The 288,358-nt window shown below is 41.8% G+C and overlaps 14 protein-coding genes, 1 long non-coding RNA gene and 3 pseudogenes across 46 annotated transcripts; 7 read left to right on the plus strand and 11 right to left on the minus strand.

The window, feature by feature from the left end:
- The first annotated feature begins 4,464 nt into the window (after positions 1-4,464).
- ABCC13 (multidrug resistance-associated protein 11) lies at positions 4,465-50,043 on the plus strand. Of its 3 annotated transcripts, none has more exons than XM_008805482.5 (36): positions 4,465-4,581; positions 4,954-4,994; positions 5,114-5,198; positions 5,693-5,857; positions 5,949-6,080; positions 9,396-9,496; positions 13,986-14,058; positions 16,119-16,373; positions 20,404-20,473; positions 22,834-22,894; positions 24,847-24,934; positions 26,394-26,512; positions 28,989-29,086; positions 29,302-29,368; positions 34,391-34,508; positions 34,592-34,708; positions 34,821-34,901; positions 34,997-35,269; positions 37,716-37,817; positions 37,898-37,965; positions 38,191-38,322; positions 38,407-38,554; positions 38,954-39,240; positions 39,386-39,533; positions 39,698-39,873; positions 39,952-40,063; positions 40,177-40,230; positions 41,076-41,198; positions 43,391-43,489; positions 43,668-43,760; positions 43,908-44,018; positions 44,090-44,251; positions 44,416-44,603; positions 44,804-44,993; positions 48,307-48,474; positions 49,765-50,043. In XM_008805482.5, the coding sequence occupies exons 1-36, from the start codon at positions 4,552-4,554 to the stop codon at positions 49,843-49,845; spliced, it is 4,416 nt and encodes a 1,471-aa protein (XP_008803704.4). In that variant the 5' UTR covers positions 4,465-4,551; the 3' UTR covers positions 49,846-50,043. The 3 variants fall into 3 exon arrangements, with proteins under 3 accessions (XP_008803704.4, XP_008803705.4, XP_088572687.2); XM_008805483.5 differs by having other exon boundaries at positions 34,445-34,508; XM_088716561.2 differs by lacking the exons at positions 4,465-4,581; positions 4,954-4,994; positions 13,986-14,058 and having other exon boundaries at positions 5,116-5,265.
- A 132-nt stretch (positions 50,044-50,175) lies between these two features.
- On the minus strand, positions 50,176-55,799 carry LOC149768351 (uncharacterized). Its single transcript, XR_016399482.1, has 3 exons — positions 55,440-55,799; positions 54,512-54,560; positions 50,176-51,986 (listed from the first exon to the last, which is right to left on the minus strand). It is a non-coding gene; the product is annotated as an uncharacterized LOC149768351 (long non-coding RNA).
- Positions 55,800-61,535: 5,736 nt separating this feature from the next.
- Positions 61,536-62,456, minus strand: LOC103717192 (early nodulin-like protein 13). Its single transcript, XM_008805480.6, has 2 exons — positions 62,161-62,456; positions 61,536-62,080 (listed from the first exon to the last, which is right to left on the minus strand). Exons 1-2 carry the CDS (start codon positions 62,339-62,341, stop codon positions 61,713-61,715), a joined length of 549 nt encoding a protein of 182 aa, XP_008803702.4. The 5' UTR covers positions 62,342-62,456; the 3' UTR covers positions 61,536-61,712.
- A 4,679-nt stretch (positions 62,457-67,135) lies between these two features.
- LOC103717191 (uncharacterized protein At5g64816 pseudogene) lies at positions 67,136-68,746 on the minus strand (annotated as a pseudogene). The gene is made up of 2 exons (XR_005508403.3): positions 68,627-68,746; positions 67,136-67,692 (listed from the first exon to the last, which is right to left on the minus strand). The product of XR_005508403.3 is annotated as an uncharacterized protein At5g64816 pseudogene (transcript).
- A 237-nt stretch (positions 68,747-68,983) lies between these two features.
- Positions 68,984-71,486, plus strand: LOC103717190 (Tetratricopeptide repeat (TPR)-like superfamily protein). The gene has a single exon (XM_008805478.6). It carries the CDS (start codon positions 69,477-69,479, stop codon positions 70,686-70,688), a length of 1,212 nt encoding a protein of 403 aa, XP_008803700.4. The 5' UTR covers positions 68,984-69,476; the 3' UTR covers positions 70,689-71,486.
- A 499-nt stretch (positions 71,487-71,985) lies between these two features.
- On the minus strand, positions 71,986-108,646 carry LOC120106187 (P-loop containing nucleoside triphosphate hydrolases superfamily protein). 4 transcript variants are annotated; one of them, XM_039119096.3, is made up of 33 exons: positions 108,382-108,646; positions 108,199-108,288; positions 106,538-106,656; positions 104,603-104,716; positions 104,418-104,499; positions 104,257-104,324; positions 104,100-104,174; positions 103,811-103,956; positions 103,624-103,726; positions 101,117-101,197; positions 100,866-100,934; positions 100,721-100,780; positions 100,462-100,623; positions 99,552-99,608; positions 99,050-99,286; positions 98,891-98,956; positions 98,632-98,817; positions 98,444-98,548; positions 95,231-95,287; positions 94,810-94,959; positions 86,037-86,150; positions 85,865-85,951; positions 85,583-85,786; positions 85,319-85,489; positions 83,355-83,561; positions 83,138-83,227; positions 82,912-83,049; positions 77,996-78,093; positions 75,089-75,167; positions 74,854-75,015; positions 74,571-74,690; positions 74,414-74,485; positions 71,986-72,505 (listed from the first exon to the last, which is right to left on the minus strand). In XM_039119096.3, the coding sequence occupies exons 1-33, from the start codon at positions 108,503-108,505 to the stop codon at positions 72,284-72,286; spliced, it is 3,915 nt and encodes a 1,304-aa protein (XP_038975024.3). In that variant the 5' UTR covers positions 108,506-108,646; the 3' UTR covers positions 71,986-72,283. The 4 variants fall into 4 exon arrangements, with proteins under 4 accessions (XP_038975024.3, XP_088572688.2, XP_088572689.2 ...); XM_088716562.2 differs by lacking the exon at positions 94,810-94,959; XM_088716563.2 differs by lacking the exons at positions 108,199-108,288; positions 108,382-108,646 and adding an exon at positions 107,386-107,502.
- On the plus strand, positions 90,977-93,255 carry LOC149768352 (uncharacterized; annotated as a pseudogene).
- Positions 108,647-109,799: 1,153 nt separating the features above from the next.
- Positions 109,800-119,807, minus strand: LOC103721759 (magnesium transporter MRS2-1-like). Of its 2 annotated transcripts, none has more exons than XM_026810286.4 (5): positions 119,187-119,807; positions 115,697-115,825; positions 115,269-115,607; positions 115,134-115,181; positions 109,800-109,950 (listed from the first exon to the last, which is right to left on the minus strand). In XM_026810286.4, the coding sequence occupies exons 1-5, from the start codon at positions 119,736-119,738 to the stop codon at positions 109,843-109,845; spliced, it is 1,176 nt and encodes a 391-aa protein (XP_026666087.2). In that variant the 5' UTR covers positions 119,739-119,807; the 3' UTR covers positions 109,800-109,842. The 2 variants fall into 2 exon arrangements, with proteins under 2 accessions (XP_026666087.2, XP_008810307.2); XM_008812085.6 differs by having other exon boundaries at positions 109,800-110,402; positions 119,187-119,806.
- Positions 119,808-132,604: 12,797 nt separating this feature from the next.
- On the plus strand, positions 132,605-146,233 carry BRS1 (alpha/beta-Hydrolases superfamily protein). 3 transcript variants are annotated; one of them, XM_089929050.1, is made up of 10 exons: positions 132,605-132,660; positions 138,237-138,421; positions 143,529-143,636; positions 143,728-143,823; positions 143,936-144,028; positions 144,402-144,490; positions 144,837-145,237; positions 145,338-145,433; positions 145,536-145,641; positions 145,753-146,233. In XM_089929050.1, the coding sequence occupies exons 1-10, from the start codon at positions 132,620-132,622 to the stop codon at positions 145,894-145,896; spliced, it is 1,359 nt and encodes a 452-aa protein (XP_089785176.1). In that variant the 5' UTR covers positions 132,605-132,619; the 3' UTR covers positions 145,897-146,233. The 3 variants fall into 3 exon arrangements, with proteins under 3 accessions (XP_089785176.1, XP_038975019.3, XP_038982399.3); XM_039119091.3 differs by lacking the exon at positions 132,605-132,660 and having other exon boundaries at positions 137,978-138,421; XM_039126471.3 differs by lacking the exon at positions 132,605-132,660 and having other exon boundaries at positions 137,978-138,421; positions 145,536-145,633.
- A 320-nt stretch (positions 146,234-146,553) lies between these two features.
- On the minus strand, positions 146,554-147,632 carry LOC148702533 (uncharacterized). Its single transcript, XM_088703815.2, has one exon. It carries the CDS (start codon positions 147,492-147,494, stop codon positions 146,664-146,666), a length of 831 nt encoding a protein of 276 aa, XP_088559941.2. The 5' UTR covers positions 147,495-147,632; the 3' UTR covers positions 146,554-146,663.
- An 89-nt stretch (positions 147,633-147,721) lies between these two features.
- LOC148699809 (uncharacterized) lies at positions 147,722-150,256 on the minus strand. The gene has a single exon (XM_089929051.1). It carries the CDS (start codon positions 149,161-149,163, stop codon positions 147,853-147,855), a length of 1,311 nt encoding a protein of 436 aa, XP_089785177.1. The 5' UTR covers positions 149,164-150,256; the 3' UTR covers positions 147,722-147,852.
- Positions 150,257-150,413: 157 nt separating this feature from the next.
- On the minus strand, positions 150,414-169,797 carry LOC103721758 (phospholipase D alpha 1-like). 4 transcript variants are annotated; one of them, XM_089929049.1, is made up of 9 exons: positions 169,719-169,797; positions 168,459-168,504; positions 165,696-165,855; positions 162,280-162,377; positions 162,087-162,176; positions 155,511-155,769; positions 155,186-155,396; positions 152,004-153,891; positions 150,414-151,047 (listed from the first exon to the last, which is right to left on the minus strand). In XM_089929049.1, the coding sequence occupies exons 7-9, from the start codon at positions 155,288-155,290 to the stop codon at positions 150,602-150,604; spliced, it is 2,439 nt and encodes an 812-aa protein (XP_089785175.1). In that variant the 5' UTR covers positions 155,291-155,396; positions 155,511-155,769; positions 162,087-162,176; positions 162,280-162,377; positions 165,696-165,855; positions 168,459-168,504; positions 169,719-169,797; the 3' UTR covers positions 150,414-150,601. The 4 variants fall into 4 exon arrangements, with proteins under 4 accessions (XP_089785175.1, XP_038975017.3, XP_088572696.2 ...); XM_039119089.3 differs by lacking the exon at positions 165,696-165,855 and having other exon boundaries at positions 155,511-155,904; XM_088716570.2 differs by lacking the exons at positions 162,280-162,377; positions 165,696-165,855.
- A 1,371-nt stretch (positions 169,798-171,168) lies between these two features.
- LOC103721768 (uncharacterized) lies at positions 171,169-184,761 on the minus strand. The gene is made up of 3 exons (XM_039119088.3): positions 183,957-184,761; positions 172,263-172,778; positions 171,169-171,648 (listed from the first exon to the last, which is right to left on the minus strand). The coding sequence occupies exons 1-3, from the start codon at positions 184,194-184,196 to the stop codon at positions 171,421-171,423; spliced, it is 984 nt and encodes a 327-aa protein (XP_038975016.3). The 5' UTR covers positions 184,197-184,761; the 3' UTR covers positions 171,169-171,420.
- A 1,353-nt stretch (positions 184,762-186,114) lies between these two features.
- Positions 186,115-186,218, plus strand: LOC149768353 (small nucleolar RNA Z247; annotated as a pseudogene).
- A 5,926-nt stretch (positions 186,219-192,144) lies between these two features.
- Positions 192,145-197,979, plus strand: PGR3 (proton gradient regulation 3). Of its 3 annotated transcripts, none has more exons than XR_015975681.2 (3): positions 192,145-195,651; positions 197,349-197,483; positions 197,598-197,978. XR_015975681.2 is itself a non-coding variant. In XM_088716572.2 (2 exons), the coding sequence occupies exons 1-2, from the start codon at positions 192,411-192,413 to the stop codon at positions 197,390-197,392; spliced, it is 3,285 nt and encodes a 1,094-aa protein (XP_088572698.2). In that variant the 5' UTR covers positions 192,145-192,410; the 3' UTR covers positions 197,393-197,979. The 3 variants fall into 3 exon arrangements, 1 of the variants encoding a protein (XP_088572698.2); XR_015975682.2 differs by lacking the exon at positions 197,598-197,978 and adding an exon at positions 196,256-197,181 and having other exon boundaries at positions 197,349-197,378; XM_088716572.2 differs by having other exon boundaries at positions 197,349-197,979.
- Positions 197,980-200,193: 2,214 nt separating this feature from the next.
- On the plus strand, positions 200,194-203,048 carry LOC103707453 (uncharacterized). The gene is made up of 4 exons (XM_008791950.6): positions 200,194-201,095; positions 201,776-201,846; positions 201,966-202,194; positions 202,288-203,048. Exons 1-4 carry the CDS (start codon positions 200,961-200,963, stop codon positions 202,480-202,482), a joined length of 630 nt encoding a protein of 209 aa, XP_008790172.3. The 5' UTR covers positions 200,194-200,960; the 3' UTR covers positions 202,483-203,048.
- A 1,680-nt stretch (positions 203,049-204,728) lies between these two features.
- LOC120103844 (uncharacterized) lies at positions 204,729-215,021 on the minus strand. Its single transcript, XM_039126497.3, has 3 exons — positions 214,685-215,021; positions 214,145-214,590; positions 204,729-205,670 (listed from the first exon to the last, which is right to left on the minus strand). Exons 1-3 carry the CDS (start codon positions 214,971-214,973, stop codon positions 205,077-205,079), a joined length of 1,329 nt encoding a protein of 442 aa, XP_038982425.2. The 5' UTR covers positions 214,974-215,021; the 3' UTR covers positions 204,729-205,076.
- Positions 215,022-240,995: 25,974 nt separating this feature from the next.
- On the minus strand, positions 240,996-263,580 carry LOC103707450 (putative protein phosphatase 2C 11). 18 transcript variants are annotated; one of them, XM_088716586.2, is made up of 14 exons: positions 263,278-263,409; positions 260,604-260,985; positions 259,757-259,803; positions 257,260-257,393; positions 250,125-250,188; positions 248,558-248,666; positions 248,268-248,421; positions 243,455-243,580; positions 243,212-243,335; positions 243,043-243,119; positions 242,813-242,865; positions 241,789-241,843; positions 241,496-241,538; positions 240,996-241,406 (listed from the first exon to the last, which is right to left on the minus strand). In XM_088716586.2, exons 4-13 carry the CDS (start codon positions 257,374-257,376, stop codon positions 241,506-241,508), a joined length of 912 nt encoding a protein of 303 aa, XP_088572712.1. In that variant the 5' UTR covers positions 257,377-257,393; positions 259,757-259,803; positions 260,604-260,985; positions 263,278-263,409; the 3' UTR covers positions 240,996-241,406; positions 241,496-241,505. The 18 variants fall into 18 exon arrangements, with proteins under 18 accessions (XP_088572712.1, XP_088572700.1, XP_088572710.1 ...); XM_088716574.2 differs by lacking the exon at positions 241,496-241,538 and adding an exon at positions 257,470-257,651; XM_088716584.2 differs by lacking the exon at positions 263,278-263,409 and adding an exon at positions 257,470-257,651 and having other exon boundaries at positions 260,604-260,882.
- Positions 263,581-288,358: the final 24,778 nt, after the last annotated feature.

The raw sequence follows: 288,358 nt of genomic DNA on the forward strand, positions 1-288,358 counted from the left end.
TTAGGGGTATCAACCAAGAAGAAAGTGTTTAGAAAAATTGATCATGGCTAAGAATGTCATGCCGAGTATATATGATCAAAACATGGCCCCAACTGAGCTGGACCCGGGCCGAGAGAGAGAGAGAGAGAGAGAGAGAGAGAGAATCAAGTGGCAATGTGGCATGCATTCATGGCGTGAGGTGTTACTTATGATATTGCCATATGAACTCATGGGTCCAAAGTTTCAACCGAGTACTAGATTGATGGAATGATGGGCAATCATGCATCTCCATCTGCCAAGGAAAGTTGTGAGTGGATTATAAAAAACAAAAGGGCTTGCTTTTCTTGTGATGCTTCCTAGTTATCATGAGCTTTTTGAGGACCACACAACTCCTCCCTTTCTCATTATTAGATCTATGCACATAAGGAAACCCTACATATTTTTTCATTAGGTATATTGGATGCATGACTCCAACAGGACACCACCCTTGCCGTGTCTTAAAAGCTGCTAATATAGGGGTGCAACATGAGCTGGTTTATCTAAACCTAATCCCACCAGAACTTTAATCCGGTCTGAGTCAGGCCATCATATTTAACTTAGGCCACACTTGGGTTGCGCATGTCAGCAAATCTTAGTCAGGTTTCACTTGAAGTCCCAAGCAACAAGATTGAAAGCAACTTCATCAAATTTATATAACAACGCTTCGACCACCTCGAGAGAATTTGAATAACATATAAGCCAATCAGCCCTAAGCATGGTCCAAATTATAACATGAATTTGTAAATGGTGATTAAAACTCCATGATTGACAATTTTGGATTTAGTTCAGGGTTGGGCTTTGGTTGCTACATTTATTTTTGGGCCGGACTTAGTGGCTTGCTGGCTTGCTGATTCTACACAAGGCTTGCATCCTTTTATTGGTTATGTTAATGAAATCTTGCAAGGGAGCCAAATCATTAACCCATCTGAGGTAAAAATGGGTTCGTAGCCTGAACCATTTAGAAGGTGGTCATTCATGAGCACCATCAGGAACAGGGCTGCGGTCTGTAAGAAGGTTAGGTCCAATCTTGGCCCTCGGATTACAGCACAATTGGTGCCGGTGTCTTTTGACTCATCCACTCAGTAGGCTAGCTCATGGCTCTTCTCCGCTATAATCTAATTGCATGAAATAAACCGCGAATTGGATCCATTTTGGTTTGATTGGGTAAGTTTTGGTTCTAGCATAGCATCCTCAAAAACAAAAATATTTTTTTCCATTGCGTCGTATATCCATTCTAGTATGGGACTTGTAAGTTAATTCATGGTTACATTTTCTAGCTACATGTCAAGTATAGGTTGGATTTCGATATACGCGGAACTAATATATATCCCGCTTAATACAAAGGATATGATTTTTTTAAAAAAAATATTTTTAAAATGCAATATAGCAGTGTAACAAATTATAATAAATAGAAAGATTTAATAGTCAAACTTTATTGCACATGAAACAATAAATTTTAATTATAACCAACTAGAAACTTCCGTCATTAAACCTATGTCATTAACAAGTTCTAATATAGTATGTTTTTCTTTTCTAATTATTTTTTAAATGTAGTATGAGATTGTAACAAGTTCTAATAGATATAAGACTAGCCAAATTTCTATTATACATTAAGTAATTAACTCTAATGATGGCCGAATATATCAATTTTAGTAATGCAACTAATTATAATAAATAGAAAATTTCAATAGCTAAATTTTTGTTATATTATATGAATGAGTAATTAAAAATTATTATTTATAGCTTCTAATTGATTAGTACATGATTTTTATTTTAATATAGAATGTGAGAAGGATTTAAATCCTGTCATATTAATTTTCTTACGGTGAGTGGAGAGCTGAGCATAAACAAAACCTTAATTTTAGTATTAACGGAATAGATGATAGCTGTAAGCCATCACGAGGCCCTTGATCAGGCTTTCAAGGCGAGGACCTGTCTCAATCTGGCCTACCTTTGACAATCAAATACAGCCCAAAGGCCTTGGTCACAAAAACCGAGGCCATATGAAACGATAATGTTAACCCGACTTGACTTCAAAGCATGATCCAAGAGGATGGGGTTCATGCCTCTCGCTCGAATATCACTGGGTCGGATCAGAGCCCCCCAGCCTCAAAATTTTCAACATGCTTGGCCTTAAGACCATGGACATAGGACACTAGAAGCATGTGTTTGATTCGCAGCTAAAATTGAAATGACCATATTTTTCGATACATTTAGTTCATGATCAAAATAAAAATTCGAATCAGTTTGAAGATTTGGAGCATTTCTCATTCTTTCCAAAAATCGAAATGAAAATGAGACTCTTCTTAAACAAAAGGTTGGAATGGAAGACTTATTTCCATTTCCATTTCAAAGTCCAACCTTTTCTGCCAAACATACTTTAGAATTTTTTTCAAACAGCCATATCATTCTGTGGACGCTAGATCTCGGCCACCCAAGTCACATCTAAGCTCTAATTCTAAATTAAGCTCTATGGGTATGACTTGGGCATTGGAAATCAAATAGGCCAATCCCCCAACAGCTAAGATGGTGCAGGTTTCCACTGATCTAATGCGAGCTGCAAACTATTGGATTTGGGCCTGTGTGTCTCCACCTCCTGCCACTCAAGCTCCACTCATTCCATATCACTTCTAAATGGTGTTAAGTTTATGCCTCCTTCATCTTATTCTGATATTATTCTTTTATGTATTAAATTGAAAGAATATTTATCACAACCATCTATCAAATGCTTCATTCTCTTGGACAAAACAAGTGCATTATATGTGCCAAATACTTGATCTTAACCCCAACCCGTTCTCCTCGCCATCGGATGTCTCCTGATTGCAATTCTTGAAATAGCACAAGTTTGGAGACTTGTCATCACTGATCAGGATCTTTTTAGCAATCTTTCATTGATCAAAACATACTGCATTGTCTGTTTAATGAGGTTGGTTCTGCCTCGTTGATGTTCACATAATGACAGTGAGAAGCAAGGGAAAAAAGTAATAAAAGCCATATAAAATTATTTAGAAAAACTTTATTAATACAATAATACATTAACAAGGCTTCATTTTCTAGAGCATTTTCAACTGTTGGATTGTGCTCTAGTAAAGCCTAGGCTCAATTCTTCCAATTTAGGAATGGTCTAGTAGACACGCAATAATTTTAGGATCGATAATTTTAAAAATTTTAATGCTCAAGATGAAGCTTAATAAAACATTCTGAGCAGTTAAGTTTATGTATCTTTAAAAGTTTCCAACGAGCTAACTAGAGGAACCATAAAACGGAACACATGGCCTTAAGAGAACTATATTTTTTCGGGTGACGTTTGGTATCCCAAAAGGAATCGCTGAGGTGATCCTCAATATGGGATAATTTGATCCATAATGATCTACGATCATTACATTTGGTATGATTATGTTCTCGTGATTAAAGATCTCCAAATATTCATGAGTAACTTGTTTGATAGTCTATAGAAATCCAAGATCATTGATTATATAATACCAAAATTATCCTTACTTAATCATATAAAAATAAATTAAAATAAATTATTAATTTTATTTTTTATATTAATTATTATATATTTTATAAAAATATATTTATTCAGTTTATAAATTATCAGTCCGAAATTCATGCCACATAATTTTTCTCAAAAAAGAAATTCATGCTATATAATTTATGCATCCAGGCATAAATCATGCACGCATCACAATATTTAATATGAGTCGCATGTTTCCAATCACCGAAACTAAAAGAAATATCTCTTTCAAGAAGAAGAAGCCTCAACAGAATCCACTCCTCTGGATGGCAAAACTCTTGGCCGTGCACCCTCGACAGGCAGCCGTCAAGCCAAGTGCTTCTCTGACTCGGAGGATACCTTTCTTTACCGACCGCTTATAGACCGCCCCCATCAACTCCCCCATATATCAACATGGTCCAAGGAAAACTCGACCGTTTATCGATGTTCAATTCTTGAGGCTGTACGGAAAATAGGCGGCTTCGACCTTCCAGGGGAATTTGAATGGGGTCACATACCTCTCTTTTTCCTGCTTACGTCGACGAGCTTTCGCATGCGAATCTCGCTTGAGCCCTTTCTCGGTTGACCGCAACCCATCCTTCCCCAAGCCAAGCTATACGTCCGCATATAAGTAATATACGAAACACGGTCGTTCGTACGAGTTAACTATGCTAATCCATCCAGACCGCTCGTTATATAGCGTCATTCTAAAGAAGCCACAACGCTTTATCATGACGCTAACATAGTCGGTTGATCCTTCTCCCGGATACATAAATTTATGCACACGATAAGAAGAGACACCGAGCAGCATAGCCCCAGCGGTCCCAAGAACCAGACTCTCGACCTATTTAAGGAAAAGCCACTCCAAGAACCCGAAATTACCAAGCCGGCCCTCCCCGTCGCCCATCTTCTTGTTTCGGGCTCCCTTATAAGCCTCCCCAACACCCCCCCCCCCCCCCCCCTCCCCTTCACTCTCAGTCTCTCCTCGTCTCTTCGCTCACTGTTCATCTCCTCCTCCTCGGCTCCTCCTCCCTTCTATGGACGTCATATGCCCTAAAACTCCCATCGTAAGTCCTTTATTCTCTTCATTTTTTGGATTTGAATCCTTTTTGTTCTTCTTTTTTCTTGCATTTTTTTCCTTTTCTTCGCTGTTCTGGTGTCTTATCTTTGATTTGTGAAACTCGATTTCCCCTTCTTTTATCGGTAGTTTTTTGATCCGTTCCAAGAGCTGTTGCAGTTCTTGGTCTCCTTTTTCTCGAATTCTTTTTCTCGGTAGTTTCTTGGAAGCATAGGTCATGATCCAGAGCTTGTTCTCTGCCTGATATGTTTATTTCCGTCGTTTTGATCTTCTTGCGGTTTATGTAACCCTAATTCTTCGCCAAAATAGGCTTCTTCAAATTCTTGATTTCTTTGCTAATGGCTTTCGTTTTGGTTTGCAGGTGTGGGATGGGAAAAGCTTCACGCCCTGCTTCGAGAATATATATCCTTTTTGGGTTCTTAGTGTCTTGATTCATGCCTTATGCCTCTGTAAATAGATTAACGTGATATTCTTGCTTCTTTTTCTTGTTCGAGAATCTTTTTTTCCATAACTTACTGCACAGTATTAGGCTTTGGAGCAAATATGATCACTGTAGCTGCGGTCGTAGTTCTTGGAGTAAATAAAAGGAACGCTACAACAACCAGGGTAACTTCTAATGGGCACTTGGTTCCCTTGTCGCTCCTAGAATCCTAGCTTTGCTCTCTTATCTGCGGTACTCCCTCTTTAATATATGTTTTCTCTGTATTTCTTTTTCTTTTCTTTGTTCTCTTTGAGCTGTTGTCAGCTCTTCTTTTGGCTAGGATTTTCTGAATTTTGCTCCTCTTACTAATGTTTTAGTTCTTTTCTCTCAACGTAGTGTCTTTCATTGCCTTACCCTTTTGTCGTTGTGGTCACCATTCTATTTGTGTCTGTGCGAGTCTTTATCATTGATTTGATCTGATTTCTCTTTGTTCTCTCATTTTTGTATTGTTTGGACTTTTGACTAGTGTTCAAGTCCTATGTCATCTTTTGATTTCTTCATTACGACTCTGGAATTGAGGGGCTTGGAGCTTCTTTCTTTTATCTTCTGTGATATATGTCTTCTTTTCTTTCTTTTTTTTTCTTTTTTCCAGTGCTCATAATTTTCATATTTTCTGCAGAACATCAGGATAGGCCTTTTGGGAAAGGTGTTTTTACACATTCTACCTGCTTTTGGAGCATGCCTTTCTTTCTATGAAATGTTTTTACTTATGAAGAGCAGCCTTGAAGGACATAATGTTGAGTATCATGATTGGCTTTTCAGATGCTCTCAGTTTGCTTCATGGGTAAGCTGTCTGATCACTACCTGTCTCTGGACAAACACAAATTTTTCTTTGCTCAAATCCTGGCATACATTGTGTATGTGTACCTGTGCAGATGACCATTTTGCTAGTCTCAAACTTCAGTTACTGGTTTCATGTATTTTGCAATCCTATCTTATGCTTTTGGTGGATTTTGAAGCCTGTTCTGGAGATCCCTCTTTTGCTCACGAAGTTCTCATCCCTAGAGGTATTATGTAATCTGTGCTTGCATAACCTTTGTAAGCTTTGGGATTAACAATATGAATTCCTCTTTCTTCTGTCAATATACTGTTCATATGAAGAGAAATTGCCGATATTATACATTTACGTTCCATAGCCACAACATTGTCTGGTGATGTAGCTATGCTGACAAATGCAGTATATTGTGGATTCTTGTATAAAAGTTAGTCATAACCAAGGTAGGGCGTACCGGTACTGAATCAGTACCACTGGTTCGGCATTCTGTAGGCTTTTTTCTTGGAATTCTCTCTCTTTTCCAACTTTTTATATGAATTTAAGTCTAATTTGATATTTTTTTGTTGTCTTCTTCATATTTTTTTCATATTTTTTGATGTTTCTATGATCCTGGTTTAAGTTAGATGAGCATCCTTTTGTTTTAAAAATAATACAATCATAAAATGAACAATGTAAAAGATGTTCAAATCAAGATACAATCAATTACATACTTGTAAAGCACTCTTGGATATCTAAAATTGGGTCGAATGATGATGCTTATCGTAGATATCCAGATCATCAGCATAATAAGAAGGCAGATCAACCCACCTCTCTAACCAAGCAGTGTTGTAGTCTTGTAGGCTTAATCCCTGAGGAATGCGCGCCGGGTTATAAGAACTCTCAGATATCTCGCTGAAGCTCTACCTCTGAGAGGTGTCCTCTTGCTGATAATATGGCTATGGAGGAGCCCATCCAAATATGCCGACAGCAAAATCCGACCTGTGAGACTCTTCGGGTTGTATAGGATAGTAGCCATCGGAAGATGACTTCGATGCACCCTGTCCATAGGCTGCCTGAGGCTGCGAATAATAGGATCCAGTATACGACTCGGAACTTGATATATCTATGGATCCTACTCCAAATGCGAGGTCATTTGCAGCTGCATCCTGTCCTCCTAAACGACCTCGAGGAGTCCGTCTTCTATATGCAATGGTATCCTTACGGGCTCTATCAGATGGCCTACCGTGGTTCCTATTTTATGTAGCATGTGTAAACTGGGACTCACCGGTGTATCGAAGACTAGCCTCTGCTTGTGTCTCATAAGCAGTACCATATTGTCCTTTACTCTCTCCATGGTTAGCAGATCCATCACCACCAGATCCTTTATCGCCACTACTCCAGGTCTCCTCGTCGACACTATTTATTAGGACCCTTTGTTTTTTTTTGGTTTGCTGGACAGCTACCTTCTTACCCTTCGTGTCTCTCTCTGCCTGATATGTCGCCCTCTTGACCGAGAAGACTGGATACGATAGTGTCCTCGTATGAGCATCTCTCGATCATGTCTTTGAAAGGGTGTCTCATACCAGTCATTTGGTGACTGGCTCCCCTCTGGCTGCGGTTGATCAATTGTTGGAGTGCGTGGAATATTGCGCCCAATCCATTGCTCTGGATTGACGCTAGCCTCACTAGCTATGAAGCCGATCGGTCGTGGAGGCGATTCTAGCTCGTCAAGCTCCGGCTCTTGCTACTGGCCCACAGGGCAGCCGACCATAAGATCATCGTCATCATCGTCGAAAGCCTTATATATTGGATCTGCTTACTTGAGCTCTGCTTTCTCCTGAATGCACTTTAGCCTCAATTGCAGATTGTAGTACATATATACAAGGTCGTTGAGGCGCTTCTGTGTCAAGCGGTTCCTCTACTTACTGTGTATGAGGGCGAAGGTGGACCAGTTGCACTCACAACCACTCAAAAAGACTGTCTGAAAAGGAATCCAGATAGCAATTCACTTAAGATTTTTTGCAGACACCCAAAATAAATTCACCATTATGTTGCAAAAAATAGATATTAGTACCATATTAGTAACCCTCTAACGCCAGTTGAATGTCCTCCTGATGCGTAACATACCTGAATTCATAGTTGTCTTACTCACGACAGCTGCTCACTGTCGAAAGCTGTTGCTATCTTCTCTAAATAATTTGGTCTGTGAACAAGAAGCGTGTTATATTATGTTAATAATAGAAGATGCCAGTAAATTTACACATACTACTAAAGTTAAGTTATCTCTTCTAGACATAGGGCTGCGACTTCTGGATCAGGCTCCATCTTATAAATGATATCGCAGAGCCGCTAGAAGTTTGTCATCCATACCAATTTTATGTTCGTTGTACTGGAATCGGGGGTTCAGATAGTATGCTGCACGTAGACGAGATCGTTTTAGTAAAATTATACAAGTACAACCATCAGTATAATTATTAATGTTCGTGCTTACCTGCTAGATTCAATTTTCTACCTATTTGGGCTCTCCACCGCCGCTCAATGATGTTGATGTACTCCTGGGCATGGGCTGGATCTGCCTCTATGATCTGAGCCTTTGCCCTCTCCATCATGTGATACAGGAAGCCTATCTGAGGGTACCTCTCGCTATCTACGGCCCGCATCACTTCATATAATGGTTTGATAGCCTTGACTATCGTAGTGGCTCGTTGCCAGAATGTCTGCCTCGTCACCAAGTCTTTCATTTTGCTCCCTTTAGTGTCAACCTGGGCATATCTACTTTTCTGCCATTCGGAACTGACAAACATCTAACGTAAAGCTCCTTTCTTTTCGAGAAGGCTATCAAGTCTCGTATGACTCATAACCTATATTATATATCAAGAATTTAGTGAGGGCCATGCACTTGCTGAGGTAGCAATTGTGATCTTTTTCATTCTTATTGTCGACTCATCCATTATGAAATAATGTTGCTATAACATGATTACTATGCTGATTCTTAATCTTCAAAATAGAATTATCTGACTTTTGTCTGTGTTTTACATTTCTTTTCCTCCAAGATGCTATATTTAGGGTGTTGCACTTGCTCAAGAATTTCATTCTTGCATCTTCCCTTATTTATTGGGTCTTCCGATGTTCTTTGAATAATTAAAATGAATGTGATTTGTTGCTTGAGGATCCCATCAAGACCAATATTGGTTGGCTTTAAGTTACTTATGCTATCTACAGTTGTGTTGAACACTAATATATTCGGTGTACCGTAATACACAACCTCAAAATAAGTTTATTTTTGTCCTTTGTTATATTAAATATTCATTCATTTGTTATATTGAATGTTAATCTGGGCATATACCTATTTTTTGTCCACGTTGTTGCTAGTGTTTTACCAGCATATATGAAATCAGATCTGTGATCTTTTTTAGGAAACATGTAGGTAGTAAAAGAAAACCATGAATCTGTATATAGTTTTATTAGACCTAGTGTAACTTTTCTAGAATAATCTTCTTAGGGAGAAGGTATTGGTTCCTTTAACTAATTTCTTGCTATATTACTTATTCAGAATTTCATGTGACAGGTTATAACATGTTTGAAAGAGAGTTCTTCTATTTTTGCTGAATTCATGTTTGGTCTCTTTGTCATTGTGGTAAAAGCAATGCATGCATCTAATGAAGAAAGGTACTGCCTGTTTATCTATTTGTTTCCTGCATTCCTTTATGTCTTATGTTGTGCTGCTGGTTTGATCACCAGATGGCATCAAATTTCTGCATTATAGTTTCCTGCTTTATGGAAGATGCTATTGCCCAGATGGGATGCTGCATCATATAGTTTATATAAAAAAATGTGAAGTTCATTGAATATGGAAATTTAGTTGCAAGTTCTGACAATTTATTTTATTAAATTCAATGCCTCTATGGTTTAAGTGGATGCTGAAATATCTTCTGTAAAAGCAATTGTACAACAAACAACGGCTATAAATAATGCAATATTTCCCGGGAAATCTTGAACTTACTCATGCAAAGCAATGCTTTTGACTAAGTGATTCTTGTCTCATAAATTGACCAGAACAACTCTTCAGAGCTTGATGTTGTCTGCTGAGTGTTGTGGTGTGTGACAATTGGCAAGCTACAGTAAAATATAATTTATATTCTTAGAAAAAGAAAGAGCACCAGTAATTTTTTTTTCTTTGATTCTGATTTAGTGATGAATATACATATTTGGATGTAAACTAGGGCGCACCCTCCTTTGTTCATTGACAACTTCATTTTCTTTGTTACTATCACCAATGCTTGGACCTGAAATACTTCACTTCTCACAGTAAATTTGAACTCTATTCTTTCAAGAGTTCTACTGCATGTCTGTTTTATATATTAATATTAAATATATATGTGAATCACTTTATTTCTTTATTTCAAGGACTCCAATTTCAGCTTAGTATTATGTCAATATATCAGAATCTGTAGGATGAGTTCAATAGAATTGTAAAATTCTATAATGAGGACTACAGAGAACAGCATATCTGGTAGAGAAAAGCAGTAATATTTTATTTTAGCATAAATTGTTGAAAATGAACAAGGGATGAAAGTACGACAAACAAACTAACTGATACAAGTCAATATCAATTTCTCAATATACATATAAATATTTTGCAGCATGCAGAGATTTGCAAGGATCCGATCTGAATCTTACTGCTTTGAGGTTGCACCGACGTCAGATCTTGGAATTTTGGAGAAAAACTTTCATTTTATAAATTATCTTCTCATCACAAATAAGAAAGTAAATGATACCCAAAAACTTGATAACATGACCCGATTATTTTATAATAGTCGGCATGGATCCAAGTTTTCGATAACCTTATCGGTTCAAATTCAGATTTTATATAGGATCTGATTTCTTTTTGGGTAGAACTCGGATTTAACTATGTTTGAGACCTAAAACCAATAGCTTGAATTCTGGAAATGAACTATATATATGGTATATGTATATATAGGAATATAAAGATAATTGGCTACATAATTTGTGTTATATTCCTTTTCTTCATATTTGAATTTACATCTTTTTCTAATGCATGCTCTTCTTAACTCTTACATGTTGCTATTTTAATTCCAAAATCCTAACCAAAATTTAGATTTGGATCATGTTTCAATCAAACTAAATATAATAGAATTTAAATCTATTTCAAAGTGATTAGATTTTTTCAAAACCAGCCATTTACATCTTATATCATGCTCCTTTTGTATTACAATCTGCCACAAACTATTGTGATAAGAGTCCTTTTAGCAAGGGAGGAAGAGTCATTCCAAACCGCCCGATTCGAGATACATCGAGCCGTACCGGCGGCGAATAGGGCGGTACTGGTGGCGGACTAGGATGGTTTCGACAATAAAATTGAGAAACTGACGAGGAGAAGAAGAGAGAAAAGGAAAGAGAGGAGAAGAGAGAGAGAGTGGAGGGAGGGAGAGGGAGGGAGAGGAAGAGAGAGGAGGGTGGTGGACATTCGGCGGAGGGCTATGGATGCCTGGAGAGCTGCGCGGAGGGGTGGAGGATTGGGTCTGCCTCTGGTTTTCTTGATTCATTCGAAGCAGGGGTTCTGGAGGGGGCCTTCTTTTTAATGTGTAAAATTTTAAGTCGGGGTCTGCCGACTTTACTTAAAATTTTTCAAATTAAAAAGAACCCCTTTTTGGGACCCCTGTTTCGAACGAAATAAGGAAGGCGGACCCCATTCTCCGCCCCTCCGAGTGGCTTCCCAGCCTCCGCCAGATGTCCACCACCCTTCCTCTCTCTTCCTCTTCCTCTCCCTCCTCCCTCTCTCTTTTTCTCGCTCCTGTTCACCCTCTCCCTCGCTCTCTCTGCCGTGTTGGGCTGCGCTTCGCCGATCTTCGTCTCTTTTCCTCCCTCCTCCCCTCTCTCTTTTCCTCTCTCCCATTTTCTCTCTCCTGTCCTTAGGGGTGCAAATGGGTCGTGTCGGACCGGGTCTTGAGTAGCCCCGACCCAACCCTGTTTTTTGTTTGGATCCTAATTTTGGATCCAGACCCAACCTAATAGAATATCGAGTCGGGTCCACAGCCACAATTTTTGACCTAATGGGTCATTCGAGTTGGGTCTATCCAACCCAAAAAATTTGGGCCCGGTTCGGATTTGTGTCGGGTCTGTTTGTTCAGGTCCGGCTCATCAATTAAAAAAAATAACTCGTTAAGTCCTAAAACCAATATGATCCACATAGACATCGCGTGCTTTTTCGCTCATGGCAACGGTCCATCATTAATTTCAAAAGGCCCACATGACCTCATGGGCCGATTCTCTAGTCTTTGTACATGGATCCTTTGACAGCTTCGACTCTCTCTGGGTATTGGATAACAACCTGCATTCTCTCATGAGCTCAAACACCTCCATGTCCATCAGAACTAAAATCGTATATACCTTCTTCGTTTAGCTATTTTGTCAAACATGCAGCAAGCGCCAAAAGCACTTGGATTTCCTCAAGTGCTCGGAGAGAAGGTTGGGGAATGGCGAGGTGCGTAGGTTCATGACCTCGACGACCTCTCTCACCTTGGCTTGCTTGCAGCGAGTGCTGAGACCGACGACACGGTGGGTGGTGGACAATCGATGACACATACTTCATCTACTCAAGTCGGTGAAAATTGGATCCTCTTTTAAATTTCTTACGAATCTTGTCTTGTCTTCTTGTGTTATTTTAGCCATGCTGGTAGATATTAAAGAATCTCTTCTGCTCTCTCTCGTTGTTGCTTTTCTTGATTCAAACCCATCTCCCATCCTCCACTTCCCTGCAACTTGTCCCAATATTCCTCCCTCCTTTGGCTCTGAATCCCAGACCCCAAATCGTGAGATGCCCTTAGCTGAATCCAATTCATTCCGCACTGCCAGATGGTCTCCTTTGAAATCTCGTCCCAAGATTTAATCCTGCTCGGATTCTCCTGCTGGCGGATGGGTTCTTTCCCTCTGTTGAGCTCCTTCGAGGGCCTCCCGTTGCCGGAGAAGATGTCGGGCCCAAATAACTTCAGTTGTTTGGTTTGCACCCCTATGGCCCACGAGCCCAAATAATTACCAAAAATTCAAATGGGTCGGGTCTAGATTCAGTAAACCCAGACCTGACCCAGAAAATAGAACGAGTCCAATTTTAGAACCCTTCCCGGCCCCACGGGTCCTCCAAAACGGGTCGGGTCGAGTTAGTTCACGGGTCAACCCGACCCATCCTCAGCCTTACCTGCCCTCTCTGCTGTTTAGTATGGGTCCGACAGGAATGACATGGGGGCGTACTGAATGGTGTTGCCGAACAACCAGTTTGGGACCTAGAACTGGCACAACGAAACTTGCATTTTAGTTTTAAAAATTGTTAACCCTCTTGGCTAGTCGTGCCACTAAAATCATGCACTAAATTGACCTAAAAAACTCAAATCAGAACTCGGATCTAATTGTTGATTGAGTTTGAATGTGAATTTGGAGCCTACTTATTTTGATAGATTTGAACGTGCATCCGAACATGATTTTTCTTATTGTGTTTGGATGTGGATACAGCATGGATCCAATTTGAATCCATCTCCTCTCTTTCTATCTCTCTCCCTCTCTCTCACTTTCACCCTCTCTCCTTTGTGTGTATCATCCTTTCTTTTACACAAAAGGAATTCACATAGTGATCATCAAAAAGAAAGTGCAATCTTGTTCCTTGATCTAGGTAGTCTTGAAGCTTGTCAGATGTAAAGCAACCTGGAAGAACCTAAAGTCATGTTTTGCATCTGAAATGAGTACAGAAGGGAGAAGGTATTACTCTCAAACAACCGAATTTTCACAAATCCTTGCATTAGAACCTCAAGAAGTTTGATCTCTATGTTTATTGCATGATGACTCATGCTTAACCATTTGTGAACTTGACATTTTGACATTTTCAACCCGAAAACCAGCCTGATCATTTTCATTTGTATAGAAATGCTTAATTAGAATCTTCTCAGAGGCGTGGCTGCAGTCTACCAACTAGTGGATTGATGAAATATTTTCATCTTTCGGTGGCTGATAAGGGCTCCAAATACTCTTCGCATTTCATTCACATCTATGCTCTCAAACTTATTGTGTTTATATATGGTTTAATACATTTTTCTATGAGTTTCATGGTGACTCCCCTAAGCTATGTCAAACTTCTGTGCACTCTCAGAGAATTTGATTCTATCGAAGATCCTCTTCTCCCACGTGATTCAGTGGCAAACAAAAATCACATTATAGATGCAGTAAGTTCTTTATGTTTTCTAATAGGTAAATGAAGAAATTGTTTTGTGGAGCATAGATTTCAAATAATGCTTGTTTGAGATAATACTTTATTTATATCTTAAGTTGATCATAATTTTGTCTTAATTTGATCCCGTATTCTGTATGGTAAAGGTCAGAGCCCTCAGTTAATGATGTTAGTGCTCTATTACTGATTGATTATACTATTACCCTTCCTTATTTGAATTTCCAGTTTTCTAGCATATATAATACATGCTGAAGTCTCCATTCCTTGTTTTTAGAAACCTGAATAGATCCATTGGATAATCGTGTCCTAAATCATGATTATCATATGATAAATATTTGAATGATATAAATCATCAGAATTCAGAACAACTCTCCTCTTTCTTCTGCATTTATACTCATATGCTTTAAAATCCTTCGAGATATCTGCTGTAATTATTTAACGTGTATATGCAGGTACGTGAGTTCTTTACTGTAATATGTTTTGTGGAATTTCACCGTTCTTGTGACCATGGTCTTCACTTGATGTGCATACGGGACCAGTTCCCTCACCTATTAGAAGATAAATAAAGGTTTTTTAGTATCTGGTGCTCATGCTAAGCCAGGGGTGGCTATAGTATGGCATTGTAGCACTAAGAGATGCAAAGGACGTGCTAAGATATGCTAGAAAAACACTTCTTCTACAACTCAACTTAACTTAACTAAGCCTTAATCCCAAACTAGGGGGGGTCGACTACATGAAATCATGAATTCTCCTCCTCCATTCTTCTATGTTTAGAGCTACATTTTCTAAAAGATGTAGCGATATTAAGTCCTTCCTTACGACTTCATCCTATGTCATTTTCGGTCTACCTCTACCCCTCTCTTCTTCTACAGTATAAATAACTCCTTTATACCGGTGCAGCCATTAGCCTAAATTATATGTGTCCAAACTATCTAAGTCGTCCTTCTCTCAATTTATCCTTAATTGGTGCTAGCTCTACCTCTTAGCAAATGACTTCGTTTCTCATCTTATCTTTTCTTGTATCACCACAAATCCATCTCAACATTCTCATTTCAGCCACACTTGTCCTATGCACATGTTGTTTTACAACTATCCAATATTTTGTACCATAAAGCATAGCTAGTTGTATGGCTTTTGTTCTATAAAGTTTTTCCTTCAACTTGGCAGGTAATTTTTTTATTACTTTTTAGTGACAAATCTTATGTTTTGAACTTTGAAATATTGTTTGAAACTAATCTTGCAAGTTTATTTTGTTCAAACATGCATTTTGTTGCCAAAAAACGTAATGATCATTGAATTATGCATATATTAGTAGAGCTATTTAACCACTTTCTGAGTTTTGTATTTAAAAGATGCATGAAGAGAATTGGCCCAGATTTGTCATTGTTATCACCGTCTGTATGGTTCTTAAGCTTGTAAAGAACCTCCAATGACAGCATCAACAAATCTCAAATCTATGATGGTTTATGAATCATAGACACAAACATGCAGGCAAAACACAATACACATTGCTAATATGTCAAATCAAGTTAAAATGGGATGTTATAGGGCAAAGATATGACAATAAAATACATAAACACTGACATCCACAATAAATCATAATGAGTTGTCACAATAACCTAGTCCATACTTCATCCAATAACACTGACATCCAAAAACTTCACATGTTGTCACCATTCAGATTCAATTACAGTCGCATCAACATTACAAAGTCTAAAATTGACCATCGATCATGTAAAGGTCAACATTCACTTAAAAAAAAATTCCATTCATTTATGGAGGCATCTAGGAAGTATCCTAAGTATATCCAAGAATTATGTGAAGCCTTTTTTTAAAAAAATTCTTGTATAATAGGATATTAAAATAACTATTATAAATGCACTCTATTTAACAAGTATCATTTTTGATATTGTATCGGATATGGACATGACATACAATTTTTAAATAGCAACTTGGAACTTGTATACATCTATGTATGCATGTATGCTGTTTAGTGTCTTTTGTGCTCATAAGGTAATCTTGATTTGGTGAATTGTTTTATATTCTCTCATGTAGGATTGGAAATTCAGTAGCTGCTTTGACCTTGTGACATTCAAGTTTGTCAATTTGATGATGGATCTTGGTGTGACAAAACAACTTGACTTTAAAGATCTAGTTGAATTGCCTTGTGATCTTATGCCTTCTTCATGTCATCATACATTAATGAGGGGCTGGGTAGCTGAACAGAATAAGCATAACTCTAACCCATCTCTGTTCAGAGCTATGTGTTATGCATATGGGTGGCCATATTTGCGGTTAGGTCTATTGAAGGTACTTCTTCCTCTTATTATCACTTCCCATATCATCAGGATATGATAACTTTTATAGAATTTTTGTACTTTTGATGATAACTTTTCTTTTTCAACATCTATGAGTACAGATGCTTGTATTTGATATGTGGCCTCTTGCCTTTCATCGAGTGGATAATTGTTGGCATAATATTTCTCCTGTATTATTTTAGTCTAGAATATCTGATATTGCTGGACTCTTTGGATTTATCGTACATAGCTTGTGAACAGTGTATTCACTTAATTTGTGGCTGTCTTTATGGATCTTATGCTGTCATTTGTTAGCATATAGCATCCCAAACCATTGAATATTCTGATGCACTTAATCCAGGCTCTTACCAAGACTTATTAAGTTGTTCTTCTTCTAAGAACTCTCTACCTGGATCAGAGCTACCCTCATTATAAGTACCTCATAGAACTTTTGTCAAAAATGACATAATCATATCGAACAATTATTTGTCATTTTATTTTCTATTATGGCTACTCTGTTTTCAAGCTTTCTATGTACTTCTTCATGATCAGCTTTGTTGGTTTAGTACAAATCTTCCTCAGCATCCTTAAATCTGCTATTTACGCATATCTTACTCAATACCTAGAAGCTTATTGTAGCTGATTCCTTGTGACTTCCATCTTGATAACATTTTAGAACTTCATCTAGATTTCATGCACCCTTTCATGAATAAATCTTCAGAAAACATCCTCATTTATCTCTTTCTATATTATGTAAATTCCACTCTACGGTTTGCCGTACTGGCCCGAACCGGGCGTACCATACTGTACTGGTTTGGTACCGGTATTTGGTACGGCAGGAGTACCGGTATCTGATACGGAAGGCGTACTGAAACATCCTTATTTATCTCTTTCTATATTATGTAAATTTCAGTCCATGGTTTGCTGTACTGGCCTGAATCAGACAGTACAAAGCGTACCATACCATACTAGTTTGGTACCGGTACTTGGTACGGAAGGCGTATCGACACTTGGTATGTCAAAAAGACAACATACTGTACCGTACCAACCAAGGAACGTTGTACCGGTACCGATAGGCGTACTGGTCGCCTATCGGACCGGTACGGTTCCGGCTCGGACTGGTTTAAATCGGTACCGAACCGGCCAGCTCTTTCCCGCGGAAGCGGGTGCGCCTAATCGGAGCCGGGGAGGAAGAAGAGAAGGAGAGAGCGAGCAGGGGAGGGAGGGAGGAGAGGCCTCCGCCGCTCGCGGAGGGCCTCGAGGGAGTGGCGGAGGCTGAGGGGGGGGGGGGGGGGGCGGTAGAGCCCGCGGGGGTGCGGTGGAGGCCGAGGCTGTGGCCGCGTTCCCTGTTTCTTTCGAAACAGGGGACGCCGCCGCGAAAAAAAATTTAGAATTTTTAAGTGAAGTCGGCAAATCGCTTGCTGACTTCACTTAAAAATTTTCAAATTTTTTAATTTTGGGATTTTTAAGTGAAGTCGGCAAACAATTTGCCGACTTCACTTAAAAATTCCCAAATTAAAAAACCACGGCCGCGGCCTCGGCCTTTGCCCCGCCCCCGTAGGCTCCCCCAGCCCCCCGTGGGTCCGCCGCCCCCCTTCGGCCTCCGCCGGCCCCCCACGGTCCTCCGCGGGCGGCGGAGGCCTCTTCTTCTCCCTCCCCCCCCCCGCTCGCTCTCTTCTTCTCTTCTTCTTCCCCCGGCTCTGGCTGGGTTCGGCATCTACGGGCCCTGTACCGGTTTCCATGGCTCCGCCATACCTGTCAGGGCTCGGACTGATATGGTACGTGCTGAACCGGCCAGTACGGGCCGGTTCAGCATACCTTGGTACCAACGCAATGCTACTCTATGGCGCCGGTACGAGGTCTGATATTGAGACAACAAACCCTGTTCCAGTCAAAGTTTTTTTATATATTTTTAAAACTAGCTAATATGCTTCTTTGGTCTTTGATTTTAATGCATCTCTTGATTGCCAATGAAGCATCATGGTTAAATATATTCCTCTTAATGCAGCAATCAACTTTACTTCTGTTCAATTCAACTAAATCTTAGAAATTTGCATCTGCGTAATGTTTTCCAGAGTTGGAGTTTTCTTCATCCAGACATTAACCAAGTGTACTGGCATTAGGCACAAGCATAGACATGCAGTTGCTCCTATTAGCAGAAGGATTGTTGAAAGGAGAATGGACAGCTATAGTAATGTGCATAAAGATAGAAAGCCTTTAATAGATGGCTGTTATTAAGGCAAAATAATGTTGCTTTGCAAGGTGATGAAGCCTTTGAAACATATTAGCTAAAGCAATGTGAGTCCACGATTATTGATTTTATAGCTTTTTAGTCAGCACTGACTTTTGCTTGAAATCTCAGACTCACAATCAATTTAATATTTTATTAAAGAATATAGAAAATTTTGATAATGCTAGTTATATTCCTCTCATTTTTTACAAATCTAAAACTCCAGAACTCAGATGATACTTAAAGATTCTTGCGTAAACTTTTCTAACCCATTAATTGGCATAACTATAATTATGAGGCCAAGAAGAAGATTATTTAACCCCAACATCCTATTCCTCATGAATGCCATGAATGCCCTTGATATTTTTTAACTTCAATATTCTGAAAAAAAAGCTTTCCATGCTATGGCAGGTCATTAATGTCTCCTGCAAATATCAGAGAGGAGGGAAAATAGAAGAGGATGGATCATATATGGACCTTAAGAAATTGCATATCCTTCTCTTTCTCATTTTTAATTGTTCCCTTCATATTTGTCATATTATCTTGAATGAGGGAGACTGAGATGAGGCAAAAGATGGTACAAAATCAGTGGTGGGGGCTATTTTCATGTAATTTCACTTGGTGTTTTGGTAGTTGAGATTGCTTTGAACTTTGAACTTGAAGCATAAGTTTCTAAGTTTGCACAAATTTATACTTTTCTATTCTTTTGTGTTGGTTGGGTGGGTGGGGGGGGGGAGGGTGGTGGTGGTTTTCCCTGTTCCACTAATGCCATGGCCCTTGTGTCTCTGTCAGAAGTTGAACTAATGATAATTTCTGAGAAAGAGGTCCGAGTCCAGCTTATAGTTGCCTGGAACTTTATTTATTAAAAGTATCATTTTTTATTATGTTTAATTAAAATTCCTGACTGGAAAAAATATCAATGCTTTTATTTGTCTATGAAATGCAAGACATCTTACTAATTGAGTATTGGCACGAGGCACTCACTTCACTGTGTTTGAGTAAATATTTTCAAGTTTTGGTGATGCTTTCACCAACTTAAACACAATTTGGCACATTTCTGCTCTTCATGTATCGTGTAAATTTATTGTCTTCTTTGAATTGAATCTTTTCCTTAAGCTCATGAACCCCCTTGAAATCCAAAGTGATCTTGTGTTAATTTGTTATCAATATAATGGAGCACAAGCAACTCAATCATAGTATGCACCACTAGGCCTAATAACCTCCATTCTAGACATGCGCACTCAGACAATATCATGCTTAACTTTGATTCGAACATTTTATTATATACGATCAGCTCTTCATGCAACCTGTTACTTGCAACCATAAAAATCATGACATAAGAATAATTAACTATCTAGAGTATATTTATGTTTCATCAATTGAATAGAACACTTTATTATCATGGGGTACCAATCCTATTAAGATTTGTCAACCAAGTTAACTTTGACTAGATAATTATAATTAAATACATGTGTAACAATCAAAGTTTGTCATAAATCATAAAGATTTTAATTGTAGATTGCTTGGTCACAACTGCCCATAATTTATACAAACTAATAATGAAATGTTGATTCCCTCAACAAACTGACACCAAATTGTTGGGATATGGCTGGATTGTTATGGTTATTATTATGATGTTCTCAACATTTTGAAAAGATAAATAGAGGAAAATTCTCTGTAAACTTGTTTTCAATAGGTTTCCAAGTTCCAACTTCCTTCACTGATGCCCTTACTAAACATTGAATATTGAATTCTCTGATAATCTGATTCCTTGAGTTACATACTAAGTGGTGGATCTTTTAAATCCTTGCAGGCAATAAATGATTGTGTTGGCTTTATTTCGCCACTGCTCCTTAATAAGCTGATCAAGTTTCTTCAACAAGGTGTTGATTCACATCAAACTTATGCATTTCTCAACCTACGTGTTTTTTATGACCTATGTTCATCTAATTAATGGAATTTTTTAGTGCCATATTTCCTTATTGCTTGATAGCTTCCCATCTTAGTGGTGTTATATTAGGTATAATATTGTCAAAATCTTTTCTAAGACATTTGGTTATGTGAAGTAATTTTAGTTTTGCTTTTGCTAATTTACGAAATGTGCTGCTTTAGCATCGCAGAAATGAATAGTTGAAATCAAAGATCTATCAGTAGGACCAAGATAATGTATGCACTTTGGATAAATTGTTTATTAACATATGAGAGACAAATTGATCTATTAAAAAATGAGATATACATGTATAAGATGTATGACCAAGGATTGTTGTGCAGATATTGGGGCCTATACAGGTTGCTCGGCTGCATAGTTCGGTAACGCCCCCATGCCGTTCCATGCTGGGCCTGTATCGACATAGTAGAGAAGGTGGGAGAGAGGGAGAATGGGAGAAAAGAAAAGAGAGGGGGAGGGAGGGAGAGGAAGGGAGGGTGATAGGGGCGGCCTGACACGACAGAGAGGGTGAGGGAGAATGGGAGAGAGTTAAAGAGAGAGAGGGGAAGGGAGGGAGAGGAGGAAGGGCGGGGAGAGAGACATAGGGTGGTGGACGGCTGGTGGAGGGTCACGGAGGGCTGGGGAGGATTGTAAAGGGGTGAAGGAGGGGCTTCGCGCTCCTATTTCCTTATTTCTAACGAAACAGGGGTCTCAAAGGGGAGATCCTTTTTATTTCAAAAAAAATTAAGTGAAGTTGGCAAGGGGGTTGCTGACTTTTCTTAAATTTTTTGAAATTAAAAAGGGCCCTCCTCCGGGATCCTTGTTTCGAACGAAACAGGAAAATCGGAGAGCAGATCCCCTCCTCTGCTCCTCCCCAGTCCTCCGTGGCCCTCCGCAGGCCGTTCACCACCCTCCTCTCTTCCTCGCTCTTCCTCTCCCTCCCTCCCCCCCCTCTCTCTTTTTCTTTTTTTCCTTCTCCCTGTCCCCCTCCGTCGGTTTCTTGATTTGATTTTGCTGGAACCGTCTCGGTTCGCTGCCGATACGGCTCGGTACGCTTGAACCAGGCAAAGTTGCCCGCATACATGTATGAGATTCATGTATAAGATATATGACAAATTGATCTATGAAAAAAATGAGATATACATCTATAAGATACATATTTACACCTTTTAGATATGTGACATTTGCTTGCAGGTTCGGGATAGTCTCAAATTAAGATTTTGCTGGACAAAAAATGGAACACCTATTTGCTGTGGGATTTGGGAAGTAATGAACAATTTGTACCCTAGAATCTAGATAGTTAGTGGTTAAGGGAAAGAGCATAAAGAATGAAGTAATAATGGAATACACGACAACAAAGAATAGTGGAGACAATCTTGCAACTCTACAAGTTCAATAACAGAAGTCTAGGAGAGGATGGAGTGGAATGATAACAACAAAAAATTGGTTGTTTTAGTAGCATATGTTGTGGAAGCATGAAGAGTTAAAGATCATTATTTGAAATTGGAAGTAATGTGAGCTTGCTATGGGTCTAAAGTGGATTGTGAGGGGGCAGAAGAGGAATAGGACATAGAGAACTTGTATGATAGCATTGATGGTGGTGGTGTGCTAGATAGTCTGTCTAGAAAGAAGTAGAACATGGGGATGGGGGTGTGTGCTGGCCCCTCTACACACACACACACAAAAGAAAAAGGAAGAAACTCCTGCATGGCTTCCCTTGTTTCCATATTTCTAGATATTAAGATCCTGGTGCATCATTTAGGACTGATGCTATACATAACCAGATTGGTTTTTCTCACAAAGGCAGCATAGGCGATAGATCTGTTGTCTGCCCAGACACTGATGTGTGCATGGCTAAAAATAATAGCAATGCAGGAAACAGTTATCCTGTATTCTGAAAAGCAATGATCCAATAAATGCCAGTGAATGTGAGTATAACTTGCATACACATTTATGCAATAAAGAATAAAAGACAAGCATGCAATATATATAATTACAGTACAAATGTATATAACCTAATGGCCTAATGGATTTTGATTTGATCAAATATAGGCATAAAGAACTCCAAACTGACTTAAAAGCTTAAGATCAATGCCAAAAAAGTCCCCATGATGAATCTTTATACCATCACACCCTGTTCTACAAGTTAGCGATCTCTTTTATGGTTACAGCAGAACCTTTAATATTACACCAAAACCTCTTATAATAAATATTGTATTTTCCCTTACAGTTTCTTGAACCATTTAATTATCTTTAATGCTCTTTGGGAATTAAACTAACAGTGACACTTTGATACTTGTTGCTCCATCCTCTCAGGTTCTGGAGATGTGGATGGATATTTTCTAGCTCTTTCCCTGGGTTTTACATCCATCTTGAAGTATGTATTGAAATAAACTACCATGTTTTATTTTGCTTATATATTATATTTTCTGCTGTTAGTTCATCTGCAGTGCCAAGTGCAACTGAACCAAGTTCTTGTACAGTTCAAAGTTCATTTTGTGCACAATTTATAAAGAAGCATGGACATGGCTATAGGATATAGATAGAAGACATTGTATAGACACATTTTGACTTTGATATGATTAGTCCTGAAAAAGAAAAGGCTATATATAGAGCTGGAGGTAACACAATAAAAATATTTTTATGCTTACGAGTATAATATGAAAAATTTTAATTAATTAGAAATCCTAGAATTGTCAGTTGTAATGATCATTAATAGTTTTTCGAGCACATGAGTGAGTGACATCAATCAATCTAGAAAACATGGTCTGCTATACCGCTCAGTACGGGGTGCACCATACCGTACCGGGAGAAAACCGATACAAAATTCAACTTCAAGTCGGTATAAAGCCCCCGTTTGGACCGAGGTCCATATTAGCCTGTACCGAAGCTTACCGACCTGTATCGAGGCATACTAAGATAAAATTTGAGAAAAATGGCTAGAGGACTATTTCAGTACAGGATGCGTACTATATCATATTGTGCTGAACCGATAAGGTATCGATACATACTTGATGCTGAGATTACGAACCTTGCTAGAAAAGATATTGGAAGTGGAGGGTATTTGCCCGTTGTGTCACTTGAGGAGGTGCAAGAGAACAATTGTCTTCCTCTGCCACCATTGCTGTATCCTGCTGCCACTGGTTTCCTCCTCTATTGCTCCCTTCGCCTCTGGCTTTCTTTCCCTCTTCCTCGCTTGATGAAGTTGCACTGAGGAAAGCAACTAGGAAAAGGGTTTTTGTTGGTTATTGGATTCCACTGTTGAACCCAGGGAACTTGCTCTAGCTGGCATATCAGGCCACTTGATCAAAATATATCTGGTTTGTATAATCTGAACGAAACTGTTTTAAAACGATTAGGTCCTTGCAAAGTATAGGTTACAGGTACTGGCTTAAGTTGCCTAGCTCCTTGGCATATTCATAACTGCCATGTTCTTGTCCGACACATAATGGATATTGTTATGACTTCTCTAACAAGGCTCTTAAGTTTTGAAATGCACCATGGAGTGAAAAGGATCCAAACTATTGTACCGAAAAAAAAAAAAAAAACAAACTGTAGGTTTCATGTCAATTGAAACTCAAGGTGTCCAATATTTAAGGTAATACTGATTTAGCCAAAAAAAAAAGCAAAATTTAAAGATGAGGGCACTTAGAGTTGGATCAGAAGTGAGAACAACTTTCAATATTCAAAAAATTACAACCTTTTGTTTCATCAAGATGCACTACTATTGAACTTATGGATATGTTAGTGTTGATTCTTATTGTCACATGAATTTCCAATTTTGAGATATTTACTTTCTTATGAGGAGACTTTGCTACCATTTAGGAGTCATATATTAGCTAAAAGATTTAGTAATCTTAATTTTAATGGTGTTTAAAGATATTATTTTGTGATCAAAGGTTTGATTTGTTTATAAGATCATGGACTTCTTATTGTGTAAACTTGGAAAATACATGCCTAATAACTGGTTTGAAGGACCCAAAAATTGAATGGAGAAGTAGATTCTTTTTCAAAAAATATGGCTCCTATGTGGGTTGTTGGGGAGGCACTGACAACTCAAATATTTATTGGAAGAATAAATATTCTTCTTCTAGTCCTTGACTCCTTATTCTTGCTTAACTAGAGAGCAAGAATGCCTCTAGTTATCCTTCTTTATCTCTTGATTTACTTCTTAATCTTGAAAAGTTTATATAGTATTATTATTCAGTTATCTTGGATTGGACATTTGAATTTTATATTTTCTGAAGTGAAATGCTTCATAGTAGATTTCTTGATTAGATCTTCCTACAATGTCTTACACTGTTGTGATAACATCTTGTTATAGTGCAGATCCTTTCTAGACACACAATATACTTTTCGTCTTGGGAAATTGAAGTTGATGTTGCGATCAAGCATAATGATAATACTGTATCGCAAGGTAAAGAAAACTTGTTTCATACATCTTGTTACTTGAAAACATGTATTAATCTTGTATCTGTATGGAGTAATTAATTTTTTTCCTATCTCTCTTTTAATATGATATTATGCAGAGAAAATTTCTATCCTTCATAATTCAAGCACATTTTGTGTGTGTAAGCTACTTATTATCTTGCTTTTGATGAGATGAAGCATGATGTAATAGGTTGCTGATCATTTGCCTTTTCTATCTAGTATCTACATTCTATTTATAAGTATATTCTTTAAGCATCTTTTTGATCTCTGCTTTAGATTTTCTTACTTCCACCTGCTTTCAGATCTCTAATTGAAAATGACTGATATAAGAGCTGCCATGAATGTGATGGAATCTGGTGGACTACATAAAACTGCATAGATGATAGATTAATATTTTGAATATATATATATATATATGTGTGTGTGTGTGTGTGTGTGTGTCGGGAGGGACTATGATGTATGTTAATTCCATATGTTTGGGGTGTTGCCCTCTACAGCGGATTTATTTCATACTTGCATCCTACACATATGCTCCTCTGGTTAGAGTCATTTATATGCGCAATTGTGATGCATATTATATTCCACATGCATCAAAATGTGAATGATGGACTCGTCGTATTGGCAAAAATAACCACTTCGCACTAGTCTATTGAACTAGGCAGTTTTATATTTCTTATTCTATCATATATCACTTTCTTAATTCTACTACATGTAAGCTGAATCTCAGAATAAAGCTTTTGCTGCCACAACATGAAATCTCACAATATCTAAAAGATTAAGGATTCAGGGTACGGTGTGCTTTGAATTTGAATTTTGAATTGGGGATTTGGGGCTTTGTTGATTTTTGGGATTTGTCAAGTTTAGATGGGCTTTCAGTTCTTATACCCTTCATAATGAAGTGATTGGATGGGGCTAGTCGCTTCCCGAAAAAGAACCTGTTCCATTTCTGATCATTTACTCAACAATATCTGCACTTTCTTTTTAAATACTCTTTGTTTGCTATATGATTGGACAAAGAAGAAGCAGTCAACTGCTTGCTCGAGCAGATAAAAGAGTGAATTTAATCATAAATTATGTACAACAAAAGGAGAGGTGAAAAAAATTACTGGTTTCTGAAGCACATATGATATGCTATAATTTTAATATAAATATCTTCTCATTGAACCACTGGCCTAGGCTTTAAAACATAAGGTTCTTTTCTTTTCACTTGTATGTGTAGATTATCTTATGATATTGGGCATCCGATAGATGTATAATGCTGATAACTTGAGCAATGAAGGTGGTAATTAATACTTCTAAGAAAATCTTTTGTTGTTATAAATTTACAGGCTAGAACCAATTTGTCAGGATATGAAATGATCTTGACTTCTCCTGTTAAATATTCATATGCTTTTCTTTTTTATTTTATTTTTATTCATAATGAATTTCTGGTTTGCAATTGGCAGTGCCTATTCATTAGCCAAGCCGAACGCTCAATTTTTTCTGATGGAGAAGTCCAAACTTTTATGTCTATAGATGCAGATCGGACAGCTAATTTGTGTAATAGCCTTCATGATGTGTGGAGGTATGACATTCTGTAAGAGCATTGCATGTTCAATTATTTATTTTATATGTACTATTATGTTTTCTTGTCTTTCTGTAACTCAGTAGATTTCATGCTTAAATGTAAACCTACTATTGTATTGCCATCTCGCTGATCATACATCAAGTTAACAAAAAATTACTGTGTCATGGATAGCAAAGTAGGATGTACCCTTTGGCCCCAAGGATCCTTCTTGGAATTCAATAAGGGTATAACATCCATGGTTCCCATAAAAATTACTCTTCAACTTTGGAGTAACATCCAAGAAGAAGAACACAACATGGTCATGCAGTAAAAATTATAAATTATTTCAATATTACGAGCAAGGTCGGCGGAACCGGTAGCGGGCACCGTACCGGTTCTCCGGCGGCACGAGTCGGTACAGGTCGTGTCGGGCCTGCACCAACAGAGGAGAAGGCACGCAGACCGTAGGAGAGGAAAAGAGAGAGGAGGAGAGGGAGAAAGGCCGGCGGAGGGTAGCGGAGGCTGTGGGTGGCGAGGCGGCGGTCGGTTCTCCTGTTTCGAACGAAACAGGGGTCCGACTGTGACCTTAAAAATTTTGCTTGCTGACTTTACTTAAAAATCGTGAAATTTTTAAGGCCGCAGCTAGACCCCTGTTTCGAAACAGGGGAACCGACCGCGGTCTCAACTCCTGCGGCCTCCCCCAGCCCTCCGCCGGCGTCCGCTACCCTCCACCAGCCTCCCGCCCTCTTCGTCCCTCCCTTGCTCGCTCTCTCTTTCCTTCTCCGGCTCTGGCAATGGATTTTGGTTTCATTATCGAAACTGTACCGGCGAGCCGTCGGTACGTCTCGGAACGGCCGGAACCGCCCGATTCGGAACAGTTCTGCCTCCTGACTAGGACTATCTGATAGTCGCACTTTTGTCATGAACCACCAACCTGGCCTGATATAATCAGGTTTAGGTTTTAGGTTTGGCCATTATGAATAAGTATGATCTTGGTTGTATGGTTTAACCAAACCTTTTCCTTGGTTAGTGATAACATTAGGAATTATACATTATCCATCTTGGCAGAGTCTGAAAGAGTTTTGGTGTCAGATCATCATGTAAAAATTAAAGTTTCTAAATTACACGTTGATATAGTAATAAATCGCTATGAATCTTTCACCTTTTTGTCATTTTCACCTTTGGAGACTACCTTTTTCTTCATGCATTAAGACTAGCATCTTCATCTCCAAGATCAACACAATATTTCTCCTGTATACAGGCATGTGACCTCCTCTCGAGTAACCTAGCCCTCCTCCTTGTACTCAATTCTTGTGATTATTCCTCGCTATTCTCTCTCCCTACTTTCCACTTTCTCTTTCCTACATATGGTTGTATGCTTTGTGTCCACCTTTACCTTGAATCTGCAACCAAAGGCCATATGTGATGCCTTTCCATATGTCATGCCTTTTTTCTTAAATGGACTCCTCTCTCTTTTCCGTATATAGTGATGGAAAAGAAGGCATAGACCTGAGACTGGAGGCCTTACAAAAATGACTTGAGACTAGGGGATATGGCTAGTAGACCTTGGTTAGAACTTGTTGATTGAAGCTTGTCGATCTTCTACAGCCCCATGCAAGGTCCGTTGAACAGGTACCAGGATCTGTATCGGTCAGCAGGCGAGTCGGTACCGTACTGGGTCGGTGCCGTATCGACACCGTAACCGGCACACCCATTTTTTTAAAGCTTTTCAGGTTTGTTTCCGGCATGCCCATTTTAAGCTTTTTAGGCTTGATTCCGGCACGCCCATTTTAAGCTTTTCAGGTTTGATTAATTGATAATCAATTTTTTTCAACTTTTTTAATAATTTTAAGTATAATTTGATATTTTGACATTTTTTGATATCTGTATGATTCCGGTATAACCTAAATGATGCATCTTGTTGGTTTAAAGTGATACAAAACATAAAATGATTAATGAGATATTGCATGCTACAAGAAGCAACATGAAATATCCTAAAATCAACTAGTGAGATGAAACATATAAAATAGTACAATCAATTACATATATTTAAAGTACAACATATATATTGAGTGTCACATCCACCACCCTTCCCCCCCAACCCCCCATGCTATTATTTTTTCTTGCTTATAAGCTCTTGAATTTCTGGTCATTTCTTGTTTATTTTTTTTTTCATTTTTTACGTATCCTGTATTTGATTCATAAATTTTGCAGGCAAAATGCAAACATAATGAGTGTCGATTTGACTAAATTGTAAACTGGTGCTTATACCTAATTTGTCTTGTCAATTAGTTACAGCATGTTGGTGGGTGTTGATGTTAGAAGGTTGCATAAATAATGCAAACAAGACTGACTCAAAAGCAAAAATAAAAAAATCTGGTCTCATTCTAGTTCTACTTTTTTCACTATTGGTAATGAAATACTTACCATTGGGGAAAAAACATCTTTCTCTCTCTCTCTCTAGATCTAGTTTTGACATTGTATGTTTTACCAGTTTGCCCCTGCAGATAGGTGTGGCACTGTATCTTCTATATACACAGGTCAGTTTTGCGTTTGTTTCTGGTGTTGCGATAACCATCTTGCTTATACCAGGTATGGATGCCACTAATTTTTTTCTGTATTGAGGTCATTAGCCCTGTCTTTTTCTTCTCTTCTTCCTTCACATGAATGTTGATATTATCAATCATTTAATCAATCACTGCAATTATATCTGTAGTCTAGGGATCTCTATCTTTTATATTTCTAATTAATCATATGTTTGCTGAATGGCTCAGCATTTTTGTTTGACATCACCACTTTATATGCAGTAAATAAATGGATCTCTACAATGATTGCAAGTGCAACAGAGAAAATGATGAAACAGAAGGATGAGAGGTATATCGATTTGGTTTGTTAATTTATGCTGTAGTAGGAAAGGATAAAACAGATCTTCATGAGACAAAATTGAAAAAAAAAATATGGATTAGATCTTATAGTTTGTTATTTTATATTTACCTCCATTGTTTCATGGTTGCAAGGAGTTGAAACCAATAAGGGTCATGTATCCTGTTTTTACCAAATTCTGATAAAATCAAATCTAACCTAGAGATTCTGGATACCTGTTATGGAAGAAAGTAGATGTTGCTTTAGCAACCAAACATAACCATTATATGTAAAGTGGATTGCATTTGTAATTTTGTACCATTGACATTCATGGAATTAGAGAGAATCTTCAATCAAATACTCTAGTTTCAGCACAATGTTCCCTGATGAGGAAGAGTAGTCAATGTTTCTCACAGTTTTAATGAGCCAGTGCCACATGCTTACAGAACTCTTACACTTCTCAGTGAGAGGTTCTATGCACACATCAATGAACCATCCATGTGAAGGAAAAAATTTCCGAGTTGTCCGATAAAATCGAACGCCAGGCATGAAAAATCAGTTTTAATTTTTTATTTTATTTTATTTATAACAATTATAAATATTAAATTTAACTTTTATGTAAAATTACCTCAAGCCCGTAGCGGAAGTTGGTCGAGGTAATTTGAATCGGGATCTGGATCTAGATCCCTGAAGGTAGCTCTGCAAGGCCTGGATCTGCAAGCCCTCTACTTCGCACGCACGTCGAGCTTTGTAGGAAGGTTGGACGATATCTGTATTTTGCAAAACCACTTTTTGCAAAAAGGACCCTAGAAGAAACACTTTTCTTTTCTTCTCCTTCTTCTTCTTCCTTCTCTCCCGTTTCCAACCCGAGAGCTTCAATTTTGGACTGATCGCAGAGGAGAAGAGAGGAGACTAGAAAGCCGGATTTGAATGCTTGCCACTGGGAGAAGATTGAGAGAGAAGGACCACTTCTTCTCTCTTCCTCTTCTCCTTTAGAAAAATCCCACCGAAGCCGCCTCTGTCTGTGAAGTTTCTTCCCAAAATTTCACGAACAGATTCACACCTTTTTCTCTCTGATTCGTTCTATATTCAAGAGGAAAACGTTGGTCTATCTATAGGCCAACGCAGAGAGGATTTAAGAGGAGTAATAATTGTCTTTACGAATCCATACGTTATAAATTCATAACGTTCGTTTCAAAAACAAACGTGGGGAAAAAATAGTAAATCCATCTGATAACAGCCGGATTTCAAAAATCAAATTTAACCGGAATGTAGCCGGTTCAAAACCGGACATTCCGGTCCAGACGGCAGAGCGGCCGGAGGCCAGATGGTGGCACGGTGTGGAGACGAAGCCGGGAGGAAGAAGGCTCTGTTTTCTCCTCCCAGGCTTTTCTCCATCGCGGTTCACAAAAAAATCCTTAAGGGTCCATGAGGGGGAGTGGTCCACGGGTCCATGGGAGTTTAAAAACAAGTCAGCCGTAACCATTTAAATGGGATTAGTCAAATAGGAAATGGGTTAGCCCATTTTGAAATAAAGCAAGCCTATTTGGTTCTAAACCAAATTGACAGCCCATTTGAATGATTTTTGACCCGAAAAAATTCCACATGAGTCCGACTCATGAGAGATACAATTAGGTCCAGTTTCGGCTCGATCCAAGTCCGACTTAGATCAGAACAAATACGAAATTAAATCCTAATTAAATCATGATCGAGCCCAATTACACTAATTTAGACCCAATCAAATCCAATTTCAACAATTGAGTCCTGATCAAGTTCAATTATATTAATTATAACTTGATTGACCCGAAATACAGACTTAATTAGTTGTTCATCCATGAAATTTAGCATATACCTCATGTTCAGTGCTAGCTGAACATAGACAGAACCAAATTCCAAATGACCCTCAATTTAATTCTTAATTAAATTGGGTCAAGACCTTCCTACTTAGCTTGACTAATGTGCGTGACTCCGATAAGTTCGAACACTAAGCCGGTAGTACATGGACTACTCCATGCACTAATCGAGGTGACCATCTAGCAATGATACCCGACGTCCGGATAGGTCAAATATGCAAAGCAACATTCAAGAACCTAGACGTATGGTTGTTGCATAATTCATCCCTATGACCATCGATGCTCAAGATGACCTCAGAGTGGACTGTCGAACTTTGGGTCCGGTCATCCATAGTGTATTTCAATTAATCAAATCAAGTGACCATCACTTGGTTTACCCTGGCCAAGGTTTTACTGAATTGAAATACAGCGAGACATCAACTCCTATAATCTGGAGCGGTCAATCCCATCTTGACTCGTACACAGACTTCGCGAGTACTTGACTGCACCCAGCATCCTTCCGATCCCTGAATTAGAAATTCAGGTCATCCAGTGCCTAAGTACAGTAAGTTGCTTGCAAGTCACCGGGACAGTCTCAGGTCTAAGGGGTACTTATGCCCATACGTTTTGCGAGCTAACTCCCGACAGTGGAGTGCTACGCAGGTGAGTCACTGTTCAGTGATGATGTACTCCTACATCTCACCTGTATGCCATACAGTGTCTCCACACTTCTTGGTTTAAGAGGACAACCAACTAAATGACACACAACGACCTATACTTGACATAGCTATTGTCACAGCTCATCATTTGGTCGCGAACTGGTTTAAGGACTAAATGATAAAACCTTTTTTATCCACTAAATTAGTCCTAAGGACTTCATCATAATACACAGGAGTTCAATTTGAAGATGTAACACTTGTGATGAATAGAAAATTGCCAGAATAAATTTTTATTCATTTTAATAAAATATATACATAATCCAATTTCTTACAATTAAAAATTGGCTTTGGGACACAATTTCCAACACCATGCACATCACGACTTAACTCTTGTAAGAAAATGGAATCCATGCATTGTATTCAGAAAATGAGATTCTTTGAAACCACTATATTCACTTTAGTTTTACCTATGTTTTTGCATAGCCAGTTTAAAAAGTTTTTGTTGCTTGTCATATCTCATCCATAATAGATAATGTTATAAATTTCTGGTATGAAAATAAAGTCCATTGACTTTGCAATGCCATTTTTTTATGTATCTTATCTTTCAACGATCATCTTGCAAACTATGAGTTACTGTCCAGTGTTGGATTGTGACCACCTAAACATCTAATATAATTTTAAAGTAAACAACACAGGATACCTCAACATATGACTTCTATCAGATATTGGAGACCTGGATAGAGTCACAATTTCAGATATTGGAGACCTGGATAAAAACTGCAATAGTACTATTCAGATAACAGTGACTATAACCATCTTTGTAAGTGTCACAATTTCATGGATCTTGAATGCATAGAGAAAAGAAATTATTGCAAGGCCTCTGTAGCTTAGTAGCAGGAATAATCTATATATGGTAACCTGCCTGTTTTGGAATTTTTCCAGAAGTTTGAACCTGCACCCACTTCCTAAGTTTCTTACTTCAAGTGTTTCTTTTTTGAAAAAATCTGCTTCTGCACGCCAGCACTCAAAGCCTATCCCACCTCCTGCACCTGCTCCTGATTTTGGCAGCTAAACTTTATACATACAGCCATTCTTGACATATAGTTTTTGTAATTCATCTATACTTTGCATATCCTTTTGTAAGAGAAGGGGGTGGAACTATATTTTGTATCTTCTGATACAATAGGTTTTGCTACTTGACAATGTTCCAAGTTAGATGGCAAGCCCCTTTGTTGCCAACTTCTGACTGGGTCATTATTCCAATTCTAGAGTTGACAGTTAATCTCAGTTTGAGAGCTGGTCGTTGAACTTAGGAAGGCTTTAGTGAATCATAATGTGATCAAATATACATAGAAAAAGGCTCCAGACCAAGGTATGTGTTACCGACCGAACCGACGTACCGGTGGAGACCGGTACCAGTTCGGTACCGATTGGAATCGGTACCGAATTGGTTCAGAAAAAAAAAGAAAAGGCGCGGACGCACGCACGTCCGTGTTTTGCCACAGAGTGGCATTAAAAGCCCATGCAGGCTGCTCCGCGTGGGCTCACTGCCCTGCGCGGAGAACCGCGCGCGCGAGGTTCCTTGCGCGTCGACACGCGGTTCGCACCACGTGGAGCGCGCGCGGGCGCGAGTCGGGGACGCGTTTCCCCACTCGCGCCCGCACCCCCGTGTGCGGGCGCTATTCCCTCGGCCTCTCTTTTTTTTCTTCTCTTTTTTCCCATTCTCCTCTTCTTCCCGAGTCGTTCTCTTTTCTTCCCCTCTCCTCCTCTCTTCTCTCGTTCCCCCCTTCTCCTGCAAGCAAGGGAGGTCTTCTTCCCCGCGAGGTGCTCGGGAGGAAGAAAGAGGCCTGGTAGTCTTCTTCCCCGCAGGAGAGGTCTTCTTCTCCCCTTCGATAGGTAGTCTTTACCACTCTCTTCTTTTTTCTCTTTTTCCTCTTCTTTCTTCCTCCTTTTTCCTCTTCTTCTTCCCCGCGAGTACCGGTGCAAACCGGTGCGGTTCACACCGGTACCGGGCTTGTACTGGTGCGAACCCCACCGATACCGGCTTGTACTGGTGCGAGCACCGGTACGGGCAAGGAACCGTTCGGTTGGGGCCAGAACTGAATTCTATGGCTATACCATACCGGTGGCCGGCACCGGTATGGTACAGACTGAACCAGTCGATTCCGACCAGTTCACCAGACCTTGCTCCAGATTGAATTTTAAAGGTAAACTTCATGGTAGTGATTCCTCTACATTCATAAATTGTACTAACTTTTCAAAAATCTTGCATATAATAAGGCATCGTGTATTTTATTGAGAACCCGCAGCAGTTTCTATGCCCATAAGTCAAGGGGATAGTGAGTTACATCAGCCTGCTATTTTCTATAATATAAAAATTCATATTTTGCAATATTTAAGCCTTCAGAATCAAAGAACTATAACAGTTAACATTTTTGATTTCTTTTTAAACCATTTATGTATGCTATCTTCGCTTAAAGCCTGCGATACCTCATTTTTTTCCTGCACATAATTCACATGCGACAACCTGAATACTAGAACAGGATCAGAGGTGCTGGAGAACTTATAACATATATCCGAACATTAAAAATGTATAGCTGGGAGCATCTATTCACCAAGCGTTTGATGGAAAGAAGAGCGATGGAAGTGCAACACCTCTCAGTATGTGGCACTTAGTTTCACCTAAAAGAAATTTATCATTGCTTTAGAATTTATATGCTGAAAATCAAAGCTACCATTTCTAGACAAGGAAATACTTGGATGCATGGTGTGTATTTTTCTGGGCAACAACACCGACACTTTTCTCTCTATTTACATTTGGCGTCTTCGCACTGATGGGTCACTCATTAAGTGCTGCTACGGTAACAAAATGACGCTTATTGTTCCATTTGTATGATATTTTATTTGTCAAAACACTTTGGACTTTAGTTGTAATTTGTGTATCAAAATGCCTCCAAATTTATCTTCTTGCAGGTTTTCACTTGTGTAGCCCTTTTCAACACATTGATCTCTCCTTTAAATTCTTTCCCTTGGGTGATCAATGGATTGATTGATGTAAGTTGTTCGTTTGTTATTTTCTATTTTATTATTATTATCATATTAGAGGTATGTTGTTCAAAATGCTCCATTTAATGTGAAATACATCACAGGCCATGATATCTTCCAGGCGATTGAGCAAATATTTGTCTTGTCCTGAGCATAATTCTGAATGTGAGCAGTCTTCTGGTGGACGACTAAACACATACGGTCCCTCACCTTGTCTCTTTGAAAGTGAGGTTGATGCTGGTGCTAATCCCAAAGCTATTGTTTTCCAAAATGCAAGTTGTGTTTGGTCTAGCAGCTATGAGGTGGGGAATAGTGTAATCTTGGATGGCATCTCACTGGACTTTCCAAAGGGCATCTTTGTTGCTATAATTGGAGAGGTGAGTGTATTAACTTTTTTTTTTGAAGGTTTTTGCTGAATTTGAAGAAGGAATTGGATTTCATTGACTACTACATCAGCACTTAATTATTCATAAGCTTGCTTTTGATGACTTCTGTAATTGTCTATGGAGAATCTTTGAACTACCTTGGCTTTAGGTCATATTTGTATGAATCGTAACAAGTTTCAAGTCAGGATGATCGCTTGTTAGGAAAAATAAATCTTAGAGATCTGCCAAGCTTGCTCAAGTGTCTTTTATAATGGTCTATGGGAGATGTTCAAATGACCTTGGTTTTAGGTCATAATTATATGAATGATAACAAGTTTCAGGTTGGAAGTATTACTAGTTAGAAAAATGAATCTTAAGGATGTGGACCAACTTTCTTTGAGCAAGATGAAAGCCATAAATGTTGTGTCTGTAAGGTTATTGTGTAATGGATTTGGAAAGAAACAAAAAAGATCTGGTAATTTCTTGCTAAATTGGCTGACTGTTGACTCTTCTATTAGGATTTATAGTATTGTATATTGTTCTTATGGACATTGATGTTAAAATATGGAGTTCCCTCTTGATCAAAAAGGCCCTAAATGATCTGGATGTAATCCTTGTATCGGCATTAGTTATATATTATCGATCATACAACCCCTTATATCATTAAATATCACCCAATCATTTTTAGCAACATATTAAACTTTATAAGTACAATTTCTATATATTGTTTGATTATATGACTTATATAACTACGTAGTCCTTAAGCATATAAATTTAACAAGTTATTGCAGTTTTTAACTTCCAAAAGCAAAAGAAAGAGTATTGGACTTTGTGAAGTTAAAAGCAAATGACATGTTTAAACCCATGGTTGAAAATATTTTTCGTAGTATACTCAACCCCCAAAAAAGAATAATTCAATTGATATATAAGAGTTGCTATCAAATTTGGACCCATTCCATAAAATATAAGGGAGCTAATAACGATGTTAAGGATTTCATAAAATACTAAGAAAGATGTTAAAAGGATAGTAAGGCTAATAATTTATATGATAGGTTGGATTCAAAAGAAAGTGAGAATGGATTTTACAAAACAGCTAAAGATAGACAAAGGATCAGGGTCGGTGGAACCGTCCCGAATCGAGTGGTTCCGGCCGTTCCAAGCCATACCGGCGGGTCACGGGTACGCTTCCAGCAACGAAAACGAAATTCATTGCTGGAGTCAGAGAAGGAGAAGAAAAGAGAAAGCGAGTGAAGGAGGGAGGGAGAGGGAGAGGGAGAGGGCGGGACGGTGGCGGAGGGCTGATGGAGGCTGTGGCCGGTTTTTCTTTTTCAAACGAAATGGGAGTCCGACCGCGGCCTTAAAAATTTGCGATTTTTAAGTGAAGTCGGCAAATTGCGAAATTTTTAAAAATCGTAAATTTTTAAGGTTGCGGCTGGACCTGTGTTTCATTCGAACAGAAAAACGGGTCGCGGCCTCGCCTCCGCCGGCGTCCGCCACCCTCCACCGGCCTCCCTCCCTCTCTCCCCCTTCTCTCTCTCTTTTTCTCTCTTCTACGATCTGTGTGCCCTCTTCTCCGTCGATACAGGCCTGGCATGGCCCGTACCAACTCGTGCCGCCGGAGAACCGGTACGGTGCCCCGTATCGGTTCCACCGACTTTGCAAAGGACAAACTAATGATGTTGATCAAGTTAAATGTATTTAAAGTGAGGAAAATAAGATATTAGTTAAAGATGAGGAAATTAAATAGAGATGGAGACATTATTTTGAAAAATTGTTAAATAAGGATTTTATGGAAGAGATCTTTATTAAAAAAGTACAATTAGGGAGAAGTCAAGGTTTTATTTGTACAATTAATAAAAGCAAATTGGAGATAGCTTTGAGAAGAATGCAAAAAATTAAAGGCATCAGGGCCAGATGAAATACTTATTGAGATTTGAAAAATTATAGGAGATATTGGCTTAAATCGGCTTACTAATCTATTTAATGAAACCATGAAAACTAAGAAAATGCTAGATGATTAGAGAAATATTGTTGGATTGGTCTATAAAGGTAATGTACAAAATTGTTCTAATTATTGGAAAATTAAGCTTATGGGTCATTGTGAACAAAAAGAACCGTTTCAAATAATCAATTTGGATTTTGCTTGAAAGATCTATAGTGGTGGGGCTAGCTTTGTACTGAGACAATTGGTAGAAAAATATAGAGAAAAGGGAAAAATCTATATATGGTGTTTATTGATTTAGAGAAAGTTTATGATAAAGGTGCCAAGAAGAGTGATCTCATGGGCTTTAAGAAGGAAGGGTGTCTAGCAAGTATTATAAGAAACTAAATGAGTTGCATGCATATATATTATATCGAATCTAATTTATTAGCCATGAATTTACATTATGTTTGTGGTCTCAGTATTTTGTTTATTATTTTTGCCTTGTACACTTGGTTGTTGGTTGTCTGTTTTCAGGTTGGTTCTGGCAAGTCATCCTTGTTAAATTCTATTCTGGGAGAGATGCATCTTATTCGTGGTGTTATACAAGCCTGTGGGTCAATAGCATATGTGCCACAGGTTATCCTTGCATTTCTAGTTCAAATGAAACTATAATCATAGTAGAAAATTTTTATGATTGTTGTTACGGGTCAATGTAGGTTCCTTGGATCCAGTCTGGTTCAGTTCGTGACAATATTTTGTTTGGAAAGGAGTATGATGCTAGAAGGTGGACTTTAGTATATGTAACATTTTACTCCTTTTTATCAGAAATTGCCTTCATTAAATGTTTATTTTTGTTTTCATTTCAAGCAAGCCTTGCTTTAATATTTTTATAGAGGTTGAAATCTTGTTCTGTTGTAAGTTAATTCTACCGTAGTTCTACAAAATGCCTGGCAGAAATGTTTTTCTGTTGCACTTCCTGATTGATATTTGGAATTTTATTTTAAAACAGGTACAGAGAAGTATTACAGGCATGTGCACTTGACATTGACATTTCACTGATGATTGGAGGTGATCTAGCATATATTGGAGAGAAAGGAGTCAACTTATCTGGTGGGCAGAGAGCCCGTCTCGCATTGGCAAGGTGAAGTCTCATTTATGCAGAAATTGTCATTATGAGGTTTAGACCACTGTCTGTTAACCTTAAAACTACCTTAAAACATTGCAGGGCTGTCTATTGTGACTCTGACATATACTTGCTTGACGATATACTTAGCGCAGTTGATTCGCAGGTTGCTTGCTGGATTTTACAGAGAACTATACTGGGTCCTTTAATGAATCAAAAAACACGGGTACTATGTACCCATAATGTTCAGGTTTGCTTTTAGGAGATCCTTCACCATTATTTTGCTTGATGTAATAAGTTATATGTTAAGTTTTATTGTAATGGTCAAATGAATAAAAAATTAATGTTTTTTTTTAATAATGTCGTGCATTCCTGATAATTTCATGGACAATAAAGTTGCCGCTTTGCTCGTTTCACTTTTTCTTATCAGTGCTGACATAATATCATCACGACATATGTCAGTACATGTACCAACTAGTTTTACTTTTTATATGGTTACAATTTGTTTTACTTGGATACTCCATCTATACATATAGTTATTAAAGAGTTGTAATAATATTAATAGTCTCCTGAAGATGGTCGATAACATTAAATTTTTCTGCTATGAAACAGATGAAGGAAAAAATTACTTTTTTCTGTCTTTATACAGGCAATTTCTTCTGCAGATATGATTGTGATCATGGATAGAGGACATGTAAAGTGGGCTGGAATGTCAGCCAATTTCTTAGTGTCACCATATTTGGCAACTTATGTACCAAATAATTCAAAGTTCCCATCATCTCAATTGTTAGGAAAAGAAAGCATGATATGTGCTTCTGATGAATTGAGGTCTAATGTTCTGCTAGAGAGTGGTTTCGTAGCAACTTCTGAGGAAGCACAAGAGACTGCTGAAACAGAGTTTAGAAAAGAGGGAAGAGTTGAACTTAGTGTTTATAAGTGAGTGATTATTTCATTAAAGTTTGTGCCAGTTTAAACCAAAATATCTAAATTGTTATATATTATTATGCCAGTGAAATTTATTGGTTTGTTCTCTCAACTTTTTCCTTGTATGACTGAAAAGTCATTGTCTTCACTTCAACAGGAGTTATGCTACCTTTGCCAGCTGGCCTGTTGTTTTTGTCATATGTGTTTCAGCATTTTTTATGCAAGCATCTCGCAATGGAAATGATCTCTGGCTATCGCACTGGGTTGATAATACCACCGGAACTGAGAACACAAGATTTTATCTGGTAAGGTTTGCATCTTTTCATTCATCCAACTTGCTATCAAGAGCTGGTTATGCCATCTATGAAAATGTTGTAATAATATGTTGTTTATATGTTGAAAATCTACTTGATGGAAGGAACACATATTCTTACATAGCATAGTAGTTGAGTTTTGATTGTTTCTATAGGTTATTCTCTCCATCTTTGGCTTGGTGAATTCCCTTTTCACTTTAGCAAGGGCATTCTCATTTTCATACGGTGGTCTACGTGCTGCAGTTCAGGTGCATACCAAGCTTCTGAATAAGCTTGTCGATGCACCTGTACATTTTTTTGATCAGAATCCTAGTGGGCGAATACTCAACAGGTTATGATTAGTATGGTTTTTTAAAAGCTTCTTGCTGTTCAAAAATTCCTACTCAACAAATTCTATTATTCTATGCAGATTGTCCTCAGATTTGTACACACTTGATGATTCTCTTCCTTTTATTCTCAACATCCTCCTAGCCAATTTCTATAGTCTATTGGGCATTGTGGTGGTTTTGTCCTATGTGCAGGTAACATAACTCTTTGTTATATAGATACAACATCAAATTTGATATTATTCTCCATTATCAAAAATTTTGCATCAAATTAACTCTGCTTGTCATCCTTACATAACATTGTGCAGATAATTTTCTTGCTTTTGTTGTTTCCATTGTGGTATGTTTACAGAAAATTGCAGGTACTTATCCTCCCACGTTTTTCTTCTGATTGTCATAAGCTATTTCATTTCCTAGTTTCTATAAGATAAGTGTCAAACTGATAAAGGCCTATATTTTGGGATATATATATATATATATATATATATATATATATATATATATATATATCAGATCTAAATAATATTTTATTAACGTCCAACCCAAAGGCTTAAGTTAGCAGGTGGAGAGGCCTATGAGTATTTTATGCCATCAAAGGTACTTTGCCTATCCAATCTGGGACTATTCCCATTCTCCAACATGACTAACACCCCCTCTCATGTGTTGAGTTTGGAAGGATGGACATGTGGATTCGTAAGTGGGAGCATGGAGATGTTGGTAGACAAGGAAGACAGTTGGACAGTTGGCCACTTGGCCCTCATACCATATTAAATTATTTGACCAAAGGCTTAAGCTAGTAGGTTAATACCAACAAAGGTCCTTTACCTATTCGATGTGGGACTATTGCTATTCCCCAACAATTTGTACCTTCTATTTATTTTTTAAGGTCAATTAACGTTATGGCAAGCTTTCAAATGCCGATATCCTCTAAAGAACAGACCCTCCTCCTAAAATGTAATTTACTATTGCAATGGAAATAACAGGGTCCAGCCTAACTGGTTTTTATCAGAATGAAATATTGGACTGTTGTTTGCCATTTTAATGTTAAGTAATGGACATTAATGACAAAATAATTTGTTTTTTGACAAAATGATATATTATTTTTTGAACTTGTTTCAAGTTTTGGACTTGAAAAAGGAAAAATATTCACTGTATGTAGTCATATAAAGAGCTGAGGGATAGTTTAATTGTCATGATTGTCGTACAGTTCTACTATAGGTCCACGTCACGTGAACTGAGGCGGCTTGATAGTGTTTCTCGCTCACCTATCTATTCATGTTTCACGGAAACATTGGATGGCTCATCAACTATAAGGGCGTTCAGAAAAGAGGTAAAATATGGTATCCTAGTTTCGTTCGGGCAACCTCATTATCAAATTTAGTCATTTTATTATTTATTATCTATTGTTACTCTCTATTAGGCATATCTTATTGCAGTATGTTGCTAAATCATGTGATTTTGGTTGATGTTTTTTTTTTTAAGAAAAATGGTCATTAGAACCCCTATCTAAGACAATCCCTCAGGGTGGCTGAGATATCCATATACGTTAGTTGAGTTACATGAACCGATAATAAGATTTTGAAGACCAATCCATATTTATGCCTTGGCACTGTCCCTAGTTGGGAAGTCAGTCAGCTACAGCATTAACTTCTCTACATATATTCTCTATCTTGACTTCTTCAAAAGCTACAAAAGTATCAAAATGTCCTCTATGATAAGTCGTATCATCCAAGGGATTTGGTCACCTTGATGCAGTATAGAAAGAAGGGTGAGCAAATCTGTTATGGTTCTGAATCTTCTGTATCCCTGTACAATGGCAATTTGCATGGCCTCCCTGATTGCCCAAGACTCTGCAAATAGAGGACCATGTTCAGACACTGATTCATGTTTTATGACATTATCAACAATCCTAAAACCTGTCACAAGAAATATTGTGCAATGCATTCACAATAGTTACTCTAGTATAGATGAGATGGTTACGTTGCTATTAAAAATTATCTACAAGCCTCTAATGAAACTTAAAATAATTTAATATAGATGGGATGATTACATTGGCGGTTAAGGCAAAAAGAGAATGCTGTAGAAGACTATCTAAATGGAGGAATGGAGGCACATATGAAGGCTATGAGCCTATGAGGTGGCTAAGAAGGAATTAAGAAAGTGGTACGAGAAGGTAGGTTCAAGATGCATGAAGAGTTATATAAGTTAGAAACTAAATTTGGGGGAAAAGATTCCTATAAGATTGCAAGACTAAGAGAAAGGAAAACTAGAGACTTGACTCAGGTTAAATGCATCAAAGATGAGGAGCAAAGAGTTTTCGTAAAGGAAGGTGGACCAAAGAAAGATGGAGAGGTTATTTTGATAAGCTATGTAATGGAAGTTAAGACAATTTAGGATACCTTACTAGTTCCATTGAGGATAGAAATGTTAAGTTATATGTAGAATTAGAGTATCTGAGGTAAATGAGGCATGAAATGGATGAAAATAAGAAAAATGGCTGGATCTGATGGAATCCATATTCAAGTTTGGAAGTGTTTAGTGATGTGGGACTAACTTTGTTGACAAATTTATTTGATAAAATTTTAGAGAATGATAAGATACCTGGTGAATGGAGGAAGAGCATTATAATCAATGTATAAGAAAAAAGGTGATATTAAAAATTATCTACAAGCATCTAATGAAACTTAAAAATTTTTTAGGCCTAATTTTCTTTTGAACATTCTTGAATCTGCATGTACTTTTTAGGGAAAAATTGAATCCCTAGTAACACGCCCAATATTTATGTTGGCACCAGCAGGGTCTATATTGGCAAATATCTAAATATTAGTTATATATGACATGTACATATTTTAACAGTTGCATGTATTTGTGATGAGCTGTGCAGATATCATATTATATTAATAGTGGTCAAGTAAATGAATTTGTTCATCTTTTACCACGGTTATGATATTTAAGCACCATCCAAGCATTACTATATCCAGGCATTACCTCCCACACTGTAAAGAGAACATGAAAGTAGCCTAGCAAATTCATCACATAATCATGTCCTCTTATAATGGGTGAGAGTTCCTAGAACTTACAGTTTTGATTTCAAATGGTGTGAGTTCTCAATAGCTATAAGCAAGGTTCGCCGTACCAATACTGGACCCCGTACCGGTGCCACACTAGTATAGTGTTGGTACGGTACGATACGGTAGGAATTTTTTTGGCATACCAAGGGTCAGTACGCAGCCCGTACCGGTATCAAATTGGTACAGTATTGTATATCCGGTACCATCTGGTATGGTATGGCATACCATGGCTATAAGTAATATCAAGCATGTGAAGAGTTTAATTATGCAAATTTAGGATGGCATGAATGATAGATATCTTTCTTGTGAAGTCGATTTGAAGGCCTGCAGCTTGCTTTAGCATAATTTTTAATACTTCCAATAATTTCGTTTTGACTTCCAAATTTTAATAAAACTTTCAGAACTTCTATTTTGAGACATAAATTTTTCACCTAATGAGGTAAATGGACAGGAATTTTTCCTGGCTAGATTCATGGAGCATATCACATTGTATCAGCAAACTTCCTATTCCGAACGAACAGCAAGTTTGTGGCTCTCTCTGCGACTCCAAGTATGGTTCTTTCTTTTTTATTATTTTTAGCAGTACATATTCATTCTGTACTATTGAACTCCCTTGCATATAATCAGCCACTTGAAGCAGCTGGTTGTATAGGATATTTAGCTTTCGTCACTAATAGTGGTTGTTTTCAAGAGTCATATTTGTTGCAATGACCAGAGAAATGTTTTAGTTGCTGGCAGCATTTGTTATTTTATTCATTGCCGTGATGGCTGTTGTTGGCTGCCGTGGCAATTTTCCACTTAGCTTTGGTACACCTGGACTGGTAAGTTTTCCCATGAAACATATTCTTGACTGTTAAAAGCCACATTCTTTAGGTCTTAATTTCAGCAAATGAGCAAAGTCGATATTTGTAGAGGTCATCTCAAACTTATGCCTGTCTAAAACTTAGGGATAGTTTGATTGACTGCAGGTAGGCTTGGCCCTGTCTTATGCAGCGCCAGTTGTCTCATTGTTGAGCAGTTTTCTTACTAGTTTCACAGAGACAGAGAAGGAAATGGTTTCTGTTGAGAGGGTGGTTGAGGTGAATTGATAATCTTTATATGGTTCATTCAAATGTTGACCTATCACTGATGCATTTTCTACTTTTTGTAGTACATGGATATTCCTCAAGAAGGACTTCAGGGATCACGATCTGTGCATCCAGAATGGCCTATGCAAGGACAGATTGAATTTGAACATGTTACTCTTAGATATAAGCCATCATTGCCAGCTGCTCTAAATGATGTTTCATTTTATATTGCAGCAGGCATGCAGGTCAGTGCATTGTGGAGATCTGTTACAGAAATGCAAACATCAATTTAGTTGATAGATTGCACTATGGATGCATGTTATCTGATCAGTGCTTCAGGTGTTATTGCACTTGCTTTTGAGATTGTTTGCAGTATCTTTTCTGACCATTGTTTATTATACCATGCTAGGTCGGAGTTGTTGGAAGGACAGGAGCTGGAAAATCCAGTTTACTTAATGCACTCTTTCGCCTTACTCCCATTTGTAATGGGCACATTTTAGTTGATGGCGTTGATGTGGCTGATATTTCTGTCAGGAATCTTCGTGGACATTTTGCAGTGGTTCCCCAAAGCCCATTCTTATTCGAAGGCTCTCTAAGGTACCTCCAAGCAATGAAGTTTGTATTATGATCCCTCTAAAAGATTAGTTTTTCTTTTTTTCTATGTTTCTCAAATTAACATGTTTGTAGTCTTTTTAATGCATGGGATTTTAGTACATAACATGTACCATGTACTTCCTATTTCATGTATTTAATTTTAAGCATGCAAGGTTTTTAATTTTGTCTTCCGCATGTCCTAGGGAAAACCTAGACCCATCTGGTATGACAACAGATGAAAAAATCTGGGAAGCTCTTCAGAAATGCCATATTAAAGCTGAGATAGAATTAGCTGGTGGACTTGACCTTCCTGTAAAAGAAAGCGGCACATCATTTTCAGTTGGTCAGCGGCAGCTTATATGCCTTGCACGGGCAATTGTTAAGTCTTCTAAGGTAAGACACTCCAATATGACTTATCATGCATAAGAAATTAAGAATTGTAACTTTGTAGGTATTTAATGTATTCTGTCTGTATAGAAATATAATACATATGAACAGCTGTAGTATGCATGCCTTCACCTAAATGCAACCACAGGAAGTTCCTAAATCAACATTTTCTCCTGTTTGCTTATTGTTTCTCAATTATACTGGCATTATTAATTGATTTGCCTGGGTCTGTTTATATATGAATTAGTACAACATAAACATCCTCCACAAAGCCATTGACCAGTATAGCTTCTGAACAGAGCACACATTATTTTGTGTTTGACATTAGTTTCTCCTCTTTGGATATGGTTTAGTTGTTATACTGGTGCTGCTAATACTAACAATGGGTTTTGTAAACATTTTCTCCTGTTTGGGAATAGTTTCTTATTTGCTTCATTATACTGTGCTATGCGTACATATGCCTGTACCTGTTTAGCTATGTGACAGATAAATCTGGATTTGTTTAGATTAAAAAAAGTACAACATAGGGAACTTCCCAAAGCTGTGTTCCTCAATTGTTGACCAGTATAATTTCCTAGGAATGTGGGCAGGAGTTTATGTTTGCTATTAGCTTTAACAAAATATTATATGGGATATTAAACCTTGGAGCATATGTTCTCAAATTTCCGAGATAATTTTGCTGCAGCGAAATGAATAACATGATGGAGCTTCTACTACTTTGGTTGATAGGACTCTTCCGACTTCTAGATTTATTTTTTTGAGCAGTTGTTTTAGTAGGATGTGTAGACTATTGCTGAGAGTTTCTAGTTTAATTTATGGTGAAAATTATAGTGATTGGGTGTTGGCTGTGGGATTAAACAGTAAACAGGGGAAAATAAAGACTGAGGTAGTGAGATCAATATATATTTCACCTGAAAGGACAACCAAATTTAATTAAAGTTAATTCTTGCCTTTCCTATGGCTACTTATTTCCTGGAAGGCTGTAGCTGTTTTACTTTATTTTGCATAATTATTTGTCTATTTAGCTTACCAATGTGGATGTAATGAAGTTCAGTCAAACCAACATTTAAGCTATGAAGAGTGTTGCCAAAAACAGCTGTTGAGCAAAATGTGGTTTCATCATAATAGTGCACTTTCTGCAGAACCAGTGACTATTGTGCATGTTGCAACATGTAGTGGGCGGATGAGGATGTTGCCATTGTTGTGGAATATGACACAACAGATGTGATTCTTACTCCTTGTTGTGGAATATGACAATCAAGTGGGTCATGTGGATGGTAGGCTACCTGGCATGAATACTTCATGCCAGTCAGTGATCATGTTGCAAGATTTTGACCACTATATGGTAGATGTTGCCATTGACTGAAATCATGCAGACCTGAGGTCACACAGGTAGAAACCAATGACACAAATTGACATCAGATTTGTCAATCTCCAATACGAAGTCTGAATCTGTATCAAGCTTGGAAAGTAATTCTATTGCTTTACACCATGAAGTTTGTAGATGCAAGGCCGCATTGTTTGCAAGAAAATCCACTATTGTGGAAAAATGCCCTACATATATAATTACAAAGGCTATAACCCTCCATGTTCTGTCTCCAACAATTTTCTTAAATATTCTATATGTGGCGGAAAAGTTTCAGTTCTTAAGCAAGGGGCGCACATGCTCGCTCTCATGCCATGATGGTCAATTTATATGTGTTTTTTCCTCTTCTCAATTGATAATGCATCCATCAACAATTGATAAGTTCGTGTTCTTAATACAATGTATATGCTGACTTCAAACAGAAGAGTAAGTTTCAGAGTATGGTTATCATTGCTCATATGTTGTTTGTGTCTGAGTGTGCATGCATACTTGTGCATAGAATACGTATCTCCAATGGTATTCTTAAATATATTGAAGTGGCATAAGAAGTCTTGGTTCTTAAACAAGGAGGACACATCCAACTTCTCATGCCATCACAAGTCAATTTATCTGCAGTTTTTTTTCCTTTTCAATTGGATAATGCATCAATCACCAATTTGAGTTTGTGATCTAAAGTAAAATGTATATACTATATGCTTATACCATATCTGATATAGATGTTTGATATTTATAATGCCAAAATGCGATCCAAGATTTCAAGCATAGATCGTGTGTGCATGCACACATGCATACTCTCCTGCTATTCAAATCAATCTATGCTCCACAGTCGGCAGAACCATCCTGAACTGCCCGGTTCGGAGCGTCCCGAACCGTCCGGGTTGGGGCGTCCAGAGCCGTACCGGCGGTGGACCGGGATGGTTCTGGCAATGAAACCGAGACCCATCGCCGGAGGGGGAGAAGGAGAAGGAAAAAGAGGAAAAGAGAGCGGAGGAGGGAGGGAGAGGAAGGAGGAGAGAGGCCAACCGTCCAGCAAAGGCCAGGGAGCCTCCGCGCAGAGGAGGCGGAGGCTCCCCGGCCTTCGCAGGATGGCCCCGCGTGGAGGCTCCCTGGCCTTCGCCGGCTAGCCCCGACCATCTTCTCTCCTCCCTCTTCCTCTCTCTCCCTCCCTTGCACTCTCTCTCTCTCTCTCTCTCATTTTCTCTTTTCCGTTCTTCCTCTCTCCCGCCTCCACTGTGTCGGTACAGAGCCGACACAACACGGCGCAGGGCCATACTAACCCGTGCCGCCGGGCAACCGGTACGGGGCCTGGTACCGGCACAGCAGACGTTGCTATGCTCATCTTTTTCTTCTCATTTGGATAATGCCCCAATGACTGATTGATGAATTTGTGATCTTAAATGCAACATATATGCTATATGCCTATACCATTGAAATCAACTGGCCCAATGGCTGAAAATAGCAGATAAGGTATCTCAAACATAAGACTAAGTTTTAGAGTATGGTGGTTATTATATAGATGTTTGATATTTATACTTCTGAACCAGGATTTTCCGCATAGATTGTTCTTTACAAAATTGAAAGTATGATTCTGTCTTGTGTACTTTATAATTTTCAGCATAGACCCTGTTTTACAATTTTATATATTTTATTCTCAAAAAGTTTTCTTTTTTTATGTACTCATCTGATCACAATATTGTGGCATGGTGCTTGAAAAGCATGCTGATAATCAATGATTGAAAACAATAGTTAGCATCAGATTATTTTTTTATACAAGAATTCATTAGTGTCTCACAAATGGTTATCAATCAATATTGTTAAGGCTTAAGAGTAACTTAAGTTGCATTATATATCTAACTCAAACATTGCTATTCTTCGTCTTGCAGGTTATTTTTTAACCATAGCTAGGAAAATTCAATTAAAATCTTGCTTAACAGACCACTTTTTTTAATGCAGATACTTTGTTTGGATGAGTGCACAGCCAATGTTGACACTCAGACAGCAATGATACTACAAAATACAATTTCCAATGAATGTAAAGGCACGACAGTTTTGACAATAGCACATCGCATTTCTACGGTGTTGAGCATGGACGAGATTTTAATTCTTGACCATGGGAACCTGGTAAGATTAAACCAATTTTCATATGTATATCCAATTTATGTTTATAGAGAGAGAGGGAGAAAGTTCTGCTCAAATATTTTAATCATTATTGTTATTTGACAAGAATCTGTAGGTTTATAGCTAAATATTAGAATACTGATCATAACCAGTAACCTAATTTCATTTATTCGATGAAGTTGGTGCACATTGTTTTTAAGCATTCATCCTTGCCTAAGGTCATAAGTTCCATCGCAAGGGACACTTCAAGTTCTTTTTCACTTGCTCCATCCTGGACTTCTATTGTCTTCCCATGCTATTCTCAAACTCTTAGGTCATACATGAGCCCCTTTATTGCCCCATTTTCTAAGAGAAATTTTTAGAACTTTTTGGCTTTTTTGTCTAATTGTATCTTTTATAAGTACTATTCTATGTTTGTTTTTTCTATATTCATTTTCTAATGGTATTATTGTATTCTGCCTCTCCATATTCATGGAGTTTTCTAGATAACTGTATAACTTTATTTTTAAGACTCAACTAAGTCTTAATCCCAAAGTAGTTGGTGTCTGCTATTGAGCTGAATAGTATAGGAGATAGATATTCTCATGAAGCATCCGAGAGGCATAACGGAGGTGATAAAGGGCAGTCAAAATGAGTGGAGTTAGAGCTTCCGACAGTAAAAGAAAGATTGATCTTAAAGAATCAAACTAACAAGGAATATTTGAAGAACCAGTGGTTGATGCAGAAGTCAGCGAGAGGCTTCTCAAAGATCATCAAACAATGCTGAGATGGGAAAGAGCTCAATGGTTAAAACAAACATGAAACAAAAGAACAATGTCAGAAAGGAAGAGTGTGGTGGAAAATAAAAGATAACAAGGAAACCCAAAAAACTTGTAAGAGGAAAAAGGGTTGAAAAGGAGGAGAAAAAGGTTCATACAAGCAGCCCACCTCCCACGCCGTGCCCTCACCTGACCAAAACAACAACATGCATACACAACAAAGGGACACAATTGGGTATATTCATAATATAGATGTACATACATCTATATTATGAATATCAATTATGTTAATGTTCAAACCCCTGTGCGACAAAATGGATGATATAATTGATGTCCCATTGTTCACACTGATGCTTTATCATAACTACTATTGTCTATAATTGCATCTAAGTTGATATTTGTTATATGTGATCACGTAGTTGTTGCCTATATCTGCTTTGTGAACGCTAACATGATTTATTTGATATGATATCAATTGAAAGGCCTTTTTTCCTTTCTTTTCTTTTTAATTATTGTATTGTTGATCTCTTTGTAGGTTGAACAAGGAAACCCACAAGTTCTTCTGAAAGATGAATACTCTAGATTTTCGAGCTTTGCTCGAGCATCTACAATGTGAATGAGAAATGATTTTTGAAGCTAATGCATCCACTATGTTTCCTGTATGGTCTTTTAAATGCTAAAGTTTTGTCACTAAGACAAGAGATTGCTGCATCAATTTACCACCTGAAAGATCATAGATGATGTAATGAAGATATGTTACTGCTTGGATCAGTCTCATTTAGACTATATTGAAATTTCTGTCATGTTGCAATTATATTCTTTTGTGTTTGTGACTTGATAGGGTTGTTCCTGTGCTCTTTTTAATCCATTGATATGCTTGTTAATCCGAGCTGTACTCTCAAAAGTGAACTTTATAGATTGAATATTGTCAACATGCGAGGAGAATAGGTGAGACCACAGTTTGTTTCTATAAAAGGTGTCCCAAAGCTTCGAGTTCTGCAATATAATTGAAACTTTAGGATGAAAAATTGGGAACCAATGGAGCTTGTCCATTGAATGCAACATGGCTATTGGATTCTTCTTCTGAGGAGCTTTCAAAGCGGGATCGTTCCAACGCGCCCACCTTATCTCTAGATATCCAAGCTTCGGACATCTACAATGCGAATGCAAAATGATTTTGGAAGCAAATGCCTCCACTATGATATCTGTATGGTACTTCAAATGCCACCATTTAGTATCTAAACTGTTCTGAAATTTCTTTCTTTCACATGCTGCAACTATATTTTTTTGTTTTTGTGACTTGATAGAGTTGTTCTTGCACTTTTTGAACCCTTAGATATGGTTTTTGATAGTATGGCCTTACATTGATACATGGCTATTGAATTCTTTTGAAGCTGGTGGTATCGAGCATTGTTGTTGCTTGAGCTATATTGCTACCTCAAAACTTCATAAGTGGAATAGTTTGTTGGGTTATTCTTTCGAACTAAAACAATTTCTATTGTGAATATGACATGTTTGTAGCCCTTCTCAATTTTAGAATTTTAGCCTTTTTTTTGCTTTGCTCTTTGATCACAGAACTCTAAAATGTGCCATTTATTATCTGAAGCCAGAAAATGTCTTCTCTCATGCTTTTAAATTATGGTACTCATAATCCTATAGCAGTCTGCAGTTCTGTGCGCCTTTCTACATTATGTAGATATGATGGTTACATAATATGAAGATGCATTGTACATACAAGGTGGGTTGGTGACCAAGTGTTATAAAGTTGTAATGGCTATTTTTGAACTCATTTAAGAATATTCTATAATAATGTGAAATTATAACAAGAAAATTTATGCCCGTCGTTTGTTATGTAACTGTTATATTTTTTTATGGTGATACCATATTTTCCCACAATAGCTACTATCTAGTATTTATCTTACTGCTGTTATTCATTATTTCTTGGTGTAACAGTATTTCTTGCCATAACAGCATAGTTACCATCATAGTGCAGCAACAAACGAGGAAAAAACTTTTGGACATTTTAGCGAGATAATGGTCTGTTGTATGTCATTTTCCTGCCGATACAAGTTATAGTCTAACTGCTGCTGAACTGTTGACAATTTTGTTGTCAAAACCTTTCAAAAAGCTACAAAGTGGTTTTTATGATTTTATGCTTTGTTCTCAGAACTCATTTGGAAGGTTATAGACAGCATTCAGTTACTGCAAAATCATAAACAACTTGTAAGTTCAGGCGTCCTTCCCTTGCAAAACTTGATATCTGACCTTTAATCATCCTGACGGCTTCCATGTAGCTTCGCGCTTTGTAGGCTTAACTAGCATAACCTCCAAGTTCGCTTAACTTTTTCGCTGCAGCTGTTCGCAATGTTGTGGTGCCAAAGTCTGACATGTTCTAGGTCCATGATGAGCTGTTGGCTGCAAACTTCATAGCAAAACCATGCTGCAACTCTCCTGGACTTTTGTCTGTCATGAATTCTCAAAACAAAGCAGTACTCAAGAGGAGACGCTTTCCTATTGTTAGATAGTGATATCAGAAAGAGATCACTCATATTTTATATTTATTTATATAAATTATTATACTTATATACTATAAGTTTAGATATAATAATAATCATTGTTGTTGTTCAAATTTGGCGCGAGGGTGACCACGCCGGAGGAGTCAAAGGGAGCTGCCGGCTGGAGCAGAGGAAGGAGAGCCACCTCCCGCGCGACGGTGTACCTGCACAAAGTTTCACCACCCCCCGCGCGATAGTGTACCTGCACAAGTTAGAGTGGATTTTAGTTGGTCCCCGAAAAAGGGTCCCCCTTGCGTTACTTGATGGGGGCTATTTATAGTCTCTGTAGAGATGTTTAGGTGGCAGAAGTATGGCCCGTTCTCATCATAGGAGGAGATGGATTTTAGATAGATGGCGCGTAGTTAGAGCTTGCTTGAGGCGCACGGTGTAGACTGTTCCTGTGGACGGTAAGGCGTTGATAGGTGTGACGGATTAGGTTGGAGCTGCATGGCGTTATCCTTGGCTGTCGTTGGCCAGCAAGCAAAGCATGACGTGGTGACGTGGTAATGTACGGCCATGTAGGCGGGCTTAGGCACGCACGTAGATGCAGTCGTGGGCGAGGCTGAGCTCGATGAGAGGCCACATCATATATTTGGCAAGGTCGGCTTGGCAGGTGCTGAGGTCGGCCTCGCTTTCCTGATTCCGAGGTTCGCTCGGTAGGGCGGTCGGGGCGCGTCGGTGAATATAAGGGCGCCCCGAGCTCGGTCGGGGCGCATGGGCGAATATTCTTGCGGTCGAAGGAGTTCTTGACTCGCAGTTGACACAGCAGGGTATTCCGAGCTCAGGCCTGGAACGTCATTATAGGCACTAGAAGAGGTTGCTGCGGGTCGTAGCGGCGGAGGAGCCCGACCGAGGTCGACTGGGCCTTCGGCGGAGTCCGAGATCGGGCTGGTTCTGGGCAAGACCTCGGTCAGAATGGGATGACCCGGTCGGTGTTGTGGTAGACCCGGTCGGGATGGGACGATCCCTTGCCTTGTGCAGGACAATCCATTTTGCCCCCTATCAATCATAATGATGTATTATATTGTATAAAATAATTATACATGTAAATAATATATGATTTCATGGACCATATATAGATTATAAATATAGTTATCTTGTGCAATATTTGACTGATTAAAAATATACTATATATTATGATTAATATTTAATGTATATTGCGTTCGTTCTCAAGATCTGATGCCGGAAACCTAACCAAGGACCTGTGCTTGACACTTGTTTTAGACATACTGCTGGCTGCTAAATTCATTGCGGAAGACTTTCCATTTGTCGACGCTCTACGCCCAGTCTTGCAATGTGAAGCCTTTCATCTGGCCCCACTTTCCTGAAATCCTTTTAAATCTTTCTTTATAGCATTTTTAATGGAAGTACCTCTTAGTTCACGTTCTAAATTCAGCAACCTAGAGGAATCAAAAAGTGAGAATATAGTTATCAAATATCACAAGTGTTTGTTCGGGTTTGTATCCGTTCTTGGTATTTGGGTAAGGTGGTGGGGATTTGGTTTCGGTTTGAGCGAAAGGTGAGATGGGTATAAAACAGAATGTTAGAATTAATATTTCCTAATCTCGAAAAAAGAAGTATTTATTAAATAATATAAATAACAAATGCTACGGAGACATTGACAAGCCATTTTGGCTCCTCTTTCGGCCCCCATCCTAGTCCAAGAGTATACTAGCGAGAGTTGCCAAAGTGGATGTTAAGCTACAAATTCAGAATATAACATGGCTATACCATCAAAAAGTACTTCTCACAATGATATAAAGCCAACCATTATATCTTAGCTTCCAAATCTAATTCCAATAAAATATAATAGATAAAAAAATCAATTTTATCATTTATTAGATAACAAATTCAACATTCAACATCGGTTCAGAGCACCTAAATCCAAATATTTAAAAAATTACTAAGCTACAATTAACAACTAACTAAAGAATAAATATTCTGCTACAAATCGCCAAGCTTGCTAGTGCACTCTAAGCTTAGACCATCCTAATCCTACTCGTCTGGAAAAAAAATATAGATATGTGAACAATACAACTTAGTAAATAAATCTTACACTATTTTATCGGATCAAGCATAAGTTTTTCGATGTCAATGCATTATTTAAAAAAAATAGCAGTTATAGCAATAATAATGTATTTCATGGTACAATATATCAAATAAGTCATAAAACAGATCATGCATGAACAAATTATCCATATTTCATAAATATGTTTATAAGTTCATTTTGCAAATAAATTTTTAAATTATTTTTTTGCCATTTAGCATATCATAGTTCAAAATATTGCTCATAGATGTTCGTACTACGGTCTCTTTATACCTGTGACAGTACCCATGTTTGCAATAGATATAGATTCATATTTCGTATGACAACTTTATACCCACTAGCAGGGCTTGTACTCATATGGATGCTAGCTCCAGGAGTCGATCTTTCCAATTCTAGAAATCATATATAGCTATTTGAGAGCCTTTAAAAAACTTATATCTTTTTTTCTTAAAACATACACATAAATAGATGAAAAATACTAAATGGAATAATCATATCCATATGTTATAAAAAAGTTTTTTCATTAAGACATTCATAGAACTTTTTTTTATAATAAAACATAATTATCATAACATATATGCTGATCTATAATTTTACGAAAAATATGATATTTTTGAGGATAAATCTTATGCGTAGAAAACATGATAATTTGAAAAATAAGGAGTATAAGGTCTACTTACCTTTTTTATCTTAGATTGTCAGACTTCGCTAGGCGACTCCTAGCTAGACCTATTTAAAATATTAAAAATAAAATTAATTTTCATTCAATGACTTGAATGTAATTAAAAATAATAAGAAATATAGACGATTAGTTAGATGATGGCGTTCGACGGTCCAGGTGGGTCAGGTCTAGGTGAATCGAACAATGAATCATAGGGCATGAACTCGATTAAGATCAAGATCGTTCAACAAGGTTCATCATCAAGGTTCATCATCAGTAGGTTTTAGGAACACTCTACCGAGCTGGGGTGGTCGGTCCGACAGGCTACCTAAGTACCCGTGCAATTCAGGGCCTCTTTGAGGGTCGACTCAAGTCCATAAAATAGGTGGACGGACCCGTACTGGAATTCATAGATCTATTTAGAGAGAAAAACATGGAGATGAGAGAGAAATAAACGAGAGAAAAGAGAAAAAAAAGAGAGAGATGGGCTCTCTCTCCTCCTCCCCTTCTTGTTCTTCTCTTCTTCTTTCTTTCTTTCTTTTTTGGTAAACAGGAAAGGAAGGGAGTGGATGATGGCTGGCCATGGTGGCCCAGCAAGGCGACAGCAGGTGGGGGTGGCGGCAGCAAAGAGTAGCCGGCGGCGGCCAGCCAGCCGAATTCAACCTAAATACAGGGCCGAGAAGTGATACTTGGCTCGGTTGTACTCGGATCCCAACTAGTTTGCCAGCGACTGGGGGTCTAGCTCCGGCAAGAGACCAACATGAGGGATCGGTCTTGGGCTTAGGCGATGAACGCCGGCGACGGAGATAGATGGAAAAAAGAAGAAACAAATTAGAAAATAGAGGAAGTGGAGTTCAGCTGATTTTTGGCCAATTTCTTTGCCCACAGTGGTGGTTTGAGGCCGTGGAAGGAAGAGAGGATAAAGGAAAAGAATGCTATAACATTACCTTGGCTCGGATGATGTTGTCAGCCTTGATTTCCGGTGAGCACAGTAACAAGCTGCTGCAATTCTAAAGCGAGAAAAGAGGAAGAAAGAGAAAAAAAGGGCGGTGGTAGTCGATCATGGTGGTTCGCCGACCACTGGAGAAGGAGGAAGAAGGAAGAAGCTGGGGAGGTGAGCGGCAATGGGTTGACTGAGGGAAAGAGGGATTTAAATAGGATCCTTGGGAGGGGGATAAGCTCGGACGAATGATGGCACCGATCGGCCATTCGCCGATTACAACAGCCCCCAACGGCCGCTACCCATTCACACCAGACCGGAGAGTTCGCACCAATTGTGCCTCAGTGGAGACCGTTTGAGCCGTTCAGGCAGGGGATCGCGATTCTCTGTTCTGACTCTTTCCATTTTTTTTCGATGGAAGCTTGTGCTGAGCCAAGCTCTAGTTGGGCCGGTCAAGTGGACCAGGCCATCGCACTGGACCGTTCTCCTTGGCTTGCTAGATCAGCCAAGGAACTAATTCAGTTTAATTCACTTTGTATTTTTCCTTCCCATGGAACAACAAAACAGTAGTTTCCCACCGGGTACAAATGCAAGCACTAACTATATTTGACATCATTCTTATTTAGTTTTGTTTTTAATGAACCCTTGAAGAAGCTTGCCACGTTGTCACCCTCTTTTTTTTTTTTTTTTTTTTTTTTTTTTTTTTTTTTGCTTTAAACGGGTTTCAGACAACGCGTGTCCGAATACACGCAAGAAAATCAAAATACACAATCTCACATAGTGCCAATGGCAGCTCTCTCTCTCTCCTGCCCACAGGACGTATCCGGAATGGTGGGCCGCGTATGCAGCCATCCAGTCAGCCGCCTCGTTGGCCTCTCTGAATACATGCTTGCCTCAAAGGCCACGCCATCCCTCACCATCATCCTAATGTCCCGGATCAGAGGGTGGTCAGTGCTCTCACCACTCGGTCCCCGCCGGATCCACCCAATAACTGTAGCCGAGTCGCCCTCCAGGATGATTGAGCTGGCCCGCAGCACCTGACAGGCATGGCGAAGACCTGCCCAGGCAGCTCGCAACTCTGCCCCTGGAACTGATATGTCGAACAACCGGCAACCGCCCGCTGCCACTACCCTGGATTGAGGGTCCCATATGACGAAGCCAGCCCCGCCTCGCGTACCTCCATCCAACACCGACCCGTCAAAATTTACCTTGAGGAAACTCGGGGGTGGGGGCTCTCAGGTGAAGAACACCGTCCGAGGAGCTGCCTGAGCAGAGAAGGAACCCCAGGTGTCCCGAGCTATCAAGGGTATGTCTGATGGGGTGGGGAGTCTGGACTCCATCGCCAGTGCTCGAGCAGACTCCGCAACAAACCTCGGCGACATCCTGCGCTCGCCGAAAGTGCGAGCGTTCCTTACCAGCCAGATCTGATGGGCTGTGCAAGTTGCTCGGATGGCCTCCTGACATGTCCCGGGACTGGCTAACCATTGTCGTATCAGCTGCAGGAAAAGTCTCCTCTCCTGCCACACCTCCTCCGGGATACCTGTCCACTGTCATGTCGACCTCGCCCAAGTGCACCGAAATAATACATGATCCACAGACTCATCTGCACCGCAAGCCCCGCACTCTGCAGGGATCCCCAAACCACGCCGACTCAGCACTGCTCTCGTCGGAAGGCGGTCCCACATCACCTTTCATAAGGAGAGTGCTGCCCTCGGATGGAGCCCGGACCTCCAAATCCAGGCGCAGTCCGGTCCCCGCTGGATAACCCGGGACAGATCACCCAGCCTAACACTGGCCCTGCATGAGGTGCCCCAGACCCTGACGTCTGGTCCCTCGCATCCTGGTACTGGAAGGGATCGGATCCTCTCAGCAAGATGTGCCCCAAACAACTGATGTAGTCTGGAGTCGTCCCACTCTGTCCTCCCTGGTGCTAGGAGGTCGCACACCCGGAGCCCCTCTGCTGCCTCAGTATCCACCATCGTCGGTCAACATCTCAAAGGAAAAGTATCCACCCACGGATCACCGGTCACATCAATGCTCCGTCCATCGCCTATCAGCCACCTGGTATTAGCCGACACAGTCGGCAGATACCTCCCAATCTCGCGCCACATAAAGGAGATTCGGCGGCCTCTCCATGCCACCTCAGAACCCCCTCGGCCATATCTGGCTGCCATCACCCGGCTCCAAAGCCCCTGTGGCTCTAACAAGAAACGGGTTGCGTGCCGAGCAATAAGGGCCTCACGCCGCTTCAGGAGGGACTGCACTCCCAGGCTACCCTCGCTGATGGGAAGGCAGACCTGCTCCCAGGCCACCAGATGTACCCCATGGCCCCCACCGTGAGACCCCCACAAGAAGCTCCGGAGAAGACGTTCAATCTTCAACAGAGTCGTCTTTGGGACCACAGTGTTGGCCATGAGATATACCGGCATAGATCCTAACACCGATCTGACTAGTGTCAGGCTCCCCATCATGGATAGAGATGATGCCCTCCATCCCTCCAGCCTACTCTCGACCCGCTGTACCAGCCCCGAGCACTCTGTCACCCGTAGTCTCCGGCCTGTGATAGGGACTCCCAGGTAGACCAATGTCCCCTCCTGCTCTGGTATCTGCAGAATCCTCCTGATCTCCAGTCTGACTCTGGTCTCCGTGCTAGGGCTGAACTGAATGGCTGAATTCACGAAGTTTACTCTTTGTCCGGACGCCGCACAGTAACCTGCCAGCACTCTGCGAAGTACCCGTGCATCAGAAACCCGCGCCCTAGTCAAAAGAAGACAATCGTCAGCAAAAAGTAAGTGAGAGATAGGTCCTGCCCCCAGTGCTGGGACATAGGCCTCCAGCTCCCGGCTAGTACACGCACCCTGCAAGGCACGAGACAAGATATCAGAACAAATAATGAATAAGTAAGGGGATAAGGGACATCCCTGCCGCAGCCCCATAGTGGACTCAAAAAAAACCCGACGGTATGCCGTTGACCAAAATAGAGAACTTTGGCCCCTGGACACACCTTAGGACCCATCCAATCCATCGCCTGTGGAAGCCGTAGGCCTCTAGTGCCCTCCAAAGAAAACTCCACCTGATCCTGTCATATGCCCTCTCCATATCCAGCTTGACTACCATCAAGCTGCGTCGCTTCGATGCTTGCTGAAGATCATCTTCTGGGCCAACATAACATTGTATCGCATTCATGACCGGCACAAATAGGTTCTTTTCTTTCAGTAGAATGCGGAACATTGCCATAAAGTTAGCTTCCATATTGCTTTAAAAATCCAACTCATGCATTATCGCAGATTTTTTTTTTAAAAAAAAGCTTTTAATCGAAAAGAGCAATTTCACATCAACACTAAAGAAATCTTCATTACAGGAAGGCATCATCACAATTTAATTATAAAAGCTGCTAATTGCTTTTTTTCCCCGTCTTCTTTTAATCAACTAGCTAGGAAATCCAAGGCCTTGTGGAAAGCCAAACCGAGCTTTCTCGCAACATCCATGGATTTGCTATATATAAGTTACCAAATACTAACATAAAAAGAATTGTGACAAGAGGGGAAAACAGGAAAAAAAACTCCAACATGAACGCAACCAGCTTCCTCAGCTCGTTAAAAGCTGGCACCCGCATCACGTCATGAGTCATTAGCCGGATCACCGAGCGCTGCCATCTCCACCGCCGGCGATGACCTTGGCGACCTCGCTTGGGGTGCCGTTGGGCTTGGACTTGGCGACGAGGGTGAAGTAGCCGAGCGTGGCCACCATGAGGAATCCTCCCACGGCCATGGCCGCCGGGCACTTGGGCAAGCTCCGCCGCTGGTGCAGCACATCGCCGGTCAGCGGCCTCGGTGGCTGCTTCGACTCCCCCGCCGCGTGCCTCGTCATCTCTCTTCGTGCGTGGATCAGAAACTGGAGAGAAAGGTTTGCTTGCACGCCGATCGAGAACCCGGTCATCTTAAACACTGCTGTTTGACATGTTCTTCGTGACACGTGGCATCATCATATGAATTGGCCATGAATAATACGAGATCTCCACCCGACCCGCATTTAGACGCGGCCTCATATCTTCTGGAGACACACCACGTAAAACAACGTAAATCTCGAGAGAAATAGACGGCATTTGCGGCCAATCCAAGCAAAAAAAAAATCGGTCTTCTTGCCTACCAGTGGCAGAGCCAGACCTTGTCGCCAGGTTTCGCCCCACCACAAATCTTCCAGTTTACGAAAACATCTTCTTGAGGTTCAAATCTGACCGAGGGTGGCTACACCGGAGGAGTCGAGGAAGCCGTCGAGATGTCGGGGAAGAAGGCGAGATCTGCCGCCCGCACGCTGGAGTACCTGCACAAACACTGGTGAGGATCTTCCGACTATCAAGTTAGGGAAGTATATATTTAGTTTTGCCAAAAAAGAAGGTCCCTTTGGTGTTACTTGACGGGGCTATTTATAGTCCTGATAGAGAGGCCCAAGTGTCGGAGACATTACCCGCTTTCATCATGAGGGGGGATGGCTCTGAGCCGGATGGCGTGCAACTAGAGCTGGTTGGTAGCGTGCGGTATCCCCATTCGTGAGAACGATAAGGTGTTGACAGTCGTCTCAGGGTATGGTCGAAGTAGTCATGGAGCCGTCCTTTGACTGTTGTGGACCAGCTAGTGAAGCGTGGCGTAGTAGTATTGCAATGTACAGTCACGTAGGAGGACGTGGGTGCGCACATGGATGCAGCCGTTGGCAAGGCCAAGCATGTCGAGAGGCCGCATCATGCATTCGATGAGGTCGGCTTGACGGGTGCTGTAGTTAGCATATTGCTGAGGAGGGCGCCCCGAACTTGGTCGGGCAAGTCGACGAATACAGGAGGTTGGGAGAGCTTTCGGCGGAGTTCGAGGTCTGGCTGATTCTGGGCCGAACCGAGGATACATTCGATTGGCATCGGTGCTTATTGGGCCGAAATTGTGTGGCCCTTTTGTTATAGGTTGAACGATCCATTTTGTCCCCCATCACATCTTGTATTTGTGTTTGATTTGCAGTGCAAAAGCGAAGGAAACGATTTAGGTATGCGGGACGCCCACATACAGCGAGATGTTTTGATCTGCAGTTGCCAACCGAACCGTTTCGAAAAATAAATCTGTGGTACTGGAGTTTTTAGCATCTAATAGTAGATTTAAAAATTACTTAATTCATTTTCTTTAGTGTCCTAACGGATTCATAGTCTACTCATACTCCATGCACCCATGTCCATTTTATTTGCTCCCAGCATCCATTTCGGCGGTTACACCATCACAGTCCATAATTTCATCCAAAAAATTTAACTGGAAGATATCATTTAGGTTCTTTGGTACTATCACAATCCACAATTCTGCATGGATTTTGACATATTCCTCCCGTTTAACCATGGCGTCTTCGTCAAACTAAAAAATTAAATTTTTTCAATTCCAATAACAAGCACCATAATCGACTTATGGCCAGTGTCTCAATGGGCCTATGTCTCCTAGTTCATATAAGCCATGGGTCAGATTTTACCCCAATAGCATTTGTTATAACCCACGACTTCATCCAAAAAACTCACTAAAATGTATTATATAGTTTCTTGACACGATTTACCCAATATATAACTGATATGGGATTACACACACACACACCATTCTTCCTACTTAAATAACCACACATTTGTTATCCTCTCGCTTTCTTCCAAAAGCATGGGATACAAATTTTGTTTGAACTAAAATTCAGAAAGGCAAGCAATGTTTCACCCATCTGCGCCCCACAGATAAAAAAACCGCCAGCACCCGCGGCACATTGCATTCGTAGGGATCCATTTGCTTACCAGGAAGAAAATGGAAGGCAAAGAAGAAATTTCAAACAGATTGGGTGATGGAGAATTTGGAAAGAGTGGAAGAAGAGAAATTTTCTAGACCCAAGTTGGGGCCCCCCATGAGCCTCTCTTCCGAGCTACAATAAGATACGAGTTTTTTAGATAAACTTGTTTTCGGTATTCTTGTCATGTTCTGATTACAATTCCTTCTCTGTTTTGTGCTCGTTCTTTGTATATCGTTTCATGCTCTCATTAAATGGATGGATAGGAAATCCCTATCTTTTCATAAACAAAACAAATTATGCTAATATATGGAAGCAATGCTCAAAACAATGAGGGACAATATATATAAATTGAATACCATCAAAAGAAGCACAATCATAAGCATTCTCGGCTCTATGAAACCTGAAACCTATATAAATAAAATTAAAAAAAAAAAAATCCAATCCCCTTCCCCAAAAATAACCAAAATTCATATCAAACAATCCCTCACAGAATCATTCCCACCAAACCCATGAGCGTCAGAGCACCCACCAAGCCCCCTTTAATCCGCACAGCCAACTTCCGACCACCGCTCACCGGAGCCATCGCCGGACCATCGTACTCCACAGGGGAAGGCGCAGGGGAGATCCCACCAGACCAGCGTTGCCTCTTCGACATCACGACCACGATCATCTTCTCCCCCTTCTCGCAGGCCCCCGCTGCTCCACTGATGAAATAGTACGGCCCAGATCGTGGGAGACTCACCGTCGTGTTCCCGTCCTTGTGCTCGGCGATCGGGCTCGATGTGTTGCAGCTCAGGTAGTCCTCCCTCCTCACCTCCAGCACCGAATCCTTCGTGCCGTCATACTTCCAGACTGGGTTAAGAAGAGCCAAAAATGTTAGCTTTGGTCTTGAATCTTTATGGTCGAGAGGAGAGGAAAGGATCGAAATTTACCGAGGCAATCCCCGACTTGGAAGCGGTGTGCCTCAGCCCACCGGTTGAGGGTTTCTGATTTAGACGAGGGGATTTTCCATGCTTCGGTGTCGCCTCCAACCAAGAAGTCCTTAGCTTCAGAGCTGCTGACGATGAGAAGAAGCGCAAGGGATAGGAGCGTAGAGGAGAGCAGCGAGGCCATGGATGGATGGATGGATAGGGAGAAAAGTGTCCGAGTAGTAGCCAAAGGAGGGAGAGAAGGCTTAGTTAAAGGACTTCTGTGGCTTTTGGACGGTGACCTGAGGTTGGGGAGAGACGAAGGCATTAGGCTCTATTTAAACTGGGGGGCAAGCGAAAACTAGCCGTTGGAAAAGATCGGGTAGCTTGGTTAGGGCCTTCGTTGCAACAGGAGGCGGCCCACTTTTTTGGGCTGCTCTCCAGCGACCGTTTCCCATGGGACCCATTCTTCTGTCGGGGTCATAACGGTCGGGAATTCGGCGGCTTTTCATTTTTTTTTTTTAATTTTTATTTTTACTTTTTGTTTAAGAAGCAGCTTTTTATCATCGGCCGGTGTTATCATGCCGCTGAAATACAAAGGTCCAAAAAAAAAGTGTTTTGAATGCTCTTCATATTTTACTCCAATTCGTACAGAAATTAAAAATAAAATTGTATATAAATTTATTTAATTATTATTTGTTTATAAAAATATTACTTGTTTAGATTCTTGAACAGTTTTGCTCATGGAAGGTAGTTCTATCCGTCACACCAAAGAAGGATTCACTTTGCTTAGGTGAATCATCTGGTCACAGATCAAAGCATTTTCTACTTGTATAGGTCTCAAAGTAACTAATGGATGATCTTTTTTGTGAAAGATTTTTTAAATATGCAATATATATTTAGACTATTATTGGTTTCATACTTAGATATCATGAAAAATTTGTTGGAAGACCTCCAAATGTGTACCGTTGTGTTAAATAGAAAAATATCTGACGTTTTCTTTGCAAAAAAGTTATTAAATTGATTTATATTAAAATTTATTAATTGAAATTTTGATTTGTTTCATTTTTTGGAATATATGGAAGGAAAAGAAGGTGGTGTTTTCTTTTTCATTCATGATAACTTTCTTTAGCCAAATAATTCTTCAATTATGCATAATAATCAAATGAAACATGAACTGGTCAGTTGCTCACAACTTTTTTCAAGAAACAGTCTTCAAAGAAAATGATATTGCTGCCAATATATTTGTACTTGAAGTTATGTTTTGCTTTTGGTATTGCTCTCCCTACTTTTCAATGAGCCTCATTTTTTTTTCTTTTTCTTTTTTTGCTATAAAAAAAAAGGAAGAGGAGGGTGAGAAGAATCTCACCCACGTAGCAACCGCTACTGGACCCCCTCCCTGCTAGAGAGTGTTCGATGCAGGTAGAACATTTTTTACTCATATCTTCCCCACCCGTGGCAGAGCCCTACCAGCGTGGCAGCCCTATCCCTTTATGAGTACATCACACCAACACCACCTAAATAACGGCGGACCAGCTAGCGACTCCACCGAACAAATCAAGCAGGAGACATCTAGTCCCCGCATTTAATCGACGCCCGCGCGTTTCAAACCTAGGCCACTCCGGTTGAATCAAAACCCCGTTTCCATCGTGCTACCATCTCGGTATTGGAGGAATAAAGTTATGGCTATTGCAATGATTATTATTAGTTTGTCTAATTGAAAAACATTCCTTTACTGGAATACGATTCATAAAGTAAAATACATCATACTAAATATCTATACAGTAAAATATATCCTATTCAGCTAGCATAGAAATTTAAGTTCAATGACAAAATAGTGGCATGCCTTTTACAATAGCACATTAATTACAACCCTCTTGCCCGGGAAGAGCCCAACCCTAAACACACACATACCCTCATGAAGGCAGAATTGAACCTAAATCACAAGTATTCCAACACCTAGCAGAAAAGAGTCCAAGTTTCACAAATGATGCATGAAAGACAGGTGCTAACTGAGATCCTTCTTCATGGCTGGAATAAATTACAAAGTACTAGCAACTCGTAGGCTCTTCAAACAAGCAACCCAAGATTGCATATTTCTTTCTTTCCCAAGAAAAGATTGCAAGTTTCCAAACAAAAGAGATGGGTTTTCCTTTTTTACAAGAAAAAAAATTGCAACCCAAATCCTTGTCTTAAAAAAAGTTAATCAAAAGATATTATTTAAATTTCTAACTCTATATTAGTATCCAAATCTACTTAATGCATAGCCGATAAGGAACTAAACACATGTCTTTTATAGATTCACACATACTCACACTATTTAAGCTCTAATATCCTCACCAGGTTAAGGATCTAAATCCATTCAAGTACCACAAATCCAATTATTAACAAGATGACCAACTCATGGACAATCCAAATGGACCTATATTGCAATATTCCCTAGTCCATATGGATCATGAGCCAAGTTTGCTCTGATACTATTTATAACAATTCAAAATCTTACCTAAAAAAACTAGTGAAAGCTATAATTTAAGTTCTTTGGCAAGTATCCAAAATCTACTTAGTGCATAACTGATGTAGCACTAAACACATGACCATACATATCCTCGTAGCAAGTTTCACGAATGATGCAAGAAAGATTGGTGCTAACTAAGAATTTTCTTTATAGTTGAAGTCCACTATAAAATAACCCATAGGCTCGGCAAGCAAGCAAGCATAAATTAAAAAACCCTACAAGTTAACCAATAGTAAATAAATAAATAAAAAGCAAAACAAGTAAAAGTAAAGAATCCCCATAACAAGGTACTGTTGAGAGTAACAAAGTTTCTAATTTATTAATCAATGCAAACCTCATACCAAATGAATTAACAATGCAACATTGGGGATTATAGAGGAAACAAGGAAATACGACATCAATAAAAAAATGTTCTTTACCCTTGCAAAGATGAAGACCATAAGACATTATGAAGTCATTAAATTGATTGGCAAATACTGAAATTCACCACCAAATGCCTCAATTCAATTTAAGAGAACTTACCATTCAATACATGTTGCCGAACAACTTCTTTACACACAAAAGTAACTTATCAGGCATTTGCTTCAGTACCCAAGGAACATTGTCCCGAATGACAATAATATAAACAGCACAACGCATGCCACTTCAAGAAATGAATTCAGGAAAGAAAGAATAGGAAATGCAGTTACTACCAGAAAAGGTACATTGAAGAATGAACAAATTGATGAAGATATCTAAAAGAATCCAAGCTGAGAGGATGAAGAGGGATTACTTCTAGGGCATCATAAAATAGCAAAGGAAAAACCTAAAGGATGGCAATAAGGGCGGCAATGTAATAAGATAAAGAATGCAAGGCAATAAAGCAAACAAGATGGATAACAGAGGTGAACATTTAGTTGAATGCCAAGTTAAAATTATGATTGATAAGGTGAGAAATGAATTTATTAGGAGAGGCAATAGAGCAGCACCATGTGAAAATAAAATAGTAGATAACAAACAAGATGATAAGTATCTGCCGAACATCAATTAAGATAATACCAACATTCAAGGGGACACTGGTAAAGAGAGGCAATTGAATCCATGCCAGAGTTGAGGAGAGGGTATGGAAGTCAAGAAAACAAATTGGAACAACTGCCTAGACACTTGGAAATAGTTCTAGATGGACTCAAAAAGAAAAACATTCTGAAAAATTAGGACAAGGACATAAGGTTTGATTGTTGCAGTTACCCAAGTTTTATCGAAAGTAATTTGGACAAGGTTACAGTAATGCTTTTACTTACATAAGGTATAATATATGCATACAGCCATTTCTTATGGTCAATCCTCAATATGAACATGAAATCACTAGAAAATACCAAGATTATGTGCAAATTACCAACTATGACAAATGCCATGACCTTATATCACTTTATTTCTTTGCAACCTCACAAATTACAAACCACCAATGACCAGATAGTATGTGAAAGAAATCCCATGGTAGGCAAAAGAAACCCATGGTTCTGGATCCAAATTACAAGCAAAATGTACAGTTCCAATGACGACATTTCCACCTTAAGCTAAAAATTAAGATTACAAACTAAATATAGTGGTCACTTCATTAATTAAATATTTGGGGAAAAATTCTAAATGTGCTCTCAAACATAACACAATATCTACGGGATGAAGACAATCAGCATGCATTCCAGTACAGAATCATGTAGTTCAGACCAAAAAAAAGAAGAAAATCAACAAACAACTAGTACAATAATGCATGTACTATATCTATTGCTTAGCAAGTACTTTCAAAAACTGAGTTTAGACGACATAATAAGAATAAACAAGCCCCACTCCTAAAATGGCATGGATGCATCAAACACATATATACACATATAGTTAGGCTTGGCTACACTTGAGTGGACCTTCACTCCGATTCGATCAAGTCTAAATTAGACGATAGAGATCCCATATCGATGATCCGAGCTGTTAGACGTGGTCTATTACTTTTAAGCTACTTACAAACCAAAAATCATTTGATTTGAAGACTCCTAACCTATCCATAAGTAGTAAAAAAAACATGCATTGTATCGTACGATTTAAACTATCCAATTTTTTCACCACTTAATGCATAAGCAAGGAGTCTATAAATCATATAATTTTTGGTGTATAAAAAGTTTTGAGGTAGTAGATCATATCCAACAACTTAGATCATCGAAGTGGAACCTTCATTATCTAATCTAGATCCGACCGAATCTGAGTGGAGATGCACTTGAGTGTAGCTAAGTCAAGCTCTCTCTCTCTCTCTCTCTCTCCCCCCCTCTCTTGATACATACACACATGTACGTAACAAGGTCCAAAGCGGTAACACCCTAGAAGAACACACTGAGCAAAAAATAAACTAAATAAGTTAAAATATCCATTAAAAGATCTAACTAGAATCACATTTAAGCTATCAAAAAATACAAAGTGCTCCAAAAAGCATTAGAAGACGATAGCACCAGCCAAAAATAACAAACAAGCAACAAATTCCATGATCCACTAATTAAATTCACAAGAAAGAAGAAAATTTACATTGCAGATTAACATTTTTCTCTTGGGATAGTAAAATCATGAAGGTTCCGTTTCGACAATAAATATGCTCTAAAGAGTCAATGATGAAGAAAGCTTGAGGCATTCACTTTGGCACTGTTTAAGGCAGATGTCATTCCAATTGGGCACTTGGTGTTGGTGAACACAAACAGTCCGTGCACAAGCATCGGCACAAGCATCAAGCTCAGAAACACCACAAACAGTAACACATGCATTAGGAGTTGGGTCTTTAGAGAATGCACCGACTTTATTCAGCATCCTCTTTGAAGTACAAACTCTCTCACAGACAAAGATGTCATCGGAGTTCTTCTCTCGCCTTCGAGCACTCTTAAGCCTTTGTTCCTCGGCTCGTCTTCTCTTCACTCTAATGGCTTGCCCAAATACAACAGCTGGAATGGCAGCCCCAAACAAGGACCACCAAATATCCACCATTTTTGTAACAAGGCTTCAGCTGTTCATCCACTTCCACCTCTCCACTAGTCAATGATACAGAATAAGAAAACAAGGAATGTTACTGAAATTCCATTTTGCCTATCTTCCAGCGATTAGATTACTATAATCCCCCTGATTGGAATGGCAAAGTAGGTTCTAAGAAAGTCGCTAAATGGAGAACTTAAGAAAGATTTGGAAGTATCATTTGGACATAATAATGACTAACAAAAGGAAACAAATGTGAGTTGTGATATATGTATTTGTAAGCACATAGGTATTTGGTGGGGAAAAAGCTATTGCATGCAACCAGAGAAACAGAGAAGCACTGCGACCTCTGATGGATATGACAGCATTTGGAAAGAAATACATTAAAACAATGAACACAAAGTTTAGTTTGGCAATGTAGAAAGATTACAATTTTCAAACTACAACAAACAACAGCATGATGAATCGGTAAATGTGGGACCGAACAAAATAGTGGAAGAAAACAGAAAAGAATCGAGATGCCTTTTTACGCAAATTTGCTAAAAAAGGGGAAAATAAAGCAATTCCATCAACTCAAAGCAAGCCATGTTTGCCTGAAACACTAATTGTATCGACAAAACAGATCAAAGGAATCATAATCACCAGCTTTCAATAGTAAAATTAAACAAAATCTCAAATATCTAAGACCATATAAGGACGAGTCCATGAATTCAATCTCCTCTAAACTCATGGTGCAACCTAAAGCCTCCACAATATGAAGCAATAAGAAAAGTATCTTTGTCAAAAAAAAAAAAATCTTAGGTCAAAATCATATAATTCCACCGGCGCGTGAAAAAAGAAAACTAATTTTCAAATAAACCCCACAATGTCCTCTAGATGAAAACGCTGCAATTTTGATTCAACTAAATAAACACTCCAACTTCAAGTATTGACGCGGACATGCTTATCAATTGCTGGAAGAGATCAAGTTCTTATATTAGGAAACAAAATCACCTCGAATTCGAAATTCCTCGATTCGCTGATAGGATCAACCCACAAAAGCTCAAGAAATCTAGAAAAACGAAAGACTTCTGGAGGCGAGCCGCAAAACTAGGGTTTTTACGGTGCTTTCGTTCTGGGATAGTAACGGGTCGGATTCACGAGAATGTTTACCCGGAGATCCGACTCCGAACAGTTCAGCGGCATGCATCCAGCCCACAATTGTTCTTGATGGGCCGAGATAAACATAGAGCAGCGGTTTGGGAGATGGATCGACAGCACCAACCCATTCCACATACGAGAAAGGCGTGAATGCTGCTTTCACGGATCTGTGTCAGAGTTGTGGACTGCTGTTGGCACTCGGTATTACTCATTCACAAGAGTGAAAAACTTTGAAGAAAATAATAATGTGATGGGAGAAGGGACGATAGCTTATCAACTCTTTCTCTTACTCAGTACAAATTTGATGGTGATCGATCCTCTTACTCCCTCCCTATCAGCTCCTCTCCACCATGGGAAGCATTAGTCAATGTGGGGAAGAAATTGGATGGTCAATTTCATTGGTTTATTGGAAGCGGAAATAAGATAAGATCTCGTTCCTTTATCTAGAATGCCTTTGAATGCAACCTGGACATTCTTACCTCACATCCTGCAGGGACTCAAATCATTTTATACCCAGTATTGGTGACTGAAGTCTGGCGTATTCTCATTCGCATTCTTATAAGCCATGTTATGTAACGCAACGAACTAGGCCGTGCGCGACTGGGCCAAGCCCAGTTAGGATTTCCAATTTATATTTCCCTCGCCGCTCTTCCCTGGGGGCGCGTAACGAACCAGCTGGGTCGTCTTCTCCAACTCGTAGCCAATGGGTGTCGGCTCCTACCGCTTCCTCTCTCCCATTTTATCCGAGACCAAACGACGCCTCTTAGCCCAAACGCCTGGCCCTCCTAGCCTTAATCCCATCTCGTTCCTCGGATCCTCCCGCGCCCTTTGCTCCGCCCCCTCCTCAGAAGAGCAAAACCCTGCCCCTCCAAACCCGAACCCAGACGGAAACCCTAACCCTAGCCGTCGGACCCGCACCCCATTGGAGAAGCAATTCGAGAGCTGGGTGGAGCGCCTTCGCCCGGGCTTCGCCGCCGACGACGTGGAGGCCGCCCTCCGTGCCCAGTCGGACCCCGACCTCGCCCTCGACCTCTTCCGGTGGACCGCCCTCCAGCGCGGCTACCGCCACACCCCTTCCGTCTACCTCGCCATGCTCCACATCGCCGTCACCAGCCGCCGCTTCTCCCAGGCCGAGGCCCTCGTCGACGAGATCCTCGCCGGCGCCTGCCCCCCCGACCTCGCCCTCTTCAACGCCGCCATCCACTTCTGCTGCTCCCGCCGCCACCTCTTCTCCCGCGCCTTCGACGTCTTCAAGAAGATGCAACAGCGCCACCGCGATGCCTCCGCCGCCGCCTGCTGCCGCCCCAACCTCCAGACCTACTCGATGCTCCTCGGCGCCATCCTCCGGCGGTTCAACAAGCCCCCGGTCTCCTACGTCTACCTCCACGCGGTCCGGTCGCTGGTCCGGCAGATGAAGGCCTCGGGGGTCATCCCCGACACCTTCGCCATGAACCTGATCATCAAGGCCTACTCCAGGTGCTTGGAGATGGACGAGGCCATCCGGGTCTTCAAGGAGATGGGCCTCTACGGGTGCGAGGCCAACGAGTTTACCTACGGCTACATTACCAAAGGGTTGTGCGAGAAAGGGAGGATCGATGGAGGAATGGGGTACTTCAAAGAGATGAGGGAGAAGGGATTGGTGCCGAGCAGCAGCGTCTACATGGCACTGGTCAGCAGTCTGGCACTGGAGAGGAGGTTCGAGGAGGCGATCAAGGTGTTGTTCGATATGCTCGCGAATTCGATGGCCCCCGATATGTTGACATACAGGACCCTGCTCGAGGGCTTGTGCAGGGAAGGGAGGACGGAGGAGGCGTTCGAGCTGCTCGAGGAATTGGGGAGGAGGGGGGCGATGAACCGGAGAATGTACTCCGATTTGCTGGATGGGCTGCATTGGCTCTGCCAGCCTCATGATTAGTTGAACATTCGAACATGGCGTTGGATTCCTCTCTCATTTGCTTGCTCATCTCAAAAAGAAAGATTGATGGTTTGCCCCTACTATTATGTTCTAGTTGGGATATCACCTACTTTTGACTCTTGAGAGACGAGAGTTTGCAGGTACAATTGGAGCTGTGTCCAGATGGGGTTGTACACAGTTGAATAACTACCGCCGAGCTGAAGCTGCTGTATCCGTAATCGAGGTCATGGTTTGGGAGCAGATGTTGGAATAAGATCTGGAAAACCAGATAAAAAGTGTTATAGAGAGAGGTTTGATGATGAAACTAGAAATCGGTGATACATGGTGGCTGCTCTGGTTAATAATTTGATAGGAATTTGTACGGCCTGGCAGATTCGGTAAGCCCACTGCTGCTAGGACCTATATTGGTCATGTCAGCTTCTACAAATTCTGGATGATTCGGACGTCTGCTTGGTCTTCTGCACTATGCAGCGCTCTTTCAAGGTTTCCGTAGGGATGCATTGGCCAAATATGAGAAGGGAATCAGAGCCATTTCGAGTAAAATTTGATCCTTTGAGAAGACCGCATTTCTCCAAATTTGTCTTCAGGCATTTTCTCCATCTCGTATTCTGCCGGAACTCTTTCTCGCGACAAGCTGCTGTCAAACGTTTCCGCTTTTCCTGCTGTAATTTTCTTCTTTAAAATATCAAATAGTTCCCGTAAATTATCTGACATACATTTTGTACTACTATGGTCTATGAGTTGAGGATGGAGGAATTTATGCAAATTAAACTTTGTAATGTTACTTTATTTTCGAAATTTTCAGGGTTTTATTTTGACAAGGCAAAACAAAGCAGCTCTGCATGATATATACAAGGAGAAAACTACCGATGGGTTTTTAATCATTTCCCTCAATGAAAATGCTTTGGGACTCAACACAACACCAAAACCCAAACGCACAAAAAAAAAAAACGAAAAAAGAAAACAGAGGCCACTTACGTGTGAATACCGTCACATGGCATGCAAGTAGTAAAAAAAAATCGCGGGACCAGGTTTGGGCCCTGTAGCATTACTTTGCAATGTGAGGTGGACGAAGTTTTCAGAACAAAATTATAAAGCTCGCCAAAGAATAGGCAAGGGAGAGTCGGTAACAGAATAATAGCAACATCCATCTGGACAGATGGCATCATCAACTAACAACCCACAAGTATTTCATGAACAAGTTCAGAGAGATTCATGATGCTAATTGTGTAGTTGAAAGTCTGTGAACAACCTATTCGAGTAAAAATAGTTTGGAGAATCATCCGCCAAGGAAAAATATTTGAACTGGAGATGCTTTTTTTGAGAATGACATTGACGATATTTATAGTTCATATAATAGAAAAGACACCTGGTGGAAAAAAAACAGAAAATGCAGAATTGATTTGAATGCAAAACGCTGATAAGCACAAGGCTTAAAATTAGTGTTGGCAGAATGCACATATTGTAAAATTACCCAGGCACTTATACCCACTTGTAGCCATGACAAAAACCACCGAAAATATTTTGCACAAGTCTATAAGGATTGCTTCAAGATTAGGGATCCTATTCTTCCATATAATGATGCCTACCAAAACTCAGTCATCAGTTGAAAGCTGCTTCTTTAGGCGAAGTATTTCAACCCCATAGGAGGCAAGTTGCTTCTTTAACTTGGTGGATGCTTCTTCAAATTTCTTGTTCATGAGACCCATCTCATCCATCACCTCATTGTACCTGACACGGAGTGCATCTAACTTTGCCTGCATTGAGCGAAGCCGCATTCTGAGCTTCGTCCTCTCTTTATTGTAGTTCAAAGCTTCCTGTAAATACGAATTTGAGTTGAATTCATGAAAACTAGCTGACATAGTTCAGTTATAAGAAATCCTTAAAGACAGATAGAATTTGTTTGATGTGAGTTCGATGTTGTACACAGTTACAAGCTGATAAAGTTTAAAAAGATTAATATGACAATATTTGTAGAGTAAAGAAAACTTGTCCCAAACAAATGGGAGGGAAAATGATAAAATCCGTACCCTCAGTTCCATGATATGGAACTAGGAATTTGTTAGAAGTAATGGCCATCAGAAATCCTTAAAGACAAATAGAATTTGTTTGACATGTTGTTTGATGTGGTACACAGTTACAAGCTGATAAAATTTAAAAGGATTAATATGACAGTATTTGTAAGTAAAGAAAACTTGTCCTAAACAAATGGGAAAATGATAAAATCCATACCCTCAATTTTGTGATATGGAACTAGGAATTTGTTAGAAGTAATGACTTGAGTATTATGTTACATTCAATGAAGGACATTTGTTCAAGCATACTTTATATTTTCAAAAATGGAAACATATCACACTTGGAATGTGGCTATTTGTAAGATGGATTTAACTATCAGCCTGTGCCAGGCCAATACCAGCAGTCGCATTAGGTCTATCAACTACTGGTGAGCTACTTGGTGTAAAATAGTGCCGGTCTTACCATTCAGCACATGGGTCAATACAGCTCAGCACCACTTGGTAACAAGCCAAAAGATGTAAGAATCTTTACTTTTCCTTTTCCTCGAACTTAGTTGGAGGGTATAACAAATCAGGACAGTAAAGATAAGATTGCTGAGATGGATGTGACTAAAATATAAAGGTCTTCTTTCAATAATTGAAACCGAGTGAGACAAAACAGTTTAAAAGCTGGACCACTAAATGGGTAAAATGCTTAAGCATTGGATGAGGTAGGATGGGCATGTATAACTTACGAATTGAGGAGCTTTGGGAAAGAAATGAGCTGATACTGGTAGGAAACGTTAGGATAGATAGACCTACGGAAACACTTATGGAATTTGTGTGAGCTGACACAAGAAACATTATGCTATCTGAGGACAGAGTCCCTGATAGGAATAAATGCTGAAATAAATGTCTTAAGATATGTTAGTTATTGTAATGATATTCTGATGCAACATCTAAATTACAATAAGTTGTTTATATCTGTATAGATATTGATGTATGATGATAACTTAAGCAAGCAAATGATTGGCAATAGCCATCCATACAAAACTTGTTGGCTAAGAAAACATGGATAAAAAGTATAAATGGATCATCAGTCAATGAAAAGTAAAACAGCAACTGCACAAAGACTTGTGCTATTAATTAAGAATAGAGAATGCCTGAGTAGCTCAGGCATGTCTTGAGTATCAACCAAGTTATAGTGGTATGCTAGAGCAAGTTCAATTTATTTCTACTCAGTAAGTTATAATCTTCTTTAACAGCTAGCAGCAACCCTTAGTGAGTTTCGTTCATGCAACAAATACATAAATCAACATAAATTATTCCAGCTACGAACACATGTTGTAAAATAATAAAAGAAAATTAAATTCTCCATTTCAAAGATAACAAACAAACATCCATAGTGTTATCAACTATAAAATTGATCAAGATTTAAAAAATGACTATGAGTAGGAAATCACTAGTTACTTCTGCTTCATGTTGTGGAAGTACATCAAAGAAAATAGCCTGTCAGGTGTACTTTTCATACTTCTCAAGTTATATTATGAAACAACAGGAAAATATAATTCTCGCTCAGGCAAATCTGCAAATAACAAGTGCACTAAGACTACATAACATTAATATGCTTGTGTGCTCTGAGAAAAGAAAACATTAATTTACTTGTGCTAACACAATTATTGTCATAACACTTTCATACATGTCAACATGAAAGAGAAAAAGAGAGCTCACAGTATGCATCTTGACTTCCGTACTGGAGATCCTTCTTGCAAATTCATCTGAGTCTCTTCTAGCTTTCAGCAACTGAAGACAAAAGAAATGCAGTATTGGGAAGCAATTAGCGAAAATAAGCCAAGCTCATACTTGAAGGAAAAACCAGATGATTTACCATGTCATCATATTTTTTCCTAAGAACTTCTGCTTCAACTATTACTGTGTTCAGCTCTTCATTTTTAGACGTCAAATCATCTCTTTCACTTGTCACCATGAGAAGCTGACTCTTAAGATTCTGTCCAGTCAGACAATGTTATGTGGTGTATCATGAAACCAGCATAAGCAGGACTGAGATTAAGAAATTGGAAAGTTTTTTCTTTTCATGGTTATTGTAACAAGTGTACAAGAAAGATCTTCTAACAAAAAAGATCCTGTGTATGGGTTAAGACAGGTGAAACCTGGTAATCTTCTAACAAAAAAGATCCTGTATCCTTCTCCTCGACTTGAAGAGATAATTTATCTCTTTCTCTCGTAAGGATGATCAATTGCTCTTGCAATCTCTGCACCTCTCCATAAGCATGATGGTATTCCGATGACAGCAGCTCAAATTTTGACTTTAACTGAATGTGTATCAAAAGTTATATAAATTTACCTGAAATTGGAAGTAAACAAGTTGGATGCAGAAAGACTCACATTTTCATCTTCAGCACTGCCAGATACGCATTGTTTAAGCTCAATTCTTAACTGAGCAATCTCTGGAGGCTTTACTGTGCTGTGTAACAGAGAAAAATCATATGCTAATGCATTAAAAATCAATGACATATCTATTGATGGATAAATATATAGAATAGCAAAGCAGACACCACTATACATGCCTGGACAGCGAATTAACAAGTAAATAAATTTTAGTTCTTTGAATAGAAAGCTTCAACTATCAGAATATTGTAAAGGCTTTTGAAAAACTGGCTGACCCTCATCGACGTTTGGAAGCACGTTCAAAAATTGCTGGTCAAAGAGGGATATAGTGAGCAATGATGAACAGATAGGCCTCATTTGTTGCTAGTGTAAGGGCCAACCTACCGAGGGCACATCATGCAAGAAGTATGCATGTGTATTAATGCAATAGTGTAATGCATGATCATATAAGAGAAAAGAATACCAAAAATTATAAAGCACAGACATTACAGCGTACCAAGTGTCGAGACATTCCCCATACCATGCATTGGTACTGAACTTGTACAGTATGCCTTGTACCATCGGTTCGGTTTGGCATGGCGTGCCATGCCACCCTCTATAGACTAACTGCATATAAGGACCCTTTTTTGTCTATTTGCAGTTCAAGAGCAAAAGAATGAAGTTGTGACTTTGGAAAACACAAGGTACATCTTCCTACCTCCACCACACCCCTCCCTACCATTCCCGTTCACAAAATTATGGTGGGTCATACTCCAAAGTCCAACTATTATAACAACTGCAGAATATAACAGACCACTACTAGGAAAAGGAAAGCCTAAAAATGTACTACAACAATAAAAGGTCACTTCCAGATAAAGTTTCAGCAATTTAGTCAAAACTTGAAATAATATACAAAAATAAAAATAAACCAAGCCAAGATAGCATATATCACTTAAATTTCAAGTACTTTGTCTTGGTCAGAATTTTTTATGAATGGTTTTTAAAGTTTCCATCATGAAAGCTAAAACTATAAAATAGAGTCAATTTTTGCCACTGCCAGCTAAAAGCTATCCACATTGGATGTTCAATTTCCTCGGAAACTTCAAACTTTAGTATAAAAGCTAATCTATGGAGATTTTTGAGGATAGCCAAGCATTGATGAAAGACCTTGAACATTGGAGATTACTACAGCCAATGAGTAACATCGAGGATGTGAAACAGGGTGACGGCATATATGCAGTTGAGCATGTATCTTACCAAGAGAAGCAATCCACAAAATGATTAGTAACCACAGAAGTTGCTTATACTATCTCATAGCCCACAGGAGACCTAAGAGAAGTCACTAGCAGTGTGGTCTGGTATTGAAGCAAGCCTTCAGAGACGATACCGAAGTACTAAATAAACCTATGAAATGATCAAATAAACACTTAAAACTAAATTCCGCCAAGACTGGTGACAAAGTATTATGGCTAACAAAATGACCTGCAATGAAATTGTCTAGCAAAGTCAACTAGCTGCAAAGGTTGTAAGGCATGACGGATGAACTTGCAAGTACCATTTTCACCCCATAGATTCTTCTTAAGAGGTGCTATCCCTGCATTGGAGGTCACATATTTTCTACACGCGCATCCATACATTTAGAATGCCTGATCTTGATAGTAAGGCATCAAGATTTGGCCATTACTTAGGACATTTAGGTTGGCTACCAAATATTGGGAACTTCAAAGGTTGACCCCAATATTATTTCTTCCCCATCTCAGCCACCAGCTACAGTGCTCCAAATCATCCAAGCATGCTTACAGGTTAGGACCCAGATCATTCCTTGAAGCCTTCCCTTTTCCTCCTCTAGTGCTGCTTCTGGAAGTTTTATTGACAGTCTAAGTGCATGACTGAGTCTTGACGGAAACTAATGCTGCAATAGTGGAGGTTCTCTGCAACTGCACTATTGCGGCCATATATTAGAATGCATCTCCCCATTCACTGATATATCTCCACTAAGACATTCATGTCATTGTGCATGTAAATGTATGGAAATCATGTGGCAACTTTCAACAAGATGAAAGTAATTTGTACATTTAAGGCCTTGTGGTGGTAGTTTTGTCAGTTTATAGAGAGCTCTTCCATTATTAGTAGGAGCAGTAATGAAACTGAGTTCCATTTTAAGTTGATTAAGTGGGTGAAAACAACTAAAGATTGCATATATACCGAAGTCCTATAATGAAATGCTAACTCAGACTAGGAGCTTCATTGGGAAGAAAATAGGTTAACAAGGAAACCTAATAAGTTGAATCTGAAGTAGAATAAATTATAAAGCAAATTTATTGTGGCCAGTTGCCAGGAATATAACGCTCCTAGACTTCACTACTTTATCTCGCTCTTGAAAGAAGCAAGTTCACAAAAAGGAAAAAAGAAAAAAAAAATCCTTGCCCATTTACTGGAATTTTCAGAAGCTGATTCTGTTTTCATTCAGTGAATTGTTCTCTTTTCCTTGATAGATGATCCACAAAACTATAGAGTGATCTAAATAAGTAGCAGCACGGACATAAATAGTTATGATTAAACAGAGAACAAATAAGAGCATGTACTAATGATCATCACAAAATCCATGACCTTCCTTAAGATATGGGGTCAGACTTGAGGATGCCCCATGGAAGGATTGAATAGATCTTTACAACCAGCTATAGACCAGATTGGCAAAATGAACATGATTTTTTTTGCATTACAAAAAGAACAGAACTTTTTACTGAAAGCATAATAGGAAATGGCCAGAATTCTATGCATGCCAGTTCCAAATGGTAACAATAAATTATTGCCAAGTATTTGAATCAAGTAATGTATGTGCATATAAAAACCAGTTACATGGTTATATTTCAGATAATGTAGGCTGCATTTCCTGCAAAAGGTACAGATTAAAAGCTGACTAACCTGCACTCTCTCTCTTTTTCTGCATTTTCCTCAGAAAGAACCAATCTTTCCCTTAATACCCCACATTGTTCTCTGCAAGACTCCAATTCATGTTTCACCTATATTTTAGAATTGCCATGATAAGAATAATGTCTAGAAATGCCTACTGTAAGTTCACAGTCAATCAAGCAAATCTTGCATCTGTTATTTATTATGTTAAAAGAGAAATAACATGGATGCCAAAATCTAAAGAATGACATAATCCTAGAATTGTTACATAGAAGAAACATGCATAAGCAAACTGAGTCAGTGTAGACATAAAAGTATCAAAGGGTCAGTTGCTAAATTCAACCACTGAAACATTACTAGTTGATTAGCAGTGATTCAGGTACACAATGACAGTGAGCTGCACACAAATACACACCCCAAACTATTAGCAAACCACCATTTACTTGATGAAAAGCCAACAAGGTTAATATTCTTATCTGCATCAAGACTTTTGAATTGGCAACTTCACATGGATTCTGTATATAAAATATAAGGATGAATGTACACATACATAGATATGAAAAGAGTCCAAAAGCTGTTGTTTCAAGAAGGAGATGGCAACAAATGAGATGCATAATCTCAACGACCTGCCTATTCGATCTGATAGAACAAGCACCTCCAGAAGCCAAAAAAACATTAAATTAACTACAGTGATAATCCATCCAACAAGTCTATTCCTCCAAGCGATAGCCAATTCTTCTTAGAGTCAACCTTCACCAGACCCCATTACCACTAGTTGACCGTAGAATTTAACATTACTGCACAAACAAGCTATAGTAACTTGCCTGCCACAGCACCTCCACCAGACCATTATGATCTTAATTGTTCATTGCTTGTATCTGTTTGTCAAAAGGGGTTTTCTACTATGATCCCAGTTAAAAATGATCTTGCTAATGAACTGTATCATTTCCCTAAGAGTTGATAGGCAAACAACAACAGCTACATTCATGATACCAGTGCAAAATGTTAACCTCAGAAAAAGCAATAGTATTCACCACGAAGATTAATCTTTCCATATATGACCATGAACAAACATACTGCATCACTCATGGAGGCCATATTATTAGGATAAAAATCAAATATGAAAAAATTTCTTAATTAGAAGTTATGGTTCCAGGTGTCAAAAGTGACTTCCACTATTTTAATCCTACAAAGATTGCCATTAATCAGGATCCAATTGTTAAAGAGATAAGAACAGGTGTTAACAGCTGTGAGTGAACAGAATAAAAAATTGCCTTTAAGATCAGTATGACTACTCTTATAGACTATTAGGAGTACATAAACTAAGATCTGTTAGACTAGGATCTGTTGTGCTGGTACCGGGCACCGTACCGATTGCCCGATGGCATGAGTCGGTACGGGCCTGCGCCATGCCATGCCATGCCAAGCCTGTATTGACACAGGAGACCTGGAAGAGAAGAAAAGAGAGAGAGAGCGGGGGAGGGAGAGGGAGAAGGAGGCCGGCGCTGGTTTTCATGATTCTTAAGTGAAGTCCGCCGGCCTCCCTTCCTCTCCCTCCCTCCCCCGCTCGCTCTCTCTTTTCTTCTCTTTCCTTCTCCTTCTCCTTCTCCGACGACGGCGTTTAGTTTCTTTGCCAGAACCATCCCGGTAAGCCGCCGGTACGGCTCAGAAAGCTCCGAACAGGATGGTTTGAGACGGTTCCGCCAACCTTGTTCTAGACCATAAAGAATGAATATAACGAAAACATGAATCCTAGGATCTTCTCTTAGGTCTCCACCTCTAATGTGATTCCAATAGGTTTCAGATTCAAAGTTCAAAAAGAAATTATTGCGGAGAACAATAAAAATGTGTTTGTAGTTCCTGACTACTTGCTCATCAGAAAATTTTCATCCCTCCAAACTCCAAAGCCTCCACTGCTGCAGAAAATATCAGGTTCAATGTAGCAAATTGATGTCTCTTCATAGATATACAAACTGTCAGCTATAAAGTTAAATTTAATACTCCATCAACATGGTGAGTTGATAGATACAGAATATCCAAAGCCCTGGGGTCAGCTAGCCGATGATCTAATGCTGAATTCCCAGCTCAGCTTATGCGATGATCGGGAATATTCTCTTCAACCAGCATTCTTGCTTGACACTGAGAAAAGGTAACCAGCCATATAGGCTTTCTTTCCGCCAAATGAGCGTGGCGTACTCCTGCTCGAATCGGAGTTTGAAACCAAACTTATCCTCAGTGAGGATAGACGGGGGTGATTCAGGTGATACCCAATGTAGATCTAACTTTGTATTCAATTATGAGATCCGGGCAGTCCAAAAGGGACCACCACGGCCCATCTCTTCTTGATGTTGACCTAACATGGATTAGCAATTCAGAAAGGTCTCATCCTGATCTTGCAAAGGATCAGTAATAGATATGTGTACTCGAGGACCAGTAGAGAGAAAAAACACTTTTGTCTCTCAGCAGTTAAGACCAGCTAGTCCTTTATGTATATGCCATTAGATATGCTAAAGATAAGCAAGGAAATTCTCTGAAAACTATTAGGTTTTAGAGTATTTCTTACCATCAGGGTATAGCTACTTTTGGATTGTCACCATATCAAGTTTAATGCTGTAACTGAGGCAAAAACTATGTAGTTATCTATGCATGCCTTAAAGGCCTCACAACACATACTTCCACTCATTGTGACGCATTCCTAGGTTGCCCACAAAACTTAAGAGTTAAAATCATTACTAATTACAGTCATCAAACACTATATACATGCTTCAAACACTCATCGAAGCCAAAACTGATCAAAAGGTTGACTATAGATTTCTGTGAAATGACAAATAATTGCATGGTGGTTGCTCAAAGGATTCCAGGTCCATACTAAAAACCATGTCACACACTTTATCCTCAATTATTTCTGCTAACATGCATCCTTTTTCTTAAGTCACATCAACCTGTTCATTCTACTTCATTTTATACATTTGGACCCTCTTAAATGCCCATTCTTAATGAATACATATTGCAGGCCTTGCAGTTGCTTTATAGAATATTTCATTCAGCCTTAAGTGTGAACTTTCAAACACCACAAGAAGCAACTCTCCACTACATCCACTTTACTCTGATACTACTAAATCTGTCTGCTCGTTTCTCCATTCTTATGTCTCATAGATCCAAGATAACAAAAGGACTTTCCTTGGCAAGTTGTATTACAATCTGGTACATATATCCAACATAGTCTGCCAAAGCTGAATCAACAATGTGATTGTGAAAGTTATTATACCAATTTTGTAAAACCTGATTCTTTGAACCCTTGCCAGCTAAAGAAAATGATTTTACTCAAGTGCTTCTTGGCTATCAAATTTGACCAAACCCTCATTGTTGTCAATATCTCCACTAATATTACATTGTAATTAGTTTACTTAAGTTTAGGCTTTTTTCAAAGCTTTCCCATACTTTAGTTTCATGTTTAACACTCTTGATCGAACAATGACAACATATTATCTGCAAATGACATATCTATCAATTTTGCACATCTCTTGAAAAATAATAGGAATAGAACTTACACTTTCACATTAGGAAAAAAGAAATCATGTGCATCAATTTGAATAAAGTGTTTTCCCCAAGGTACGCTAAACCGATACTGGTAGACGTATCGATAGCCTACCGGACCGGTTCGAGACCGGTTTGTACCGAAACCGGTCCGGTATGAACCGGTCTCTGTTTTTGTTTTTTTTTTTTTTGGTTCGCGTCCGCGCGGACGCGCCAGAGCTGGCGGCATTTGTGGCCCGCGCGAGGCGGGGAAATCGCGCACGGGGCGACTCCCAGCATGGGGAATCGAGTCCGCATGCCGTGAAAGCGCGCCGCGCGCGGTTGAACCGCGCACAGAAAAACATGGGGGGAACCTCATGCGGGTGCTCTGCCCCGAGGGAGTGCTTTCGGGCCACGTGCTCTCACACCACAGCACGTGCTATGGTTAAAAAAAAAAGGTATCGGTACGAACCGGCCAGTACGGGCCGGTACAAGACCGGTACGCAGCTGGTACGTATGCGTACCGATCGATACCAGCCCAAAAATAGTTGGAACCGGTACCCGAACAGCTAGAACCGGTATCCATGCTGTCTGGGTACCGGTTTCAGGCCGGACCGGTTCGGCAGACCATGGTTTTCACTCTATATTCTATATTTGTCAATTTCAAACATGTTCTTTTTTCAGGTTTAAAAAAAAGAGAGACCATCCATCTATAACCTGCAGCAATAGATTTTAGTTAACTATCATAAAGAGTTGAAGTATAATATTTAATGAGACAAGGTCAAAGAAACATATTGGTGCAAAATGATCTATTGGAAGATTAACCTCAATGATACAAAGAGATCACTTGAAATTTAGTGAAAGTATTAGGAAAACAGAGAAGAATGACAAGAACCCATGTTCTAGAAAATTTTCTTTCTTCCTTCAGGAAGATATACGAAGTGATCGTGCCATGGGTCTTCAAATAATTATTTCCAATACACAAAGTGATCATTGCTTGTGTCTTCACTTGAACTATAATGTTATAAATAAAGTTTAGCTTTGAGATAGAATATCTTTAGTTCAGGAGGATAAATTTTACACAGTAGACATGTTACTCTCATGTTCCATTTTTTTTGTTTTAGAAGCTTTCCCGTTGTTCTCCTATGGACAAAAATGATAAATTAATTAAAATGTCCCTTCATCTTTTAATAGATTTCACAATGATATCCCAATAGTTAATAGAATATCCATTTTGTATTCCACAGCTACAGTGAAGCTACAGTTCCCATTCTATTTCAGCATTAAGAATGTTCTTGCTTGCTCAACAAAGCTAACTCAAGCTAATAGATTTACTATACTTGACCCTAGAGTGAAACAAATTTGATGGAGCAGGGCTTAAGGTGATGCTCATAAGTCATATCTAAGAATACCTTTGATAGTTTTTCTGATAACTTGAAAATCTCATCATTGGATATCTTTAATCTCTCATTGGCCTCAGTGAAAGCTTTCTCCTTGGCTGACCATGTTGACTTTTCAGCCTCCACTTCGAGAAGGGCATCTGTAAGTTGCTGCATATCAAATGAGAATAGTTAGGCGCTATATAAAAATATATGAAAGCAGCATTCCTCTCTGAGGTACTTGGAAGGATCTGATCACCATTGCCATCTCTTCTTTCTCTTTGTACAGTGAATCAAGAGAAGCTTCCAATTTCTTGGAAAAGGATTCAGATTCATGCAACCTTTGTGTCTGCAAAATGTAGCCTATGAATTATTTGCATGAAAAAGAAAAACTAATTGAGAAAAAAGCACACTGACAATAATAAGAATGAAGAAGCTTTGCTCCAATAAATTTGAGGAGATACAATCAAGCATACCACAACAGCGACCTCCTCGTTTAACAATTTAATTTTGCTATCTGCTTCATTCAATTTGTCAGAAAAAGATTCTAGTTCTGCGTTCAAGAAGTCATTGCTTGCAAAGGCTTCTTCCTTTTCTCCAATTGCACTTATCAAAGCTTCTTTTAAAGAAGCAATTTCAGCCTCCATCTCAAAAGCGTGCACTTCGAGCTTTTGGTAGTCTTCCTAAAAGCTCAACATGAAATGTCCAAAAAAATATTGATTAAAATTTTGACTGAAGATAGATTGCATGAATACAAGGGAGCAAGCATGAGTATTAGCAGAAAGACTGAGGCTCCACAATCAACCAAGATAAGCAAGCCTCATCCTGAGTGTTCATTTACAAAAATAACCATCACTAATAGTTCTCATCAACCTTGTCATGGTGGCTGTGTGCTTGGACACTAGACGTATCTGAGGCCACCATGAATGGTTTCCCACACACAAACACTACAAACTTCGATATTGGATCAAGATTAAAATCTATGCAGCCAGATCCTTATAACATGATGGGGCCATGAGACTTGCACCAATCTAAAATCAGATGTATGTACAAACCATGACGCACATCCATTAAAATACAAAAAATCATAACTCCACTATCAAACATACCACAGGATCCTAACATAAAATATAATTTTCTTATACTTCTCATATAAAAAACATGCCGATGCTAATGTGGAAGTGGGATATATCAACTGCACCTTCTCAAAAAATCAAATTGAACTATAAAATATTGAATAATTGTTCCCAAAAGGTTATTTTATCCAAAATGCTATACCCAATCTCAAGCCTTTCAGTAAGCTGAACAACCATGGAAGCTCAACAATTTCTACTATTGGAGTTAAAACAACAATGATATGCATTTTTTATTTTTTATGTTTTATTTATGACTTCAGTATATACTTTACTGAGTTTGGTATAGATTTTGTAGGTTATAATATACAGTTGAAGCGTTCCTAATTGTCAGTGAGCACTTGAACAAAATGTACACCATGTGTACCTCGAGACATCTTATGATATTGATAATACAAATGAAGTCAAAGATGATCCGGTGACTGTATTATGTTTCCGGGGCAGTTGCTGGCAATAGACTAGGGTGCTCGGATATTGTCAGATAGCCTTAGGTTACTCCAATAATGAGTACCACCAAAAGCCATCATGGCACTTTTAAAAACTGCGGGAAGAAATTAGTAGAAACTTCTGTAACATCATAGAAGGTATATCAGGTTAAAGCTTTCAGAGCTGACCAAAATAAACCTTAATACTAGAATACTTCAAAACACAAAAAGGGAACTTCATCACATAAACCTACAATACTCAAATAGCTTCTTCCTCAGCAAACCCTCAGTCTATTGTCCTTATTTGAACAGAAGTGAAAAAGGGAAATACATGTATATCATATCCATAATCTAAATTTTTTATTATAAAATGCTTACACCGGTCGTTTTGTACAGATGATGGATATAAATTTGGGTTGTTGGCCTCCAAAGCAGCTGATATTTATATTTATACTTAACTCTTGTTCTTAGAGAACAAAATTAACAAAGTCTGACTGAAAACAACACTATCTGTTTCATTTGATGCGTTGAACATTAAATTACTTATTACTTTCAAGAAAATCTACTCAAACAATATAAGGAACATAAGTGAGTTCCAACAGCCACAACAGCTGAAATAATATATACTGCTGGAGAATATACCAACTAGCTAGCCTTTACGCTTGATATGTTTTGTACTATTTTGAGAAACAGATCATGATTAAATTACAAATCTGTTGCAAAATGAATTTGGGTAGCCTTGCCCAACAAGCTCAACAAGTCTTTTGCTGGGTGAACAAAAATATTGGACTAATGTACCATTTCATATGTAAAATGACAGATCACAGACCTATAGAACAATTTCAAGATTCAGTCCTACCATTCGAAATCAGTAAACCTCACCTGGAGAGCTTGCTCGACTGCACTGTTAACTCCTTTTGGCTTAGTAAAATCAGTTGATTTTGACTCACGCCTTCTATCAATGAGAGAATCACGCTTCCGAATATCACGATCAAGAATAGCCCTCTGACTTTGCAAGTGTTTTATCTCCCGTTCAGCTTGTGCTTTCTCACTCTGTGGACAGATTTTTTTTTGGCAACATAAACAGGTCAACACCAAGCAAATGATTGGAAAAGGAGTAGAGAGAAACGGCAGGGGCTAAAAAACCTCAAGTTTTATTTTATCCTTGATGGCATTCTTGAGCTTGGACTCTGTGTCTTTCAACTTCATTTTGGTCTTCTCAAGCTCCTTTCGCAGGCTTTCCTTTTCCTTTGTTAAACAAGAAGATGATAAACATGATACTTCTTTCTGGAGACCAAGGACTCGACAGAGGAGCTCATCCTTCTCCAAATCATGTTGAAGACCATGCTCCTGACAAATCATCAAAAACCTTACCATAGCACAATTTTATCAAAGAAAAGAAATGAGGATAAATAGATAGTCACTAACAGCCATAGCCTTCTCGCGGTTATCCAGATCAGATTTAAGCTCCTGGATTTGTTTCTGTTGATCAACAGATTGATTGTGCAAGAGGTTCTGCATTGAGCCAAATCATTGTGTCAAGACCTAAAAATTTCGTTTAACAAGTAATGAGCCAAATCTCGAGATATTTCAATTACACCTTTTCTAGCTCAAGTTCATCAATTCTTTTCCTCATAAATCTGCATACTTTCTCATGCCCGCTAATGATGGACTTGAACCGCACCACATCTTCACTAGCAAATGACTTGAGTTCCTTCATAACATGAACAAGGTTAAGATAAACATAAAACCTGGAAAAGCATGCAAGATAGACCTCTAAGAAATTTTTAGATAGCTAACACAACCAAATTGGCTATATTGATAATGTGAAGCTATAGACAAGAAAAGGTAAACTGGGAATGACAGGGGGAACACAAAGATTAGGTGGACTATATTGAAAAGTTCATGCCATAAACAACACAAACCTTTGAGAAGCTTATGAAGAAAGCAATGCCAGCTTCTGTCATGAAGCTAAGAACATGGAGAAAGAAAGCAACTATATTTCTCTTAGCAGGAACAGTTGTATGCGACTTAATTACATCTAGGATCACAGAAGTCAATCACTGTGCCCTAACAGGGACATGCATGTTCTAAACCACTGCTCTCTCTTGATAAGACCTCAAACCATTAACTCACAATTTTGTACCAAACCATTTATTCTTATGCATGATCAGAATTGTGCACCTCCTAGAAGATAACAATGTTAATCAACATGCATCATATATGTAATCTTATGTATCAACACAAGTTAAAACAGCATGTTCAACAGATTTTCCCAAATTTAGTAGCAGTAATGAAAATTAGAAAACCAGAACTAGCACAGAACAAAAGCTACAATGTCCAATGATGTTAACAATTTGGCCTCTTAGTTGATCTGAGCAACAGAAATATGAAGGTAAGCATGTAAGAGCTAGTACCTATTATTAAAAAAAAAAACAAGAGGGTAACTACAATTCAAGATGTTTCTTAAACATCAGGATCAAACTTGAAGAGTTATCAATCATTAGAATCTCCAAAAGAAAAACGTCCTCAGCACATCTGATGTGGTGCAAAGGCACCAGGAAGGGAGCGAGGGAGAGAGGGAGGGAGACAGAGACAGAGAGAGAAAAGAGAAGAGAAAGAGAGAGAGAGCTGACAGCAGGTTCCAGATGTCTGAACCTTCAGATGGCACTGAGCTAGCCATCCAGAAGTTGATCGCATGCCAGCATCAGTGTTTGTCAGGAAATAGTGCAAATTCAATGCCAAAACAACTGATGATGGATGACCAGCCATCAAAATATCCAAATGGTGCCCCTTTCCACCATCAGAAACAAAAGTACAGCAACAAGTTGCCGATGAAGAGCAAGCCCATTAGGAGAAGAATTAGTAAATCTGACAAGACTTTCCTTGCCATGTAAAATTTCTAACAGCGCAAGTTATATGATCATAAACCTGATTCTATGATCAGAAACCCGAATCTGCCATAGTGCTTAGTCCCGGAAATTTGTTTCGAAGTAGAATTTCCTCCTCATGTTATTTCAAAAGTTAAAACTTAAGGAAGAGTTTGAAAGCACCCATCAATCTCAATGTAAATGGTCCTACAGCCAATGAATGCACATGTACTCTTCATATTTTTACACATCAATAATTTTCTTCTCCTTAGTTCTTCTCAAATCTCTTGCACTACGTGATGCTGCATGATAAATTCATGGTGCATATGGAGTCAAAAAGGGGAGCTTGGTACAATGCCAAATAACTTTGAACAAAGCGCTATGAAGACCTAAGGTGTGACATTGAAGGTTCAATAGGATGTGAGATCCGATGCCTTCAATTATCTTGAATCATTAGTTTATTTATAAAATCCTAAAAATACATTACTTTTATTCATTGATTTTGCATTTTTTACTTCCAATTAGTTTCTCGTTTCTTTTGTGATTTATTTTCATGGTGTTTCTTCTGATCACACTGCAAGATAAGAGATCCGTACCATTACGTACATTAACATCAGGGGACAGTTGAAAATTTTGAATATATTAAGAAGCATTCAAGAACCCCCCCCCCCCCCCCCCCCCCCCAAAAAAAAAAAAAAGAAAAGAAAAAAAAGAAAAAAGCAGCTTGAAAGCTAGTTCTCCATAGGAAGTCATAGCACAAAGCTAAATGGTAAGAATGATTTATAAACCATTTTGATCAATCTAGAATGAAACACCTTGACACTAGAAATTGTTGCCTTCAATGACCTATTGAAAACACCAGTAACAAGCAAACTTGCATTATGGCAGCAAATGACTGGTAAAATACTGAAATATAACCAACAAACCTTGTCCTACTGACAAGACACCAGCTTCAAGCATAATTATTTGCATTCTTTTAGAACAGGGGAAAAAAATTCTTCAAATCCTAGCCATAATGTTGCATAAAAGTTTTATCACATCCTCCTCCTCTTTATGGACCCTTCTGGGCAAGTCCAAGCCTCTATGCCAACTACGATCTCCATAGCTACATTGCACATGCCAATATCATTTCTCAGCTGTTAATGACTTCCCTACGTTGGTTAAAGAATGAGCTTCCTCCAATAGCATACCTAAGATATTACACTGGAAACATCATATCAGCTGTCATTAAGAACTACATATGTCATCTTTCTCGACTCTTTACCTTTAACTTCATCAGGCAATTTAGAAAAATCACATTCGAAGACTGTTGTAGTGGTATTATACAGGCTATTGGAATGTGCCTCTTTTAAAGATTTGTAATCTCATTTAAAATGAAAAAATAAATTGGTATTTTGACCTCGTTGACCAAGTTTAAACAATTCTAGTTTCCAGGTCATGAGTCCAGGGTTCGATCATTGGTCAACCATGAGTTGACCACTAGATGACGGTTGAGGTAATTTTAACCCGATTACTTGCAATCTCTTTTCATGCCTGCATGGAATAACAAGAAATGTAAATTCTTGGTGTTAAAACCCTTAATCTTGCATCAAAAAAAAAACCCAGGACCCTAACCTTAGATTAAGATAATTGTAGAAAGGATATGGGAGAGGGAATGAGAAACCCTGAATTAGGAAATTCATCTTTGCTAACTCAAATACAACTAACTAAAATGTATTTCATATTTTCTGCATAACAAAAATCAGAAAAATGTCACCAAATTTAAGGCACATTATAGAGGACATTCTCTTTAGAGTAAATGTTTCACCCTAGCCTAGTGCAGACAATTTTGTGGTGGTTTACCGGTTTTGAACCCAAGATACAACGAACTAGTTCCAGATAGCCTTAATGTGCACTTTAATAATACAAATCAAGGGTGAACTTTATCTAGTCAAGCACAAATGCTTATATAAATAGTACAAAGAAAAAGCCTAATATCAGTGGGACAAAATGGGTACTCTCACAAACTTCTCATAATGTGTGCCTAGGATACACAATGCCTCAACGGGTGGTTTAAGAGTTTTAAGAGTATCCCACCATGCAACTCTTTCATAAAGGGCTGCACCATTTCATAATTAAAAGTCGGAAGAAGATTGGATTCAACTCCTGGTATGATGGCCACCATATATCCTAGAGATGTGTCCCTTTGAGACCTCCAAAATAAATTTAACACAAAACATAATAAAATTATGAACTACAACTAATCCAGCAAACATGTCAATAGAAACATATCCCAGATACCCTAGCATCATGAGTATAAAAAGAAGGTATCATTTTGAGGAGTGAAAACTAAAGACTGATTAAGCATATCTACATTTTTCAAATGATTAATGATAGTATTTTTAAAACAATAAATTATGGGTCAAAAACATTAGCTTCAAGGGAGGGCGAGAAATGTAAATTATTAAAGAGCGTCTCAATGCACGGGACCCCCACAATTGCAGGGTCTAAGAAGGGTCAAATGTATGCAACCTTACCCTCATGTGCGCAGAAATTGTTTCCGTGTTTTGAACCCATGACACCAGGGTTTGCTGAACCGACCTGTACCGGTCGGTTCAGCCCGTATCAGACCGGTGCCAGTCGGCACCGGTCCGGTACGGGGGTGAAAATCGGTTCCGACCCAAATTGGGTCGGAACCGGTCGGTTTTTGCCTCGTACCGGTGCGAACCGAGCGGTTCGCACCGGTTCGAGGCAATGGGGGGCAGCGCGTGGCTATTCGAGGCAATAGGGAGCAGCGCATGGCCGTAGCCACGCACTAAGTGCCAGCGCTGTGGCACTTTCGAAAGTGCCACAGTGCCTTAACGGGTGGTTTTTTCGGATGATTTCCACCCTGCCACGCGCTGTGGCACCATCAAAAGTGCCACAGCGAAGAGTAAATGGCGGCATTTGAAAGTGCCATACGCTTTGGCACTTTCAAAAGTGCCACAGCGCTGGCCATTTACTTCACCCGTAGCGTGGTTATCTTAGCATTTGTTCGGCTATAAAAGCCGAACAATTCATCAGCCAAAGCCAGAAATAAGATGAAAGGAAAGGCAGAGACAAAGGAGGAGGAAAAGAAGAGAAAGGCAAAGACAAAGGCGTGAAAAAAAATTAGAAAGGTCAGAGAGCGTCGTTTTTCTTCAAGAAAAATCCAGCAAAAACTAAATAAGGTAAAATTTTTTTCCCCTACATTGTTTTTTTAATATTTCATTTAAATTGCTTAAAAAAATTAAGTCAAAAATTGCCAAAAAATAGGAAATGATTAAATGATTCCATTTCGTCTTGAATTTTTTATATGTTGTCGATATATGAACGATGTTAATGGTGACATTAACTTTTATTTTTACAGAATTAATATAATTTATAATTTAATTAAAAAATTTTAAAATTAATTTTTAATTAAAAATAATTTAAAATTTAAAAAAAAATTAATGTGGTCGTAGGAATGGAGCCATCAAGGAGAGGGCAACTCCAAGAGCGTAATATTAGCTGGGAGCATGGGAAGATGCTCAATAAACGGCACTAGTTCCAGTACAATTATTGCCACAAGTGCTTTAAGGGAGGAGGGGTAACCAGATTAAAGCAGAACCTAGCCGATAATTCTCGTGAGATATCTGCGTGCTCGGAGTGCCCACCGAACATCCGTCAGCTGATGAGGAAAAATTTCGCTGAGATCAAAGCAACCAAGGAGAGGGCTGTGAAGCAGAAAGCGGAGGTGGAACGCCAAGCTGCAGAAGCACCTTCCTATCACTTCATGGAATCACAGGAGGTCGAGGGTCCAGATAAGGAGGAGGCACAGATCCAGGCTGCCATGCGGGCGAGTCTGGATGATCGGTGGCAGCAGGAGGAGGTGGCGAGGCATCGGGCTCGATTTGGGCTCTCGTTTTTCGAGTCAGGAGCCGGTTCTGGTGGAAGCAAATAAGATCCAAAGTTTCAAAGGACAACCTCAATCAGGGAGGACGAGGGCAGAGGACGTGGCCGGATTGCATCTATCCTGCATGGTTTTGGTAGCTGAAAGAAGTCTTCTGGAGGGATTCCACCAGGAGCGTCAATCCATGATGTAGATCCGCATGCCTTCCCCAGGAGAGATTCGAAGCAGCAAAGGATAGACACAATGTGGAAGAAGGAGAAGAAGAAGGATATGCGGCGAGCTATTGGATCTTGGTTCCACTTCAGCCACATCCCAGCGAATGCTGCAGACAATACATACAAGTCTGCCATTTCCGCCATACAGTCTGCCGGTCCTGGTGTCGATCCTCCAGACCCGAAAGACATCTACGGTGAGCTTTTTGACAACAATAAGGAAGAGCTACAGAATTGAATTGGCTCATATAAGAGCAACTTGCCCACATGTGGGCTTACTCCGATGTGTGATGGTTGGACCGGTCCGACAAAGCGGGCCATCATCAACTTTCTGACATACTGTGATACGGAGACCTTCTTCCACAAGTCAGTTGATGCTTCGGATAAGGTGCACAACGCCTCATACATCCTCAGACTTATGGAGGAGGTGATTGATCAGATTGGAAAGGAGAATGTCGTGCAAGTCGTCACTGACAATGGGCCGCAATATAAGTTGGCTAGGGAGGTCTTGATGGAGCGGCGACCACAAATTTTCTGGACCCCATGTGCTATACATTGCATCGACCTCATCCTGATGGATATTGGAAAGATCCGTAGGATGCAACATATAGTGAAGATAGCCCAACGCATCACCAGGTATATTTATAGCCATACTTGGGTTCTTTCATTAATAAGAAAGTATACATGAAGAAAGATTTTTAGACCAGGAGTCACACGGTTTGCTACGAACTACATTGTACTTAATAGCCTTATCGAGAAAAAAGGAGCCCTACGTCAGATGTTTGTCAGTTCCGAGTGGCAGAAAAGTAGATATGCCCAGGCCAGCACTGAAGGAAGCAGGATGGAAGACTTGGTAAGCAGACAGTCATTCTGGCAGCAGGCCAATGCGATAGTCAAGGCTATCAAACCATTATATGAAGTGCTGCGGGCCATGGATAGCGAGAGGTACCCTCAGATGGGCTTTTTGTATCACATGATGGAGAAGGCAAAGGCTCAGATCATGGAGGCAAATGTAGCCCATGCCCACGAGTACATCAACATCATTGAGCGGCGGTGGGAAGCCCAAATGGGTAGGAAATTGCATCTAGCAAGTAAGCAATAATATTGATAATTATACTGATTGATATATTTGTATAATTATACTAAGATGGTGTCATCTATGTGCAGCATACTACCTGAATCTCCAATTCCAGTACGAGAGTGGAATTGGTATAGATGATGAACTTTTGATGCTTTGCATAATGTTATTTATAAGATGGAGCCTGATCCAGAAGTCGCCGCGTCATGTATAGAAGAAGTAACTATGATTTAGTAGCATATGTAGATATATCAGATCTTATATTATTAACATACTACAACAAGCTTCTTTTCACAGATCAAATTATTTAGAGAGGGCAGCCACAGCTTTGGACAACGACCAGCTGTCGTGAGCAAGACAACTATGAATCCAGCTACAATACAAATCTGCGAGACATTTTTGCAGCTGAATTATCTTCAACTATGAGGCCATCATATATGTAAAATATAATTATCTTCAATATTTTTGCAGCTGAATGGTGGATTCATTTTGACGGATCCGCAAAAAATCTTAAGCGGATAGCTATCCGGATCCTCTCCCAAACGGTCTCCTCAAGTGGCTGTGAGTGCAACTGATCCACCTTCGCCCTCATCCACAGCAAACAGAGGAACCGTTTGACATAAAAGCGCCTCAATAACCTAGTTTATGTGCACTACAATCTGCGGTTGAGGCTAAAATGCATTCAGGAGGAAGTGGAGCTCAAGTATGCAGATCCCATCTATAAGACTTTTACATATGACGATGATAATCCTATGCTCGACTGGCTTTAGGCCCAGCAGCAAGAGCCCGAGCTAGATAACCAGGATCGCCTCGACGACCAGCCAGCATCATAGCCACCGAGGCTATGGTCGATCCACAGCAATGGCCTGAGCGCAACATTCCACACACTCCTACAGCTGATAGGACGTGGCTAGAGGGGAGCCAGTCACCGCATGACTGGTACGACGCTCCCGTTCAGAGAGATGATCCTCTCATGCGAGGACAAGGATGCTCTAGTACCCAGTCGACTCGATCAGGAGGGCGTCAATCCCAGCAAACGAGAAAAGAAAATGAAAGGGCCCCAATGAAGAGTATCGAGGAGACTTGGACCAGCAGCGATGAAAGTTCTGATGGTGATGGATCTACTAGCCATAGAGGGAGTGGAGGACAGTATGGTACTACTTATGAGACATAGCCGGAGGAAGGTTTTCGATACACCGGTAAGTCTCAGTTTATGCATGCTACACAAGATACGGAATACGGTAGACCGTCTGATATAGGCCGGTCAGATACCATTGCATATCAAAGAAGGGCTCCTCGAGGTTGTTCAGGAGGCCAGGATGCAGCTACAGATGACCTCCCATGTGGAGTCGGATCCATTCATGTATCAAGTTCCAAGTCTTCCTATTATCCGCAGCCTCAGCCAGCCTATAAATATGGTGCATCAGAGTCATCTTCCGGTAGCTACTACCCTGCGCAGCCCGAAGGATCTTACGGATCGGATTTTGGTGACGGCATATTCAGATGGGCCCCTTCACAGCCATATTATCAAAACATCTCTCAGAGCCAGAGCTTCAGTGAGAGATCCGAGAGTTCTTATGATCCGACGTGCATTCCTCGAGAATTGAGCATACAAGACTACAACGCCGCTTGGTTAGAGGGATGGGTTGATCTGCCTCCATATTATGTTGATGATCCAGATATCGACGAGAAGCATCGCCACTCGACCCGATTTTAGATATCTGCGAGTGTTTTAAATGTATGTAATTGATTGTATCTTAATTTGAAGATATTTTATGTTCTTCATCTCATTATTTGAATCATTTGGAAGTAATAAGTTGCATCATCTAGTTTTAACCTTAAACCTAAATATAGAAACATCAAAAAAATATCCAAAAGTGAGAGAACTCCACACAAAAAAAAACGATGATGGGGTCGAAACCAGGCCGAACCAACCCCATCGGTACAGTATCGGTTCAATTCAGCACCGGTACCGTACCGTTACCGAAGCCGACCGGTATGTCGGTACGTTCGGTACCGCGTACCTTGCATGACACTAAGAACATAATGGAGCAACCTTGCAGTTGCAGCAAGGCCCGCCCTCGACAAAATGTAAATCATTAGACAAGATAAAGCGCTCAAAATTTCAGCATTTGGAGTCGATTTCATATTAAGGCAAAGGCAGCTATCTGTACCTTATTTTATTGACAGAACATATATCCACTCTTCTGATTCCAACAATTTCAAATGGAAGAACTTGAATATGTGTGCATGTGCATGTGTGCTTGCGCGTGGTGTGTATGCGTGTATAATAGACTGAGACAGCAACTAGAATTACATGTTACCAGTAAAAATTTTGATAGGATGGAGAAGTTTTGCAGGAGTTCTTCAACAATGGATGCAATATTATCATCCATGTTTCTTGAATGATCAACTTGCAATGCTATATCTTGGATTTCCATTGAAATCTTACTGGATGAATCAACTTTACTTTCCTGAAACATGCCATGTGAATAAAAGTTTCATCCAATAAGAACCTTGAAACAATCTTATGAAGTATACATATCCCAACAAAAAAAAAGCACAATTTTATGAAGATATTTGAAGAATTCATAAGGGTTTAATAAATAAAACAAGTAAAAATTAATCATTTGAATCATTTGATGGTATGAATATAACATAAAATTACAGATAGGCAATGAGATACTTGTTGTTCATGTGCCACTCTAGAATATAACATAAAATTACAGATAGGCAAGGAGATACTTCTTGTTCATGCGCCACTCTAGCCTCTTCACGTGCATTTAGAGCCTCTTGATGGAGCTACATGCAAAAAAGGAGACAATGATTGATGGCATATCAAACATTTGATTCAAACAACTTACAATCATATGTGACAAGAACATACATTGGTTTCAAACTGATCGGAAGAAATAATAGAGAGCTCCCATACCCAATGGCAGATGATAAAGTAGTATAAAACTCAGTAAGAACTGTATGCAACATCAACTTTTCTGTTAAGGGATCTAGTACAAGCTAGAAAGAAAGTTATTACAGGTTCATTCTTAATGTTCAATCAGTAATGAAACCTTAGCAAATCTACACTATACACAATTCTATTAGTTTCAAAACAACTGCAAAGAAAGAAAAAAAAGATTGTTTCAGAGGATCACACAAGGATATAAGGAATTATTCTGCACACTGTTTTATGGCCCATATGTCTGAACTAGAAAAAAAAACAGTTCTATCAAATTGAACCATGTTTGACCAATATGCAAGATGCATAATGTGAACTTCCACTGCCATCAAGGCATTGATTTTATTGAAAACTAAATACACCCAAACAGTTTGCCATTGGACAAGAAACCTATGAATCCTCATTTTCAACCCTAAACATTTCCAACAACGTTCAACTTCCCAAAGAAGCAATGGCATTTGACTTGACAAGAAAGATTGAAATTGGTTCACTTAAATATTATTAGAAGAGTATGACAAGTAATTCTTCTTCCAACAGAAAAGACTATTATGATGGATAAAAACCTCAAAAAACAAGACCCAGCTAATGCATGCCCAAGGTCATGATCCTTCACTTGCACATAAAACAGAATAAAAATTAGCATAATACATGATGACAGAGCAAACAACTGAGATAGAACAATACTACATGGAAAATCTTTGATGCTTAAGCAAATGAGAGAGACAATAAAGACAACTCAACATAAGGGAATATTAAGGTAGGAACTGCCACAAAAATACATGTTTGTGCAAGGTCAGAAGAACCGGTACCGGGCACCGTACCGGTTCTCTGGTGGCACGAGTCGGTACGGGCCCACGCTGTACCGTACCGGTCCTATACCAACAGAGAAGAGGGCGACGCAGACCGTCGTGGGAGAGAGGAAGAGAGAGAGAGAGAGAAGGGAAAGAAAGAGAGGAAGAGAGGAGGACGCCAGCGAAGGGTCGTGAACGCCGGCGGAAGGCCGATGAAGGGTCGCGAAGCTGGCGGAAGGCCGGCGAACGCCGGCGCCTAGGCGGGAGGCGAGGCTGCAGCCGCTTTCTCTGTTTCAAACGAAACAGAGGTCCGGCCGAGCCTAAAAAAATCACAATTTTTAAGTAAAGTCGGCAAGCGATTTTTTTAGGCCTCCTGCCCAGGCACCAGCCTCCCTCCCTCTCCCTCTCCCTCCCTCCCCCGCTCGCTCTCTCTTTTCCTCTCTTTCCTTCTCCTTCTTTGCCTCTGGCAACGGATTTCATTTTCATTGTCGGAACCGTACCAGTGAGCTGCCTGTATAGCTTGGAACGATTGGAACCGCCCGATTCGGGACAGTTCCGCCGACCCCGTGTTTATGCATGTTGACCCAATCAATTGGTCTCCTTATACACAACATTTTAATAATGTTTTAGATACCGGTGCTTTGTGGATCTTAGTAACCAAAAGCGGAAGCGGGTTTAGAAGTGGTTTCTGATGCAGAGATATGGAGCAAATCCCTCAAAAAAGTTTAGAATAAGGAAACACAGAGGAACAGATGCAAGGACAAGTTTGTTGAAGTGGGTATAGCACCCTAGCTAGAAGTTTCTTGCTCCTAAGTTATGGACACACAAAAATCGAAAGCTAAGCACGACACTTCATACAAAATAGCCCTTTTGAAGCTCTTTAGCGATGCTTCCTTTAAGATTGCAGCGATCAAGTTGATCCCTACAAGGTATGCCGATGAATGACAGTGGACGAATTGATTATGGCAAATTTCTACTAACATGAAAAACGTAATCGTATATCTATACCCATGATCCCTAGACTTCATTTAGTAGATTGTATCGCACTTCCAAAAATCTGACAGGGTCATAAGTTAGATGAAACCCATGAACCTCATAGTAAAATCTGACAGGGTCATAAGTTAGATGAAACCCATGAACCTAATTTGCACCTTGCCGAAGAGAAAGGAGAGAAGTCTCCTCATTTCATGAATCTAATTTTCACCGTGCTGAAGAGAAACAAGAGAAGTCTCGCCATTTCATTCAACAAAACTGAGTAAAGGATCACAATCTAGCTACTTGTTATGGTTGTTTTAAAACCTTAGATGAACAGTAACTATCATAAAAAATAATAAGTAAATGCTAGCAACATAGTGCGATTTGTATAACAGTAATTCCTTACGAGAATAATTAAGCATGGGATAATAGTGACTACATTTTTTATCAGCATCAAGATAGACGCTGCGTTCAACAAGATCTCCATTTTATAGCATGTTGGCATTTTCATGACTTTCACAGGATCACCAGTTTCAATTATCTATGCACAAACTTCCTAGGTCCTGCTAATATGCATTTTTCACAGGGGGTGTATTAGCTGCTTTGAGTCAACCATGTAGTGGCATTTAATAGATTGTAGTATGATAAAAACTTGTTTGTTACATGTAACACAACTTACAACCTGCATTCTATTTCCGACATCATTCATGACCTAATTCTGTGATTGAAGGTTCAGGATTACAGATCTATAGTGCATGATGATACCAATTTTTAAGGAGAGTATTAGACTTAATGAATTAATAACTGCTTTGCTTAACAATACAAAGTAACAACTAAAACTACTACAATATATATTTATAATATAAAGCTTGATGAGAAATGCATGCATGGATGATATAACATGCCAAAGCAAAATAACACAGAGACAACAAGGATGAGAAAATTGAATATGCATAAACCATTGATATGGATAAAGAAAAAAGGCCAATATTCACTGCAACTCAAAAATCATGAGACTTGGCAATTCAGGCAATCCAACTCATTGTCCAGGTCAAAACAACCTGGAACAGGCCTGCTTATTATGAGCAATTTAGGTAACTCATTTTCTGGAAATTGAACTACACCAACTAAAAACTGCAACAAGCAAAAGAAGTTTTGCATCACAAGATAATCTTGTATTTGAAAGCCTGGTGGAATAAATAAAGTTAGATTCTAGAAAAATTTAACTGATTTTACCTCTTCATACTTCTCCCTGAATGAAGCATTCTGTTCAGTTGCCAACTTCATAACATTATCCAAATTTCTCTGCATTGCAACCTTCTCCATTTCTAGTGATTTAATCTGCATGAAACAAAAAAATAGTGTAATCATAATACAGATTTAAGATCTTAAACTTGAATAATGTACTAGACTTATAAAGAGACCTGATCCTGGAGTTGTTTGATCACAAAAATTGCTTCTGACTCTCTTGCAGTTAAGCTTTTACTTTCACAAGATGCACTCCCACTTATTTGACTCACTGAAGAGATGAAACTTGTCTTTCCAGGAGTGCTTTCTGATTCCACAAACTTACTGGTTGTGCTTTCAGATTCACCCTCCTTATTCCTTTTCTGCATGGAAGTGCTGTTCTATTTATAAGCAAACGGATACAGCATATAAGCAGAGAAGGGGGAGAACGAGAACCTGGGCATCATATACTAAAATGTTGTCCTCGTATTCTGCATGATTTACTGCCAATTCACTACCTCCCTGTAAGTAATGTAGGCAATTGAATGTCAAACTTCTAGATCAAATGGAGGAAAACAATGAAATGATAAAAGACACCAGAAACGAGCCATCCACCTTGACATGCATTTTCCTTCTGCTGGTAACATGCAACAAAGCATGTGCATCAGGAAGAAGAAAATCCTTGCATTCATTTTCATTCTCAGCGCCATCAGGTAAGCAGGCATCACCATTATTTTCATCCATTGCAGCTTCATTTTCATGCATTAATTCTTCAAAAGGAAGTGGCAAACCCATATCTCGCTCGTGTCTAATGGACTCTATAATACTAGCTGCCTGATCTGGAGTGTGGACCTGAACTTGAAGTATGCATTGTTTAATTTCTAAAATTGTCTTCCTAATTAAAAAGCTTTTCACTTAAAAAATAATTCAAATGGAATTCATATAAGATTATAAGAAGTATAAATGAAATCATTTAAAGGGACTACTCTTAACTGTGGAAGTCTAAACTCCCAGAAACAGGAGGATGAAGAACCAAAGATCAAATGTGCATTGGAAAGTGATTAGGTTACACTGTGATATATCTTATACAACAGTGGGTGCAATGATAAGTACTTACCTCATTCGTACCTTTCCTGGAAGAGGGTCCTGGGCACCATGTAACCCGTCTTTTATTCTGCAAATTAAGAAAAGGTAATAGATAAAATGCCAAAGTTGATGTACAGAAAAACATGCCATGTGAGAATTGATGCTGATAGGAGAACATTGCAGAGAATCAGTACACATCCAAAACAGTTGATTTGTTAATTTCATATAGTTGGGCTAAGAATATTGATAATGCAGAACATATACTTCATAATAAGACAAGCTACTAACAATCTAAAAAATATCTTAGGTGTATCCAGGTCAGCTGAGTCATACAGAAATATAACAGGCAATGCCAAAGATAAGTACTGCCACTATTAATCAGGTTAGAGATTTTAGAATTATTTTATGAACGGGCACGTGCATGGTATCTTGCAAAAAGAAAAGCACACCTGAAACCAAAGAAGGAAACAAAAAGAAGAAAAACAAAGGAATACATTAACCTTAAAATAGAGTGGTCATAAAACATACTGGGAGAAAATTGTTCTGCATTAAAAATTATAAGCCATTAGAAGAAAAGATGTTTCATCAGATAGTGGCCTAGCATTAAATCCACCATATACCTAATTAATGAAGAGGGCATTGAAACTCTTATCTCATTTTATTTTGTTAGAAAAAAAGGCTGGAAAAAGGAGACTAAATTTCTCATCTATAACATAGGAATAAATTAACAGTCACACAAGGAAATTAGGCATTATCGTAGCTTGAGCAAGAGAATGAAAAGCTGGTCCAAGAAACAACCACATGGTCAATAAGTGAACTAAAAAATGAAAAATGACAATTATCTAAAACTATAATAATATAAAATGATTAGAAAATTCACATTCATAGAACTGATGATGGATCATAACATGCAAGCATTTAGAGAGCAGAAAAACAGTAACCTTACTGAGGTATGTTCTCTTCTCATCCCTTTCCGAACATAAAACCAATGAACTAAGATTTGCAATTTTCTTTGCTTGCTCTAGCAATCTCCTCTCACGGTCATCTTTAGCTTTCTTCTCCTCTTCCAACTCTAAAGCAATCCTCTCCTTCTCAAGCTCACTCTAAAGAACATGTCTGACTTAAGAACATGTGTAGCAACAAACAATAGAGTTGTCTTTTTAGAGAAGAAATATTAAAAAAGTTAAGACAATCACTGACCTGTAATAGTGTGTTTCGTAGGTTCAGAATTTCTTCCTCCAAATGCTCTGAGTGAGAGCTCTACAGTTTTTTAGAAAAAAAAATGCTTATCATGAAGGGTCTGAATATTTATACGAAAAAGTCATACCAAAGCAACAACACAAACCAGCAGTTTTGCTCGAAGCTCCTCAATTTCTTTTCTCTGGCGCTTTAATAAAGCAGCATCCGTCAAAATCTGTTAATGAACAGAAAATGTAACCCATGGTTGTGTTGATAAACAGTTTGATACATCAAAAATGGAAACAGCATAAATGCATATAGAAAAGCTAATTCTCTTCAAAGAAAAACAAAAAACACGAAAATTTAGTAGTGCATGAAAAATTAAAGTGACGAAAATAAATTGAACAAGAGAATGACCTCATTAACGCATGCACAATTTGTAACACGCAAAGCTCTACTTGCAAACTGGAGAGTGTTTTTTGTCTCATCTGTATGAACCTGCATTAAAAAAACCAACTTAAAGAATAGAAACTGCTTCAACTAACATGACAACCTAAACAGAACCAACCAAGAAACTAGAGACACAGTGAAGTCAAATAATATCGACAAATGTAGAAGATCTTAGTGCCCTTGGTGTAGAGCCACTATTATTTGAAAAATTCAGTTGTCTCACTGTTACTATTTTAAACAATTGACACTATCCCAGCATACATGTCTACTCATGAACCATTTCTGTATGACTTTCTACATTTGTATATCTTTCTTGTTACCCCTTAAATTACATCGCTTAGAACCCTTTTATATGGTCCTTAAGCCATAATCCTCCACGGCATGCCTCATAGTTTGAATTTCAAAAATGTTTTCATATCATGAACCAACATTATACTATTTGCAATAGCGTACTTCAGGATACCAATAATAAACTCATCAACTATGACTTTCCTCTTTGAGATTTTGTTCACATTCAGACCAAGCACTAGCCCTTGACATAGGCTCATCTCCACTAGAAATCTAAAAACTTACTTGGCTCATGACAAATGCTCTAGATATTTATCAGTGCTCCAACATAGTCTTAAGAACAATGCCGCCATGGAGCTACACTGATGTAACTCTTGCACGGTTTCGAAGGCCAGGTGGGCCCTAATAATAACAAGCAATAACATATTCCCAACGATTCGATCATGTCATTTATGCACACTTCAGTTCATTAAAGGCCACCAATTTATCTCTGACCGTATTCCGGTATTCTAGCAAAATATCATCAAACTCACAAGACCTATTTTCAGCAATCACCAAAAAGTTTGCCTAAATCTGAGGAGGCTAGACTCTTGAAAAATTTCATGAGGGGAACCATGGTGTCACATGTTTCCCTTGGTATGAAATTCTGGCTAGCTACTTCCTAGATGATGAAAGCGACAAACTTCAGGACAATATTATATATAAATGCAGCATATCTTCATTAACATCCATAAAAGACTGGTGCCCTTCATCTTTTTTCACATCCCCAAGCTTCATCTAGCATCTTTGGGCACTCTTCCAACCAAGTAAAAAGAGAGTCAGAAATATCACTTCCTCTCTTCCCACCCCACTCCCCAAATGTCAACCTACTCGACAATCAATTGCCTAATGAATGTAATTGTATAACACTGGATTAACAATTTGTTCAATTAATTTCTAAGGTACATTCTTTCACCTTTTCCCTCTCCTTTAAACTGCCCATTATTGCAGCTATTTTGGCCCTGGGACGTTTAGGTTTAATATAAGATACTCCTACCTCATTATTGATACGTTCCATGAGCTGCTTGGAATTAGTTGACCTATATGCTCACTCTCATGTCAATTCTGATCCTTTTGGCATCCTAAATAATTGTTGTCTAAACATCTTTTCATTATACACTTGGTCCCATATATCTTGTTCCCTTTCATCGATGCAAATTTAATCCTAATACCTGCCCAGATCCATGAAACCCCATCTTCAGTCATGAAAACTTCCCCAGAAAGAGCATTAGCCCATCTATGTTAGTAATTGGTACTTTTCGTGCACCTCTAACAGTCTTTAGGCCAAGACAAGGTGAATATGTGGTTGTTGTGAGACTGCATCAGATATTTGTCCTCACAATCTAAATTTCACTAATATGTTGCAACACAGTTCAGATTTGGGTCTTTCATCTAAATGTTGTGGACAAGTATATTTAATTTGATAATAAAGATATAGTTCCTTCAAAATGAAACTCTTCCTTAAAGATTTTGTAATGAGCTGAACATGTTTCACAAGAAGATCTAATCACATAAAATTGTTAACACCCGTGTTATTTCTACATTTATGACTAGGCAATTTTATGTTTAATCATTCTAAGTAGCAGTATTTTTTTTTTTGTTCTTCTTACTTGCTAGAAGCTTTATGCTAAATAAGATCATTCCATAATTTCCATTCTTTCAACTTGGGAGAACCTTTTAAGTGCTCCAATTTTTTCTCCTCCAAGAGAACACTACAAACTTTCTCCTACATTTGCCAGGCAATTCCACTTACCATATAACCCCAAGTGGAAAGTTATTATTGCTATTTTAGCTAAGGCATAATTGTATCCCTAAGTACATTTTCTGCACCTAGAGACTGTCATGTCAATCCACATGTGCTATAAATCTTCCTTTATTGGATCTTGATTAGACAACTACTAATGATAAGTATAAAGAACAAAGCATAAGGAGAAATTCAGAGGCCTAGTGTAGTAGTAAAACTGCAAAATAATGCTACTGATATGATCATGTGAATCAAGAATGAGAGAGCTAAGGAATTCATATCAGCATAATAACATGAAATATAAGGAAACAGCACAGAGGTAGATCTTTACACAAGGGTTTACGATATTTTAATATGACAAATTTAGTCCTTGCTAATGAATTTGTGGCAATTTAAGTATTACCTGTGCAAGCGTTATGTTACAAATGATTGCAGTATTTGCATTTCCGCCGAGTGCAGGTTGCAAAATCCGAGTGAGCTTGCTGTCCCGATATGGAACATGACTCCTATCAGACATTTTCACCATAAGGAACTGTTTGCAGTTTACATGATTAGTCAAAATAACCATTGCAGCAAATCTTACATCTTACCCTTGGCTCTCTGCACCTTCGCTTAGCTTTTTTATAACAGTACCAAGTGTCAGTAGGCTTTTATTAATATGGGAACCCTCTTTTAGACGCACACCTTCTGCACCAGTCTTTGCAGCACGTTCTGAACCAGCTAAATCCACTAAATTCTAAACATACCAAGAAAATTCTCAGGTTTACTCATGAGGTGACAATCCAAACAATACCCAAAGAGAGAGAGAGAGAGAATAAAAGAAATAGATAAAGAATGAAGAAAAAGGTGATAAAAGCTAATATGTCCTTCATCACATACCAGAACAGAAACGCGAACTGCATCACAAGAATCAACAATATCACTATCTTCAACTTTTTCCCGACTCTCAACTATCTGAAGTTCCACTTAAATAGTAAATAATAAAGGCTAAAGAACTTCATTGTTAAATATACAAGGTCCAAGGCATGAAAATTACCATGCGAAATATTGTATGAGACCTGCTACTGTAAAGATTCATGTTTGTCTCTCCAATGTGACGATGAGCTTCATGGATGAAAATAAAACATAAATTTCATCTTTCAATTGTTAGAAAATAACCAGTGCCGTAAAATGAAGAAAGAATGCAGAAAGACCTACATTCTCCGAACTCCATTAAATCAAGGACCTGTTCAGGGCAAGTAACGATTTCCTCTCTCAAACCAGCAACATATATGCCCCTCTTCAACAAAAAGGAGGTAAGTTACAAAAAAAAGAGGAGGGAAGAATTATTGGATGGATCATGAGAATAACGATATGTTTAAATAAGTCAGGATGTTTGATACCTCAATACTCTCGTGAATTTGTAACTTCCGATGCTCTGGAGCCAACAAATCATTAATTTCTTCATTATATATTTCCATGTAAGACATGCGAACAAGGAATTCCCTGCCCAAATCCTAAAGGAAAAAGGAAAGAACAAATTTTTGTGGTCAAACTTATCATTTTTTTTCAACCTTAATTATCACAATATGCTTGGAAAAATCATGTGGCTGAGTAATGCTAACTATGAGAAAGCATGGTGTAGTTTTATGGACAGGATACAGCATTAGTTGATGAGAGAGGCACCGGAGTCTGCTATATTGAGAATATCGAGTTAAACCTTGGAGATTAAGGGTCTAAATATTTGTAAAACAAAAGCAGAGTATCTGAGATGCAAATTTTGTAGAAACGGGAATGAAAATGAGTTCATGATAAACAAATTCTGGGCAGTTTCATCATCTTGATATTATTAAACAAAATGGTGGACAGATAAAAAAGCATCTGATTTTCAATTGATTGGCATCCTCTCCTATTGGGCAGGGTTTCAGGTTTGATCTCATATCACCACTGTATTTTTTCACCATCAACACCCCACCCCCTTGAAAAAAAAAAGATCAACGCACATCGCATTGAATTAAAAACTGATAATAAAGTGACAAAGTGCTTACACGGTGAGATAAGATTGCTGTTGCCGATAAAGAAAATTTTCATAAAAATGCAGAAAGACCCACAATGTTGTCCAGTCTAGAACACTAAGCAACTATAATGATCAAAGCAAACAAGATGAGAAAAGAATGGTGAGGAATGAACATGCTTAAAAGGCTTAGGAGTTGCACCAAGAAAAACATGCTGAGGAATTATTTCAGAACAAAAAGATAACAGAGAAATTTCTAAAGATACAGATTGATGTAGTTGAGGTGTTTTAAAGTGCTGTATGGTCATCATGCGCCTGCAACGCTTCAGAGTAATCATACAGGATAAGACTATAGTCAATGATGTCTGTGGGTTAGGATGTAAGAGAACAATAGGCCCAAAATGCACCAGTATAGTAACATATCAAAGATTAATTTCTTAAGTTGCATAAGAGTAGGGCTTGGATATATCAGACAGATTTAAGAGTTGTGAATATAAGATAAGGTCAATAGTGCTGCACTGAGCATAAATGTCAAACTCATGAGGATCAGGAAATGGCAAAAGAAGTACACCAATAATCAGGATAGAAGATGTGAATAAAGAATTGAAAAAGGAGCATGTTGATAAAGGAAGTACTGTTTAAATTCTCTTTCTTTTCCGAGTCACTACCCTTTCTGTCCAAATCACTTCCCCTTTTCTTTAATTTGCAAATCTCAATCAGATAATTCTTCTCTGATAACACCAGCTCCTGCAGAGATTTCTCGATTTCAAAATGTCTAGAAGCCTTGAGCACATACAGTCATACTCAATTTGACGGAATTGTTTGATCTTAAAGGAGATCTTCTATAATTTCTCATGCAAGGACAGGCTCAAAAAATTCATCCATAAGGCTTTTTAGTTACAGTGATTAGTAATAAATACACAACCAAAGAAAGAGGAAAAACTATTGGCAGGCTGTGAATTTACTCTAGTCCATTAGTCCAGATTAAGAACACAGTGTTTTCAAATTGTCACTCACAAATTACTGGATCTTGATTATGCATTGTTATACTTCAACCAACAAAATCATGCTTTAATTTAAAAAAAGAAAACAGAAAAAAGAAAAACGTCAACTGAAAATTAAACTGTCACACTGGGTATTTTTCTGCAGCAGATTAACTTTTTGCATTTACCGAACAAGTATCATCAGAAACACTGAAGCGTATCTTCCACATTAGGTAGCTTTGAAACAACATCTTGTCAGCACAAAGCATACAGAAAGACAAACAAGAAGGAAAAGATTGAAAGAAAGATAGATATACAGAGAATAATAACAAATAGAACACCTCTTGAATACTCTGAAATAAGTCATGCACGGCAAGAGGGATGATCCCTGGTTCAGTGACAGATCCTCTCATTGTGTATGTCTTACCACTATTTGTCTGTCCATAGGCAAAGACAGTACCTGTCCGCAAAGTAAAAAGAAAAGGATATGCAACCAAGCATTAATCGACACTTAGAATACATGAGACGTTATAAAATGAAAAATGCCATGTTTGATGGTATCATCAATTAGATTGGAGTAAAAATAGGCAAAAAGTTATTAAATTATTTATCAGTATACACGAGAGAATGGAAGCAGTAGAGATGCATCCTGTAGTATAGATAGTTTACCTTCATGCTGAATTTATGGTTTAGAAGTCCAATGAAAAAGAACTTAATTACAAGACATGATATGTCTATAAATTTTATCAATCACAAATTCAAAATACAAGTGAATGGCGAGAACGATTGTGTGCCAGTTACAGCAACGTCAGCTTTTTTATAAAAGCAAGAGATAATAGTACTTTAGCAGATAAGGAAGTTCTTTTGCCAGGCAGCAATAAAACAAATACCAAAGAAGTCACTGCCCCATTATCAAATCATGCATGCTTAATGTAAAAATACCAAATCACTAGTCTCTACCCTTATTTTTGGTCACAACATAATACAATCAGCAAAATCCAGTCTTTATATTGCAAGCACTAGCAGGTAATCAGATCATCCAAGAAAATTTACAATGGATAGCCTTCTTCACATGTTTTAAAATGTGAAATATCAATGCTAATTGTGCAGTGTAAAACACTAATATGTTAGTGCAACAACCTTTTTGATGAACAAAGGAATGATCAAATTGGAAAAGCTAGACACTTACAACAGTCTCATAGGCCTGAATACGTTACTGTTCCACTTAGATGTAAGAACAAGGCAATCCTCCCTATGAATATCCACTTGGCCATTCACTAACTACAATCTTTTGGCAACTTTCCAACACCGAACCTGTATGTCCGTGCCCATTCCATATAAATGCAATAGTGAAAACAAACCAAGTAATAGGGTCCTTTAATCAGTATGCCCAATGAAATTTAAAAACTACAGTCAAATTTCTATTGAAGTGCACGAGCTCAGTTATATAAACTAGACTTTTACCATTTGTTTTTTTTTAATAAAGTGGGTTTATGCAATTAGTAGAGCAAATCAGATGCTGCTAACATATACATGTATAGAGATGAAGCTGCTATAATGAGAGGTGCAAACTTAGTATGTTCCACATTTCCAGTGGTATATTTCTCTACCAACAACTTGTTTTCAATTTAGATGAGGCAGCACTATCTATACTGGAATGTTCAACCGTATTTGGCACCAGTACACACCATATTATTATAAGCAATATCTTGCTCGACACTTTTGGTGCAGCTAGAAAAATCAATTCCGGAATTACGATAAAAAATCAGTTGCCGAACAATTATTCGAACAAATGCATCCATCATGATATTGCTTTGCGATCTCGTCAAATCAGAGGACTGAAACAAGTACAAAATATTAGCACGTACATGAATAATGAAAGAAATCAAGAAAAGAAAAAACTCGCACCAATGAAACAAAACGAACGAACAGAGAAACAATGAACAGAGATTAAACAAGGGGACGGAAGGAGGCTCATGGGAGATGCAGTTAACTAGCGTACCGTTGAATCCTCGAACAACAGAGGCCACGATATCTTTCGTCCGAGCCTCGTAGACATCCAAAGTCATGCAGTCTTCCCCAAAAATCCTATCTGCCGACCGACGAGATGAAATTAACTTGGGATCAAGAAACCTAAAACATAGGGTTTAATATCAAGAAACAAGAAAAGGAGAAGAAACCCAACCGAATTCGAATTTGGTCGACTGGTTGGCGAGGTGGATGGAGTTGCTGGAGATCCTCCAAGGGGTGTTCTTGGCATCCTCCGGCGAGAGAGGCCTCGCCCTCACCGTCACATATATTCGCTCCATCACTGCAAGAAGAAACGCGGAGAAGACGGTTCACGGAGGGAGAGAGAGAGAAAGAGAGGAGAAGAGAAGGTGAGGGGGAGAACGAGAGAGAGTAGGGATTAGATCTGGACTGTGGAGGAACTGGCACTTGGGCGAAATAAACCTCGGCCTCCGCCCTCTTATTTTCCCGCTCGAGAGAGTGGAGCGAGAACGAGCGAAGTGACAGAAATAGCCTCGGAACAGGAGAGAGAGGTTGGCAGGATTGATAGTGGGATGGACAGTATCCGACCACGGTTTTTTGGTCCAATAAAATTCGGATACAAATTTGGATAATCAATTCAAAAATGCGGATATGATGCAGATATACTAGATTTTTTCAGATCTTACTAGACCTAAACTAAAAAAAATTCAAATATCATATGAGACAATAATTCAAATATCCATTTTCTAGTTTCTACCTGCCAATTACAACAAGTGACAATTGTAAGATGCCTTGAAGGTGCAATCTTGGACAACGTATTTTTTATAAAGTTGTTAATTTTTATTATTGATAAATACCTTTTAAAATTATATTTTTTTAATTGAATTTTAGATTTATGATTTTGTTTTTATTGCTAGTTTTTATCATTGAATTTTACTTAAATTTGAATAATATTTTAAAAAATATCCAATCATCTTTATATTCAAATAAAAAAATGAATATATTTAATATTCGATTCATATCTATATTCCATTTTCTGCTATATCTTTCGTAGATGATTGTCGAGCAAAGTAATGGGCTATAAATTATTCCACATGCAATAGACGTTGGAGTGGAGATGAATGACAATGACAGAGAGTATTGAAGGGATAAAGATCTTTCTTTATTTATGCGTGTGTAAAGGCTGCTTTACAAATCTCTAGAGTAAATACTTTTGATATATTAAAACAAAAATTCACGATATTAGCCAGCCATTCATCTTCCTCAAATAATCAACGATGAATCACCACTTTTTGATAAAGAAAAAACCATAGCAATCCCCTTAAAAAACAAAAATGCTGCAGAAAGTAAGCAACTTCACGATAGAGCTCCGTAACAGTAAGGGCTTACAGAATTCATATATAAGCACTACCTGCCATGCCAGGTAACAAGGAAGAACTGCATTTGGTGAATATATAACTGCAAAAACATTTTTTAAATTTTTTTTTGGAAGAGTATTGAAATCCTCCTATTAAGCATGTCGGAACCAGCGATGGAATTATAATAAGAAACTCCTCACCCAGAATGCCTCTCAAGACCATGGGACCTCATCTAAGCCGCTGAGACGCTGGCACATTGAAGCACAACACTGAATCCTATTTTATTCAGCCAACATTGACTAATATAATTTTGTGAACTTCACCCAATTTTCCTTTAAAGCCAGACATGCCAACTTATACAAATTTCTGCTGCCCACAAGATCCGTGGAGAAAGAAGTTGCAAAAGTCTGTTAAGATGAAAATATAGCAAGAAAGTTAGAAGCGTCACTAATATATCCTCTCATCCTACAGTAGCAATATTACTTATATCCCCTAAGCTTTTCCTCGGAAGAATGGTATATATATAGGGGATAGAAATATGATGGCCTCTTATGCAATTGCTGCTTCTGAATTCATAGCAGATTGCACTGAGAGAAATCAGTTTCTGTCCTCTATATCTGCGACGTGCCTACAAAGGGAATAATCTTCTGTATCTAAAATAACATAGGAAGGAGCAGAATATAACTACACCGGATACTCCAGTGATTATAAGCACCCACTGGAATGCTCTCGGTTTTTCAAATAATGTTATTGAAAAATTCATGCCAAAGATCCCTGCAACAACCCCAAAGATGGCGACAACAAATGTTGCAACTGTTAGCAGCAACTCAAATTGGATCAGTTGATTCCGAACATTGTCCTGAAAGCAGAGATTCAAGTCAATGATGAACAATTCAGTGGGTAAAAGGGCTTAGAGTGTCTGATGGACTTACACTACTCTACATTTTAAGAAAAAAGAAACAAATATCTTTTCACGAAAAAAAGAGATACGCAAATATCAATTCTTTCATCGACAACACTAGCATTCAGTTTGTGCAATACACATTATTATTTTAGAAGAAAGACTACTTGATACGACTGTCATCAATCAAGAAATCAGGACAGAGACCTTCCTATGTAAAACGCCTCTGTTAACCTTTCAGTTTTCTTCTCCGTAACTAATTTATAGAGAGATGAGCACATGAGGACGAATAAATATAATAAAAAGCAAGTGCAGGTAGGGTAGTCTCTTAGAGCAGGGGAGTGTTGACACATGACTATTGTGGAGCCAAAGTGGGCAGTCGTGCAATTCAGAGTCAGCAGAACAGGTACCGAGCACCGTACCGGTTGCCCGGCGAGATCAATCGGTACGGGCCCACGCCATGTTGTGCCGTGCCCATACCGACACAGAAGAAGAGACAGGAGAAAGGAAGAACAAGAGAGGAAAAAAGAGAGAGAAGGGGGAGGCCAGCAGAGAGCCAGTGGAGGGCCGGAGAGCTGCCGCGCGGAGGAGGCAAAGGCTGGAGAAATGCCGGAAAGCTACGGAAAACAGTTGAACCGGAGACGCACCTTTTCCGCAATTAGCACAAAGGGAGTTCTCACATTCTGCTCTTTCTCACCAAGACCCCTCCAGTCTCTTGTTTCATTCGAAATAGGGGCCGGAGGGGCCCTTTTATTTTGAGATTTTAAAATATTTTAAAAAATAAGTGAAGTCGCCACTGGGTTTGCCGACTTTTACTTAAAATCTCCAAAAATAAAAGAAGCCCCTCCAACCCCTGTTTCAAAAGAAATAGAGAATCAGAGCGAGTGCCTCTTCCCCAGCTCCTTCCTCCGCACGACGGCTCTCTTGCCTCAACCTTTCTCTCTCTTCCTTCCTCTTCCTCTCTCTCCCTCCCCCGCTCTCTCTCTCTCTTCCCCCTTTTCCTTCGTCTTCTCCCCCTCCAGCGCCGATCTCGTTTTCATCACCGAAACCATCTCTGTCCGCAGCCGGTACGGCTCGAGACACCCCGAACCGGGCAATTCGGGACAGTTCCGCCGACCTTGGTGCAATTGCTCTTTTATATGGTACTATAGTTTGATGGTGCAACAACCAAGTCATAGAGTCCGGGACTTCTAGTTTCTATGCATCCAGAAAGCAGAGAAAGAAAAATACCACGGTCAAAACACCCAGATAGGGTTTCTTTGATTGTCAAGGTGAACAAGTAGTTGCTTAAATTCGGAATCCTCTATGTTTTATAAATTCCTACATAAAAACAACTATTTGCTTAATTTTAGAAAAAATATACTTAACAATTTGTACTTAAAGGTTGTTAGGAGTCTTGTCAGTAAAGCCCCATGCAACTTGAGTTACATAAGCGGGCCAACATGCTTGTTTGAATGCCTACAAGTAGAGTTGATCATGTGTCGGGCTTAGGCCAAGAAAATGCCAAATTTTAAATACACTCGAACCGAAGCCCAATTAAAAATGAATATAGTTTAGGCCCAAGGACCGACCCATGATCAGCTTTACCTGCAACTCAAATTGCACAATAAATTGAGTTGCTTGTTGGACTATAACTCAAGGCTATCATGTGGTATGTTGAATCGTGGTCAAAATGGCCGTGAGATAAGTTGCAGTTGTTCAAATAGGTATCTTAATTTAAGAAAAAAAAAATCTCTTTATTCTATCTGGATCAAAGCTTTAGCACCTCACCCCATGTTATTGCCTCCCTCCCTTTTGGTGCCCCATCTCAACCTCACCTCCCTCCAAATCTCCCTAATCGTACCTCACCAGACCTCTCCCCAATCTCTCCTCCACCTCCTTCACTACCCCTCTCCTCTCTCACCTCGCTCTCAAATCCCTCCTTGTTGCCACACTTGATGTTGTCGCAGGCCTCCCCCACCTTGGGGAAGCCCACAACCACCTCCTCTATGTCAATCTTCACCGTAGTAGCTTCCTCATCACCCACATCCTCTATCACCTTGCCGACCACCGTGTCACCACCCACCCCTACTCAATCCTCATCTTTGCCCAAATCCTGCACTCCAACCCTTTCCTTTGAACCGCCCTCATTTGCAATGCTGCCCTCACCTATGGTGACATCCACCCTCCTACTCCTCCATCACCCACACCTCTGCTTCTACACCACCATGCACCACCTCTAGCCCCCTATCCCACACCTCTCCTTCACCTTCTTCACCCTCCATAAAGCCATCACCGCTGCCCGCTCCATCCCCATAGGGGTCCAGGTCCACGCCCTCGCCCTCGCCCTCGCCATCGATAGCTTTGATATTAACCTCTTCATCCAAAATACCTCATCTCCATGTACGTCGAGTGCTCCAACTTAGCATCCACTAGCAAGTGTTCGACAAAATATCTGTCAGATACACCATATCTTAGACTTCATTGATGTTGGCGACATAGGTTCTATTGAAGGGCTTTTAGAGTAACTTTGGTGAAGAACATGGCATGGTATGTTGACCCGGCTCGTACCAGCCGGTTCAGCCTATACCGGACCAGTCCAGTTTCTGACCGGTCCGATTCAAGCATGGAAAACGGCTGCCCCGAGAGCGGTACAAGCCCGGTACCGGTGCGAACTGGACCGGTTCGCACCAGTACTCGCACTCGGGGAAGCGAGCCTGCGGGTGGGGCAGCACACGCCCGTGCGAGCACGTTTAATGCCACTCTGCGGCATTTAACGCGCGCGGCCGCACACGTTTTTCTGTGCACGCTATGCGTTGGCCGGTTTGGTACCGGTTCAAACCGATCTGAACTAGAACCATACCGGTCCAGTAGGCGACCGGTACGCTTACCAGTACCGGTACAGCATATCTTGGAACATGGTGGCACGAACTACCATAATCACGAGATAGGGCCACACCCCCTCTCCTCTCCATCTTTCTAGTTTCACCACTCTTTTCTCCAAACTCTCCTCCAAACCATGGTATGCTGAACCAGCCCGTACCGGCCGGTTCAGCACGTACTGTATCGGTCCGATCCCTGACCGATACGGTTTCGTAGTGAAAAATAGTTCCAGCCCTATTGGGGCTGGAACCGAGCAGTACAGAGCCCGTACCGGCCGGTATCGGTCGGTATAAGAGCGAATCGGACGGTGCGAATCGGACGGAACCGGACTGATTCCAACCGATTCGCCTATTGCGAACTGGCACCGGCATTTAAATGCCACTAGCTGGGGAATTATGCCGCTCTGTGGCATTTAATGCCACAGCGGGATGCCACAGCCCACTGTGGCATTGTGGCCGTGCACGCGCCACGCGCCGTTGGCCAATTCATTATAGGTACAAACCGGTCCGAACCGGTACCGTATCTGTCCGATAGGTGACCGGTTCTGTATCAGTCCAATAGGCGACCGGTACGCCTACCGGTACAGGTACAGCATACCTTGCTCCAAACACAAAAAGTGGGTTTCATTGTAAGTCAACCGTTACAACTTAAGTTGCAACACAACTTGAATTGCAGTGTAACTTCAACTATAGGGCTTCAAACAACCTCTTAAATCAAATGTAAATCATTGCTACTATATACATTCATGAAATCTATGAAGAATGGTTTGCAATGTAATTATTGCTCTACAAAGAGTGTTTTGGACTTTGGAGAGCACAAGATTTTTCAAAAATTTATACAAATAAGCTACCAATCACATGTTTATCAATACTAGAACTTTGTACATTTCATAGCTCAATGATCTACTGAATTCATATAATTTATCTTGTGTATAAACTAGTGGAATAAATTAAATATCAAGGCATGTGACTGCACCTAGGGTGGTCTGGCTACAGTTCTACAATAATATTCATGTGTGCTGGCAAAAGAACTTATTTATTTTCTCGGTGAACTAAAAAGTATTTCTTCAAGCCAATAGCACTAAGTCTTATGGTAATCACAACAATAATGCTCAATTTTTGTGCTCAGATTGAGGGCACTTGAATTCCCTGAAATCGGTAATGGGATTTTTGATGAACTTTATCCTTTTACCCCAACTTCTAATCAACAATTTTGTATTAGTAAGCTACAGAAGACAACATGCTCGATACATACATATAACTCCGTATTACTATGTTTTGAGAATTAGCTGCACCTGAAGTTCCCATCCCACTGTCATTTAAGACTCATCGCAGGCATACATCATTGAATTAGTGGACATTTCTTGTTATTGAATTTTTTTTACATGATCGAGGCACATAATATTATCCCAACAGAATTTACTTATCTATAGTTATCATGGAACGCTACTCTAATGCTTGTATAATAGCAGAGATATCAGTAGACGTCATCATCAGTCACATGTCTTCACAAGAAAACAAAGCACTACTATTACAGGTTCGCTAAAATGTATATAATACATCTATCAGAACATTGTCACATTATCATCAGAAATTAAAGAATCACTTGACTTGTAGAAAGAAATGATTTTTATTTCTCTCTTGTTTAGTCATCCGATTTGACAAAATAGATCAGAAAGAATCAGTTGTTCGGATCATGAAATGGCTTATGTGTCATTAATAATTTTTTAACCCCTTTGGATCAGCTCAGTATGGCATTGTATGTTCCAAATATAATCACGAGCAAGGTACAGCATTAACCATAAAACTCAGGAGAAGGGAAAAATACCAGTTGAATGTTGATAAAATCTTCTGTGTCATCAATGTACTCCTTTAGCTGAAAAGATAGTGTAGACAACCAATCTTTAGATATTTAAATTATGCCAGAGAATGTTATAAAAATAAAATAAAATTCATTGATTACCGAGGTCAGTTTGTTAAGAGTGCTATCAATGACCACAAAGTAAGCTTCCAACAGCATCTCCAACTCCTCTACGTTTTCGGTGTTGCCAGAACTTTTCATACTATCTTCTTGTCTGCTTCTAGCAAGGCTCAAGTTCTTCTCAACAAGCTTGCGAGGTTCAGGTGGTGAAGAAACAGGTGAAACTGGAGCAGAAACTGATACTCCAGCACCAATACAACCAAATCCTTGCATAGACTGGTCACTGTAGAATGATGCTTCCTTTCGTCTTTTCTTCTCCGTAAGATACATTTCAGCCATATCACCATCATCATCCATCAACTGCTCTATCTCATCCCGAGCCTATCCAAGCAAAACTTTAATGGTATTAAAAACAGCAGGAGAGAGATATATATGAAATTGCTAAGCGGCAGCTGACATTAAGGGTCTACCTTTTGAACTCTCCTAGTCAATGCAACGAGCCTGCTTTTCAATCGGCGCACATGTTCCAAGTTAAGTGTGCTGATCTTTGATGTCAGCTCATCTAATGCAGGGTATGCTTCAATTTCTAGTTCAGCAACCTAATGAATTTTACAGTCATCTTCAGTTTCTATTCAGGGACAAAATGTAGACACACACATATGATATTAATATCAGCCAGCCACGAATCATAAATAATTGTTATGCACTTCAGCAGATGAATAAGATCCACAATTAGTTAAATACAAAAACAAAAGATACAGGTTAAAATAAGAAACATAGAGGTGAAGATTCTACTTCAGGTCTCATGAACTGGTTTGAACTAAGTTTAAGCATACATTTGCAATATTAAGGATGCATTCACTAGGGAAAATGGAAACAAAACTGCATTCAGAATAAACCACTTGAGAACAGCACCTTTACATATGGTGGCAAAAGGTGTCTAACATTGACTGATTCAATATTTTCTTCAAAAATTAGAAATATTGGTCCATACTTTCTCAAAAATTTAAAGCATTGATTCCTTTTCTTGTGAAAATATACACATAGTATCTCAAATATTTTCTGTTTGTTGGCAGTGGTCAATGGGCTCCTGGCACCTGTGGTGGCTCCTGGCACCTGTGGTGATAATAGTCCAGGTGTTAATTATCTGCAGTTCAGAACAGGGCCAGTTAATTGTACACAGTGGGTAATCGATCAACAAACAAGTGGGTCACACAAGAGTATAAAGCCCCAGAACTTCAGTGGTATATATTATAATTCAGAATTGTAGACCCAATATATAAAGGATCTTGCTTGCAGGTTATTGTTAAGAGTAAGCGAAAAAGGAGACATCTATTTATGGATGCACAAAGGAATCCATGCATGGGTGAGTTATTTTATTTATAACATAAATGTTTTAAGATGCACCTTCTCAGCTACAATTTTTGACTATGACTACAGAATCCACATGCATTCATGTTGTCATATGATATCAATGCAAAGCTATTTATAAGCAATGTAATCGTACCCAATCACCTCTTGCCACTCGCACAATTGCTAAGTGTTTGAGAGAGAGAGAGAGGCATTCTTTCTGTAGTTTGAAGGCCAAACAGGGTGGAAGGGAATACTGGTGAAGCATTGTCTATATGCATTTCATATCTATATATTTTTCACACTCTGACAATTAGTACAATATCCTGTATATTCAAATTCAGAATGGAGTCCTTATTAAGTCCTAGTGTGCTACAAACACACATAACCTTAATTTTATGATTACCCATGTGAAAGAATGAGCATTATGTACACATAAATCTCAGCATTCATTGAGGCTTTGAGAGGGGCATAGTATAATGTGATAATTTCAAAAGATAAATAATGTGGTGGTCATTTACCTATGGTGGATGGCGGCCATGATCTATTTTAATATCTTTTAAGAGAAACATCATTATCCAAGGTTTTATTGAGAAATACAGGGAAGAAATTTAGTGTCCTTGTTTAGAGCATAATCTTAAGCGAGAAAGTAGTCTGCCTTACTTATTTTGTTCTGGAGCATTTCCCTGCCTTCTTACAAGATAAGGATAACTTGAGAATGGAGATGAAAAGTTGAAAGAACTTCTTGGTAAAGCTTCTTTTCTTCCATTAATGGATTTCAGTGCAGCACGGCATGATGTGTTGCATCAAAACATGCAGCACTAGCACACTGCCAACAGTGAACTAGTACTTAGCATGATGATATGCCAATACATGCAAGCATTGGCACTAAACGACATGGTGAACCATGATCTAAATCTTCCAATGCTAAGCCGGCATGCCACTAGTACACCAAGGAATGCATTTTAAACTACACAATTTGGTTATGAAGCCCTGCAAACATGAAGTTTTATGTTTTCTTTGGTTTGTCATTTGGGATTCTTATACACTACGATGTCCTCTTAAGGATTGTTGAAAGGACCAATTTCCACAAAAGTTTGTGGTTAGGAGAGTTGGCTGTAGTTTTACGCTTAATTTTTGGAAAGGCTCTGCCAATTTTCAGATGAGGCTTCACTATCTTCAAAGTCTTCTAAGGTCAAAATGTGTGAAGCAAGCTAATGTTGGGTGTCGGACAACGATAAGTGGTACCTGATTTTGAAGGAGATTCAACCAACAATTCAGTTGAAAGACTTAGAGGAAAGCAAGGGAAAATTAGGAAGTTTACATTTCAAGAGGATCTTGATAGGAGCATAGTGTCAGTAAATACAAAGGAACACAAACGTAGCAAGCAGAGACAAGTTCACAAGGCATGGTCCAGAGATCTCAAATCATCTTCTTATCTTTGACCCTATATTGGATTTTCTAAATCTCTTCAGTCATCTTTGTGTGGCAAACTTTCACTACATTTTCAAAATATGAAAAACAAAATTTCTTTGTGAAAGTGAAAGCAAGAGCCCGTATGAGAGAAAGTCCAGCAACCAAAAAGAGGACAGAAATAGACTCCTTACTGTCAAGGAAATTGTCTATATATTATAGTTGTCTGACAATAACAAAATTCCTTCTCTTTCATAGCCGGCCGGCTGTATCAATTTCATTTGCATTTGAAATTACGCAGTTTGCTCTCACTTGATTTTCTTTGTCATGTTCCTGATTCATCCACTTCCAATGGAACATGACCCAGTTTGACCCGGACATTTGCTCTTTCCGTTCACGACCCGTCATGCATCTTAATGATACTCTTTCTCAAGTCAATACAGGTATCTTGACTGTTCCAGAATATATCAAATCAATAGGCTGGGTTGCTGGGTGGCATCATTTATCAATTGATTAGTGATGATGGTCTTGTTTCCACCGCAGTCCAATACCTTGGATTGGACTATTGAAAATTTGGTTTCACATTCATGCACATAGCATGTCCTTTGATGGTCTGTGCGGTACACTTCTAAATCATGAAGCATTCTCACCATCAACCAGGTTACTCTTCAATTCAAAATTCTGCAAACAATGCCACTAAAGCTCCTTCCAGAGATAAGTATTCTTCACGCATCTCCAACAACAAACTCCATGGAAACCAATCCAACAACTCCTCAAGTAGCAATTATTCAGTATTTTTCTAGAGTAGATTCACAAATCCTTTTATGTAATCGATCAAGATCCATTTAACAGTCTTTTGCCTGCACCAACTGCATTACTATGTTATGCCCGCAAAGAGAACACCCAAGGTACCGATACCATATGTCCGATAACAAACCAATCCGGTACCATGTTAATGAGTACCGATTCAGTCTCAAATACTATATCCATTTTCCATGCAGGAGGGGGGACAATCACCACACCATATCACTGTTGCATCAACCATCCAAACTCTAAACTCGTTTTGTACTCTTCGACCAATATCGGTTCAGTTATCGGTTTAGGTTCAGGTTGTCTCCTAAGCCACTATATTAGAGCAAATCTCGCATGAAAGAAACCTAGAGTCTAAAGCGCGAAACAAGGGAATCAAGATGGTACCTGTGCATCAAGGAAGGTGCAGGCGGCCTCGAGTGCGACCTCGAGTGCCCGGAACTCGAAGGGGAGGCAGTCCGGCGGAGTGGACCCGCCGGCGAGGGCGTCCACAGAGTGGGCGGTGAGGCGGCGCTGGAGCTCCGCGACGTACTGCAAGACATAGACGTCGGAGGAGTTGAGGAGGAACACCTCGTCGGCGGTGATGATGCAGCGGATCTGCTCGAGATTGACGACGATGGCCTTCTCCCGGCCAAGGATGGTGGAGGGGTAGACGAAAAGCGGGTCCAGGAGGCGGAGGTCGCGGGCTGGGAGGTCGCACCGCCGCATCATCGTGAACTTGTCCACTTCGATCACCTGCGAGCCCCCCGTCGTGGAGTCGACGCAGATCCACGACCGGCGGCCCTGACCCCGCTTCTTGAGCCCCAGGAAGTCCATGCCCTGGAAGAGGGGGCGGTGCCCGGCGCAGGCGGCGGAGGGTTCCTGAGGATTCGAGGCCGCCGGTGTGGCGGTGGCGAACGAGGGTTTGGGCGGGAGGAGCCGCTCTTTGAGCTCCGCCATGGGAGGACAGGGGAGATTGGCGAAAATTCTCTTCTATTTAAACGTATCGGGAGTACGAGATCGTCGGAACGTGTGGGCTCCCACCGCCCAGGCCAAAACGTTATCACTAGGATGAGGCACGTCAACGATCCGTACCGAGGCGTAGGACCAAGATTTTTCCAAGGTTTGGTTCAATCCCTGGCAAAAAAGAAACAGTGGCCTATTTCGGGTTAGGTTGTGTCAATTTCGTGTGGGATGTTGAATTCTAGGTAGAGCTAATTATTGTACCAAACTTAGATGGAGAAGAATGTTGCGATTCTGGGACTCAAACCAGACTTGAAGGTTAGGGGAAAATTCGGTGATTCAAGTGGCTTGCTACTTTGCAGTCTTACTTGATTTTGGTAGTTGAAGCCTTGGTTTCTTGGAGTTGCAAGGCACAAGACTAGAAAATAACCTCCATTGGGAGTTGTGAGTTCTTATTCTTGATGATACTGAACAAAGTCAACCAACAGGTGCCATTCAAAATGGAAATCCCATGCGACTTGAAGAATGATGGTATCATATTCAATACATAAATCTCTTATCAGATAACTTTTAGCTTGGTGGAAGTGACAAACCTAAAATAGTTCCCGGGAAAAGTGAGCAACTATTATGTACGTGGTTCAGTATGGAAATGGGGAATGAAGTAATGATTTTCTAAGTGCCGAAGTGGCTTTGGAGATGGGATGAGGGTCTGCAGTCACTTTGCGAGTCGCAACGCAAGAGTGAATGGTCTTCACTTTCCAACACTCTAACATTAATTAAATCAGATATGTTGTTACTAGTTTTATTGTTCGAATAAAACAAGAAATTGACATAAGAGAATAGGTGCAGGAGGTCAGGCCTCAAACCAACGGTTCTGTTCCTGAAGCCGAGCTTCAGGCTACCTGGGCCGGACTGGTTGGAGGGGGATACAACCACTGTGGTGGCATGGATTAACAACAGTTCATCGCTGTTCATTTTAAGTACCCAGCCCCCTGCTGGATATTTGGTGTCCAGAGCTCCGACTACAGAAGCTAGTGGTCATTCATGTCGTCTTTTTTTTTTTTTTGCTAAAACGGATATATCTACATTACAGGTATGGATACAGCCAAAAAAGTTAAAAAATAATAGGTCTCGAAGCGCACCTAGTAACCCTCTCTCCCCCACCCAAAGAGTATCCTTGAAGTGGTTGGTCACATATAAGGCCACCCAATCCGCTGCCCCATTGGCCTCTTTATACACATGCTTTGTCTGCAAAGCCATTCCACTATAGACCATAGTCCGGATGTTCCTAAGCAGCGGATGGTAGTCACCCACCCCACCTACGTTCTGCTGAATCCAGCCAGTGACTGTCACTGAATCGCCCTCGAGCAGTACAACTCTTGCCTGCAGTTCCCGCCGAGCATAACTTAAGCCAGCCCAAGCCACCCTCAGCTCAACCTCCGGGATCAAGGTGTCGAAGATCTGCCAACCACCAGCCGCAATCACTCTGGACTTCGGCCTTCTGATGATAAAGCCGGCACATCCCCTTCTCCCACCATCCAATAGGCATCTGTCAAAATTTACCTTGAGGAAACTTGGCGATGGGGGCTCCCAGGCAAAAAATACCATACGAGATGCTCCACGAGCAGAAGTAGAGCCCCAGATATCCTGAGCTATCAAGGGTCCATCCAACAGCTGCGATTGAGCAATCTCTATCGCCTAGAGTCAGGCCCGCTCGACCATGAATCTCGGTGGGGGACAGCTCTTACCAAATGTCCAGGTGTTCCTGGACAGCCAGATCTGATAAGCTATATAGGTCACCATAGTAGCCACCTGTCGGGATCACGGGATAATAGCCCGCCATCTGATCACCTGCAGAAAGGACGTCGAGTGACACCAAACCTCCAATGGGTCATGGCAAGCTCCGAGATCCTCCTCGCATGTTGGCACTGGAATAAAGCATGGTCTGCTGACTCAACCACCTGGCACAAGGGGCACTGAGGGTGAACATCCAAACCCCTTCCACTCAGGACAAAATCTCGTTGGGAGCCAGCCCCAGGCAACCTTCTAGAGGAATAAGGCCACCCTCGGGTGCAGGCCGAAGCGCGTAATCCACCCTCGGGTGCTGCTCACTTTGGAAAATGCTGTAGAAATCGCCCACCCTAATCTTGGATCTGCAGGTCGAGCTCCACACTCTCACGTCGGGGCTGGCACATCCCGAAATTGGCACTAACTAGATCCTCTCCGCAAGCTGATCTCCAAATAGCTGGGTGATCCGGGTGGTATCCCACCCTACCCCTCCAGGGCGAAGAAGGTCGCATACCCAAAGTCCTCCCAAGGCCTCGACATGGACCATAGTTGGCCAATGCCTAACCAGGAGCGAGTCCACTCAGGGGTCTTCCACTGCATCCACACTCTGCCCATCGTCGATCGGCCATCTACAGTTAGTCAAGACCAAAGGCACATACCTACGGATCTCTCGCCAAATGGAAGAGCATTTTCGGCCCCTTGTCAGTACCTCACCCATCCAAGCAAGACCATACAGGGCTGCCATCACCTAACTCCAAAAGCAATATGGCTCCAGAACAAATCTGGCTGCATGCCGGGTGATCAGTGCCTTTCTCCTCATCAAAAGAGATTGCACCTTAGTCCCCCAACTTAGGTTGGCTGGCAGATAGACTCCCAAGCTACAAGATGCACCCCGTGGCCACCGCCATAAGACCCCTAGAGAAAGGCCTGAACAAGCCGCTCGATGCTCGGCAGCACCGTCTTAGGGACAACGGTATTGAACATGAGGTAGACCGGCATAGAGCACAAGACCGACCTCATCAAGGTCACCCTACCCATCATGGACAGCGAAGCCGCCCCCAGCCCTCCGACCGCTCTTAGATACACTAAACCACACTGAGGCACTCTGACACTCACAACCTCTTTCCGATAATAGAGACTCCCAAATAGTACCAAGGCCCTATTTTGTTCCCTCATGCCAAACATCCCTCTGATCTCCTATCGCACCCGCATTTCTGTACTCGGACTCTATCATATACCCATTCTATGTCAAGCTTCACTGCCATGAAGCAATGCCGCCTCGGAGCTCGGTGCAGATCCCACTCATCTCTTGGGCAATCATAACATTGTCAGAGATGCTTCACCTTCCAACAAAAGCTTCCTGCTCTTGACAAATGAGACCAGGTAGCAATGGCTTCATCCTGCCTATCAGAATCTTAGCTACTACCTTGTAGAGGGTGGTACATAGACTGATAGGCCTATAGTGGCTAGGTTCCGCCGCATCGTGCCGCTTCGGAATCAAAGTAACCAAAGTGGCCTTCCAATCGTCTGTCGTGACTGTCGTATTGAAGAATAACTGGACTACCTCCACCACCGCCCTTCCAACAATACCCCAGTACCTCCAGAAGAAGGAGGGGGGGAAGCCACCAGGCCCTGGGGCTTTGTCCTCACCCAGAGCCCAAACTGCCTCCCTGACCTTAGACTCGAAGATGGCTCTCACCAAGACAGCATTCTTCACCGCCCCCACCACAGTGTTTGGCTGCGGAAACATGGTGTTGCCCTCAGATCCGCCATCCTCCATCTACCTGGATCTAAAAAAGCCCACCAGCACTCGTCGGATCGAGCTCTCCTCCTCTACCCACTACCTAGTCCCATCCCTCAAGGAACGAATCATACTTCTTTGCCTTCTAATAATGGTCGATCGGTGGAAGAAGAGAGTGTTCCTATCGTCCTCCTTCATCCACTGGACTCGGAACTTCGGTTTTCAAAACACCTCCTGCTACCTCAGGAGAAAGTGGTGCATGGCGAGCTTCCGCCACAAATTACTCAAGTCGGCCTCTGACAGCCCACCCATATGGTCCTCCCTCCCCTGAAGCTCGGCAATGGACGCATCCACCTCCTCTAGCCTCCTGAATATATCCCCTACTACAACACAGTTCCACCTATGGAGTCTACGCTTGGTAAGCTCCAGTCTGCGCGAACCCTCTGCATGGCATCACTCTGTACCGACATTGCCTTTGCCTCTTGGACAATGTCCCAGGACTGGAGGTACGACAACCATATCTTCTCAAAGCAGAATGGGGGCTGCAGCTGACACAACCTAGAATGTCGGAAAGTGCTGAATCTAACATGGAGATACAACCGCCCGATCGATCTTCTCTCAGACTTTGGCTCGGCCCTCGCGATTATTGCACCAAGTAAACCGCGATCTGGAGAAACCAAGGTCCACCAGCTCATTCCTCACCAAAAACTTTGAAACTCTCTCCTTTCCACCTTGTCGGTATGGGCACTGCTACCTCGCTTCTCGCACGACCCAAAATGCAATTGAAATCTCCTGCCACCAAGGTCGGGACCCCCTAGGATATAAGGCTAGTGACCTCCTCCTACAGTAGTCTCCTCGACTTGTGGTCAATGCTAGCATATACACCACACTAATCCTAAGGAGCTTCATCAAGCTCAGAGATTACTAATATAACTTGCTGAGGGCTGTTGCAGAACACATCCACTATTGCCACCCCTGCTTCCAGTAAGATACCCCCTAACAGCCCCGAAGACTCCACTACGAAGGACTCCCAAACAGCCCCCAAGTGGTTTTAAACTCGATAAAGGCTACGTCCTGACAATTGCATCTCACATAGGATAGGAGGCCAACCAAGCAACTAATCGGACTGCCAATTTCATCCATTATCATTCTATTGACTCCACTAGGTCTTCCGACTCACAAGAACATAAAGTGCTGGCCTTTCCTTGATACTTTGGAATGTACTTGTTGTGGTTCAAATTTGGCCCAAGGGTGACCATGTCAGAGGAGTCAGGGGAGCCACTGGTAGTTGGAAGAAGAAGACGATGGCCACCTCCTGCATGACGGCGGCAGCGGACCTGCACAAAGCCTCACCGGTGTTTTCGGCGAGGGCCCTCCGACGATCAAGTTAGAGTGGGGCAAATTTGGTCCAGCCAAAAGTCCCTTAGAAGTTACCTGACTGGGCTATTTATAATTCCGGTGGAGAGGCTCAAGTGGCAGAGGCACTGTTTTCCCTCATCATGAGGGGACGTGGTTCTGAGCTGCATGGTGCGCAGCTTAAGCTGGTGGGTAGCATGTGGTACTGTCCGTTCTTGAAAACGGTAAGGTGTTGACAGTCACAGCAGGATATGACCGGAGTAGTCATGGTACCATTCTTTAACTGTCGAGGGTCAGCTATCGAAGCGTGGCATGGTGGTGCTATAATGTACGGCCACATAGAAAGGCGTAGGCATGCACATAGATGCGGCTGTTCGCGAGGCCGAGCCCGTTGAGAGGTCGCATCATGCATTTGACGAGGTTGGCTGGACGGATGCTGGGGGTAGCTCGGCTTCTCAGGTTCTGAGGTGTGCTCGGTGGAGCGCCCCAAGCTCGAGGATCGGGGCGTACTACTGAAGTAGGCGCTCCGAGCTTGGTCGGAGTGGGTCGGCGAACATTGGAGGCACCCCGAACTTGGTCGGGGGAGTCGGCGAATATCTAAAGCCAATGGAGCTTTTGGCGAAGTCCGAAGTCGAGCTGGTTTTGGGCCGGACTGTGGATTCAACCGGACGATGTTGGCGTTTATTGGGCCAAAACTGGGCAACCTTTTAGCTGTGGGCTGGATGATCCATTTCGCCCCCCATCATTTAGCCCCCACTTCCGAGGTCGAGTGGCCTTTCAACTCGAGCGACGGAAGTAGGCGGACCATTAATCGTCCAGTGCTTTAGTCAAGTGTTTATGAAGAGATGCATATCAAACTAGATATACCTCAGCACATTTCATAGCTAGGAGCTTGGCGTCGGACTTGGGAGGCTTGAGCTGCCACATTTTCCTGAGTATAATCCGTCGTGGGAATTTGTCGGTGTTCCACGTAGGCATTCTTTTCAGAAGGGTTGCTGGAATGGGACGAGGAGGGGTTGACCATTAATACCCCATCCCCTGAAGCATCCCGTCTGGCGGAATGCAAGAAGCCAGCCATTAATGCTCCCTTCTCTAAAGCGTCAAGCCAGATGGAATGCAAGAGGCTAGCTATCAACGTTTCGAGCTCCGGAGCGCCCTCTATAATGATCAGCATTTAGTGCGACGATTCGAAAAGATTTACTGAGGCTGTCTTAAGGCCCATCACATGGCGAACCCCGACTCGTCTGATCGTTTAGGCTACCTAATCGGAGCCGCTGTAGTAGGATATATAAGGCCTGAAAGAGGGGCCCTAGGATCGTTGCTTGACCCTCCCTGCTCCTTGTCCTCTTCTTTCAGCCGCCATTGCTATGGTGTTAGAGCTTTTCTCCGGGTACTCTCCGAGCTTTCCGTCAATCTTTGCATCGGGCATTACTTTCACCTCCTGGCGGTCATTCCCTTTCTCTTCCTGATCACCTTTTTCGGCGAGCTTTCGGGTAGGTATTTTATCCCTTCTTTCGGTCGCTCGGAGAGTCTTTCATATTCTCCCCTTTTTGTAATCTAAGACCAAAGCAATGGACTCGCCGATGAGGGCATCGTTGTTCGATGTAGGTCCATCACGAGCTCAGGCCTCTTCCAATGTGGGGGAGGTTGAGCTCGAGGGGGGCCCGAGCCCGTATGGAACCGGCTCGCTCATAAGCGACGAGGATCTGGGCTCGGTCCAAGCCTGATTCTTCATTCTTCTGGAGTTCGTCCTCGAGCTCTCGGATCTCAGAGGGCGAGTCACCAACCCACCTAATGGTTGGGTCGGAGGTACGTAGATACGCTCCGAGCAGGGTTGAGGTTTTCTCTACACGAATTCGTGGAGGAGCTCTTGACGGCCTATGTCCTGGTGCCTGCACAGCTCGCCCCGAACTCGTGGAGAATAATCATCGGCTTCCTCGCCCTTTGCCAGGCACATAGTCTCTCCCTCTCAGTGAATATCTTCAGAAGTTGCTTTATATTAAAAGGCAACCCTGTGGACAAAAGATGGTGGTACTTCTCCCCTCGAGAAGGCCGCAAGCTGTTTGGGGGCATGCCCATTTCCATTCACGGATGGAAGAATAATGTTTTCTTTATTTTCTCCGAGCAGTCGTGGGGATTTAATCCGACTTAAAACTTTCCGCTGGCTTCGGCGAACAATAGGCTTCCACGGTTGTTGTAGTCTGAGCAGGGGACCTTAGATAGTTTACTCGGACTAAAAGAAACTCATCGGCTCCCGACCTGCTTAGCGAGGAGGCCTTAGTGAATCTTGGTCTGAGCCCACCTTGTCCCGAGGGTAAGAGTAGTTTAGCTTTTTCTTCTTTCTTTTTATGTCGGATTCTAATAAGATCTTTTGTCTCCAGACATTGCAAACATGATCTTCAATACCGAGACGTTGATAGCCGCGTATAGGAAGAAGAGAGCCGCCCTCAAAGGGGTCCGACCTGAGGGGAGGCCGAAGAAAGCAAAAGTCGCATCTGACCTTGAGACTAAGCGGGGAGAGCTCGAGGTCATTGCCTCTGCTCGGGTCGGACTCCGCCAAGGCTTTGCAGTAGAGGCCGAGATGCCCCAGTCAACGATTGGAGAAGATCCTTTTGACCAAGTGGCGGTCGCACCCGTCAATCAAGTTCTGGAGGTCGGGGCAATTGCCCACCCGCTTGGATTGAACCCCAAGCTGGGGAGTAGGCCCGGGACTTTAATCCCCTCTATAGCTCCAATGTGTGCTGAGGCTGCGACCTTCTCCGAGGTTCCGGCCTTAGCAAGGGTCGAGCCCATGTTCTCCGAGCCCAGTAGGGAGCAATTGCAACATCAACATCGTGCACCTGAGGGCAATTTAGCCCTCGAGTCCGAGGACGTTGCTCGCGGGCTCGTGCACAGCATCATGCTCCCGCGTGACCGCGCACTGATGGAGGAGAGCCTTGGCGATCTCGTCCAACACATCTACTCGGCGAGCGTGTGGGTGAGTAATGTCGTCCTTTCGTTCCTTATTTATTTTCTTTGTGAATGTTCGACTGTTGTTGATACTTTATCTTTTCGTGCTAGTCTCTTCACGTGGTCGATGTGCTGATGTCCAGCATGCTTGCCGACTGGGAGGAGCTGAGAGTGCTCAGGCCGATGATGAAGCGTGCCGAGCTCTAGGAGTAGGAGGCCAAAGCCTGGGCGGCAACTGCTGCGCAACGGTAGCAAGAGGCCGAGGAATGGGCGGCGGCCATTGAGCAGCAGTAGCGCGAGGCCGAGGAGAAGGCTACAGCTACCGCGCAGTGGCTTCGGATGGCCAAGAAGAAAGTGCGAGCTACCGAAGTCCTAATAAAGGACAGGCTCGCCCAAATCCAAGATATGGAGGCCGAGCATTCCCAGGCTCGCTCCTCTTCTGCAAGCTGCATCTCCGAGCTCGAAGCCGTCCTGGTTAGACTTCAGGACGAAGCAGAGGAACGGGAACTACAAATTGAGCAACTCAAAAATCTAGTGGAGTCGTCCGCCCGTGTGGCTGTCGAGAAATTTCATCAGTCGGAGAAGTACTTCGCCGACCTGGCGGAAGGGGCTACTGCTGCCATGGTTCAAGGCTTCGATAATTGTCGCCTCCAAGTCTAGCAGTTCTACCCTAGAGTTGATCTTAGTAGCCTTGAGCCAAACCTGGACGAAGCTGCCGAGGCGGACGAGAACGCTGCGAAGGCCAATGCCGAGGTCAGGCCAGAGATCGCCTCCGAAGCTGTCGCTGGGATGGAATCAGTAGCCATTCCTGGTGCCAGTGTTGGAGCTGAGGCTAGCAGAGACGGTGCTTCCGAGGTCACAACTAGAACGGAGGCCGCACCCGACGCCAATGTGGAAGTCATCCACGTCGATTAATTTTTTGTTTTTATTTTTGTGAAGTCGGTCGTTTGGGCCCTTTGTAGCTAACCCAACCTCAAGGTCGGGCACCCTTGTATTTGGCCTTCGGCTTTTGTTATCAATGAAGTTCATATTTCTTCAATATGGTTTGCCTTGGATCAAGTATTTGAGCTCGTCCTGCTTCATGCTTGGATATCGAGATCCGAACTACGTAACTTAGGTCCAAGCCTATCTCACATTGCAAGAGGCACGTTTGGCATTTGCAGAAGTCTTCTGGCTCGGCATATACCTCTGATTCGAAGATAAACCTTACATGGAGAGAGCTTGTAGCTCTTTGTTTAATAGTGCAGGCCGCTTTAAGCCTTGCCAAAGAGAGAGAAATCGGAGGAGGAAGAAACTGACTGGAGATTAGCTTAAGGATAGAAGCCCACCCGAGGGCCAATGCCAACTCGAAAATACAGGTGAGCTCGGTGATAAGCATCCATCTGAGAGTAGAAATCCATTCGAGGGCTAATACCAACTCCAGGTTAGAAGTATGCTCGAGGGACAACGCCAACTTGGAAATAATAATGAGCTTAGGGATAAGCATCTGTCCGAGAGTAAGAATCCACTTGAGGGCCAATGCCAACTCGAGATTAGAAATCCGTCCGAGGGACAATGCTAACTCAAAAATAATAATGATCTCGGGGATAAGCATCTACCTCAGAGTAAGAATCCGCTCGAGGGCTAATGCCAACTCGAGATTAGAACTCCGTCTGAGGGACAACGCCAACTCGAAAATAATAATGAGCTCGGGGATAAGCATCTATCCGAGAGTAAGAATCCGCTCGAGGGCTAATGCCAACTCGAGATTAGAAGTCCGCCCGAGGGACAATGCCAACTCGAAAATAATAATGAACTCGGAGATAAGTATCTACCCGAGAATAAGAATCCGTTCGAGGGCTAATGCCAACTCGAGATTTAAATAAACCTTGCAGTTGCCCTCTTACTCAAATTAGAGGCATACTTGTCGAATCATGCGGACGGGGGTGCTCTTCCTTGACTTTCCGTTGATGCCGCAGGGCATCCCGAGTTGAGCTCGAGGGATGACTTTATAGATTCCCCCCACTCAGATCAGAGGCGTATTTGTAGAATCCTGCAGATAGGGGTGCTCTTCCTTGGCTCCCGTTGATGCCGCAGGACATCCCGAGCCAGGCTCGAGGGATGACTTTGTAGATGCCCCCACTCAGATCAGAGGCGTACTTGTAGAATTCTGCAGATGGAGGTGCTCTTTCTTGGCTTTCCGTTGATGCCACAGGACATCCCGAGCTGAGCTTGAGGGATAACTTTGTAGATGCCCTCCACTCAGATTAGAGGCGTACTTGTAGAATCCTGCAAGCGAGGGTGCTCTTCCTTGGCTCCCTGTTGACGCCACAGGACATCCCGAGCCGAGCTCAAAGGATGACTTTGTAGATGCCCCCCACTTAGATTAGAGGCGTACTTGTAGAATTCTGCGGATGGGGGTGCTCTTCCTTGTTTCCCCGTTGACGCCGCAGGGCATCCCGAGCCGACCTCGAGGGATGACTTTGTAGATGCCCCCCACTCAGATCAGAGGCATACTTGTAGAATCCTGCGGACGTGAGTGCTCTTCCTTGGCTCCCCGTTGACGCTGCAGGGCAACCCAAGTCAAGCTCGAGGGATGACTTTGTAGATGTCCCCCACTCAGATCAGAGACGTATTTGTAGAAGCCTACGGACGAGGGTGTTCTTCCTTGGCTCTCCGTTGATGCGGCAGGGCATCCCGAGCCGAACTCGAGGGATGACTTTGTAGATGCGCCCCACCCAGATCAGAGACGTACTTGTAGAATTTTGCGGATGGGGGTGCTCTTCCTTGACTCTCCATTGACACCGCAGGGCATCCCGAGTCGAGCTCGAGGGATGACTTTGTAGATGCCCCCCTCACTCAGATCAGAGGCATACTTGTAGAATCTTGTGGACGGGGGTGCTCTTCCTTGGCTCTCCGTTGACGCCGTAGGGCATTCCGAGCCGAGCTCGAGGGATGACTTTGTAGATGCTCCCTACTCAGATCAGAGGCATACTTGTAGAATTCTGCGGACAAGGGTACTCTTCCTTGGCTCCCCATTGACACCGCAGGACATCCCGAGCCGAGCTCGAGGGATGACATTGTAGATGGAACTCGTGGGATGACTTTATAGATTTATCAATATATAACTCGTGTAGCCAAGGCATCCATAATGCGTCGAGCCCACTAGGGCGCTTCAGAGACGCTTTGGAAAAGTTTCGAAGGATAACTTCATTAATTTACACAGTCTGGGGGAAGAAAGCCCGGACCTGAAGGGGTTAAGGTCCTTTCTTGGAGGAGTAATTTACATCTAGAGTCCTTTCTTGGCCGATGAGAGTGTGGCCTCTTTTTGGCCCCTTGGGGCTAAGGCGGCGTTAACGCATAAGACATGTAGATGGGGTGTTGATAGTGCCCATGCCGGAGCGTCTATCGTCGGGCCCGTTAGATGGCCCCGAAGTCTGTCCATTAAGCTTTGCTCTGTCGGTCGACCCACCGACGAACCGGCTCAGGAGGCCTTGGCGGACGATTACTTCGATCTTATCACGGAGCCGGTAACAATCCTCTGTGGTGACCGTGATTCCTATAGAAGCGGCAGTATTTGCCCAAATACTTCCGTGACTTGGACGGTCGCATCTTCAGAGGAGATTGGAGGTAGTCGCAACCCTCAATTTTGGTGAGGATCTCGGTTCGGGAAAATGTGAAAGGAGTGTACTCCTCAAAACTTCGGTGGCAGACATATCTTTCGGACCTCTGAGGGGACCTGCTCCTCGATCGATAGCGCTCCTCGCGGAGTTCCGCAACCTGATCCCAAAACATCTGGATTTGTCGTCTCGCTTTCTCGACTTTCCTGTCGAGTTCAGCGATTGATAAAGCTCCGGCCGGATGAAGGATTTGAATAACTACAGCCAGAGCTTGGACTTGCTAGACGAGCAAATAAAACTGTTCTATCTGGATTTGAGAAATTTGGTCTGCCGGTACAAGCGGTGTAGGGGGTGGACTTTGGAGGGAGCAGTCGAGTGCTGCTTCCCGGTTGCTTGACGCATTTGGGGGCTTCCTGGCTCATTATTCTCGTGGTCATGGCTCAAGCCCTTCCTCTAGCGCTAGAAATATTGTGGTTCAAATTTGGCCCGAGGGTGACCATGCCGAAGGGAGTCGCCGATAGTTGGAAGAAGAAGACGGTGGCCACCTCCTGCACGACGGCGGCAGCGGACCTGCACAAAGCCTCACCGCTGTTTTCGGTGAGGACCCTCCGACGATCAAGTTAGAGTAGGAAAAATTTGGTCCAACCAAAAATTTCTTAGAAGTTACCTGACCGGGTTATTTATAGTCCCAGTGGAAAGGCCTAGGTGGCAGAGGCACTGTTCGTCCTCATCATAAGGGAGTGTGGCTCTGAGTCGAATGGCGTGCAGCTTAGGCTGGTGGGTGGCGTGCGGTGGAAATTGTATCCTAAATGTCAATCGTCAGCATATTGATAATTGAATTTTGTAAATGAATTGATAAATTGATAAAGTATTATTTGGCATTATTCATCATTGTACATCTCCAAATGAACTCTTATATGATGAAGTCCTTAGGACTTATGTTATGATAAAGGAGGATTTATCTTTGAATCCTTAAACTGGTTCGTGACCAAATGATATGTTGCTACTGGGATGCACCATTATCGAGATTAGGTCATTGTGTGACATATACGTTGATTGTCCTTTTAACCAAGGAGTGTGGAGACACTGGTATGCCACACAGGTGAAGTGTAGGAGTACATTTCACTGAACGTGATCAATTTCGGAATACTTTACTGTCAAGAGATGTTTCGAGTGGATATAGATATAAGTTTGGCCCTCTGACCTGAGATCGCAACCTGTGACTAGCAAGCAACTCACTGTACTTTGGTACCGGACTACCTGAATTTCTAATTCAGTGACGGAAGGTCACTGAGTGCAGTCAAGTACTTGCGTAGTCAGTTGTGAGTCGAGATGGAATTGACCCCTTCTGAAAATAGGAGATAATGTCTTGTGATTAATTTAGTAAAACCTTTGCCAGGGTAATCCCAGTGAGGAGTCATGGGATATCTAAAATTAATCACATAATGGATATACTAATTATAGGGTTGACAGTGAGCTCTAAGTCATTCTGGCATTAGGAGTCAAAGGGATTGAATTATACAGTAACCATAGTCCAGGGTTCCAGAATATTTGCTTCGCATATATTCGGCCTATCCGGACGTCGGATACCATTGCTAGATGGTCACATTGATTAGTATAGGAAGATGTTCCTATACTACCGGCTTAGATTCGAACATATGAGGTCACATGCATAGAGTTTCTAGGTTGATTAAATGGCTGATTGATGATTAAGAATCATTCAGAAGTAATTTGGTCAATTCGATTGACAAATTATCCTCAGCAAAAGTTGCATTAAAATAATTATTTAATTATTAGAGGATTAATTAGCAATTAGATTGCTAATGAACTCAATTTGATTGAGTAATTGGGCTTAGGTTGAGCCAAATTGAATAGGATTCAATTTGGGCTGCATCAGGGTTTGACCTAATTGGATTGGGTTCAATCTAAGTAGATTGAGCTTGACCAAATTGATGGGACTTGATCCAATTGGATTGGGCTTGATCCAAATCAATTAGAAGACCTTATTTGATGAGGATTATGAGTCCAAATAATCAGAATTGGATAAGGAGAAGAATTCCTAAATTTTAGGAACTCATCCTTATCTTCTTGGAGAAAAATGACACTTTGAATTATCCCCAATATTTTTCATGCCTATCCTCCTTATTTTTGGCCAAAAATTGGCATGAGAAGAGAGGAGGCGTGGGGCTATATTTTCTATAAAAATGGTACCTTAAATCTTCCTAGAAAGATTTAGATGAATTTCCTAATTTGTAGGGATTGCATGGTGCATGAAATAGCGTGGTCTACGGCTGAACTTTGGACGCATGAATTCCTATCTTTTAGGGATCCAAAATGTAAATTTGGATATATTTATCTGCTCTTAGCTGCCAAAACACCAGAATTTTTTGAAAATTTTTTCAGCTAAATTAGTTTGCTAAATTAGGTGTGAGGCGTGGGGTGGTCTTTTGGCTATAAAAGATCCCCATGCCTTGGGTTCAAAATATACAATATTTAGAAGTTTCAAAAAATTCTGAAAAAATTCTCTGAGGGCCTCCATCCCTTCTTTTCCTTCTTCCTCATGTCCATCCTCCATCTCCTTGAAGAACAATCAAAGGTTGAGTGTTTAGAAGGAGAAAGCTTCAGCCATTGCAGCATTCCTGTGCGAGCTAGCACTCCTGCGGAAAACGATCTACCTAGGGCTTCGCGTGTACTTCTCGTAGAGGCCATTCGTGTGCGTGGCTGCGAAGTCAAAGATCAGATTCACAAGTTTCTTCCATCATAAAAGGTATTAATTCTATATTAATATTTTATTTTGGAGTCAGGGTCTAGATCTGATTTTCCGAGATTTTACCCTCCTTTAGGGCTCCTCACGGAGTTATCTTCAAAATCTATTCGATGAATATTCGGAGATTAATCGGAATAGAGTGTTTACCTTCAGATCTGATAGTTAATCATGCATGAAAGTTTTAGCATAATTATTTAAACGATTCCGGCATAATCCTATGGGTTCTTAAGGTGCTAATTTTTAGATTTGATCTTGTAAGCATGCATGAATTAAATTATTTGATTCGGTTTTTCCGCTGCGTTTTAAAACTTAAAAAGAACTACGTATGGCTTGATCCCCCTTATAAAGGAGTACGTAGGCAATCCGATCAGGTTCATCCATGGTTTTTTTTTTAAAAAAAATTCAGCATGCCTAATACCGAAGAACCTAGGATTCACTTTCAGGTAGTGCTGTAATGTACGGGCCCATAGAAGGATGTAGGCGCGCACATAGGTGCGATTGTTGGCGAGATCGAGCCCGTTGAGAGGTCGCATCATGCATTTAACGAGGTCGGCTGGATGGATGCTGGGGGTAGCACGGTTTCTCGAGTTCCTAGGTGTGCTCGGTGGAGCGCCCCGAACTCGAGGGTCGGGGCGTACTACTGAAGTAGACGCCCCGAGCTTGGTCGGGGCGGATCGACGAACATTGGAGGCACCCCGAACTTGGTTAGAGGAGTCGGCGAATATCTGAAGCCGATGGAACTTTTGGCGAAGCCCGAAGCCGAGCTAGTTTTGGGCCGGACTGTAGAGTCAACCAGACGGTGTTGGTGTTTATTGGGCCAAAACTGGGCGGCCTTTTAGCTGTGGGCTGGACGACCCATTCCGCCCCCCATCACTTGAATTTTTGGACCAGGTATAAGGATCCAAGATCATCTGAACATACAATTCAAGTGAGACTATACATATGCTGGCCTGGTCTTCACATAGTCCCCCTATTCAAGTCCAAACATTTTTGCTAGGCTAAACATTCAAGTGAAACCTCAATTTGAACCTAATATATTAAATAGATAACTCGGCCAAACTCGCATAACTCGTTTACTAAACAGGTTGAATCAAGTTAAATCAGTTAAATAGATTAAATAGGCTTTTAATTGGTTAAACAAGACAGAAATGGGTTAACTAAATTTCAAATGGGTTAAATAGATTGGGTCATGACTTGGTCTAGTTATTACATGAATCAAAACGGGTTGAATGGGTTAGAGGTCTAAATCTGAATCCGACCAATCCGACCGGTTTAATAAGTAGATCTAGGTGGCTTGACTCATCCATGTCATGAATCTATTTATACCAAACTTAAAATTATTTAAAGTAGGTTGGTTGCTGGTCGGATTGATAGGTCGGGTCATAAATTGTGGCCTCTATTTATAATAATCTAGGATCTAAAAAAGCTAGTCAAAGAGTATTATTTACATTCTCTTATAAATATTTAAAATCATCACGGTGCATAATTAATTTGGTACTAAATACATGCCCTCATAGATTCTTACAAACCCATGCCCACATTTAGGGTTGGTGCAGCCAATAAACAAAAAGGTATGGAGGGGCCTAGTCCTAGACTAATCCGAAGCCATTCTTGAGAAGGAATCCAGACAACGAATTCTTATTCTTGAAATGTGGATGGTATGGATCACCATGTTTCAATTGTAATCGACCTAATGCTGCATTTAGGTCCTAGCATTTCAATGTGATCGCAGAAATGAGCCAACTTAATAGTCCTTTGAGTACGAATCGCATGACAGACTAATTTTGGTTTTGCTCAAGCTAGTGCACAAAAGCCAGTTCATTGCCAAGAAAATGAGCACGCCATGCATAACTCTTGCTTCACCGATGCATATACTATAAATGTCTCCACATCAAGTTAGTCGAGCATACAATTCTTGTGACTTAGTGTTTGCTAATTATTGATGCTGACGGCTTCGTTGGTTCCAACATCCATACATTTTCTTCTCAATTTATGATAGGAAAAAAATTCTGTAGATGCCTCTGGAAGATAGCATCAGCGTTTGTCTTCAATAGCTAGCTAAATACGGCGGAACCATCGCCGGCACCGTCCTTGTGTGTTAATCATACTCATGGCTTATGGATAAACCTTTCCAAAAGGTCCTTTCCAGTCTCGATCGAGATCTGTACTGATAATCACCTTGTGTCTCGTATTATTCATTCATCATTATGCGTGCAACGGTTACTGGAATTTAAAAAATCTCGCCACTTATCCGTTGTTAGAATTCGAAAATATCGGCCAAAACTATATTAGTTTCTTCACCATTAAAAACAGTGCCGTATAATTGTTATGCAGGACTGCCCTCAAGAAACTTCTTTTTTATATATCTTGGCATAGGTTCATTTAGTTCGCCTGTCATTTAGAACACTGAAATGACCTTGCAGGGCTGTACTAAATTCAAACCTCGAGGAGTGAACCTCGACCCTTTTCTATGCACGGTCTCTATGTTCTTTATCCAGAGATGATCAGAGAAGTTACGGTTTCCCCTTGAAGTAGGTGGGATTTGGCAACCTCGTAGCCGATACCACCACATTAATTTACCGTCCTGATAAAAGATTCAACAAAAACTAGGACCATAGTGGTTATTGTCGTATTGCATAAGAATTCAATGGTGCCCGGATCAACGGACCCTCCGACCCAAAAATTCCGGGCAGGGGGGAGGAAGGATGGGGTTAAAAACTTTGGAACAAGAAAACCATTGAAATAAATAATAGAGCAAGAAGAAAAAATCTAAACAATTAGTATCTCAAAAGTAGAACAAAAGTTAATTTTATGTTTCAAAATTTTTCAGTGCCCGTTTTGTACTGCAGAATACTGTATAGGGCTCATCATGTATGGCACATAATATTACATTGTTGATATATAGCCGTCTATCTTGATGATAGTTATTAGATGCTGTGCTTTATAGAGAATTTTGTGCTCCAGTTTTATTGCAAATACCATGGATAAAGTTGCAATGGATGAAAGGAAACTATATCCCTATTACACCTGCATCTATTGAGATGGGAGCTCTGTATGGGATTGTACTGCAATAACAGATGGAATCTCCTCCTTTATGATGCAATGAAGAATCAGACAAGGGAACTATATATCTCTGATTTTTTGAAAAACGGCTCCACACTAAACTGTTTCATGCGAGGGGGCCAAAAAAAAAAAATGCCAAGAGGCTGCTAAACGAGTATTAAAATATTATTCTGGGGTCAAGTGGTCAGACACTTTTTAATAGGGTTGAAAACTTGAGACACGAGGGCCCATGATTGAGGGCATGAACTAACACTTTCGTAACCACCAAACATGAGAAGAAAAGCAAATAGGATAAACTAATAATGGTGAAAGACTTTCTCCCATGAAGCAGACAGACTTTCCATTTGGGTCTCTATGAGGATCATTAAGAAGGTGTTTTTTTGTTTACAGGGAGAGCCATCCCACATCTTGACAAGCACAAGGCCAGCTCCACTTGTCTCATTTCTTTATTCACCCACAAGCATGCAAGGATAAAAGTATTTTAAAAGCTTGCATTAGAGTGACTAAATAATATATACATTTTCAGCTAAAGTAGAAAGAGTGATGAACTTGTTGGTTTAGATAAGGTTATCTAGTGTGTGGATTTTGGAGAGGGAGGTGGTAACTGGTAATATGCCTATTTCCTTTCAGAGAAAGCTCACATAACTAAACTAAGCTGAGTTCATCCCCCCCAGAGCTCTCCAACTTCAGGACCTCACACACGCGCGCACACACAGAGAGAGAGAGAGAGAGAGAGAGAGAGAGAGTTGCATTGCATTTATGGGCCAGCTGTTTGGGCTCCCAAACCCAACTCTGAAGCAAATATTAATGGCAATGTAGGTCAGCTACCTTCTCCTACCCTATCGTCCATATATATATATATATATATATATATATATATATATATATATATATATATATATATATATATATATATATATATATATATATATATATATATATATATTCACGCGTTCTTTTAGGCTTTTATTTTGTAGATATATAGCCGCCCAACCTGCAAGCTGTAATAAAATCTCAACAGTACTAGAGTTTGAGAGCACCATCCAAAGCACACGAATGGCTTTATATAAGCATCCATTCCTATTCCAATGATCCAAATCTCCTCCCTTACAAGAGACACAAGACACCATAATAGAGAGACTTCCCGGGGTGGGTGCAATGGGAGGCCTAAGGAAAATACGCTCTTCCCCATTGTTCATTTCTTTCCTTCCTTTACTAACCATCATTGCCACCGCTGCTCCCGATCAACAAGCCCTCGATCGGATCTCGGAACTCCCCGGGCAACCTCCAGTGTCCTTCAAGCAGTTCTCCGGGTATGTTACGGTGAACAAGGAGCACGGCAGGGCTCTCTTCTACTGGCTCACTGAAGCTGCCAATGATGCTGCTAAGAAGCCCCTGGTTCTTTGGCTAAATGGAGGTCAGTCCTCATCCTTCTTGTTCCTCTTTTCTTAATTTACTTTTTCCAAGGGCTATTTTATTAGTCGCTGGGATGATAAGTTGATAACATAAGTATACTTATGCCTCACCTTTCTGGAAATGCTTCGTTGGTTTATAATTACATGAGAAAGCTATGCGAGCAAAGCTGATCTTTTTTTTTAAAGGAAAGTGAGGAGGTTAATTATTAGAACCTTCCCCAACTTTTATTGGGTGATAGGTAGAAAGAAGATTTCTACTGGGCTGTTTGCTTTATTCCTAGGTTTTTTCAACCATAAAAAGACTATGTTGAATTTCTCAAAAGGAAAAGAGCTCCATCAGCGAAACTTTTTAAGTTTAACCCACAAGAGAAAGAAGCGTAAAAAGATGACATAATGGCCATTAAAAACCTTAAAAATTCTTGTTCTTCTCGCTTACCCGTCCTCCTTCCTGTGAGCTTTGGAAGGAAAACAAGCCCTAATTTTATACTCATCCCTATGTAATCTTCATATCTTATTCCTTTCATTTTTTTTTCTCTCTTTTGTGCTTATCTACATTTTGGAAAATGACATTGATTCCAAAATGATGAGCATGCAGGCTGTTGTTGGTTTACAACAACTACCCTAATAAATACACAAGGCACCACTTTATGTTCCTGTCTGAAAGATGCACACGTGGCATGACAATGGGCTTGCCACATCGACTGTAGGAAGCCCACAAAATGGATGCCTCCCTCGCCCGAAATTTTGAACGAGAACGAACGCGGCGCAGTTTAGCGCATATCTGATGGATTTGCTAAGGTGCGCCGATCGAAGTTCAAGTGGGAGAGCGGTGTCAGGAATTCGGAACGTTTCCTTGGCCGTTCGTATATGTTTGTTCCTTTCTATTTGTTTTGTTTGCTTTCATGGCTGTGGTAATCATGTGAGAACCGATCATTATTCTCTGCACGGAATTGGCACAAAAAGCTCCAATTATATATATATATATAGTTCATTCTCAGTAGCCATCAGGCTTAATTACAATATTCGCATATTATCTATATATATATATATATTTTTTTAAAAAAATTGCAGTTCACTCTTCATAGATCCAATTAAGCAAGCAATTTAAAGCAAAGTTTATGTATTTGATTTTTCCCCCAAATAAATAAAAAGAAAAATCATAGATTACCCTACTTTTATGTATCCATGGCTACTTCTCTCAGTGTTATAGTTATAAGGTGATCGAACTAAAGATATGTCTCCATGGACTATATAGTCAGATTGGAAGGAAATATGAGTTAATTAACCTAAGGAACTGTAGGATAATAAAATTTGGTTACTTCCAACCGAACAAATCTCATGTTTGATGTTTTTCTCTAATACAAAAGTAAAATCTAATTATGATTGCTTTCCACTCGTAACTTGATGCTTGATATATTGAGTGTTCCATCTATTCATGAGTGGCATTATGCCCACTTCTACCATAGGTGGAAATGTAAGGTAATATAAGGATGGTGGGGCGAGCTGATGGTAGGCAAACATCTGCTTAGGGTTTGTGTGATCAATAAGAAATAAGTTTGTTTTTTTCTCTGCCTCTCCAAAAGAAAAAAAAATATATATTTGTAAGTATAGGCAGCTATAGATCGATCTGTTCTATTTCTAAAGTATAAAGGGAAACACCACAATAGGTCGACATAGGTTGGAAGAAAACCCCTCTTAAAGGTTGTTTAGCATAATAAAATGTACCTGCTATTAATCATCTAAAGTTGTCTCAATGAATCATAGACTAATTATCGCATTTGTACTTTTGTACAATTAACAAGACTTCAATTGAGTTGCATGCCACAGAAATCTTATCCATGTGTTGGTATAAATGCCATGGTCGACAGGGCGAAATTAGTGTTAATGTGTGGGAGCTACACATAGTACATGGGCATCCTATGAGAATATTAAAATTATATAACTAATTTTGACCATCTAACTAAAAACGATGACAAGATAGATCGAGAATGAATGTTTTTAATTAAGTTTGGGTACAAGTCAAGCCATTTGGGTATGAGTCGAGCCAGTGAAGTGAGGAAAAAAATTACAAGCATCTGATTTCATCATACAATTATATATTAGACTCAAATATGTGCTGGAAGGTTATATATGCATGCATTAAAATGTAAATTACAGTCCACAATAAATCTCAAAGTCGCTTCACTATGCTGAATCCAATCCTGAAGAAGGATTTTTTTTTTCTTTTTGGTTTTTGCTGTTGATGTCAAGCTTAACTTGCACCCTTCAAGCTTAAATATTAATTCTCCAAGAGAAGATAAGTATGTCGAGGGCTATATACTGAGTGAAAGAGCTCATGGATCTCCTCCAGGAGCGGCTCAATGTATTTGGAGGCCTAAGACAAACTCAAAAGCCCCAATATAAATGCATTTAGGGGCCTCAATATATAAATTAGGAAAGAGATAATAATTTTTTTAGATAAGGGATACGTCCTAACATAAATGCATTTGAAGGCCCCAATGCACCAGGTGCATTGGGGCCTTAATGCATTTGGAAGCTGACCTTGGAACTTACTATAATAAATGCATTTGGGAGCCGGGGCCTTAGGCGACCGCCTCAGTCGCCTAAGGGTCGAGCCGGCCCTGATCTCCTAATTTCCAATGTATGGCAGCAGATTAATGTGACTGCAGATTATTAATGTTCTGCCGCTCAAGAGATCGAAAGCTGCAAATATTATTTTACCTTTCTATTTTATTCCCTCTGTTTCTACTGCTGCCATGCATCATCACCTTGGTAAGAACCATGGGCATAAAAACAACTCCACCCAGCACTTTGCGCAGCAACTTTTCCTTGCACCCCTGCCTGCCAACTTTTGGTTCTCAGTCTGAGCCAAAGGCTGGTGGAAAGGAAGGCGTTACCCCTTGGCCTTTACTTGGGTGCAAGTGGTGGGGCCGAGAAGGGGGGCCGGGGACGGAGAAGACAAGGCCACTTTCAGAAGCACGCGTAGCCTGCAGGTGGGAGTTGGGGGTTGCTGTCCCCTCCGAGCCACCTAAGTGGAAAGGAATGCCATTTAGAAATGAAATAAATTTTATCGAAGAAGTCGAGAGAGCGATCGAGTGATGGGTGGGTTAGGTTTGGAATTCATGATGTGGGAAGCCAACTTGGGGGAATAATGGTAGTGCGGCAGACCATTGCAGTCTTATGGAACTGATGGAAGCCATCCTTTCCTTTCACTACTAAAAGTCTCTTGACCAGCTATATATATATATATATATATATATATATATATATATATATATATATATATATATATATATATATATATGATGAATACAATTATTATTCCTATAATATGCTCGGCCGTAGGTATTAATTTTTGTTGGATAACTTGTTCGAATGCAGACTTATTCTGGAATTAATGTGAGGTTCCACTTGTATGTATTGCATCAGTGGGATGGTTTCTCCAGTCATGAAGACTGAGGATATATAGAAATTTCTGTAGTCATGGGGAACCATATGATTTGTTTAGACATATTTTTACTTAACAATAATACCCAACACTCACTAAACGTACATGCTGCTATTATGGATCTTATGTCATCGATTCTTTTGTATTTGATTATTTTTTTAGAGTAAATTCAGGTAAGTTTATTCGAATATTGTTATTAAATTTAGTTTTTCTTTAATTTTTATACCTTTTTATTTACCTAAGTGGATTTATTGGCTTCTTTACATTGCCTTGCAAGTTCGTAGTGCTTATTGATTAATTGCATTTTTTATGCTCTATTTTCTTAAGCAATATATGCATTGTGTTTAGTGTATTTCTCTGCGTACTCACCTATGAAAAGATTTTTTTTCTATTACTAAAAGCATATGTAGAGGCAAGTTTTTCCTCCTTTTTTATAGTACAAGCCTGAAAAACGACAACAAGTCTATTATGGCTTTATTAGCTGGCAACCTACCTAAGGGTTTAGCTAGGTTGTTGTTGGCAGCTTCTCATACTTCACCCACTATTTTATTTATAGTCATCCTCTTAGTAATAGGATGCTTAATTTATTGAAACCTCCTCAAATAAAATTGGTTAGGTCATGCTGATCACACTTTCAGTTGAATTTGAGTAAGTCTTGAATCGCTATGTAAATTGAAGTCACCTTCCATAGAAAAGCCAACAAGTGCCATAATCATTGGCATCCTCTTTAGTTCTTTGCAATGTAGTTTATCAATTTTATCAACTACACTAATTAGATCAATTTGGTGGTAGCGAAGCTAATTAATCTAAGCAGAAATTATAAATATAAGAATCTTGTCGATTATAGAACTTGCTTTGTTATGGGATACAAGTTATCTTTATTTGAGATAAAACTTTACTTCTGCAAGAGAGTATCTATTTATCTCAATTCCAGAATCAATAATGGAGCATCGAAATAAATTGATTATGACTTATACTATTATAATTTTTAAAATAAAAATTATGTACTTTGACGGTCTCTAATCTATGCATCAAGTTGCTGCATAAAATAAACAATTAAAATATTGTGAGATCAAATTTTGCTATCATCTAAATATCAAAATCTTTTGATTTTTAATTTATATATATATCAAGATAGATTTTAAGTTTAAATACTTTATCATGTATTTAGTACATTAGTACAACAAAAATTATTTATTTTCACATTCATACATGTATAGGTTGGAGACTACCAAATTATATAATATTTGATTTTTATGTATTTTTAGTAGTATGGATCATAATCAATAGTGCGAATCATAGATTTAAATCTCAAGATATGTCCTATTCGCCCGGGCCGAGCATGGTCCATTCTTTTATTCCATGCTCCTTCAAGTCTACTGTTTTGGCTTCACCATGCACAATAAAAGCCGTTATGCCAATCCAATTAATATGCGCTGTCGGATCAATGGACCACCCCATCAATGGGCACCCAATTGGAAAGCCCACTGATGAACCTATGATGTGATCATAACCCCTCCTTCCATAACCTCACCCTACGGTAACCTGACCCCGCGTGTATTCTAGGGTCCCTCCACCAGTTTGCATGTTTGCTGCCCAACAGCTGATCTGCTTCCCATTTAATCGGTGTCATAATAAAACGGTCGAATTGTTTGAACCAGGTCCGGGTTGCTCCTCGGTGGCTTATGGCGCGTCGGAAGAAATAGGACCGTTCCGGATAAACCGAACCGGGTCATCCCTCTATCTTAACAAATACTCATGGAATAGAGGTAACTCTGTGAAAAATAATATTGCTTAATAATCTTTTAATCCTTATGTCATAAAATATTTCATCGATTACATTTTTTAAAACTTGAGCAGAAGCAAACATTTTATTCCTGGAATCGCCTGCTGGTGTCGGTTTCTCCTACACGAATACCAGCTCCGATCTTAAGACCTCCGGCGACGAACGCACTGGTACAAGATTAAATCTCTTGAGATTGTTGAAATTATTTACAGTAATTAGTAATTTGTTCATCTCAGCCTAGGCATTTCCATCATTAATCATCATTGGGGTCTTATGATGCAGCTCAAGATGCTCTCATTTTTCTGATCTCTTGGATGTCAAGGTTCCCGCAGTACAAATATCGGGAGTTCTATATCTGTGGGGAGAGCTATGCCGGTATGTTCATGGTAAACTAGAAATATGGATGTATGTATGTAGTTATGTCACTAAATCAGGTTACTTTGTCTTTATGACAAGTTTCACAATTCTTTTAGCTTTGCAAATAAATATCTAGCCGACCAAACTGCTTTTCATTTATGGTGACGCAAAAACATTGCTTCCTTAAGAATCTTAAATATGAGAATTACTGCAGACAAATCAAATGATAGGTAATTGACAAAATCATCGAGTATAGATATCCCAAATAACAGTAGTGTCATTGAGGAAGATCATTTTATTTAATATTTTTAGCAGATATCATATCTTGTTTGGTTTTATCCCCTATCTTCTATGGTACACGGAGTGATAAATTTTGCTCGCATTATGTTAGGGCACTACGTCCCTCAGCTGGCAAAGAAAATCCTTGATTACAGTAAAGCTTCTTCAGAGCATTTCATCATCAATCTCAAGGGATTTATTGTGAGTATGATTATAGGAGACAAACAAACTTACATGCTGACATAGTACTTTCTTTTTAGTAATATAGGTAATTTTTACTCATGGAATTCTAACCTTTTCTTACGTTCTTTTCTGAATTAGTTTGCTCATAATCTTTATCTTTAGTTGTTTCTTATGCAGTTGCACTGTGCCCTTTCTATGAAAATCTTGGCTCCAATACCGAATCAAGTTATTATCTATACATAAAAGAAAATGAAGAGGATAAAAAGACCACCTAACCTATTATTTCTTTCATCAAATTTTAACTACGATTCAGAGAGTGCAGAATCCTGCGTGTGCGTCTCACAGACCATTTTCCGATGCACAGGTGGGGAATGCTGTCACAGATAACTACTACGATAGGATCGGCACAGTATCCTACTGGTGGAGTCACTCCATGATCTCTGATCGGACCTACCGATCCATCCTCTCCTACTGTAACTTCACCTCCACCCAAAGTTCACGCCGTTGTGATAACGCCATCAACTATGCCGTGAATCATGAGTTTGGCGACATCGATCAGTACAGCATCTACACCCCCTCCTGCACTGCCCCCAACTCCACCGCCCCTCGATCACTGAGGCTCGGAAACACCCTTATTCGGAGTCGATCATATGGCTATGATCCATGCACCGAGAACTATGCTGAGAAATACTTTAACCGGCCCGACGTGCAGGAGGCCATGCATGCAAACACTACCGGCATTCCCTACAAATGGACTGCATGCAGGTTAAGTTGCACCCACCCTGATAAACCCAAAGTTTTCTCCTATACATGCATGAGATGATACATGCTGATGATCTTGCATGTTTGATGGTTTTTTTGATAGTGATTTGCTGATCAAGACGTGGGGTGACTCGCAGTTTTCCATGCTGCCTACTTACAGGGAGTTGATCAGAGCCAGCTTAAGGATATGGGTGTTCAGGTGAGAGCCAAGCCATACATGCAATAATATTACTAGAAATCTTCTTCTAAATTTTGCTTTTCAGCCATTTGATGTTGTGATTTTTGGTGATTCAAATGGCAGCGGGGACACCGATTCAGTAGTTCCGGTGACGGCCACGAGGTTCGCGATCAATCATCTTAATCTGACAGTTGATATCCCATGGTATCCATGGTATACAGGTAGACAGGTATATATATATATAAATGCAATAATTTGAGCATTGGCTTGATTTGGTTCGATGAAGGCAGTATGTGATTTTAATTTTTTTTTTAAAAAAAAATTTCACTTTATTATGAAGGTTGCGGGATGGACCGAGGTGTATGAAGGGTTGACGTTTGCCACAGTGAGAGGAGCAGGGCATGAGGTGCCCCTGTTGCAGCCAAGGAGAGCATTCCAGCTCTTTCAGTCATTCTTAGCAGGCAAACCACTGCCCAAGTCCTAATGATAGCTACGTGGTTGTCTCTCAGTCTATGTATCAAGTCCAAATTAAGGGATTTCGATAGAGGGGTAGAAGATGTACGGCTCTGAATACATAAAGATTCGGAATTGGCTGGGAGGTGCTTGGAGGGAACCTCTGAGCTAAAGACTCTCCCATACAAGTCATATGGAAGCAATTGAAATCAGATTACTCTCTCTGTCTCTCTGTGTCTCTCCATGCACGCGTTGCATGCGTGTGCAAAACAGTGCAGGAGCAAATGGCTACTGTAAGGGTAATAAAGGGAACAATAAAACAGTCTCCCTGATTTGATGAGTCATAATGCATTATAAATTCTCGATTAGAACACATTTATATATGCATGGCCAGCTTGTGTGACATTCGAGACAAGCTTATGACCATTTGAAGACCGTGGGTGAAACACTGCTGCAGGATGAAAATAATTTAGAAGACATGAGACATGCCCCATGAACCAACTCCTGGTAAAGTAATTACCAATGGCTCTGCAGAGGTTATCTTTAAGTTTTTGTAACATTAAACAGAGAAAACATTCAATTAGGCATTAGTATCAGAATCTCCAAAACCATCAATCAATTTAAAAGGCAACTCGCCAACAACCAGATTTGTTAAGGATATTTGTATGGAGGATGAATAGAGCCAGGGGCGGCCCAATGCATTTGGGGGCCTAAGGCGAACTTTCTAAGAGAGGCCTTTTTTTTAAATAATAATAATAATAATAATAAATTTTAATAAGTGCAAAATACTTTAAAAATTTATTTAAAAATAATCCGTCTAGCTTTTTGAGATGCAAAATTGCTAATCAAACTTTTGTACTCAAGATTCATTAAAATACTATTTTCAATCGATAATATAGCTAATCCATTTAATCTTTCTTGTGACATAGTTGACCGCAAATAAGATTTTATCAACTTTAATTTTGAAAAACTTCTTTCAGCAGAAGCAACTGTTACAGGTATTGTTAACAATATTCTGTAAGCAATGCATGCATTTGGAAAATAATCTGTTTTTTTAATAAAACTTAAAGTATCAATAGGGGTACAAGTTTCTATTTGTAAAATTTCTTTTAAAACGTTTAACTCTGAAAATAGATCAAGACCATCAATATCAGAATATTCACCATGCTTTAAATAGTTTTCAAGATTAAGACAACACCTTTTCAAATTCTCTTCATTCAAAGATTTTAACTTTCTAAAATTAAACAAAAAACCAAAAAAATCTTCATATATGGTGAATTGTTCAAACCTACTTTGAATTGAAGAAATAGCTTGATCTACTACATATAAAAAGTAATCAATTCTAAAAGATTCTTCAGCTGATCTTATTGTCTCATCATCAGTATTTTCATCAAATTGTTTTTTTCTACGGATCACACGTTTTTCACGAAATGTAGGTTCTATTTCCATTTCATTTGCAATTTCTTTAGATGAATTCAAAGCATTCATAAATCCATTTTCTCTATAACTTTTTAAATAAGAAAGAAGACCTTTTAATTGATCTATAGCAACATCAATATGCATGTCTTCAGATTGTAAATTCTTACTAACTGAGTTAACAGCAAACAATATATCGTACCAAATATTCATGCCTAATAAGAATTCAAAATTTTCAATCTCATATGTAGCTAAACATATGGCTTCACTCTTTATTTTAGGATCTTCACTAGTTTCCGCTAATTGAATTAAGGCATCTCTTATTTTAGGAGCTTGATGTTTAATTGCTTTGACACTTTCAATACGACTTTCCCAACGTGTTTGTGATAAAGGTTTAAGAGTTAATGTAGATACATTATCTTGTAAAATTTTCCATCGTTTTGTAGAAGAAGAAAATAAGGTATAAATTCGTTGTATTACTCCAAAAAAAGATATAGCCTTAGGACATGAGTTAGCAGTATCACATAATACTAAATTCAAGTTATGACATCCACATGGTGTGTAAAATGCTCTAGGATTTATATCTAATAATCTTTTTTTGTACACCTTGATGTTTTCCTTTCATATTAGATCCATTGTCATACCCTTGTCCTCTTATATCATTAACCTCAAGTTTATGTTTTTCTATTATATTCATAAGTTCATTAAAAAGGCCCTTTCCAGAGGTATCATCTACTTCTAAAAATTCTAAAAAATATTCTTCTACTTTTACTGGACTTGTTGAAGTATCTACACATCTTAAAACTAGGGTCATTTGTTCCTGATGGCTTGCATCAGGAGTGCAATCAAGTATTACAGAAAAGTATTTTGCTTCTTTAATCTTTTTAATTATTATAGCTTTAATTTCAGACGCTAATATTTGAATCAATTCATTTTGAATATTATGACCTAAATAATGATTGTGAATTTCACCATGTTGAATGCGTCGAACATGTTCTTGCATTACTGGATCAAATTCTGCAATCGTTTCAATAAAACTTAGAAAATTTCCGTTATTGCTTTGATAGATCTTTTCATTCTTTCCTCGAAATGCTAAATTATTTTTTGCAAGATTTTTTACAACAGCAATAATTCTCAATAAAACTTTTTTCCAATGATCCTTCTCTTGGTTTATTTGTTCTTGGAGACTTTTATCAATTGTCTTATTTTTTATCAATCTCACTTCTATATCAATCCACCTATTCATGCTAATGATATGCTCATTAGTTGTTTCATGACTTTTAAGCTTGATACCTAGATTTTTCCAATCCCTACTTCCTTCATTGACTAATTGACTCGTGCTAGACTTTGAATCAAATAATTTACAACAAAAACAATATACCCTATCCAAATCCTTTGAATACACTAACCATCTTCTATCATATTTTTCGCCATTAGGTAACTTACGAATGTAATGTATAGTAGAAAAGTGTCTATTATTTTCATCCCTAGGAAAATGAAGATCATAATCTCTAATTGGACCTCTTTCTACTAATAGATCTCTCAACTTTGTATCAATATTTTTCCATTGACCAGGATCATATATATTTATAGAAATAGAACTAGTTTCATTAAACTCTACACTATCCTTATTTATCCTATCTTCATCTAATTTCTTATTGTGTTCTTCACTAGATATTGTTTGGTTGTCAATCTCATTTTGTTTCGTTCTTTTTATATCATCTTCTAACTCTATTTCGTTTTGAGTTGAACTTGATGTAGTGTTTTGTTTATTTGTGACAATAAATCTATCTAAAGCACCTTTTTGAGATTGAATGAGTTTTTCGATTTTTCTTTTCTTTTTGAGTTTTTCATACCCACATTCAAATTTTCTATTAGACATTTGAATCCAAAAATAATATTATCAAACCAAACAATTAAGACAATCACTACAAACAAATCAAAATAGAATAGAGTTGAAAATGATAAAACCCGAAATGCCAATAGAAGCGGTGCCGGACTCGACGACGAACTCAAGTCCCAACAAGCGGTGCCGGACTCGATGACGAACTCAAATCCCAAGTCCCAACAAGCGGTGCCGAACTCAATTTTAATGGAGACCCTAGACATGAAAAACTATTATCAATTTTTAAGAATAGACATAAAATTTATTTTAAAGAATCCGACAATAAAAATTTTGATAGCATTGAAATATAAATAGTAAAGTGGAAATGGGTGCCGGCACAGTTCCGGCAGCCGGCACATTCTGCCCAAAAAATAAATCCCCCGTTCCCCAGACCCAGACACCCAGGGGCGGAGCCGCGGAAACAAAGGGGAAAACAAATAAGAAACAGGGGCGGAGCTGGAGAAGCCAGAAGGAGAACTCACCTGACACCTAGTCGAGGACGGACTGCGGAGCCGCGGAGGGCCGAGAACGAGAAGGAGACCTGGAGAAGAGACGCCGGCGTCAAGTCTCAAGAACCGAGTTATCGAGATTCGAGGAACGGGAAGCCGGAAAGGAAGAAGAAGAACTGTTGAGTGACTTGAGTCAAGATTCAAGAACCGAAGAAGAGCTGAGCTGTTGTCTGCTGAAGGAAGAACTCAAGGATGAAGAAGAAGACGCCGTCCACTTTGGTTATTTGGGATTATGGTGTCGGACCGATCGGCTGACATTTAAGAAGTAAGAAGACGGTGGCGTGCCAGGCGGATGGTTGGATGGAGAAGACGGGCTAGTTGGCTACGCTAGGGCTTGGGCAGCTGGAGAAGACGCGCTACGGACGGGGGATGGGCGGATCCGCGGATGGCTAAGATGTCTTGTCCCGTTGCCGTTGGCCTGGATGCCGGTTGCGGACCGTTGGTCGCTCATCGCTGCCTGTTGGTTGCTGCCCGCTGGTCGCTGGAGCCTGGAGGAGGAGCTCTCCCAGAGGCGGAGGCCGGAGGCCTTCCTTTGGTCCGAGGCCCTAGGCGACCGCCTCGATCGCCTAGGGCTCGGGCCGGCACTGAATAGAGCTGACCCCCTACCAATCTATCAAGTTTCCTCTTCTACATCACCTCAGCTTTCACAGTTAAACCGGTTCGTAGTTAGCTACCCTTTAATCTGGAATCATCTTTAGTGATTTCTATAGCATTGCCACTTGCTGTAAGAATCAAAAATTAAGGCAACGGAAGTCTCAAGTAGATGTCACATACTAATGTTGATGGTGAATGAAATTAAAACGTCATACTACATCGACGTAGGCCTCTCTAATTATAATACGTAAATCCTACAGATGGTGCATGAGTGTCATTTATTATGTAACAACATTTATGCATTTAGTCCCAAAAGTTGAGAATAAAAAAGCTCATGTGGTGAGAATAGGGGGAAGGATTTCAGACTTCTTGCCCTTGACAGGAGCCTTGGTGTCTGGAAAGAAGCCATCCGGTGGCAATTCTGACAACTCTCCAAACTCCGAGACCTGGATGGGGAAAGGAAGCAGATGGCCAGGGAGATTGATCACCTCGTCTCCCACAAACTTCTCCCACAAGTCCTCAGCAATTCGCTTGACTGTTCTCACACACTTTAAGCTCTCAGGCTCAAGAAAGACCGGAGATAGGTGCCGGTGGTGGCTCATGAAGTGCTCGTACCACAATGACATGCGGTATCCATAGATGAGTCCACGAGCTGGTGCATCAGGCCTGTTAAGATGTGCAGGTTGATATGCTCCATGGGCAATCTCAGAGTCCCTGTCACCTGCAAGTGATCTCTGATTCAAGTTTGCAGAGCCAATGATCACATATTCATCATCCACTGCACATAAGAGAATAATGCTGAGTTGAGGAAAAAAAGATATCAAGCTACATGTCCCAAGTAATTGGACTATTGAAGAATTATAGAGTGAAACTCTAAAAATGGGGGGAAGGTTCCCTTCTGCCAATTGCATCACAAGAGAGAGAGGGAGAGAGAGAGAGTACTAAAGATTCCAAAACAATACAACAGGAAACTACAGAAGGGCAATTGCCAATTTGTACCTTTGGGAACTTCAAAAATGAAATCTCTTATAGAATAAGAAGGCCGATAATATTGTACAGATGTACGTTAAAAGGGTATTTTCTGTTGCTCTGTGATTGCCAGTTCATTCCTATTTACCGGGGAAAAAAACAGAAAACTTGGAGATAATAAAGTTGGTGACATTCAAAGGCTCAGAAAGTTGGGTGCCATGAGAAAGATGAATCTCCAATAAATAAAAAAAAGGGTCAAAGTTAATTATGAAGAATAAATTTGGCTAGATTTGAGTATGTGAGGGAGCTCAAATTCCCTGCATCAGGTGAAAAAAGGATCCAGAATCAATCATTGTATATATGCAAAGGAAAAGAAGGTTTTGGAAGGCATTACAACTAGAATTTGTGTCTAGTCAATAAAAAAAGGAGGTATGACATGCAATAATATGGACGAATGCTGGAAGCAGGATACAGAATTGGAAAGACAGACAACATGAGCTTTTAAAAAAACAAATCGTTCATATCGAATCCAAGTGTGAGACAAATTGTAGATTATAGTTTATGGCCTCTTACATTATTGGCATCAACGGAATGACTACTCAAAGTGGTTTAATTTATGGCTACCTGGCTACATCTAAAATCAAAACCATAAAATGGTTTAAATAAAGGTGAGAGACTGTTTCTGCACTTTGAATGTCAGATTGAAATATAAATTTAAAATCATCACATGGAAAACTTCTAAAACAGAGAACTTAAGTTTCTCACCGATCATAAGCTTGGCATGCACATAGATGAGGAATCGCCGGTTGACTTGTGCCCTCCAGTAGTCGGAGCCTGGTTCTGGCCTCTCCGGTGGGATGTACTCCCCGGGATATCGAACTTCCCTGTTCCCCAAACAGAAGAAATTCAAATAATCAGATGGGTGTGCCTTCCCACCTAACCTTGCTTCCTCTATAGCCCTGGCCACAATTCCGTACATCATCTCCATTGTCAGCCTGTTCCAATGCAGTATGGCCTGCACTGTATCACCCTCCGGTATCCCCTCGGGCCACATCGGGGTCACTATATAAGCTGCAAACCTTTCTCCCAGGCGAATCTTGCTTGCAATCTTCAAGGCTATCTCGATAGGGATCAAATTCAGACATCCACAATCCTGCTCTTCCCTCCAGGAAGCACAACTTCCAAAGAAGTATTGATTCTCAATGTATATGAACCTCTTTGCTCTTCTAATGGCTTCGACATAGCCCGAATGTATGCTTTGATCGACCGTCACATCTTTTGCACTCATCAGACCCAGCTCAGCAGCTTCGGATGGATCAGATGGGAAACCCACCACCGAAGCATCATCAATTGATCGGAAGACTTGCACATTCCATGATTCTTGAGTAGCAAGACCTGATGGGATTGGAAAGATATCAGGCTGCTCGTGGATTTTTACCAAGCAATGAGAGATCTCCTTCGGGGACTGTTTTATCCATCGCTGCTCGAAATTGGTAAGTACATCCCAAGCTGCAAGGCCTTCGAGCTTGGAATGCACATCATGCCATGGCTCCCTCGGGCCACCATGGCGGAGATCAGCATGGGGGAAGTTGTGCTGCTGGAAATCATCAACGTAGGTCGTGTCGAGGTTTCTGAACAGAGTGTGGTTCTCATCATCGTACCTTCCACCACAGAGATCGATTCCACCAACAAAGCTTACAATACGGGATGTACCATTGCTCATGGGAGCATCAAGACAGACTGCCTTCTGGTGGTGGGTGAACTCCATTCCGATCTCAACATGCTGCACCGCAGTGAGGGAGGGGTCAGCATTGCGTGGGCAGAGGAAGCACTTCACCATGCTGCCTTGGAAGAACTCGTAAGTCTCCTCGTCATGTGTGTTCATCAGCCCTGCATTCCCTAAGAGCGACACCGAGGTTCGGTCCTTCCAGACCATGACCAACACCGTAACCCCTTCCTCGGCCTTTTTCTTCAGCAGTTCTCCTATGGTTACACCCTCTGCGCCAGGGATCATGCGCTCCGGATCTCGAATGAGTGTGATGTTGACATTCACCGACCAGCCAGCGACGTAAATGAAGTGTTTTGCTTCTGTTATGGCAATGTAGAGATCCTCCCATAGTCTCGGAGGGTGGTAGTTTTTACCATCGGAGAGATGGATCACCGGTCGGAAATTGTTAGAAAGATGAGAGTTCTGGTAGAGCGTCACCTCGCAACCGGTCTTCTGAGGGAAGTAAACCTTGGGAAGGCCAGAGAATTGTGGAAGTCTGATACCTGCATTCCAACATGGATCAGAGGTGATATCAGAGAATTTAAGGAGGACATGGATCTTTGCTTTTTTGAGCTTGTGGCCCTCATCGTCGAAGAGATCAAACCAGCCTTCCAGAGGTTGCCCGGTGAGTAACTGGGAGGTGGGGATCTTAGCATGGCCCAAAACCTTTGCATCCACTGGGAGCTGGTTTTTAATTGATATTACGATTGAGGGAGCGGAGTAGGCGCAGTAGATGTGAAAGGACTCGTTCCATATTGGGTTCTTGGGATGGAATTCAATCTCTCTGGTCCTTGCCACCCTTGCCCCACCGATGTCCACAGTGGCATAGAGCTTGGTGTGGGCAAGCTTGTCGAGATGTAAGGCTTCCTCTATCTTTTCTGTGACCTGGGATGCCGTTTTTATGGCAGCAAAAGATTAAAAATGAAATCTACAGATGCAAACTTCGAAATTAAGAAGATGAGTACAGATGCGAACTTTAATTTGTAAAGAGTCAAAGCTTGCTCTAAAGGACACAAGCAAGTTTGGTATTCATGAGTTAAAACAAGAAGATTGTTAAGAATCACTTGTGTCTAAGATGCTATGCTACAAACTCCGGAAGGGGTCAGAGAACTACTTTTTCATCTAATCTGGCCTACTGGGTTTACTCTGTTGTGCGTAGCCCAGCTAATTTGCAAGCTAATACAGATTGTGATCTCATTATCCCTTTTTTTTCAAAAAAAATGTTGTTTTTGCTCGATTGCTTCCATAGCACAAATAAGACACAAAAGGTCAGGCAGCTGACGTGTAACTCTGCCATAGCTCGTGGCTATGGCTCCGGCGTAGGTTGCAAAGTCGGGAAGAAAATCCATGTCCAGATCCTGGGTAGCGTTTATCCAACTGTTTGACATGGAAAATTCTACCACTGTTTCTTTGAAATAATGATGACGCTCCCATTGTTGTTATTTAAAAAAAAAAAAATCCTCCTATCTGCTGTCTTTTTTGCGGCCACCGTGGGCTGCCGGGTAGAGGAGCAACAGGACAGTCAAACCAGCCATGGAAACTTTCTATTTTAAAATTAAAAAAATGTTCCCTATCTAAAGATTTTTACGCAGACCGATCTCTACTTTGACGTGCACCACATAATTCTGCCAAGGCTACTTACTAAACTATGGGTGTTAACCTGCTGCCCCTGTTAATTAGTTTAAAACTTCCATCATTTCTCCCACGGAATAGCCCAAGTGAAATTTTCTACTTCCTAGACGTCACACGCTCATGAACTTCGCTTACTCGCTTGGGAGGGTCTCTTGAAAGCGAGAAGCGTTCGGTCAAAAACGGCAGCTTGCCGGATTCAGCATGCCAAAGTCTCGTAAATCTTTGAGACCCGACAAATTCGGCACAAGGTCCCGATATTCCCTTGAAGGGATGGCGGAGAAAGGGCGGAGAAGATAGAAAGAGAGAGGGTCAGTGGTTTGATTGAATCACTACTCACTACTGAACTGGGCTACCTATTAGCAGCTAGGGTTTAAACGATCAAAACAAACTCACCAATCTACCAGGGGACAGTCCAGATCCTTATAACCTTGGTTTATGAAATAGCCAGACAATTCTGCCTGATTGGCTTCCTCCGCACTCGAGAGTCCATTCCATCTAAAAGAAGCTAATAGAAAGAGGAAATATGACAGAAGGAAGAAGGTAGTACCTGAAGGAGGAAGCCATGGAAACAATGGTGGAGGTGATCAGCTTCAAAGATTGTCAAATCGAGAACGCCATGGAGGAATTGGGAAGCTTCGACCAAATATGCCATCTCTCTATCTCCTGATGCTGAGATCCCACCAAAGTTCTCGTCCTATATAAATAATGCAATCTTTGGGTTTCACATGCCGCCTTCCTCTCTCTTTCCTATCTCTTTCCTGGTTTGACGTGATTTTGAGTTGAGTAGAGCTTCTCGAAGATTATCCGAAGAATAAAGTGATGCGCATGTTGATGTTTTAGTCAACTAAAACAGGGTTACAGTGAGGCAGTACCTATCTTCGATCCAAAGCAATGCTTTGCGGACTGGGGTAGGCGGTCGGTTTAGATGCTTCCATCTTGGGAAGGCTGATCGACCCGGAATTCGATGCCCCCCGTCTTTGCTGACCTGCAGCTTACGAAGCCGCCGCGCGAATCCAGGCTGCTACCTTTTCAGCTTCGCATCTCTTATCTTGTCTCCCAGTGAGTCTTGCTTTTTTGGCAGGAACGCATTAAAGATGAGAGAACAACCGGAACTAGGCCCACCAAAGACAGCTGCCAATCAAGACCGAAATGTTACAGGAGTATAGCCTGGATCTTTTTTCCATGTTTTATTTTGAGTAATAATATAATATAGCCGGATTTAGTCTAGGATCATGACTCTTAATGTCAAGCTTCAACAAATCCTGTCTTTAAGAAATAAACAAATTCAGATTTTCAATATCATCACAATAGCACCAGTATATAACAGGGAGGAGCTTCTATACGGCGATTACGATTAATATAGTATTTGAGGAGCAGCATCTGTAGACTTCTGCTACTAAATTTTTTTATTATAATAATGATGGATAGCACATAATTAACTTAGCCTCTAGAGATACAACCATCAGGCATATGATCACTTTATCAGTAGCTCATATGAAAAAAATGTGGTGGGAATATTATATGATTTGCCTCCTATAACTCGAGTCACCTGCAGAGGGTTGGTGGCCTTCCTGGGCTCAGACAAGATTGCTCGTTCTTTCCATCATGGGTCATGGCCCGGAAGAAACTACTAAGATCTTTCAACTTTAACAGGCAGGTGGTATTTGAACACCGTCTAATTGAAAGAAAGAAAGCAAACATCAAAGAGTAACTTACCAGATCCCACCTTTATGTGCTGCGTCCTTGCATGCCCCAATATCCAAAAAGGGGACTTTATACGGAGAAAACATATTAGAGGATTGGAATAGGTAGGAATTTACCAGATCTCATTTACATGAATTCATCATTATAGAAATTACAGCATTAAGGTATTCGATAATAAATCTGGGGAAGGTTTCTTTCCTCCATTTGCATCGAGAAAAAGTATTTGATAAAGAAAGATGGATCAGAAAATCAAAACGGAAGGTCAAAATATAAAAAGATTGTGGATTGGTCTCGTTCAAAATAATAAAATAAATGTGCGATGTAGACCCTAAAATGGACTACAGCAATATTCAACATGGTTACATGACCTGTCGGAGAAGTAGTGCCAAAAATGCATCGCAAACTTCTGTTTAGTTATAAGATATGCATTTCACTCGTTCAGAAAAGTAATGCTCATCAAAAGGATTCAATATCAAAGGAGAAAGTATTTTGAAAGTCAGTCCAATAAAAATAAGGTCCAAATTAGGTGCATGCATCAATCAAAATAAGGGCCATTGAGTTTTCTTGCATGTATCTAAAGCATTTGTATATGTAAACCCCCCCACCCAAAAAAAGCATTTATATGCTATTTAGAAAAAGATAGTATATAAGGTCCAATTAGTATATATCCAATGGCATCAAATGATGATTCAAATGGTGATCATGAAATTTAAGCCATGTTTACTTTGGAGGCAAGCATAACTGTAAGCTTTATAAATGAAAATTTCACATATATTTCTACGCATGGCCATGCTCTGTCACTGAAAGGTTCCTCAAATTCATTGTTGACAACTTCTAAATTTTCTTGGCTCGCCCCTTCATATGGACAGCTCTGAAACCATCTCAGATAGTTGTGCCTTTATTATTCTCCATACCTACAATTTTTGCCAGCGCTTGGATATTTTTATTCCTATATTTTACTACTTTCCACCTAAATATCCTCAACTCTGGTAAGCTCGCTGTATGCTTTCGCTATAGGCCAATATGCTACTAGATAGTTGGTCCTACCCATTAGGTTAGACGTTAGAGTAGCCTTCTGAAAGCATCACTTACGTGAAGCATACACAAAACATCTTGTAGCCCAATATCTGCTAAGGATACTTTGCACCAATTTATCCTCAAAAATACTGTTGTTTTTTCCTAATAGAGCCACATAAATGAAACAAGTTACCAGATATCCGTTTGCCATCAAATATGAGCAAAGAACCATTTATTAGTATTTCCCAAATTATAACCAAGCACCTTCTAAATGAATTACATATGACTGATTTTTTCGCAAAATTCTGCTGAAATTCATATTTAGTACCTACTCATGTTGAAAACTCATTAAAAAACAAAATATAAATCAGAGACAACATAGACAAGTAGGTATCCTAATTCCTAAGTATCAGTAGCTATCTATATCTGAAAATCGTAAAAGAAGTGCAATATGAGAGTGAATTCATCAATACATAGTATTTTTTTTTTTTTTTTTGGTATAACGGCTGCTCACGCTACTTTGGTGTAGGTACAGCCAGCAAAATCAAGAGTAAGAAAATGACAAAGCAATGGGGGAGCGGCCCTCTGGTCTGTCTAGAGGACGTCTCCAGAATGCTGGGCAGCATAGGCGGCGAACCAATCAGCAACCTTGTTCCCCTCCTAGTACACGTGTACGGCCTGGAAGGCGCTGCAGTCCTCCATCATCCGACGAAGATCGCGGAGCAGAGAATTTCCATCCCCCCTCCTCCCCTCTTTCTGAATCCAGTCGAGCACCATCGCTGAGTCCCCCTCAAGGAGGATGCGTTTCGCCCTCAGCACCCATCTCGCATAGGAGATGCCTTCCCAGGCGGCCCTGAGCTCCATCCCTGCCGTTGACAGACCCGCGGTGCTTTGCCCTCCAGCCGTGATCAATCTAGAGTCATGGCTCCTGATCACAAAGCTAATGCTTGCTCTGTCTCTATCACTGGATGCCCTACCATCAAAGTTCACTTTGAGATGGCCTGGGGGTGGGGCCTCCCAAGAGACAAGGGTGATCTCGGGCACTGTAGCAGCATAGGATGGTTCCAGATATCCCTGGCCATCCCAAATAAAGCCGGCGTGGTAGCTCTGGTGATCTCCACTGCCTGACGGAGTGCACACTCCACAACACACCACAGGGACGCCCATTTGTCTTCGAAGATCTGGGCGTTTCTGTCCAACCATATATGATATGCTACATAGGCACATGTGACACCCCACTCAATCGTCCGTGAGCTGCACATGGCCTCCCTCATCTGTCATAGGAGATCGTCAACAGAACAGGTAGCCTAGGTCAGCGAAATCAAAGCCCCCTCCATATCTGTGCTGCCGTGGGCAACCAATCAAGGCATAGCTAATGGACTCCATGTCAGGGCACTTATCATAGCTCGGAGTAATCCTGACACCCCTCCCTGCCAGCATGCTCCTGGTCGATAAGCATCCCCAGGCCACCTTCCACAAGAATAGGGCCACCTGGGGATGGAGACACATCTGCCAGATCCATTTGCCCTCCATCTGTCGGGTAGCTCCCCCTCCCATCACCTCTTGTAAGTTCGCAGCCCGCACCTTAGGCATCCCTATGGATACCCAAACCAATCTGTCCGACGTCTCCCCTATAGGTACCAGGATAGTCAGAATTCTGTCAACCAGCTCCTCTCTAAAGGCATCCCTGATTAGTGCCCCATTCTATCCGCTCTCCTCCTGGACTATCAGATCACTGACCCTGCAGCCCTCCAACCTCGCTGAATCAACCAAGGTCGGCACTCGACTCAGCGAATGCTCGGATACCCAGCTGTTCTCCAAGACATCAATGGATCGACCATCCCCAACAACCCATCTGATCGCCATACATATCAACGGATTTTTCTCCAAATGAACACCGCCGGCCTACCTGAAAATCCATCGCCACCGTACAAACTCCATATTTGGCCCTCATAAGTGTACTCCATAGACTCTCAGGGTCCAAGATATATCTGGCCGCATGTCTCGCCGCCAGCACCCCCCGCCTCGCCACTAAGGAGTGGACCCCCAAACCACCCTGCTTGACCGACTGACAGACCACCTCCCCCGCCATCATATGAACACCCCCTCTACCCTCCTGTCTCTCCCAGATGAAATCTCTGAATAGCTTCTCCAAAGACCTCAAGAACGTCGTCGGCACCACAGTGTTCGACATTAGATAGACCGAAATTGAGCTGAGAACCGACCGCACCAAGACCACTCTACCCATCATGGAAAGTGCACCCATCAGCTACCCCTCGAGTCTCTGTCTGATACTGAGCTCCATGTCAACACAGTCACTACATCGAAGTCGGCAGCTAGTAATGGAAACCCCCAAATACCTTAAGGCGCCCTCCTGCTTTCCAACTCCCAGTATCTTCTTGATGGATGCCTTCACCTGCGGCTTGATCTTCGGGCTGAAGCTGACCGTGGACTTGGCTAGATTGACCCACCGGTCGGAAGCTGTATAGTAGTCCTCAAGAATCCTCCGTATGGCCCTAGCCATCTGTCTCGTAGCCTGCGCCAGGAGCAGACAATCGTCAACAAAAAGGAGGTGCGATATTTGGACAGATGCCGGCACTAGCCTATATGCCTCCATAACCTAGGTCACTGCAGCCCGCCGAAGAGCTCTTGAGAGCGTATCCGAGCACAGAATAAAGAGCAGTGGGGACGATGGGCACCCTTGCCACAGCCCGACAGAAGACTCGAAGAAGTGTGTCGGCGAGCCCTTCACTAGGATAGCAAAGGATGGAGACCTGACACAGCCCATAACCCAACCTATCAAGTCCTCAAAAAAGCCAAAGCTCACCAGCGTGCACTGAAGGAAATCCCAACACATTCTGTCATAGGCCCTTTCCGTGTCTAGGAGATCTTAAAAGCCCTTTCCGTGTCTAGCTTGATCTCCATGAGGCTCCTCCGGCTCGAGGCACTCTGAAGATCGTGCATGAATTCTTAGGCGATGAGGACGTTATCAGATATACTCTATCCTCCCACGAAGGCTCCCTGCTCCGAGCTAATGAACCTCGGCAAGATGCTCCTCAATCTAGCCACTAGTACCTTTATTGTAGCCTTGTGCAAGGTGGCGCACAGGCTAATTGGATGATAATGGCTCGGCTCTGTAGCATCCTGTCTCTTCGGGATCAGGGTGACAACGGTCCTCTTCCAATCTACGGACATCGTGGATGTACTGAAGAACTGCTGAATGGCCTCCACCACATCCTGTTTGATCAAGGGCCAATATCTTTTGAAGAAGACCGGAGGAAAACTATCTGGGCCCGGGGCTTTATCTTCAGAAAGGGACCATAGTGCCTCCTGGATCTCCTTGACAGACAGGCTTAATCAGTGTTGCATTCTCCTCTGTCGAGATCCTTGTCACTGGGGGCTGCATGACTGGAGATCCTCCACTCCTCGTCTGAGTGGTCCATCTGGTGTGGAAGAACTGCTCAAACACTCACCTGATAGCGTCCAGATCCTCTGTGATATGACCATCGCACCCCTGACTGATCTGATCCTGCTCCTCTGCCTCCGAATGTCCGTCGACTGATGAAAAAATTTAGTGTTCTGGTCTCCCTTTCTGATCCACTGAACTCTGGACTTCTGTCTCCACAGAGTCTCCTGCTGTCGAAGGAGTGAATCATGTAAGGATAACCTAGTATCTCTGCTGGTTGGTACCCATCTCACCAAGTGAAAGCACTCGGGTTCAAACTTGAGTAATGGCGAATAACCACCATATGAGACACACACACACACAGAGAGAGAGAGAGAGAGAGAGAGAGAGAGAGAGAGAGAGAGAGAGAGAGAGAGCACTTGAAGTAGATGGCATAGATAAAATATAAAATTATGATATAAGAAACAAAAAAGTGAAACAGTATCTTAAGAGATGATAATTTACATTTTCAGAAAAATATTAACCAGCATCTTTCAGTCCATTTTGTTGTCTCAAAGTTTAGCTCTTTTCTTTAAACCTTTATTATCTAGAGCACAACACCATTAGTCTAACCACTACCAATGATACATAAAACAAGTCCACTATAAGAGTATTTGATTCAAATTAGTTTGAATTTTATACTAGTATAATTGTAACTAATTTGCAGGCTTACATGCTAGTAGAACAACCTTAGGAAAAAAATATATTCCGATATTGATTATTCAGCCACATTTCCTGCATTTTCTGTCATCACCAATATATGTCGAGCATATGAAACAATTCTCCAAAAAATTCTCCAAGCATCTAATTCATTTTTGGTGCATGCTCTTGAAAGCTTTTGACTTTGGTATGACTGAAATAATGGAGCAATGCACCCAATCATGAATCAAGCTGAATAAGCAGGTTCCTCATCACATTTTTAAATTCATTATACTAACTTTCCATTGGCTCAAACCTACATGAACTCTGGGTCAAGAATCTCAAGCCCTGCTATTATTTTCATAAGGTCAATCAAAACGGCAACATTTACACATGCAATAACCAGGAAGCACTTATCTGTCAGATCAATTTTTTCAAATATTAGACATAACTACTTAACCTACCATCAGATAAGTATTGTAACAAAAATGTATTTAGCTGCAGTTTAAATACTTAACCTACCGTCGTATAATACTAAAATTTGATGTCAAGACTATTTATCTCTGTCCATGCAATAGCTTAACTCTATTCACACATGTCACATTCTTTAAATTAAAATGAATATAGTGATTAAACTAATTACCAACAGGAGAAAACTTGCCGCAGGTCCTTATGCCATTACACTCTCAGCAATCTCAGTACATAAAGATTGTTGATATCCAGAAACCATTACCTGACAAATATACCAATTCAAATTTATTGTGTTATAGTTAAGTCATGTAAAGTTGTAAACTTCTATGATATTTTTAAGACGAAATAAGAATGGACAAGATTACTTTTCTGCAGCTTGCACTCATAGGTGCTTAGCACTGTATTAGCTCTCTCTCTGATCACGAAAGCATGACAGTAAGTGCCATGAGAGTGGAGAGAATATCTGGAGAGTTGCATAAACATCATCACAAGCTAAAATTGGTCCAACATTAGCGAAAACAAAAGCATAAGGTCACACTGTTATCCACTCTAAGACATTGACTTGTAAAGGGTAATTTACTACTTAGCAATGAGTAGCCAGATGGTACCTGCTAAAACCTTGAGTTGTAAATGGTAAGGCACTACATAGCGATGGGTAGCCAGATGGTACCCACATGCATTACTAATGTAAAATTCAATTATATTTGTAACGTGAGATAAGAATGGGAAAAGATTACTTTCTGCAGCGGAATCAATTTTGAAGCAGCGGAATCAATTTTGAGACAGCGAAAACAATGTTTTGGCACTTTTAGATGCTTAGCATCATAGTCATATCTCTAGTCACAAGATTTTGATACTAATTGGTACTACAGTGGAAACAGTATGGTGAGAGTTGCATTTACTCTAATACAAGCTAAAATTGATTCAACATTAGCAAAAACAAAAGCATAAGGTCACACTCTCATCCATGCTATAATATTGAGCCACAAAGGGTAACAGTACTACTTAGCAATGAGTAGCTGGATGTTAACCCCCATGCACTACTCTCCAAACAAGGAATATTAACCATATCGAACAAAAGCCGATGCATAGTTATAGATTTGAATATAAAAATAAATTTTGACCTTTGTAACAATTCAAACTGGGCCATTCAGACATCTATACCCTGACTACCAGGCAAGGTATGCCGAACTGGTACCGATAGGCATACCGGTCGCCTACCGGACTGGTTTGGTATCGGTTGAACCAGTACCGAACCGGCAACACAGCACGTCGTGCGCGCTGTGGATAATGCCACAGAGTGGCAAATGCCACTAGTGGCATTTCCTAGAAAATGCTACAGAGTGGTATTTAAATGCTCCGTATCGGTGCGAACTAGTCCGGTTCGCAGCAGTACAAGCCCGGTACCGCTATGTACTGGTGTGAGCCCATCCAATACGGGCTGAACCGGCTGGTTCGGCATACCATGCTACCAGGCAATTGATCCATCTAGCAAAAGACAGAAAATGTAAAGATAGAAAGAAGAATAAGAAGAAGAAATTCATCGGCGACGCCAGTGGCAGCACCCACCTCATCAGCCAATCTCCCAAGTCCCCATCTTCTCCCCCTTTCCTTCGAACACTGATCCAGTCCATTACTTCTACCAAGATATCTAAGTTTAGGGAGAAAGAGAAGTTGGAGAGAGTGCGTGAAAATGAGGAGAGCCAGAGAGTAGGAGTTTTGGAAGTGATGAAGCGAAAGGTATCATTGTTGCTTGTCAATGTCAGCCATATGAGTAATAGCAGAAGAAACTTGTTTCTAATTTTTGAATCCTATAGTGGGTTATATGTAGGAATGGAAACATTAAATCTGAACTATTCTCAGCATGCCAAGTGCTCCAGACTAGTATCAAATATGACAGAAGCAAAGTTACATGTAACATCCAACAAATGTCAGTACTAGAGTGAGTAGGGGATGGCAAGAAAGTAACTAGTCTGGCATTCCGAGTGCTGAGGACTAGTTTAAATATGGTAAATCTTACATATATACTTCCAACAAATGCTAGTGTTATAGATGATTTTTTTTCCCTGTCAAGGGATCACATGTAAGAAAGGCTTCTGCAGAACATGAGACCTATAGTTGCCCTGTCAACAATTAGAAAAGACATGCAAAGAAGAGGAAAGATGTGAATAGAGTGATGATGCAAAGCATTTTTTTTCAGGAGAGAGGGCTATACCATATTCTGTTTTTAACCCTCCAAATAAATATCTAGGGCCTACTTTCCCCTCCCCCTTTCATCCCTTCCTATTGTACTTTCACCTCTAGTCGTGCAACTTTTTTTTCTGTGGGATATCTTTGTTACTATAACACTGCCTTTATCTATCATCCGACAGCTATAACCATCAAAAGAAACACTGTAAGGGTCTAATCTTGCTCTCGCTCTGACGGAGCTCCCACTTGCATATCGTGTAGCTTTTTGCCTCATTCAGAAGTGCATTGATCTAAGGTAGTTTCTTTGAGGAGTGACATACGATGCTTTCTAAGATAATCTTACCATTCTATTCAAGTTTGTGTGTTTAATTCTAAAAGTGGAGCATAATCACCAGTATCGCATTGGCTTCAAGGCTAGACTTGATAGGGCCCTGTGCAACAAAACAATGATATGAACTTAAGTAGAAATAAGATGCTAAAAATAGAATTACATTTCATGAAGGCTCATACAGGTGACGCCAAGATTGGTCTGTTCAATTATATGATTACCAGAAAACAGAATAAAAATAGCTTCATTATAAATCACTCCAAAATTTAGCAAAACATGCAATGATACTAAATTTTCAGAAATTTGGTAGACGGAGGAAAAATTCAAAGCCCCAAATGACTTTCAACACTGAAGACCTACAAACAAAGCACAGTTGTGCAATAGAAAAGGCAACATCATTGTTGGTGGTAGCAACTTAGTTTCCAGAACTGGGAGTGAGTTTTGGTGCAGAGATGCAGATATTTGTAGAAACACTTTTAGTAAGAAAGCACTTCGGAAGTGGGTGCAAGTTCATGATTCGGAGAAGATTCCCAAGCAGGTGTATTATCCTAGGTATAAGATTTTGGCTACTAAGGTTAGCAATACATTTTGAGTGCCGTAGTAATTAACTATTAATCCTCGTGATTCATGCCTCATGTACAGCAGCATCTTAAAGGCAATTCTGTATAAATATCTTTATGTAACATGTGTCTTAAACAATGTCAGCGGAACCGTCTCGAATCGGGCGGTTCGGGCCGTTCCGCGTCATACCAGTGGCTCACCTGTACGGCTTCGGCAATGAAAACAAAATCTATTGCTAGAGGCAAAGAAGGAGAAGGAAAAGAGAGTAAGAGAGAGAGAGAGCAGGGGAGGGAGGGAGGCCGGTGGAGAGTGGCGGAGGCCCGGTGGAGGCCGATGCCAGGCCTTTTTGCGATTTAAGCGGTCGTTTTTCTGTTTCATTCGAAATAGGGGTTGGCCCTTTTTTATTTGGCGATTCGTAAGTGACGTTTCAATACAATCTTAACATTTTATTTCCACTTTTTCTAACTAATCTGCAAATAATTCTTCAAAGTATAGGGATACGCATAAATTCTCCATTGCAAGAGGATTAAAAAAATATATTTTTTGCTTGAAATGACTATCAACATGTATGGTGAGTAACTACTCACATGAATAAGTCAAGCAATACCAACATATTTAAGAGCAAAGAATATTATGGATGGTTGTAATGAGTAGAATACATATCAAATCCAAACAGGGCAGCCCGGTGCACGAGGATCCTACCATTGTGGGTTCAGGGGAGGGTTAGATGTATGCAGCCTTAGCCCCACAAGTAGAGTGGTTGTTTCTGTGTCACATATCAAATCCAAAAAAAGTTGTATAGAAATTCTTGGAGAAGTGCTGGGTACACCATTTGATAGCAATATGAAATGTGTATAGGTGTCTGAAGAATAAAAACATACAAGTAAAACAGACTGCCACTACCTCTGCAAAGATAAGTAGGAAGACAAAGAAAACAAGAGCAGATAAAGCAGTAGCATAAATAGTTGAATGGTTGTATTAAACATTAACAACATTAAGCACATTATCAAGGAAAAGTCAGAGTGGATATCTTTATTTAATACCAGCTGCAGTGAAATTTATATGCTCATACAACTTCTGCATAAAAGAGGCTCTGAAAAAGAAGCAACTTAAAGTTGTCACAAACCCTGGTCAGCTTCTCAGCTAGCAGTATTAGTCTATTAGAAGAGAAGTGCCAGAGAAACCTATTTATGGAACTAGGATGGTATAGCAACGTGCAATTTGGTCCAGATTTGGATATTTTTCCAGTTGTCTTCTATGACCTCATTGCACATAAAAGAAGGAAGAGAATAGACAACAGGGGAGGAAAAAGGAATCTGTGCAAGACCGAAACCTTTTACTGAAGTAAAAAAGAAGCAGAAAATATGAATAAAAAAAATTGAGAATATGTGGCTACAAGCAAGTAGATTCAAAACCCTTAAAAATGTAATAAATTCTAAACCCCAGAGTACAATCCCGAATCTTGAATAACCAAAATAGAAGACTTGAGAATTTGGCTTCTCATAACCGTAGCAACTAGCAATGCAAGATCCCCACTGCTATCTTCAATGGTCTCCATATTGTATGAATTCTTGGGAAACCAAAGAAAAAAATATCTTAAGAAATAAATAATAGTAAAGAAATTAGAGAAACCATGAAGAAACCAGATCTTTGAAGGGGATAAAAAGAAATTTCAAAGCGAAGAAGGGAGGAAGAGACTCAGAATCACCGCTTAAACCAGCACAAATCCTAAGCGGTTGCATCTGGTTGCCTGCAGTATAGCAGCAGACCATCCAAGATTGCCATTACTTCTGAAGTCGTTGTGTACTACTTTGCAGTGCAGCAGAAACTATTGTCTAGGAATCATCACAGCCTCTTTGCGTAAACCTTGAAATAGATGCCACTTTCCCCATTTGGGGAAACAAAAAATGAAGAAGAGAAGCAAGAGAGAAGAAAACAAAAACAAAGAAAGAGAGAATAAACTAAGAAGAAGAAGAGGAAGAAGAAGAAGAAGAAAGAGAAAAAGACCTACGGCATAGAGACTCTGTGGGATTCTTGAATGGATGAGACCAAAACTGAAAGATCCCACTCCCCTTCTCCTCCGGCGCCCTCTCCATCCAACAATGGCTGCAGACTGGTTGCCTACATAACAGCAGGCCTTCCAAAGTTGCCTCGCCCACCGTTCAAGAAAAGAAGACAAACAGAGAAGAGGAGAGACAAGATGGGGGTTAATTTCAAGAAAAGCTTTTAGCTGCACAAAGGCTGCATTTGGTTCAAGAATAAGATAACATCAGAGAGGAATAAAACAAGGGGAAAGTGGAGAGGAGAAGAAGAGAGGAGCGGTGCTAGGGTAACAAAAGAAACCTCTAAACATGCCGATAACTGCCCTGGTGTCAGGAGAAGCCAGAGAACTCAGCGGGTGGGTAATGGGACAGCTACCTGCAGTACAGTCCTGCCTTGCCATTTTCCATAGACTTGTAAATAGAAAACAACAACAATATTTTTCAACCCAATGGGAAGAATTCACCAAAGCTTCACAAAAGATATAGATCATTAGATTAAAAAAAAAAAGAATGAAAAAAGAATTATATGTGTATACATCTCTTCTCATGCAAAGATAACCATTGAAGAGGCAACCATCCAAGTTCTTCCAAAAGCCTCATATGCAAAACCAACCAAATTCTCTGAAGGCACCTTACTTTCCACATATAATAGTACTAGGCATGTCCAATGAATGTGGATTAGGGAAAAAGCTACAAAATAGGATTTTGAGGCTGCGATGAATTCTGCATCTAACAGATCCCTTCCATGCATCTGAAAGACCAGAACAACCCCACCAGCCATGTAGGCAATTAGTTGCCTGCCAGATGGCAGATCATGAAAGTTGCCCCAGCCTTTGCTAGCAAAGACAGGAACAGGAGAAGAGATGGAGTTCAACTAGTAGTGAACCATGCCATCCAAAAATAGAAGAAGAAATGATGCGGAGTTCAATAAGTGCAAAGGCTTATTTTTCCTGCCTACCAGAAATCTTGTCCGGTCTCCAACATGCTGCAGCAGTAGCTTGCAGAACAACTGACTTTCGAAATTGCAAATAATACAGTGTTTAATTTTATTTCCACTTTTCCCCCAAAAGGATGAAAAGTTTATGTTTTTGCTTGAAATGAACATAAGAATATATAGCGAGTAACTACTCACACAAGTAATTCCCCTAGACAAGCAATGCTAACATATTTAAGAGCAAAGAATTTTTGTGGATTATGGTAATGGACAGAGTTCATATCAAATCTGAAGAGGTTGTACAGAAATTCTTCGAGAAATGCTTGTACCCCACTTGCTAGCTATATGAAACATGATCCAGGTGTCGAAGCATAAAAACAAATAGCAAAACAGATTACCACTACCTCTGCAGAGATAAGCAGGAAGACTAAAAGAAAAGCAGATAAAGCAGCAGAATACAGTTATCAAGGGAAAGTCAGGGTGAATAACCTTATTTAATACAAGCTCCAGCGAAAGTTATATGCTCGCGCAACCCCTGCATAAAAGAGGCTCCAAAAATGAAGCAACTTAAAGTTGTCACAAGTCCTAGTCAGCAGTGCCAGAGAAACCCGCTTATGGAACCAGCATGGTGCAGCAACATACAATTTAGTATGAAGAATAGCATTGGAGATTTTTTAAGCTGTCTTATATATTATCATTCCTCATAGAAAGAAGAGAATAGATAGCAGGAGAGGAAAATTGAATCTATGCAATACCAAAGTCTCTGCTACTGAAGTAAAAAAGAAGCAGAAAAATGAGTAACGAAATTGAGAATCTTTGGCTGGAAGGGAGTAGATTTAAAACCCTTAAAACGTCATAAACCGTAATCCCCAGCATACAATCCCTAATCTTGAACAACCAAATAGACGATTTGAGAATTTGGATTCTCAAAACCCTAGGGACTATCAATGCAAGATCCCCACCCAATCTTTCAATGGTCTCCAAATTGTATGAATTCTTGAGGAGCCAAAGAAAAAATTATCTGAAGAAATTAATTATAGTGAAATCAAAGAAAACTTGAAAAAACAAAATTTTTTAAGGGGAAAACGAAATTGCAAAAAGAAGAAGGGAAGAAAGACTCTCAGATTCACCACTTAATCCAGTATTATGTTGTTAATCTTCAAGTCTCGGAACAATAAGCCTAAGCGGCTGCATCCAGTTGCCTGCAGAACAGTAGCAGACTGTCCAAGATCGCCTTGCCGTTAGACATAGCCTTCGCAATGCAACAAAACCCTCGTCAGGGAATCATCACAGCCTCTTCAAATAAATCTTAAACCGATGCCACTTTCTCGATTTGGGGAACAAAAAATGAAGAAGAAAAGCAAAAAAGAAGAAAAGAAAGAAAGAAAGAGAAAACGAAGCTAAGAAGAAGGAGAAGAAAGAGAAAAAGATCTAGGCTCGGAGTCCCCATGGGATTCTTGAATGGATGAGACCGAAATCGAAAGATCCCCCTCCCCTTCTCCCTCGGCGATCTCTCCATCCAACAACGGCTGCATACTGGTTGCCTGCGGAACAGCAGGCCTTCCATAGTTGCCTCGCCCATCATCAAGAAGAGAAGACAAGCAGAGGAGAGGAGAGACGAGAAGGGGTTAATTTCAAGAACAGTTTTAAGCTGCAGAAAGGCTGCATTTGGTTCAAGAATAAGATGACATAGCATAGGAGAATGTAGAGAAGAAGAAGAGAGGAGCAGTGCTAGGGTAACAAACAAACCTCCACAGATGCCAAGAACCGTCCTGGTATTAGGAGAAGCCGGAGAGAGAACCGAGCGGGTGGGTAATGGGATAGCTATTGGTGGCACTGCCGCACTGGGACTCCTTATATAGCTATGGTTTTTGAAGCCGTTACCGTTACGAAGGCCCCGCAGCTTACGTCTTACGCGACCTCTAAATCCTGAGCGCCTATGCGAGAATTTTTTTTTCCCTAAAATGTTTGATATATTACAACTACGCCTGATAAAATCAAAAAATAACGAGCCTTGCACTAGGCAACTCCACCTCCCATCTACATAGTACCTTTAGAGTGGTAGACCATATAAAAAGTCATCCAGTCCGCAATCTAATTTGCCTCTCCGAATTTATACTTAATCTAAAAGGCCATCCGTTGCTCACTATCGTCCAAATATTTCGAAGCAGAAGGTATTTCTCTCTACTGCCACTCGGGCCACCCTGAATCCAACCGATCACAGTGACCAAATTACTTTTCAATATAATCGAGCTGGCCTATAGCACTCGCCGTATATAGCTATGCGAGATCTTTTTCACTGGGAGTTGGTATAATCCGTTGAATTTATGTAGTGGCATTTTACCCAGCTTTACGTAGGTACTCCTAATTCCGATACCTACTACATTCAAAACTTTGCTCTTCAGGTACGCCAAAGGAGTGCGACAGCCCGATGAACCGCAAAAAAAAAAAAAAAAAAAAAAAGAAAAAAAAGAAGAAACAAACAAACAAACAAACAAACAACGACGAGGAGCGCGACAGCCATAATAGAATCATATTTATCATATTACTTAAATAACCAAAAATTATAAAATCTGTTGGACTTTATTGACCTAGTCTCAGCATGCCAAGCGAATGGTACTTGTATAAAAATATGATGAGTAATCTTACACATTATACCCCAGCAAATATTAGCATTAGAGAAAACCTTTTTTTATAGGTCACATGTAAGAATACCATTATTCTAGTTTGATCTAATCTCGGCAAGGCAGGTGCTGAGATTAGCTCAAATACAATTGAAGCAGCCTTACATGTAAACCCTTGAGGCCTTGACCATATGTTAGTACTAAAGGTGACGAATTTTTCGTTTCACACAATGTTCAAAATAAACTAGTCTTGGAACTCCAAGTGCTGGGAGGACTTCAAATATGATAGAAGCAAAAATAACTCCAATATTAAAGAATGCTAATATTAGATCTGAATGCAAACGCATTGTGTATAGGACCTTATGCTGCAGCATTGTAATGAAGAATGCAAATATTAAGTCCTAAGTAACCATTGAAATCGGATTTCCAGGACTTCCAAATATTGATAGTATTGACACAAGTAGGACTTTTGGATTACTGGATTTCCATGGGCCAGCTTGCGGATTTTCATCCCATTCTCAAAATCTTAGGAGTACAAAATAAAAAAAAGGGTGACCTCAGCAAAATAACACAACTTTCTGGAAACATGTCAGGATGGGAGAGCTCGTATCTATCTATTCTAGTTCAGCAACATGACTTTAAACACTACATCGAAATCTCACATTGCCTCAAACAATGACTCTAGGGGTCCCCCTCTCAAGAACAGTAGCTGCAATACTGAGAACTGCATGTATACATTGCAGCCGTACGTTAAAAAGCTTCAGAACTTCTGAACACAATAATTCTTACAAAATTGATTCACGAACTAAAGAAACCGATAGTACAAATTAATCAGAATCTCCACCTTCCTTGGTGCTTTCTTGACTTGCTTCTCCGCTGCCTTCATCTGCTGACGAGCCTCCATCTTCGGGCTTTGCAGGGCCTGGTCCTGCCGATACCTTCACCATTGATGGACGCAAGAGTCTTTCCCCAAGTTTGAACCCCTTACGAAATTCTTGAATTATAATGCCTTCTTCAAACTCCATTGACTCCTCGCGCATTATTGCCTCATGAAGCTTTTACGACAAAATAGAAGTTTGTAAGAGTAGCAACATATGTGAATAAGATACATAGATATAGCATGTGCATGTGTGTGCATTAAATTTTACACAAAAAAAAAAAAGAGAAAAAAATCCTTTGCAGACGATTCTTTTCCTGTCACTATGAACAGAAAAGTTATATGTATTTGTTAGATCAGGCGCACAAGTAAAATTAGTTGTTTGCATCATTCTGCTGCAATTAGGCTCTTTGGCATTTAACCTGTGCCTCCAAGATAAATGCAGCTCCTTCAATCAAACTTTTGCCTCCTTAGCGAGCTTAGACTGATAACTGAATAGTTATGCCAAATGTTGCATCAAACACCAATTTGGCAGCAAGACAAGCAGAGCATCTGTCTGGTTGAGAGTCAGTCAAAATGCTCATAAACCTCAAGACTTAATATTTCTAACAACAAATTCTTGCACCATATGCATGTAATAGAGCTTGCTAATTAAAATTAAGAAAAACTAGCAGTTGGAACAGCATGCAGGTGTATTCATGGATTAGGCAGGAAACGAAACTTCTAATGCTTCATAGCAGGCAGCAGATACAAAGGGAGCATAACTCAACATTATAAACAAAGACAACTCACCAAAGGATCAAATGGATTGCCAACAGTTTCCACCGTTTCAACACCCAATGAGTCAAAGATCTCCAAAAACTGTTTATAGATGCTCTGATAACTGTTGTTTATTTTCTCTTCTCCCTCAGTCTCCACCTTTATCTGAATTTTAGCCCTTTCAAAATTGTCTAAAACAGGCAATAAGCTCTCTATAACTTGTCCTTGTGCATTTGTCATCAAAGAGAGCCTTTCTCTCTCTGTCCTTTTCCTGAAGTTGTCAAAGTCCGCACTGATCCTAAGAATGCGGTCCCGTTCTGTGGACAACTCTTCAGACAAAGAAGCAACTTCAGTTGCAAGAGAATTCTTCTCCTCCTCGATGGACTGAAGAAAGGCCTCTATCTCAGCAATTTTTGATTGATCATTATTAGCCAAAGCTTCTTTATATGATTGCAGTGATACCATGACAGCCGAAACAACTTTTTCTCCAATATCAGCAACATCATCGTTTGCACCATCCTCTGTGAGGATTTCATCATCTGAATCTGCCTGCGATGGAGTTATATATATACATATATATATGTATGTTAGCTCAAGTAAAGGGATGCATACTTGAATTTCTGAGACAATGAATATAACATGAAAACTATAGTTTCAAGGGAAACAAATGGTGGAAGCATAAGTGTTCACCATAATCAAACATCTCATCCTCGGGTTCCTTTCACCAAAGAAAGTTTTCAAAATATTACAAGGATTTTCAATCTCCTTAACTTTAATTTTTTGAGAAAATCTGGGGGATACTATGATATCTAAAAATCTATGCATAAACAGAAAATTGATGAAAGGAAAAGAATAGATTGTATAACAAAATCTAGAACTAAGAAAGCAATGTTACACTACGAGAGCGATTAAATACCTTGTGCATACTCAATATCATCATGGCATGCATCAACGTTCAAGATTCAATGGAAGAAAACCAAAGCTGACATTTCTTGTCATGTGTGTACTAAATATTCAGATATAAAGAAAGATACAGTGAGGACGAGTAAGGGTGCATGAGCTACTTGGTCATGTGAAACTTATCATCCGATTAGAGCTTCTGTTAGGAAAAGAGAAGCTGGAAAGTTTGGTGAGCCCCTCAATATCTAGAATCCTGATAATTTTGGAATATCTCTTCTGTGCCTGTTTTCAATCATTGTAACCCATCTTTGAACCAATTATTCATGGTACAAAGATCAGAATCCAAACAGCCCATAAGAGAGGGACATAAAACCTTACCTCCACAAAAGAACAGGACAAACAAGATCATTTCCGACAAACAAGAAAAGGACTCCTACTGGAGACCCTAAGAAAAGAAATAGCTACTCAATAACATATCCAATTTTCAGATATCAACCAATATCTTTTTCTTTTTCTTTTTTTTTTCGATGATAAGATGTCAACCAATATCAGAGTCCAATGCCTGCTCGGTGCAGCATATCACTTTTTCATAAGGGGGATATTCAGATGCCTGACTACTATGTCCGCTTGGTCAAACCAAGTTTATCCAGGTTTTAGGTTTCAATGCTGAAGACAGCCAGAGGTAAAGTCGTCTAGGCCCTTAATATCGAGTTTTGGCCTCCTCTGAAACCATCCAGGTTTGACCAATGCCGAGTCTAAATTGCAATAGGTTCAACCACTATGTCCGCTCGGTCGAACCAGGCTCATTCAGGTTTTAGGTTTCAATGGGCGAGCCATGCTCAGGCTGAAGACAGCCAGAGGTAAAGTCGTCTAGGCCCTTAATATCGAGTTTTGGCCTCCTCTGAAACCATCCTGGTTTGACCAATGCCAAGTCTAAATTGCAATAGGTTCAACTACATGGAACCAAATAGGCCCTTAGTTGGTAAACACCTACTGTCGAACCAATTATCTGTATAACAGCCCAAGCAACCAACGCAGCTACATGAACAGACCCAAACCACACCTTATGCTACACTTTCGCTACCCACCAAATAACTACTAACAAGAGTACTGAGGAAGGAGGAGAAAAAAGGAAAACTGAGAAAGGAGAACGAAGACCAATGCTACATTCCTAACCAATTGCCAATTTTCCTTATAAAAGTTAAAGAAGCAACTAAAAACAATATAGAGCTCCATACACCAAGTTGTCTGCGAAACTAAAAAAATAAATCCAAACAATTACAAGAGAGAAATTCCAAGTTTCTACTTACCTCAATCACCTTCTTGCCCTCTCCATCCCCACTCCATAGAGGGTCAAAAAGAGTATGGGCCAGTTGTCACAGGCAAGCCAAGATACCACATCATCGTGGTTCAAAAATTCATCCAAAGCATAGGCACAAACTTTAGTGTTGATGCTACTTAGGCCACAAATCTAACCATGACTAGTGGTGCATTAGTCTCACCATTCTTCCATCATAAGCCATGAAAATCAGGTGCGACTTCGTAGAAGTCAGAAGATAGAAAGAAGCATACACAGTAGTGTGGCACCTTGAATCCTTCATCTAATATGTTTATTTCAACTGGCTTATTGTTGGGCTAGTAAGCAGATATTCTTCTTGAGCTGCAGTGATGACCATCCCGATTCCACTACTCATCAAGGTGGCTACCTCTTCAAATTCCAAAAAGGATAGAAAATTGTCCATAGACAATATCCATCCACAATGCAATATCTCCCAAGCAACGACATAAAGAAAGTTTATATTTGGGTCCTCCGTGTACCAAGGTTATGGCATACTTCTTAATGCCAAAAACCACTGCAGCCATTTTGGAAGTAATGATGTGGAACAGGTAGAAGAAAGCATATGTTGTGAAATTTGATATTCATTTATCTTATTGTATACATCGAAAAATCCTCTAGGCTTTGGCCATGCAAGGTCAGATGTGAAACCTTTCATGTGTTGCGCACAAGTTAAGGACCACAACTAGCCGCCTGCCTTTTTCCAATCTCTTCCTCTCACATCTTCCTTCTCCTTACAATCATTCTCATCTTTAATAATTACATCCCTTTCATCCACCTTTTACTCGCTCTAGTCTAGAGAAATAAACAAGTTCATAAGCCAAACATGGCGGTCTATTTGTCAAGTCAAATAGATGGTTAAAAGAAAATCTATAATCACTTGGAATTTCACAGCCATGCCTATTTCTCATATTCATTACATATGCCCAGTGGTAATATAAAAATATTGCTCTAAAATGTATTGCTTTTCTTTCTCTTTATGCAATATTCAGATTCCTCTTTGCAGAATATATACTAGTGAATCAAACTCTCTCATCAAATCCCCCAAGTTTAGATAGAACCGTGCATAGTTCGGGTCACAAAAAAATTATTTAATTTGGTTCGATGTATTCTATATTGACCATGAAGAGCCATATATTCTACAATAAAAAATCTGAATATTGCACAGAGCAAGATTTGAAAACTAGGTATCAGTTTTGCCAAGCTTGCCAAGTTTCGGATTCCACAGTTTTGTTATGTATTCTATATTGACCATGAAGAGCCATATATTCTACAATAAAAAATCTGAATATTGCACAGAGCAAGATTTGAAAACTAGGTATCAGTTTTGCCAAGCTTGCCAAGTTTCGGATTCCACAGTTTTGTTTGTCTCAATATTTTTGGCTTGAGTTCCAGCCAAATAGGAAAAAATAAAATACACTAAGAGAAAATATACAAGCATGTTTTATCATTTGTAATCATCAAATTTGTGATCTGTGTTCTTAGGTTGCAAGTCTAAAAGTATGAACAATAATAAACATATTCAAAAATCAGTGAAATGTTAAAGAACTATTATTGTCAGTTTAACAACAACCTAATTTCTGAACACCTAATAGTGTAAATATATAGCTTAAACAGTGAATTATACTAAAATAGAACTCAACATAAATATGAAATGTGATATAAAAAATTACCATCATATTAAGTATCATGTGTTCGCATATAACTTAACAAAGACTATGGTTAGATGTAGCTCATCCAAATGTCCTAAGGATTTTGGTTAAGCTCTAGCAAATCCAAATTTAAGTCTTTCACAAATACCCTTTCCTTCTGTTTCTCTACAAAGTTTATCTTAAAGATCGAAAAGACTCTTTTACATCCAACAAAAGCTACATTTTTCTTAAATATCTTAGAGCTAGACACCCAAATACTTTCAAGTTTTTTCCAAAAAAAAAATCAGAAACATATGATTAAGGTTAAAAAAGTACATCTGATTTTCTCATAGGTTAGATTAATCATACATAAATATTTTTTTAACTTTTTAACTCAAGAAATCAAAAATGACAGGAAATAAGCACTATTTACTCAAATTTACTTAAGAAATGGTGAGATGACCTCAAATGATACAAACTTAGTTAACTGCAAAAATTACCACAAATATTATTGCAAAAAAAAAAAAAAATGAAAAATAGCATATTCTATCAAACTCAGCCAAAACTAGCCAACTCCATTAAAATTGGACCAAAGAAACTTCCCAAAACTGAAAATTTCTAGAAGTTTTGAATCATTTCCAGCCAAAGTGGACCAGTTTCAATCCTTGATCCTTGGCAGAAAGATAATAATGGCAAATAGTACATTTTACGACTATTATATGTAATGAATACCTCTTCACAACATTTACTTCTCATTTCCTCTTATTTCTAACAATTAGTTATAGGATGGGCCACATCAGGGTTTGGCATGGGGATGCCAAAATAGTGGTGCATGTAAGATCCAGAAAAAACTGTCATTATCAACCAGTCCTTGGACATACCTGTCACGCTCCAAATCCGGGACATGACACGACCATGCTACAAAGAGATATAGCCCACGATAACACGAAGCCAACAATCATAATTAACCCACAAATCCATCACAAATAAAGTATAGCAAAATGATCCAAATCCATCATGCATCAATTATATAAACAAATGCTGATCCAGAGCGACTAAATCCAAATTTAAATGCCAAATTCCATAACTCTAAAAATTCAGAAAGTCATCAACTATAAATTCATAGTCAATTAAAATACTAAAATTCTTCTACAAAATCGCCAAGCTTGCTAGTGCAAACTCCAAGCCTGAACCATCTTTCATTCCTAGTGATCCTATTTGTCTAAAAAGAGACATAAAAAGAGATATGAGCTACACAACTCAATAAGTAAACCTTTCACTACCTTACCGAATCAAGCATAAAATTTTACATGCATCAATAAATCATTTAGAGGAGATAACTACCATTAGAAAATAGAATATTTCATAATAATGGTATAATTACAAATCAATTTGGTCTTGCATATGCATAAATCATGCAAATTACATACATATGATTCCCAATGCATAAATAAAATCATAAACTATGCTAACTTTATAAAGTCATAAATTATTTCTTATTTTGCCACATCATATTTCTTAATAATTCTCTCAGACTAAATGTTGTCATTATTACAATCGTGACAGGGTCGTAATATCATGCCAACTACTATAACCCACTGGTGGGGTAGTATGCCAAGCTACTATAATCCACTAGCGAGGGTCGTATGCCAAGCTACTGTAATATGCTGACGAGGATTGTATGCCAAGCTACTTTAATATGCTGACGGGGATTGTATGCCAAGCTACTATTGTTTTGTATGCCAAACTACTGTATCCTGCTGGTGAGGGCTGTATGCCAAGTTACTGTAACCCGCCGGCAAGGACCGTATGCCAAACTACTGTAACCCGCTAGCAAGGGTTGCATGCCAAGCTACTGTAACCCGCTGGCGAGGGTTGTATACAGCTATCTGAGAGCCCGTAGTCATATTTTTCTTAAAATCAAATTTTCTTAAGTCATATTTTCTTAAATTATATATGAATAAAATACTAAATGGCTTTATAGGGTTCAAAATTCATAAATAAGTCTTTAACAGTAAAAAATTATGAAATAGTTCTTTTCATAACAAAAAAATATAAATTTTATAAATATGGAGTTCATAGTTCATAGACAAGCCATTAATAATAAATATTTATGGAGCCATATTTTCTTAAATTATATATAAATAAAATACTAAATGGCTTTATAGGGTTCAAATTCGTAATATCATATGCTTGATCTTTGATTTTAAGCAAACATGATATAGTCAATATTTAACATTATTTTTGTATTTTCATATAAAGCATAAGCATAAAAAATATGGGAAAATTTAAAAACTAATTAGGGGTGTCGGTGTCACAAGTTCGAAAACTAGTAAGAAGTGTAAGATTTACTTACCTCTTTCGCTTTAGACCTTCAAACTTCACCAGACCAAGCTGCTAAACCTCGACTCCGGCAATGTACTCCGGCCTCGATTTTCGACGGGCACAATGCTAGAGAACAACGAGTTCGAAAGAAGAAAGAGGGAGAAAGAAGAAAGGAGGAGGTGTGATGATCGTCGGTGGAGGGTCATAGAGGAGAGGGGGTCCTATTTATAGATGTGACTTAGGGTTCTAGCAGCACTAGAAGCGTTCTAGCGGCCCTAGGTCTCCTATTTCTACTAAAAGTCGCCAGCTTCGGATGTGAAAGCAGACTCCTTTCGGAAATCTGTTGTTGCTCATCGTGTGCGGCGCATGCACGAGTCCAACATCCAGGTTGGGCTGGTTAAGTGGACTGGGCTCTGACCAGGCCATCACATACCCCTTGTAGTGAGGTAGGGGATCAATGTTCGAAGACAATATTTTGTTCTCATGAAACCTGAAAAGACAGCCACTATAATGAGCAGAGGGATTAAGATAGTCATAGTTGGAGAATGAAAAGAAAGGCAACTAACTACCTTGGTGCTTATTGCAATTGCGGTATAAAGGTAAATGTGCCATACTCGTGAGAATTGTAATATTGACAAATTATGATGGATGGACAATGAGAATGGTGATCCACTAGTGTTGGTATCCTGGTTGAAGTAGCCTTGATACTAAAGCTATACGTTTCAGCCTTGGATGAAATTTTGAACCTCAATGATATGATATCACCAAAGATAACTGGAACATACTTATACTAGCCCTATATGGAGAGGATGAGAACAACAAGAGCAAGGAGGTAGGGGAGGTAACTGGGGGATTGACAGGTTCTCTGTTAAATAATACAGATGTAGCAACATGGCAACTAACTTGTGTCTCCTTAATCTTTGGTGCTTGAATGGGAATTATACAGCAGATAGCAGTTGGGTAGTGTGGGAGCTAATATAATTTATTTACATGGGCAACATATGCAGCTGTTTTGATCACTTTAGTTGTTGGATGACCTGTAATAACATTTTTCTTGGGCTTGTGGGCAGGCCCGAAGAGGCCAGGCCCAAGCCTGACCGTGCACAGTGACATGATCAGGGCGGAGAGACTCTGGTGAGAGTCTTCTTCCTCCCCCGATCCCGATGGAGTCAGAGACTCCCAGAGCAATCTGAGTTCGACTAGAATTCTAGGATTCCTCTATTTAAATCCTCCACCTCCTCTGTTGAATTCCATCACCAGTCTCTTAAGGAATACCCGCGCAACCCAAGCTTCTTTTCCGGATTTCTTCCTTGAATCTTCGCCAGAAGGAGTCGTCGGACCGCCTCGTTGGACCGACGTGAGTGTCATCTACCTCTCTCTTCCTTTTCCCCAATTTTCTAGCCTTTGCAGCCTTGGAATTAAGCTGGCAAGTCGTCGGAATTCATCCAAAATAGGGGTACCTTGTTTCGGCGTCTCTTCCTCCTATGTTCGCAGCCATCGGCCGCCGGAATAGGCCAAGCTTCGCCACCTTCCGAGAGCACTGAGATCATGTGGTCGTCGATCAGGGAGATCGGCTGTGATCTAGGCCAAATTTTTTCATGATTCATCTTGTCTTCCTCCCTTCTTCCTTGTGCCGGACAGCAACTGTCACCGGCAAGGCTGCGGCCGAAGGACCCTTGGGCCGCCGCCACTGGAGTAGGCCGCTTTGGCCGCCACCATAGAAAGGTAGAGAACGGCTCTCCCCTATTTTAGGGAAGAAAAGAGGCTTCTCTCTCTTTTCTCTCTCTTAGTTTTCTCTTCCTTTGTTTCTCTCTCTTTACATGATTCTATGGACCCAACAGGAAGGTCCCAGATTTCCTTTATGGACCCAGGTTGACCCCAATAGAGGGTCCTAGACCAGTGTCGCTGCGACCACCCGTCGCGCTAGCTTTATCCTGACCATTGCCAAGCACCGTTGGACTCTATCATTATTAGTCTTTATTGTGTTACCTATATCATAGTCTGATTCTTGTTTCATAAGTTAACTAATTTGATTGACCAGAGCGGACCGATCCAGATCATCGGATGCTGTTACCTAGTCTATCATGTCAGTCCTGCACTCAATTGTTGTCAACTACCATTGGATCCATAATTAATAACCCCGGATCTATTTTTTTTTCTTGATTGGATATATATTTCTTGATCAGATAGATTGAGTTACATTGTACTAACTGATTCGAACAATTGAGCGTTGTCATCTAGCTGGCCTCATATATCTTCCTATACAAATCTATTTTCATAGTCTAGCCCTAATTTTGTATAGGGCTACAATCATCCGGAAAGAAAGAAACCCAACAAGATTCTACACTCTAGTTTCTAAATTGAGGTAAGGCCCCGACCCTTTATTTTAATTAAAGAAGAATAGAGAATATGAGTAATTCAAGTATTGTAATTGTAAAATTAGGTAATTACTGAGCAATTGATTCATTGATATGGCGAGTGATTGATAAGGAATAAGTTGGTGTTATATTGATATTAAATTGACTGGACATGTTAGGTATGGATTGGTAGCATTGTAGCTGGGTTGGATTACGATAAAGGTAAGAATTTTTATACTCAATCACCATATATATATATATATATATATATTGGTTTGTACTGCTGGATTTGCATCGTGAGATTTGCATCGATGGTTTTAGTTTGGCATGTGATGATATGTTTTTAGTACAAATATATTCGTATGGTTATTATACATATCAGATATTGAGAACATAATTACGTGAACAAAAACATCTTGAATTTGAGAAAAATTCATTGTATAAGTGGTAACTGATTTGACAAGAATAACATGTAAATCAGGTAAAAAAAATATAGTTTGGATCAAGGTACGCTGAACCGGTACCGGTAGGCGTACCGGTCGCCTACCGGACCGGTTCGAACCGGTCCGGTACGAACTGGCGCACTGCCCTGCGCGAATGAGCTGGCCCGCGCCCGCACGGGGCGGGGCGGCTCCCAGCGTAGAGAAACACTCTCGCGCGCGGTGGAACTGCGCGCGGGGCGAAGAACCATGCACGGGTTCGCGGCCCCGTGCGCACGGGACGCTCTGCCCCGCGCGCAGGGTGCTCTATCCCAAGGAAGGGCCACATGCTCTGACACCACAGTGCGCGCGATGTGGTTTAAAATCCACAGCGCTCGCTGTGGTTAAAAAAAATTGATACCGGTGTGAACCGACCGATTCGTACCAGTACGGGCCAGTACGAGGCCACACGCAGCCGGTACGCACGCGTACCGGTCGGTACCAGCCCGAAAATAGCTGGAACTGGTTTTCATGCTGTTCGGATACTGATTCTAGGCCGGACCGGTCCATGCCGGGCTGAACCAGCCGATACGGTCCGGTTCGGCAGACCATAGTTTGGACTAACCTCGTCATAGGATAGCGCCCATGGGCTAACGCATGACGATAGCCTCCATGAGCTTATGCATGAGATAGGCTCCACGGGCTTAAGCATATGGGCTAACGCATGGGCATAGCCTTCATGGGCTTATGCATGAAATTTTGTCAGTCTTGGATCAAGTCATGATCTTGGTTAGTCCAAAACCGGAAGTTAATCAATGAAAAACATGAAAATCAAGTTAATGAGAAACGGATGAAATAACATAAAAAATTGTTGTTGAACAATTAGTTATATATATGTGTGTGTGAATTTGAAAAGATGATAATGAGAACTTATGTGCATATTATTTGTATGAGCTTTTCGAGTATTGATACGAAATTAATTTTATTTGGTACTGTTAATTGATTATTTTCTTATTATTTATGGTGCAGCAATTCAGAATTTTAATGGGTTGTAAAGCTCATAACCTTTTTTTCTTTTTCTTTTCAAAGTTGCAGATTGCAAGTGGCTTAATACTTGGCTATGGTTACTTGGCTATGATTGAGATCATATGGAAAAGGGATGAATAAATAGAGCATCACTGATACTGGTTGAATGATTTAATTTTATAAGTGGATTGGCTTTGTTATTTGATATGAATTGAGATCATTATTGTTTAGTGATATTGAAGTTGCAATAAATTTTCGGGCCTTGCATATTTTTTGGGGCTTTGCCCTAGAGAGTGTGCGGCTGTATCACGTGACCGACTCGGATGATGGGTTCGAAGCGTGACTACCATTTGCTGAAAAACAAATTTGTTCATACTGAGGATTTTCTTCGATTCCATATAATTGAACTTATTGCAGTTCAATGTGTTGCGACTAACTTAAATCCAATGATTGTTTCCTCTAATTTGAATTCATCTTTGAACCATGAATCCACATTTTTTGGCATGCCCGGAGAATTTTGACCAATGACCAAAATGACTAAAGGTTCCCCATAGGAGAAATGCAAGCATACAATGGATTAAAGCTAATTCTAATTGTTGTCGTTGAATCTCGAACGAGGTCGGAGTGCAGCTCGGATGACCCTAAGGTCAGTAGGAACTGATCTCCTCCGGAGATGGCCTGCAAGAAGTCCGCTTGCTAGAGAGTTTTTGGCAGAGGGCCCTCCGATGCCTAAGTTAGGATAGAGAAGCAACAGTATGAAAGAAAGAAATTTCAGCAGAATAGTGTGCTCTGGGTAAACATGACATACCTGAGGTCCCCCGAATTGCCTCCTTATATAGAGCAATTTATTTTGTCGTTTTCTGAGTTGATGCGACATGCGTTAATGGCCAGTCCTATGTTTACGGCGTGGGTATCATTCCTTGTGGATGGCGTACAACACTGATTGCACGCCGACTGCAGTGCTGCCGAAATTTGCCGGTGGTCAGGGATGTCAATTCTTGTCGGGACGAGGGATGTCAATTCTTGTCGGGACGTGCTAATTGGCCTTTCAACTGATTGGCTCCTTGGCAGGGCCAAAGTCCCCTACTTCGGTTTATACCAAGGTCAAAGAAGTTGGTCTGATATGAGGTCGAGGTGCCTAATATTTTTCCCATCACTAATCATCTTTTGGGTGCAAAAATCTCACGGCAACTACTACCGATGAGCAATCGGTGCCTTATTGATATTGAAAATGATCTCAGATATGATTGGACAGGCCTTCAGCCCATAAGCCAACTATATTACTTATAACTAAATGCTTTCTCTAAATCAATAACAACTAAATCTAGATTATTTCTCCTCCTCAACTCTTCCTATCCTTTAACCTACTTAAATAAAAATTATCATGATGGCAGACCGTCGTAACATTTAGCAAAAAACCTACACTCGCAGGGGAAAAGTTGAACAGATCAACACCAAAACAAATCATTGCATACCAATCACAAACCCACACAATCATATAACCGAACACTTGATGTAAACAAAGATATCAAAAAAGACCAAGATGATAAAGGAGAAGATTCATTGACGCAGAACTATAACCCCCCTCCCCCCACCCAAACACACACACACACACACAAAAAGAAAAAGAAAAGGAAAAAGAAAACCATGAATCTTGATTTGGAATAATAAATCCCAGTACAAATTCTTATGAGCTTCTACCCAATATTTAAAGAGGAGCCAGAAAACGATACCTTGGCCGCAGTTTCTTCGACCACGTCGGTTTCTGTGGCATCTCCATTGGCAGCAGCTAAGGGCGGAAATCTTGGGAAGCGTAGAGGTCTTTCGGGGAAAGGGGATAGGTTTAGACGTAGAGGCCTTGCGAGCCTCTGATTAGGAAAGAAGATCGCAACGCTCCTCGGAGTCTCGCGAGATGCGACGGCCGGCCTCGGCGAGGGGAAGAGGAGAGCCGGAGTCCCAAGGATTGCGGCCATTGGTTGTTGGTGAGAAGAGACGAGCGAGGGCGAGGAGCTGCTAGCGATAGACCGAGGCGAATCTGACCGGAAGGTTCAGGAGACTTCAGCTGCTTTCGAGCCCCGACCGTCCGGGCGAGGAGTATGCGGTCCGGTCCGATCTGCCAAACGTTGTTCATTCTGCTTTCAAATGTTTGGTCTAGGATTTGGACCGGCGGAGCCTGAGCTACCGCGTCTCCGCTACGCTTCGCCTTAGTGCTCCCGAGAGTGATAGTTTTGATCAACCGCCGTAGGGCTTGGCTTGACTAATGAAACCCGCCGAGCTCCATGAAGAAAATAGTTTATCTCTTTTTAGCAATGAAAGAGCTTTAGTAAGGAATTCAAGCCTAAGATAGGCTTCAAAAGTCGTAAGATCATGCCGAGAAAATCGCTCTCGTTCATCTTACCAGTCTATAAGAAGAGTCAAAACTGAGAATCCATCAATTTAAAGAATTGGGGAGGCACTCTAATCAGGCTCTATTTTCACTGCATCATGGATTTTCTCTCGTTATGGCGCGGAAATTTGGGAGATATTTTCAGCATCAGTGAAATCATGAAAAGCAGAGCCCTTGAAAGGCGCATGAAACAGTTTTGGGTCTTTCTAGATACTGTCCGTGCGTAAGGGACCGGTTTGTGAGAGTGATGCACGGCATTCGGTTCGTTGTTGCAGGCTGTGCACGAGTTCACGCGAGGAACCCAAAAGGTACCTAAAAAATCACCCAATCGCAACATGACACGTTTGTTGGTTTGTGTGTTGCTTAAAACGTTGCTGGTGCGTCAGGTGTGTTCAAGAAAAGAGTAATACTTTTCAGAAGCTTTATTTAGTAGCTATGTGCTGATGGTGGTATGTCCATCCGGCACTGCCACATCAGCACGGAATTAATAGCAGTGCCGTTTTGCAGGATTAGAGTTGTATCTTTTGCGTCGAAAGAATGATTAAATTTTTTTTTTTGTCCTGCAATATTGACAAAAGATATCAAAAGCAAAAAGTGAGGGATTTTTTTATCCTTTTTAGATTTATAGTGAGGTCGCCATCGTGAACCCTATAAAAAAAGAAAATATACCTATACTGTCGTGCATGCCGTCAAATTGTTACACAACAACGTGCTATTTAACTTTCCATTTCAGTTTCTGGTTTAGATGAGAATGCCAGCATAGAGATTGATCAAGTTCACCAATTCTAGCTATATGATTGCTATATCAAAGGATGTAGCGTAGCTGTAAGATTATTTTTAGAAGTCTTCTAGCTGTATGATTGTTATATCAAAGGATGTATATTTGGAATATATTCTTAATATGTACATGACTTTGTCTATAAAAAGAGAATGAATATATAGCTTTGGTACGATAGACCAAGCCCTTCTTCTCAAATCTTTTATGGTATCAGAGCTTGACTTAGCTCACGCCCGATCCTACCCACAATAATGTCTTCCACCTCGGCCTTCGTTCCCCCAAACAATCTTGTTCAATTTATTTCGGTGAAGCTTGAAGGGCCATCATCTTATTTAAATTGGTCCTCTCAAGTTGAAGGTGCCTTGATATTCATGGTCTTCTGGATGTTGTGGATGGTACAGAACCATGCCTAGAAGAGTTCCTACCAGCTGTAGGGACTGCTGCTCCTGCTTCTAATCCAGAATTTATCATCTGAAATTAGAAAAATCACTTCGTCCTAGTTTGGATGAGGTCCACAATCTCGGAGAAGGTTCTATCCTTGGTTTATGGTCTCAAAACTGCTCGACAAGCATGACTGGCCGTGGTAAATCGCTTCGCTTCCCTCTCATCCTCGAATGTGAATCAACTGAAACGCCAATTGCAGAATCTACGGCAAGGAGACAAGAGTTGTCCTGAGTTTGTTGAAGGAGTAAAGGTCCTTGCGAACCAATTGACGGCCGTGGGAAAGCCCGTGACTGATAAAGATTTGATTTCTCATATTCTTGGAGGACTCAACTTAGCATATACTCCTTTTATATCCAATGTTTATTTTGCACAACGTGAGAGGTCACTTTCACTCACTGACTTTCAATCAGAATTATTTGCATTTGAAGCCTCGCTTGAAAATCAGCAGAGAAGTGTGCAAAATGATCACGGCAACTTTGCTATAATGGCAAATAAATTTGGTGGAGGAAAGAACCGAAAGAAGAATAAGAGGAATTGGCAGCAACCTTGTCCCAATGCTGCTCCCATTCCGACTCAGAGACCCACTCAAGCTGACAAACCCGTTCCAAATCGAATTCTTGCTAGGGCAAACACTCAAGATTTTGACCCTTATGCTTGTCAAATTTGCAGGAAAAAGAGTCATATAACACGTGACTGTTTTCACCGCTATGACTATAATTACCAAGGTCGTTACCCTCCTCAACAATTGGCGGCTATGGCGGCTCATTCCAATTCTCTTCATGAGGACAACACTTGGTACATAGATAGCAGTGCTAATCAACATGTCACAGCGGATGTCTCGAACCTTCACTTGTTTGAGCCGTATCATGGAGATGACAAAGTAGCTATGGGTAATGGTAATCGTTTACAAATTAAGCACACTGGTAAACTTACGTTACAGGCGTCCACCTCATCCCTACGCTTACAAAATGTCCTCTATTGTCCGCAAGCAGCAGTTAATCTCTTATATATTAATAAGCTTTGTTTAGATAATGACTGCTACTCTCAATTTTTTGTTAAGGACAATCGCACGGGACGAACGTTGCCAGTAGGGCGGAGTGAAGGAGGTCTCTATCCTATTCAAGTTGATCAAAAATCTATTAATAAATTTCGGTCTCATGCTAGTTTTTTCGGTGTTCGGACTACACTTGATGTTTGGCATCCGAGATTTGGTCATCCTTCCTCCCAAGTCACCAAAAATGTAGTTAAGACTTTTGATTTACTTGTTTGTGGATCCTTTAACCTTGAGTCTATTTTTGAAACTTGTTTATTGAGAAAGGCTAAAGAATTACCTTTTGGTGAGTCTTCCCGTACTATGTTGTCTAAATTAAAACTTATTCATTCTGATGTTTAGGTCTTTCCTATATCATCTTCTGAGGGTCATCGATATTATGTTATCTTCATAAATGATTACTCTAGATTCACTTGGTTGTACCCTCTCAAAAATAAATCCAAAATGTTCTCATGTTCTCTGCATTTTAAATCTTCTGTTGAAAATCGTTTCTCTACAATGATAAACAACTCCAATGTGATAATGGTGGTGAATATCTCTCAAACCAATTTCAAGATTTTCTTCATAAATGTGGTATCCATCAATGCCTTTCATATCCTTATACTTCTCAGCAAAATAGTTTGGCTAAAAGAAAACACAGACATATTATGGAAGTCGGTCTCTCACTTTTAGCTCAATCACATTTACCTACAAAATTCTGGGTTGATGCCTTTATGACAGCTGTGTACCTTATTAATAGGTTTCTCACACCTATATAGACTAATACGTCTTCCTATGCAAAATTGATTGAGAAAAACCTAGAGTATTCTTTAATGAGGACCTTCGGATGTGCCTATTACCCATTATTGAGACCCTACACGAATCACAAGCTAGCCTTCAGGATAAACAATGCATTTTTCTTGGATATTCCTCCCACCATCACGGCTATCGATGCTTAGACCCAATCTCTCAAAATACACATCACTCGCATTGTGGCCTTCGATGAGCAAAACTTACCAGCAAAAGGATGGACCTCCTTTGCTACACCGAATGCCTCCGTGCCAGGTATGTCCTCTGACCTTTCACCCTTTTACTCTCAAATTAATATACTGCTTAATCAGCCTCCAGAGGAAGAACCATCTTCACTAACTCAAATGTCACCCACTTTGTCTTCGACAACCCATACCAGACACCCACCTGAACCAAGTCCTCCACCAGCAACCGCTTCCCCCTTATCTATAATTATGCCCGAAACCGAACCTCCTGAGGTACCCAATGCGACCCAACATCAAATGTTGACCCGATCCCGAACTGGTTCTATTTGACCCAAATAATTTCCTGATTTCCAAATGTTCTATGCCTCTAATCATCCTGTACATGCATATAACAGTGTGCTTAATATTGTTAAACCCACTACCTTTTCTCAAGTTGTTTTGTCTCAAGAGTGGCAGAATGCTATGCAATTGGAATATGATGCACTGATAGCTAATGATACATGGGATCTCGTCCCTTGGCCTGCTAGTCACAACATCATTTGCACCAAATGAGTTTACAAAATAAAATAGAAGGCAGATAGAAGTGTTGATCGTTACAAGGTGAGATTGGTTGCCAAAGATTTTCAACAAGTAGATGGTGTGGACTTTACTGAAATGTTTAGTCCGGTAATCAAACCGGCAACTGTGTGTGTGGTTCTTTATCTCTCTGTTTCTTTTGGTTGGCCTATTTTGCAGTATGATGTTTCCAATGCTTTCCTTCATAGAAATCTTGAAGAAGAAGTTTTTATCGAGCAACCACAAGGCTTTCTCGATCCTGCTACTCCTAATCATGTCTGTCGCCTAAAAAAGGCACTGTATGGCCTCAAGCAAGCCCAAGAGCATGGTTTCTTAGACTTTCTAATAGTCTACTGGATCTTGGTTTTCAAGGTTCTTTAGTTGACAGCTCTCTGTTTACTTATCACCATGGGCAGATACATATCTTTATACTAATTTATGTTGATGACTTGCTGATTACTGGCTCTTGTCCTAAGTTCATTTAAGCTGTAACTGAACAACTTCAGCAAGATTTTGCACTCAAAACTCTCGGCAACCTTGGATATTTTCTTAGAATTGAAGCCTCTTGGGACTCTAATGGTCTTCATCTATGACAAATCAAGTATATCCTGGATATTTTGCATTGGTCAAGAATGATTGGGGTGAAACCATACCCTGCCCTATGTGTATCTGGTGAAAAATTATCTCTTGGTCATGATGAACCCGTGGAAGATGCTACGACTTACAGGCAAATAGTCGAGGCACTTCAGTACTACACTTTTACTCGCCCTGAATTTGCCTATTCAATCAACCAACTCTATCAACATCTTCATTCTCCAACTGCTATTCATTGAAAATCTGTTAAAAAGGTTTTGCGTTATCTTAAAGGCACTATTGAACATGGTTTGTATTTCAGCAAGGGTCCTCTAACTCTTAATGCATACTGTGATTCGAACTGGGCTGGTGACCCATCTGATCGACGGTCCACTACCGGCTATGGTATTTTCTTTGGTCCTTGCTTAATCTCGTGGTGTGCCAAGAAGCAGAGTGTTGTCGCTTGATCAACTACGGAAGCCGAATATCTGGCTCTTGCAATGGTGGTGGCTGAACTTTATTGGATTCGCATGTTACTAAAGGACTTGCACCTTCCACTTCTTTCACCAACAACTGTTTGGTGTGATAATCAAAGTGCCATTGCACTTGCTGCCCATCCAGTTTATCATACTCGTACGAAACATATTGAGGTGGATTTTCATTTTATTAGAGAGAAGGTGGTAAACGAGGATGTTTGTATTCAGTACATCTCTACCGTGGATCAAGTTGGTGACATTTTCACAAAAGGCCTCACATCCTCCCGATTTCAGTTGTTGAAGGACAAGCTCATGGTTTGTAACCTCCCCATTTGCTTGGGGGGGGGGGGGGGTTGTTAGACAACAACCTTCCATTTTAGTTTCTGGTTTAGATGAGGATGCCAGCATAGAGATTGATCAAGTCTACCAATTCTAGCTGTATGATTACTATATCAAAGGATGTAGCGCAGCTGTAGGATTATTTTTAGGAATCTTCTAGCTGTATGATTGCTATATCAAAAGATGTATATTTGGAATGTATTCTTAATCTATAAATGACTTTATATATAAAAAGAGAATGAATATATAGCTTTGGTACGATTGACCAAGCCCTTCTTCTCAAATCTTTCACAAACACTGCTGCTCGCGTTCCTATGGACTCTATTCATCAAGCACTTACCTCGGTGCATCGTTATAGAAACGAACAGTTATGATTGGTGGCGTGCATGGTCACATGATGCACAATATGTAGGATATAATTTTTTCCAAAAAAGAGACACTCCAAACAGCTAAGTTGTTGGAGTTTTAATTAAAAAAACTAAATTTTAGTCGCTTCAAATACTTTAAAATGCCTTTTTTTTGAGATACGTCTTTCGAAAGAGCTGTGACTTTTTGAAAGAGAATATTGATTTCTGAAAAGATACGGTATTTTTGAAACATTATATATATTTAATGTTTGATTTTCTAGATAGAATTTATAAATAGACTCCTCTGAGATTAATTCAAAAGCAATCCGATTTCTCTCATTCTCACTGATACTCTGTCTCCTAAGAGTTTTTTTACAGATAGAGAGTTTTTCCACCCTTCAACTGTAACAACCTAGGACCTTATCCAAAATGGCTAGCCAGAAGTTATTGTTTGGGTTTCTTGATCCTGTATAAGTACCCAAGATCTACCCAGCGAATAACCAATGTGGGACTAAACACACGCCCGCATGGGTCCTCACATACTTCCCCCGTTCAAGCCCTGACGTCCTCGTCAGGCTAAGGGTTCAAATCCATTCAAATCTAATCACAAACACCACGATCGGTACGTGGTCAACCCCAATGGATCCGTGCTGCAGTGTCCCCTAGTCCACATAAGTTATGGGCCGGGTCCGCTCTGATACTATTTGTAACAACCCAGGACCTCACCCAAAATGGCTAGCCGGAAGTTATTGTTTGGGTTCCTTGATCCTGTATAAGTACCCAAGATCTACCCAGCGAATAACCGATGTGGGACCAAACACACGCCCGCACAGGTCCTCACATCAACTTTCTATTCTTTTTTATTTTTTGGACATATGAAGGAGTCGACCGATCAAGCCTCCACAATGATTGTACTCGTTAAAGGATGATCCTAAGTCGGATTGTTGTACTTTAGGGACGACATCGCTGCAGACTTGTGCGCAGAAGGCGAATCACGTTTTTAAGGCAGTATATATCATACGCCTTGATCCAAAGAAGCTCTTTCCAATCACCTAATTTTATTCTAATAAATTATTTTTTATAAAATTTTTATAAATTAAAAATATAGAAGTTTTTAGGCAATGTTTCCAAACATAAATAACTGCGGCTCGATAGATGTAATGCATGACAAGTTACAATATAATTTGATAAATTTTTCTGAATGACGAGCTTAACATCAAATTTGATTAAAAATAGTACCATTTCAATCTCTATCTCCATCGCGAGGGTGACAAAGCAGAGGATTGGATGGCCAAGAACTATCAGGATTTGCCATGTCCTCATGTTCTTGTTTCTGTTTGCATGATAGTCTGTGACTGCGTTCCCCTGATGCTTGCCGTCCAGCTGCTCTGCTATTTTTTCTTTTCACGTAACTTTTTTTTTGTTTTTTGTTTTTTTTGCTGAAAAAAAAGGGGTAGAGGGAGGAAGGGACAAGCCCACCCCCGCGTAGCAGCCCCACTGGGCCCCCGCCCCGCCAGGAGAATGTTTGATGCAGGCAGAAATGGCCGTGTGTTGGGCACCCGACCCGTTTTACTCATACCCTCCCTACCCGTAGGCCCGGCTCAGCTACTCCTCTGAGCTCTGGCTCGAGTCCCACGTGTGAGTACGTCAGACCCGGCACCACCCCGGCTACTAGCGGTTCAAGAGCGGTCCAACACCACAAGTCCAAGCAGTGGCCAAAGTAGTGAGCTCCGGTCTACAATTTAATCATCGCCGCAGCGATTCGAACTTGGGACCTTGTGGTTAGAATTGCTGCCCAGTACCATTAGGCCACCATCTTGGTGGCACGTAACTTTCTTTTCTGCTTGCCGATATTTGTCTCCTTTATATCCCAAAAAAAGAAGAAAAAAAAAATCTGTGACTCCAGAACGAATGGTCGGAGTCGTTGGGAGGTAACTACACGGACAGGTGAACTGAACCCAGAACGATAGAATCCAAATATCGGCGGATGGCGAACAAAGCACCACAAATTCATTCGCAAAACCTCACTTGCCCATTCTCAAAGCTTGGAAGGGAAACACAGCACTCATGGGCGTTCGCGTCACCCCTTCTCAGGCTTTCTCAGCACCCAAGAGGGCAGGTGAGGGGATGCAAAACTCCTTTCTTTCGCCTTGTGTATATGTCTGTGATGCTTATTGGTTTTAGTCTAGAGAAAGGATTGGTATGTGATAGAGATAATACCATAGAAGAAACGGAGATTTTTTTTTTACTTCAAGAAATTTTCAATGGCTTCGAGCGTTATAGAGCTCGGCTACTCCAGTATTTGTTGTAGCAATCGCAAGGGTCTCGAAACCAATGGCGAGACTGCAGCTTTCGGTCACTTGGCTCTGTTCAGCAGGCGAAAAATTAGGATCTCAAATCTATTCCCATCATCCGGTCCTTTCATCTACCGTTGCGAATTCAAGAAAAACCATCTCATTCTTCGTCGGTTTGGCGGGACAAACTCCCACGGCATCAGAGTGAAGAAGAAACAGGAAGATGGTGTGAATTCGGATAATGTCGTCTATATTCTCAAGTCGATTTCGGACCCAGTCCGGGCGCTGTCGATCTTCAAGTCGATAGCGCAGCAGCCCGAGATCGTTCACACGACCGAGTCCTACAATTACATGCTTGAATTCTTGAGGATTCATGGTAGAGTGGAAGACATGGCTCTGGTGTTTGACTTAATGCAGCAACAAATTGTAAAGAGGAACACAACCACCTTCTTGACGATCTTTAAAGCTTTCCGCATCCGAGGAGGACTCCGGAGTGCCCCCTTTGCTCTGTCAAGGATGAGGGAAGCAGGATTTGTGTTGAATGCATTTTCTTATAATGGTTTGATACATTTCCTTCTCCAATCCGGTTTTGTCAGGGAGGCCATGGAAGTTTATGGGGAAATGATATCGGAAGGGATAACACCAAGTCTGAAGACTTATTCTGCTCTCATGGTGGCGCTAGGGAAGAGGAGGGGTACCGAAGCTGTGCTGAGGCTTTTGAGTGAGATGGAAGGTTTGGGATTGAGACCGAATGTGTACACTTTCACCATTTGCATCCGGGTGCTTGGTCAAGCAGGAAAGATCGATGAAGCTTATGGGCTTCTGAGGAGAATGGAGGAAGAGGGGTGCCGACCTGATGTCGTGACTTTTACTGTACTTATAGAAGTTCTCTGTGAAGCTGGGCAGCTCGATAGAGCCAAGGAGTTGTTCTGGGAGATGAAGTCAAGTGATCAGAAACCCGATAGGGTGACTTACATTACGTTGCTGGACAAGTTTGGAGACACTGGTGATTTGGAATCAGTGTGGGAGTTTTGGAGGGAATTGGAAGCTGATGGCTATGATGCCGATGTTGTTATTTTTACTGCTGTTATAAATGCTTTGTGCAAAGAAGGGAGGATCGAAGAAGCTTCTGAAATGTTGGGTGTAATGGGAAAGAAGGGCATATCACCTAACCTGCAGACCTATAACACACTGATCAGTGGTCTCCTGAGAGCAAATAGATTGGATGAAGCTGAAGAGCTCTTTAATCATGTGGATGCTCAGGGACTGAAACCATCTGCTTACACCTATATCCTTTTCATTGATTACTATGGGAAGTGTGGAGAGTTCGAGAAAGCTTTCAGTATGTATGAGATTATGAAGAGTCAGGGGGTTGTTCCAGATATTGTTGCCTGCAATGCATGTTTGTATGGTCTCGCTGAGTCAGGAAGGCTTGGACAGGCAAAAGAAGTTTTCTATGAACTAAGAGCTGTTGGACTCTCTCCAGATGCTATCACCTATAATATGATGATTAAATGCTGCAATAAGGCTGGGAAAGTTGATGAAGCTGTGAAGATATTCTCTGAGATGATAGAAAGTGGGTGCAAACCGGATGAGATTACAGTCAACTCTCTGATCAATGCGCTCTACAAGGCAGGAAGAGAGGATGAAGCTTGGAAACTGTTCCACAGAATGAAGGAGCTGAATCTTGAGCCCACTGTGGTGACCTACAACACCCTATTGGCAGGACTGGGAAAGGAGGGTAGAGTTCAAGAGGTGATGGATTTGTTTCGGGAAATGAGCAGTCACAATTGTCCTCCAAATACAATAACTTACAACACTCTGCTGGATTGTCTCTCCAAAAATGGGGAAGTGGATCTTGCCTTGGACATTCTTTACGGGATGACAGAGAAGGACTGTATGCCTGACCTTTTATCTTACAACACTGTGATATATGGTTTAGCTACAGAAGATAGAGTTAATGAAGCATTGTGGCTCTTTCATCAGATGAGAAAAGTTTGCATACCTGATTTTGTAACTTTGTGCAGCATCCTTCCAAGTTTCATTAAAAATGGACAGACAAAGAATGCTTTGCAAATCACCAAAGAATATATTATGCAGCCCGATGCTCAGAGAGATAGGTTCTCCTGGGAAGCTCTAATGGAAGGGATATTAGGTGAAGCTGGATATGATCAGTCAGTTAAATTTTCTGAATTGATTGCTACAAGTGGTGCTTATCAAAATGACTACTTATTATGCCCTCTGATTAAGTTTCTCTGTAAGCATAAGAAAGCTGTTGATGCACACAAACTATTTGAGAAATTCAAGAGCTATGGAATATCACCAACCATGGAAGCATATAATCTTCTTATCACTGGACTCCTAGAATCCCATTTTATGGAGATTGCTCAAGGTCTTTTCATGGAAATGAAAAAGGTTGGCTGTACTCCAGATGTTTTCACCTACAATGCATTAATGGATGCTTTGGGGAAGTCTATGCGGATTGAGCAGATGTTGATGTTGTATGAGGAGATGCGTGCAAGGGGATGTGAACCGAACAACATAACCTACAATATAGTCATTTCAGGCCTTGTCAAGTCTAAAAGATTAGATCAGGCTATTGATTTCTACTATGATTTGATTAGTAGAGATTTCTCACCCACCCCATGTACATATGGTCCTCTTATTGATGGGCTCTTGAAATCGGGAAAGATGAATGAGGCAGAAGACATGTTCAATGAGATGGTGGACTATGGATGCAAGCCTAACAGTGCAATCTATAATATTCTTATAAATGGATTTGGGAAGGCTGGTGATGCAGAAAAGGCTTGCAAATGGTATGAAAGGATGGTCAGGGAGGGAATTAGGCCAGATGTGAAGTCCTACACCATCCTTATCGATACCCTTTGCATGGTGGGTAGAGCAGATGATGCTCTCTCCTATTTCGAAGAACTGATGGAAACTGGACTTGAGCCTGACTTGATCGCATATAATTTAATGATTAATGGTCTTGGGAAATCTCAGAGATTAGACGAAGCCATTGCTCTTTTCAATGAAATGCAAAATAGGGGAATTTTTCCTGACCTGTATACATACAATTCCTTAATTCTCAACCTTGGGAAGGCAGGGAAGTTAGCTGAAGCTGGAAAGATGTATGAAGAACTCCAACTCAAAGGGTTCCAGCCTAATGTTTTTACATACAACGCTCTTATTCGAGGTTATAGTGCATCAGGTAATACTGACAATGCATATTCTGTCTATAAAAACATGATGGTTGAAGGGTGCAGCCCCAATTCAGGGACGTTTTCACAACTTCCTAATGAATCATGACACGTAAGCTAGAACTTGTCTACATGTATCCCATTTTTTTGTACATTAGAAATTTATTCAGGGAAAGAACTCCTCGGTGAGTACTGGCGATTAATGCTGTAACAAATCAAATAGTGTGAATGAGTTTTTTGAAATTTAAACCTCATTTCACCTTTTCAATTATTCCCTCCCTCTTTTTGGAGGTAAAATAACTCTATGTAGTCTTTGATAAACTTCTCTTTTACATTTCTTGAGTTGCAATGTTTCATGTCACAGGCTTTCCTTGGACTCTAAATTGATAGTATATACTTATGATAGATAAGATCAATCAACTTTTACTTATAGTACTAATTTGATTTAACACTTATTCATAGTCATTTGAGAAGTGACTTAAAAACAGTCCTTTCTTTGCAACATAATGATCTTCTCCTGCATACAGAACAGAAGCTATTTCTTTCATGAAAACTACATATTAGAAGATTTGAACGCATGTAAGTCTTAGAATCTCTTCCAAAATTTTCTGAAAGGTCTGAATATCTGGTTCTAGCTCTTTGGAACTAAGGGTGTAGGCGGAAAGAAAAAAGAAGAGTTTATTGCTGCTCACTTGGAAGAACAAACAATCAACCCAAGACATGGTAATCACGTTTTCTGCTTTGTTTTTTTATGTATCTTCAGATTTAAAAGAACAAAGTTTATGGAGATAATTAGACAAATAAGTTCGTTCGGAACTTTGATACTGCATTCTGTTATATTTAGAGGAATCAACAATATCCATATTTTATTCCTAATTGGAACAATATGAATGTCCATTCTATCCTTTCAAATGAAGACAGGTTCCTTCTAATGGCAGCTGGGCGACTTGCCAGATTGGCTTCTTGAAACTGTATGATGGTCACCTTGCATTTGTGATGTAATCTCCTCTCTTTTGGCGGAATGGTCTTTGCGTCAAAGAACATGATTTTCTGTATGCAATCCTTGCTTCTGATACCGTGACCTGACGCTTGCATCAGGTTTTGATCTTGCTGGACCGTGCAATTTCCTGCTATATCTATATGTGATTAGTAACTGTAGAATCTGATGATGCCCTCTCCCATGTCTCTATCAATGCATCGTGCCGTGTTAGCTGATAAAATGATTTCTTTCTTATCGTTTCTATTGGATGCTTAACTGGTGCTGCGTTGGAAGCTTATTCCTGTTTTTGTTGTGATACTTCTCCATGTCAGAGGGCATCAGTCGATTGCACCGGAACCCAATTGGGTTACACAAATCTTGGGCATGAAGTTTTTTTCTAACAGAATTATGGAAGTTGAGCGCGCATTTTGTTCTATCTTGTGTCAAGTACTTAATCCATGCATTGCTGATGCTACTCTGAAGTCCTTGTTTGCGCATCAACTCTTCTTCAGCTTTTCATGTAGCCAGGGTGGATTTATGGTTTACTTGGATGCCATGCTAGGTTCCTCCCTACTAATGTCATTGAGTTTGCAGAAACAAATAAATAGCAACTTAATGTTGGACTCTAGGTTTTGTGCTATTGAAATGTTTTTTTCCTTTATATTTAAAAAAAAATCAATTATCATGGCCCTGCAATGGCTTATTCTGGTTAAACTATTGACTTTGCAGGTATAACTAATCAAGAGGACTTTGTAGCAATTATCTTGATTTAGCCAGATTAAACCTTAGCCTAACATCTTGAGGTAACAAGAGTACAACAGGACTGACCACTAGTCAAGACATGCCCCTTGTTTGAGATTATAAGTATGGTGTCGATCTGGAATTAGTTAATTTTTCTTGGCATTATGTTTGACTTCTTATTTAAATTTTGTTTAAGATGAAATTCAGTTTACTTTTCGCATGCTTGAGTTGACGCAGTCGGCTGGACAAATTCGAGGGCGCCAAATTCCAGCAACGTGCAAGCAAAGAGATTTTTACGCAAGCGTCCAGAGACGGGGGATGGATTTCTCCGCCGACGACTGGAATCTTGGGACGTCTCGCCAGAATAATCGGCGAGGCATTCTATCCACTCGGGATCCGAGCGCCGAGGTAGATGCCACTTTTGCCGTGGATTCATCGACGCATGGATTACATTTCTCCGAGAACATCCCCCCAGGGCCTTAAACACATACTTTGGTGGAACACTATCTGGATTAGGGATGTAATCTAGCTAAATCGAGTCAAGTAGTTAGAGGCTCAAACTCGACTCGATTCGAAATACTCGAGCTCGAAACTTGATTTATGATCGAGGAAATTTTAATATTCAAGTTTCAGCTCGATTACCAATCGAGCTATACTCGAGCTTGAATTTAAATTTTGGTCATGATATTATATTTTAAATACTAAATTAATAATATATATATATATTTGATTAGACTTGTGAGATTTGGAGTCTAGTATTTTACTCTTCGAGCTCGATTCGAAAAACTATTCGAATCATTCGAGCTTAAAAAGAGTCTAAGTTGGGTTGAGCCCAGATCTAAGTCAAGCTCGAGCAATGCTCTTGATTTATTTCTAAATAATATCTTTGTCCCGAGGGGCTATAAAAAGCATGATTTGAAGGAGTTAGGGGAGTTTGGGGCTCCGCAGCATTTCCCTAAATATGGAATTTGATATTAAACCCTACAATTTGGGCCAGGCATTTATGCTTCCCCTTCCTCAAAATGGCCATCTTCCCTATTTCTCGTCAAACCTCTTGCCCATATCAGCTGTTCCCATCTTTCCCCTCTCTCCTCTAGCTCCAACCAAGGGTCCACATCAGATCAGATCAGTAAAGGCTGACAAGCTAAGAAACAGGCCCTTGGTTGGTGGTGGAGCCACAGGGTCTAATGGTCCCAAATGCCAATCCACCTTCAAGTCTAGTGTAGCGGGTCCTAAAAGAAAGTTACGAATCAAGCAACGGTGGCCCGTCACGGACACGTGTTAGTATAATTGATATTTACATAAGTGAATAAAAAAATCATTTTGATGAAAATTTTATAATTTTTATAAATCTTATGCAGATAAGATTCGGATTTAGTGTCCTTGTGAGGGAGATCATAGAAAAAAAAATGTTATAATATTTAGAGACCGTTCTTGCAATATTTAGAGGTTATTCTTTTTAGGGCCAAGGCAAAACAAGAAAACCTGGGCATAATCCAAGAGACTAAAAGATTTATTATCTAGCTTATATGTCAATAAATCTTTGCGACAAGAGTGTTTATGGAGTATCTAGTTTTGAGGCCAAATGTAATCACATGCTATCACACTTTCGAAATGATATTTTTTGGAGATCACAAAGGGAGGATATCAACATATCTGTTTCCTTCCAGGTATATGGCTCTTGGAGATATGATACATGGACTATGATGCAATAAATTGGGTACTGTTTTTCTTTAAAAAAAAATCACTATTTTACCACGCTATTCAATTTGATATAGAAGATTTAGATAAGCAATATATTTTGGGTTGATGCAAGAACCTCCATTTACAAAACGAATGAATAAGGGAAGCCCATTTGCATGATTTGCAAGCGTTAATCACCCCCAAAAAAACTGAAGAGTAGTTATTGTGCTGCATTATTATATGATGAGACTAGGAAAGTCTTAAAGAATCCATCGTCTTTGTGCCATATCAAAATGCAACCAAGCACCTACATGATGTTTTTATTACTTTCACCATCTTTAGATGTGATTTCACGTATTGCGTTTCTGATTGCAAATACGAAGAAGAGTCTCTAAAACAAGATATTGGAAAAATATAGCTTCTTTGGGAAAGAAAGGCTGAGGATCGACAACAATGGACTTTATTATACATCCTGAAATATTTATGCTGACATGAAAGTCACACTTTGGAGCGAGGAAGCCAAAAAAAAAAAAAAAAGGGTTGGAAGTCCTAAGTTTCATTTGCAGATTGGATGAAACAGGCCGCTTCTTTCCATAATTATAAATATACAAATCGTTTGAAGTCAGCTTTTACCTTCCTCACAAGCCCAAGCTTTTTGATGGAGGCCTCGGCCGTCTCCACGCTCCTTTCCAAGGCAAAGTTTCCAAAATAGCCCTACTGGCTTTGTTTTGCCTTTTCTCGTGCAGTCCATTTCACATGACGCTCAAAGCTCTATGGATCCTTTGAATGGGAGGGAAGGTCCTTTACCTGGTGCGGTGAACTATGGACAAATCCTCTCTTGGATTCTTCCACCTTTACGAAGGATGCTTTCCGTCCTTTCGTTATGCGTGGGGGATAGAGCAAGGACTTGGAGGTAGCCGGGAAGTCTTCCATTTCGTGATGCACGAGCGGAACTGATTAATTACCATTAGTAAATCTCCAAGCAAATAGGGTCCTCTCTGTGAATTTTGGTATATCATCAAGAGGAGAGGAGGAACTTTCTATGTGGGGCAAGAAAAGAATGAGAGGCTGCACCGATGCTCTCCCCTGTGCAAGAAAACCGAAAACTTTTAATAGAAGAGGGTATTTTAGTAAAGCTGTAATCCATTAACATAATAAAAGTCCCATCCACCACCATCACGAGAAGGGTCTACAAGGTACGAAGGCGAAGAGCTGCAGCATCAGAGAAGCAAGCTTCCACTTATCCCCTCCTCTGGTCTCACCCCAACCTACACCCCAATAGGGAAGAAACCATGAGAAGACCCAATCCCCCACCCTTGGCCGTGGATGGGAAGGAGACCTTGTCATCTCTCTCTACGTCTTTCTAGTGTCTTTGTGATGGCCCAAGTGGACCAGGATTTATGTGAGGAGAGAGAAAAAACAAAACAAAAGGGGGAGGTGCGGAGAAAAGGGGAAAGAAGGGGAGGAAGGAAAGGATAGGGGTCTTCATGGGTGTATCTTCCAACCAACCCATCCACATCTCTCCGCTCCTCCGGAAAACAAAAATAGAGAGAGAGAGAGACCAATGCCAGAAATGCCCCTCTGCAAGCCCAGGAAATCTACACCTCCATCAAAGCTTAAAAAAAAAAAAACCTCTCCTTGTTCTCCAATTCCGGATTTATATGGGCCTCTTTCGGGTTTTGTCTTGGTCAGACCTTCCACACACAGGGAAAGAGAGAAAGAAAGAGAAAACAAGGGGAAGGAACCTTCCCCTTTCTCGCTCTATCTCTCGCTGCCCGCCTTTATATCTCCATTATCTCATCACAATCTCTTATTGGCACCACCTCTCATAAAAGTCTTCTCCTCCGCCTTTTGTCTCTCCATCTTTCCTTTTTGCTTTCTCTGTTCTGGTTCGGGAGAGAAGGGGGTGAGGAGAAGATGATGAGGAAGGGGAGAAGGGTTCCTCTCGTGGAGTCGTCGCCGTCGTCTTCTTCGTACATGGCCGCTGGGGAGGAGGCCAGGGCCCGGTTCAAGTACCTGGGGTTGTTGCAGGAATATGAGGAGCTGGTAAAGGTGAGATCTTTTTTCTTCTTTGATTGATTAGATCTTTGGGTGTTGAGAGTTTCCCCGTGGACGAGATGCGTTTCTTGGGGTTCCTTTTTGTGGATTGCTTCTGATTTTCCTGATTTCTGGATATTTAGGGCTTATTTTCTTCCATGATTTGGGAGATCTAGGGTTGTTATTTTTGGTTTGAAATTGGTTCTTTTTGCTTATTATTCTTTTTTGATTTTAAGGGTCTAGGGTTTCTCTTTGGAGAGGGGTTTTTTCATATGTTTTCTTGGCTTTTAGGGATCTGGGGATGTTTCCTGCTTATTCTTGTTGATTTTATGGGTCCAGGTCGCTTGGATTGAGAGATCTAGGTTTTTATGATTCTTTTGTGGATGCGAGGGTTTGTTCGATATTTCCTTCCCTTCTGTTTCTAACTTTTAATTGGTTGGGTTATGTCTTAGGTTTTTTTGGCTAATTTTTGTTCAATTCGATTTTTATTCACTTTTTTCAAAGAATTTATTCACTTCTGTGGTGCCCCTTTTCCTTGAGCAGTAAAAGTTTTTTTTTAATATAAAAAGCCAGTCTTTTAATTTTTAATTTTTTTTGGTATCTCAATGGAAATTTTGTAATTTTTAAAAATTTATAAGATCTCTGAATAATTTGATTGCTCTTTTTCACAAACTAAATGTAATTTGTTTTCATAGGAAACTGAAGCAAAGAAGAAAAAATTGCAGCGGACCAAGCAGAAGAAACTCAGGCTCTTGGCTGAAGTCAAGTAATTTCTCTTCCCTCTATATCTCACCTTGCACACATTTATCTACCTCCCAATTTCCTAATTACATCTTAAGACTCTTCAAAAGTTCAAACTTTAATATTTTTAATTGGTTGTTTTAGATTCTTACGGAGAAAATACGGGAGTTTGTTAAAAAACCCTTCTCAGGCCACCCTATATAGACTCAAGAAGCAATCCCGCAAAATGCCGTCAACATCTGTTTGCATCTATGAACAGCCAAACCCAATTGTCGGAAGTGAAATACCTGCAAAAGATAGGAATCACAGAGTAGTGGAAGCTGCAGCTCCAAGCACTTCTACTGCAATTGATTTGAACCAGATCTCTTTACCGGTAATTGATTGGTTCCTCCTTTTATCAGAAACCTGAATGGATACACTTATGAAGGTTATTGAGGTTTGTTAACTTGGTATTTGTTAATTACAGAATGGTGAAGAAATGGAGGAGTTTCAGGTGGGGTGGGAGCCCCTGAAATTGGAGAAATCAAAGAGGAGTTCAACTGATGGCGAGGGAGGGGCTAATGATCTTAAGCTATCAATTTGTAGGGATGTTGGAAACAATTCAAACCGGGTGGGTAAGAGGAAAATTTCATGGCAAGATCAGGTAGCTCTCAGGGTTTGAAATTCTCTGCTATATCATGGGCGACAAAGTTAGTTCTTGTGCCTTTCCATCATCCGTCTCTTAAAAGGCACTTTTTATCAAATTTGGTTTGTAAAGGAGCAACTGAAGGGATATTTGTATTCCCATTATACATGAAACTTAATAGAGTTGCTGTAGAAATGATAGCATCTTCTCATTGACAACTACATTCTCCAACTATAGTTTGTGCAGAACCATTTATTCTTTACCATTTTATAAAAACAGGAGATTTTTTCAGGTGTTGGATGAAGATGTGGTTGGAAGAATCCGTGGCAAGATTGTAGTCAGTAACCTCGGGGAAAATTTGTGGAAATCATGATACTTTTGTTGGTTTGTGGTTTAGATAACCTGGCTTGATCGTTTGGTTTATAGATTGCTCTCTTTGGTTTATAGATTGCTCTCTTTGTTCCCATTGGGTTCAGATTTTCAGAATTATGGTATGGAAGTTTCGGACTATTTATGTGGCATTTTACCTTTGGCCACAGAATTTGTACTTCTTCGAACTGATTTATGGATACAATCTGAGACGTTATATTTTGTGTCAAAAAGCTGGGAGGGAGGCTTTACATGCTATGTGAATGTTCTGTTGGTGGTGCAGAGGCAATCTAGCTCAAGTTCTCTGTTTGCAATTTTTTTTTTGTTTCCATTCATTTTCATTCTCAGAATTGGGTCATCAAAGATTCAAAATGCATTTATCATATCATATCAGTCACAATTTAATTTGAAATTCTGCAGTACTAATCTATAGACCAAAACTGAAGAATCTCTCTACCCATGAGAGAGAGATTATGGTTTATATGGATGTTATCCTTTTTTAAGTCTTGGTAAAGGTTGCAGTGAAAAAGAAAAAAACAGAGAAATAAAAGATGCGATGCAGCCTGAATTCAATTTTACCTGTCCTAATTTTCAGACTCTTACAAAAATATTGTTTGATGAGACAACAATATTGGTTTTATAGAACAAAAATGCTGGAGCATTTCCTAGTTATTGTCTTTTGTAGATATTAGTTATTCAACTGCTCTAAGTTTTTTTTTTTAGTTTTACTTTTTTCTTCAATCTCTATTCTCTAATCGGAAGCAAGATTAACAAAACTGTGGAATGCATATGGATTGCTATGTTTGTTTCGAGAAACTAAAGGGCTTCTCCCGCCAATTCTAGTAGCTAAAATACTGACGATACGTACTGCATGTATTAGTGGCAAGCTTGCTTGCATGGTTGGCTGTGACGGGAGAAATCCACCTTCTTGGTCTTGTTCCATGGTTTAAAAAGTAGTAACATTCACCCTCAATTGCAAGTGGATGTTGTCAAACCAGAAAACTAATCTCTAATGGTGAAACCTAGTGATACATCACCATGCGGACTCTGAACTGTTCTATCTTTTAATTAAGACATTCTCAAATAAGCATGATAGGCTGCACGTAATTCTTGATTTAAGCTTTACTTCTGTCTTGACTTGGGTCTGCTTAGAGTCCTAGATTTCGGTGACGGATGGGTATGATAGGTAGAAATCTCCTCGCCGTGCGGAAAAGGCGTGCAAGCCCCCCTTCCCGGTCTAAATAAATAAAGCGAGACGTCGTCTCATTGGTTCAATTCCCTGCCAAGTGCTCCAGTGCACCCCCGAGTATTTGCCTCCTGATCAACGCCTTGCGCGTCAAAATTGACACAGGTGCTGCATTTGCAACGCGGGGAAAGAGAGAGAGATATTCATCAGTTGTCATGGCCTCTCTTTTTATGGCGATGCTCTTGGTGTGGATCAGTCACAGAGAAGCAAAAACAGTCAAGATCATCTTATACACGATGAAGCTTACCCGTCATCCCAGGATATATACCAAGAGATTGGGCATTGAGATAACCGAGATGCTTTGGCAAGGCCTGACTTCATTTTTTTAATTTTCTTTTTTAGAAAAGATAAGATCAGTGAAAAGATATATCTGACATACCATGTCGAACACCCTACAAAGCTTTCTTTATTTTTTTCTCTTTCTATTTTATTTGGGTAGAAAGTAACCATCAAACTGTTTCATTTACATAAACCACCAGTAAGAGATAATTCAGATTTGCATAACAACTCATGGTATGTACACCGGCTACCAAGATAGGCTGCACTGGGTTTCAACTTTACCCTGAACCACATCGAAGGCACCACATGGATATACTACGTACCACATGAACACCCCCCCCCCCTCTGGTTCTACGAATATACCATTTCATATGCCATCACCAAAGCAGCTCAAGAACACAACAATCTTGATTAATATTAGGCATACAGCAGCACATTCCCATTTGGCAGAGGCATCTGAAGCTTGTAAATTCTAAAGGTAAAATTAAACTTTATCATATGCTTTCACCAAAGCATCATCGCCCCAACTTGACAGAGGGCATTATGAAAGAGTTCTCAACCTAACATTATTCACCAAACGCCCATACCAGTTCTATACAGTGCCATCAAGGCTAGGCACTTGCATCTTACCTATGTCAGCAAGTCCGAAGAACTCGCTACCCTACTTGAATTAGGTTTTCCGTCTTACCGTCCTTTTGGCATTCACAGACAAAATCAGCAACTCTTGATCCTTCAATCATTGAGCTTCTGCCTTCTTATCTTCTTCCTCTACCTCCTCTCTCTTTGCTGTTTGATTTACTTTTACCTTCTTTCCAGCACTGGCCGGCATCCTGGGTTTGCCGTCCTTTTTCGACTCCTCAAGCTGGGCGATATGCTTCTTCCCACGTAGGTGACAGGCCAACATGACCTCACTGTTGCATTTCACCTTGCATAGGTCGCAGCGGTAGTTCTTCTTCTGAACCGTCTGTTGCTTCTTGTCTTCTCTTTGATTCTTCACAGGCCCATTGGTTGATGCACCCTCTGTTGGCAATGACTTGCCGGTTACCTTTGTCACAGATGTCGAGCCTACAGCTTTCTTGGTTCTTCTGAATTTGTTAGCACCAAGTGGTGCTTCTGTGGCTTTGGGTTTCTTGCCTTCAACTAGTGCTTCTAGATTGGCTTTGTGTTTTTTGCCTTCGAGGTGTTCATCCAGGCCCTGCTTGCTGGTGGCACTCACCTGACAGAGAGCACAACTCCATTCCTTATTGGATGGCCTAGGAAGTTCACTTCCTCCTGTAACAGCCACTGATTTCCTCTTCATTCCAGATAATTTTGGCTTTGACGGCGTAATCTGCAAAATGAACGCAAGACTGATCCCATGCATCACAGATGATGTATCATTTAATGAATGAAGCTACAATCCAATAAGAGGGAAAGAATGTTAAATTAAAGGGAGAATATAACAAATTGATTCTAATGGCTAATAAAATCATTAACATACAAATGATGAACAAATTTTACCAATTCTAGGGACAAGAAGAACGATACACTTAAATTGTCTAGGCCTCTGGAGAGCAATGTCTTCCTTCAACTTGAAATCTTTATTTATTTAGTTTTCAACATTTTTATTGAAATATTTCATTTTATCTAAATACTGTTGCGGAGCCCATCAAGCATGGCGTGGCATGAATCTAGGGCTGGAAATAGGCTCGGGCCGGGCTTCAGGCCAGGCCCGAACAATTTCAAACCAGGTTTGGGCTTAAATGTAAAGCCTATTTGTTTTTCGAACTGGGATCGAGTAGGTCATTGGCCCGGCCCGGACCCAACCCGAGCCTGAGCGCCGAACAAGGCCCGATTTCAAGCCCGAATCAATTTGTTTTTGTATGCTGTTATTTCGAAAGAATAAAGAGGAAGAAGAGAACAAATTAAAATGGTTTAGCTAAGAACAATGTATCATATATCATTTACTTGTGTTATAGGAGAGAGGTCAATGTTTAGCTAGCTCATTTACTTGTGAAGCAAGATTATGAAATATTAAACTTCAACGGGTTCAAGCTAGACCTATTTTTAACTCAAATGGATAATTCGGGCCAGCCCAATCGGCTTCAGGTCAGGTCTGGGCTCGGGTTGGGCTCGAGCCTGAATTTTCCAAAATTTTTCAGGCCAAAGCCTGGCCTGAAGTCCGAAAAAAAAATTCGGGCCAGGTTTGGGTAGGGGCATGACTCGGCCTAGCCCAGCCCACGTCCAGCCATAGGCATGATAGAGAACTTGCTCACCTGATGCATAACTGCTTATTCAATGTTATAAATGCCTAATACTAAAGTGAAAAGTAATTGGGGAAGTGATTATTTCCCTTCTTCTACAGAAGCATCTCTTCAGATGCTTTTCCTATAGTTTTAACAAATCTATGCAGCAAATATGTACAAAGGTATTGCAACTAAAGAATATCATGTAAACCTGAAGCATAACATTTTTACGATGTCTGTGTATTCCAAAATATACTGGCTAAAACACTCAGTAAGGCATTGATTGATCATGTTGATGTGATTGAGAAGTTATGCCTTTCATCATAAAACTAAATCCTTTGTTTAATCTGGGATGCAAAATGGCCACCAGAACTCCACGCCCAATTTGTGCTTCCCGATTAGTATCCAAATCAATAGTAGAATCTGTCCCTGGCTCCCAGAAAGCAAGTTAAGCTTAGTCTTGGCTCTAAAGAAGTTAATTATGAAACCATCTGAAAGAGTGTCTAGACTCTGGAGCTTTAATAATTAATATCTTGCCAGCCACTCACAGAATCCATATTGGCATAGTAAAATTTGATAGCCCCACAATAGAAACCAAGAAAGAGTTCAGCAGGCAGTCATGAAAAAACAGGAACATAACAAACATATCCCTAACAAAGTAAAACATTTTCGCTCTCCCAGCCAATTTTCTATCAAAACACAACACAACATAGCAGAAATATTAGGATCCTTCCTAGTGAATTAGCTGCATAATCTGATGACTCCTTCATATCACAAAAATAAGTGAGCTATGGAAAAAAAAATAATACCGATTTTGCCAGTGTCAACAAAAAAGTGGAATCAGAAACAAGTTTGACAGCACATTATAAACCGAACAACCGATCAGATACTGTATCTGTACTCCAGAACTCAATGACATGCCAGATTAGTGGAGTCACTATCACAGATTAGAATAGAAATTGGCAGAAGCAAAATGCACAGATGGGCCTCCATAATTGGTCCATCATTTGCATTAAGCCCTCGAAATAATTTATGATTCAAGTGCAAAAACCCGTGATTGGAGATTAGCATTGAATTTGAATGACCTTATCATCTGTACCAATAGTCATAAAATGTTTTCAAACTTTTAGAGCACATCTCGATATGTAAAACCATTTCCATATAGATAGGACAAGGCTTGTTGGTGATCTTAAGGTCTTTCTTGGATAGAAAATTTAAGGTTTAGAATGATATCTAAATATATAATTCCAATTCAAACCATAGCTTATTATTGCAAGAAAAACTTCAAAATGGTATTGAAAATTTAAAAACATGGAAATTTCGTAGTTCACTGAATAGGTTTGACAAGAATCAACCACTAACTTTAACTCACAAATGGGTATGACTAAGGAAACATCAACTAAGTAGCAGGTACATGCAAAGTACCTTCATCTGTTAACGTAAAAGACAAGAAATGAATGGACAGCTTTTCTTCTTATTATTACCTTTCCATTCCAGTCAGTCAGCTTGATTCTTAGGAAGAAATTAATAAGTGAGTGTGTTTTCCATGTGTACAACCGATCAACAAAAATCTAAGTTCAGTGATTGGCTAGTCAACCCTCAGCTTTTATCAAGGAAGCTTGAAACCTCAACCTAATTATATCAAAAACTGATTACATTCATAAACAAAACCATATCAATCAACATCTTGATAAGTAGGATAATAGAGAAGTTTTCAGAAGTGAAGATTAAAAATCAAATAAAAATTCCGATAAAATATCTAACAAAGCATTGATTCCTAGATCATAATATTTTTCCCATAAAAATTCTCCTGACAGTGATATGCAAATCTATGACCTAGGATTACATGCTTATAGTTCACAATTTTCATGATTTCCGCTTTGCACATGAAACACCTCTTGAGTACTCATGCTACTTTAGATGAACAGAAGAGAAAAGATGATTGCAAAAAAGAGATTGGGAAAAGATACTCTATATACTTCAACAGGAAATACCATAATAGTTATATGACAATTTAAGCATTCCACATTTAGAAAATCATCAACCCCCCCTTCCTCCCCCCCTCCCCCCCTCCCCCCCCCCCCCCTAAACACACACACACACAAAGAAGTTAGAAATCTCAAAGCAGTTATGCTAGACTAGCCTTTTCCTCCTTGGACTGGTTAGTATTCTAAAATTCTAAGATGCACGATGTCACAGGAAATAAAAGAAAAAAAACCAATATTAGACCTCATGCCAACCCCTCATAGCCCATTGCCAGCTGTCCCAATAAGAGCAATGGACATAATATCAAGTGTCCAAACATATGTGATCACCTTGCACTTTTATACAAGGGACTACTTTGCAGACACACTTAGTTTGGTCCAATCCACTCTGAGATTTAGTAATGTATACACTTACATTAATGCTAAGTTTGGATTGCAGAATAAGGGAAGGAATGGAATGGGGATTCTAGTTTTGGCTTCATTTCAATATTTTGCGCAACAAGTAACAAAATCACATTTCCTTGGAATCACCATTTCTTTAAATAGAGAGTTCTGATTCCACTCCTTTAAGTGATAGGAATATTCCTATGAAATGAGAATGAAGTTATTTTGGTATGAACTAATTATCAACAATTATGATATAAAATAAGAACGGATGATATATTTGGTGTGGACTAATTAGTGACATTTATGGTATAAAGTTTTAATGGATGATTAGTTAACATTTGAGATGAACAATGAAATGTAAAAATAATGACCATTATAACCGAATGATGACTGCTATTTAAAAGTCAGTTATGTTTGTATGTAATACTGTGGGAGGACTCAAAAACAATTATAACTGGTGTTCCAAAACATGGTTTTATTCCTAATCAAGGGTATAGTTTGAAAATTACTATAAACCAACTTCATTTGAAATATCACTAGCTACGTTCAATATTGGAATAGAACTCATTCCTTTTCCATGCACTGGTCTTCTGTTTCTCTAGTTTCCATTCCCATTCGCATTATAATTTCTTTTTCATTTCTGTGAAAAAAATACTGTAAGTGCAATTCTTTAAAATTTATGGGGCACTCGCATATATGCAAGCAGGTTCGATAACACATGCTTCTAGACTATCTAATTCCTAAGTGTATTTTTAACTCTTCCACAACTAACATAATTAGATATACCAATATTGTAAATTTCTTTGTCAGCCCAAGATGACATAATATCATTAAATTTTCAAAAGTTAAAATTTATATTAATCATTTCAATTACTTTTAGAAATTAGAAGTACTTTTATCAGTCGGATTCATAGACCATGACAAATGGCTGCACACCAACCATTTTTCAGCCATCTTAAATTCATTACAGAACACTACCCCTTATCAGTAAAACAAAGGATAATGAGCAAAGAAGGTGTTCCATTAGGAGAAGAGTCAGTTTTTCATGGCTGATGAGTAAGTTTTCCTCTTTTTTATTTGTTTGTCTTCTCATGTTGCTGGATAAATACTACATAAAACAACATATCCTGTTCAGTGACTTTCCCATATTGAGTTTAGAAGTACCACATGCTAAGTAAATAGAGTATCTTTTAATGTTCAGCATGTTTTCCTGTCATATCTATATGAAATGCATTTTGGTCAACCTGATGACGTGGAACAGTATTTCTTCTTTTCCTCTTTTCTTTCATCACAAATTTGCAATTATGAGAGGCTATAAACAGGTCAAGTCAATTATAGTTGAAACAAACCATATTAGAATTCAAAACTGGGTAATATGGCTGGGTAATGTTCGGATTCAATATAACTACAACACTGAATCCAATTCAAACAATATAACTCAATTTTTTCAGCGACTAGATCAACCTGAACATGATTATAATGATATGCCATAAACACAGAGATGAGCCCAATCAAGTTGGAGAAGACTGCAGAAAATTTGTTTGTGAACCCTACTTGAATGGTCACAAGATTTCTGCATGATACGAATTTGAAGGAAAACCATAGAAAAGCAAGGGTACAGACCAAAATGTAGTCAATAAAAATGTTAAAGAAACTAAAACCAGCCACCTGCTAACACCGGTTTATGACGAAATATTAATACTTCATCCTTCACACACATTGCTCACCATCAAGTTTAATAGCAATCAGGTCAATATGTCAACACATAAGGCATGCACACAGTTACTATAATAAAATAATTTTACTTAATCACCAAATAAACAATTTCACATGAACTTTAACTCTCTTTTTATAGCTTGTTACATATTTGTTGTGACAAAAAATGGGCACAGCTCAATTTAGATCAACTCTACAACTGTTAATTGTTTCTGCTATAGGAACAGTGAGATATATAATATTAGATTTAACAATAGAATCATAATGTTTGTGATTGGTGTAAAATGGCCACATACAGCAGCAACTGCAAATGGCTATCATGGTTGCAGCAGAGAGTTACAAAGCCCAAAAGATTATAAAAAACTTTTCTTAACAGACATGTTGCTATGGTATGGTGGTTGTTATTAATCGTTCTAACAACATCTAATAGAAAATGACATTGCTGTGATAAAACTTCTCATATCTGAAGTTCTTTGCTCAAATCTACCATTCTAACAACATAATTTAGCTTTCAATTATATAACTTCATTAAAAAAAATATTTTTGAATATTAAATAAACTCTTTTTTTTTTAAGAAAAAACATCAGGAATTTCATAACTCAAAATTAATATACTAATGTATGAGGCAAAACTCAGTTTCATTGGTAAAATTTCAAGCTGAGTCTGAAAGACCATGCCACAAGCATCTCAACAAGGTTATATTGGATATAATAGATACTGTAGATAGTAAATGGACATAGAATTACACCATTTTGACAGTGTTCTAAAATCATCTAACTAGTGGGACACTTTCATCATCATGGAAGAGCACACTTATTCAATGGATGCCAAAGGTCTTGTAGAAGGAAAATTTACTAATAGTAATGGATAAATTGGCTTTGTGATCTGTGGAAAACATTAAACTAAGAACTCACAATGATGGGCATTTTTGTAGATTATAGAAATTCATCATGGTATGTATTTAACAATATGGCTAGTTATAATAAAAGAGGTACAGGAGAGAGACAACCAATACAAGTTTTTGGGCGCATACTTATAAACAATTTGGATCTTTCCACAATCCCACCTTTTCACATTAGAATATCTAATCTGATTCAGGATTTCGATCTGAACTATTATCAGAATATCACCAAATCCAACTCATAGTCCAGAAGATAATGAGCAAAATGTATTTGTATAGGTGGCAGTATCAGTTTCTACAGCCTCATTGACTCCTCGAAAACAAAAAAAAAAGATATGTGCCCAATCTGTTGCTGAATTTAGAGAACAAATTCCACTCTGAAATCCAAGCACATAGTACAGAAATTGAATAATATCTAGTATCATAACATTACAATCATGTTAACCTGCGGACATTTATCTGATGAATTCCATTTCTATAAACCATTAAGCATGCAATCTAAAAGAGATAATTTACTTAGCTATATAGTCATTTTTCCATCTACATGCATCTTTGATGGTCAATAGGTTTTCTCAAAATTTTCGACGGGATCGGTCCAATGGCCCAATTTGAACAATGTAAAATCTGGCCCACAGTCCTGCCCATAGGCGTCCCTACTTGTCAAAGATGAAACTTGAGACCAAAGATGATTTATTGCTTTTGCTAATAAGAACATTAATGGAGGCAAGATAATGGTAGAAAGAGAAGACATCCCAACATTACTAGTTCCGTAAAAAAGAGAAAATAGATTTCCTACATTAAATAGACTTAAATAATGTCATATAAACTAGCATACATCGTCAACTATGCAAGGGTAAAATAAGTTTCCCGATAGCGACAGCTGACTGTTGCTTAAACTAAGAAATGCAGGTTTTGCACGAGACTCATCACAAGTACATATAGCTTAAACTGTAGCAAGAATCAAGAAATCGAATGTTTGGCTGATGCTGCCATCCTGCCACTATATTTTCTCAATCAAAGTGACAAGGTTGTCTATAGTCATAATAACCAAACATATCACACAGAAAAATATCACAAAAAAAGTCATGCACAAGTAAGAACATCGATGCCAGAATCAAGAGCAGGTGGAAGAGAGGGTAGGGGCATAAGCACAGGTAAGTGGATATTTCAAAAACACTTTAAGTAAGTGCTTAAAAAGTGGATGTGGGTTCAAGTTTACAGTGAGTTCTGGAAGCAGGTAAGCTATCTTACAGCTTCGTATTACTTCTCATCAACTGGTACTGCAAAGGCTGCCATACTGAAGACTAACAAAAAATTGCCTCATATATCTAGTGATTTTTTGAATAAGATTTTTAAGTTACTATGTCATTTCAACCAAACATGTTTTTCATTTCTCCAAAATACCAGCTGATACAATATCAATATATGGCTGAGATTTCAGTTTTTCATTCTACATTCTTAAATGGTTTTTTAAACTTAATGCCTCCTTAAATGGGTTTTTAATCTTAATGCCTCATAAGTACACTTAATCCTGGATTTACCATATCTGTCAATATGTCTATATCTTGCTTCCTATATATTCGCCAAGATTCCGGGATATCCCGGCTCTTTCTCAACTTTGCTACACTTCCAACATAGCCAAGATAGACCAAGATCTCAATTCATCTAAGTATCGGAACAAATTAAAATGACCGACCTATCCGTCTTTTGGTTGAAAAAAAAAAAAACTTGCTACCAGAATGTGGACAAACGTGCATGCAGAATCATCCTTCAAAATGCTTCTTTAAAAGCTGCCTTCATAGGCAAAATAAATGCCAGCATCCTGTGACATTATATCTATTATACATTAAATAGAGACAATTTTGAATTTTAGGAATCCTCCCAATTCTTATTCTCTGGATACCCTAGAATCCACTAAGGATTTCCAGTCTTTACAACAGAGTTTCCTTTTCTTTTATTCTAATATTAATGACAGATTCAATCAGATCTGCTTTGTTGTCCAACAAGGTTCACATATTGGGTCTTATCTGACACAGCCTTTCTATAATACTACTCTTTATGCACTGGCTAAAGAGCCATGGAGACTAACTAAAAAGGCACATATCTTCTCTGGTCAACTAATATCCAAATAAATAGCAGCCATTCCATAAATACCTTTGAAGGTCCCAGCTATGATAAGTAAGTCTAGTTTTGTCCATATTCAAAAAAAAATTACAGTTGATTTATTTTATAAACAGCATATAAACACAAAGAATGATTATGTTTTTGCGTAGAATCGACAAATCTACCATATCATAAACATAGTGTGTATTTTTTGGTTGTTTATGCTTTTTTTGAAAAAGATGAGCTATGACTAATTATTTATTTCAGTTTCTTGTGAATTGAACATGGTAGAGTACTAATGCTAAAAGTTAAAAGAATCATAAAAGACAAGGGAGGGTTTTGAATTCCGATGAATGTTCTCGCAGTAAGGAAGCAAAGATTTAGCATGAAATGTAGTGGCTAAAGCAGCTCAAGAAATCGTCAAAAAGTATAGAATCACAAACAATATAAGGAAAAGTACAAGGAGTAAGCGAGTACAGGTTTGCACCTGTCTAAAGTGCGACACCTCAGGCTGTTGCTGAGGCAGAAGCAGCTTCCTTCTCACCACCGGTTTGGGAGGAAGTGATGGAGGAGGTGACCACTCATGAACCCTATCTTCTGGAGACATAGGCACCCGAGGGGCCCCGAACCTGTCCACAATTCTAGCTTCTAGACCAATCTGCATTCCACGCTCTAATCCCGCCTCAGGGTGCACCCGGGCCCCCGCCACCGAGGAGTACCTCTCCGGCTGAAGCCGTCTCACGGCCATCGCGCGCTCGAGTTCCAACTCCCTCCTCACTTCTTCCTCCAAGATTCTCCTTCGAGCGATGTCTCTCGCGATGAGCTCCTCCCGGATCCGCTCCTTCTGGAGCTCTCGCTGCAGGGCTTCTCTGGATGTGATCGGCTGCATAAAATCGCCCCTTCTGATGTCTCCCCCAACGTCAATGTAGCCCGCTGATCAAGAAACACAGATCAAGAACCGAATTTTACTTCTTGATCAAGACAACAAGCATCAAAACGATCGAAAAAAACGAGACTTTTCCCTCACCGCGCAATGCCTGCTCCGTGAAATAGCTATTCGTGGTGGTGGAGGCGGAGGAGGAGGTGGAGGAGAAGAGCAAGGGATTGGAGTCTTCGGCTGCTCGATATCCATAATCCATGGGAACAGAGGCGGAGACGTCCGCGAAGGAGCGACGGATAGGGTTAGGGTTTGGGAGAGAAGAGAAGGAAAGGAGAGGCTCGGTGTCGGAGGGAGTGGGGAAAACCCTAGCCCTCAAACTCGAAGGAAAGGGGAAGGGCAACGACTTCGAGGAATGGGAGGGCAAGGAGGGCTCCATGGAATAGACAACTGGGAGTGAATAGGGCGGAAGACGGCAACGGGCGGGAGGGAGATATGCGAGCGACGCTCAAGGAGCAATTGGTAATTAAACTTTAGAACGAGGGTTTGGCTGGGAATTGTCACACTGGCTGAACAGAAAGGAGGACTTGCCCTGTTTGGGGGAGCTTTTGGAGGCCAAAAAGAATCCTCCAAAAATACTTTTAGATAAAAAATAGTGTTTGATAAAACTTTCAGAAAGCTGTTTCAGTTTTTGCGGGAAGCTGAAAACAACTTTTGGGGAGAAGCTCTAATTTGGAGCTTTTCGAAAACGCTGTTTTCAGTTTTGTCGGGAAACTATTTTTTGGACCAAAATACCCCATTTAAATCTCACTTTTTCCTCCTAAAACCCTCATCTCATCTCTTCCTCTCTCACCCATCCCCTCCCTCTCCCTCTCTATCTTCTTCTTCCTCTCAACGCCGTCGCCTCTGTTCCTTCTTCTTCTTCTTCTTTTTTTCTTTTCTTTTTTTTGTTTTGGGAGCTCGTGGTTGCCCACGGTGGTAGCCACCATGTCGGCCACCACTCATGGCCGGCGACCCCTCTATATTTCAATGAAATAAAATAATAAATAAATAAATAAATAAATAAATAAATAAAAAGAAAAATAATGAGTGAGTAGCAAATAATTTGATCTAAATAAATAAATAAATAAATAAAAATATTAGTAATTATTTAACCAATTTTATCGCCTAACTAGAAAATTTGTTAGAGAGATAAATGATCATTAGAAGGATGAAAAATTAATTTACACTAATAATTATAATATTTTATATATTTATTATTGTATTATACTATAAATATAATATTATATTACATTATATCATAATACATTGGTATGTTATGTTAAATAATTTAATATTATATTAAATTATTATTCTATAATACATAATATTATAGTACTATATTATAATAATATTATATTACATTACATTAATATTATAAATTTATGTATTAATACATATTATATTTTATTATACTCTGTTGTATAATACTGGTAATGTCCTTTATGGTCATTTCACACAAAAGTACTTTCTTAGTTTGTTTACTAAATACATGTTAAAGTGCCACAGCACTTTAGAAATGTAGTTACCAAACAGCAAACAACTTTTTATAAACGCTTTGCTTCAGACAGCTCTACTTCCAAAAGCTCTACTACTAACAGCTCCCCCAAACAGGGCCTTAGCCCGTTTGGCTAAGCTTTTGGTGGGTTAGAAAATATTCATAATAAAATATTATAATTATAGAAAATGTTTCTTTATATTATAAAAATCTGTAGGAGTTTCAACAAAGAAAATAAGAAACCCTAAATTTAATTCCTAAAAATATTATATTTAATAAAATATTAATATATCATGATAATAATTATAATATGTTATACCTTTTGTTGCTGGTGGTCCAAACCGAGAACGATTGGCACAGCGGTGTGAACGGGGTTCCGTTTGGGTTGCCTTGGTTGGTGTTGATTGCGCTCCACTTTCCACCGGGAAACCTGCAAGCAAGCCTCGCACCACCACTGGGGTAGTGGGGGCCCTCCGACGATCAAGTCAGAGGAGATTGGAGGAGAAGGAGAGATAATAGTAGCAAGTAAGAGAATGCACTGGAAGTTCTTGCTTACCTCCCCCCTTCTCCCCCCAGCCGCATATATACCAGGCTGGGGGGTCCTTCTGGGGGGTTGGTCATCGTGTGGCACGATGGAGTTGCCACTGACATGGCCGTTACAGGGCGTCGTGGGGTAGCGCTGGGTACGGCCATGACAGGGCGTAGTGGAGCTCCGCTTTGTACGGCTGTTACAGGAGATCGTGGAGCAGCGCCGGATACGACCGTTGCAGGGAGTAGTGGAGCAGAGGGTCGCGGCGTGCTTCAGGGGAACAGCCTGTCGTTGTCGAGAGATTGCCGACTCGGGGTCGGACTGCTGGATCAAGGGGCAGCCGACTCGGGGTCGGGCTGCGAAGCCGAAGATATCCGACTCGGGGTCGGACTGCTGGATCAAGGGGCAGCCGACTCGGGGTCGGGCTGCGAAGCCGAAGATATCCGACTCGGGGTCGGGTTACTGGATCAAGGGGCAGCCGACTCGGGGTCGGGCTGCGAAGCCGAAGATATCCGACTCGGGGTCGGGTTACTGGATCAAGGGGCAGCCGACTCGGGGTCGGGCTGCGAAGCCGAAGATATCCGACTCGGGGTCGGGTTACTGGATCAAGGGGCAGCTGTAGTCTTCTTGGGCGCGCGTGCCGGTCACGTGGGGCATGGTGGCTGAGTTCCCCCGTAACAGTAGCCCCCCACTTCCGAGCCTGGAACCAGAAGGGGAACGGGTGAAGGAAGTGATGCTTCGAGATTGCCGCCATCCCTCGGAGAGGCGCGCGCTTCGAGCTCCCCGCCTTCTTTATGGCGTATGGCGGTTGTTGCTGACCTGGCAGTCTGAGGATTTCGGCGGACATCCTTCCTTAATGGCGTCGATTCGCCTTTGGGGCGCGAGCGACCCTTCGGCAGCCAGGCGTCCTCTGGCGTCACCGAGGCGTCACCCACCTTTCCGCCTATTTAACCGGGGGTCCTCCTCCGTCCGCCTTTCTCTTTACAGACATCTTCGAGTTTCTCCTTTGCGCTGCCGTCATCGCCGTCGGACTGTTCGCTTGCTCCTCCTTTGACGCTCTCGGAGCCGTTCTTCCTTCTCTTCCGGTGAGTTGCCTCATTCTCCAATTTAGGGCTCTCCATACTCTCCTTTTGTATTAGTGTACTCCAGTCGTTCCGGTCCTTTCCCCCTTCTTGACCCTGTCCTGACCGTAGATTCACTGGCCATTAGGGATGGGCGAAGTGAGAGCAGACCGCATTAAGTCGGAGTTGGTCGCCGAAGACCTAGATAGGTTCGTGGCTCGATACCACCTTCCCGAGGCCTGCAATGTTACACTCCCGGGGCCTGAGGAGAGGATGTCCCATCCTCCTCCAGGGAAGGTTGCCATCAATGAGGGCATTCTTCAGGCCGGGTTCCGCTTTCCCCCCTCGGACTTAGTCGTTCAGGTGCTTCGGGGTTTAAGAGTGGCGCCGACGCAACTGGTGTCGAACTCATGGCGCGCCCTGACGGCCTTTCAGGTTCTCTGCCGCATGCACGAGGTTCCCGCCACCCTGAATGTCTTTTGGGAATGCTACGGCCTGAGCGGCCACCCCCAGGATAAAGGGTGGTGGTGCTTTGCGGCGCGGCGAGGGTGCGGCCTCGTCAAGGAGGCTCCTACCTCCATTCACGGCTGGAAGGGGCGCTTCTTTTTCGTTGACGCAGATCCCTCTTGGAGAATCAGGGCAACCTGGGAGACGCCGATGAAGTCCCCGATTGGCCTATCGAGGTTGTCGAGGGAGGAATCCGATGGCGTCGCCGTCTTGAAGGAGTTGGTTGCCGAGGGCCGGCTCCCCCCGGTGGCTCGCCTTATTTCCGAGGATACCTTGGTGAACGTCGGTCTGAGCTCGGTCCCCGCTGACCGTGAGCCCGCCACCATTTCTTTTTAGCTCTTTTCTCCTCTTTCGTCTCGTTCTTTCCTTCAGTTTCTCAACCTCCGACCACCTCGTCCTTTTTGCAGAGATCGACGACGTCATGCGGTCGGACAAGGCAACGGCTGTTGGTAGGACGTCCCTACTGGAAGCAGTCCGGAGGAAGAAACGAGCTCCTCCGAGCGGGGCCCCACCGGCGAAGAAGTCCCGCCGGCAGGCGACTCCGACGCCGACAGACGGGTCCGGACCCACCGATCAGGGGGACGCCGCGGGCGCGGACCGGGAGTTGACGCTGTATCAGCCCTCCGATGCCGAGACTACCGTTTCTCCGGAGGCATCACCCGGGCGCGCCCGAGATGGACGGGTCGGACGTGATCGGTCCCCAGCCCAGCCTTCGACTCGGTCGGCTCCGGACGATACGAGGAGGGACGCGCCGAGGCCCCGGCCGAGCGGGACCCTGTCAATTCCAGGGGCGGTCCCCGCCCCGAGCATGGTCAGCATGACTCTTCCCCAAGCGATGGGTAAGGGTAAGGCTGCAGAACCACCGTCCGACTCCGGGGAGAAGTCGGGGTCGGCCTTCACTTTCGCCGGCGCCCGAAACCTCATCGAGACGGTGCTGCTGGAGAAGGACCGCAGGCGGGTCCGGGAGATGAGGGTCCCTGACGTTGGGGCTGCCAGCTGCGTCTGTCTCATGTCGGTGAGTGCTCTTTTGGTCACTTTCATCATTTATAGGCTCTGTTGATCCCCGCCTGACGCCCTCGTTTTTCCTATCTCTTAGCTCGCCCAGTACATGATCCGCCTGGAGGAGTGCTACGAGGAACAGGCGAGGCTTCTGGCGAGGGCTGAGAGCCAACTGAAGGCAGTAGAGGAGGGAGGTCAGGCTGCGGCGGGGAGGACGACCAGGGACCTCGAGACGAGGCTCCAGGTGGCCGAAGAGCGGGCACTCGGCTTCGCCACCCTCGAGAAGCAACTGTTGGAGGCTCAGGAGCAACTCAAGGTTGCCTCGGGTCTCGAGGGCGAGATCAAGAAGGCGGAGGAGCGGGCCGAGAAGCAGTCCCGGAAGGCTGCCGACTACCGGAAGAGGTGGGAGAAGGCCCAGCGGTCAGCCGACAACGCCCGCAACCGAACCCGGTCTCTTGAAGCCAAGCTGGGCGAATTGGAGTCGGCCTTGGAGAAGTTCCGCGCGAGCGACCAGGAGCTTCATTCGCGCCTGGAGGAGGCTGAGGCTGCTCGCATTGCTGCCGAGGCGAAGCACAAGGAGGCTCAGGCTGATCTGCTGAGGGTCTCCTCCGAGGCGGATGACCGGATTGTGGCGAAGGTCTTGGAGGCGAAGGCTCAGATTATGGAGCGGGCAGAGGCGGCGCTGGCCGAGAAGACTGCGGAGATCGGGCGTCAGGCGGTACAGGCTTATCGTCAGTCCGCCGAGTTCACCCGTGATATGTCGGAGGCGGTACAGGCCTATCGTCAGTCCGACGAGTTCGTCCGTGACATGTCGGACGCGGGGTCCGACTCCTTTGTCTTAGGCTTCGAGGAAGGCCTGGCAAGGGTGTCGGCTAAGTACCCCGAAATTGACCTGAGTGGGATCTCCCTTCTCGACTCCCCTCCGGCGCCATTGCCTGCTGCTTCTCCAACCGTCTCCCTACCCCCTGCGGACGTGCCCGGCGTTCCCGACCCGGGGGTTCCTCCAAGCTGACCTTCTATATTTTTGTTCTTTTCTTTGTGTGTTGGCGTTTTGCCAAGTTGTATGGGTCTCGGCCCTGAAACAATGAAAGTTAATGCAAATAGAGTTTCTTCATTTCACTTTCGTCCTTCTTCTTTTTAACTCTTGGTAGCGTCTCGCTGACTCCCGACTCTTGAAATTCTTCTGGCGCTAGGCCAGGTATCTGAGGGTTAGGCCTCAGAAAATTCTTCCGGCACTACGCCAGGCGTCCGAGGGTTAGGCCTCAGGAAATTCTTCCGGCGCTAAACCAGGCATCCGAGGGTCAGGCCTCAGGAAATTCTTCCGGCACTAAGCCAGGCATCCGAGGGTTAGGCCTCAGGAAATTCTTCCGGCGCTAAGCCAGGCATCCGAGGGTTAGGTCTCAGGAAATTCTTCCGGCGCTAAGCCAGGCATCCGAGGGTTAGGCCTCAGGAAATTCTTCCGGCGCTAAGCCAGGCATCCGAGGGTTAGGCCTCAGGAAATTCTTCCGGCGCTAGGCCAGGCATCCGAGGGTTAGGCCTCAGGAAATTCTTCCGGCACTAAGCCAGGCATCCGAGGGTTAGGCCTCAGGAAATTCTTCCGGCACTAAGCCAGGCATCCGAGGGTTAGGCCTCAGAAAATTCTTCCGGCGCTAAGCCAGGCATCCGAGGGTTAGGCCTCAGGAAATTCTTCCGGCGCTAAGCCAGGCATCCGAGGGTTAGGCCTAAGGAAATTCCGCTCGTTGGTCGGCCAAGGCTGGCGCTAGCCGAGGCGACCGGTCGGGGCTTCAGGCTAGTCTGCTCCCGGGATGATCATCGGGTTAGCCTGGCATCCGAGGGCCGAGCCTCGGGAGATTCCGCTCGTTGGTCGGCCAAGGCTGGCGCAAGCCGAGGCGACCGGTCGGGGCTTCAGGCTAGTCTGCTCCCGGGATGATCATCGGGTTAGCCTGGCATCCGAGGGCCGAGCCTCGGAAAATTCCGCTCGTTGGTCGGCCAAGGCTGGCGCAAGCCGAGGCGACCGGTCGGGGCTTCAGGCTAGTCTGCTCCCGGGATGATCATCGGGTTAGCCTGGCATCCGAGGGCCGAGCCTCGGGAAATTCCGCTCGTTGGTCGGCCAAGGCTGGCGCAAGCCGAGGCGACCGGTCGGGGCTTCAGGCTAGTCTGCTCCCGGGATGATCATCGGGTTAGCCTGGCATCTGAGGGTTGTCAGGCCTCAGGAAATTCCGCTCGTTGGTCGGCCAAGGCTGGCGCAAGCCGAGGCGACCGGTCGGGGCTTCAGGCTAGTCTGCTCCCAAGATGATCATCGGGTTAGCCTGGCATCCGAGGGCCGAGCCTCAAAAAATTCCGCTCGTTGGTCGGCCAAGGCTGGCGCAAGCCGAGGCGACCGGTCGGGGCTTCAGGCTAGTCTGCTCCCGGGATGATCATCGGGTTAGCCTGGCATCTGAGGGTTGTCAGGCCTCAGGAAATTCCGCTCGTTGGTCGGCCAAGGCTGGCGCAAGCCGAGGCGACCGGTCGGGGCTTCAGGCTAGTCTGCTCCCGGGATGATCATCGGGTTAGCCTGGCATCCGAGGGTTGTCAGGCCTCAGAAAATTCCGCTCGTTGGTCGGCCAAGGCTGGCGCAAGCCGAGGCGACCGGTCGGGGCTTCAGGCTAGTCTGCTCCCGGGATGATCATCGGGCATCCGAGGGCCGAGCCTCGGGAAATTCCGCTCGTTGGTCGGCCAAGGCTGGCGCTAGCCGAGGCGACCGGTCGGGGCTTCAGGCTAGTCTGCTCCCGGGATGATCATCGGGTTAGCCTGGCATCCGAGGGCCGAGCCTCGGGAGATTCCGCTCGTTGGTCGGCCAAGGCTGGCGCAAGCCGAGGCGACCGGTCGGGGCTTCAGGCTAGTCTGCTCCCGGGATGATCATCGGGTTAGCCTGGCATCCGAGGGCCGAGCCTCGGAAAATTCCGCTCGTTGGTCGGCCAAGGCTGGCGCAAGCCAAGGCGACCGGTCGGGGCTTCAGGCTAGTCTGCTCCCGGGATGATCATCGGGTTAGCCTGGCATCCGAGGGCCGAGCCTCGGAAAATTCCGCTCGTTGGTCGGCCAAGGCTGGCGCAAGCCGAGGCGACCGGTCGGGGCTTCAGGCTAGTCTGCTCCCGGGATGATCATCGGGTTAGCCTGGCATCTGAGGGTTGTCAGGCCTCAGAAAATTCCGCTCGTTGGTCGGCCAAGGCTGGCGCAAGCCGAGGCGACCGGTCGGGGCTTCAGGCTAGTCTGCTCCCGGGATGATCATCGGGTTAGCCTGGCATTCGAGGGCCGAGCCTCGAAAAATTCCGCTCGTTGGTCGGCCAAGGCTGGCGCAAGCCGAGGCGACCGGTCGGGGCTTCAGGCTAGTCTGCTCCCGGGATGATCATCGGGTTAGCCTGGCATCCGAGGGTTGTCAGGCCTCAGGAAATTCCGCTCGTTGGTCGGCCAAGCCTGGCGCAAGCCGAGGCGACCGGTCGGGGCTTCAGGCTAGTCTGCTCCCGGGATGATCATCGGGTTAGCCTGGCATCCGAGGGCCGAGCCTCGGGAAATTCCGCTCGTTGGTCGGCCAAGGCTGGCGCAAGCCGAGGCGACCGGTCGGGGCTTCAGGTTAGTCTGCTCCCGGGATGATCATCGGGTTAGCCTGGCATCCGAGGGCCGAGCCTCGGGAAATTTCGCTCGTTGGTCGGCCAAGGCTGGCGCAAGCCGAGGCGACCGGTCGGGGCTTCAGGCTAGTCTGCTCTCGGGATGATCATCGGGTTAGCCTGGCATCCAAGGGCCGAGCCTCGGGAAATTCCGCTCGCTGGTCGTGCGCCTGTCGCTTGCCGCCCGACGGGATTTCTCCATGGCCAGCTGCGATCGTGTTTCTCCTCCTCTCCAAGCGTCGCCTGGGGAACACCAGATGGGCATTAAATGCTAATTAAGGGGTTACCTGGGAAATCGGATCGCCAGTTGCTGCTTGCGAGGAGTGTCAGTTAAGCGGCCGCGATACGCGCGTTCTTCGAGGTGGATGCGGCCTGGGGCGCGAGCGGAGATACGTGGACCTAGGGGTACAGGCCACCCGGAGTGTCCTGCACAAAGAATGCGATTAAGGAAAATGACGCTTAGAAAATCGCGGAAAGATATGCCTCGAGAGCCGGATCGGCTCCGGATTCAATGCGCCCGCATTTATTGGAGCCACCCGCATCGGAACGACCGGGGGGCCGCAGTTTGGCTATAAATATAGGTGCAGGTGCGATGGAGCCTGCCAAGCCGGAGCTGTTCAGGTTGCCATGGATCGTGGGCCTCCTCTCCGGCGCATGGTTGAGAGACCCCTACCGAAGGAACGGGAGGCGCGCCCTTCGCGACTTCCGCCAACTAGCCGTTTCATCTGGGATCAACAAGGAGGTTCTCCCCGGTGGAACTCCGCTCTAGGCGTTTCATCCGGGATCACGTCTCCCCTCCTTGAAGTTCGGCCTCCCGATTGAGCTCCGCACCAGGTGCTTGATCCGGGACCGCGCCTCCATATGCTCTTCCCCCTTGTATTCCTTCTCTCCCCTAACACTGGGGAGGACCGGAATATCCCTTGGAGGTGGCGTTCCCCTGGAGGCAGCGGGAGCTTCGTCTGCGGCGGCTCCTCGTCTTTTTCATGAGGCGTGGATGGCGCCTCTGGGTAGGAGCAGTGTGGACTTCTCCTTCGTCCACTTCTTCTTCATCCGCGCCGGCTCTTCGTCTTCTTCGTGAGACGCCGATGGCGCCTCCGGTTGGAAGCACCCACTTCCGGCGGGATTGCAGCCGCTTCGGATGGAGGTTTCGGGATCCCAGATCTTCAGCTCCTCGGAGTCTCCGCCTCTTCTTTACTTTCTTTACACCCTAATTCCCCTCTGGGAATTCCTTGTAATCACACGAGCACGCCATTGTAACCAGAAATTATTGAAATGAAAAGTGTTATACATTTTTGAACTGTCTTTCTGGCATTGTCGTTCTACTGGTAATACATCCGCAGGTTAGCGGAATTCCAGCTCCTTGGAATTTCTCGACCATCTAGGGCCTCCAACTGGTAGGAGCCAGGTCGGTTTACCCAGCGAACCCTATACGGGCCTTCCCAATTTGGCGCTAGCTTCCCACCTTCCACAGGTTGAGATGCTTTAGCTCGCCTTAGCACCAGATCTCCAACTCTGAAAAGCTTCGGTCGGACCTTGGAGTTGTAATATCGGGCCACCCTCCGCTGATACATCGCCATCCGAACCTGCGCCATTTCCCTCGCTTCTTCCAAGAGATCCAGATTCCCTCGGAGTTGCTCCGAATTGGCCTCGGGTCGGTGCGCGGCCACCCGAGGTGAGGGGAGTCCGAGCTCCACGGGGACAATGGCTTCCGTGCCATAGGTTAGGCTGAAAGGCGTCTCCCCGGTAGGGGTCCGATGCGTGGTCCGATACGCCCAAAGGACATTCTCGAGTTCTTCGACCCAAGCTTGCCCTGTCCGACCGATTCGCGCTTTGATTCCTTGGAGGATTGTCCGATTTGTGACCTCGGCCTCGCCGTTGGTTTGGGGATGCGACACAGATGTGAACCGATGCTCGATCCCGAACTCCTCGCAGAAGTCACGGAAATGCTTGTTGTCGAACTGTCGGCCATTATCCGAGATGAGGACCCGAGGTACCCCAAATCGGACAATGATGTTCTTCTTCACGAACTTCCGGACTTGCGCCTCCGTGATAGTGGCCAGCGGCTCTGCCTCCACCCACTTGGTGAAGTAGTCGATTGCAACAATCAAAAATTTTCGCTGAGCTGAAGCGACGGGGAATGGTCCGAGGATATCCATTCCCCACTGGGCGAAGGGCCAGGGTGCAGTGATTGGTGCCAAGGGGACAGAAGGGACTCTCTGGACGTTGGCGTGGCGCTGGCAGGCGTCGCATTTCCGTACATGATCCTTTGAGTCCTCCAACAAGGTAGGCCAATAATAGCCTTGCCTCATGATCTTGTGCGCCAAGGACCTAGCCCCCAAGTGGGATCCGCAAACGCCTTCGTGGACTTCGCCGAGGACGTAGGCCGCTTCCGAGGGGCGGAGGCACTTTAAGAGGGGGGCGGTGAACGAGGTCCGATACAGCCTCCCTTCATAGAGTACGTAGTGGGTGGACTTCATGACAAGTCGCCGAGCTTGATCTTCATCTTCAGGGAGGATCCCTTCGGCGAGGTAGGCGACAAGCGGGTCCATCCAAGACGGCTCCGGATCAATCGCCATCACCGCTCCAGCCTCGCCGATGCTCGGGGCATCCAGGGTCTCCAGGTAGATCGCCCTCGACAAGTTGTGCGCGTCTGCGCTCACTAAGCGGGACAACCTGTCGGCCCTGGCATTTTCACTTCTTGGGACCTGCTGGATGTCGACACTGCCGAGGTCGGGAATGAGTGCTTGCACCTTCCGGACGTAATTCTGCATGGTCGGGTTCCGGGCTTCGAACTCCCCACGGACCTGCCCGACCACCAGCTGGGAGTCGGTGAAGACCTTCAGGCGCCGGATGCCGAGCTCCTTGGTGAGTTTGAGTCCCGTGACTAGGGCCTCGTACTACGCCTCGTTGTTGGTCACTGAAAATCCGAACCTCAAGGCATACTCGGCTATCACTCCATCAGGGCTGGTGAGGACCAGCCCGGCCCCTCCACCTTCGGGGTTCGACGACCCATCGATGTGAAGCGTCCAAATCGGGAGGTCGAGGCTGGGTATTTCCGGCGACCTAGGTTCCGCCTCCTGCACCGTGCACTCAGCGAGGAAATCCGCGAGCGCCTGGGCCTTGATGGCGGGTCGAGGCTGGTAGCGGATGTCGAACTCACCAAGTTCTACTGCCCACTTCACCAGCCGTCCCGCATTCTCAGGATTGCTGAGGATCTGCCGCAGCGGTTGATCGGTCAAGAGGGTGACAGAATGGGCCTGGAAATAGGGGCGAAGCCTCCTGGTCGCGGTCAGCAGCGCGAAGGCGATCTTTTCAGCCTTCGTATACCGCGTCTCGGCATCCCGTAGGACCCGGCTGATGTAGTACACAGGCTTCTGGAGCTTTGCCTCTTCCCGAACCAGTACCGCACTGACTGCGGTTGGGGAGACCGCCAGATAGAGGTAGAGCATCTCCCCTTCTTGCGGCTTGGACAGCAGGGGAGGAGACGCCAAGTATTCCTTGAGCTGGTCGAATGCTGCTTGACATTCGGCCGTCCAGAGGAAGTCTTTCGGGCGTTTCAACACCTTGAAGAAAGGTTGGCAGCGTTCGGCCGATTTTGCCACAAATCGTCCGAGCGCGGCGACCCTCCCAGCGAGCTCCTGAACCTCCTTCACTTTGGTCGGAGGGGACATATCTTGGATGGCCTTGATTTTGTCCGGGTTGGCTTCGATCCCCCGCTGGTTGACAATGAAACCGAGGAACCTTCCGGCCGAAGCGCCAAAGGCGCACTTCGCTGGGTTCAGCTTCATGCAAAACTTCCGCAAGGTGGCGAAAGTCTCCTCCAGATCCGCGATGTGCTGGTCTGCATGGCGGCTCTTCACCAGCATATCGTCCACGTACACCTCCATGTTCCGGCCGATTTGCTCTTTGAAGATTTTGTTGACGAGGCGCTGGTAAGTGGCGCCAGCATTCTTCAGACCGAAGGGCATTACCTTGTAACAGTACAGCCCCCGGTCTGTTATAAAGGCAGTTTTCTCCTCGTCCTGTGGAGCCATCATTATCTGGTTGTAGCCGGAGAAGGCGTCCATGAAAGACAGCAGCTGATATCCGGAAGTCGCGTCGACCAGTTGGTCTATCCGCGGAAGCGGAAAGCTATCCTTGGGGCATGCCTTGTTCAGGTCGGTGTAGTCGACGCACATCCTCCACTTTCCGCTCGCCTTCCGGACAAGTACGACATTTGCCAGCCATTCGGGGTAGCTGACCTCCCTTATGAATCCTGCCTCCAAGAGCTTGTCTACCTCCTGGTTGACCACTCGGATCCGATCTGGGGCACAGTGTCTCTTCTTCTGCTTTACTGGTCGGTGGGTTGGGTCGACGTTGAGGGCGTGAGAAATGACCTCCGGGTCGATCCCAGGTACATCGGCCGCCGACCAGGCAAATACATCGGCGTTGGCTCGGAGGAATTCCACCAACCGAGCCCGAGCTCCCGGGTCGAGATTGGTGCCGACCCGGACCGTCCGGTCCGGGCGACCTTCCTCGAGGGGAACTTCGATCACACCTTCGGCCGGCTCCCCGTGCCGCAAGGCCACCTCGTCTCTGGCGTCGAGGGACTCGACGCTTAAGGCTTCTACGGGCTTCTTCCCTTTGAGAGTTGCTAGGAAACATTGCCTTGCGGTCGGTTGGTCACCTCGGACCTCTCCAATCCCGGCCGCCGTGGGGAAACGCATGAGCAAGTGGTACGTAGAGACCACCGCGCGAAGGGCGTTCAGTCCGGGTCGTCCGAGGATAGCGTTGTAGGCCGAGGGAACACGGACGACCAAGAACCCGAGCCGCACCGTGGCTTCTGCGGGTGCAACGCCCGCAGTCACAGGCAGCTCAACGACACCTTCGGCCGAGACAGCGTCACCAGTGAATCCTATGAGGGGGGTGGATGTTTTGTGCAACAATTGTCTGGACAAGCTCATCTTTTGGAAGGCCTCGTAAAACAAAATATCAGCTGAGCTTCCACTATCCACAAGAACACGCCTTACATCATAGTTTGCCATAGTGAGGGAGATCACCATGGCGTCATCGTGGGGGGTCTGAACCCCCTTTACATCTTCATCACAAAAAGTGATTACATTACCGACCCTCTGCCTCTTTGCGACGGCTGCCCCTGATGCTTCAGTCGAGCCCCCTGCGTTCCTCTCGGGCCGGGGGCAGCCCCCAGTGATAGTATGGATCACGCCCGCGACGGGTCGATTCTGCTCCCGAGGCTCCGGAGGGGCCGGGTCGGCCGGACGCGAGTCTGCGGGGGGACGTCGGTCGTTCACATATCGACCGAGACGCCCTCGGCGGATGAGAGCCTCGATCTCGTCCCGAAGCTGGAAGCAGTCTTCGGTGTCGTGGCCGTGGTCCCGGTGGTACTTACAGTACGCCCGAGAGGGCCTCCTCCCAGGGATCTTCTTCATCTGTCTCGGGACCGGGAGGTCCTCCCGCCCCTTGATTTCCATGAGGATCTGGGCCCGGGGAGTCAGGAGAGGAGTGTACCGGTTGAAACGTCGGGGCGGAGAACGAGGGCGTAGGGCGCCGTGGTTCCTCGCCGGCGACAGGCTTCTGCGCCGACGTTGAGGCGTCGGGCTCCTCCTCTGGCGTGCCTCTTTTCGCCTTTTCTTCCCGAGCTTTGGAGGGATCTCGGCGGCCTCCTTGCTCCGGTGGGCGGCCGCCTCCTCGGCGTCCGCATACTGGTTCGCCCGGGACAACAGCTCCGGGAAGCTCCGCGGCAGGCGTTTGTCCAGGGAGAAGGTGAGTCTGCCCTTTCGGAAGCCACGCTTCAGGGCTGAAAGAGCCACTTCCTGGCTCAGGTTCCGGACTTCCAGCGTAGCCTTGTTGAAGCGGGTAAGATAATCCCGCAAGCTTTCTCCCTCGTTTTGCCGGACATCAAAGAGGGAGTCGGAGACCAGTCGCCGCCGGCTACTGACGGCGAAATGGGTGATGAAGAGGCGAGTAAACTGGTCGAAGGACTGGATTGAGTTAGCCTCCAAGCCGGCGAACCACGCCCTTGCCGGGCCACGGAGGGTCGCCGGGAAGGCCTTGCAGAGGAGAGGATCTGATGCTCCGTGGAGGAGCATAAGGGTCCTGAAACTCTCGACGTGATCCCGTGGGTCCGCCGCCCCGTCATAGGGCTCGATCGCCGGCATTTTAAACCCCGACGGATTCGGGGTCCGCAGGATCCTCGAGGCAAGCGCCGGCTGGGAGGAGATCTCCAAGTCGGCGAAGGGATCTTTGGAGTGGCCCTTCAGGACCTGGAGTTGTCGGTGGAGATCGTCCACCCGCCGGTCCAGGGAGCGCGACCGATGGGTGGGAGACAAGGAGCACCGAGAGGGGGACCGACTGGAGCACGGGTTCCTTGAGGACTGGGGGGTCTGGGAATGCGCCCGGGCCCGCCTCTCGTACCCCGCGCAACTCCGATGGGAAGGTCCCGGCAGAATGGACCGTGCTCGAGAATCTTCCTCGCGCCGGCGCTCCTCCTCATGGGAGAGGAAGGAGCGCGGGTTGAGGAGGACAGGTGAGCGCTCAGGGAGCAGCGGCTCCTGGGCCCGCTGCGGTGCCCGAGACATCACACCCTGCAGGTTCTGCACTGCCTCCGCGAGGGTGCGAACCTGCTGGGCTAACTGGTCGAACTGAGCGGCTTCGACCATCTGAATGGGGGGTGGAACGGTGGAGTGTTGCTGAGAATGTGTTGGAGACGCAGCGGCCTCCCGGCCGGAGGCGCGAGAGGCCCCGCGACCGGAGGCATTGGAAGCTCCACGACCACCTCGCCGTGCCATTACGATCGCTCTGAGATTTGGGCCCTTCCTCTAGCGCCAACTGTTGCTGGTGGTCCAAACCGAGAACGATTGGCACAGCGGTGTGAACGGGGTTCCGTTTGGGTTGCCTTGGTTGGTGTTGATTGCGCTCCACTTTCCACCGGAAAACCTGCAAGCAAGCCTCGCACCACCACTGGGGTAGTGGGGGCCCTCCGACGATCAAGTCAGAGGAGATTGGAGGAGAAGGAGAGATAATAGTAGCAAGTAAGAGAATGCACTGGAAGTTCTTGCTTACCTCCCCCCTTCTCCCCCCAGCCGCATATATACCAGGCTGGGGGGTCCTTCTGGGGGGTTGGTCATCGTGTGGCACGATGGAGTTGCCACTGACATGGCCGTTACAGGGCGTCGTGGGGTAGCGCTGGGTACGGCCATGACAGGGCGTAGTGGAGCTCCGCTTTGTACGGCTGTTACAGGAGATCGTGGAGCAGCGCCGGATACGACCGTTGCAGGGAGTAGTGGAGCAGAGGGTCGCGGCGTGCTTCAGGGGAACAGCCTGTCGTTGTCGAGAGATTGCCGACTCGGGGTCGGACTGCTGGATCAAGGGGCAGCCGACTCGGGGTCGGGCTGCGAAGCCGAAGATATCCGACTCGGGGTCGGACTGCTGGATCAAGGGGCAGCCGACTCGGGGTCGGGCTGCGAAGCCGAAGATATCCGACTCGGGGTCGGGTTACTGGATCAAGGGGCAGCCGACTCGGGGTCGGGCTGCGAAGCCGAAGATATCCGACTCGGGGTCGGGTTACTGGATCAAGGGGCAGCTGTAGTCTTCTTGGGCGCGCGTGCCGGTCACGTGGGGCATGGTGGCTGAGTTCCCCCGTAACACCTTTATTATTGCATTATACTATAAATATAATATTATATTACATTATATCATAATATATTGATATGTTATATTATATAATATCAAATTATATTATATTATTATACTATAGTATACAATATTATATTACTATATTATAATAATATTATATTACAATACTGTAATATTATACGATATCATATATTTATATATTAATATATATTATATTTTATTATGCTCTGCTGTATAATACTATGCAATATCTTTTATTAGTCATTTTGTCATACTAAAAATATTTTTTCAGTTTATTTACCAAACACATATTAAAGTTACACAATACTTTATAAATATAATTACCAAACAGCAAATAACTATTTATAATAACTTTACTCCAAAAAGTTCTATTTTAAAAAGTTTTATTGTCAACGACTATGCCAAACGAGATCTCAGTAGTGGCCCAGAATCCAAGTATGATGAAAGAGGATTTATTAGTAGCCTAGAAATCTAAGTTTTTATGATGATGATGATTTATTAGTAGCTCTTTTGTTGCTTCGTTGATCAGCCCTATTATGCCCGTCCTGTCTACACGAACCAAAAAAAAAAAAAAACCCGGAAACAAAGAAATTAAAGAAAAAGCTTCCTGTCTTTTTCTGTTTTTCCCACTTTTTCTTTAGGAATTAGAGACTGCCTCCATGTCATAATGTTCATAAAAAATTTATAATTAAGAAAAAAGAATGCCAATGAAACAGCAGGAATGGACCGTCACATTGACAAAAGCTGCACAGTTACAGTCAAAGATTTAACCAAGCTAGCATTGCTTCAAGTCTTCTCCCGTGGCCATGAGTTGTTAGAAATTATATATAGAATCACATTCACATTTTCAGGAAAAGGAAATGCCGGAACCGTCAAAGCTTTAGTAATACCTAATCATGATCATGCACATTTATATAGCTTAAACATGAACATGATGATCTAGGCTCTAGAAGAAACTCCAAGTACTGGTGTTGCATCAGAATCTCCGTCACCCTTACCGCCAAGCATCAACAACGATACTGGTCAGTCACCATGCATCAAGTTTCCCCTCTTTTCATGCATGTGTAGTAATGGACTGGACAGTCAGAACTGGGAAATAAATCTACAGGAGCCTACAGCATTGAGTTTTGAAAGGCTGGCGTGAGGCTACCCCAAGGGAACTCGGGACCAAGAAACAAATGAGACGGAGTCCCGCACTTTCCATGGCTACAGTTAGCGAATGCTGCCTGTGTAATAACCCCAAAATTTTTTTTTTTTATATAAAAAGGGATAGAATAGTCCTTTAAAATTGATATAAGGGATAAAATTGGAAGGAATCAAAAGATAATGGCATAGTTGTAGATATGTTGAAGTGTTAGGGGCAAAATGGAAATTTAATAATATTAAACAAAGGTGAATAGTGCTTTGATGTGATTTAAATGGGGTGGTTGGTGGCTCACGGGAATGAAACCGAGAGAGAGTCACAGAGAGGGGGTTCTCAGGCGTGGAGGAAAAGAAGGAAAGAAAAGGAGAAGAAGAAGAAGAAGAAAGAAGAAAAGAAAGGGGATTCGAGGAGGAGGGGGATCCCAGTTGCACTTCCAGCTGAAGGGAAAAATGTAGATCTCCTTTCCCTCTACGCAAGGACCTCGATTTCCAAAAAGAAAAAGGTAAATATCCGTCCCTATCTAGTCTTTTGATGACATTAGGCTATACAAAGGGTGGATATAGTCTAGAGGGGTCGGATAAGGGTTGTAGAGGTGGTTAAAAGAGGAAGAATCGGATTTTAACAAATTTTTCCGGCACTACGGAAAAACTGTGTCGAAGTCCCAACTTCGGCGAATTATTTAGGGGGTCAAACGGCCTCCGATGATGATGCATGTTATCTCTTTGGAATCCTCTATGAGTGTAGAATGTTAGGTAAAAATTTCATCAAATTTGGAGTCCTGAAAGTGGATCAAAACCGGGATGAAGTAACCCACTGTCAGTTCGGGTTACTATTCATCCGGGTGGAAAATAAGGGATTTCATGCCATAATAGGGTATTAAGCCTAGATTAGGCTAAGGGAGACCTTGTACTCGTGCAAGGGAGTCCCTAATACACATAAATGATGAGTTAATTAATAGAAAAAGAAAAAGAGAAAGAAAAGAAAAGATTTAGGGAACGGGGGAGTTGAATCAATTAAAGTTCCCTATATTATAATTGGCACGTAGATTATGACCTTGATACAAGACTAAATGTATGGTAAATGCATGTCACAGTTGGGCAAGAAGCTAGGGAACGAGAGGAAGAAGTTCTCCACTGTCTGCTGTAGAATTCTAGAGGCGTATCGAGGCCGTGCCGGATTGGCAGGTAAGTGGGAGTCATGTACTTTGCACCATGAGCATCCTTAATTCATTTTCATGAATGTCGCCAAGTGTGAATTGATTCCACTTGAGCATATTGATTGATATTGTAGTAGATTCCTCTATAATCTTGATTCTCCATGCTTGATTATTCTGTACATGCATTTGAGGGAACATTGAGAGGAATTACGAGGGGTTGATGAGTAATCAAATTGATTCCGAATTGTGAAATGATTTCTTTTGTAAATTGATTTCATTTCCTCTATTTTAAAGACTTGTGAGTCGTAGCTTGATTATACTCTTTTATGAGTAATTAAATTGGTTCCAAATTGTGAAATAACTTCTTTTGTAAATTGATTTCATTTCCTCCATTTCAAAGATTTGTAGAGCCTTTTTAGTGGTATATTGAGTTGTATTGCACTTCCTTGACCCTCACTCCTAACCCTGATGTTAGTTTATGATTGGGTCATGATTGAGTGAGTGGTAATCTTGATTATACTCCTTTTTAGTAGAGTATTGGGAGGGTGCATTATGGCATTTATGCATGGCTTGGCAGTATCTGCAGGACACCTATAGTCGATGGGGTTGAACATCGGCCTTTGTGCACATAGTAGCCTTCTGGGTGGGCGGAGCCCAGTCCCTTCCTAGGGGGGACACGGCCCTAGGCGTAGGATCGGCCGGTCCTACGACTTATATTCTGCTTGCCGCCGGGCATAGTAAGACCCCGCGAGGTACAGTATGGCTTTCCGCGGATGTAGAATTCCCGCGAGGTGCCGTTTAGTATGTAGATGTGAGATGGATTTCTGTTCTGGATACTGGCCGGCATTTACATGATTAGTGTGGTGTTTTATCCTACATATGCATGTGACAGTAAGGAGTTGTTGCTGGTTCGCCTGGGGCGTAAAACCCACCTCCCGACAGCTGTCTAGTGATGATTTCAGCATATTGACACCTGATTTGTATGTTACAGCATTATGATCTGTTGAGCATATTCATGAGTAGCATATATGTTTGCTTGATTATTCCATATATGCTTCAGATGAGTTGATATTGATTGTGGTGATATTGATGATTTATTCCATATTCTCTATGTTGAGTTCATGTTCATGTTGTTATTGATCTTGAGATTTCATCTCGAGCCATGATTATATTCTGTCTCATGTGCATAGTACTCTCTACTCCACTCACTGAGTATTCATATACTCACTCCCCAGTTTGGTGTTTTTGATTGCAGGGTAGGTATTGTATAGAGAGGAGCAGGGTTAGAGATTGTCTGCTTACTGTGCCGCTCCATAGTATAGTATAGTATAATGTAGATAGAGGTTTATACCCTTTTGGTGTATTATAAACCTTCTGTTATATATAGTATATAGTTACAGTCATAGATCCTGTTGTGGATATCGGTTTGACCATGGATGGAATGGGAACCAGATTTTTATACATATGAGTTATATGCCTGAGATAATATATTGATATATATTATCCAGGTTCATTATGTGACGGATTATGTGATTGCTGCTCTGACAGGTAGTGTGTTGTATGTATTGAGATAATCCTGACAGGTCACTATAGGAAAAGTGATCATTTTGTGCATGCATCATGCCAAATTTTTCAAGATTTATTGATGATTGATAGGTAGTAGGGTTCTACGCGGTGGCTGGTGGCCTTATGCCTACCCGCACCCTAGGACCGTCGCGGCGGCCCGCCGGGAACGGGGCGGGGGTCGTGACAAAGCTTGGTATCAGAGCAAAGGTTAAGAAGAGTCCTGTCAGAGCAATAGGGTGAGTCAGGATTAAGTATAGGATTATACTATGGAGCATAGGATTTTTCTGTATATTAATTTATGAGTCATTTACAATTCAGTAAAATATATTATGACTCAGTGTGTAACGACTGCCCTCTCTTTTTAACTCTTTTAGAGACATATAAAAAATACTTCCAAGGAGGATGGAGCCAGATATAGCATTGGATGCGGGTTCCGCACATGTCGAGCCCCAAAGAGAAAAATCTCCTCCTGCTGATAGACGGAGGGTTGATGATCAAGGAGAGGTAGGAAGTAGAGATGCATTAATGGAACAGTTACTGGCGGAAAATCAAGCTCTGAGGGAGCAGATTGCTCGGGGGAAATCTCCTGCCCCGTCCGTAGTATCCATCCCACCTCCTGTAGTTGTGCCAAGAAGTTTGGCCAGGCGGGCTCTAAATGATGAGGGGATTACTGTACAGGAGTTTCTGAGGCTCAGAACCCCGGAGTTTAAGGGGGAAGAAGGTGAAGATCCTCAGAGATTCCTGGAGGAGACTGAAAAGATGATACGGAGACTGCCCTGTTCTGATGCAAGGGCAATAGAACTTGTAGGGCTCACAATAAAAGAAGATGCCTGGGGCTGGTACCAGAGGCACGTGGAGGACAGATTGTACAGTAGGAATCCTCCAACCTGGGAAGAGTTCAGGCAAGCAGTGATGGTTGAGTTTTTGTCTCCGGCTGAGAGGCAGAATCGGGCTCTTTAGTTTGAGAGGCTGAAGCAGATGCCCGGAATGAGCGTATCTGAGTACGCTCGTGAGTTCACTAGATTGGGGAAGTATGCTCCTTACATCATCCCCACTGAAGCTGCCAGGATAGAAAGATTCAGGCGGGGTCTGATTTCCCCGCTTTATAATGCAGTACTGGCAGTAGAGGTCTCCACCTTGTCTAGGCTGATTGATAAAGCAAAGCAGTGGAAGACCAGAAACAAAGAGGAAAGAGCTGAAAGAGAACAGAGGAAAATGAGTATGGGGAAAGGGCAAAGCAGTAGAGATAGATCTGAGGGAGTAGATCTCTCGGAGGGCCCGACGGAGCAGTCTGTACGCTCAGCTCCACCTGCCCCACGTAAGAGGAAATGGAGGGAAAGAGGTCAATCACAAGATACTTTTCTACCATCAGTACCTCGTCCTCCAGTCACTATGGCCAGAACTGAATCTAGGTTCCAATCATGGCCAGTATGTGGCATATGTGGGAAGCAGCACCCTGGCAGATGCAGAATGGGTCGGGAGTGTGCTGCAGATGTGGACAGCCGGGTCATTTTGTCAGAGAATGCCCGCAGGGTGCCACCCAGCAGTTTGTGCCTTTGGCATCCTACCCTTCTGTGCAGATGGACATGCCTAGTAGTAGGGAGCCTGTAGGCAGAGGCAGAGGTCAAGCACAAATATCACAGCAGAGTGCTGGACCATCTCAACTGTCAGCTACAGTAGGCAAAGGGCAAGGAAGGGTGTTCACGGTAAATCCACAGGAGGCACAGGCATCGAATGCAGCTGTGACAGGTATGCTCCTCATTGATAAGATTAAAGCTAGAGTGTTATTTGATTCTGGAGCTACCCATTCATTTGTGTTCCCTTATTTTGCTAAGAAGTTAGCTAAGGATAAGATATTAATGCATATTCCCTTAGCTATTAGTACACCTGTAGGGGATAGTATAGAAGTGAGATATGTGTATCCTACCTGTGTGGTAGAGGTAGAAGGTAAGACACTCCCAGTCGATTTGATTGAGTTGGCAGTGTTAGACTTTGATGTCATACTGGGCATGGATTGGTTATCAGACAATCGTGCCACCATTAACTGCCAAGAAAAGAGTGTTATCTTCAGACCTTTAGATAAGGAAAAATTTACATATCAAGGGGACAGGAGTGAGATCCCAATGAATTTGGTGTCTGCAGTAAAAGCAAAGAGGCTGCTGAGAAAGGGGTGTCAAAGCTATCTAGCTTATGTGATGGACACCCAGGTAGAGTCTGTGGATCTGCAGCAGATTCCAGTTGTTAGGGAGTATCCTGATGTATTTCCAGGGGAATTACCAGGATTGCCACTTGATAGAGAAATTGAGTTCAGTATTGAACTTCTTCCTGGTACAAACCCTATATCGATTGCTCCCTATCGTATGGCACCTACAGAGCTGAGGGAGTTGAAGGTGCAGTTGCAGGATCTGCTAGACAAGGGGTTTGTTAGGCCCAGTACATCACCATGGGGTGCCCCAGTTCTGTTTGTGAAAAAGAAGGATGGGTCGCTGAGATTATGTATAGATTATAGACAGCTGAATAAAGTGACCATCAAAAATAGATACCCACTCCCCAGGATAGATGACCTGTTTGATCAATTACAAGGGGCTGAGTACTTCTCGAAGATTGATCTGCAGTCTGGGTATCATCAGTTAAAAATCAGAAAGGAAGATATATTGAAGACTGCATTCAGAACGAGATATGGGCACTATGAGTTTCTAGTGCTTCCATTTGGGCTGACAAATGCCCCAGCAGCATTCATGGATTTGATGAATAGGGTCTTTAAACCCTATCTTGACAGATTTGTGATAGTCTTTATAGATGATATCCTCATATATTCTAAGAGTCAGGCTGATCATGAAGAGCATTTAAGGATAGCACTACAAACCTTGAGAGAACATGAACTGTATGCCAAACTTACTAAATGTGAGTTCTGGCTACAAGAAGTTGGATTCTTGGGACACATAATATGTAAGGAAGGAATCAGGGTGGATCCCAAGAAGATTGAGGCAGTTATGGATTGGCCGAGACCAACAAATGTAACAGAAATCAGGAAGCTGAGAAATAAGGAAATATGTATGGTAAAGGTCTAATGGCACCGGCACAATGTTGAAGAATGCACTTGGGAGTCGGAGCAAAGTATGAAGAGCAAATACCCTCACCTCTTTGAGTAATCAGGTAATTTACTCTTTTAAATTCGAGGATGAATTTTATATAAGGAGGGGAGGATGTAATAACCCCAAAATTTTTTTTTTATATAAAAAGGGATAGAATAGTCCTTTAAAATTGATATAAGGGGTAAAATTGGAAGGAATCAAAAGATAATGGCATAGTTGTAGATATGTTGAAGTGTTAGGGGCAAAATGGGAATTTAATAATATTAAACAAAGGTGAATAGTGCTTTGATGTGATTTAAATGGGGTGGTTGGTGGCTCACGGGAATGAAACCGAGAGAGAGTCACAGAGAGGGGGTTCTCAGGCGTGGAGGAAAAGAAGGAAAGAAAAGGAGAAGAAGAAGAAGAAGAAAGAAGAAAAGGAAGGGGATTCGAGGAGGAGGGGGATCCCGGTTGCACTTCCAGCTGAAGGGAAAAATGTAGATCTCCTTCCCCTCTACGCAAGGACCTCGATTTCCAAAAAGAAAAAGATAAATATCCGTCCCTATCTAGTCTTTTGATGACATTAGGCTATACAAAGGGTGGATATAGTCTAGAGGGGTCGGATAAGGGTTGTAGAGGTGGTTAAAAGAGGAAGAATCGGATTTTAACAAATTTTTCCGGCACTACGGAAAAACTGTGTCGAAGTCCCAACTTCGGCGAATTATTTAGGGGGTCAAACGGCCTCCGATGATGATGCATGTTATCTCTTTGGAATCCTCTATGAGTGTAGAATGTTAGGTAAAAATTTCATCAAATTTGGAGTCCTCAAAGTGGATCAAAACCGGGATGAAGTAACCCACTGTCAGTTCGGGTTACTGTTCATCCGGGTGGAAAATAAGGGATTTCATGCCATAATAGGGTATTAAGCCTAGATTAGGCTAAGGGAGACCTTGTACTCGTGCAAGGGAGTCCCTAATACACATAAATGATGAGTTAATTAATAGAAAAAGAAAAAGAGAAAGAAAAGAAAAGATTTAGGGAACGGGGGAGTTGAATCAATTAAAGTTCCCTATATTATAATTGGCACGTAGATTATGACCTTAATACAAGACTAAATGTATGGTAAATGCATGTCACAGTTGGGCAAGAAGCTAGGGAACGAGAGGAAGAAGTTCCCCACTGCCTGCTGTAGAATTCTAGAGGCGTATCGAGGCCGTGCCGGATTGGCAGGTGAGTGGGAGTCATGTACTTTGCACCATGAGCATCCTTAATTCATTTTCATGAATGTCGCCAAGTGTGAATTGATTCCACTTGAGCATATTGATTGATATTGTAGTAGATTCCTCTATAATCTTGATTCTCCATGCTTGATTATTCTGTACATGCATTTGAGGGAACATTGAGAGGAATTACGAAGGGTTGATGAGTAATCAAATTGATTCCGAATTGTGAAATGATTTCTTTTGTAAATTGATTTCATTTCCTCTATTTTAAAGACTTGTGAGTCGTAGCTTGATTATACTCTTTTATGAGTAATTAAATTGGTTCCAAATTGTGAAATAACTTCTTTTGTAAATTGATTTCATTTCCTCAATTTCAAAGATTTGTAGAGCCTTTTTAGTGGTATATTGAGTTGTATTGCACTTCCTTGACCCTCACTCCTAACCCTGATGTTAGTTTATGATTGGGTCATGATCGAGTGAGTGGTAATCTTGATTATACTCCTTTTTAGTAGAGTATTGGGAGGGTGCATTATGGCATTTATGCATGGCTTGGCAGTATCTGCAGGACACCTATAGTCGATGGGGTTGAACATCGGCCTTTGTGCACATAGTAGCCTTCTGGGTGGGCGGAGCCCAGTCCCTTCCTAGGGGGGGACACGGCCCTAGGCGTAGGATCGGCCGGTCCTACGACTTATATTCTACTTGCCGCCGGGCATAGTAAGACCCCGCGAGGTGCAGTATGGCTTTCCGCGGATGTAGAATTCCCGCGAGGTGCCGTTTAGTATGTAGATGTGAGATGGATTTCTGTTCTGGATACTGGCCGGCATTTACATGATTAGTGTGGTGTCTTATCCTACATATGCATGTGACAGTAAGGAGTTGTTGCTAGTTCGCCTGGGGCGTAAAACCCACCTCCCGACAGCTGTCTAGTGATGATTTCAGCATATTGACACCTGATTTGTATGTTCCAGCATTATGATCTGTTGAGCATATTCATGAGTAGCATATATGTTTGCTTGATTATTCCATATATGCTTCAGATGAGTTGATATTGATTGTGGTGATATTGATGATTTATTCCATATTCTCTATGTTGAGTTCATGTTCATGTTGTTATTGATCTTGAGATTTCATCTCGAGCCATGATTATATTCTGTCTCATGTGCATAGTACTCTCTACTCCACTCACTGAGTATTCATATACTCACTCCCCAGTTTGGTGTTTTTGATTGCAGGGTAGGTATTGTATAGAGAGGAGCAGGGTTAGAGATTGTCTGCTTACTGTGCCGCTCCATAGTATAGTATAGTATAATGTAGATAGAGGTTTATACCCTTTTGGTGTATTATAAACCTTCTGTTGTATATAGTATATAGTTACAGTCATAGATCCTGTTGTGGATATGGGTTTGACCATGGATGGAATGGGAACCAGATTTTTATACATATGAGTTATATGCCTGAGATAATGTATTGATATATATTATCCAGGTTCATTATGTGACGGATTATGTGATTGCTGCTCTGACAGGTAGTGTGTTGTATGTATTGAGATAATCCTGACAGGTCACTATAGGAAAAGTGATCATTTTGTGCATGCATCATGCCAAATTTTTCAAGATTTATTGATGATTGATAGGTAGTAGGGTTCTACGCGGTGGCTGGTGGCCTTATGCCTACCCGCACCCTAGGACCGTCGCGGCGGCCCGCCGGGAACGGGGCGGGGGTCGTGACAGCCTGTTTTCCTGCCCGCAAGACAGATAGAGACTCAATTTACATAGTTTCCCTTCTTCAACAGAACATTTCTGAGTGCAACTTAGCTTTAGTCAAGGAGATGGTATATTTGTACTTTTATCCAAACTACGTGGTTCATATATCTACTACTACAGTGCGAACTTTAGGACAGTGTGTCTTCAACCCCGATTTCTACTCCTACTCAATCACATGCATTATCACTTACAAGACACGAGTACCAGTAATCTGTGAAAAAAGTGATTTGAAAATCAGATAACCTCAAATTCTATCGGGTCCCTTCTATGACAACAGTGAAATATTCCAAAGGAAAGATTTAAATCCCACTATTCCAAGTGTCGGGTCAAAATTAGGACAGGACAGAGACCAGGGTCGGATGGAACATCCATCGTTCCAAGTATCAGGATGAAAAAACTGGAACAGCCCCGTTCCATGGGACTTGAATCCTTATTCTGAACACCCACCAAATATTAGTTTCATAAACCAAAATATCATCGATGAATGCTTCCATTCCCCCCAAAAAAACCTGATATGCCTCATTCTATGTTACATATACTTGCAGAAAAAAATCTAAAAAGAAAACAACCTGACATAATTAGCTGGCTGATGCTGAAAATAAATGAGAAAGAATATGCTTTCTATATGTGATAAGACCAAATAATTACATTACATGTACAGTCCAAAGGAACCTGCCAATTTAGACACAAAATGTCATCTTTTGAAGCCAACCACTACTGAGTCATGCTAATCATGTACATGGAATAGATGCGTGAATCTAGATATAACTAAAGAGAGGGTCACATTGTTACATATCTTGCACTTTGAACAATAAGGGAAGGCAGAGCCACAAAAATAATTTCAAGCTCAGCTAACCAGAGTGATACTATGTGCTGGCAACACTGGACTTGATGGGTTTTTTAAACTGGACCAAGATCATGGTCATGTTGTCACATCCCTCTCCATTGGCTATTGATGGTGCCAAACACCTATCAAATACTCTCTCGCACACTGCAGACAGGCGGCTCTCCTGCAGTCCCAGGCGGTATGTGCATCAGCAAAGGACGATATTTGAGAAACAAAAATGCTTCAGTTTTCAAATTTAAGTAGCTAACGAACCAATGATCTCTTAGATGGCTACTGTAGTCATTTGATAATATATCTGCTGAAAGTTAAAAGACCTTTTAAAAGAGCTGAAAGCAAATACTGTGTCAAATCATACATTATAGACCTTTCTCTACAAGAAGAGCAAACTGAAATTTATAGTTTTTAGTGATTCAGAAATGGTAGCTGATTAGTGTTTGTGGATTCAGAGGAACAATTATTTACTTATTGCCTGTTTTCATCGCTTGCAGCAGTTGCTAGAGACAAATAAGATTGACAAAGTTCAAAAGAGGAAATAGCATACGCACAGTCTTTATGTGCTCGTGGATGAAATCCACCAGTTGCTGGCTTGACATGCATTCCCTGAGAAAAGTAAGTACAGAAACAATCTTTTAACAAGATATCCATTACAAAAGAATATGTACATGATGGAAATCTAGCCAAACCATTAATAGTTCTGAATCTTAACCAAGCTATAATATATCATTGAGACACAGAAGGTATAAATGGATCATGCTAGTACATACAGTAGTCTAGTAATGTAGTGAGAAGGGCTACAATGTCCCCTAAACTCCTAAAATCCTTATTTCATATGCTCTTTCCCTCTGGGTCCCACTCCAAACACCATCACCATCACCACCACCACAAGCACTTAAAGAAACTGTAGAATTCATATTGTAGATCATGGTTTGCCGTACTGCCCCATACCCGTCTGGTACGGGGCATACAATATTGTACCAGGAGGAAACTTGTACCAAACTCAACTTTGAGTCAGTACAAGCCCCATACCACCCTGTATTGAGCGGTACCACCCCGTACTATGGTGTATCAACCTATACCGAGGCATATCGAGGCGTACCGAGGTGCATACCAACCCATACCAACATGTACCAACTTGTACCGAGACGTATTGAAAAAAAATTGAGAAACATAGTTAGAAAGCTATTTCGGTACAGAGTGTGTGCCATACCATACCAACTGTACGTATCGAATTGGCAAGATACCGAGATTGCAGATCTTGTTTTAGATATTGTTGCCCTAGGTCCCATTGTGTGGGACCTCTTTCCAAATTCAACACCATTTCTCAATCCAACTCGGTTCCCTCCCACCCGAGGGAAATTGCAATTCTACCACTACATGATATAACAACGAGCAATTCTTACTCACCAGCCCCATCACTTCCCAACATAAGAACCGACTCTAGCACTGGCCCCAGTAACTCAGTTTTGCATTTAGTTTTACAAACATGTTAGGCATGCCTGGAAAACTCAATAAGAGAACATGATAACTACACGTGGTTTTCTCAAAATCGGAGTTGCAGGGAAGATATACCAGATTCCATCACATGCCAGAATGAGAAAGTCATCATCCTCACAAAGCTCCACCTAACAAATGAAAGAAAGTAAATGACATCAGCACCTTCCAGTAAAATTCACAACAAAAATAGAAAGAAAATAAATGACATCAGCACCTTCCAGTAAAATTCACAACAAAAATAGAAAGGTCATAATTAGCACAATGAAATTCAAAGATTACAGAGGATAAAAATGTAGATTACTCACAATGTTTATGTCTGGATTGCAAGTCACAATTTGCCTTTCAGCTGGCAAAAACTTGTTCTGCTTGAATTCCATGTCACCTGCAGGCAGAATCAGATGCAAGATATGCAAACAAATTTGAAGATGCGTTGTTATTCTGAGAGAAGTACACAAACAGTAGTATGGAATTTACCAATGGCTCTTGCAAGGTTCAAGCTTCCATTTACTCGTCCTGCATGAATAAAACCTCCTGCTTTAAGGATTCTTTCTTTCTCAACATCAAGCTCTGGCTTGTGATCCCTTGACAGATTGTATGCCTATAAAAGGAAAAAAACAGACGAAGCACATGTTGCATATAAATTTGTTAGCAAACAAGAATATTCTTTTTGAATTACCAGAAGAAACATCAGCACAATGGTCTGCCAAATTAACAAACCTGACCCTTCCTTGAGATTACACAACGAGAATCACCAGCATTCGCAACAATGAGTTGGTTGTTCCTAATGACAGCCACACAAGCTGTACACCCAGATGTTGGTCCAGAGAAATCTGAGTGGGGTCCCTGATCACAAAGTTTCAGGTCATGACATTTTTGATATATATGAATTATGAAGGCAATGATTTTGTGCATTAAGATTCAATACAAGGGACCCATTTGAACATATAAAAGTTCCCTTTTTGAAATTCTGGAAAGGAAGAACAAACCAGCTTTCTCCTAAAATTTTCTGCACTCAAAGCATCCATCCAAAAGAATTAAAAATTTAAAACATTCCCCAAAACCAGCTGGTCATACACTCTTTTTATAGCGAAGCAAAACACCTTTAACTTACCTAATTGATCCCAATTAGGCTCCACAAAACAGTATAAAATTAACCTTATGGCTGCTGAACCATCTCCAAAACGACAAAAAAAAAAAAGACATCCATGAAACTCTATGAGGACACCGGAAACTTTACAAAGCTAAATCCTAGGAAACCTTCAACGTTCTCAACACTCTTGGGCACTATAGAACATCAGAAGACAATGGTTGAAATATTGTGTGTCATTCTTATGTCAATAATTTGAATCAAATACATAGAACTGCTTTAAAAAAAAAACAAATAAATTGATGCAGTTTACCCAGCTACTAACAAGTATACGCTTCATAGTTCCCCTTGATGGAGATGTCAAAGCAACCAATTCTAGGAAAGGATTTGGAAAAGCTTGTAACACCATAGCTACCCTTGATAAGATGGATGGGTGTATGAGGATTTATAACACCAATCTGAAATAGTTGAGACACGGTTTGATGTTAATGATGGGTCCTTAGAGCACTCAAACCCCTAAATCCTTGTTCTTCCCTTCCATTATTTGTTTTTTATTTTCCTTTTCTTTTGTTTGGAAGTCTGAATCAGATTTTCACCCAAAAGACTAGGGAACAACTATTAAATGTGAGGCCCGGTCCACCAGGACTGGCCTGGGACTTCCTGGACTAATCGACCGACCCGATCTATTTTCACTTGGGCTGGGGATGTGCTTTGCACATGCCTGAATGGTAGTAGACTCCCGATAAAAGTCTTCTTCTTTGATGACTCTTGGTGGGATTCGGATTTCCAAGAGGGCATCAGAGGCTAGAAAACTCTAGCCTCCACCTCCACTTAATAGTAGCTCACACCCCTTTTGAGTTCCATTGCTGAACCACTGCCACCGGTAGCACTCACCTTCTCTCTTCCAATGTAATCATCACCATGACCGCGCCAAGATGAGGTATTGGTGTCCCCCCCCCCCCTCTCTCTCTCGAGCTACTCTTTAATAGACCCCTGTCATCAGCCGGAATCTCCCTAGGTATTGATGTCCTCGCTTGATTTTCTTGACAACCCCTTCCCCTGTTCTGGAATACCCTCCCCTGTTTAAACCATTTGGCCATGTTTCCAAGTTGAGGACCCCGCTACTGGTCTCGGATGAGCCCTTCCTTGACCGTAGTGACCAAACAATGGAGCTTAACCACTGATGATCAGTTGAGGCTCGATTCAATGCCTAACCTCCACGATCCTCTATTTTGGAAGATAATTTTCCTTGTTTTCCTCGCTCTTTTTCTCCTCTTTTCTGGCCATTGTAGCCATCACCAGTCATGTATTAACCAGCCGTAACTACCAGCGACACCACCAAGTGCCAGGGCCCTCTTTCCCTTCTGATGAGAGGCGGTGAAGCCTTGTTCAGCCTCTATTTCTTGTTCTACTCTCTTTCCCTCTGCTCTCTCTCCCTTACTCTCTTGGGTTGGGTAGGCCCTAGCAGAGGATCCCTCCCCCATGATTTTGATTGACCCTAGTAAAAAGATCTTGAACCCCCTGGCAGCTAGGCAGCACGTCAGCCCCCATCCCGGTACTTTTGCTGGGCATCGCTAAATTCCATCATCATCAATCCCTATTAAGCTACCTGTACTTTAGCTTGTTACATGATTTGACCAGCTGGACTACACAGCTCGGACCGATTCAAGCTGTTGGATGCTACTACCTAGCTGAACCTATCCTTCTTCCACGTCAGCCTTCGTCGGCGATCCTAGGATGCATCATTGACAACTTCTAGCATGTTACCCTTGACCTGATTAGGCACCTGTTTCTTGATCTAATGAATTGAGCATACTGCTCTGACCAATTCGGGCTGTCGGGTATCACCATCTGACTGACCTCGTCTTTTCTTCCTATGCAAATCTCCTTTCATGGTCGACCTTGATTTTGTGTGGTGTCATCCGAACAAGAAACATAGCAAGGAATTTTATGCTCATAGTCTCTAAATTGAGATAAATCTTAACCCTTTATTTATTTTAGGTACTTCGAATATTAGAACTCCGAGATTAGGGAATTAACAATAATCTATTTCTTGTCCTGATGGTTAATGTGGACGAGTTGGATCTATTTTGATTTTAGATAATTGGACATGTTAGGTGTGAACTGATAAACACCATATTTGAGTTTGTCATTGATAGAGGTAAGTCACCCTTACACTCATTACTAGTTTTCAAATTGTCGGTTATTTTTAATGCTTAATAATTTAAAAATTATAAATGATGTTTGAGATGGACGATTCTATAGTTTTCTTATAATTAAGAATTAAGCATATGATATTATGAAAATCATGTTCTGTTATGAAAAGAATGGTTCCATGAATGTTTTAATGTTTATGACTTGTTTATGAACTACGAAATCTAAATTATGAAAAATTGTATTTTGTTATGAAAAGAATGATTCTATGACTATTTTATTATGACTTGTTTATGAACTGTGAACTCTATAATATCATTTAGTGCTTTTCAACCTACTTATATATGTATAATTTAAAGAAAAAAATATAAATGCTTTAAAAGCTCTCAGATAGCTATGTATCGTCCATAGAAGTAGAGCAGACATGTAACTAGTTCCATACGGCCCAGCCAACGGATATAAAGTTCGCATATGAATTATGCCCCTACCAACTAGTATAAAGTTAGTATACGAACTATGAATCATGATACTTAGTCGATTATGGCTCTGTCACGAGCATAAAGTAACCTTAGTGTTAATATCCGAGAATATTATTGTGAACTATGACGTGGCTAAATGGCAAATGATTTATGACTTTATTTACATTATACACTTAGAACCATATTTATGAAATTTGCATGATTTATGCATATATGAAAGCATGATTGGTTTTATGACTTGAATTATTGTATTGTTACTATGAAATAATCTATTTTTAATGAAAGTCACTTATTGACTCATGTAAAACTTTTGCTTCACCATGTAAGGTAGTGCAAAGTTTGCTTACTGAGTTGTGTAACTCATTTTTCTTTTTATTCTTTTCAGATAAATAAAGTTGCTAGAAGAGGAAAATGATCCAAGCTTAGAGTTCGTGCTAGCAAGCTTGGATGCTTTTGCAATAGAATTTTAGTTTATTAGTTGATTATGGAATTATAGTTGCTAATTTTATGGATTTTTAAGGTTATAGGTTTTTAACATTTGAATTTTATATTTAGAAGCTTTGTACCAGCACTTGTTTCTTTATTTAAAGGATGGTAGACTTTGGACCTTTTTTTTATATATTTTATAGGAGATAAATTTTCATATAGGTTTCCATAGTTGCTTCGTGTTATCATAGGCAGTACCCCACGGTAGCATGGCCATATCATGTTCTAGATTTGGGGTGTGACATTAAAGCACTCTTAGCTTCTTATCCAATGAATGTAAACAGCACTTGAACTTTCATCTAGTTTTTCCTAAACCAGAAAATCTTCTAAGCCTCCCCTTTCTTTGGCTTTTAACATTCTTTATTCAGATATAGCTTACTATAGTTTTGAACTGATAAAATTAGATTTACACACTTTGTTTTCCCCTTGACAACCATCAATTGCCCCAACAGTGAAGCCCTAACAACAGTGAATCAGAAAAAGGTATGCAAAAAACAAATGCCCCATTTGTACTTGGTCACCATGTTTATAGAGTAGCATAGTGACTCCCTAGATATGGGCCCTATAACATAATATAAAGGCTTGATTTGAAAAAAAAAATATCCAGAGGATCAGTAACCGATCATCCAAAGTTACTGATGATTCAACACAATCTCCAGACTGCATTATTTTATGCATACATGAACTCGGCATGTGCACATGGTTAATTCAGATATAATTGATGGACCAAGGTCTATCATACTAATTTGTATTGGTCAGATACCGGTACAATGCTGGGGTTCAATTTGGAATATGAGCTAACTCAGTCCATACCAGTCTAAACCGAGTAGAACCATCTTGTACTGCCAGGTGCCAACCTATACTACCTGGTTTTAGGAAGTACCATCGTTGGGAGTGAGAAAAAAATGTTGAGAGCCCGTATCGGTAATGGGGTACATACTATCTCATATTGACCATACTATGTCGAACCAATAATGCACCGATAGGTTCCCAGTACTGGTTTTGTAGACCTTGTGATGGATGTTTGCAGTCCCATCATTTACTTATTTTCCATGTGCTCGAATGAGGCCAAACCAGTAAGAATACAGTTTTGCATTGACTTCACCTTAAGCACTTAAGTTATATATTCTTGTCCATTTTTTTTCTTTTTCTTTTTTAGAGAAAAAATATTTCACCCCTGCAATTCTTTCTCTTATTCCTTTCTTTACCCTTTTTCTTAAAAAAAGAAAATGCAGACATAACATGGTTAGACCACAGCTTCACCCAAGGCTTTCATGTGACATATGCTAGAGGAAAAACTATGAAAAGTATCATTCAAATGTACCTCTTCGAAAGCCCAGTCATCCGAGCGGCCATTAGAATCACTGCCCTTTGGGGACCATATCAAGCCTTCAATCATGCCAGTAAATTTGTTTATCTTATCTCCCAGTACAGCTAATTCTCTCCACCCTCTCTGTCCTCGCATCATCTCATCCATTCTGCAAAGATAGAATTACATAGCATTTCACACGTGCATCAACTTACTAAGTGCTCCCATTATTTGGCTCCAGTTAGGAAATAAGCATTGAAGCAAAAAACAGAATATGGGAAAAAATATATGGAACAATAGCTTACCTGAAAAAAGCTTTTTGTACTGAAGCAGCTAAATCACCACCCATATAAGTTTCATACTTGAGTACTTGAGCATGCAGATACTTCGCACAGAACTTGGCTACTACTTTTCCTGTAAGTGCAATGAGGACATCAATTTGAACTGGTATTACAATGTCATGATAAGGCCAAATAAAAACTAAAAAAAAAACTAGGGAAATCCAATGAGAGACACTGCTTCACAATCTATTCTCCAAGGTAACTATAGCTCATGATTATGGGACCAGTGTCTATTATGCATCAATGCTAGCACAGCAGCCATCTTTGGAGAAAGATGCTTCATCAACATCTAGTGAGGTAACGAATAATGAATATTCAGATAAACCAGTATATGGCATTATGTCTCCAGTTGCCACTCAGGCTTTCACAGGGAACTACCACAATGATAAAGTATTGGCAGAATTCTGGATTTGAGTCCCATAAGGTATTTGGTTCAAATGTGCATAAATCCAAATTAAAGACTCTGGGTCAACAAGAAACATTCTAGAGCTCAGTGCAGGTAATTTTTATGATAACCATCACGCATTATTCCAAACATCTGGATTGTTTTTATGGTGCTTATTCTGCTCAAGGGCTACCTCTGGTGCTCGCAGAATAACTCACTAGAATTTTGGGGTCAGATCAGTGCTTCGATCTGTAAAACTAAGACAAAATGATAAGGTGAGCTTGATAATTGCCATGAATGCATTGCTATAATACTCATTCTGGTGAGCCTCCCCCAGCCCCCAACAAAAGAAAAGGTAAAAAGATGTTCATTGTGAATATAACACAAGAACGTTAAAATGAGGTGAAGAATAACCAACATTTATTATGGGAAACACACACCATTCAGTAAAAATGAGAACATAAATTGATAAATCTCGAAAAAATATACTCAGATGCAATAGCCATCACCTTTTCAAGGGATCGCACAGCTTTGGTGCGGGCAAAAAATATTCCTTAACAATGACACTTCAGAACTAATACATTTCTTATTACGTACCACAATCAACCCACTAACAACCAGGACTCAAATTACCTTTTTCAAATCTTCTGATAATTTAATATGTTGAATCAAGACTTCGAATATGCTGGCAAATATAAGAGGGAAATACAGATGATTTCCAAATCATAGTGTAATATCACAATGTGTACAAGTTGGGTCAAGTTCATACAAGAACCCTAGGCGGGCGTACAATTTTAAACTAGTGCATCCTTCTGAGGTAGCTACTAGAATAGGTGCACTTTCTTTAAAAAATTCAATATTGATTAACAGAGCGTCAGTCTATTTATGACATGCATGAACAAAACTTCTCATATCTCATACATTAAATAGACCAAAAAATAAAATCATGAACATGTAGTTAAGGTGAAGAGGAAAGTATATAGCATCTGGAAAACTGTGCAATTGCTAATAAAGCACAAATTTTAATAAAAATCTCAAATGGAACCATGACTGAACCAGAAACTAAAGCTAAAGACGTGAAAGGATAAGTTGTTATAATTATATAAAGTTCATAGAGGACATAAAAATAAGATATCTGTGACTTACCTCCATGGCCATCATAAACACCAAAGAATGATGTGCAATTGTCAAGGTCTGGCACAACAGCATGCTAGAAAAAATGATTGTAAGTAATGAGAATGCGAATCACAAAACATTTGGGGAAAAAATGACATAAAGATATTACAAATGTAAAGACCCACAAGAGCTAATGATCTGCATGAAGATATCATAATGAGTCACAAACTGTTTGCATTTAATGATTCACATGGCAGGAAAGGGAACCTAGGTCAGTATTTTGTGTAAGTGGTAGGAAAAAGCTAATCTGGCTGTGCCTAAAGCTTTTCATAACATCATTTTGAAAATTACATCCACACATATTTAAGCCATCTGTGAATTTTGCTTATGTACACAGCTGAATTAGCTTTGACTATGTTTTTTTTTTTTCTTTTGCTTTAATTCTAGTTATTATCTTCTATAATTTGCTAACTCATAGTTATCTTTATAGTAGATGGTAAAATTATTTAATCTAATCTGGTGTATTTGAATACTTTCACATGAAGTGGCTAAACAGGCAGAGTTCCCACTTAGAAGGTATCGTCATAGGCTTCTGATACTTCAATGTGCTACCTTACAAGCAAGGTATAAATGAAAATATCTGGCACAGATATAACAAAAGGCCTCCAAAGATTCATTTCATAGCTGGGAGCGCCTTGTGTGGCCAACTGAGATGCCACTTTAATCTTCGTGCTGTTATTGGAGCTTTCTCTCGAACGGTTGGCGAGCGAAGACGATGGGTGACCGGATCACGAGAGTGGCGAAGGAGTCCTCTAGCAATGAAGATTGACGGTCGAGGCCTGCCAAGGGTTCCACTAGTAGTGAGGATCAGCTGCTTCCAAGGAGAGTAGAGACAAGCCCCTCATGGTCGACGGTGGTTCAGGCCCCCCCTCCTCCCCGGCAGCCGGCGTGGACCAGTTACAAGATCTTGGAGAAGGAGCTTGAGAACCTCCGACACTTCACAAAGGTTCTCGAACTGCCGTCGGAGTGGGTAGAAGCATCCAAGAAGGCTTGGGACTTGACGGCGATCATCGTTTGAAGCCTCGGCCAGAGAGTTCCGGCGGAGTGGGTCGCCCAGGAGTTGAAGTTTAAAGGGAAACTGGATTGCGAAGTGGAATCATTTTCGATGGCGGAGGATCACCACACACTCTGGTCTAAGTGCGAAGACGATTGGAACATGGCTCTAGACAGTGGCTCCGGGTTGGTGGCAGGCTAGCAGCTTGCCATGGAAAATGGGTGCCGGACTTCGTCCCAGGCACGAATGTGGTGAATAGGGTTGTCGTCTGGCTCTGCCTTCCGTGTCTCCCACTAGAGTATTGGGAGAAAGAGTTTGGACATCGTGGTGATAGCTGGCCGGCCATTGGCCTCGGATGACTTCACCATCAGCAATGGAAGCTCGGTTTCGCTTGGGTCAAGCTGGAGATCAGCGCCCTTGATCCACTCAAGCCTGGGGTCTTCATTAAGGGACGATTGCAGACGTTCTAGAAGGCTTTCGTGTATGAGAACCTACTGGTGTTTTGCTATTTTTGTGGCCAGATTGGCCACAAGGAAGATGTGTGCCGACACCCTCATGCCATGTCGGCATCGGTGGAGGGGGCGTCAACAAGGGCGACTCCAACTCCAATGGTGGTGGAAACTCCTTTGGAGGCTTCGGGTCAGATGGAGGTGGTGGTTAGTCAATGGTGAGTGCCGCCCCATTTTGGCTCCTGGCTTGCCATATCTAGGATCCAGCAGCCTAGGGCTTCCAAGATTGGAATCCATCCAAAGAAGGTGAATGAGTCCACCCCCGAGTCGGCTTCTGGGCCGGCTTCCTCCCAGTCCAGTCCGAGATCCCCACGAAACAAGACGAGCTCGCCTGATTCACCCCCAAATTTGGACAGTTGGCAGAAACCAACCAAGGTGACCTGAAGGAGATCACCGGAGAAGGGGGTTCGGGCCGGCGACTCGGTGCAAATTGCTAAAGGGGCGAGTCAACTTAGCACTAGACCTAGTCAAGCCCTGAACCGAGTTGCGTTGTGGGTCGGGCCCAAGAAGTAGGCCTGCCGGGCCGAGCAAAGGGCAGTGGGCCAACATAGTAATGACGGAGGCTAGGAGCCCATCCACTGATCGCGGGGGTGTTGGGCCAGGTGGAGTCTAGGAATCATAGTCCCGACCCGACTCCACATCCACGGGCGCAGAACCTTCACCAGCCAAGGGGGATCGCGATCCCCATCGACGCGAATCCATCCGTTCATCTCAATCGGTCGACCTCCGGGAGGTTGGGACCTTGGGAGGTGGTGTTGGGTCCGACCAACAGGTCGGGAGGGGCGAGGCTCCATCACGGCAACCGGCTATTGCTTCATCGCCAACGGATGATTCAAGGTCTATGGAGCTAACTGGAGGAGCTCCAGTCATCGACATAGAGGCTCCGATGGGTGATGCAGGCGGTCCGACTGGGAAGGCGAGTGGCCATTTTACCCCAGAGATTGCGACCTCTAGTGGGCTGGTGATGAGCGAGAAGGACAATAGGGTTGCAGTGATGCAAATGGGCCCTCTAGCTGAGGGGGATGGGTTGGGCCTGGATCGGGTCGACCACGACTCGGCGCTCCACCAGCTGAAGATCGCGGTGCTAGGCTCGGATTTGGAAGCCGAGCCAAAGGAGAATTTTATGGCGGGTGAGCTGCGGACGGAGGCTGACGAAGAGACCCGGGGCAACCTCCGTTTTGCATAATGAAAATCTTGATGTGGAATTGTCGTGGGGCCAGAAAGCCCTCCTTTAGTCCTGCCTTCCGAAGGCTAGTGCATCAACATGACCCTAAGGTATGTGTCCTATTTGAGACTCGCCTCTCGGGTAGAAGTCTTCAGCGTGTCAGGCGTTCCTTTCATTGATCTTGAGGCTTCTATGCAGCAGAGTCTTAAGGCTTGTCGAGTGGTATTGTAGTGATATGGAGATTAGGAGGTGCAAATTTGACATTTTCCACAATTGTAACCAACAGGTTATTATGGTGATCTCAAAAGAAAATGGGACTACTTGGATTTTATTTGTTGTATATGCTAGCTCTGACTACAGTGAGCATCAAGTGCTATGGGGTGAGATGGCCAACCTGGTTCAACAAGGCTTTCCAACTATAGTAGCATGTGATTTCAATTGCATAAACGACCCCCAAGAGAAACAGGAGGGCAAGCTTTTCAGTAGTAAGATTAAGATCAGAAAGTTTTAGAACTTCATCATAGCTAACAGCCTGCTTGATCTCGGCTTCACAGGGCTGAGATTCACATGTGCAATAATCGAATGGGCCAAGCGAGAGTCTGCGAGAGAATAGACAAGGCCTTCATCACAGTCGGATGGATTTAGCTCTTTTCGGACTATCATGTGTGCCATCTTCCACGTATCGCTTCGGACCATTGTCCCATCCTAGTAGTACTTTGTCCTTTACCCCATATCGAAGTCCTTTTCGATTTGAGACTATCTGGCTCTCCTATCCGTGGTCTTGGGACATTGTGCAAGAGGCTTGGCATACATCAGTGCGCGACAATGCCATGTGCAGGGTCACTCATAAACTGGAGCCGACCAAGCGCCGATTGTAGAAGTGGAATCAGAAAGAGATGGGCAATATCTTTAGGAGGATGGAGGCAGAAGCTTCTATTGCCACAACCTCTAATCTGAAGAGAAGCAGAGTGGGGGCTTGTCCGAGTGGGAGTTGGTGGAGCTCGGAGCATAGTTAGCCATGCATCACCCGCTTCTTCGTCAGCAGGAGGCCATTTGGAGGTAGATATCGAGGGTGCAATGGATTACGGAGGAAGACCAGAACACCATATTCTTCTACCAGTCGACGATCATTAGGAGACAAAGGAACAAAATCAGAAGCCTTAGGGACATCAGCAGTCAGATAAAAGATGACTTGGGTACTATCAGTATGGAGCTCCTTCAGTTCTTTAGATCGAGGTGGACAGCTCGGATTGGCAGCAGTGGGTCGCCCTTCGAGCCAATACCGATGAAGAGGGCATCGAAGGAGAACATTATTCTTGTTAGGCCGATTTCGGCCAAGCAAGTCTAGGAGGCTATTTGGTCTTTGGCCGAGGATAAGGCCCTGAGGCTAGATGGGTTTTTTCAGTCTTCTTCAGGAGATATTGGTTTATTATTAGGTAGGAGGTAACTGCGGCCATCTAGCAGTTCTTCAGGACGGCTCTGATACCCAAAGCCTGGAAGAGGATCTTTATCACTCTGATCTCGAAAAGGCAGGATGCCATGGAGCTAGGTTATTATAGACCGATCAGTCTATACACCACCCTGTACAAGGCCATTGCAAAGATTTTGGCATCCAAACTGAGAGGTATCTTATCCCGGCTCATTAGTCCCGAGCAAGGGGCCTTCGTTGGAGGTCGCAATATCTCCAACAATGTCCTCATTGCTCAGGAGTTCATATTTGATCTCCAAAGAGCCTCGTGTCGAAAAGGCTTGATGGGTGTCAAGCTCGATATGGAGAGGGCCTACGATCAGATGAGTTGGTGCTTCTTGATTTACTTATTGGAGAGCTTCGATTTTCACGAGACATGGATCGGATGGACTATGGGCTATGTTCAGGCTCCTTCCTTCACCATGTTGATGAACGGTATGCCTACGTAGCTCTTCGAGTCTTTGGTCGAACTTCGATAAGGCTTCCTGCTTTCTCCTTTCTTCTTCATCATTTGTGCATACGCCTTGTCCAGAGCCCTCCGGGCTGCTTCAGTGTCCCAAGGCCTGGAGGCCTATAGGCTTGTGCTGGCTTCCATTTCGATTTCGCACCTCCTATTTGCCGATGATGGTATGCTTCTGCCCTAAGCTACCAGGTTGTCTGCGCATGTGATTCGGAGGCAGAGTACTGTACAGCAGGTCAACCTGGCCAGTTAACTATTTGCTTCAGTTTGAAGACCAAGTCGCGGCTTAGGACCACTATTAAGAAATTGCTGGATATGGGCGAGTAGGAGGGCATCTTGAGATATCTCGGGGTGCCTATCACCGGTCGACTCCTTCGTAGGTCGGATTGCACCACCATAGAACAAAGCATTAGGCAAAGGCTTGAGGAATGGCAGTTGGGCACTCTTTCTATGATGGGCAAAGTCACCTCGGTACAGTCCGTCCTCAGTTCAGCTCCGATATACTTGTTGTCCAACACTATTATGCCCATGGCACCATTGAGGATCTTGGAGTAGATGTTTAAATGCTTCATATGGGAGAGCAAAAGTGGAATTCACCTGATGGCTTGGAAGGTGATTTGTCAGCCTCTTAGCGGAGGGCTGAAAATTCTCTCCTTGCTTATGAGGCAAGAGCTCCTTACTACCAGACACATAGGCAGGTATATTCTTGAGCCGGAGTCTTTGGAGTACACTAATGAGTGCTAAATATGGCGCGTAGACCTCGGCACACAATATCCAGACTGGGCGACATGCTTCATTCATCTAGAGGAAGATTTGTGCCTGCGCCCCAGAATCAAATGGTTTGTGGGAGATGGTCAGTCTATTGACGTGATGGATGATAGATAGCTGACGGAGCAGTCGTTTGGGTTCTGGCCTACCATAATCAATATGGAGAATTTGGTCGGCCGCAGAGTTTGTGATCTGATCATCCCGGACGAGAGAAGATGGAATGAGGGCACCATTCGGCAAGTCTTTAGGGTGCAGCTAGCTGAGAGAGTCCTGGTTCTACCAATTCCCACTAGAGAGGTTGCGGACATGAGGGTCTGGAGAGTGACCAGCAGGTCAAAGGTCAGTGCTCGAGATCTTCATGACTTGGTTAGCATGAAGGTGGCCCAATGGATTGACGGTGGCTAGATCTGGAGGCTTCGCATTCACCCTCGTGTAGCTTTATTCGTCTGGAAGGTGGCATAGAGTTGTTTGCAGACCAAGAGTGTGCTGACTAGATAGGGGTTGAAGATCGACCCTACCTGTGATGGATGCCCAGAGGTCGAGGAGTCCATCACCCATGTCTTGTTTGGTTGCCCGTAGGTGATTCAGATTTGGAGGGATCCTTGGCAGGTTCGAGCCCTCTGTAGTCCACGTCCCCAGTTGAGGATTTTCTTAGCTACTTGAAGGACTCTATGAGCCCACTACTGTAGCTCGAGGTATCAGGTGTGCTTAAGTAGCCTCCCATATTTGGCATCCAAGGATCGTGATGGACAGGGCACTTCTACATGCTACTGAAATCACTCAGCCTATTGTTGTTTCATCTTATTTCATCTGGGACGGTTAGGGACTTCCGAAACTCCCATTCAGCTTTTACAGGGACCGAAATGGTTTTCATCTCCTAGGAGCCCCCGCTCTCGAGCTTTTTCAAAGTGAACTTCGTTGGTAGTATGACTGATGGCGGTGGCAAGAGAGGATGGGCTTTGTGATCAGGAGTCACGACTCTAGACTTATAGCGGCCAGAGATTGACACATTTTTGATATGTCTATCCCCGAAGCGGAGCTGAGAGCCGCTCGGGAAGGTCTTACCTATGCGAGGCTCGTCTTGGGAGTGGATAGCACCACCTTGAAGGAGATTCTGCCATGGTGATCGAGTGGATCCTGGGTCTACACAGGACCGGTGATGGACACCCACTGCTGCTGGACATCCGCAGGTTGTCGAGAGGTTGTGGCACTTTTTGGGCCACTCACGTCTACCGAGAGGCAAACAGGGCTGCCGACTGGGTCGTCTTCTTCATTACAGAGCATTCAGGTGGGGTCCTCTGGGAGAACTATGAGGTTGCCACTCTTCTTCAACAAATCTTTTTTTTTGACTTTCTTGGTTGTACTCATGCTAGATCGGTATGAGTCACCGTTGTACCAAAAACAAAAACAAAATTATTTCTAATATCAATGTAAAAATTATTTTTGAGCTGAGAGATGTATTCAAATAGATCAATGTAAAGAAAATACATCAACGGTGGACGACAAGAAACTAGTTTGCTTCCAGAATACTTTATTTTCTATCAAACAATTATTTAATGGAACCCGATTATCATGTCAAACTACACCCTTGGATAGTATAATTGTTTAGGAAAGCACTTAACTGATTTGTCGTAAGATATTTCACCCGTTGTTATAAATTCATGAGATGACATTTAATAATTCATAGCTGGTGACACTATTATGAATTATGGAAAACATAAAAGCTTCATATAGTACTTACTGCATCTTCCATAGTTGAACGCCAGCCTTGCATAGATGACAAACCAAATGCAAGTTTGGCATTTGAACCGTCTTCAGAAAACTTCTCAGTTTTTGGAGTGCTAAGATATATCCCCATTTTTGGGTTGAATCAATCTGCGAATATTGAATGAAAATTATATGTTATAAACACAACAAGCATCCAAAGGATTCATATGTTGTGGAGCTATACCTAAATATTAACCAAGCACACTTGCCACAAGTTACTTGATCCCAGAAAGTAATCAAGTACTGGCTGGCCGTTGCGAAGATAAACCGAATCCCAGTAAGGCAAGAAACATAACATTCACCAGATGACATGAAAATAGGTTGAAAGCATAATAACCAACAAATAGTGAGAATGTCCCATCATAGCTGCAGCAGGAAAGGTCAGTAAGGAGGAATGTCACACATGGTTTGTCTATCAAACCAGTCAACAGAATCCAATACTTGAAATCTGGAAAGGCAGATCTAGTAAGAACTGCATTTAAACATCAACTCGTTGATTCTCTTGCAAAGATTATGATTTTTCTTACAAGATAATCAAAATTATAAAATTGTATTTTCAGCCGCAAAGACATCTAGGACATAAAACATTTTCAGTATTCATGCATGGAATTTACTAGAGATTTATAGCTTGGCATCAAGTGTCTAACATCTGCATATAACATCATAAGACAACTGAATATTTATATAAGGAAACTGTAGGAGAGTAGGCCAACCAATATGTCAAACCTAAAACTATGGTACGCCATACCATACCGAACCGGACGGGACGGAGCATACCGTACCATACCGGTTTAATACTAGAGGTGTATCGACACTCAATACGCCGAACCATACCCATATTGACGCAGCAATAGCATGGTACCAATATGAGGCCCGATATTGAGATGACATATTTTGCCTAAAACTGTCACGCCCCAGATCCGGAACATGATACGGCCGTGCTACCGAGGGGTTTATCCCACGATCACACGAAGCCAACATTACATTTAACTTTCAAATCTATCTCAAAAATAATAGAATCAATAGAAATCCAATTTCATTATCCATTAAATACAACCAATACTAGTTCAGAGCGTCTAAATCCAAACATAAATACCAAATCCATAATTTTCAATATTCAGAAAATCACTAGCTACAAATTCTTAATCAATTGAAGAACTAAAGTTTTGCTCTGCTATATAGATCGCCAAGCTTGCTAACGCGAACTCTAAGCTTGGACCATGCTTCATTTCTATCAACCCTATTCGTCTGGAGAGATAAAAAAATAGAGGTATATGAGTGACAGCTCAGTAAGTAAATCTTCCACTATCTTACCGGATCAAGCATAAATTTTTGCATGTCAATGCATCATTTAAAAAAAAAATAGATATTACAAAATAAAGCATTTTGCTCTGCTATATAGATCGCCAAGCTTGCTAACGCGAACTCTAAGCTTGGACCATGCTTCATTTCTATCAACCCTATTCGTCTGGAGAGATAAAAAAATAGAGGTATATGAGTGACAGCTCAGTAAGTAAATCTTCCACTATCTTACCGGATCAAGCATAAATTTTTGCATGTCAATGCATCATTTAAAAAAAAAATAGATATTACAAAATAAAGCATTTTATAGTACAGTATATTAAAACAAGTTATAAAGCCAATCATGCATGCATAAATCATTCGTATTTCATAAACATGGTTCCTAGTGTATAGCATAAATAAAATCATAAAGCATTTACTATTTAACTATATCATTGATCAAATTACTACCCTTAGACTAAATGCTAAGGTCACTATTATATCCATGACAGGGTCGTTATCAACAAACACCAACAACTATCACCCATTGGTACGGTCGTATGCTAACTACTATTATTCGCTAGTAAGGTTGTATGCTAGCTACTATTATTCACTGGCAGGGTCGTATGCCAACTACTATTATCCGCTGGCAGGATCGTATGCCAACTACTATTACCCGCTGGCAGGGTCGTATAAAACTAAATGTTGATCTACCCCATTTTCAAAGGCCATACATAGCTATTTGAGAGCCTTTTTGCCATAGTCATTAAGATTTAAGACAATTTTTCTTAAGTCATATTTCTTTAATCATATTTTCTTGAATCATACATGAATAAATTATTAAATGGCTTTATAGAGTTCATATCCCATAAATAAGCATTTAACAATAGAATAATCATGAAACTATTCTTTTCACAACAAAAATACAATTTCATAAATATGGAGTTAATAGTTCACGAATAGTGCTTAACGGTAAAACAATCATGGATCCATTAATTCGCAATAAATCATGAGTTTCATAATATCGTCTACTTGATCCTTAATTTTAAAAAAACATGATATCATTAACATTTAACACTATTTTCATATTTTCATAATACCAAAAAATAAGTAAAAATTTGAAAATTAGTAAGGAGTATAAGGCTTACTTACAAGTTCGAAAACTAGTAAGGAGCATAAGATTTACTTACCTATTTTGTCTTAAGCCGTCAAACTTTACTAAGTGATTCGGTTAACCCTATTAAAAACAATAAAAGCGAGATCAATTTCTATTCAAATTAAAATAAATAAGAAAGAAAACGGTTGATCGGATGACAACGATTCAATTAACCCTATTAAAAACAATAAAAGCGAGATCGATTTTTATTTAAATTAAAATAAGTAAAAGAAGACGGTTGGTCGGGTGACAGTGTTCAGCAGTTCCGAATGGGTCAAACCTGAGAGATTGGAATAAATCATAGGGACCAAGGTTAATCAACATGGTTCCTCAATGAAAGTTTTAGGGATATTCAACATGGTTGAGGTGATTGGTCCAATAGGCAGCCCGGGCACCAGGACGGAACCAAGATCGTTTACAGGGGTCAACTCAGGTTCGTAGATCAGGTCAACAAAACCCAATACCGAATTTCTTGGACATTCTAGAGAGAGAAAGTAGAGAGAGTGGAGAGAGGAGACAAAAAGTAGAGAGAGAAAGTGAAAAGAGGAGAGAGAAAGTAGAGAGTGGAAAGAAGAGAGAGGAAATAAAAGAGAAAGAGAGGGATGGTTCTCTCTCTCCTCTTCTTCTTTCTTTCTTTCTTCTTCCTCGGCAAAACAGAAGAAAGGACGGCTGGTAGCTATGGTTGTGTGGTCCGGCGAGATGGCGGCCAGAGGTGAAGACATGAGGCGGAAGGCAGCCGGCGGCGGCGGCATGCTTGAAAGAAGGGAGCTGAAACATGGAACCCCATTTCAGATCCAATCTCTGCGATTTGCCAGCTAAAACCCAAGCAAAGTCTGCTAAATTGCTAGAAAAGGAAGGGGAGCAAGACGAGGAATATCTACCTTGGTCCGGCGAAGCCTCCGGCGACTCTTTCCAGCGAGGAAACGAGGAAGAAGGCTCGAAGAAGAAGCTTGAAATCGACGGCTATTCTTGACGTTCCAGTGGAGGAAATTCAAGGAGGAGGAGGAAAGTTAAATAAGCAAAGTCTTCGAGTCACAGATGAACTTGGATTGTCCTAGGAGTCCTCGATTTTCACTAGATTCGGAGGACGGAGTCTTCTTCTCTGTCGCTTCGTGCCATAGGGCATGGTGTCACCTGATAGGAGTCTTCTTCTCTATCACTTCGTGCCATAGGGCATTGTGTGGCCTTGGGCCTAGCCTCTTCGGGCCGGCCCATAGGCCAGGCAAGTGCAGGCTGGTCAATGGGCCGAGCCCTCACAAAAACCTTCATGAACATGGACACAATTCAATCTCTTTAGAATCTTAAAGAGGTTCGTGCCTCAGTGATGACTCAATTTGAAGGGTATAAAGATGATCAGTATCAATCCATTTGAGAACTCAATTTGTTTTCTCCCAGATTTGTTTTAATCTATATAACTTAAACGTGACTTTTGAACCTTATTCTAATGATGCCATCATGTGTTATTTACAGAAATTTTAATGAACAAAAAGAACAAATAAGATCATAATATGTTATGATTTTTTTAAATAAATGATGGGGTCAAGAAGGCATTGGCCTTCTGCATTGAACCAGTTTTTTTGGGGGGGGGGGGGGAGAGAGAGAGAGAGAGAGAGAGAGAGAGAAGGTGAATAGGTGATTGCAGGAAATGAAGCACAAGGGGAATCATGATTAGGACAGAGAGTTTTGCAAAGGGAAGATAAGCTAACAAGGTAATGGCAATGGTGATTGCAGGGGTAAAAGAATACTCACATTAGTTCTTCTGAAGACTCAATTCTTAACAGATATAACACTAATGTTTTGAAGTAAAGGAACAGAAGTATGGTCTATCATAAATGAGGACAAAATTCAATCATCGAATATCTTGATGAGATACTTTACCTAGAAATTTCAGGACGATAAGATCCTTTTTCCACTATTTTCCCCCCTCTCATCATCCATAGGATCCATGATTTACTAAACTGAAACTCTTTCACATTTCAATGTCTACTTTATATTTTTAAACAGGATTCCTCCATAACAAGTACTACACAACAAAAATATATTTTATTTTTTATTTTGCTATGCATGTTCTTGTATCAAATTCACCTGTGGTCATATCAGTTTACATCAAAATGTCACATCATAACCAGTTCAAACGAGGTTGATAAACACCTAGGCTACTGTATGCACGTAAGTCTGATAACATGATGACAGATCTAAGTGGAGACTGCTTCTAGGTTCTATACTTATTGTGTAAAATATAAAATAATATGTGATAGTGAAAAAAGAAGCCAGGAGATGAACGTGATGTGCAGATAAACATTTCATATGAAGTAATAGGTAAACATTTCAAATCACTTAGGCCACACTAGAACAAGTAAATCTATCTTCCTCTCATATAAACTTAAATGCTTTTGAGAAGCAATAGATGACATATTTTGATAGGAGAAGAGGGTAAACAAGAAAGAGGATCATTTAGGATGAATGGAGCAGCAAACTTATACAGAGAACAAACAGAACACATAACAAGTGAGTAAATCTGCAAAGACATCAATATTGTGACAAAAATGAAGGGAAAAGGTATCTAGAAGATTTCGAAGACTGGGGTGTTGACCTTCTGATAATATTACCCACATCCCATCAAATGTTGAATCAGTAGCACGATAAAAATACCTCTACTCCTATTTAATTTAAGTAAGTAGATAACTGGTTCATCTGCAGCTCCCAGGGAACAAGACATGCACATAAGTAGTTCCATGACACTCAAAACCACCTGCTCTAAGCAGGACAACCATTTTAAAAGAGCTTTGGCTATCAGTCACAAATGATTATGTATGGCTATCTTTTTTTACTAACCATGAATAAATATAGTTGCAGGACACACTACTATTTAGGTTGGTATCTAATGTTTTCCCACTAAATTAACCAGATGTCTACAGCACCACACCAAGAAATCTCAATCTTGAAAACTGGTGACTATAGTTGGACTATGGACATCTGCCCCTAGCGCTCCCCGTCCAATTATATAAGCATCCAAATTACTTTACTATTTCCAGAAAACTATCCTGCAACAATCTTTATCAAATAACAACCAGAACTCTCTGCTTTGCCTTCGTCCTCCCACCAGACCAAGACTCGGTGGATTATGGAGTTTATTTCCAAATCTTGATTGAACGGTCGTGACGAAAGAATCCATTAGAATTAAACTCCGACACGAAACGAATGTTTAAACAACATACATGGATTCGAGGTAAAACAGTAGAAGAAGAGATTAAAGAACCCAAATTTAAGATCACGATTTGCTTAGATGTTTTATGTTTTTATTTCTGGAGATTAAGAGCACGATTGGCTTAAAAGTTAAAATCAAGGAACCCACATCAAGAATCCCAAGATTTCATAACAATCTGCACTGATTAAATCAAAGAACGCAACTACAAGATTCAGTACCCAAGATCAAGAAACGAACGGCCTCAAAACATAAAGCTCATCAAGAAATCATCGCCCGGTAAACAAAAACAAGAACTCATGCAAGAAAGAGCTGAAAAGAAGAGAGCGTAGACGATTGGATCTACTCACGAGCGAAAGACGGCCCCTGGCGACCCCCTAGATGGAAAGGAGGAGACAGCAAACTGAGATGGATTCCTTTGAAAAGAAGCCTTTGAAAAGGACAGTGGGAAAGAAGAATAAGAAGGGGTAGGGAGAGGGACGGGGAAGAAAACCGGGTACGGGAAAGAATGCGGTCTTCGCGATCCCGGAAGATATTTGTATGCTATCAGTATGTTTTTCTTTTAACCATTTCTCGTCACAAAATTTTCTTTGTTTTTTACTTATCGTCTGGAGTTGATGGCTTGTCAGAAGTCTGGGATCCCGCTGCTCCAAATACTTGGTGGTGGTTACGGAACGTTTATTGGAAGGAAAAGAAAAAAAAAACATTCCTGGGTGAGCTGAGGTGTCGAGGGTCAATTGGCTCGTTACGTGGGACATGTTACTCTCGTCAAATCAACTCTGCGTTTTTCAAAAAAGATAAATTATCTTCCGGGTCAAATAGAATCCCAAAGCAACGGACATATCTCTAGATATTTTAAAAAATTGTACCTTGCTCCATGTTTCACCCGACAAGGTAAGCTTTGTTACTTTTTTTATCAATGCGCCTCCAATATACTGCTGCCGGTAACGTTGACTCCGTTCGATTTTCGAGTCCATTTATCCTACGTGGGCGCAATGTATGCAGATAAGTGGATGCCAGAAAAGCATCCAGTTTGCAGCTTTAACACTCAACAGGATATAATTTAGCCCAGAGTTAACTTTTGATTAGTGCGCATCATTCAAGTCATTTGGATTGGAATATTTCAGCTTGACCCAAGCTTGTCCGAACCGATGCTGAGACCCATATCGATCGGCATCCAGTACTGATTGATACTAGTTCAAACAAAGTTAAACCGAACGGAACCATTTTAATTCTAGCCAGTTCCAGCCGATGCCGACCGATTCTAGCCAGGGACAATCAACTTCCAGCCTCCTAAGAATAGAAATCATTTTCTACTGTCGAACTGATCCGGTCGGAGATCAGTCAGCTTGGTTCGAACAGAACTGGCCGTTTCTGCTCGGTTCAGTTTTTATATCGATTCAGTTTTTATTGGCTTGTCCTCTTGTAAGATTAAAAAAAGAAAACAAAAGTGTGATCTTTGCATCGCCAGATTGTTGTGGTCCAGTTTGTTGTTCAAAACTATTGCCATCAATTCTATTATTTTTATTAATTGATGCTCCCATTTTGTTTAGCTTTCATTACATTTTTTGATGAAACTTGTCCTAAGCTTGAGTATTCTTACTTTTCTAGATCACGTGGTATAGCACGAGGCTTGTTTAATTTCATGAGCTCATCTACCCAGGCATGTGATTTTTTTTTTTTTCATGAAATCTTGTATTCGCCTCGAGAAACTCCTCACATGCTTTGGATACACTTTCTGCATCTTAGGCAAAATAATATAGATATTAAATCCTGATTGCCAACCAAATCTAGATCTCGAATCCTATATCAATCTCCAACTAATCAGGAATTGTAATTTTATATTTTGGCAATCAGTCTTGCACTCTGTGAAATCCAACATCCCATACAATAGCCCCATGGGTTCCTATGATACTGGAACATGCAAGAGAATCCTTGCCCTCCTCCTTGCTTATTGAACCGGATCTTATCGAATGTTGCGAACAAATAGAAGTTTGTCGGAGATAAGAAGATATTGCAAATTTTAAGAATATGGCTGCACCTAATGTTCAAAATTACACCAATCTGTGCTTGCTTTCTATTTAACAATCATCTAAATAGACTGAAGGAGTGGTGCTCCAAGGCACCCATTTTGTGCACATGAAAATTTCTACCATGGCTGCAAAAAAATCAGTGTGTCTGATGGGAATTGCTAAGATACTTTTCAGTGCACTTAATAAAAATATTTTTTATACTAAAGATTGTTTCAATAATCACTAAAGACTTGTCTTGTTTAATTTATTATTTTTGTCGCCATCTATTTTTGTCATATTTTTCTTCCAACAAACTTCTAAAATATCTCTTTCTCGATGGCCAATATGTTAAATTCTTTATTATCACATATTGGCAAGTAAGAGCTAGCTAAGAAATATAAATAGTAGACTAGGACTGTCAAATTCCATTTTGTTGAGCAGGCCGATGAGATCTTGATATAAGATAATGGATAATGAGATTAATATGTAGAGTATTTGCCATGATGTTATGTCTAAGATTGTTTACAAAAGAGAAGTTAATGAATGCATCAAATCCCATCAATTTATTTCTTTCTCTCTATATGGAAGTATGGTGGACATGCTACATGAAAAGAGGAAGGAGGGTGAGAGAGAGGTGACACATACTATATGTTATTATTTCTCTCTCTATATTCTAGTGCATAGCCTAACATGTTTATATGACTAGAACTCAGAAGTTCGATGTCCTCCCAACTCAAACTCCACCATCAACTCAAGACTTGTCCATATGGGCATTCTTGAGAGGGCATTCTAATGATGGCAAATTCTGCTGCTGCTGCTGCTGCTGGTACAGAAAAGAAAAGGAATGCATGTCATGTGCTGAATCACTACTCTGTGTTCCAGTCAGAATAGCCAATCCAGTTCCTGAAACCCTTATTCTCACAATTTCTTTTTTGTTTTTTTTGGATGGAATGAGAGGCAATATGTCACCCGGCTTTTATTAGACGAGCGAGATATATTTACATGAAGTAGTGTACAAGAAACGCCATGAAGACAGCTCCCAGAGGCTACAGGTTATAGAGAAAGAGAGAACGGGTCGCTACAACTTAATGAGAGCAATAGCGAAAGAACAAAAGGGATCAACAGTACTGTAAATGTGAGCTGCAGCAAAATAAAGTGGAGACAACACAACCTTCTTTTTCATTTCCATGTCTTATGGGCTACATGCAAGAGATTAGAACACACACAAAAAAAAAAAACATAAATCCAAATAAAAAAATTGAGGTGTACCTTGATGGCCCCGAGCAGCCATTGATGATCACTGCAATAATATCTTCGGAAAAAAAAAGCACAAAGATGGGATAGATTTCCTCTCTTTCTCCTCCTTGATATCTATCCTTTTAATGGGGTAGGTGCCTGGCTAGGTGCCTCCCAGGAATGCAAAAATCTTGATGCCCTAAAATTTTTCGATATATATAGTTCGGTTAGTAATGCTAATGGGTACATCTATTGCAGAGTTCATTAACCAAATCAGTCTGGCACCAATACTCGCGACACCGCATAACTAAGACAATAGAGCTCAAAATAAAATATGATCAGAACTTAATTATGGGATCCTTAAGCATTCATTCAGGCGACAATTTAGCTCGTGAGAAATTCCAACATTTTGGCGTCAACGTAGTGTTGGCTCTGGGCAATTGATGGTGGGACATTCATCACTAGTGCCAGACTGCTGAAGCATTGGCTCTCCACATCGTTTTGAAGTCTGCAAGACATTTTGCCATCTCAGAGACATAGCAAGGGAGTTCGACAGGGGTTGTGCAACTTCCCCCCTGTTCATTTGATAGCAGAACATCAGCCAGCCTTTCTCCTTAGTTAACATGAGCGTAGTTATCCGTCAGGGTTAAGGAGATCTTTTTAATTTTTTGTCTAGACCAATGCTTGAACAAGCTCAAAAAAAAATTTGAATGATGGATTCGGTTGACGAAGATTTATGGTCACTTTTTCCAATTTTCATCAAAAAAAAATGGCTGTTGATTCTTGGAGAAGGATCGTAGAAGTGGGGCATCAAAGGAAGACGTGATGATCAGGTGTTTCCTCAGCCAATACACAACTTCCCAAGTTGTTACGCTATTTCTTGTCTCTGGAGTTTGACTTGTCTTTGAGGCAGGCCCATGGTTAGCGCTTGACTTTGAGCGGCACAAGTATTTTCCAAAGAGATTTGGCAAATCCCATTTCTCACGAGTCAAGCGTGTCGCCTAGCAAATAAAGGCGGATTCTTTCTTCGCGCACGTGGGACGACGGCCTTCCTCCCACCTTCGTACTCCCAAAACAAGCCAAGTCAACTGCTCCTAACACCTACGAACGAAGGGTCCAGATCCTCCCAAGGACTCCCACCTCATCCGACCCGCAAAAAGGGGAAAAACCAAAACAAGGAAAGGGAAGAAATCCAAGCAACCGAGGCTAAGATTGGGTGCGTGGCTGCAAGGGTAAATTATTCCTGCACCGCTGCGTGCATACCATTAATATTTAATCACAACCGATTATTCCTGTAGGCTTTATTTATGATGCATGCATCTGGATGCATCACTATTGGAATTGTGTTTGGGAACATGTACTGCCACATGGTGCACAAAGTACTGCCCCGATCATCAGTTGAATCAGAGGAATTCGAGGGGTGCCGGCGGCAACCATCTATTACTTTAAGACATCTAGTCAATGACGAAGGATGGAGGAACCTTTCAAGCCAAATATGTATTTTGTGAAGCCAACATGGCTACAGATTGGGTGGCCGCTTATGTGGCCAGTCATGCAGGTAGCATCTAGGGGTGCAAATGGGTCGGATCGGGTCGGATTGGGTCCTGAGTGATCCCGACCCGATCCGATTTTTTGTTCGGATCCTAATTTTGAACCCAGATCTGACCTTGTTGAAGATCGGGTCGGGTCCGATTCGGATCCGGATTGGGTCCGGGTTCGAGTCGGGTCGGGTTCGAATCCGAATCGGATCCAATATTATATGCTTTTGAAAAAAGATTTGCACAAATCTAATTTGGTTATATCATAATTATGAGGTGCTGGGTGACCCATGACTCGAAAGACTTGCTGAGTCATGGGTGACCTTCAGTCAGAACAGGCGACCCATGACTAACTAAGGCCCTGTTTGGGGGAGCTGTTGGCAGTAGAGCTGTTAGAAGTAGAGCCGTTGGAAGTAGAGCTGTCTGAAGTAGAGCTGTTATAAAAAGCTGTTTGCTGTTTGGTAACTACATTCGTAAAGTGTTGTAGTACTTTGTTTTGTGTTTGGTAAACAAACTGAGAAAGTACTTTTGTATGACAAAATTACCATAAAGGACATTGCATAGTATTATTATACAACAGAACATAATAAAACATAACATAAATTAATACATAAATATACGATATAGTATAATATTATTGTAATATAAAATAATATTATGTTAATATAGCATAATAGTAATATAATTATTAGAGTAAATTAATATTTGGTAATTTAACATAATATTAAATTATTTAACATAACATATTAATGTATTATGATATAATGTAATATATATTATATTTATAGTATAATACAATAATAAAAGTATAAAATATTATAATTGTTAGTATAAATTAATTTCTCATAATATAACATAATATTAAATTATTTAAAATAACATATTAATGTATTATAATGTAATGTAATATAATACAATATTTATAGTATAATACAATAATAAAGGTATAAAAAATTATAATCATTATTATAAATTAATTTTCCATAATATAACATAATATATAATTATTTAAAATAACATATTAATGTATTATAATGTAATGTAATATAATATAATATTTATAGTATAATACAATAATAAAGTTATAAAATATTATAATTATTAGTATAAATTAATTTTCCATAATATAACATAATATTAAATTATTTAACATAACATATTAATGTATTATGATATAATATAATATGATATTATATTTATAGTATAATACAAAAATAAAGGTATAAAATATTATAATTATTAGTATAAATTAATTTTTCATAATATAACATAATATTAAATTATTTAACATAGCATATTAATGTATTATGATATAATATAATATGATATTATATTTATAGTATCACACAAAAATAAAGGTATAAAATATTATAATTATTAGTATAAAATAATTTCTCATAATAATTTTTCATAATTTCTCATAAAATAATTTTCCGCGATCCAGGGGCTCTTCTTCGTGGTCCACGCTCGAGGAGGACCTCAACGTGGGCCGCGAGGTTGATGATAAAAAAAAAACAATAGATTGATTTTGGAAGGTATGGAAAAGGATTAAAATTTTTTTCTTCTAAAATGTGGTTGAAGAGATGCATACAAAAATTGAAAAGAAAAATACATTTTCTTACGAAAGGGAGTCTGATGGCTAGGGTTCTTGGCTCCAACAGATTTTTAGGTTTATAAAGGGACAAACTATGTAATTATGTTATTTTAATATGGGCATTTTTGTCAAAAATACAGCTTTCCAAAAAAGCTAAAACAGCTTCCTCCCAAAAGCTCCAAATTGGAGCTTCCTCCCAAAAGCTGTTTTCAGCTTCCCGCAAAAGCTGAAACAGCTTTTTGAAAAATTTACCAAATACAGTTTTTCATCTAAAAGTACTTTTGGAGGGCCAGAAAATGCTTTCTGACCCTCCAAAAGCTCCCCCAAACAGGACCTAAGTCGGTCTACAAGCCAAATGTCATACCACGCTATTTTTTATCTATATGACTGATTGGACGGAACTTGGTGTCTCCCCTCTCACGAGGACAAAAAAAAATCCCATACCGTCTTCCAAAATCCAATTCCATTGCGGAAAACTGGCACATGACCCATATTCAGTTCAGCGTTCCCTCGCTTTCTCCTTTCAAACGTTAAAATAAACAAAAGCCCAAAAACAGAAGGGAAAAAAAAAAAAAGCCAGCTACCGAGACACCAGAGGTATCAACAGTGTAATAGATCGAGAGAGAATCCTGACGGGCCGAGTGTTCCCTCACTTTTCCTTCTTTTTTTTTTCTCTCTCTCTTTCTTTTCGGGTCCATTCGGATCGGGTCAGATCCGTTCTCCGACCCAGAAAATGATTCGGATCCAATTTTAGGATCCGATCCGGACCCGCGGATCCTAAAATTCGGATCGGGTCAACCCAGATCCGACCGAGAAAATGATTCGGATCCAATTTTAGGATCCGATCCGGACCCGCGGGTCCTAAAATTTGGGTCGGGTCAAAAATTTGGGTCGGGTCACAGGTCAACCCGACCTATTTGCAGCCTTAGTAGCACCTTGTGGACTGGAGATAGAAAATTATTTCGGGCACTCCGAAATATTCTGTTTTCTGATTTTATTAGGTACATTTGTACTCGTCAGGTATGACTTGTCCATCCTAGAAAAAAAAAGAAGTGATGATACGAGAAGTTATATCCCATGCACTATACCAATCACAGTTACTCGTTCCTATGGAGGGGCATCGAGATAATTACTTGATGAATAAGATTGCTGTGATTGGTGTGCTGCACCACCACATGGTGCATGTGGTGTATGATATAATTTTTTAGGATGATATAGATGGTAAAACTAAGAGGAATATTATGAGCTAGATATCCCAACATATGAGAGGAAATAAACTTGTTCCTCCTTGCTGCGTCCTAAACTTAATTTTATTGGACAAAATAGACCAGAAAAATGAAGATTAAAAGTGACTACCAATTGAAGAATTGAGCAAATATTTGATTTGTGACATGGATGAGGTCGTTAAAGATGCCACTAAAAATCAATGTGGCAGCAGAGAGATGGAAACTTGATGCTTTGGTCGAACAACTTAATCTGACAAACGAAATAAATCGAAGAAATTAATTTGTTCGGAGATCCTCATGCAGTGTTGAGTTTCTCTTGCCTCTTATCAGGGTGTAAAGATTTAGTGAGGTAGCACAGCATTTTAACAGCAATTGTTGAAGCATACCAAGATTATTTTCATGACAATATATACGGGATTCATGTACCACTATACTAGGAAGTATTTATATGAAATTGTAAATGAACATCGTCATATTAGTCCTTGTGGGGACAGATACTAATGCAAGCTTCCGGAATTGGATTTTTTGTTGATTGGAAGAGGAGCAAAAGATTGACGGCATATGGTTGAACTAGATGAGTGCAACAACCACCATTGCCTGTCCACAATATTGGTAGTTGATTGAACTGCAGCTAGTTATATTTTGAGAACCCTGCACCAAAAGAGGTCATCAAAGATGACAGTAATTTGTGATGGAGCATTAGGTGGAATGATTACTGTTGGGGGAACACACCCTTCCCCCCCGAATGCATGAAAACTCTGCTATCAGAAAACCGGTGACGGCCGACCTCGGGCGGCCGAGCTCGATGCCCGACCCCGGAACGTCCTACCCAAAGAGCTCCCGACCTCGGAAGTCCGCCCTCGCCGCCCACCTACCACATTCGCACCCTGCCGAAGTCTAGTCAGGGGCCATACCCTGCCACCGCCTCCAGCGTTTAATGCGCATGACCTCTGCAAACCCCCGACTCACTCAACAATTAATGCATGTCTCCGACTCACTCAACAATTAATGCTTATCTCCGACTCACTCAATAATTAATGTGTATCTCCGGCTCACTCAACAATCAATGCGCATGGCTCCTGTTATCTACGGATCCTCAGTCCTCCACGGCAAGTCGGCTTGGCAGTGTTCGGTCAGCCGTGACAACTCTCTGATCCCGACCTCACCGCCAACATCGAAACATTAATTCACCTGATCGCACACCAATTCGAGCGACGTGCTAAGTCATACGGCGACCTTGCCCTGTCACATCACAGGTAACCCGACCTCCCTATAAGGAGGAACCCCTCCTCCTCAATGGGGGGGACCGAAAGAAAAGAAAGCAGAACGCCTCTCCCCTCTTCCTCTCTCCCAAATTTAAGCTCCCTCTAACTTAAGCATCGGAGGGCCGGCGCCGGAAACCTCGGCCACCGGCTTCTTGCAGGTTTCCCCCTCCACGGAGGACGCCGCTCGCTGGAATTTGCCGAAGCTCCACCTCCTCAGCCGACGGCTGCCCCCGGGTCCAATTTCTAGCAACAGTTGGCGCTAGAGGAAGGGATCGAGTCGCGGTCATGAAGTTGAGAAGTAAGGGAGCCTCCAACGCTTCCCAGCGTCTCCCGCATAGTCCTGGACACTCTGTCCAAAATTCGCCTTCTTCGGCTGATCCGGTTCCCCAAGTTCAGCCAGAACAGTTCAACGCTCTAGTGCAACAAGTCCAGGCCCTGGCCGCTGCCGTCCAAGGCCTGCGGCGCGAGGAAGCTCTACCTACGCTCACCCCACAAGCTCAGGTCCCGCTGGTGCTTCCTCCGAATGGCCCGATTCCCCAAGCCCAGAACCTTCACGGTTCTTCCAGGGCCAACAACGAAGAGCGAGTGTCTCCCCGGAGAGAACTGCTGGGAGGATCTTTGGACAGAAGACCCCAGCTCTCCGCAGCCGAGTCGGCACCGGACCACCGCGGGCCGGAGCAGACTGCGGTGACAATTCCTCGGGCTGGGGAGCTCGACAGGAAAGTCGAGAGCTTGGAGCGCCAGATTGAAGCGCTCCGCAGCAGGAAGGCAAGGCATGAGGGAGACTTTGAATTCACCACCAAGTCCCCCTTCTCCCGTCAGATTGAGGACGAGCCAATCCCCTCGAGATTTAAGATGCCTCAAGTGAAGCCTTACAGCGGAACCACCGACCCCCTCGACCACCTGGAAAGCTACCGGGCGCTCATGGCACTGCAAGGTTCCTCGGAGGCCGTGCTCTGCAAGGCCTTCCCGGCGACCCTCCGAGGGACAGCTCGGCTCTGGTTTTTCGGGGTAAAACCAAGCACGGTCTCCTCTTTCGAGCAGCTCGGCAGGCAGTTCGCCACCAACTTTGCTGCCAGCCGACGCCAGCGGCGGATGTCGGACTCCCTCCTAGATATCAAGCAGAAGGAGGGGGAATCTCTCAAGGAGTACCTTGACCGCTTTACCGCCGCCACATGGGAAGTTCGCGAGCTCGACCAGTCAGTAGCCATGTCGGCACTAAAAACTGGGGCTCGTTCCTACAGATTCCTCTTCTCTATCGAAAAGAGTTTTCCTGCCGACTTCACCGAGATGTTGGCCCGAGCTCGGAAATATGCTAAGGCCGAGGAGGCTATTGCCTCCAGGTGGGGTACAACTGGACAAACTTCAAAGAAGCAGAAGAAACGCCGCGAGGAACGCGGCCGTCAAAGAAGCCGGTCCCTCCGCCGAGAGAAGAACCTCCCCCGGCTGAGAATCCCGCCTCGACAGCGGGGATAGCTTCGACCGAGGTCCCCGCCCCAGCCGGGGTCCCCACTACGATCTCGGACGTATCCGGGGAGGTACGAAAACTACACTCCCATCAACGCACCCCGGGCCGAGATCCTGATGGAGATTGAAGGTCGGGACTTTTTTCGACCTCCGCCTCCTATGCGAGATACAGGAGTTCCCCGCAATCTCAGAAAATATTGCCGCTTCCACCGAGACTACGGCCACGACACGGAGGACTGTTTTCAGCTCCGAGATGAGATCGAGGCGCTTATTCGCCGCGGAGTACTCAATCGGTTCATAAGGAACCGACGTGAGGAAAGAAGGCCAGTGGGAAACGCCACACCGCCCGAAAATTCAAATGACAACAGGCCCATCGCCGGCACCATCAAAGTAATCGGAGGAGCCCCGGCTGGAGGGTCAGCCCAAGAAGGAATCCCCCCAAAGCGCCCGCGCACTTCCGAAGCCATCTCGTTCTCGGACGAGGATTTGGAAGGAGTTGAGACCCCTCATGATGATGCTGTGGTCATCTCCATGATTATAAATAAATTTGATGTAAAACGCGTCTTAGTTGACAATGGAAGCTCAGCCAATGTTTTGTACTACCACGCCTACCAAAAAATGGGGTTACCGGAAAACCAGCTTCGAAAAATTAATACCCCGCTGGTCGGGTTCACCGGGGACTCGGTCCCAGTCGAGGGCGAGGTCAGTTTTCTTGTTACGGTTGGCCTCACTCCCCAGGAAAGCACTGTGAGGACGGACTTTCTCGTGGTCTGTCTACCCTCAGCCTACAATGCTATCCTCGGACGACCAGGGCTAAAAGCCCTCCGAGCCGTGGTCTCGACCTGCCACCTACTCATGCGATTCCCCACCAACCAAGGAGTAGGCGAGGTCCGCGGGAACCAGCTGATGGCCAAGCAATGCTACATGGCGACCCGCAAAGTAAAGCAACCAACTGAAGCGTCGAGTCGGCAAGAGCCATCAGCCAAGGCGCCAACTCAGGCAACGGGTCGCTCGCTGCCCATAGAAACCTTGGACGCAAGGGACGACCCCTGGAAGAAGCAAGTAAAGCCCGGTGAGCTTCTCATTCAAGCTCCTCTACGAGAAAATTTTTCCGAGCTAACTGTGCAGGTCGGCTCCAGCCTTGGCGCTCACGAGAGAGATCACCTCATCAGCTTCCTGCGGGACAATGCTGATGTATTTGCCTGGTCGCCCGCCGACATGCCGGGAATTGACCCTGAGGTCATGGTCCACCGACTTCAAGTGAAGCCGACCTGCCGGCCTGTAAAATAGAAAAAGAGGGGCTCTGCCCTGGAACGGCAGCAAGCTGCAGCCGAGGAAGTGGATAAGCTCCTTGAAGCCGGCTTCATCCGGGAGGTTTCCTACCCAGACTGGCTCGCCAACATAGTTCTCGTAAAGAAGGCCAACGAAAAATGGCCCCATGTGCGTGGACTACACCGACCTCAACAAGGCCTGCCCGAAGGATAGTTTCTCCCTTCCAAGCATTGATCAGCTCGTCGATTCCACCTCGGGACATCAATTGCTGACCTTCATGGACGCCTTCTCGGGATACAATCAGATCCGAATGGCACCAGAAGACGAGGAGAAGACGGCCTTCATCACTGACAAGGGCACCTATTGTTACAAGGTAATGCCATTCAGGCTGAAGAACGCCGGAGCCACATACCAGAGGTTGGTTAGCCAAATCTTTGAAGACCAGATCGGCCGAAATATGGAAGTCTATATGGATGACGTGCTGGTGAAGAGCCGAGAGGCAGAACACCATGTGGCCGACCTCAATGAAACTTTCTCTAAGCTCCGAAAGTATCAAATGAAGCTCAACCCTGCAAAGTGCGCATTCGGAGTTACCTCGGGTAAATTTTCGGGCTTCATAGTAACCCAGCGTGGAGTCGAAGCCAACCCCGAAAAAATCCGGGCGCTACAAAAGATGACACCTCCAAGGACAGTTAAAGAAGTGCAGCGGCTCACCGGGCGGGTCGCCGCCTTGGGAAGATTTGTCTTCCGATCGGCCGAGCGCTGCCTCCCATTCTTCAAGATCCTTAAGCGGCCAAAAAACTTTCTGTGGTCGGAGGAATGCCAGCAAGCCTTTGAAGAACTCAGGCGCCTTCTGGCCTCTCCCCCGCTGCTCAATAAGCCTCGGCAGGGCGAGGTTTTGTATTTATATCTGGCCGTCTCTCCGGTTGCAGTGAGCTCGGTCCTGGTCCGGGAAGAAGACAAGCTCCAGAAGCCAGTCTACTATGCCAGCCGGGTCCTCAGGGATGCTGAGACCCGATATTCTAAGCTTGAGAAGACAATTTTTGCCCTAATCATTTCAGCTCGGGAGACTCCGACCTTATTTTCAAGCACATACCATAGCCATACTGATCGACCAGCCTATGAAGCAAATACTGCAGAGGTCGGATCGTGCCGGAAGGATCGCCAAATGGGCGGTTGAGCTCGGGGAGTTCGACCTTGAATATCGGCCCAGGCCAGCCATTAAAGCTCAAGTACTCGCCGATTTCATCGTGGAGTGCACCCTGCCAGACGACCCCGAGCTGCCACTCGTACCCACGGAGGAGACCCCGAGGCCGCCATGGGTCCTATATGCGGGCGGCTCCTCGACCTCGGGGGGTAGTGGAGCGGGACTCATCCTCACCAGCCCGGATGGGGTGGTGGCCGAGCAAGCCCTACGCCTCGAGTTTTCGGCCTCAAACAACGAGGTAGAATACGAGACGCTCATTGCCGGACTCAAATTGGCGAAGGAGCTAAAGGTGGAAGACCTAAAGGCCTTCAGCAACTCCCAGCTAATAGTGAGCCAGGTCCAGGGAGACTTCGAAGCAAAGGAGCCATCGATGCGGAAATATCTCCAAAAAGTGCGGAAACTTACGTCCGCCCTAGGTTCCTTCACCATCCAGCACATTCCCAGAGCGGAGAACCTCAGGGCGGACCAGTTGTCTAAGCTGGCGACCTCCCGCATGAGCGAGCTCTCCAAGGCAACGATGCTCGAGTATATCCGAATATCCAGCACAGAGGAACCTGAACCAACCATGTGCATCGGCTTCAAGCCGAGCTGGATCGACGAGTTTGTCCGCTATCTCCAGGATGGGATCCTCCCTCGCGACGAGCTAGAGGCCCGCCGGATCAGGCGTCAAGCTTCCCGGTACGTCCTATATGAAAACAAGCTCTATCGTCGGTCATTTACTTCTCCTCTCCTTAGATGTCTCCGCCCCTCGGAGGCGGACTATGCCCTCCGAGAGGTCCATGAAGGAATTTATGGAAACCACCTGGGAGGCTGGGCACTAGCTCATAAAATCCTACGGCAAGGATACTTTTGGCCCACGCTTCAAAAGGACGCAACGGACTTCGTCCGGAAGTGTGAGCGGTGTCAACGGAACGCCAACATCCAGCGTCGACCTTCGGCCCCGCTGACCTCAATTATCGCCCTCTGGCCATTCGTCCAGTGGGGAATTGATATTCTGGGGCCCTTCCCCCTAGCCACCGGGCAAAGAAAATTTCTGGTCGTCTCCATCGACTACTTCACCAAGTGGGTCGAAGCCGAACCCGTGGCTCGGATCACCGAGCAAAAAATGCGGGACTTCATTTGGAAGTCCATAATATGCAGATTCGGACTCCCCCGTATCCTCATTTCAGATAACGGCCGCCAGTTCGACCACGTCCGCTTCAGAAAATTTTGCTCCGAACTCGGCATCGACCACCGCTTCACCTCGGTCGCCCATTCGCAGATAAACGGAGAAACTGAAGTAACTAATCGTACCATTTTGCAGGGGCTCAAGGCTAGGCTTGATCGATCCAAATGACAGTGGGTCGAGGACTTGTACAACATCCTCTGGGCATACCAGACTACGTTCCGAATACCCACTGGTGAGACCCCCTTCAACCTGGCATATGGCACGGAGGCTGTTATCCCGCTGGAAATCGGCCTCCCCTCCCCAAGGGTGGAGCACTACGATGCCGACTCCAACTCTTCCCGGCTCAGGAATAATTTGGACCTTGTCGAAGAGACACGAGAGGTCGCCCGGGTCCGCATGGCAAGGTACCAGCAGAAAACGGCCCAATACTACAACTCCAGAGTCAAGCCCAAGCTCTTCAAAGTGGGGGACCTCGTCCTCAGGAGAGCCGAGGCTTCTCAGCCAACCGAGCAAGGAAAGCTCACCCCAAACTGGGAATGACCGTATCAAATCGCTCGAGTGCAACGGCCTGGAGCATACAAGTTGAAATCTCTCGAAGGAACTCCTGTCCCGCGAAGCTGGAATTCCGAGAATCTACGGATGTATTATCAATAAAACCCCAAGGAGTTCCGGGCAACCAGGAACATGGATCCAGTCTCCTTTTTATAATGATTCACCTCTTTACAATGATTATGATTGTCTTTTCTAATATCGGGTCGTTTGTGATTCTCAGATACCCCGATTAAGGTCGGGATGCCCCGAGCCTCGACCGTAGAGTCTCAAACTCCCTCGACCTCGGGAAGCGCCACCCGGTCGATGATGAGCCCAAGCTCCCTTGGCCCTATATTTGAGACCTCGACTAATGTCGGGATGCCCCGAGGGTCGACCGTAGAGTCTCAAACTCACTCGACCTCGGGAAGCGTCGCAGGTCGACAGAGCGTTCCCAGACCCCTCGACCTGGCGCACGATTCCTCGACTAAGGTCGGGATGCCCCGAGGGTCGACCGTAGAGTCCCAAACTTCCTCGACCTCGGAAAGCGTCGCAGGTCGACAGAGCATTCCCAGACCCCTCGACCTGACGCACGATTCCTACACGAAGGTCGGGATGCCCCAAGGGTCGACTGTAGAGTCCCAAACTCCTTCGACCTCGGAAAGCGTCTCAGGTCGACAGAGCGTTCCCAGACCCCTCGACCCGGCGTACGATCCCTCGACTAAGGTTGGGATTCCCTGAGGGCCGACCGTAGAGTCTCAAACTTCCTCGACCTCGGGAAGCGTCGCAGGTCGACAGAGCGTTCCCAGACCCCTCGACCCGGCGTACGATCCCTCGACTAAGGTCGGGATTTTCCGAGGGCCGACCGTAGAGTCTCAAACTCACTCGACCTCGGAAAGCATCACGGGTCGAAAGTGCGGCCCCAGACCCCTCGATCTCGTGTATGATTCCTCAACTAAGTTTGAGATGCCCCGAGTATCGACCGTAGAGATCCAAACTCCCTCGACCTCGGGAAGCGACGCCAGGTTGATTGCAAATCCAAGCTCCCTCGACCTCGCGCTCGATACCCCGACCAAGGTCGGGATGCCCCGTGAGTTGACCGTAGAGTTCCAAACTCCCTCGACCTCGGGAAGTACTGCCAGACAGACGACGAGCTCACGCCCCCCCTCCTCAATCCGAGGAAACCGGGGACAATGCCTTAACAGTCCTTCGGGGCACTCAACAGCAACAACGGAGCAACGCTCGCGAAGGTTTTCGACAACGGCAATCCCCCCTGGCTCAATTGATATGTCCGAAATAGACCCCAAGCTAAAGGATGACCCTGAAGGCCAGCCAGGAGACGAGGTGATCTACTCCACTACGAAGCGCGCAATCTCGGAGGTGCAAGAGGTACATCCTACTTGACATCCGCCTTGTTATATTCATCTACCTATCTATTGCCAACAAAATCCCGATTGAGATCGGGACCTCATCCCGGCCAAGGCCGGGTCGCCCCTACAAGTCGACCCAAGAACGAGGTCCCCCCGACCTCGTGCGCGCTTCCTCTACCGGTGATCCCCATGACAACTCATGCAAACTTTTTTGAATAAGGGCCTGATTCGGCCCCCATACGTTTGGACATCGAGGTCGACCTGTGAGGACAACTTCGATCACGGGCGTGCTGATCGAGATCAAGAGGGCCGAGGTGCCCTTTACAAGTTCCGACTCCGCTTACCAGAACCTCGGCAGAGCCCGAGAGCAACAACCATGAAAGCCCCGATGACAGTTCGGCTATTGGCTCATGCTCCCTCCAGGAACGGCCCTAACATTTTTTCGGACCTACGCTCCAAAAAGCCAAACTCAAAAGCTTGGCCAAATATCCCGATAGCGACCTATGTGAGCTTCAAGTCCGAGCTCCAAGACTTGGTGAAGTTTCTTAGAATCCAAGTCCAGCCCCCCCAATTAGCGTAATCAGAACTTGGGCACTTAAACAAGTTAGGGGAAAGAAAAGCAAGACACAGTCGAGAGACGGGTTTTCATTGATAAGCAGCCCAAAGGCTAGAACACAAAGTCGAAGGTCGGTAAAACAATAAGTTGAAATACCGGCCTTACTCACAACGGAAGAAAATAAAAGGGGAAAAATAAGTGGGGAATGGCAAAAGAGAACCTTTTCATTAGTAAAATGCCGGAAGGCTAAATACAAAAGTAGAGGTCGGCCGTTCAACAAATTTGAAAACTGACCTCGTCTACAATAAAAGGAAGATAAAAGTCTAAGTCCTAAGGGGCGATAGCTGCGTCGGCGTCACCCTCGGGGTCATCTATAGCGATGACCTGAGGGCCTTCGGCGGACACGGGCTCGGGGTCTGCGCCAGGGACCTCGGCGGGCGCCTCGGAAGCGTCCTCGGTGACTGCACGAGGGAGAGCCTCTGTCACCGCGGCGCGGCTGCGTCCGCCTCAGCCTCGGTAGACTCCTCCTCGGGCTCAAGCGCGGCAGGGACGTCGTCGTCGGAGTCGACGCCCAACCTCATCTTCGGACGAATCGTTGAGAGATCGAGCTGAGGGCAGAACCGAGCCATCTGCCTCCGGAAGTTGTCGAAGCCACGGAGGAACCCATCCACGGTCTTCTCCTCTAGCATATCGCGGAATTCGTCCGAGTCCTTGAAGAAGTCCACGGCATGCTCAGCTCGCTCGAGAGCCCTCCTTTCCCGGGCCTCAAGTTGCTCGATCTTTAGGCGCAAGACCCCGCCCTCGTACTTGAGGCCCGCGACCTCGGACTGAGCCTCCGCCAGACGCGCCTCCGAAGCGTGCAGGGCCGACTTGGCCTGGGAATGAGCAGCCCTTTCCTCCTCGAACTCCTCAACGATGGCCAGTCGACCAGCCTCCGTCGCTTCCCTCCGTGCCTCGGCCTCAACCAGCGCGGCCTCTAGCTCGGCGACCCTTTTCTTGGCTGGCTCCAACTGCCGGCTTAGTCGCCGAGTCTCCTCCTGACATCCCTGGGCAATGAATACCAGGGCGTCGACCTCGTGAACATGCTGCAAAAAATTAAGAAAAAGCAATCGTAAGAAAAGGATATATATACACACTAGTCATCAAAGGAAAATTAAGAGAATGGTTTACCCGAACAGTATTGCAGTAAGTACTGTCGACAATTTCTTCCAGCGACAAGTGCTGAAACTCGGTTCGGCCCGCCGGAAGCATGGCACGCCGAAACACCGCGCGCGCAACGTCGGTGTCATGAAAGGACGAGCTCCCCTCGACGAGTGGGGACCCCGGCTCGCCCGACTCTCCCCCCGGGCCCCGCAAAGAGCTTGGCCCGCCCGTACTTGGAGCCTCGGGGCCCCTGCTCGGCCCGGGCTCCGAGCGCTGCAGCCGGATGGCCGTCTGCCCCTCCCGCTGGGAGACAGGGGCAGGGCAGGGCGGGGCCGCCAAGTCAGACGTCCTCGCGGAGCTCGAGCCCGCGTCCCCGGCGGCCGACGCTCGCCCTCGAACGGCTGCCGAGGTCCCCGCCTCCGGGCCTCTTATCCCGACAGGGGTAGAAGTGGCGGCCGTCCTGGACTTCTTCCGGGGCTGAGGAATAGCCCCGCCGGCCTCGGCCTCTCGCCTCTTCAACCGAGAGAAGAGGGATGTATTGCTGGTCGGCATGTGAGGAATGTCTGAAACAAAAAACCCTTTTGAGTGTTAGACCTACGTCAAGAGGAAAAAACAAATAAGGCAAATGCGACTACTCTTACCCTCGGGACACGCCGAACTCAAGCCAACGCTCGCCAAGGCGCCCTCACTTAGGAGCTCGGTCAGGTTGAACCCCTTTCCAAGGCCCCGCAAAGCGTCGAGGACCCTCTGGTCCCTCCCCGAGGGCTCGGAGAGCCGGTTAAGGGCCTTCAGCCGGGGGTGTCCCCACCTCAGGTCAAACCCCCACGGCACCTCGGACGCAAAAAAGAAAAATTTCCCCTTCCACTCATGAATAGAGGAAGGGGCACCCTGAAAAAACGACATACCGCCCCGAAAGGCGAAGTATAGCCACCCTCCATCCGCCGGGTTTGTCTTTAGTAAAAAGCACCGGCGGAAAACGCTCACCGAAGTCGGGATCCCATGTGCAAGACAAAGGGACAAAAACCCGACTATGGTCCTCCACGAGTTCGGAGCGAGCTGTGCTGGGACGAGCTGGTACTCCACCAGCAAGCTGTTCACAAACTCGTGTAATGAGAACTACAAGCCGGCCCAGAGCGTCTCGTGATGAATCGCGATCCGACCTGGGGGCAGCCGCGTCACCCTATCCTCCAGCCCTGCGGTTTCGAGACGAAACCCGGGCTGGAAAAAGAACCGGGAGCGGTTAACTCCAGCTCCTCCCCCGACAGACTAGACCCGACCTCCTCCGGACCAAAATCCATTTTGGAGAAAACCGAAGTAACCTAAAGAAAAAAAAAAGATGAAAAAGGAGGAAGAAGGAGAACCCCCTAACTAACACAAGGAAGAAACTTACGGGGGAGTCGCCGGAAATCGCTCCGAGCATCGCCGGCGAGATTCTGTTGAGAAAGAAGACGAAGATAGAAACGGCAGAAAAGAGGAGGCAATCGAACGAGACTCCTCTTAGGGCTGGCTTGGGGGGTTTATATAGACCCCCCTAACGGCCCAGATCGGCGGGTTCGATTTCTATCCCCCGTCTGAATTACGCCACGTGTCGGCCTCGGAAGCCAAAGTACCACATTCATGCCGGACCGATGCCTCGGGCGCGGAACCGAGGCGCCGTCCCATCAGATCCCGCGGCCTCATCATGGACCTGCTATACCGGATCACCTCGAAAGGTGAGCTAGTCCAGCCTCTGCTCCCCTCATTAAAGGAGCCCCGGGACGCGCGGAGCGCCGACATAATGGCAGCCTTCCGAATCCCCGTTCAGCCGTTGTGAGATTAAATGCGTCCGACCTCAAGTAATTGGCTTAATCCTCGATCCCGGACTGCCAGGTCGGCTTTAAATCTCACGCGGCTGATCTAACGACCGACCTCAAGGCGTTCGGATCGATAAACGTCCTCCATCCAAACCGCACCACATGCCCGCCTTGAAGATCGAGACAGCGTACTTAGTCAAGAGGGATGCCTCGAATACGAAATCAAGATGCTGCCCCACCAGGTCCCAAGACTCCATCATAAGCTCACCATACGAGATGGCAGCGAAGGGTCGAGAGGTGCAACCCCCCGCCTCCCTTCCGTTATAAACGCCTCGGGACGTGTGAGGGCGCCAACATAGATCAACTCCCCTCGATTTCAGTTGTCATAATAACGACTTCTACTTTCCGCGTCCGAGCTCGCAAGCGGCTCGAACTCGGAAGTCGGGGGGTAGTGTTGGGGGAACACACCCTTCCCCCCCCCCCCCCCCCGAATGCATGAAAATTCTGCTATCAGAGAACCGGTGACGGCCGAGCTCGGGCGGCCGAGCTCGGTGCCCGACCTCGGAATGTCCTACCCAAAGAGCTCCCGACCTCGGAAGTCCGCCCTCGCCACCCACCTACCACATTCGCACCCTGCCGAAGTCTAGTCAGGGGCCATACCCTGCCACCGCCTCCAGCGTTTAATGCGCATGACCTCTGCAAACCCCCGACTCACTCAACAATTAATGCATGTCTCCGACTCACTCAACAATTAATGCTTATCTCCGACTCACTCAACAATTAATGTGTATCTCCGGCTCACTCAACAATCAATGCGCATGGCTCCTGTTATCTACGGATCCTCAGTCCTCCCCGGCAAATCGGCTTGGCAGTGTTCGGTCAGCCGTGACAACTCTCTGATCCCGACCTCACCGCCAACATCGAAACATTAATTCACCTGATCGCACACCAATTCGAGCGACGTGCTAAGTCATACGGCGACCTTGCCCTGTCACATCACAGGTAACCCGACCTCCCTATAAGGAGGAACCCCTCCTCCTCAATGGGGGGGACCGAAAGAAAAGAAAGCAGAACGCCTCTCCCCTCTTCCTCTCTCCCAAATTTAAGCCCCCTCTAACTTAAACATCGGAGGGCCGGCGCCGGAAACCCCGGCCACCGGCTTCTTGCAGGTTTCCTCCTCCACGGAGGACGCCGCTCGCCGGAATTCGCCGAAGCTCCACCTCCTCAGCCGATGGCCGCCCCCGGGTCCAATTTCCAGCAACAATTACATTCCCATTTGGTGGTAGGCAAGATAAGTGTTGGTCAAATGTAAGGCAGGACACAGCAGGCTGGTAGGTGACTTCTTTAAGGTGGTGGATATCTTCACTATTGAGAGATGAGATATCATTTATGCATGCATGCGCGAGTGCACCAAGGCTCTGAAGTTGACAACAATGAGACATATGGTTTAAGAGATGAGATTTTAATCAGGAGTGCAGCTGAGCCTAATCTAGCCAAGCCTTGGGTTGCGAAAAAGATCCTTCTTCCTCTCAAATCAGTAGATTAGAGATGAAATTTAAGTTATGCATCCCTAATCTGCATGCCATATGGCATAATTTTGTTATTTCTAAAGAGATAAGTAAGCTCGAAGTATCTTCAAACGAAGAAATAATGTCGCTCGACGCAGATACTTCTTAAAAATCCTGTGCTAAAGCTGGATTAAATAGACTATATTAGCTATAGCGATGTATGTCGGCATCATATTACCTAGTTAGATCAAGCAAAAACAGATTTACTCTTGCCCTTTAGTAAACAATATTGATAATTGGATCTTAGATCTTAGCATGTATTCTGATAAGTAGACTGTACACTAACAATCAGATTGACTTTACAGAGTATGTACTGGACCTGAACATCCTTTCTGGAGTCTACAAAAAAAGTGCATTGCAAATTCCATTGCCTGGTAATTGCCCCATGGACTTGTTTCTCAAGTTTGGCCTGCATTTTTTCTCAACTTGTTTCACGGTTTTGGCAAGCTGTGGGATTTTTTTATGAAGCTTGGAGGATCAGGTGTTTCCTCTTCAGATGAGTATAGATGATGCCTTCTTTCTGCTGCTACTGGTATTTTGGCTGTGTGTGATTCTTTTAATGAGATGAAGCCCTGCTACTCTGTTCTTCCATGGGGGCGGTTCTCATAGAAGGAGACTATGATGGAATCACAAGCGTTGGGATGATCTCAGGATCTTCTATGATGTACGAGCCACTTTGTTAGGTTTCCCTGAGGGTCCTATTCTTTTTCTCCTGCTCTTTAGCACGCTGACTGTTTCAAGTTTTCTTGACAAGAGTTCTATAGTTCCATTGGGTCTATTCAGTCATCCTGGATGGATATAAAATTTTTTTCTTCTTCTAATAAAAGTTCCGGTGACTAATGCAGCTCACCGCCCATTAGTCTCCTTTATTCTCAAAAAAAAAAAAAAAACTGAGGAAAAAAAATCAAGGTTAGATGCTGTCCATTCTGATTATCAGGCTGGAGGTTATCTCTTCGTAGTTTAAAGTCATTTGGTTATAAATATTTAGTCAATGGATGAGCGTTGTGCAAATCAGCAATCTCAGATCTAAATATTGTTTAAGTACACCTACTCATTGCTAATAGCTACTTAGCGAGTAGGTTGTACTCATAATTGAGCAGGTACTTCTTTTTATAAAGAACATATAGGTGCATCATGAAGACCCAACAGGTTAAATGGTAATCTGGCACTAACTTTAAGCTTGGAGATATCGAGACCATACGCTGAAGAATTCCGACATAGATGTAAGAGATTTATAGCAATGGAACAGTCATACCCGCAGATTATAAAAAGAAAGAAAGAAAGAAAGAAAGAAAAAACTGTGATATCCCCCATATTTGCTTGCTCATATTCTGATAATCACATATGGGAAAGATAGGTATGACAACTTAGTCTTGCATGAAGACAAACAACCTTACCACCTTTGTAGTTTTTGGGTTCAACTAAGAAAGAAAACCATCCTTTGTTTATGGCTAAAGCATAAGCATGCATGGTTATATCTTCTATGGAAGAGGTCGATATCATTGATTCATGACATCAACAATGTTAAGTAGTAAGGCCTTTATCCAAAGATGCTTGGCTCACAGGAAGAAACTACATGAAGAGGACGCTTGGAAACTAATAGTAGTTATCATCAGTACGTGAAGTTGCAGATTGATGTTATGTGGCATTCATGAATTTTAAAGATAATATATATCGGGCAATTGGTGTTTTAATATCATATGAATTGAGCAGGATTTACATGAATATATTGTTGGTTTCTAAAATTTTGTATGGTTTCAAATAATGCTCGAACATAATGTTTGACGTTGTCTCACATATCCACAGGATTGAGCTTTAGAAACTCAATTTTGTGAATACAAAAGAAATTGGGTGTACTTATTCGTTAACAACATGGGTAATTGTGTTTTTGGTGAAGCAATATAGGTGCAGTCTGATATTTATGTGGCACTTACGAATTTAAAGATAATATAAGGCAAGTGTGTTGCGGTATCATATGTTCTCTAAAATTCTATATGGTGTCTCATAATGCTTGGACATAATGTTTGATGTTGTCTCAAATATCCACAGGAATGAGCTGTGGAAAACTCAATTTGTGAATACGAAAGGAAATTTGATATGCTTACTGATTAACAACAAGGGCAAATGCTCTCTGGGGAAGCAATATAACTAGGGCTTTAAGTTTGTACGACACTCCCAGATCTAGATCTTGAAAAGCATATATAGCGGTCACCTGTGTCACTTTAGCAAGTAACTTTCACTGGAGATCTTTTACAAAAATTAAGTAAAGCATATAAGAAATTGTATTAAGATAATTTGGGTCGATGTGAGATGGAGATTTGTTTTTGATTCCAGGAGCACTCTACGTTTGCAGCATGAAAATTTCTGGACTCGGACAAATTATGGCACAACTGGTGCACAAATACGTGGCTGCAGCTGTGTATCTATGTGGACTTGGCTCAGGGCCATGCCAGAGAGCGCAACCATTTCGTTTGCCGAGGGACCCTGAGCCGAGAACTTAAAGATGAGACTGCTGAGGCTTGAGGCTGTTGGCCCCAGAGAGGCTTGCTGTCCTTGTGTCCCTTCACCCCAGCTTCACATTGCAATTAGGCCCACCAAGCTGCACACCATCCATCTTATACAATAGAAATATAAACTAGAATCAACCATTCCAGGTAGCAGAGCATGGCAACGTTGCGCTGAAGGCATCCAAGCTAAATCACAAGGACCACAGAGTCCCTTGCAGCGATCGCCAAGATGGCGGCACACGACACAAGCCCTGGGCATGCCTTCTCCATCGCGGCCTTTATCTTGTCGATGACATCGAAGCCCCTGGTGGAGTTCCGGTTTGGGTTTGTGGTCTTCTCACCGGTGAAGCTTGAGGTGTCATCTAGGAGCAATGATGTAACAATCCATGACCTCACCCAAAATAGCTAGCCAGAAAGTAGTATTTGAGTTTCTTGATCCCATATAAGTATCCAAAATCTACCCAATGAATAATCGATGTGGGCTAAGGGTTCAAATCCGTTCAAATCTAATCACAAATACCACGATCGGCCTATGATCAGCCCCAATGGATCCGTGTTATAGTGTCCCCAAGTCCACATAGGTTATGAGTCAGGTCCGCTCTGATATCATTTGTAGCAATTCAGGACCTCACCTAAAATGGCTAGCCAGAAGATATTATTTGGGTTTCTTAATCCTGTATAAGTATCCAAGATCTACCCAGCGAATAACCGATGCAGAACTAAACACACGCCCGCACGGATCCTCACAAATGACCCATTGCACCCCTATAACAAGCATGCACAGTTGTTATTTGTGAATGCAATGAGTGCATCTTAATTACAAGCTAAATTGAGATAGAGATCATCCAAGTACATTGACAAAGCAGTCATGGAAGAAGAGGTGAAGGATTGAGGCACCCATCCGCTTCTCGCTTGAGATAGCGGATTGGATGACCGTCTTCACTGTTGGCAGAGAGCTGGGCTGAGGAGCTCCCTAGGAAAAGGAGCACAAGGGCTAGTGTCAAAGAAGCCATGGTGGCGGAAGAAGCCATCTCTCTGATGGTCAAGTATGTATGATGGAAGGAGACTATGTTTAATTGGCTTGTGGAGAGCATGCTGAATATTGGGACATATATATAGGAGGGGAAGGGAGGATAGGTTCACTGGAGATCTTTTACAAAAATTAAGAAAAGCATATAAGAAATTGTATTTAGATAATCTGGGTCGATGTGAGATGGAGATTTTCTTTTGATTCCAGGAGCACACTACGTTTGAAGCATGAAAATTTCTGGACTGAGACAAATTATGGCACAACTGGTGGCATGAATCTCGAACTGGCGCACAACTGGTGGCATAACTGTGACTGGGCCTGTAGTGGTCAGGTTACAAGTCTAGGGTAGTAATCATGTATGCTGGTGAAAGAACTGAACTTCTGTCCTTCATAGAACTACAAAGTGCTTCTTCAAGCCAATGGAAGTATTTCTCATGCTAATCACAACAATAAAGCTCATTTTTGTGCTCAGATTGAGGACAATTGAATTTTTTTTTAATCAGTAACGTAATTTTTGATGGTTTTTATCTTTTTTCTCTAACTTCTAATTGACAATTTGGTTTTAGCAAGTTCCCATAGCCAACATGCTCGAGTGCGTACATAGAACCGTGTATAACTGTGCTTCGAGAATTAGCTGCACCTACAATTCTCATCCCCACTGTCATTTAAGAGCCATGCCTATGTCGACTATATCAAACATTTCACAAGAATACATTATTGAGTTAGTGGATCTTTCCTGCTTCTTTACATGATTGAGGCATATAATATTATCTCAACAGGATTTACTTATAATCATCATCAATGGCCAGTGCATATGCTTGTGTAATAGAAGAGATATCACTAGATGTCATTTATCAGCTCCATGTCTTCAACAACAAAATAAAGCACTACCATTAGCAATTAGCTAAAATGTAAATAATACGCCATTTACAACATTGTCTAATTATCAAA

Source organism: Phoenix dactylifera, chromosome 2 (genome assembly GCF_051530095.1).
Source record: "Phoenix dactylifera cultivar Ajwa chromosome 2, Ajwa_hap1_PhDact_Kaust_v1.1, whole genome shotgun sequence".
In the NCBI taxonomy this organism is placed as follows: Eukaryota; Viridiplantae; Streptophyta; class Magnoliopsida; order Arecales; family Arecaceae; genus Phoenix; species Phoenix dactylifera.

Bases quoted from the DNA above. Each gene is read 5' to 3' on its own strand.
- LOC103721758 (XM_088716571.2), bottom strand. From the start codon at position 155,290: ATGGCATATTTGGTCGAAGCTTCCCAATTCCTCCATGGCGTTCTCGAT. The intron at 153,892-155,185 runs GTACTACCTTCT...ACGGCATCCCAG, and splicing joins TCCATGGCTTCCTCCTTCAG to GTCACAGAAAAGATAGAGGA. The intron at 151,048-152,003 runs GTGAGAAACTTA...TCTTATGTGCAG, and splicing joins GCATGCCAAGCTTATGATCG to TGGATGATGAATATGTGATC.
- LOC120103844 (XM_039126497.3), bottom strand. From the start codon at position 214,973: ATGGAGCCCTCCTTGCCCTCCCATTCCTCGAAGTCGTTGCCCTTCCCC. The intron at 214,591-214,684 runs GTGAGGGAAAAG...TTTCTTGATCAG, and splicing joins CACGGAGCAGGCATTGCGCG to CGGGCTACATTGACGTTGGG. The intron at 205,671-214,144 runs GTGCAAACCTGT...TTCATTTTGCAG, and splicing joins AGGTGTCGCACTTTAGACAG to ATTACGCCGTCAAAGCCAAA.
- LOC103717190 (XM_008805478.6), top strand. From the start codon at position 69,477: ATGGGTGTCGGCTCCTACCGCTTCCTCTCTCCCATTTTATCCGAGACC.
- LOC103707453 (XM_008791950.6), top strand. From the start codon at position 200,961: ATGATGAGGAAGGGGAGAAGGGTTCCTCTCGTGGAGTCGTCGCCGTCG. The intron at 201,096-201,775 runs GTGAGATCTTTT...TTGTTTTCATAG, and splicing joins AATATGAGGAGCTGGTAAAG to GAAACTGAAGCAAAGAAGAA. The intron at 202,195-202,287 runs GTAATTGATTGG...TGTTAATTACAG, and splicing joins TGAACCAGATCTCTTTACCG to AATGGTGAAGAAATGGAGGA.
- LOC148699809 (XM_089929051.1), bottom strand. From the start codon at position 149,163: ATGTCTAATAGAAAATTTGAATGTGGGTATGAAAAACTCAAAAAGAAA.
- LOC103707450 (XM_008791946.6), bottom strand. From the start codon at position 257,376: ATGGGGATATATCTTAGCACTCCAAAAACTGAGAAGTTTTCTGAAGAC. The intron at 250,189-257,259 runs GTAAGTACTATA...CATTTTTTCTAG, and splicing joins GTTCAACTATGGAAGATGCA to CATGCTGTTGTGCCAGACCT. The intron at 248,422-248,557 runs GTAAGCTATTGT...CTATCTTTGCAG, and splicing joins GTACAAAAAGCTTTTTTCAG to AATGGATGAGATGATGCGAG.
- LOC103717192 (XM_008805480.6), bottom strand. From the start codon at position 62,341: ATGGCCTCGCTGCTCTCCTCTACGCTCCTATCCCTTGCGCTTCTTCTC. The intron at 62,081-62,160 runs GTAAATTTCGAT...TTCTTAACCCAG, and splicing joins CCAAGTCGGGGATTGCCTCG to TCTGGAAGTATGACGGCACG.
- BRS1 (XM_039119091.3), top strand. From the start codon at position 138,163: ATGGGAGGCCTAAGGAAAATACGCTCTTCCCCATTGTTCATTTCTTTC. The intron at 143,637-143,727 runs GTAACTCTGTGA...AAACTTGAGCAG, and splicing joins CAAATACTCATGGAATAGAG to AAGCAAACATTTTATTCCTG. The intron at 144,029-144,401 runs GTATGTTCATGG...GCATTATGTTAG, and splicing joins CTGTGGGGAGAGCTATGCCG to GGCACTACGTCCCTCAGCTG.
- ABCC13 (XM_008805482.5), top strand. From the start codon at position 4,552: ATGGACGTCATATGCCCTAAAACTCCCATC. The intron at 14,059-16,118 runs GTAAGTTCTTTA...TCTCTCATGTAG, and splicing joins AAAATCACATTATAGATGCA to GATTGGAAATTCAGTAGCTG. The intron at 37,818-37,897 runs GTTATCCTTGCA...GGGTCAATGTAG, and splicing joins CAATAGCATATGTGCCACAG to GTTCCTTGGATCCAGTCTGG.
- LOC120106187 (XM_039119096.3), bottom strand. From the start codon at position 108,505: ATGGAGCGAATATATGTGACGGTGAGGGCGAGGCCTCTCTCGCCGGAG. The intron at 106,657-108,198 runs GTACGCTAGTTA...CTTTGCGGACAG, and splicing joins TGTTGTTCGAGGATTCAACG to GTACTGTCTTTGCCTATGGA. The intron at 98,957-99,049 runs GTGGATGGCTCG...CATTACTTACAG, and splicing joins GAAGGAAAATGCATGTCAAG to GGAGGTAGTGAATTGGCAGT.
- PGR3 (XM_088716572.2), top strand. From the start codon at position 192,411: ATGGCTTCGAGCGTTATAGAGCTCGGCTACTCCAGTATTTGTTGTAGC. The intron at 195,652-197,348 runs GTAATACTGACA...TTGACTTTGCAG, and splicing joins TCGAGGTTATAGTGCATCAG to GTATAACTAATCAAGAGGAC.
- LOC148702533 (XM_088703815.2), bottom strand. From the start codon at position 147,494: ATGAATATTTGGTACGATATATTGTTTGCTGTTAACTCAGTTAGTAAG.
- LOC103721768 (XM_039119088.3), bottom strand. From the start codon at position 184,196: ATGGCCGCAATCCTTGGGACTCCGGCTCTCCTCTTCCCCTCGCCGAGG. The intron at 172,779-183,956 runs GTATCGTTTTCT...ACTCCATCGCAG, and splicing joins TCGAAGAAACTGCGGCCAAG to GCAGATTCAGATGATGAAAT. The intron at 171,649-172,262 runs GTGAGTTGTCTT...TTGTCGTAAAAG, and splicing joins GCAATCCATTTGATCCTTTG to CTTCATGAGGCAATAATGCG.
- LOC103721759 (XM_008812085.6), bottom strand. From the start codon at position 119,738: ATGGCGGAGCTCAAAGAGCGGCTCCTCCCGCCCAAACCCTCGTTCGCC. The intron at 115,826-119,186 runs GTACCATCTTGA...AAAATTCATTAG, and splicing joins GCACCTTCCTTGATGCACAG to GTTGCTGAACTAGAAATTGA. The intron at 115,182-115,268 runs GTAATCAATGAA...CTATCTTTTCAG, and splicing joins CTCTTAACAAACTGACCTCG to CTAAAGGAGTACATTGATGA.